Below are 263870 nucleotides of genomic sequence, written 5' to 3' on the forward strand. Positions count from 1 at the left end.
CAAATGTCATGTTTGATAATAAGACTATAACACGGGGTGCAAAAAGTGTTGAGCATGTTGATAATAATTAGCTGTGATTCCGCATAACCTTGAAATTATGCACTTCCACAATGTGGGCACTCATCCACTTTCTCCCTTTTTTCTCTCTGTCCCACATGGAACCCTTTCTGCTGAATAAGCACTGAGCTTGTCTTTTGCCATAGGAAGGGGAACAGAACCTCTCCTTCAACCTGAGGAATCTTAGCCAGCACTCCTGAGGTTTTGGTTCCTCCAGAAAACACCAGGAGTCAAAACTTACTGATGAGAGGGAAGGGTAAAATCAATGGGGGCACATACAAACAGAGAGAGAGAGTGAAAGCATAATTACAGGGATCATAAGAAACTGGCATTTAAAAAAATAGTTCCTATGTGTTTCCTTGTTCTTCTTCATTTGTTCATGATGCCTCCTTCATATTCCTGGTGTTTTCAGAGAATTAATTTTGCTGTCCTTTTCTGGACACTAGTAGAAATTAAAGAGTGGCTCTGGGCTGACACACACTCAGTTTCCATCAACACTCAACCTGTCATATTTTTGCCTTCCCCAAATTCCATGTGTTATGTCTCACATCAGGCATGAACATGCCAGTCTCTTAAGAAGGCTAATCCTTTCCTGATGTAAAACCTGTGGCCAAAATTTATGCAAGCTTTATTATTCAACCATAACAAACTCCTTCTTGGACTGAACAGTGGAGTTTAGCCAGCCAGCACTCTCAGACATCGATTACTGCAATGAGAAGTACATCCTGAACCTACTACTCATAAGCATTTCTTCCTCAGTGTTAGTTCATATTCATTAATGCAACAGCCAAAGAAATCACAGAGAAAATACCAGTGGAATTTATGTTACTTGACCTGCAGAAGAAAACACCAAGGGTAGCAGAGCAGGAGCAAGCTTTCTGTTCCACATGGCTCAGTTCCATGTCCTACATGCCAGGAGGATACTGAGAAGGCAGAATTGGAGGGGTTCAAGACACTTCTGTCTGCTGCAGACATAAAGAAGTGAATGGAGAATGAGGACCGGGCTGTTCTTTGTCTGGAAACCAGCCGGTTTTTTACTCCATTGCTTCTGTTCCTCTATCAGAGCAGCACACCCACTTGCAAAATACCTGTGCTTGCCAGAAGGAAAGGTCTTGCCCTCCCTGGGATTCTTTTCACTCTGTTCAATTAATTTTATTAACACCCTGTGGACTCAGTCCTCAAGACTTCAGGTGAAAATGTTTCATCATTACAAGTGTTTCACAATAAGAGCCATGCAAAACCTACCGATGCTGTGTGTGTGCTATTATTAATTACCCTGTCAGAAAGCCTAGGAAGGCTTGATAAAATAAACTGCATTAAATCCACCATCCAGAGGAATTCATTCAAACAAGCAAAGCTGACTCAGGCAATTGCCAACAGTGTTGTATACAAAGGGTGGCACTCCATGTGACACATATAGAAGAGATCAGGGTGTCCTACCCTGCTCGAAAAGGTGTAAGTATGACTGTCATTACTGTGCTATTGCTGTATCATCAGTGCTCTGGGAAGGCAGAGTTATGTTATTTCCTTTTTGCAGACAGTTCAGCTGAAGACCCGTGCCTGAGATCACACAGAGGATCTGGGGCTAAGGTGGGAATGTGCTTTGGACCTCCTGGGTTTCAGTTCCATCTTCATCAACCCCTTTCTTGTCTCATTCTCAGTGGTGAACAGGGTCTATACCCAAATGGCAGCCACAGTGCACTGCATAACCCAAGCCAGAAGTCAAAGCAAGAAGGGGGACAGTGGGTAAGAGGTGACACAGCCTTTAGCCTTGAGTGTGCCTCCAGAACTGCAGACAGAGAAGCTGGAGCTCTGGGAACAGAATTCACTTGGGATCTTGAGTCCTGGGAACTGAATGAGAAGCACATGAAGAAACCCCTATCCCAGGAACCTCCCACTGAACTCCACTCCTGGATTCCCATTTACAAACCATATCTCTGAGACAGACCCAATATCCCCATCCTCCCCCTTCAGTGCTCATTCTGTGACGAGCAGGTAAGCAGGGCAATGGTCAAGATCAGCTCTGGAAATGCAGTGCTGTGAGGAGAATACCTGATACAGGATTCAGGAATGAACATGCACTAAGCACACAATGTGTTGTAAGATCCAAGTGCTCACCTGGTGTTCAAAATCTTTGTCATGTAGGACTCTGAATTTTCATAACTCTCTAGTACTAAAAAGTACTAGAGAGACACAAAAAATGGCATGGGAAAAATTTCTCTACTTAATGTAGCAAATCTTGTGAAATCAGAGGGATAAATATGACGAAGTAATTTCTGAAACCTGTTCACCATATAGTCTGGCAAGTTCCTTAGTCTGGGGTTTGGAGTAAATCAGATTAGCTTGAGCCCTGAAGATCCAAAGAAAACAACATAAGAACTGTGTGAGCTTCCCAGAGCATTTCTGGAGTCCCCAAAGGGACAACTGCAGGTTTCATCTTACAGCCCCTGCCTGGAGACTGCAACTTTTCTCCCTGTTACATCTTGGCTGAGGAACAAGAAATTTTCCAAGATGAGTCATTAAAATACACAGAGCATTTTGAAGCAGGGCAATCAATCTGTTAAGAAGAACCTAACCAACATTTGTGTCACGAATGCTGATGGTAGGCTGACGGGGAGATGCTGATAGCATCAGTCCTGGAACAGATACCAACATGGTGATGATGGGATGCTCAGTTTGTCCATCCTGGGTGTTCTCCTGCTGGCAGCTGAATGCACACTGGGCCCCCTGGCTCTGGGAACAAGTTAGACATGCATGGTGTGATCCCAACAACAGGCTGGGCTAATTGTCCTGCTTCAGGCTGTAGGGATAGAGGGCAGGTACCCACGGACAGCTGTGCTTACGTCATTGTCATCCATTAGGCCTTTTCCCACGTTTCAACCCTCCTTTCTCCACCCTAGTCTCCTCCCAAATAAACAAGAAAACCCTAATTAGTTTTTTCCATTTCATTCATAATCTGGCTGGATCCATATCAAAATTAGGTACTTCTGATAATGATATGTTAACCTTGCATGTCTCACCTTGAGTTGTGTGTGCAGTTTTGGGCACTACGACATAAAAAGGATATTAAGCTTTTAGAGAACGTACCAAGTAGGGACACAAAGGTGGTGAAGGGCCTGGGGAAGAGGTCTTAGGAGTGGCTGAGCCACTTGGTTTGTTCAGTCTGGAGAAGAGGACACTGAGGCGAGACCTCTCTGTGGGTTTCAGCATCCTCATGAGGGGAAGTGGAGGGGCAGGTACAGATCCCTTCACTCCCTGGTGGCCTGTCATGTCTGGCCATTGCTCATGACAAGCCCAGTGGTTTCTGATGACCTGCTCAGGCCTTCAAAGGCAGGTAAGGGCACTGTCATCTGTTTGCAGATTTAAAAAATACTACATGATCTTCAGTCAGGCCACCATGTCCACACCAGCTGTGTGCTGCAAGAAGCACGGACCAGAGTACAAAAAATCTGGACAGAATTGGACTGATATCAGCCTGGAGCTACAGAATTTCTGTCAGGAGACCAGATGTGTTAGGGCTCGTAGCCAGGCTGTATTTCAAAGCAGGGAGACTTTGGCTGATAAATGGTTCCCTGCATCAAAGTATTGATATGTCTGTCACAACCTGATTGTTTGTGCTGCATAGATGCACAACAACACTCACAGCACAAAGAACTGACCATGTCATGGAAAGGAACATTCTGAATGATGGAGGTGCAAACATTCAGCTGCCATGCTCTGACCAAGCACCCAGCCTTCCAGTCACAAATCACAGCTTTGTGTCAAGGGCAAAGCCAGGCTTCCCGAACATCCACACTCCCACTTCCTTTGCCTTCCTTGTAAAAGCAACAGACAAACTTTACCTGGAAAAGAACAGATATTTTTTTGCAAGTGCAGTACTTTTGTAGTGAGGATGGATCCAGGAAAGTCATAAACCTGGTGGAGCAAGTCCAGAGGAGGGCCACCAAGATGATTGTGGGGGTGGAGCTCCTCTGCTGTGAGCATCATCTCATTCTCTTTTGAAGCTCACAAAAAGAAAACCAGAAGTATTTTTTACTTTATCAGTAATATCAGGGGAATTGCAGAACTAGCCCTGTAATAGCCCTTTAGAAGTGCAGCAGTGCAGTTGCTGGCTCATGAAACCTTTCTGAAACCTGTATTATTAGTCCAGCCTCTAGTCTACACATACCTTGTCTTGACATTTCCTGTTTAAAGCCCTTATTACTGAAAGTCCCAAAGTCCTTACTCTTTCCCACAACAAAGAAAACATGGGGAATATTGTTGGTATGTTCTAAAGCTGAAAACACTGTCATCATGACCAGTTCAAGAAGAGGCGCACTCATGGGAGTAATGGAGTGTAGGTGCATGCAACTGTCTGAAGCCAAGGCTAGAGGCAAATCTGATCAGATCAGATCTAGATTTCACAGAAATGTGACAAGCTATCATTATTATTAGCTGATTGCCCAGTTTCACCACTGATTTCTTTAACAGAACTTGAAAGAAAAATGAAATTAAGAAGAATGCCCTACCTCACAGCCCAGGTAGACTCTATGTGTCCTTTCTGGCCTGGGTTCAGACCAGCAGCCAAGCCCTGGTGCTACAGCTGGAGTGTAGCTCCAGCAGCTCCAGGCTCCCAGGGCTGTGTGCCTGTCAACTGCCCCAGGCACGTGGTGATTGCTCCATGGATATTCCCAGCCCAGAGTGTTCCCTTGCTTTCAGCACAGGGACTTGAAGCCATCCCTGGCTCCCAAGGTGATCTGCCCCAGAGGATCTTTGATTTAAAGGGCAATGAGGAAAGCCTGGGGGATGTTAACTACCGCTGGTCAAACCACCAGTGGGTCATTAGCTGCCCACTGTGTCCCTCTTCTCTCTGCCCTTCAAAATGTCCCAAGCCTCACAACACTTGCTCCCAGCTTGCCCTCAAGGTCAGCAGAGTAAAGTCTGGGATGGGACTAATTCTGCAGTAAAACCTGACATACACAACCCAAGTGCAGCCTGTGGTTGTTTCCCCACACCGTTGCCATCCCTTTCAAGTGCTTTTTTGCTGCACATTGTCCTGGCAGACTTGCTCTGACACATTCTGGAAGCCCCTGCAGATATCTTATGCTATTTTTTAAAAAAACACAGACTTCACTCCTACAAATAAAGGAGGTGAAAATGTCCCAGCAGAGCTCTGACATTTGTGGGAGCAGAAGTATTTCTTCACATTAAGTAAACAAGTTTTTACCCACCAGATTAATTCCTTGTCCCAGAACTGCTCGCTGGGTGCAAACCCAGCAGAGGCTTTGGCAAGGCTTCCCCAGGTGGTGCCTGAACTGCAGGGCTTGGAGGGATTCCATTGAAGGCACAGCAGGGATTTCATGCTTGCCCTCTGGCTCCTCACACACAGCTCCTGCCTTTGAAGGCAGCCCCTCTTCCCACAGGCCACAATGGGAACAAACCCTCCAGCTGCTGGCACAGCACTGCCCAGGGACAGCAGCCAGGTGTCAGGAATGTGCTCCCAGGGCAGCTCAGGGAGCTCAGCATCCCTTGGAAGGCTCCTGGCACCTCCTGTGGAAGGGGACCAGGAGCAGGAGCTGGCAGGCAGCCAGTGAATGCCTGTGGAAATCACCATGAAACAAGAGCCCAGAATAGGTTTGCCATCTGGGACAGGCCAAGGCATTGCTCTGGATCCAGGCAATAGACCTGGCTTCTTCCTGATGGGCATGAAAGGACTGGAGAATAATTCAAAATTGCAAAGGAGTATGGGAACAGAGATAACATCTGAATGAGGAAACCTTTTCCAATAGGTAGTACACCATGAAACGCATTTGGCAGTGCAGGAAGTCTTTTTCTACTTGAACTCTTTTGTATTGCCCTTACCCAATCCTTCTGTAAAGGTTCTAATTAGGAATATATTTCTCATATATAAATACCTCCTCTTCCAAGACTGCATTTAAAGATAGCCTGATGCACCTAATTTTCAGCTTAATTTCACTAAGTATCTTTCCCTCAATACTTGCCTCTTGAGAGATGGCAATGCACAATTCACATGCCTTTTGGAGCTGCTGGGACAATTTCTGGGGCAATTATGTGCATTCACCGTGCTGCAATGATAAAGTACTTTTGACAGCACCAGAAAGTGGCTCAGAAGTTTCTGCTTTTTAAAAATGTAAGGTATGGATCATTATGCACTTAGGATGATTCAGGCCAACAAGGATGTTAAAAGACTACATCTGTGAAGGTGCCAGACAGGAACTCCCAGCTGTATGTCACAGAGGCAACTTTCAATTAAGATTAAATCAACATTTACACTGACACTCTTGAAATCGATCAATCTGTCCTTCCAGTTGCTTCATCCTAGATATATCTTGGGAAAATACTGGAATTATATTTCCTGCAGTGCACTCCTCTAGCCTTTCAAGTCCAATTGCCCCCCATTTACACAACTCTCCCATTGAATCTGGTGTCTCTTAAAGGTCCAAGCCTCACACACCAAATGCATCCTGAGTTCAGTGATCCTTTGAGCAGTGATGCCCAGTGGACAAGTTTTTTGGTAATATACTGAAAAATGGTCTGTCTTCACTAAAAAAAAAATAAATCTCCCAGCTCTGACACTATTCTGCCCAGACAAGAACTGGCTGCACACCTTTATAAATGAAAACAAGCCAGAAAAAAAAAAGGAGTTGTGATCATATTTGGAACCTGTAAACAACTAGAGTATTAGGAGCTTTCTAGAAAGACTTGCATGACCCAGCATATAGTTACCAATTAATCTCTGTTCAAGCCGTCCTCCAGAAAGGAACTCATAAATGTACTACTGATTGAGAATTCCTCTAAACTACTGCAGTTTGGGAATTTTAGCTGCAGGCCACATCTGTTTTTCTAAATAGGTTTTCTAAATCTTTTACTTTGTAACAGCTGTTGCTTACATAAATACTAATTGCACCACTGAACAATAGTTGTCTCTATTGAACTGCTCAGCAGATAATGAAAATAGACTGCAGACAAAAGAAAGCCCATCTTCAAATTCTTCTGTTCTGCTAGGCATCTCCATTCAAAAGGTCTATCCTTTACTGACATTAATGTATGCTTTTTATGATAAGTTAAAATCGCTTCACAATTACTTCAAAAGCAGTAATTATGTTGTAGAAACAATGCCTAATTTCTACTTAGATTTGTTTACTTCTGTCTGGAGCCATTTTTGTTATGGAAACAGCATTGTCAGACTGCTGGCAGTCTGAAATAAGATGAGAAGGCTCATTTCTGTTACTATCAACCTTGGATTTCACATCCAAGTGTTTTACCATCTTCAGCAGCACACTGTGGAAATTCTCCAAGGAAAAAAAGGTAGAATTTAATGAAAAACAACATTTTTAGGGCAGAAAACAAGTTCTATTGTGGTCAGAAGGATAAGTGTATTGTGTAGAATTTTCAAATATAAATACAGGTTAATGAAAGGTACTTACACAGAACATAGGAACAAAGAATTGTTGAATGGTTTGGTTTTCAAGGGACCTTTAAAGATCACCTAGTCCCAGTCTCTGCCGTGAGCAGGCACATATTTCATACTAGACAAGCCTCTTATGCATTGAGAATGGAAACAGAAATCATTTATATGTACCCAGTCCTTGGAAGGTTCTCTATTTTTTTTTCTTCAGCTCAAAATCACTGGCTTTGTCTGCATAGCTTTTACAATGATTTAAATTCATTTATTTTGTTTAACTTATTCTTAATTTACACTAAAAGTTGGAATTCACTTTCCTTCTGTCAAGTAAGTTTCTGTGGGAACACATTTCATTAATCCAGAGTAAAGATCCCGCTTTGAAACACACAATGGTACCACAAAGAGTGACAATCTCCTAATCTTCAGTATGAAAAATGATGAGCAAGTTAGTTAATTAAAGCCTCCACTTTAGTTCCTAGTGTCACAGAAAGCCAAACCAGCATTTCAGTTCCTCTTCTTCTTTGTCCCACTCTCCTTTCTGTCCCACTGTTCATTCTTCCTAACTCCTCCAAACATCCACCAGCCTCCTCCTAAACACAGAAAACCCCACAAGCTCGGGGAAAAGAGGGGTTCCACTGGGTGGTATGGAACAAGTGCCCAACACAGCAATGGTTTTATGATACTGCACATTACCTTCATCCTAACACCTCCCAAACCCTCCACTGGTTTTTACCCCCAAATATCCCCCCAAACAGACAATACTTCTAGCTCAAGCGACTCTCTACTGTAAGGTGATGTTTTTCTCTATGAAGACCATGCTATACTGTATCTGTCAATAATATTAGTTTAACATTGCAGGTAAGCTGATGTTTTTCTCTATGAAGACCATGCCATATTGTATCTGTTAATAATATTTGTTTAATATTGCAGGTAAGTGTATTCATATGGCAAAACAGTTGTTTCAGTGACTAGAGTTGGTGGAGGGTTCAAAGAGAAAACCTCAAGTCAGGTTTGATCTCACTCCACTAAGTCATGTGGATAGAGCTACACCATATAGCTACATTGAACCTGAGGAATCAGAGCTGTGCTTCTGGCAGCATTCCAGACACTTCTCACTGGAGTTTGGAACTCGAGCTACATGCTGTTGTGTGACACGTGGTGTGGAGGCCAACACAGAGCACCTCTGTGACTGTATGTGGTGCTTTTAAGTCAGAAAGCTTCTTTTCCCAGCTGAGCAACAAGCTGGATCTGAACTGTCCTGTCCAATGATAATTAGTTGGTTTTGTTGGTCCCATGATCAAATTCTTCAGATTATAACTGGAATTATTTCTGTTGGGTCTCTGTAACAGAAATTGGTAGTACAGTCCTTTGTAGAAAAAGATTTTTACTTCTTTCGGTCATTCACCAGTTCACCTGTGTAAATAGGTAAGCAAAAGATGAATAAACATTCTCATGTATTTATGGAGGAAATTCAAAATTAGAAAAAATGTGCAGAGGTTATTACATAGATCAGAAACTGTTGTTTTTTCTACTACAGGCAAAATTTATTATCAATACTTTAGCATACACTGGTCTAAGTTCAGAAAAAAGCTAGAATGCCACAAATATATCCTCATCACAAGGCACTGTTAATATATAATCTATAATGTATAATGTATAATGTATAATGTATAATGTATAATAAACAATATATAATATATAGTATATAATATATAATATATAATGCATAATCTATAATCTATAATATATAGTATATCGTATATCGTATATCACATATATAAATTATATCATATATATTATATAATATATATAATATATATATGATATATATAAAATATACATAATATACAATACAATATATATTATATATTATATATTATATATTATATATTATATATTATATATTATATATTATATACACAGACACCAATTAACAACATTGATACAATTAATAGTACAGTAGTAACATGTGTAATGTTATTTTTATATATATATATATATATTTATATATATGCGTGTGTGTGTGTTTGTGTAGGGAAGAGACAAACACAGACAATGAAATGTATATTTGCACTTCACTTTTTCTGAACCCCTCCATGGAATGTATATCTTTAAATTATCCATTATGGATGCACACGGAAACCTGGGTGCTGGTGGAACAGTGCAGTGCAACAAAGCCCAAAAATATCAGTGGTGACGCTCTGTGGTCCACATTGGCATCCTATGAGTTAAAGGAAACCCTACAGCCCAAAACTGCTGGAGTTGAAAGCTCTCCAATGACAATCTGATGCACGGGCTGGTTGTGGGACCTAGGGGCAGATTTGTGTTATTTTAGCTGCAGGCGCAGGCCGGCAATCACAGCAATTGTCACTTGGTGGAGCCAGATTCCTCTGCAAACGGAAAACGCCTTGTGAGTGGAAAAGCTCTCCAAGTCACGATTTTTAAACAACAGATTGGAGAAAGAAAGATGGGAAGCAGAGGACTTAAATGTTTTGAGAAATCAAAATTTTTACGATTTTGCTCTTAGTTACTCTGTCATAGCCTTGCCAGATGAGGAAACAGTCACTATCATGCATTGAAATAGGACAGAAATGAAGCTGAGATACATTTGGGAATTTATCTGCAAACATGTTAAGATGCCACCCAAAACTGTCACTTTTTGGTTTTGTACTGTTTAAACAAGTTCAGAATGTTGATGCTAAACTGTTGCTAAACTGATGAGATCCTGCTACTGATGATAGATTATTAAAATATATCTGCCATTTTTTCCCATTTCTCTCTTAATTTCTCTCAATACAAGTATGAAATGACAGAAGGTATTTATAGTATAACAGACAGAACATCCTCAGAGGAAAAAATGAGAGAATGCTAAACTATAAACACTTCCTCTACACTGTGCTCACACCAGCATGTTTCTTTTCCTGACCACATACATGGGACATTTTAATTAGAGGAGTGTGATGAAGTAAAATCTTCTCTGGCTTCTGCTTTTGTGTCACATTTATTATAATTTCTGTAACAGCTCAGGGAACTTGCATTATTCTCTGCCATCTTGCTTTTCAATGATCAGCAGTTATTGCCAAGATCACAAAATCACAGAATGGCCTGGGTTGAATTGGTCCTCAAAATCCAACCGCCTTGCTGCCGGCAGGGACACATTTCACCAGACCAGGTTGCTCAGAGCCCCATCCAACCTGGCCTTGAACACTTCCAAGGGTGGGGCAGCCACAATTTCTTTGGGCAAACTGTTCCAGAGTATAGGTCTTCTCTAGCATGTTCTTATCTTCTCATTACATAATTTTTCCCTGCACTGAATTGCTCTGAACCAGTGAGATAAGGATAGATGACAGGTCTACTTTTGTGGACTTGTCCTGACTAGCATATAAACAGTCTTACCTGTTTTTCCATGCCTTTTTCACACCTGTCAGATCCCACACATCGGGAACAGACTATCAGTTGGCTCCAGCTTGCTGCTTTTCTTCAGTATACATTGAAAGAATAAGAGAGCTCTTGGTAAGGCAGAAGAAGCAGGGAAGGCTCAGTCTGCTCCTTGGGTGGGTGTATCCCACAAGCAGCACAGAGGAGAGAAATGGGAGCTCCCCATCAGAGCACTGGGGGCTGAGGTTTAGTGCTGGCTTGGAAGGCCGTCTGCTTCCATGACACACTGGAGAAGATGGTGGCCATGATTTTCAGATTCTTGGTACGCTGGCAAGCCTGGAACACGGTCTGGTTGTCACAGGTGCTATTCTATCCTACAAAAATGTGAGAAAGAGCAAGAACTGTTTGTGTTACACATTATAAGGTTCAAGTGCACATTGGAGCATATTGGAATTATTAAGCCCTACCTTTGCTTTCCTATGTAGTTAATTTACTCAATTATTTCTGCATAAGTTTCACTCTTTCAAGGTGAATGAGCACATGATCATAAAAGTGAATTATATGTGATGAACAATTTAATTTATTACTATGTGCAGCAACAGGAATTTTGTGAAGAATTAAAAATTACTGTGTTACCTTTGTCCAGGAAAGCAAATAGAACAAGTCAAAGTTAAACAATGACATTTTATAGAAAAGCAGAATTAATTAAGAGGTGAAAACCAGCAAAAATCAAACAGAAAAAATGGGATTTTGTGAAATGAAGGAGTGACTTTTCCAGGTACAGAAGGACAGTATTGTCCCTCTTAATGCTGGAAGTTGGAGTAGAGGGAAGATGAAAATGGATCATTGGTTCTGCATACTTGGAATGGCTGGAAAGATGCCCTGTGATGGGACAAGCTAGGTAGGAATTAGTATTTTCAGCCAACAAGGTGATGGTTTTACTCTCCCATCATGTGTGCCTGGAGCTGACAACAGGGTTGGGATCTGTGCCCGGATAGGAGGAACAATCCCACAGGGAGTCCCCAGGGAGGCTCACAGAGCTGCTGTCCAGGCTAGTGAGGTCCCCTATTTGTGCTAAGCCTCTTTGGACTCCCCCACAATTTGGGGAATGCATTTGTGCCTTGGTGGCAGTTTCAGAATTGTTTGTTGAAGGGGGAATCGATGGGCAATATTCCTGTGTGGTCCCATGGAGCTGAAAACAGCAGGATCTGGTGCAGGAACTCCAGACTGTGTCTCTAAGGTGCAGGGATGGTCAGGGCATGCAGCATATTGAGTTTGGGCTTCAGGTGGGCTCATCTGTTGGGATTGATGATCTTGGAGGCCTTTTCCAGCCTCAGGATTGTGTGATTCTATGTCACTCTCTTCTCCCTGCTAACAAGCAACAGGAAAACAGGAGATGGCTTTGAGCTGCACCAGGTGAGGTTTGGATTGGACATTAGGTAAAATTTCCTCACTGAAGGGGTGGTCAGGCATTGGAACAAGCTGTCCAGAAAAGCAGTAGAATCCTTATTCTTGCGACCAAAAGACACATAGAAATGGCATTTTGGGATGTGGTTTAATGGTGGTCCTGGCGGTGCAGGGTTAACATCTGGACTTGATGGTCTCAGAGGTCTTTTGCAGCCTTAATGATTCCAAGATCAAAGAGCTGAAGACCTAGAAAGGGTTGTGTGTCTTCAGCCTGACTTTGGAAGGTTTTTAAAACCCAGGAAACAATGAAGTGTGGCAGTCACTCCTTTCCCACATCTCCTGCTGCTCCTGCTGCTCCTGTCCATTTGGGTTGTCTTGGCCAAGCTGGCCAAGTGCCAATGCTCTTGGCCACAGGAAGAAGATGAAGGTGTTGCTTCTGTTCAGAGCTGTGCCAGATCCTTGCCTCCAGGCTGTGAAAGAACTTGGTAGGAACCTTTGTTCCTGGAAACAGAGCCCACATCCAGAGCCCACATCCAGCCTCCTGCTGGGCAGCCAGCTGGGCACTGCATGGGGCTGAGGGAAGAGCTCAGGGCTGCCCAGCACAAACTGCAGTCCTCAGCTTGGCCTGAGGCTGACCAGGGAGAGGAACCAAAGACAGAGGCTGTGACAGGTACCTGAGGTCTGTTCCCATGTCTGGAAGGTCTGTTTAATATTCAGAAGAAAGTAAATGGACATTTTCTGGCCTTTTGGAACTACTTTACCATTCCTTTTCAAGCTTTAGAGGCCATATTAAACTCAGTAGTCAGTGGAGATCCTTAGCTTGTGAAGGCTTAAACACTTTTCCCAGGGTTTTTGCATAGTTATGCAATTCCAGATTTCCCCTCCCAAAAGGCAAAATAAGAATTTTAGCTGGACTACTTCCCCTATTTTTCTTTCTTTCTTTCTTTAAGTGGATCTCACATCCTCCTTTCTGAACATTCATCATTCTTATTGCCCTCAAGTCAATATTTAGCATTTTCCAATCAGTGAATCCTCTTTAAACTGAACGTTCGGGATTCCTGTGGTGTAGAAGCTTCCTGTTTTTCACTTTTTACTACTGGTTTGGGCAAAGCTCATCTATTTAATCTACAATCTCCCTAGGAAAACTTGTGAAATCAAATGACTGAGGGGAGGAGGCAGAAGGGTAAATGTAAGTCAGAAATTTCTGTAACCTGTTCATCAGCCTGGCAAGCTCCTTGACCAGAGGTTTACTGCAGTTTAGATTAGCTGGATTTTTCTTCTTTCTCTGACTTTTACAATTTTGACAAAGCACTTTGGGAAAAAAAATAGTTGAAAGAAATGCTTTTATTTGCTCTCCTGAAGTTAATCAGGAATGGCAGAGAGGCTTTCTAACAGCACATGTTGTGGCTTCTATGTGTCCCCATTCTGCTGCAGGGAAGGGGTCTCATGACACAGTTTCTGGCACTGTGCACAGGGGACAGGTGATAAGGAATGAGAGAGGCAGCCTGGCTAGGGAGATAAGCTTCAGAAGATCCTGTGGTTTTATTTCCAACGCCAGTTTCACTTTGTTCCAGCTGAAGGTGTTTTAGTTTCTGGGCATTCACGCCCATGCTGCAGACCCAGGACAAACTGCAGTGCTATATCTGAAAAAGAATATCTGAACTGCAGAATCAAGGAAGTTGATGGAAAGAAGAATACTTTTACCAAACATCTAATTCATTTGGAAAACCATCTTTCTCTCTAAACCAGTTTCAAATGCAATCTTCCAAACAGCCCAGTGTGCATTCCTAAGTGATGATCCAAAGGAAACAACTACCTGTGCTTTCAATGCACTTCTGTGCCCAGACTGCTCCAAGGGACAAGCTCAGCCTGCCTGCATGGCCCAGCTACAGAGAGTGTAACTGATGCTTGTGCTGTGAACAGGGCGTGATTTGCAGGCAGCAAAAATTCCTCTCTCCCTGTGGCATGTCCTCACCAGCTGTGTGCTGTAAGAACCATGGAGCACTTCAAAGAAGCCTGTGCAGAATCAGACCAAAACCACCCTGGTGCTTACAAAAGCTCTGACAGCAGCCCTGGTCAGCCCAGACTGACAGCCAGGGGATATTTCTCAGCACAGACATTTTAGATGATAAACAGTTCCCCAAATCTATCCATCAGTGTGTCTGTCACACAAGCTACCACTTATTGTCTAGCTGCAAAATCAACATTGACAGCACAATGCACCACCTTTCCATGTGGGAAGAGTCCTGGTATTTTAAACAACAGAGGAGCCAACACTCTGCCCTGCTTTACAGCTGACCAGGCACTCAGTGTGCTAGGCTGCTGTCACAAAGTCAGGGCTCAGTAAAAACCACTTTATTTTGTAGTTTATTTGTGTATGCGCATTGAACCTATGGTTGGAACACAGTTTTTCCAGCTGGGTTAGCTAGAAAGTTGGCTTTCCAACCAAATGAGATGCTTTGCAAAGCCCAGTTCCTCTGGGGATTTTCCCCCTTACAGAGGCTCTGTGCAGAGTAAAACAGGTGAAAAAAGCCAAAGTTCTCTCACTTTTTGTTAGACAAGTGTACCACTTCTCTATGCCGTTATTTCCACTTTAGGGAAAAAAATAGATGTTTCATTCAGAAAGATTCCTACTAAAATATATTTTGGGGATCACTGACTTACATGCAAGTAAGACTTTTTTCTATATCCACTTGATTTCTGAACAGCTTTAACACCTTTTAGGCCTGAACACAAACACATCATCATCAGTTAAATCAGCTCTTAATATAAAACAAGCATTAAGCTATCCCTTCTCTCTGCTTACTTCTTGTAGGTTATAGCTGTCATATGTTTGTTACCCCACTTGCACTTAAAAATCATTAAAGTACTGATGCTCCAATGCAGAAGAAGTAGGAAATATTTCTGTGTTAGATAAGGCATTTTACACTGAGATTTGTACAGCAAAGAGAAATGGAGAGTTTTTTCAATGTCTGTTTTAAAGAAGTGGAATTTCAAAAGCTGCTTCAAGTCTTGGGTCTTATTCTTAGTCATCAGTTAGTTTGCACTGTGCAAAAGTTATTCCATCCTGTGGGCCTGAAATGACACAGTTAAAAAATAAAGGGAAAACTCGGTACAGACTAATCAGCACCTGTTTCAGGAGCATGATGGATGCTTAGAGGCAAGGCAGCAGATTTCCTAATACAATGATATTAGGTCAACTTCTAAAATAAGTGCCAAGTGAATTACAGCTCAGATTATGCTCTTATGGTCAGTGCTAGATGACTCCAAATCTGGTCCAAGAATAATGCAGCCCTGAGCTATCTTACAACTTTGCAGAAGGAAAGAACAGCAAGGTCTTCATAACTGATCCTTAACTCATGCAACAGGAAAAGCCTGCACCCTCTCACAAAAAATATAAGCTTTTGCTTATATCTTCTTTTAGAGTGATGCTGTTTCCAGTTTGTGGAGAGCACTGGCAAGCACCCAGAACAATTCTCCCTCTTACAAGCCCTTGGCACCTGACCTCTGATCCAGGGGCAGCAGCTACTTGGGCATGCTGGAAAGGAAATTGCCCAGGATCAGCGTGTGCATACGGGTGACATGTAGGAACAAAGGTCAAATGGCCAGGGCTACACCTATTCCCTCTTCTTGATCAACCTCTCTGCTTAAAATACACCTTGAATAGGAAGAGAACTTCATCTGCAGCAGAGAAAAATGTCAACAGCTGAGAGGGGCTCACTTGAATTTGAAGAAGTCAAACATCTTTGCTCTGAGAAAGGCAAACATCTCCCGAGTTTCTTATGAAACACAGAAGGGAAAAAGTTTTACTTCCTTGATGAAAATAAAAGTATGACTGGGGTCAATCTTCTGGAGCTGTGGATGGACAAAAGTGGAGCACTACAATTTATAAAAATGATTTTGAAAGCTGGCTTATTAGTCCAGTCTCTTCTCTTGACCTAGACACCAATCTTGTCTTGACATCTCCTGGTTAAAGTACTTATAAGCACCTTTTTTTTCCACCATAAAAAGGAATGGATATTGAGAGGTTTATTTTGAAATTGAAATACTGTCATCATGCCCAGTTCAGGAAAAAACATGTGTGGTAATAATGGAGTGTGGGTGCATTCAAGTGTCTGAAGCCAAGGCTAGAGGCAAATCTGATCAGATCAGCACAGCTAGAAATGTGACAAGCTATCATTAATATTAGCTGATTGCCCAGTTTCACCACTGATTTCTTTAACAGAACTTGAAAGAAAAATGAAATTAAGAAGGATCCTCTACCTCACAGCCCAGGTAGACTCTATGTGTCCTTTCTGGCCTGGGTTCAGACCAGCAGCCAAGCCCTGGTGCTACAGCTGGAGTGTAGCTCCAGCAGCTCCAGGGTCCCAGGGCTGTGTGCCTGTCAGCTGCCCCAGGCACGTGGTGATTGCTCCATGGATATTCCCAGCCCAGAGTGTTCCCTTGCTTTCAGCACAGGGCAGCCTGGGACTTGAAGCCTTCCCTGGCTCCCAAGATGATCTGCCCCAGAGGACCTTTGATTTAAAGGGCAATCAGCACCTCCTTTTCAACACAGGGCTTTAGTGATATAGCCTGGAAATGGCTTGGCCCAGATTGGTTTTTAGCCCTGTGCTGAGTGCAAAGCTGCGCACATGCACAGTCTGCAGGGACCTCAATTCCCTCTCTTTCTGGACAGAGCAGCTTCCTTCCCCCTTAATCTCTCAGTTCTCCCTTGGGCCTTGGCAGCAATACCAACTTACAAACTCCAGTGCCAGGATACTTCTGAGGAGAACAAAGAAGTGAATGTTGGGATTTTAGAACCAAAGATGCCCATTTTATCACTACAGAGTTCTGACAAAGAATACTCTGCCCCCGAGCTTTGCAACAGGCTTTGGAGGCCACAAACCTGTCCCTGTTGTCACCATCCATTTCCTCCAGGCAGACCTTTGTGACCATCGCTCCACCTCTGTAGTTCCTGACCTGGTGAGAAGTCTGTTCTGGTGTCTTTTATCCCATCTCTGGTGCCAGCAGGACTTCCAGGGAGGCTCATGCCTCTGGGGTACATTCCTTCTCCACACACGAGCTGCTCTGGAATGCTGGATGGATGTCAGGACCTGCCTTCACAGGCCATTAGTGGGAGGTCTGGAAGAGCTCTCTGTTCTCCCTGGAACAGTGTCTAGGACTGAGGTGACCAACACGTGATAGACAAAGCAGGCCCTGACTGAATGGAGAAGTACCTTGTTCACTGCCCAGGCAGTCACAAAGATGGGCTTCACCTCCAAGGGACCCAGCTGAGCCAGCACAGAGCATCCTCAGCTCTTCCATTCCAGGGCTGGAGCCAGGACTGTGGGCACAGAGAGCAAGGAGCTCACTTTGGCAGGAGGGAGAGGTCAGCAGCTTTGGTGTGTGCTCTGGCATTCAGGAGAAAAACCTACCCTGCTTGCCCCTCCATTTTTTTGGAAGTCTCCAAAAAATTTCCCACCACAGTCAGAGAGCAGCCAGACAAAGCCACCACACTTGTATCCTAGGTGGGGGGAGCATAGCAGTGGGAGAGAAAGAGGACATCCAGGTTGTCCTACCTGGCCATGGAGGCTTAAAGGCACTGGCAGCGAGTGTCTGTCGGATCCCTCTGAGTCTTTGAAGAGCCCTGCTTCTGGATTTCCTGCCCAGAAGAAGTAAAAGAACTGCAGGCAACACAATCACATTGAGTTAGATGTTTCCCACCCTCCCTGGCTCAGTCCTCTGGGATGTTCCTGGTTTTGGATCTTGCAGGCTCTCTGCTCCTCACTGTCATGGATTCTGACCCACTGCACCAAGATGTGCTGGCTTTAAAGTGTGGGTTACATTTCTGTGTCTCAGTTGCCAGATACTTTCTTGTGCCTTTTGTGAAAGCAACTGACAATACCTGTGACCTCTCCTACACTTCATTGAAGCAAAGAACGTCACCAAACCACAGCCTGGATCTCACCTACTGTCATTAACTACGGCTCCAGCTTCAGGGGGCACAGTCCTTCCTTCCTTCCTTCCTTCCTTCCTTGAGAGAACATGTCTTTGAGATTGCACTTGGGATGTGTTTTCAGCCCTAGCCAACTCCTCCTCCAACTTTATATAAGCACAAAGACATGCCCCACCTTTCATTTCCATTTTAAACATTACAAAGGGCAGTGAAGCTTTCTGCTTCTATGGTTAGCCCAGAAAAGACAACTTGTTCTCCTTTTTGTTCCTATCTCTGAGCAAGGAGATACCAAAGACCTTGTAGCCACATATAACACTGTTTTTCCTCTTTAAATAGAGCTTTTCTTGAATTTTGAAAAACTCCTTTTTATTTCTTGTAACTAGAACATTTCTGTTCAGAGAAACACTGCTTGAAACTATCCCCATACCCACTCAGACAGTCTCCAGCAAATTCAGATTCCAATGAAATTCAGAAAATGACTCATTCTGGGTTATGCTTTTGATTTGCTGATGTCCTTCTCTACTTTTTTACACTGTGTTTTTCAAATACAATCCACTAAGGATTGTCTTGTCTTCTCTGCAGGTTCCACCCCAGTTCTGCACAGCAGGGTACAGAGTATGAAGCACTTTTCCAAGTTTGTAATTTTTCATGCCACCACAAGGTCAGGATGACCTGTGAGACATTTTATTTCTCCCTTTGGGGCCTCTGACTTAAAGATCCCACAGGCCTTTCAATATTCCTTGACCTTAGAAGCCTCAAAGCTCTCCCAAATGATACAAAGGAGATTCCTCAGGCTTCTTTTCTAATTTTTCATTGTGTGTACAAAGGCAACTTGTGGCAGTACCTGCAGGGTCAGTGCTCCCAGCAGGCATAGGCATGAGAGGAGAGAGAGATGCTCTGTGATTCAGTCTGAAAAGGAGGGCTGCAATATGATAAACAGAGCTGAGGGACTTTTGTACATACCCTTTACTTATTTCCAAGGTGATGTGCCTGCAGTCACTTTTCATATGCAGGTTTTCATTTTGGAACTACTGATGCTATGGGGAATACCACATAGAACACGTGGCCGTGTGTGTGACACATGTTTGTTGTTAGACTTCCAAGTTCACAGAGAAAATCCTTCAGACGTGGCTGAGTTTTCAAGGACAGAAAACCCTCACCCACCTCACCAAGTGGGCAAACAAACAGCCCCTGTGTTCATCAATGGACTCAAGGTGCAAGAAGCAGCCCACAGCAGGTCAAGAACACATTCCTGCTTTAGTGCCAGAGCTCCAGAGGAAAAGCTACCATTCCTTATGTCCTTCTCTGTAGTGATAAATAGACACTGAAGCAAATTCATGTGGCTCTCAGAATCCACAGATACCACACCCCTTTTTGAAAAACAGATTTCACCACTACAAATGAAAACATTGTACCCAGAGCACTGGCATCTGTGGAAGCAGAACTATTTCTTCACATTAAGTAAACAAGTTTTTACACACCAGATTAATTCCTCACTCCAGAGCTGGTCTTGGGGGGCCAAAGCAACCCACGTTGCTGCTCGCTGGGTGCAAACCCAGCAGAGGCTTTGGCAAGGCTTCCCCAGGTGGTGCCTGAACTGCAGGGCTTGGAGGGATTCCATTGAAGGCACAGCAGGGATTTCATGCTTGCCCTCTGGCTCCTCACACACAGCTCCTGCCTTTGAAGGCAGCCCCTCTTCCCACAGGCCACAATGGGAACAAACCCTCCAGCTGCTGGCACAGCACTGCCCAGGGACAGCAGCCAGGTGTCAGGAATGTGCTCCCAGGGCAGCTCAGGGAGCTCAGCATCCCTTGGAAGGCTCCTGGCACCTCCTGTGGAAGGGGACCAGGAGCAGGAGCTGGCAGGCAGCCAGTGAATGCCTGTGGAAATCACCATGAAACAAGAGCCCAGAACAGGTTTGCCATCTGGGACAGGCCAAGGCATTGCTCTGGATCCAGGCAATAGACCTGGCTTCTTCCTGATGGGAGTGGAAGAACTGGAGGAGAAATAAGAACTGCAAAGGAAAATAAGGCTAGAGAAAATATCTGAATGAGAAGATCTTCTCCAATAGGTAGGGGACCAAGGTATGGAAAGTATGAAAGGATGGGAAGCTTATTGCTCTTGTCACACCATCCCTGTTTAGACTGGGAGTGGAGAAGGAAAGAAAGGGCGTTCCCTTAAAAAATGTAATTGAGTGAGACATAAATCAAGAGTCAGTTCACTGGAGTAAATTAAGGTTGGCTGCTGTGAACAGTGAGGAAGTGAAAACCTTTGGTTGGCTGCCCAAGGGAAGGGAGGAGAGGAGATAAGATATGAGGTAGGTGATGAAAGGGATGCAGAAGCACAGAAATGTGAACAGGTTATAGCTGATAAAACATTGTGCTCTAGGTTCTACTTTTCCCATTCCAGTGGTTTGGAAGCGTGAGACAGAGCTGACAAAAGAGCCTGCAACAAAGAGACAGAGACACCAGGACCACTTTTCAGTTATAAGCTTTTTCTTTTTTAGAATTCAAGCTTACACAGTTATCTATGCCCACTATATTCATAATTACATTTTAATATCTGCATACAAAAGCTATGTAAAAATTATTTTCTTCCCCAAATATACAAATTTTCTCTTTAGATAGTTTAAAACATTTGTGATCACAGATTTTTTTAATATATTTTAGGCTGAAAAAATATTACCAATCTAGCATAACTCTTAACACTGTTTGCAAAAAAATACATCATCCAAGGTACTTTGTTTTTTACTGTATGGTGTAATGTTTGCCTTACCCTCAGGGCATGAAACTGATATAAAAAAATTAACCAAATAAGTAAAACCCACAACCCTCATAGACAAAGTAGTAAGTCCTCCCAACTGACTTCATAAAAACGAATAAACAACCCAAACCACTCTCCTCTTCAAAAAAATTATGAATGACTAATTTGATGTATTTATGAGCAAACTGAAACTGTAGAGTGCTAAGGAAGTAGGAAAAGAGAAAAAGAAATTACAGTATGTCAGCTAGTTCATGCCCTGATACTATCTTTACCAACATTAAATGTGTAATTAAATAAAGTGTCTTTTAATGTTTTACATTGTGCTCAGTAATTTACATAAATTTAATCCACACCTGGGTGCTGATGTAGATTTACATTTGATTGTCTTGTGCATAAACAAGGTTAGCTTTTAAAGAAGGTAAACTGTGCAATGGACAGTCACAAACAACTTATTACCTGCACAATATTGCTTTTTGAAGGCGACATCAGTCAATGTGGATACACACAAATAATGCATACTCTTTGCGTTTGCTAACATCTATACTAAAACTTTGTGATAAGGCCAAACCTTTTTTTTTTGTTTTGTTTTTAATTTTAAAGCAAAAATATACCATAGTAAAAAAAAAAAATAAAACAAACCAAAAACGTGCTCACACCGTTTTGAGTCTTTAAGTGGAAAATAAATCTCTATCACACTAGAATAAAATTCTCTCTATAAAATTTAAATACAGATCACTTCATTACTATATCAAAAGGAAATGTCTGGCAATCATTTCCAGATGATCACAATAACAAGACACATTAAGAGGTTCTGTTGCCTCTTCCTTTGTGAAAAGATAAATGTTGAACACTTTCAATTGCTCTCACAGTGAGAGGAAAACGTTCCTTGGTTGTGGATTTTGATTCTGTCAATGAAAAAGGTTTAGCCTTAGGAATGCTGGCTACATCTCAAAACTGTAAGACTGATTTTTAAAATTTATGATTCATGCAGCAAGAAGTCAATATGACACATACAGATTAGAGTTCCATAGCATAAAAATACATCACTAGCAATGACATGCTCTGCTTGTGATTAACAGCCCTCTCTTGGCAGATTTCTGATATAAATGGTCTTTCTGGACAGTTTTTTCCTCTTTCTCATACCTGCCTCTGAAGAAGCAAGCAGTCTGCTTAAAGATGATTTTGGACCTGGGAGGTCTAAATCTAAGGTCTACATTTTGGCAGAATGTAAACAAAAACCATTAGCACACACTATATATGTTATAATAAATATCACAACTTAACTGAGATTACACATGAAATGAGTATCTAAATGCACATGTCACTCAGGGCAATACCAGGATTGGTGACAATCAGGTTTGACAGGAAAAACCTTCTGTGTGAGACCCACATGTAGACCACAAAGCAAACATGAGAGCCACGTGGCACCAGTAGAAACAAGACTCTGGACTGTGCTGGAAAGCACAAGTTTGTTATTTCACTCAGAAGGCCAGGTACTGCAAAGGGGGCTGGCGGTGGCATTGGTGTCTGCCACTGAGGTGGTCAGTCCAGGGCTCAATCCCACAATGGCCTGAGATCTCTGATATTTAGAAGTACGTCTTTGCAGAGCTAAGGTAAGTTAGTTTTGCTCTCATGATCACATAAATCAGAAGTCATACTGAGGAAAGGAAAGGAAATGAGAGAAACTGGTAGGAGATCAGAGGCCATTAGATGTCAGTTCATCCATCTGTCAAATCTGTCCAACTATGAGCTTGGTCTTAGTTTTCAGTTAGGGAATACTACTAACTCAGTCTGTTAATTAGTGCCAGACTCCAACTTAACCTGAAAAGCTAGAAAAACATGTTGATGTATGTCCTTTCTGCTTAGAGCACCGCCAGAACTGTCTAAGTTGGTTGCCTGATTTTAGGCACTTCAGTCCATCTGCAATCACCTAAGGAAGGAGGCCTGATTTTCTGAACCCTGACTAAGCACAGCTCCAAACTGCATTGGTATTTAGGAAGAAGAAGAGGTGTGATGCTTCCTCTCCTGGGTCTCACCTGCAGCACAGTCAAAAGCTTGAATGCCTACTCAAGCTCACATTAAGCAAACAGGTGAAGTACTTGCACTGGCTTCAGGAGGAATTCCATGCTCAGATCCATGGCAGAACAGGGCTTCAAAAGACATGCACATTTCTCTTTCCTTTGCAAGCCACTGTGGGATATGGGACTAGAAACTCAGAAGGGGCTCCAAATGGGCAGAACCAAAAGGGGGGATTACATAACTAAATGCTCTTTGAATTGAACACTATTGTTAAATATGCTAATTTATTAAACTCACAAAATTGCAGAAGGCCTGTATCACGTGTTCATTTTGCCATATTTGCACCTGGAGGCCTCCAACTCTGCTTTTATATTCCTTGCTATATTAATATTGTCTCGAAAGTATGTTGTTTTGTTTCTAGATTGTGAAGGCATCAGTGCAAGTAAGGGATTGGCTGCTTTTCTGAGTTCCCTACTACATGCTGTAAGTCCTCCATCAAGTCACTCCAAATCACCTATCCAAAAAGCCAGTTTCTGACTTTTTACCCCCAAGACTGTGCTCTACAAGGAATTTGGATAGAGATGTTGTTTAGACACATGCTTCAAGATGGAGCCAACACAGCCAACAAAAGAGGTTTTACACCAAATATTTAAGAAATAATCTCCAGTGGTGTGTCTTCACTGCTACCTGCAGAAAAACTCCTACACACCCCAATGTGTTTCATGTTCTGACAAAAAACCCCCTAAGTGATAACATTCGTGCTCACAGCTCATCACAGGTGCATATGGTATCAAACAACAGAGAGAACAAGATTCCACATCCCTAAAAATGTGCCCAATTGCACTCCACATGCTTTATCAATGATGTAGGGAAAGAAGGGTAGAAAAAGTTTAACTCCTGACACACGTACATCGTGTTCCATCTATTAGTTTTCCTGAGTATCCTGTTTTTATGAGGGGATAAGTACATAACCTATGGGTTCAGATATGGGCCACGAGCTTTGAAAGTCAACACATGCACTCTAACAATGCCCACAACTTGCTGGGCAAATGGGACAATAAATAGCAGAGAAAGAAACTGGTACAAATCAATGCACAGCATGAAAGAATGTAGGGTATGAGGCAGTGCAAAAAACATGAACTAAGTCTCTGGTTCCCAGGAAGAAGAGAAAGATTTTTTAGAAGTGTCATACAAATTCAGAGGATGATTTAATATCAAGTTTATAAAACCCAGGGACAACATCCCTGAATGGAGATGGTGAGAGAGGAACCTCTACCTACAATGTCCTCATCACTGGCCTCCAAACATTCCAGGACTGTGTGTACTGGCTTGCAGACTTCGGCAGCAGGACATTTTGTCATTGCTCAGTTTGGTTCCTGCTAGTGCAGTTAGTGGAAATAAATTAAAAGAATCAAGAGAGCATCTAGCCTAATGAAACACATATAGACATACCTGTAGGGAGGGAGAACTCAGCTGATCCACATGCACACACACAAAGGGCAGAGTCAGAGAGAGAGAGAAGATAAAAATACGGAAATATGTTTAAGACATCTGTTGAAGATTTGTAATTATATATATATAAAATTATATATATAGGTGCATATAAACTTTATATATATATATATAAAAACAGAGGATTACTGCTGAGCAACACTGTTTGTATTCCTGGGATAAAGCTCTACAGTCTTGAGTGTTGTTAATAACACAGTTGGTTTCTGTCCTATCTGAAAGTCACCTCATATGTTCCATTCTCCTTGTTGTCATTCCGTGAGCTCTCACATCCCTGAATTAACTCTGAGACACTGCCTGCTATCCTGACAGAGAGCCTTCTCCCTCAGAGTGGTAGATTTTCCACACACCTCAGAAAAAGCAGACCCTTCCACTATCAGGAGCACCTCAGAGAATCAAATTTCTGTCCTTGCTCCAACAAACCTTCCAGTGAAGTTACCTGGAGTCCAAATTTAGAAACTGAAGATCTTAATATCTTATACACATGGAAAAAAGAAAGACCAACAAGACTCAGTCCCTTCTAACACTGCATTATCTTAAGTACTTGATTTATGGGGCCCAGTTAAACTGCATCTGCTGGAAAAAACCGCAGAGAATGATGGGACTATAATGATAATGAAGATTCTAGATCATAGTGGTCATTGTTACAATAGAAACCATGACAAAGACCAGAAATTTCGTACTATGAATTGGTCAGTTGTACCCTGCAAAAGGAGTAACAAAAGACAGAATTGTCAGGGTCAAATTAACAATAGCTGTTTCAACTTGAAGGCAAATTTATTTTTCTGCCACTTCAGTCTCTCTCCCCTATTTTCCAGGCAATGATGGGTGTGAGCTGGTGACCACGCAAATGCTGGTGAATGAGATTGGTCTGTTCGTATTTTCACTGTTAAGCTGTCAAAGCACTCACATCAAAGGACTGAAGAACAAATTGCAATAGTCACAAGTACCCGCATTAAAGGGATGTTTTCATCCATGTGTATACAACTGCCCCCAGCAACCCCAAAAGAAAACTCAAACAAAACCCCAGCCCCATCTCAAGAAACAGAAGACCACGAAAGAAGAAGAACAAACAGGTGAGAAGAGCTGGGCAATGGGATGAAATGACAGCCAGTAGTGCGACCGGGGTGTGGAGAACCACTTCAGTCTCTCTAATCCTCAAACACTTCCAGGAACAACGGAGGGAACAGTTCTGTGGGGCACTCCACCTTCATGTGCAGGAAGCGGCTGGCATGGCAGGCTCCGATCATTCGCAGGTCTGTCACTTTCATCAGCAGTTTTGGCCAAAAGTGTGCAACATGGTGTTTTCTGTAGTTAATGTAGTGTTCGAATGCCAGGAGGAAACCCTCTTGACACTTTTCTATTCTCTCCACGCAAACAAGGCCTGGGCGATCTGCAGATACAAAGCAGCAGCAGAATTATCATTCCTACATATTTGCTTTAACAAATGCCTGATCATGAATCAGGAAAAACAGGATGATTCTGATGTTAGGAAAGAAAGGAGAGAGACCAGAGACTTTCACTTCTTTCACTCCAGCCAACTCACTTGCTAGTACTATGCCTGTTAAAAGAAGAAGATAATCCTTCCTTTCTTCATCCAATGCCTGCTTTGCTCACTTACACACACTTACACAGAGTGTAGACATTTGGGAAGTGTTTCCTTACAGTGACTAGAACATCAGATTCCTGATTGCAGCTAAGGGTTCTATCTACATTTTTCTATAAAACAACTAATAAAGAAACAAAAAAAAAAATCCTTGTCAGGTATCTAAATTACAGTTCCTTTCTATCTGGTTTTCTACAATCTGACTAATGGTTTGATCATGCTTTGATCCCAGGTGGGCTGTTATGGAGCATCAAGGAACAACAAAGGCTGAAAATCTGGCTGTCTCAACTGGCACCCAGATGGGGACTGGGAAAGCCCCTTTCACATCACTTCTCAGGAGACACCTCTGGGAAAGCAGGTCATTTTTGAATTAGCTTTTGAAAACCCTGTTCCCATATCAGTGTGTAGGGACCTAAAAAAGAAATCAAAAAGTTTTGATGGAGAAAATAAAGTGCTGTGTTGTGATTAATGTGGAAATCTTTTTATCTCAGATACAGTTAATGCTTGTAAATCACTGATTGTGTATTGTTATTCAGTGCCCAATCTTCAAAGCATCTTAAAATAAAATCTTGCCAGATCTACCACTGCCCAAGAATGGAATTTCCTCTTTGGGCTGGCACAATCGCTAGAAGCATATATGAAAACACACTCAAATTGAGAAGGTTAGAAACTCTTTGGAAATCATAGGAAATTGTCTGTGCTGCTTTTGTATCATGACCAGTTGCAAATGGTCCCAGTGTAGGGAAGCAGCACTTGTAAATGCCCATTAGGAAGCGCTGGTGCTGTTAATTAGGAAAACAAGAGGGCAAGTCAAACTAAGCATATGAGACTGGTGTAAATGTGTATGAATGCCCAGTGCATGACATTGCTTGGGGGAAGAGGGAACTTATTATAAGGATCAGTGTTGCTAAATTATCCATTTTTCATTTAAGGAAAACTGGCTCAGAATCAGAACTGATTTCTTCTTGATGATCATCCCTGGCTCATTCCTAAGTACCAAAATGAGCAAGGTGTGTTACCAAAACCAGTTTTATGTCCACCTCTCTGAACACTCTGAATTTTTTTTATGATGCTTACCAAAATAAGTCACTGGGGTTTTGAGAGAAAATTTCTCTCACACATTACTCTAGTCAGCACTACAAGATCTAACCTATCTTGTTTCTTTATAAAGAGGCTTGTGACAAAGGCCAAAGAGTTTCAAAATTGTTTGGATCCCAATATATTTCTGTTCTCACCTGATGACATGAGCAGAACAGCCTGAAGAAGGGCAACCTCGGTGTCATCCAGGTTAAATGAAGAAAGAGACATGCCCAGGTCAAAAATGGCATCAGACACTACGCCAAGACCCCCATTTTTCAGCTGGCCCCTTGTCACTGCCATCTCCCCATTCAGTGTTAAAGTCTCACTCTCGGGGTCATAGCGAACTGCTGCTCGGAGGGACATGATCTCCATACAGCAGCCTTTCAGAAGGATGATCTGGTCTTCACATGGCAGCTGCAGAAATTATAAATGGCAAAGAAAAATTCATGTTTGTCAGACTGAGTGGCTTTTACAGCTACAACAGATCCACGAGCCCAAAGTTGCAGTTCACAGCCCAGGACACTGTCCTGCATAGTGCAGCTCCCCTCCAAACATGCTGCTCTGCACAAACCCCCAGGATCTGCATTCCTGTCTTCAGGAACTGCCAGCAGGTTAACAATCCCTGGTTAGCATCTCCACACACCCTTGGGAAATCTAGCAATAACACAGCTGTTGGCTCCTTCAGCTTACAACTTATCATAGGAGAATAAACCATAATTGGGGCTGGTGCAAACCTCAGCCATCCCAGTTAAATTCACTATCAGCCATACTTATTTCTTACCTGACCAGAGGAAAGGAAAGACATTTGGGAGGGTCTGTAAGAGTGGACTGTGTTTTAAATAAATGTTTATATCTACAGGATATAGCTCAATCAGTGGAGCAGGAATTCTCACTGCCCATTTTAACAACAGAGAATTTATTAATCTAAACTTAATCTAGTAAGGCTGTTCTCCCTGCACTATTGCCGGACAGACAGAAAATCTATAGTATAGCTACAGCTTTTATGCTGCAGCATAAACTGTGATCTTCAGGGCATGTGACTTTTCCATGCCATTAACAAAGGCAAGCTGCCCAAAGGTTCTGTATTTACAGACTATAACCAGGATGCTGACATGTGAGCAGAACATGTTCTATAAAGAATGTCCTTATGTTTTCATAAGTTATTTAACAATAACAAAACCCACCAAGACTGTTTTGAGACTGTAAGCGAACAGCAATGGTCCCACATATGAAAGAGCAACACACTTCTGCTTGGCTTGAAAGGAGGCAAAAAGCCATTTATTTTTGATTTATATAAAATTATTATATTTACCTGTTTTGCAATTCAAAAATGAACCCCCCCTGAACAATAGGTTTACATGGCAACAGTGTACTTGCAAAGCAAGTGCACTGATTTGGTGGGAAATGATGCAGAGCTACCTAATGCAAGTGGAAAGCAGTTCCCAGTTGGAGCAGAGTTTTAAGCACAGAGCTAGTCATGGTCAGGAAAATGAGTTGAGTCATGCAGCTACTTTTCCAGCAATGCCAGCTTCAGGTGTGAAGTGTTTAATACACAAGAAAATTGACTCATCCTGTTCAGAGCAAATCAGTTTCCCTACAGATGACCCTCAGCTCAGCAGCAGTGCGAGGAAGACTGCACAGGCACAGCAGAAGTCTTGCTACCCAATGACAATTCCACTGTTTGGCAGCAGAGACTGAAGAAGGGAAAGAAATAGAGTTTAAAAAAAATTAAAACGAGAATAGATTGGTGAGCGGAACCATGAAGAGATACTGGAAAAAGCAATGGAAGCGAAAAAAAGAACATGAAAGAAAGGCAAAGAGAAGGGACAAGAAAAGAGAATTGAAAAAAAACACCAAGCTTCTAAACAGTAGGAAGAATAGTAGAAAAGAAATAGGTAACAGTAGAGAAGATATTTTGTGATGCTTCAGCTGTTTTATTAGTGAGCCATGAAACGAATTCAATTCTCTCTACTTGATCCTTCTTAAAACTTCTTTATGGTAGAGGCAGTCTGACCACACCTGTCTTTCACCTGCTTTTCTAATTCTGAAGGATACATGGGACACCTGTTTCACAGATGCCAAGCCTCAGGTCTTATCTGCCAGTAGCAGGAGTTACTAGAGACAGGAGGCTTGAACATCAGTTCTACTCCCAGCTGTGCAGATTTTAATGCTACCTACGTTCATCACTTGAGTGTTGCCACCAGAGCATCTTCCAGTAGCAGGATCAATAAATGTGACTGAAACTCTGCCATGTGTTGTCCTTTCCTCTCTCTCTGCAGGGAGAAAAGGCACAAGGCAGGAACCTGAAGGGCTCACCTCTGCAGGACACGTGCAATGCAGCACCGTGGAATTGAGCTGACCTGAGTGATCTCAAAGAGTATTCACACAGCTTCACCCACTGTGGAACCACTGATGCCTTGACATTTAAAACCCACTTTAAACTTATTACATTCTCCTCCATTTTCTAAGCAGAAAGAAAAGCAGGAAAGAAACAACAGGAGAAATGCTGAGAAGCAAATCAAGTTTTCCTTATACTTTGATTAGTCTGGGATTGGATACTTGGTTTGAGGCAGGGAACAATGGGTGCACACAAGCTAAGCTGGGCACTCAGTGCTTTGCTGGCTTCTACATGTGTCCAGAGATGTGAAAAAGAAGGAAAAGTAGCCTTATGAAAATATAAGTGGCCATGGTTGCTCCCTGTCATGTCCCACTTTCATAGAGATTTAGTGCATTCTCAGACAGCCTCTGGAATTATGAACTGAGTTAATGTTTAAATGCTCTGCAGATCCTATGGAAGAAAGAAGTGTTTTGTCCTGTAAAAAATCTACAGCCCACACAGTGTTGCTTCTAAGAAAAAGGTATGGATTAAAAATCATAATGGAAACAAAGTTAACAGGAGGGTGCCCCTTCAAAAAGAAGCAAACATTTGTCATTTTCTTCATGCTACAGGAAGTGCTATATGACAACTTGGAGGACAACTGTCCTACTCCATTGTGTTCTTGAGGAGTTGTCCCTCACCCAGCCATCAGATCTTGCTGTATCTGGGCAGGTGTCAGGGTTACACAGTGCTCAGCTGTAAACAAAGCCCGTCCAGCTGAGCCACATAACATAGAGACGTCATGCTCAACAATACCTTGACTTCTTCATCCATGATTCCTGCCTAGCTCTGACACAAGTGGGTCCATGGTAGCCAGGAGGGGTAGGAGATGTCAGATGGGCACTGAGGTCTGTGTGTGACTGGCAGAGCTTTCTAAATTAAAAAGACTTCCTTGGTATGTCACTGCAATTTCCCACCAACAAATGCCAGATCAGAGGAGACTGATTCCCTCAGACACTAAATGGTCATGAGCTATGGACATATTCCTTGTATTTTAAAATCTTCATGCTTGGCTACATTTCATGCTTCCTTGACTGATGGCTGATGACCAATGCAGAGGCTGGCCAGGGTGAGATATTTACACTGTGACTACTATTGATATTTACCTCTTCTTGTTCTGTACTTGCCAGAGAACATATATAGCACTCCCTGAATGACTTTAAAAAAAAGATGCCAGCCACAGTAGAGTAAAATTTGATGGCTGCATTACCCTTCCTTTCTGGTAGGGTGTTGACCTCAAAGGATGAAATGGAAGGTGTTCCTGCTGACGGCAGGGGGTTGGAACTGGATGATTTTTAAGGTCCCTTGCAACACAAACCTTTCTATGATTCTTTGAAAATTATTTAGATTATTAAGACTGAAATATTATTTCAGGCTGCAGTTCTGATACCATTTATTAAATCGGAGGGAAAAAAAATATAATCAGCCATTGCATCTGGTCCTTCAATAAAAATGATACCTTGGTACAAATGAGATCAGATTAAGACCTCTGTATTCCTTATGTGCAACCAAGTCCTTGAGTCTATTTACTGTATATTTACCTAAGAGTATCTACTTGGAATGACAATCCATTGCTTTCACAAACTCTTTTATGCACAACCTCCCCATTCAGGAAAACCAAGCCTAGGAAACCCAATGAGGCAAGTGCCACTTCTGGACAGGGGTGCTTTCCTGAATTTCAAGAATTTTTTACTGTCTAGACCTAACTCCACAATACTGTACCTGCCAAGGAACCTTCTAGACAGTACCTTTTTGTTAATTTGCTTTGTTGAAGGCCACCTCTAAAGACATATCTGAATCCCTAATGAACCACAATGACTTCCAGATTAACAAACTCAGGATTTCAGCAATCACAGGAAAAAGAAAATTAATGAAAATACAGATTATTCTATTCCCATTAATTCTGAGTGTCTTTAATTTTTTAATTTTAGGCAAACTGAATTTTTTAAGTTCCATGCCAGAGTATTTTGAGTAGTTTTTAACAACAGGCATAATAAATGAGGAGTGCAAGAAAGTCTTCTTACCTCACAAAACATAGGCAACTTTTTGGCAAAATCCACCACTCTTGTAATCGCTGGTGTGATAATTTTTGTAAACTGGCTGAAGGCTTCTAAATCCACTTTCCCACCTTCTGGGGCATTAACTATTGGTGCCTGCCCAATATCTTCTGGCTAAGGATATAAACAAAGACATTTAAAGGAGCAGTCTGTCTTAGAGCAACTATTTTATACTCCAAAAAGTCCTGCTTGGTATGGCAGAGGCGCTAAAATAAAAAGAAACGCTATTTGCTTTATAAGTGAAGTCCGCTTACGTCACAAAACGTGAATTCATTTCTAAGGTATACAAATCTGTGAATTCATTTTCATTGTGAAAGAGGTGACTGCACAGAGAAATGGGTGGCTGGTATGCTTCTACCCATTCTTTGTGGACAACTGGGCTGTTGTGCACATAGTTTCTTACTTGTGTCTGTATCTATGCATTTTATGGGTGCAGCACATACATCTTTTGCTTAAAAACATAGGCACGCTTTTCCTTACAGGAAAACTCTCAGCTGAAAGCTCTCAAGTTTCCCTAAAAGCAAAGAGTTGAGGAGACATGTTACCCCTGAGAAGATGCTGCATGCTTTGCAGAATTAGGCTCTTTCACCCACTCAAAGCTCAGAAAGCCTCCCCAGAACAGATTGCCAGGTATCACACAGCATCCCCCAGGCAATTGCCAAGGCCGGTTTCCAAAAGGCTAAAACAGCTTATGTGCAAAGCAAAAACAACTTAAGAGCAAGAAAGAACAGGCTAACTGAAAGGTGCCCTGGATAATGTAAATGGAATTTGAACTTATCTGTGTAAAATTTTGTTTGAAAATTGCCTGTTGCATGATTTCAGCTCAAGGCTTCTCCAAATGAACAACAAATCATATTTTGAGGATTTCAATAGGGATATACAATGAAATAGTTTCAAGGAGAATCTGTAATGAATGGTTTTTATTCCAACTGCACTTGAACTTGTTCACTTGTTTTTTGTGCAGCTGGTCAATGTTACCATGTCTTTTAAAAACAGGCACATCAAAACTGTTTTTGTTTTTGAACTGTGGCTTTGCAATTACAAACACCTACCAAACACCATGAAGAAATTTCATTCTGTTCACATTAAGGTCAAAAACTAGATAAAATCCAGAGACACAGACCTTTAAGACTGATGGGCCCCATGACATTTATATAAGATGCTTAAACACTGGAGGTGCTGAAAGTGCTGTCTGTAATAAAAACTTGTGTTCAACGACTTTTTAAAAGAAACACATCATAAAAGATCCTTCTGTAACTAATCTAAATCCAAATCTAACTTCTTATAAGAAAAAAACTCAGCAATGTGTTAATAAAGCAAGCACCAATTGTAAAGGAACAATGAAGAAGACTGGGCTCAATTATCTGATGGTTCCTATTAAAAAACTCAAACTCATTTCTAGGCTCTCTCCCTCCCTGAATCTTGGGTAACTAAACCACATTGTCTGTGTGCTCATGATAAACAAACTTCATCCCTTCCAAGCAAAAAAGACCAAATGCTTAAACTCACGCAAATCATTGTTATGGAGAAAAAGGAAGAGCACAGCATTTTCTTGGGAAAGGCAAAGGAAGTCAGGAGAGCCAGCTAAAGCTAACACCCTGGAGGGGAGCCCCTTCCACCTAACTCAACAGGAGAAGAGGTAAGGTAGACCTAATGAAGTCCCTGTTGTCAAAGAACCAGCCTCAGCCACATAAGGACAGATCCATAACTCCTGGGGCAGACTGTCAGCTTCTCCTGCTCTTCAACAACTCATTCCCAGCCCCAACCTCCAGCTCCCTAGGTTTTATCCCAAACCAGCTGATACCTGAAGAACAGCCTCCTGTCTAAGCAAACAAAAGTACTACTGCAGCTGCTTCTTGGTCTGCTCACACCTTGCTCTGCAACACCCCTGGAAAGCGCTCTCGTGGTTCTTGCCAGTGAGGACTGGCTGTGGTTTCCTGACTGTGGAGTCTATGGACACAAGCCATTCATATAGAAATATAGATGGTGTCACTGGCATTAAAAAAACACCAACATTATGAAAGAGATCAGCTGTTCTGAATACATAATTTCTCTGAGGAATTCAACAGCGAGTTGAAATTCCCATGGTGAATTACACAGTAAGAACCTGGGCTTGCAAAAAGATGAGTGTGCTCTATCTGATTTAGTATACCCTGACTGTTAAACACTCCTGTGTATTTCTGAAATGCAGTCTCTAATCCCTCTTTTGTGTGGTAGAAGCATTTTGCATTCTGCACTTATTTCCGTTAAAAATCGATTTAGAAAAATCAAATAAATCCTTTTTTAAACTCGAGCATCATAAATCAACATTAATTTTCTGACCCTTAGTTATAGGATGAAAATCCAAGTTGTTTTGTAGGCTGCAACCCCAATGGTATAGTGTATGTATCATCCTGTTCTCACTGAAATTAATTTTCCTTGCCTAATTTATTTTCAGTACTGTATTCACCATTAACCAAAAGAGGCAAAACCCCTGAGTTATTAACCAAAACTACCAGCTTTCATCTAGAACTTTATATTGTTTTAAAACTTTCAGTATGTTTTATGATAGTCCCTAATAAAGACAACTATCCCTAGATGGAATATATTAAAAAAATACAGTACGTATTATAGACTGCTTCTGTTCTCAGTCAGGAGAGAAACAATTTTTCTACTTTTTCTTATCACAGCACAATAAAAGTATCAAGCTGAGTAAGCCTTGACATAGCAACACACTGTTTATCTTTTGAAATACATGGTCTGATCAAACACTGAGGTTCAGGCACGAAAAATGAAGCAATAACTACGCAAAATCACCCTTTTTTCACAAACATCAGTACACTGGCAATAAAATCTCTTTGGGGTTGCAATGCTGGGAAGGCACCGCAGAAGAAATAACAGAACCTGGCTCTAAGAGCAGTGTATAAGGCTACAATCCTTACCAGAAATTTCCTTTTCTGCTTCCAGTGGCTTCCTTGTGCATTGGTGGCCACATGTGCTTCAGTAACAATTTTGATGAGCTCCCATTCCTCATCTGTTGGCTCTGGTTTGTGCCCAATGGTCTTCTGCAGCTCTTCCCGACGTCTCTTCTCTCGATTTTCTTCTATCAGCTTCCTCTTTGCCAACCTCTTGCTGTCATCCAACACCACTAGCAGGGGAAAAAACACAAAAATGGCAGGGAGTTCATAAGACTGTCAGAAAGTTGGTCTTTTGCGTGCCTGAGGTACCAGTTGCTTACAGACACCTTAACTAATCAGTAAGGAAGTGCCTTGGCAAGACCCACAGCTGAGACAGTTCTCTTACTTTGCCCTTCAAACTTCATTTTCTCAGAAGCCTGGGTAGCAAAGAGTGACTTACCATCCTGGTAATGCTTTGTATACTGCCATTGCCCTCAAGGGGTTGTTCCACCAATAAAAGTAATATGCAAAAGCTTTGTGAGGTGTCCAAGTGCTCCTATAATGGACTTGGAGTAATCCATATTGGGAAAGATGCACTTCTGTTTTCTTTGAAGTCCTATCAGCATGCTCTCACACTCACTGCTCTGAAGTGCAGAAAATATACTTGTGTGCCAGCAGAAGGTAACATGGATCAAAGAAAGTGGGAGCACTTATTCACAGAAGGCTCATCTGCCTGAAGCATGACACAAACAGGTCAACATGCCTTTAGCTCTTTCCCCAGTCCCCACAAGTGATGTTCCTGTAGAGCCCCATTCCTTCCAGTGACTCCAGACACACAGGTCCCAGGGCTCTCTGCTCATCACTTCACTGGTATCCAGCCCCTTCCCTGAAGGTCCTACCTGGCCACAATGAAAATGTCCCCTTTATTCTATTTCCCTCTAGACAGAGGGAACTGTTATACATTACATTAACAATGAAAATACTAAGTTAGACTATTCTTCTGTTGTTTACTGGGCCTGTTTTCCTGTCAGTTCTTCTGCAAAGGATTATACTGGCAACAACCATGAAGGCACAAGGGGATTTATATGACTTCTGGGGGGCTTAACGTGACTTCTTCCCATTTGTAGTAATTGAAGTTATTGGTGTAAATCCCTGTGCAATGGCAGGAAAAGAAGACCCCTAAGGATTAATCTTACAGCCATATTTTCTAGTTCTTTAGAAAAGACTCAAAATCTTTGCAGCAGATAACTTCTTCAGGGCTAAAAATAAAACAAACAACTGCAGGATGACTCATACAATGACATTCAATTTCACATCCTCCAGAATTTTCTAAACAAGATGTTTTTATCTCAAGTGAAGTGTCCATCCAGATGCATTTCTCCCTCCTCTCCTCCAAACAGTGAACATCCCTATTGTCACTCAGCTTGGTAAGGCCAGGAGAAGGTGCACCCTGATGAAGGATAAACAAAAAGTTACAGCCCTGTGAAAGTGGCTTAATGCAACGAGTGCGATTCCCCGGTATTATTAAATCCAGAAAAGGGCTGGCAGTTCTACTTTACTTTAACAAGCTTCATCAATCAACATACTTTAGGCAAACACAGACACTGAAAAAAAAATAAAATAAAGAAAAACCAGGAAAATATACTTACAATCTGTTGCCATGCCAACAAAGATACATTTTTTGAAGCGACATTCCTGGCACTGATTTCTTGTTACTTTGTCTATCACACATTTTCCTTCATATTTACAGGAATAGGTTGGATGGAGGTTCTTCTGAATGGTTCTTCTAAAAAAACCCTAGGTGCAAGAAATAAGTACATTGGAAGGCATTAGCACTGAGCAATTTTTAAAAATTGGGAGCTGGTTGATTTGTTAGGCATGTACCTAACTATGCAAGATAACAAACTTCATTCCCAAAAATTCTCAAAGCTCTCAAACCAGTTTATAGTGTATGGCATTTCTCTTGATTTACCTTAACAATTAGAAACTTATAGACATTATAGATAAGTAAAGGTGCAAGCAGTGCTGTCTTGAGACACAAATACTGTGTACATGTCTTGTGGTAGTCATATTTTTTACTGTTAATTTTTTTTTTGTATATGAAGTATTTTTTGAGCCCCTTTTCAAACTCTGTAATAATTCTGAAGGATATTGAAAGGCATACACATAGTTTTAATTTAAAAGCAGCTTCTGCAAATAGTAAGAATGATGGTGTGTTTGTGCTATTAAAGGATTGAGGACAAACAGTTCCACTCCTTTATTTCCATAAAAGCCAAATAACCAACCAAATCTGGGCAAGAAAAAAATTTTGCAAATACAGTCTACACAATCTTTGAGTTTGGTTCTAAACTCAAAGGATCCCTAATTTATGAATTATTTGTATTTCTGAGAAGCAGATTTAATTTGTATTTACCACAGAATTTCAAAAGCCCCAAAAGCCCCATCACCACCAAAGATTCATCTATCTATCTATCTATCTATCTATCTATCTATCTATGATCTATCATCTTACCATAATACAGATCTATCTTGCAAATTTAAACAGATCCTAAGACCATATGAACTAATGCAATCACACTGAATTCACTCATTCAAACGCCCCATAAAACATTGCTGTAAGTAATGAAATCAGACAAAAGTTATCTCTAAACATTATGGACAAAATCCTGGTAATAATCTCAAAATTACTTTTCTCACTGACTTTTGCAAGGGGCTGGATAAACTCCCCAAGACTGAAGGATACGAACAAGATAGGCTATAAAGCAGAAAATTTAGACTTCAATTTCAAGTTTCACCATTATTTGAGACTGTCTAGATTCAGCAATGCAGCTCAGGATTACCTTGACACAGACAACACACTGACACTCAGGTCCTGTTTGACTGAGGCTGTTCAGAATGGCTTTGGTTTTAGTCAAAACAACGGCAAAATTCAAGTGAGATTTTACCTTGTGAATAGTCTCTTCAGCTGGGATTTTGTCTAATGAATAGTCTCTTCACTTCAGTAGGCGAAAGGTCTGTTTTTAAATCATGTTAAATAATACCCAGTAAAATCTTACAGCAGTGCGCAATTTCTTTTAACACAAAGTGTTGAATTAACCTGTACAGATAAGGCTGTATTTCAGCTTGTACTCCTAACTCCTGTGAAAACAATGAAGAGCCTTGTCCTCATTAGAGTTTTATCTTACGAGGTTCAGCTTGAGCTAAGAGTACAACTCTTTCTTTCTTAATTATGGTAAGACCTGAAATGTTAATTAAACTGAGTGGCATAAAGTTTGTGTGGGAGCCTTTGCAAGACTGGGACCAGTTGTGTTAAGATAAAATCTAGGAAATCACAGGCAAGATATCCTTATGTGGGGTTTGGAATAAGTCTCAAACTCTCATCTACTGAACATCCAGTTTAGGTTCTCTTCTCAACCCTGTGATGAATTCCTAGAGATAGGATCTGCTCCACCCCTTCCTGAAGACCTAAGATGGCTGTGGACAACAGGGTCACAGGGTTATCAATAGTTATGAAGCAAGAGATAGAAAAATCTCTAATTAAGCTCAGCCAGTGAGCTTCTGCTTTCTAAACCTTGCACAGGACTTAATGTAGCGCTAGCTTTATGTTGGCAAGGGTCTCCATCATCTCTGCTGAGACAGCCCATTTCACCTTCTCATTTCTTTGCATTTCTCAGAAAAAAATTGCAAAAATCCTTCTTTGTTCATGTCCAGCTAGATGCTAAGTAAGCTGCTCTCTATATCTGTCCAAACACTTCACCACAGAAGTGTTATTCTCATCAATAAAAGAAAGCACATTGTATAGTAGGGAGCAACTCTTTCTCTTTCTAAAAGGTGTGTAGCAAACTCCTTTGCTACACACCTATATAGCAGTAGATGCAATGGGTAAAGTCAGGAAAAACATTTCAGTGATGTCAGAACTCACTGCTCATTTATTTTTGTTTAAATTCCTCACAATCTACTCTTCAGAAATCATGTGTGAGAATGAAGTTCATGAAAGCACTTGCCAAAGCAAATCTTTGGTTGTCAGCCTTGATTATGCTTGTTACAAAACTAAAGCGACTTTGAGTGGAAGCAACTAGTAAACATCAAATTAATTGAAAATTTATTATATATATTGTGTATTGATAAAACATATAACTTTGTTGATATATCATACAGCTTGAAACGTGTATGCAGCTCCTTCAAGGAAATAATTACTTTTTGCAAATTTTTATCTCAGGTCCTTGTGCGCATAAACATTATTTTAAATTGTACATCAGACAGAAGAACTGTATGTGAAGATAAAAGCAAATTTGTATGATATGTCTCTAAAATAGCTGGAAGGCATAAAAAGAACTACTTGACTTGAAGTAATGAAAATCTTAGCAGGAAAACTCGCAACAAATACAGCTGTTCAGCTGGGAGCTAAGTATACTTCATAATGCTCCAGCGCTGCTTACTTCCCATTATATCTGAATTAAGTTGCATCCATACATGTTATGTATTGTTATTATCTGGTATTCAGGATGCAAATGTGTAAGAACCACTTGTGCAGCTCCATAGTTCTTTTTAAAGATATAAGTACTTTCTTATACTTTGTATGTAAATATATGTATAAAGCCATTATGAGTATTACCATGAATCTGCTATACATGGGATATTTAGGTCTCTGTTCATTTCATAAATGTAACTTAGGGAAATGATGTACAACCAAAAGAACTACTTCAACATAAGAGTTACTGCAATGAGGAGCTCTAAAGCCAATCCAAACCCAAAATATCATATCCAAATGTTCCAGACTTTGTGGGTGAACAAAATGAGACTTTCATGGCTTAGTCTTATGACACCAGCCCAAGACATGTGTGGTCCCATTTGTTTAGAAAAACAATTTTTTTTTTACTTTCTGCAAGAAAGAATAGCTTTCTTACAGAATCTCAAGCTATTCAGGCAAATTCATGGCAGTGAAATCATGTAAGATGTGTCAGATTGTGTTACTCCATTTTTTTATTTACTTGCCCAAAGCAATCTCTTTTTAAATTTAATTTTGCATGTAGTCTTGGAGATGCATTTTAGGGCTGCAAGCACATTTCAATGTGCTTAAGTTAAAGAAGTCAAAATCTTTTTGAAACTATTTTAATTGGGTGTCAATGCTTCCCAAATTGATGGATGTTACTGTAATATGAGCATGTGGAAAGGATTTTGATTTTTGCTTCTTCACAGGGATGGTGAGAGGCACTGGAACACCGTTAATCTCATGGCCATAAGCAGAACCTTAGCTATTGCATAAACAGCTTCAGTGGAGTAGCTGGGAACATGCTGCTGTACCCTGGCTGAGAACATGGCTAAAGAAACATTAAAAAATTCAAATTCAAAAGCTAACTGTTAAACAGCAGCAACACCAGTCTAAATTTCTTGTTTTCTTTTCAAAAGCAAAAACCAACTATATTCCTTATGCATATGAAGAGCAGCAGCATGGTCAGATGCGGCTTATCATCAGTACTGGATGTTCTTATTAGCTTCTAATCTGTCTTTATTTGCTTTGACAGCACAGTTCAGGAAGTCTGTATAATGGAGGAGCTGGAGAGCTATTTCTGATTCCCACTTTCCCACCATGCCTTTTACCTTGCAACCTTCGCAAGTGATGCAGCGATAATGGTATCCGGTGGCTTTGTCCCCGCATACTACACATAGCTCATCCTTGTCTAAGTAACTGGGTATGTACCCTGCAAAGAAAAAGAGGATGTGGCATGTAAACTCCATACAAAATTTTATTATACATGTGATATAAAAAGATTGCATTAAAATCCACCACAGATCTTGTCTACCAGCACCATACTTCTGAACTCACCGAATTTCCTGAAAAAATGTTTGTACTGTTACAGACCTAAATACAGCCTATAAGATTTTCTATTCTTCAGACTGATTCAGTGTCTACTGGTCAAGAGGGAAAAGTTGGAACATGATTTCTTTCTCCTGAGTGAAATCCTGCATCAGAAAATATTCATTACTTCAAAAGATTTGATGTGAAACAATAAAATAGCAGTGAATGCATACAGTATGTTTCTGTTCTATATATCAGAAAAAAACTCAATATACTTGTATACTGCAGATGAGACCTCAGGTTTCAGTGTGACTGGGGGACTTGGTAGTAAGAAATATTTACTGACAGATGGTTTATTTCAAAGCAGAAAGGTACAAGCAACATATAGCCCAAGTTTTATTGCTCATGCCTGACCTGGACGTGTTCCACAGGAACACTTTATGTAGCCTGAATTTAAAGCAAAATATGTGGACATTCAAATGTGTGTGTATATGTGACTGTGTACATGTATGTTTTAGAATGACATTTTCTCTTCAGAAGTGGTTTACCAGATCCAGCCGGTGAAAATATTCCTGCTGTGAAAAAAATTGGCAATGCTTGGTTCTTTTCCCACAATAACATTTGTTTTGAAAACACAAACATATTTTCAATTTGAGCAAAAAACCAAAACAATACTGATAGCAAGCAAAAAGTAATTGTAACCAGAGACAACTTTTTAACAGGGTAAAATACAAACCTTTCAAAATCAATGTTTCCATGACTCATAACTAATGGAGTTACAGTTTGTAACTTTACCTTCTGAAAAATCTCACTGGGAAGACGTAACATAGACGTCTCAGACTCCCTTTGAGGGGAGAGAGGAAAGTGCACCTATATGTATAACTCTGGAAGATTAGTGGAGTAATAAACATTTCATAGGGTCCCACAATGGCTGAAGTTGGAAGCCACTTCTGGAGGTCAACTACTCCAACACCCCTGCTCAACACAGGGCCAGCTGTCCAGGCCCATGCCCAGACAGCTTTTGAGTATCTCCAGGGATGGAGACTCCACAACCTTTCTGGGCAATCTGTGCAAGTGTTCTGCTCTGTCACCTTCAGAGTGAAAAGAAAATACTATTTTATTATTCTCAGAAGGAATTTCCTGTACTTCTATTTGAGCTCATTGTCTCTAGTTCTGTCACTGGGGAACTAGAGACAGGTCCCCAGTGTCTCTAGAACAGGGGTTCTAGAGAGAACCCCTGTTCTAGAGACACTGGGGAACTGGACAGGAGTTCTGACCCTGTCTTCTACAGTGTGGGGGATCAGATATTCACACACACTGATATGCCCCTTTGAGCCTTCTCTGCTCCAAGCTGAAGTGTCCCAGTTTTCTCAGTCACTCCTCATAGAAGAGATGCTCCAGTTCATCATCTCTGTGGCCCTTTGCCAGGCTTACTCCATGATGTCTGTGTCTTTCTTCTATTGGGGAGCCCAGAACTGGACCAAACACTGGAGATGTGTTTCACTAGAGCTCAACAGAAGGGAAAGATCACATCCCTCAAGCTGCTAGTGATGATTTTCCAAAAGCAGATCAGATGCCATTTACCTCCCTTGCTTCAAGAACACACTGCTGGCCCATATGCAACTTGCTGCCCACCAGGAACCCCCAAGCACTCCAGTGCAGAGCGGTTTCCTGCCAGTTGGGCCTGCACTGCTCTGTTTATTACTCCTCCCCTCATGCAGAATTTGGCCTTTGCCTTTGATGAACTTCAGGAGATTCCTCTCATCCCATTTTTCTAGCCTGCCTAGGTTGCTCTGAATGGGTAGCTCATCCATCTGGTGTTCCAGCCACTCCTCCCAGTTTTGCATCAACTGCCAGCTGTCTGAGTGGAATTTTTGAGTGCAATGAAGAAGAGCCCCTTGGATGCAGCTGCCTGTAACACGATCCCTTGCCACTAGCTTGCTGAATCCATCTATAGCACAGCACATAGGGCTAGACATGAAGGTTAATGTCTTTGTGTAGCCCTCACAGCCGTATGGGCCGGTACAGCTTGGGGACTTGGGACACCAGTCACTTGGAGGGCAATCAGCAAGACTCAGGGCAGCAGAAGGCTGTTAAGGGATGCTGCAAGTGGGGTGGCCATCATCTTCCTGCAATTAACATGCCAGAGGGTCAGCTCAGTAACACTTTAAATTCAAATGCCTTCCTAAGGCTATGTTTCTCATGGCTCTCTAGAAAGGAAAGTCCAAATTAGACAAAACACATTAAGTTAACTGAGCTTAAAATGCTTAAACTTTATGGAGTCTGGTGAGTAAATCAGGAGAAAGTAAAGAAGGCAAAAAGTATTTGTATGGCCTAATTTGAGCATAATTATGAGAACCTCAAATTATAGAGGAGTACATATCCTCTTCTCTAAAACAAGGAAGTAGTAGTACTTGGAAGCCATTCCTGGAAACAGGCATCTCAGGTCTGCCAATATTCTGAAAGGCGAGTGGGGGAATGAGATAAGATTTCAATGTTGTATCAAACCAGTCTACAGGACAGCAAAAGAGCAGATTTATATTCAAGCTACATTTCTCCACAATGAACAAGTTATGCTTGGATAGACTGGTGGCCATGTGACTTTGAGAGATGAGAGACAGCAGGGTTTCAACTCTAATTACATCACTGACTCCTAATAGACACTGTGCCAGTGGGGGATTAGCAGAGGCTATTATCTCCATCCTGCCCCCACTCTGCTCACACCTGCCTCTGCACATGCAACACATACACAACATAGAGCAGAAGATGCAGCAAAGGGATGCAGAATTTTCCCCTAAATGTATCATGAAGATCAATGGCTTCTGTTATTGCTGGTTACTGCTATTCACAAAACACAGTCTTTGCATAGCATAAACTACATCCTCAAAAATTCAGTATTCTTGGTTAGCTTCCTCAAGAATTGTTTTTGAATTAAATGAAATGGTATTTCAATAATTATACAAGCTGGTTAGTGCTGCTTATGCAATGGCAACTTGTTCTACTAGAGGAGCAAGAGATCACTTGTCTAAACTGTTTCCTTAAATATATACAGTAGGTCATGCATGTGATCACTGCTGTCCATCTTCTTCCTGGGGTCTTGTGACTTTATCCAATATAAAGTTTTCAATCTGGCAGAACACACAATCTCCTAGGGGCACTCCTAGTCAGAAATTAAAAATGGCATCCTTACATGTGACCACATTGCCAATTTCATGCATCAGAAGCATTAAGTGCCACCTACTTAAGCTACCTAAATATTGTGTTCAGTACTGCCACAGACTGACTCCATGTCACAAGGGAAGTACACATCTGGAACTCTTCTAGTGATTGAACAGGAAACATGAGTAGAAAATTCTTATTCCAAGAAATCACTGGCAACAAAAGTGTGCAATACATATATCTTGCCTTTCTATTACAGTTTTCTGTATTTTTAAGACTTCTTTTAACAGCTAATGGGGTTAAAAACAGTTAGACTGGGAAGATTGGACCTTCAGTAGTATTTTTAAAAGACACAATTCAGACAGACATCACTGCAAAAGGAGTAAGTAGATTTGCATTCAGTTCTTACAAACACTAATGTAAATTCTAAGTAATTTCTAGTAGTGGCAAATATCCTGCATGACCTCTGTATGAATTCAATACAATTTCATTTGAGAGATATGCAGATAAACAGACAGTACATTTTTTTCTGCTTCTCAGAGTTAGAGACAGCATTAGCAGGAAGAAATTCAACATTGTCTTTCTAAACATGGTACCAGCATGGAATAAATGAATAGTGCAGTGGAGATTGCTGGGGAAGTCATGGATGGCAGCAGATTTGTCTATTAGATGTTTTGAGGAAGGAGAAGAGCAACAGAACTTGTCTCACTCTTTGCACCACTATTAGTAACTTGTCTCTCATATCAACAAGTACTTTTGCTTCATGTCTGTGTAATAACACCGAAGCAAAAATAAAAATGCCTATGTGGAAAAGCAGATGCTGTCTGGACAGAGTAACCCTGGTGCTCTTACTAATAAATTTCTTGCTGATAAATTTCTTACTGATAAATTTCTTACTAATAAATTTACTTACTGATAAATTTCATGGAAACATCAGGTATGTTCCTATTTCAGGTGATCAAAATTTATTTTTTATTTCTTGGTCAAAATCTTTTAAGTAAATATCTAAGAGGAACTATTCAAGAGCAACACCAACCTCACTGAATTGTACAAAAACAACCAATATTGTTCCTTGTTGTTTCAAGTCTGTTTGCTGTATTCAGCATCCTCATGGACTGTCACTTGTTGCATCCCATATGATCTTCCAAGTTAATTATCTGTCAAGTATGACCTGACATTGTTTATCCCAATGCCCACCTTGGATCTTTGAGTGAAGAATAACAGTGAATCACCTTGATCTGCCTTGTCTGGTGTTTCCCTTGTAGCCTAAAGTAACACCTTTGGTTCCCAGACTCACACCTGCCAGTCTGCCTAATCTTACTGTCTTGGCAAGGCTAAGCACACAGCAGGACCACTTGCCCCTCTCTAGAAGAATATGTCATATAATCCATTATAGCCAATCTTGGGAGCCATCTAAATAACAACTGTAGCTTTGTAGAGGCATGGCAGGAAACAATTCCCTTCAACAGGAAAATGCACAATGAGTCTGCCCCAAGCAGTCATAAGAACAGAAGGAGATCTGCTACCCCATGCAGTCATCTGAGGTACTCCTCCTCCTTAATTACCATTTGCAGGAATGATGCCTTACAGCACCATATATGACCCTGCACAGTGTAATGGGCTGGAGAGGCACAAGCGAGACACTCAGTGCCTATTCCTCCATCCAACAAAGCAAAGAAAAACTATTTTAATGATAAAAAAACTCTGAAAAATTATAGTGTTTCTTCTCCCTCTGTACCTGGGACACATTAACAACATCAACAATAAAAAGCATCTTCTAAGAAAAGTAAAAAACCAATTTCAGTTTTGTTAAAATATCACGGCACATACTTTATATCTCTAGATCTGTAAAAATAATGTGATATTCACCTAGGGAATTAATCCCCACCTTAAAAAAATTGTAGAACCAAGTGGTATTTGACTACCAAACAAGAATATGAGTAACACTGATGCAAACAAATTATGCCTGTCTGCCAGATGTTCATTATTAGCTTGTTCCTAATCCACCATAGATTTATAGCTTGAAGGCAGAAAATGCCATTTTTTGCTATTGCAGAAGGACAGTTACACTTCAAGACCATTATTCAGTACTTTAATTTTCAGTGCAGACTGGCAGACTCATGTATTAAATATATTCCCTGAAATCTCTCTTTCTCCCATCTGGTATGGTTTGCATGACCAGAGATCACTCACTAAAATGAGGAGTTAGGATTTACCAGTAAGCTGGTATTCACTTACTAGACACTACAGTACAAAAATGAAGAAGATGAAATTAATTACTACCTTGAGAATCCTCAACTGTATTGAAACTGAAATGTAAATTTGTACTGCTGTTCTACTGCTTTCATAGTCACCTTGAACTCTTCACAAATTATAAAAAATTACAAGGAACAGCCGTGCATCATCTTGGACATACTTGTGCAGAAAAAGCTTAAATGGAGTGTTGGTGAAAGCATAGAGCCAACAGAGAAAAAGCATACTCCATTCTTATGTGTGCTATTATCAACATTGATCTGAAATGCTGGGCAGATACACTGATCCTTGTTTCCCACTTTCTTTAAATTACTCCCACTGAGAAAAATGGCTTATTTCTCCTTCGAGCTTGGAAGCACCGAGAATGTTGCTGAGCAGATTCACACTTTTCTTGTTAGCTAACTGGCCTGCATGTCCTCAATTTTGATCTCTGTTGACATTTTTTGATTTATGAAATTACTAAAATTTGACAAAAGATTCTGCAATGATTGAATCTGAAACATTTTATAGTCCTTTTTCTCTCCATGACTTTTCAGCGCATTAGCTCTGCTCCTTAGGCTGAGTCAGAAACCTTATCAACAGCAGTGCTTTTGCAGAGAATGTGCTGAAAACATTTTAACCCAAACTGTGTTGTCGCTTAAACTTCTGCAATCAGTACTGTACCTGCAGCCATTTCCAACTACAGGTACAAAATACATCACTTTAAGGGGTCATATCATGCAGTTTCCCCACCCCTCAAATAATTTAATGTTTTTAGAGACAGTATCTTAGTACTGCAAGAAAGTTATTTGTTTGGAAATCTAAGCCTCACTGAACAAAGCAAAGCATAACTTACTTCACTTTTTCATCCTTCATTTCGTTGTGGAAAGGTTACAGTAAAGGAGATGAAAACACATTATTTCCACAGACTTTTGTTATGAAAGAAACATAACTCCAAATGCATAATGATTTATGCAATGGATTATGCAATTTTTCTCAGTGCTATTTCCTTAGATGGGTGGTCAAGAGCAAAATTAATATTTTTAAGCTTGAATAATCGTTAACATACTGGGAACTGCTCTGCTGCAAAGGCCAGGATGACAAACTCTCAGTGTTTCTGTAAATTGATTATATCCACACACACTCCCCGCATTGATAAGATGACATTTTGGCATAAGCTTCATGTTACTTTTTCTTAGCTATTTAGAAAGTACTCTAATGTTCTCACACTGCTGAGAACTCAGTTTGGGCTAATTCTGTTGCACTCACACACTACATATTCTCAGCTGCATCTTAATTGCCTGAGAAAAAATAGAGAGAAATAATTATGGCAAATACAATTATAAAATAACAACAATAACAACAGCTTTCAAAGCCCTGTTCTCCCACCAAACCAAGAGCCCTTCCAAACATAGCATTAACCTCACCAGTATCTCACTGGTATCTGGGAAGCAAGGTGAGCTGCAAGGATGAGAAGCTGGCTCTGCTACAGCCTAATCTCAAGAATTCCCCCCCAGCCTAATCTCAAGAATTCCCCCCAAAACCCTTGGTTTGGGGGGCAGCCCCTGCTTACTGCTCTCTGCCCCACAGAACCTGAAGTTAAAGCCTAACCTCACAGACACCTGTGGACATCTTTCATTAACACTGTACAAGAAATTACCATGCAAAGAAAGTGAAAAGTCAACTCTTATCCCAGTTTTAACTTTGCAGACACTTCTCCCATGTTGCCCAGATGTCCAAAACACTGTGCAGACACCTAGTGTGGGGAGACTGATATTTCTGGACTCCTGCACATATTTCTTTTGTACCTTCCTCACTGCATTATCTCCTCCTGTCACTGGGTACTCCTCCTCACAGCATAGGTGGTGTGAGGAGATCCAGGGACATTTTTGTCTGTCTGCACACCCTCTACACAGGGGCAGGGGGGCACAGGCTCCCCCTGAGCATCACCCATCCAGCAGGCAATGCTGCAAGCTCACCACGGCTGGCAACACTGTGTGAGGGGAAGAATATTCAAGTTTAAGCTCTCTGGGACAAAACTGAGAATAGCACCTTGTTCTCACAACCATGAGCACTGTTCTGCTTATCAGATTTCACAGCATTACACAGAAAACAAAGTGTATGTGGCTGTCTGTTTCCTAGGGCAGGATCAGGTCCGAAAGGGCTTCCTTAATAAAACAGTAAGCTCTTGCACAAACATTGTGCTGTCACCTTTTAACAGTGTACACCAGAGCACAAAAGGCAATGGAGCAACAAGTAGATGCAAAGCTAAACACACATCTCCAACTCCTGATTTTCTGGACTACAATTCTTTTCTTTAAAGGTTAATTCTTTCATCAGAATTTCTGACAGATAGTCAGGAAAGAATAGTTTTTAATGTACTGTAATAACTGAAGCAGCTTTCTGGTATTTAGAACAACTGGCTATGCTTTATAAACGTTTCTCCCCCCCCCCCCCCTCCCCCCCAGTGACACATTGCTGGGGTCTTTGGTTGTTGTTTTTCAAGTTATTTTCTGAATTCGTTCAAAGTGACATAAAAATGGAGAAGTAATTAAATAACCTTTCACAAATTACAAGCTTTTCAACATATAAAATGTTGATTTTCTTTCTTCCCAGAGGGAAAACAAGATTTTAACCATTTAGTAACCAGCAAAAGCTCTGATATGAAACAAATAACAAGTCCATGTGCTACTGTAAAGTACAATCTGATTTGAGCAGCATGTTATTGAGATTATAACAAATTTCAGGGGACTAACAAAAATACCAACTGCAACAATCAAAACTCCTCATGAACACCTGTTTAGGGAATTAATTTTGCTTTAATGGGCTATTACCAAGGCTTCTCTAACAAACTCACTCGCTCCCCCAATCAATTCTGGATCAATACAGACACACATGCCCTGTGAAAAGCCTTCTGTTCTTAGGACAGGATTAAAAGATTTGTTAGTTTTACGATAGCTTGCTTAAAAGATGGAAATTAAAAAAAAAAAAGAAGAAAAGAGAAGATGCACATGTTCCACGCAGTTTAGATCTCTTCTGCTTAACAACCTCAACATTTGCAAAGGTTTGACAGAAGGGAGGCCACTTTTTATTGATTATCACAGTAATAAGGCTCTAAAGAATCCCAAAACACGTTGCTCAGTCTCTGTGAATGATCAATTAAAAGCCTGCTAGAGAGGCTTCCTCGGAAATTCACCGCCATTTCTTAGTGAAACTGAGGTGGTAGAAAATAAAGGCATACAAGCCGTTTTTAAAAACAACTCTGTATTCTTTCAAACCAACAAGTTCAAAAACTTTACAAAGGGCAGATGTTGGGTGCCTGAGCACTGAAATAACTTAAAGCTTTGATCTAGGTGTACTAAGTATTATTTATAACCTTTAACATTATGAAAAATGTATTCCTTCAGTGACTTTGCAACAGCAAGTCTTTATTTTTTCTAAATTAATCCTGAGATAAACTTTTCCCTTAACCAAAAACAAGAAATAGAAGAACTCCACAAAGGATATGAAGTCATTAATTAAAACCCAACAACAGATAAAAAAGCCTTAAAAAGCATTTAAAATGTTGCACAACACAAAAACATATATTATCCACAACTACATTTAGCCTACAATTTGATCATGTTGTCACAGCTTCCAAGAAGGATTTTAAAAATTATTTTATTTATTATGAAATATGATGCTGTTCAATGTATAAAATTAAGACATCTTTCTATCAATCATAGAGATTTATTGCATCAAGGGTTAATGAGTATTTTCTGTCCAGAGGAAAATACTTCAGTTTTCCATGTAGTTAATAAAAATAAACAGTCTGCTCTTCATTACAAAAATACTTCAAAAGTAGTAAATGGTATTTTCTTTATCTCTCTAGTTACATCCGATTCATCTGGATTTTGGAAAACTGCATACAGAAAATCTGGTCTGATCAGAAAAGGATATTATTTTGGTATAACACACAAGTTTTTTTCCTTCTTTAATAATGTGATTTTAAAGAAACACAGAGAATGTATACTTCATATGCGTAAGTTGGGTTACCGAGTTCAAAACAAACAGCACTGAAAACATTTCCAAGTATTTGTTAGTATTTTGGGCTCCTTTTAAATCTCACTTGCTTACTTGAAATCAAAAGAATAAATTCTAAAAACTGGCAATGATTTAACCCCTAGGGAGCAGACACTGCACTTATCTCACAAATGTATTGATTAGATCAGCCTTTTGGATGCAAAGTCATCTTTCTTGCATAGATATACTCTTGAATTTTCAGTCTTTTTTGCTCTGCATAATCAGAAACTCATGGTTTTCACTTAGAAAACAGTAACTCAAACACATTTTCCCATACATATTTACAGTCCTATTTTCAAAATCTTTTTCCTGAGTTGCTGAGCAAACAGAGTTCACATTTACTGAAAACACGGACTTACACAGTTTGTATGTAAACAGAAACACAGCTTTAAGACGCAGCATATATAATGATGACATTTCAGGAGAGAAACTTTCTTATCAAGCTCACTGGTGAATAGCAAAAGAACTTAATAGCCCAGGAAAGCAGAAAAAAGAAGCAATATACTTGCAAATGTCTCTTATATATTAAGAAAAAGTGCTTGGAAATCCTCATCGCTCTCCGAAAACCTTACAATCACCTAGCAACCTATGTTACTGCTGCTTTCAATTTTGAACAGGCAGCCTTCACATTCAAAGATGCATCTGAGCCAACTGATGCAACTGTAAGTTTAAAGCAAAACAAAAACAAAAACAGAGATTATTTTTTTTTTTTTTGTTATTTAAATAAAATGCCCCTACCTTTCTTCTGAGAGTACGATGGCGACTGCACTTGAGAAAAAGTAGGTTTTTCTTCTGTGAAAAATTCAGGTTGGTTGTACTGATTCAGGGCCATGTCCATGTCAGAGTACTCGCTTTTAAACACGTTTCCAGGGTAACTACAGGTATAAGGCTGATTCACCGCCCAGGCCTGTTCCATATATATGTTGTTACTGTGCAGGACCTGAGCATCACAACTGCTGTAACCCTGATTATCTTCAATATATGTGCAATAATCAGTGGACTGCATGTAGCAATTGCTACCAGCAGCTGGGTGCACTTCATATATTTCTTGCATACAGTAGTTCATTTTGTTAGCCTATCTCAGCTTCTACTTTACGTACACACACACATGCATACACACGCAGGCATGCATACACATGGGTCGGGGAAGGAGCAATGAATATACACCAACAAAGTCGGCTGCAAAACAGCCCGTTTTACTTCGGAGCAGCACCTGATGTGCTAAAATCCTATTTATATTGGGACGGCTTGTGAACTCCCCTGCCAGTCAAACATATTGGGAAGCAGATTTATGACAGTCAAAGGTCTTAATCTGTGACTGTAAGTTAATTCCAAGGGAAGATGGCAGTCAGGTAGCAATGACCACCAGACAAAGAAGTGACATCCTGACAACCCTTCTGTTCCCCCGTTTGTCTGGAATAATCATTTTATAAACCATTTCCAGCCTTTTCCAATATGATTAGAAAACGATTACTAAGGCAAGGACACAGTTATGTCACTGTAGTTGTCAACTTAAGTGTGAAGAATTATAAAGACTGCTTAAGAACTCCCAGAGGGGATACGCTGAAAATCCTAAAATCAATAATCCTGTTTTTCAGCATTAAACCATAGAAAATCCAATAGTGCTGTGCTGATGACCCAAACAGTAGTCTAGTGTTACAAAATTTAGCAACTTAATCTGTCATCAGCTTTATTGATTTTGTTTTACAGAATTACATGCATGAATCTCTCCAGCCTTCCACACATACACAATCCTCCCCACTGCCTTATAATGAATTTACGGGAAAGCTTCTTTTCTAAACTTCAGTGATTTCAAGAAGCAATTTCTATTGAGTTCAACAGGTGGAAAACTTCAAAATAATATAATCATCAAAAAGAACTCTGCTTAAATATTATCTATAGGCTAATTGCTTTGCTATTCTGCTCTGTTATCTTTTCTGTTTCAGTAATGAAGTACTTTTATAAGAGCTTTTTTTCTGATAACAGAGCGAGGACAGGAAGGAACGTATTTTGGCTCACCTATGAACTATGAACATGACAACGCCACTACAACAAAAACTGTACGATATTTTAATTCCCTAATGTATCTCAAGCTTCAGCATGGTTATTATACCTTCTTTAATCAGCCATTTTTTTTAATCTTAAAAAACTATTTTATTTTTAACTTATACTAACTGCTATTTTGTTTTTTATGTGGAAAAAATCTGTTTTTTTCTTTACAGCACAGCTAAGATACAGTAAAACTTGTGAAGTCAGTAATAAACCGGTATACCTTTCTAGTATCGGTTCTTCTTATTAGGAAGTTTAGTTATTGCTGATTTGATAATGAGAGCTTTCTTATTTAATTCATTTTAAACTACAGGATTGCTAAAATTACTGTGTAACTTGGCCCTTTTCTTCTAGGATCTTCAGCATACATCTTAACAATCTTGATGAACATACTCTTAAATAGTCCTCAGAAGTTCAGTGCAATAGGTAAGAACTGGGCATGACATATCAAAATTTTTCCCTATCCGATATTGCTAAATATTTCAGACTAATAAAAACAGCCAACAGAGAGACATTTTCCTTCCAACACACAACTGTAACTAACTTTTCTATATAAGTAGCATTTTCAGTTAATGTCTAATTAACTACCAAATCCAGGACAAGTCCTTTCAATGATCAGAGAAGTTAAAATTCATACTTGGAGTTCTTCTTCCCTCTCTAACTATAAAAGAAGCATCTTTAACATGCATTTCTCATTAACTTGCTCATAAAATAATAATACATTTGGTAAGTCAAACTGAACTCTATTGAGATCAGTGCTACTGAAGTCAATGAAGTTGCCTCTAAAATGAACTTGTTCTCCTGAAATCTAATAATTTAAACATTTAATTTCAAGAAGACCGCAAACAGTTACTGAAATCCAACAAGCAAAACCCTCATGAACCCTCATTCATTTACCATTGTCTAACTCAACAAATACCACTGTAAAATACAGTGTGAAAAGCACACAATAAAAGTTAATTTTCACTTTAGTTCAGGCCCATCATCTAGATTTTAAAAACAGTGAGTTTGTCTGTGATAAAAAGCATGTCTCATGCAAGATCTGATTTTTCAATAATGGATGTTCAGCACTTCATAAAAATGCCTGTTTCATTCAAGAAATTCTGTAGTTGTTTATACCAGAACCCCCAAACCATTCCACTGAGGGGATGGGTTGGTAATGCTGTAGTGTATGTAACATATACAGCTTGCTGAATTTACTTCTCCACGCTCCCAATAAAACATTCCCAAGTACCGTACCTAGGTTGTTAATTTACCACAAAAAGATCCCCTGTACCACCAACAGGAACTTATGTAGAGCTCCCACAGAGGTGAGGCTGTGTTTTACAGGTTAGCAAAACACAATACCTAGATACTTTTACACCACCCAGAGAAGCTGGGCTTTAAATTCTTAGTGAGAATTTTTCCCATGTGGATTTGCTTTGCCAGCAAAGTCAAAATTCCCACGAATCTTTCATTTTCTTGTTTTTTCCCCCTCTGACTGGATTTAGGTTTGCTACTGAAAAACTAAACAGAATTGAAGCCTTCTATAGACAGAGCTGTTCCAGCCAGGATGGCACCTGAGGAAATGGTACTTCAACATGGCACAGCCTGTGACTTACTTTCTGTTTCAAAATAAATCCCTTAAATATTTCTTATATTCTAAGCTACATCAATAATGCTCAGAAATGTGTCACATGTACTATTTTTGTCAAGTGTTCCTTTATAACCATAAGGAAATTAAATTACATTAAACTGTGAAGGATAAGGAAAAAATGAAAAATTACTTTTCCAACAAACAAAAAAAATTATGAACACTACCAGGGAATGTGGGTTTCTTACCTGTGATATGTTACTATTAAAGAAATTTATAGCTCTGCAGATTGTTGTTCCCTTGGAAACAAATCACTTCAAAGAACACTGCAAATATTTTAAAAACTGAAATGTTCCTAAAATATTTTCATTTAATCTTTTAGGGTCCAATCCTGTAGGTTCATTTCATGCACGCCTTTGAATTAAATTCTCTGATACAAGACAGTCAGACAGTGTCTTCTTTATCAAAAGTCTGAAAGTGGAGTAGAATAGTATTTTTTCTTTGTTTTGTATTCCTATTTGAATATATATATCTTTACATCATGTCATGTTGAGCTTTTGTTGCCTCCAGCAATGTAATATCACACTTGGAGTTTTATGAGTTCACATGTGTCTGATTATGTGAACACATGGAAGTTAATCACCATCAGAATAAACCCTTCAATTCAAGCAAACAGGCCAGGAATAAAACAGAAATTTTGACATTGTAACGGCAGAGGATCCAAAGCTCAAACCTCTCACAGTCTAAGGTGGTTAGTCCATTGTTCTAAAAAAGACTGGAATTATTTGAACTTTGGAATGCCCCAAAGGTTTTTACATACTCACCCTGGTGTAAATCAGAAGTAAGTCTAACGCAGTCAGTGATATTAACTGGGTGGGCAAAAATAAGGCTGTGAATGCCTGAAATGGGGAATCTGCAGAAGAGACTGCCTTACACTACACCATTTAGCTCTTCATTAACTCCTGTTTTACAAATTATGACTAAGATTTTTAATTACAAACAATGAAATAGCCCCATTAAGATGCACTTCTCTTGTGACTTAGCTTGGTTAGAAAACCCACCAAAATGAACCCACAGAAATGTTAAGGAAAGACAAAAATCCTGTTGCGTCCCTCTGAACAGTACAGCCCAACCAACAGAGGTCCCTGACACAGAAAAAAGAAGCATCAATGCAGTGCAATTTAATCTGCTGTGGAATATTACCTGCAAGAGTCCTATTCTCCTGACTTTTTCCAAACTGTGCACCCCTGGTCTAGAGTCCTGGGAATCGTAATGCTGCAGATAGGGCCCCTCCACGCCATCCTAAAAGATTCAGCAGTGTCAGTATGTGGGAGGTATTGCAGAGCATTCAAATCAGAAATCAGTCAGGGCAGAGTGCCACTTCTGAAGGACCAAATGCAAGGATCTTATCTTGGTTGCTGTTCAGACTTCATGCATAAAGATGAATAAAAATCCAGGATTTACTAAAAAATTTTACACATTTAAAGACCTAGTTGCAAAGATTAAACATACTGTTCTGAACTCTTCACAGTTTTGTATGCCTGTATTATCAGTTCCTAGTTTTGTAAAATGAATTTTTACACATTACAAAATAACTGTTATATTTCCTATTTATGGATTTTATTGTTGCCTGAATTGTCTCAGCCACCTCTGATGGTTTTGGGGAAAAAAAATTAAAATAGATCATGGCTTTTCTGAGCAAACACAAATCAGCACTTTCATAACATGGGCTACATTCCAGACAGATCTTCTCACATCATAAGGAACATACACTGAAAACTGCAATAGCTTTTGAGCAAAACTACTAATGTCATTTTTGCAACTCCCTTAAGTTATCAAATACAACTCTCTCTGGGCCCACACAAGGAGTTACCATCTCTCTTTAATATATGTATTTGCACCACCTTATTAATTCACTTTATGCATTGTTATCAAAGACTCAAAATGGTCCCTCAGAAGTATGACTACGCAAACTTAGAGATTAACTAAGAAAACCTCAAACATCAGAATCCAAAATAACAACAAGCATTTACAAGAACAGAAAATTAATTTTTCATGGTTTTATTTTATTTTGAAAACTCTACTTGTGACTAAATCATAAGGTAGGTAGGATTATGGAATTCTGGTGCTGAAAAGTCACAACAGCATTTGACAGTTCCTGGAGTATGTCTCAGTGGAAGATAAGACATTAAAAAAATAATCTTTTTGTCTATGATACATTTATAACAGTTGAAGGAGAAAAAGCTAAATCTTTCTGATATAAAATGATTTCCTTTGGTTTGCAACAGATGCAGGAAGATTCAAACTAGCTGCCCTGTGGTACAAACTAGATGAAAATCTTACTTAGACAACAGCACACCTCTTTTCTCCACGTGTACCAACTTAGTTATTTCTCTAAAACTGCTCCTCTCACAAAACCCACTGTACCTTGGTTATGACATGACACTAAATTTGTCTGTGACTCATAAAATGCCAGTGTGATGTGCCTTTTATTGAAATACTTCAGAGTCATTAGTCTGCTTGAATAACAAAGAATGTCATAGTTTATATTTAAACGTTCAGATACACTACAATTCCAGTTATCCCTCAAAATATTTTTGACACCTTGAATAAATTTGGTAAAAAGAGAATGGAGCTTGCTCTTTTCTGATGAGGATTCCTCCAGGGTTTGTGCTTGCTTTTTCTTGCACTATTCATGACATGGATAGGAAGCACACGGTCTTGTCAGAAAGCATTTACTCCTTGATATGTCAGTCAACAAATGAGCAAACAAAATTCTTGAATAGTTTGGACGACTTTTAAGATGGTCCCAGAACAAATATTACTAACAGTAATTATAGACCTGTGAGCCAGACAACCCACTTTGTTAAGCCTCCCCATATATCATAATTGGAAGACCCTGTTAGCAGACATCAGTTAATTACAGAGCTTATCTCTTGAGAAAGTAATGGCCAACACTTAAAACATGTACCTTTTTTGAGTCATTGCCTGTCTCAACTTCACATCAAAACATCAAGGTAAGAAGTTTCATTTGTTCAAAAAAAAAAAAACCCAAAAAAACCCAAGCAGAAAACAGGCTAATTTAGCTTGACATAACATAATTAACAGGCTCCTGGATGGGACTGTCTGGGTTTGGTAGCCTCCTGACAGCCCTTAGTAAGACGTTAAAGCGATCAACACCTGACATCTGTTAGCAAAGAGGCATTCTGAGGTAAAGTACAACTAAATCTAAAGAAATCAGGTACTTAGACCAGTTTAACTTTTTCATGAGGTGATATCCTGCCTGACACTGTAATCTTTCTTCCTGGAGTGACGCAAGACTTAAGTAAAAGAAAACAACTTGTAATCCCCCCTCACAATATACAGTAATTATTTTTTTAGGCAAAGAGCAATGAAGAACTATTTATCCAAGTTTAAAGAGGAACAAGAATAACTTAAGCACTACATTTGTGCTAATACCCTAGCAACTGTGATTCTTAAAGGGAGTTCCTTCAATGTGAAAGGATGTGAAAACAACCTCCCTCAGAGAAAATGGTTTATTCTCCTGACTAGTGAGGCAGAGAATATTCCTAACAAGAAGTCCCACTTGAGCTCTGTACATGTACCCACAGAGGCTTTGGGTATGGTTAATATTAAGAAAGAAGGCAAACAATACAGTCATTGTTGAGAGCTGAACACCCTGAAAGTAGAAAACAAGGCTTTCTTTTCCTTTGCATTTTGAATGTATCAAAGATATGTTTTAAAAAAAAAGGCCAAGTTCAGAAAAGATTTTTGATCAACTTATAAAGATCACAAGCAGAGAGACAAATACTTTTTAAAAGCTCTAAAAGAAAAGATATTATTCTGTATTAGGTATCACACAGAAAACCCCAGTAAGTACTAACCACATTGTCATAAGGGCTCTTCACAAAGCTATTAAATTAAATAGAAGAGAAAACTAAAAACCACAATTACCACTGATAAAAAATAAATAAATTAAAAAAAGGTTGGTAGCTAGAAAACATCCCCACATAATAATGCTTTTACCAATGGACAAACCCCTGACAGTAAACAAAGACAAGCCGATTTTGCTTTTTGTTTTTTCTAAATACAGTATTTGCTGTGCTCTGAATGATAATGTCAGTTACCTTTACACTTTTTTTCTTCTTTTTTGTATTCCTGGGCACTTGACATGATTTGAAAGTTTGCTTTTGTATAGCCTGGCTGTAAAATTGTACTAGTCCAAGTTGAAGCATGTTGGCATTGCGAAAGCTGCTGTCCATTCCTCCGGATATCATAATTTTTGAAGTGTCTTTTCCTACAGAAATGATTTTCTGTTATGCCCACTACATTCCATTTCTGATTTCTGTCAGGAAGGTGAATCAGTCTGTCCCACAACGGGAGGCCACGTCCTGGATATTTGGCAAATACTGCAGGGCTACAAACCGTTGGCTTTGCCAAAATCTTGCTCAGGTGTGGAGTTTTGGAAAGCAAGTGGTTCCCCAGTTCTCCTGATGCTGTGGTATTCCCGTGCATCTCCACTGGACTGCACTGATACGATGCAGAGCCCTTCAGCCATGCCCATTCAGCCACCATAGCTCCCCTTCAGTAAAAGTGAATATAAAATTTTCCTGTCTGAGAATCCTGAAAAAGCAGGCAGATCTATGTGGACAGGCTAACACTAGATGCAACTTTCACAACATCACAACTACAACATGGGCCCCAGGGCAAGTTAACACCGATTTATTGCCTTGCTCATATGATCATTTGAGGTCTTGTAGGTCGAGGCTGGTCGTGAACAATTTTCAGATACTTAAAACACAAAACATCAAGGATTCAGCCTTGTTTGACTTTGCTCTTATCGTAGGCTGACCTGAGGGACACTCAGTTACCTAAGTGTGACATTCTTATGTGGGCATGCTTAGCAGTTCCGCTTTTGCTACCTACTGCCTTTCTCCGCCTGTGGTCACAGTGGAGTATCAGAGGTGCTAATTTTATCTCAGGAGCAAGGACACTTGGCCCCAGTGTGGATAATGAACAATACCAAAGCTGCATCATTTTATCTAACTGGTCATTGCTTATTCTTTGGTATAGAAGAAACTGAGATACCACTAGCTGAAAAATTTGTAAAACTAAATGTAGCCCAATTTCTATTTCTGGAGAGCAAAACTAAAATCAGTAGAAATGACCCAGCAAAGATCATATTCAGTATTTAAGAAATGGTTTTATTTTATATTATATGTAACAAAATTCAAATACAAAATAGCTGTTTAACTTGCATAAAGAAAATAGCAAATTCCAGACATCTGATGACTGATACCCACAGTGGTTTTAATCACAGTAAGATTCTGCTGTTCTAATCAACCTAAGAGTCAATTTTACATGCATTTCACTCTGTAAAGCAACATATTAGTAAGGGCATGCCAAATCATTAATTTCCAGAAAAAAATGATTCAAAGTAAATTGGGATTTCAGTTACCAGTTCTATCATAATATTGCTGTTTCTGAATCCTTTCTCTTAGGACTTCTCTTAAGCGGAATATTGTTATTACAGGACAAATTCAGAAAACTTAATCATGGTTAGTTTTAAATACTGTTATCCTACTTTAATTCCTGTATGTACATACACCTTTCCTGAGTATGTTATTTAATTTTAGATGTAAACACCTTTTTGCTGCTAAGAATACAAGCTCACCTGACATTTGCAGCTACAAGTCTATTTCTTCTACTGACTGTATCTCAGCTGGACATCAATAACACAAATTTGAGAAAGTACCTGGCATCATGGACTTCAATGCAAAGGGCGGGTAAGTTACCTACATAATTTGCTCATACCTATTTACTTCTAGCTTTATAGATCTGCTCTTAGTTCAGACTTCATTTTGTAAGTAAAATTAAAAACTAATTCTAAATGCAGGTAATATGGCAAGAGAATATCACTGTAGGAGGATAATCAGTTTAAAATAGAATAGTGAAAGTAACTCAGAAATACTAGGCAATTTAAAAAATATAAAAAGAATAGAATAGAATATAAAACTTTTTTTTTCATAATTTGAACACTTTTATATTCTCTTGACTTCATAAATTTAAGCACAGAGAAAGAGATAGGGTTTCTCTGATAAGTTCCTCTGGGAACTGAGAACTTCCCTCTAGGATCTGAACTTACACACTTCATTTTTTGTGGCACAAAGAGGAACTGTGCATTACAAGCCACCCTTCCTCTAGACTTTGCATAACCTCAAACAGTGTACTTGGTTCAGCAGAAGGCTGCTCTCCCTTAAGTTCCTTCACACCCTATCTCCTTATGTGGATGACATTGCATCTTCTCAAATGTGAGAGTCAGGCATGTGCAATATATATATTAAAAATACTGGCATTTCTATAATGCACTCATAAATAGATCCATGTTTTGTCAGCTCCTTGAGCAGGCCAGTGATGCAACACAATTCTTGACCTTGTTTAGAAAAGTCAGTTGTATCCTCAGGTACTCAGGTCTTGCTATTAGTCCTCAAGATCAGTGATTCATAACCCAGGCTCTTCAATCTAATTAGGCAAAAATTTCTAAATATTTCCCTCAAATTTATCTTTGATATTAAAGGGCATCTTTGCTGTCCTTTAGCCTGTGAGGATTTGTGTTACCTTTGATTTTAACCAAAACCCATATATTCATGACTATGGTAAAAATTCTGTTCCCCAAGGATTCAGAGAGGGTGTCACATGAGGCTTATAGATTTTTACCTTTAACAAGGAACTCCAAAAGCCTTCATAACTTAAAAAATAAAATCAAAACAAATCTACAAATCTTCCAATTTCTTTGTTAGCAAAGCATCTATGGGACTTTGAAATATGATTATAGACACATTTAAATTGAGGAGAAATTGATTCTATTACAGTTTCCATCATTTGGAATTTACCCAGGTACAGTTTACCAAAGCTAGCCAAACATCAAGAAGCTATATGCTCTCTTTTCCTTTTAGTTCCCTCTGAAATTTGTCTCACTATTTTGCCTGCCATGTTAGTTACAGTTCATTTAATTTTACAAGTTTCCACTTTATTTCACAAATTCTCCTCAGTCACCAGGGACATTACCCATTCAAGTTTTGCTAGTCAAAGATTAAGTTGCAAGGAACTACCACTGAAGGCTCTTATATTTTGTCTTCTCTTCTGGTATTTCCTATACTGAGGCACAGTGGATGTTTATGTCATAAATTACTATTCCTCTTATTATAATGTTAAATTATTTTCATAAGAAGACTACATTATTTATTCTACTCCATTGGCTCTAACATATACTGCCTGAATTTCTCAAAGCCTTTTTTTTTCCTTTTTAGCAAAAACAAACAAACAAAAAAACAAACAAACCCACTTGAAATCTCCTGCATGTGCTCTTGGTCTTGTCAACCCAAAATCTTTTATAAAGGATGATAATGTAATTTTGTCTCCACTTCTTACCTGCAAGAGAAGCATCTCTCTCTCCCTCTAGCTACTGTTAAAACAGGTATAATCAAGGCAGGAAGCAGTACAGCCTTCTGGGATGAACCATGACTAAAAACTACAGGCCCTGTTTCAGAGTAAAGAGGGCTAACAAGCAGGGCCAGAGCTCTTCTCATCAAGGTATCACCAAACAATTTCAAAATGCACACTGTAGCAATAACTGGCATCTCAGCAGTCAACAGGTCAAAAGACTTCCTCAAATTCCCATCAGAAGGTTTTTTTAAAGGCAAGTTTGTTTTTACAGAAGAAGAAAACTTTTAGCAGATGAACTGCCCATTAAGCTTACCTAAAAGAACAGGCAAGGGGAATCATTCAGAATTCTTTTATTACAAGCCAAAGCAAATACTCTTTAATGGGTAATTGTAAAGGTTGACCTATTCTCAGGCATGCAGTGTTATCTGAATGTCAATATAAAAAGGACTACAGAAAAAATATGGAACAATTTATTTGTTTTCATCTCAGTTATGTGGCCTTTTTTCCCAATTTTCTACTAGTATCTGCCAACAGTGGTCAAAGAAGCAATATACAAAAAGCTCTACCATTCTTTAATACAACCCAAGCGAAGAGAGGCATTAAGTAGTATCTCCAGAAAGATGGAAGGTGGTAGCCAGCCAGCCAGCCAGGAAGGCAGTGTTTCCTGCTGGAATGAGCTGGATACCAACCTGAACTTTAATCCTGACAAAAACTCAGAGTGCACAAAATAAGACCAAAAACCACACTGAAAGAGTGCCTGCTCCCCATGCTCACAGCAACCCCAGAGGCACTGCATGAAATTCGCCCTGCTGTGCCCTGAGAGCTACACTAATTTTCCTTGCTTGGGATCTGCCCTGTTGCAATCAAGGCTGGATTTGCATTACCATTATTACTGTTATTGCTTTATACCACAGTAGCTCCAGTTAACAGCTTGATCCACTGGTGACGAAAGCTGCTGCAACCACAGAGGCAATCAGTGCCTGCTCCTCAGAGACTGACTACATTGCTCACACTTTTTGGGGGAGTGCAAGCATTTATTTTTCACCCTCAGCAACAGGCTGTCACTTAGACAAAAGGTAAATTAACAGTTCTGGGAAGTCAGAGGATTGCTGTTTTCCCAGTTACAAAAACACTTCCTCTAACAACAAAAAATTATTTTACATTCCAAAACTGCTCACAGCAGAATTTCCACAGAAAATTCTCTCTATACAGTATTTCAATTTGCAGCTGACCAAAACAGGGGCAATTAGGAAACCAGCTTGGAGATCTCTGAATTGCCATTAACTTACTTGATGGCAAACATACATAATAAAGTTTTGCCTTTTTGGATATTTGAGGTTTACTGAAAAAAGAGCAGCAAAGACAAAAGCACTTTACTGGTTTTTTTTGTTTTGTTTTGCCATTGAAGTGCAAGCATATAAGGACATCGAAGTAGGTTGGCTTCAGAGAGATCAACTAAGGCAAATTTAATCAGGATTAGGACTTAGGGGTGCACAGTAGGTTGATGAAGCAGCCTAGCTTTGTATGGACCCAGACCAATAAAACTAGAGGATTTTTACTTCATGACTTGAGAGAAAAAAAGAAAAAAGCAACCAAGCTACAATTAAAGGACATGTCCCCAGTAAAGTTAACACCTGATTCATACCTTGTTCCAGCATTTTAAACCTCACAAACTATAAGTAAAAGCATGTAAAGTTTTCATGTGTGTTTGTGCTGGGAAAGACAAAATCATCTGTGTCACCCAAGGCTAAGGTTCCATTTCTTCTCATTAATCTTGCTGTCAGTTCACAGCATTTTCTCTCATTTATTTTGCTTCTTCTCTCATCTTCCTCTTTTATCTCCTATCCTTCCATTTTCTCCCAAGAAAAAAGCATAGCATTTTGTCCTTATGCTTCCTTATAAAAGAGGGAAACACTTCAAAATTGAGTTTCACAACTTTTAAACTAGGCTCATATGATCACTGAATAAGCAGAAGGATGGAGCTCAGCTCACAAAGACAAGCCAGACTCTTCTTAAATATGCAAATTTTGCCTCTGTAAATGTGCAAAACAAAACCTTTGAGAACATGTGATTTCTTTCCTGAATTTTTAAAATATAAAAATTACAATGCCTATAAAAAATTGTAGAGTAAAAGGAACTGTAGCAGGTAGAATGAACAATGTCCATTAGGTGATTTTCAATATTTCAGAAACATGTGCATATGTCTATGCTTGTAGAAGTAAACAGCCAGGGTTATTTAATCCAGGCTTGTTGTCCTGCTACTTGTTTTAGCAGTGGCAATATTATAAAATACTTAAATATTACATTTTAGAATATGGATTTAAAGATTAAATTTCAGTATTTCCAATCTTTTGGACAAGTATTAAATCACTAGGAAAGAAGAGTGCACAGATAATTACAATAAACTTTGTAAACAGTTTCTAATGTGTAAGAAAAGGCAATATTAGGAAACTTGTAATAAGGAGTGTAATAGCTTTATCCTTGTTCTTGGTACATCTTAATGAGCTCCTCTGTGAATCAGTGCAATCACTTTTTAAAAACATGCTAAATTTCCATTAACTTTTAAAGCAATATTACACATACACGTATCTCATCAAGAGCTGGGGTTAACATTATGCTCAAATTTCTAAACATGAGAAAAAATTAATCAGAGAAAAAGAATACCCAAAAGAACCTGGCAGTTCATCTGTAAATTAACCAGAGGCAGTTCTGAGCACAGAGAAGCAAATTGTTCAGGGTTTTTGGTATGCAAAGAGCTCTCTGAAAACCTGTCCTTTGAGAAGTGAACAGGAATTGTATAGACCAAAACAGAATCTTGTAGCAGCTCCAGATAAAACAAACTTACCAAAAGAAATGAATGACCAAAGCTATATGGGGAAAAGCAGTAAAATACCAGGACACACCATGGAACTAGAATGGTGGTGCTAACCAATACAGCCACATCGATGCTATAAATGCATTCTTCCCTCTCACAGTTCTGCCCAGCACATGGGAGGGAGTTTTTCTGAGAAGAAGCTATAGCTGAACCACAGGGCTCACCTGGCTGCTGCTCTCCAACAGGAGTCATACATGGACACCCAGGGAAGAGTAAGAACAAAGCAAGCACATATGAGAGCTCCCACCAGTAATCCCCAGCTACTCCTCAGCCCAAGGGACTTACTGAGCCCTTGTGGCCCTTCTAAAATGCAGCAGTACCCACTGGATCTCTCTTTGAACTACAGCCCAGTCTACTCTTGAGTACATTTTTTGTATTCACAGCCCCCTCTAGCAAGGAATCCCAGTGTCTGTCTTCATGTGCAGAACCACCTCCCTGTTTTAAAACAATATTGATTTAGTCCCCCACAGACAGCAATCCACCTCTCCAGGGCTCATTTTACAGACTACTGTTTGTGTGAATATGGGAATGTTAATGGATGTTTACTCTCTTCATGTTGTGTTAGATAATTCTTGTAATGCCTGGGAACCTACTAAAATAAAAGTGAGAAGACAAAACACCATTTTCAGAATATGGCTCAAAATACATAAAACATATCTTTAAAAACAAGTAAGTTACAGTGAAACCATTTAGTAAATCATTCAAATCACTTCTACAAATCACTTTAGATCACTGCCACGTTTTTCTGAAATCCTGATTCTGAATATTACTTTCCTCACGAGCTTTCAAATTAATTCACATGGTCTTCCCCTAATCTCTCATTAGACCTTCCATTTCCTCCCACTGGGGAGTGTACATTTGGCTGCTGCTTGCTAACAAAATCCTGGGGATACAAGCACATAATTGAAGCTTTTTCTTTTTTCAAGGTGGTGAAACAGTTCAAGTTATTTTGGTTCTAAAACTGCTTAAAGAGAGATCTTGAAATAACACCTCCCATTGAAGGACTGAGGTTTGAGTAATGGCCAGGTAAAACAAAAAAAGGTACTAAAACTAGCAGTCTTGACAAATATGCAATTTGTTATAGACAAAAAAGGTAAATAAACAAATAAGTTTTGCCCAAACAATGCAGCCAAAGCTTCTTCAGTAAAAAAGACAAACTTGGATGTGAGGAGAGAATTCTTTTAACTTCAAATAAACTCAAGCTTGGTACAGATCTAAACCATTTTCAGAAACACAATAAAGCAATAGTGAAAGGCCTTTGTGTATGACAACACTTACAAATTTCCTTAAACATTTGTCTTTTTTTAAGATAGCACTGCAGCAAATCTGATGCTTTTAAAGAACTTAATGAGAAGTGCATTTAGTGAATGTAGAAGGTATTTTCATATGGAAATAACTGGAAAATGCCCGAGTGGACTGATCCCACAATTTACCAACAGCTTTACAATTGGCACAAAAAAAAATTAAAGTCCTCTCTATGTATAGGGATCAATACCAAGTACAAATGTTGTAAGTTGATTGGTCTGACATACAGTTATCAGAAGAACTAAACAGCAGCTGTGGTCAGGCTTTTCAAGATCACAAAATGGCAGGCTGTAACTCCTGTGGCAAGCACAGCCAAGTGCTTTATTTTATAGGCTATTGGAGAAGACTTAGAAAAAAACAGAAGGACATTTTACTCCTTTTAAATTACTATTCTAAAAGCTTCTTGCCTGCAAAATGAACAAGTACATTTTATTCTGACAGCACTTTGAAGTTCTCCTTTACCTGATGTCAGTAGTGAAAGACAACTACACAGTCTAAGAATTACACTCAAAATTTAAAACACAACAGTCTGCTCCAAACTGAAATAAATTTCAGAAAAATGAGTTTTTAAAATAAGCAGCTCTGGCTTAAAAAAAAACTACTATAGAAAGGGACTAAATATACTGATAGGTCATTAAAAAGAAAACAGAACAAACATATCAGCATTAACATAATGAAATATACCTAAAATGACTAGCAAATGCTACAAAACTATAAAAAATACTGCTACTACTACAAAAAAAGTTTGTTCTCTCTGTTCTTTGTGAAATCTAATCAGATCCCCCTCCTCCTTTTTTTTTTTTTTGAAAATGTGTGATCTTTTGAGGAAAAAAGCAGCAGGTATTCATAAGTTGGAAAGAAAATATAACATATTAAAGAATTGCATAAAATTTGAAACATTACAAAATGTTTCCCAGACTACTCGGCTTTTGTATTCATACAACACTTTTACAAAGCACTTTTAAAAATATTAAATTTTTGAACCAAAAAATTAACCCAGAGTGTCTGTAACCTAGAACTTAGCAAGTGTGATATTTTTAACTGCATATTCAGAAATGCACTTCTAAGTAATAAGAGCCATCATGGAGTGATTCATAGCTTCATGCAAAAACATCCCACAATATAAATCTTGTTAACCTTTTGAAAATCCCCAAAAGCTCATTACAAAGCTGCTGAATCCTGGCATAACACAACCTTATATTAAAGTATTTACCATCCTCCTAAAAGTCCATTACTTAAAAGAAATAATACACTTGAGTTAGTCGGATATTATCATGGTCTGGCAGGCAAAGAAGTGTCAGCCAGTGATGCATGTCAAATTAAATTATCCTAGGAAAATCATTATAGAAATTTGGGAGAAATAACTTCTCAGCTGATGTTAAACAATAAACTGTTCTCCGCCTGAATTAATGCCAAGTTTACAGGGTAATGAGCATTACAGTGAAAAGACTCATGAAGAAAATGTGGTACCTTTCCTATTCTATTACTTTTCCCAGTTCTTGGAAACTACGTGCAACACCCTTGGAGACACTGGTTTTCAAATGGATTTTTTGCATGAAAGCTGATTAATTTCTTCTCCAAATGAGGGACCTGTTTCAAGAAACGTTGCATATTAAATTCTACTTACTGAAAATATGCATTTATGACATTTAAATTATATTCCCCAACGTAAGCACTTAATTTTATTATAATTCCTATCTTGATCTAACTTTACAGTCATTACCAAATAGAACAGTGTGGATATTTGAGTAGAAGCACAATGACTGGGTTGATTTTGAAGATCCCAAGTAAAAGCAGAGTAAAATCCCAGCCTTACTGAAATCAGTGGAAGAACTGCTGCAGGTTTTACTGGAACCACTATTACACTCTTTACATTCTCTATTCATTTGCCATGAAAGTAAAAATTATGAGATTTACTACATTCTACAAATACTATTTTCTAGGTTTTAGAACCCTTTCTTGAATTTCTTCTTCAGTTTGCACTGTAGTAAATAAAGTAAGATGAAAATATATCTCAAGATTTGTCCTGCATTTTGGGAGAAAATGTACAGAAGGGAGCCTTCAGTGATAGCTATGGCCAGTGAATAGTGATGCTAAACCAGAAGCTTCATAACAATGCTAAAATAGAAAGAACTTTAAAAATTATTTTACATACTTGTTTATTTATTTTCTCAAAGAGAAAATAATACTTTCCAACTTTTTTACTATTCTATCGTGCAAACGTATGCACATGAAAGAACCTGCTCTTATTGCTAAGATAGTACTAATTTTATTATGCTGATAATATTTTTTTCTCAGACATTACTCTGTGGGCAGCAATTGTTGGTGTCAACTGTAAAACTGCTGATGAACACTGTTGTTGCAGCCCAGAAAACCAATCACACCATGAGCTACATCCAAAGCAGTGTGGCCACCAGAGCAAGGAAGGAGATTCTGCCCCTCTATTCCTCTCTCATGAGACCCCACCTGGAACACTGCATCCAGCTCTGGGCTCCTCAGAACGGGAAGGACATAGACCTGTGAGTCCAGAAGAGGGCCACCAAGATGATCACAAGAATCAAACACCTCTCCTATAATGAAAGCTTGAAAAAGTTGAAACTGTTTAGCCTTGAAGAGGGAAAGCTCTGGGGAGACTTTACTGTGGCTTTTTAGTACCTGAAGGGGCTGTAAGAAAGATGAGGACAAATTTTTTATCTTGCAAATGCACTAAAGACTGGTTTTACTGTCAAAGTCAAATTCTACAAACTCCTGCCAGAAAAACTTCTCTAGATTGCACTAGAACCTGAAGGCTTTCAGGCAGTGCCTACAAGTGGAAAATACATACTGCAGTAGAAACATAACATATGGGGAGGAAAAATTATCTATCAAAACCACAGAATAATACAGCCTGTTATTTTAGCCAGCTGGTTTGGTTTCGTATTAGATTCTGCTCCCATATTCCAGTGACTCAGTAACAGAATCTAAACTTCCATTATCATTCATTAGAAAAGGACTCTTGTCTGGCTCTGGATCATGGTATTTATGAAGTTTTTATACAGTTTGAAAGTCTTTCATTTCATCCATGTTTCTCTTCTCATTTACACTCATGTAGGGAACGTCATTCCTATAATCGGAAACAGAAAATACGAACTGCTCATAATGAAAAGTGATGGACAGCTACAGCTGTACAAACAGTCATCTCCATCTCAACATTTATTTTTTTGCTTGATGATAATGTTCTTTGCACGTATTTGCTCTGCTGACTTCTGTCAAAAGAAATGCAGAAAATATAGGTCCTTCCAACTAGGCTTTGTGTTTCTCTCAGCTTAGCAGAACTGCCCTGCCAGGGGCAAGTCCAGGAAGACAGGATTGATTAGAATGCTAGTGGAAAATCTCCACAAACCCACCCTCCACAGGAAGCCACAGATCCAACAGAGAAGGTGAGGATACAGTGGGTACACTGTGTTTCCTTCCTCATCTCTTGCCATCACTCAGCAGAAGCTATTAACTGCTCCCTCCAAAACCACAGCAACGTCAAGCCCTGTAGTAAAATGCCATAAAACACAGTTTAGCGTGACACAGGGGAGAGCACAACAGAGAGTTGAAAGAGACCAAGTTACATGCCAGTGCTTCAAATTCTTCCAAAACAGGTATTTGCCAAATGAAATGACCATGCCCAGAATGCCTGCAGGACAACGCAAAACCACTCTAGCAGGGCCTGCCAATGCAGCCTAAGGACACTAACTCATTCCCAATCCTCATGTGGCAGTGATGCCAAGTCAGAGCCTGACACACCAGCCACGGGTCAGTATTCCACTTCATTCCACAAAATGCCTCATTGCTCTCTGCTTCCTTCTTATATTTGTCTCTGCTTCAATGGGCAGCAAAGTAACCATAAAAAGACACACCTTTTCATACTATCAAATAATAGGGTTTACTATGAAAGCTTGTATTTACATAATACTCTTTCTTTCCCCCTCCACCTCATATCTAGAAACCTAAAATCAGAAGACCATCTTTGTTGGTGAATGCAGCTGTTAACCCTTGCGGGACGATACAAATGGATGGGAGCCTTCTAGGGAAAAGGAAAAGAAAGTTGATCTGCATAGTTAAGTAAAAATAAACTGTCCTTTGGGCAGAACACCAGGAATACAGTCTTGTTAGTGATGACTATTCCTATGTAGCACATGCTATATTTTGCAGCTTTTTAAAAGGTCCCATTTATGCATTTGGCTCTTGAAATACACATTGACAAACACTATCAGTAGAACACTTTCTTAGGGAAATTGATGAATACTAAAACAAATTCTGGAAGTCTGAAATTCTCTGGCCTTCTATACAATCTCCACATAATAAGCATGTCTTTCTAGACACTGTTCAGGGATTAGATACATGGGGGTTCTGACACAGTTAATTTATGTGTAACCTTCAGATGCTCTGCAACTGGCAGGGATAAGATGGTTAAGCAGGCTTAAAATGGTTAATGGCCATGTCAACTCTGGATCTTCAGCCCACCTGCAGACCTAGTCAATAATTCTCGGAAGTGTACTTGGCAACAAATGTAAAATAAATTTGACTGTCTCCCGTTGAAGCTCAGGGGATATGTCCACGTTATGAAATAACTTAGGCCAGGATACTCAGCAGAAACTGTTCCTATGCTGGCAGCTTCTGCAGGACAGCTGAAGTTGGAATGTGCATTCAGAACAAAACACAACTGAGTTCCAGAAGGCAAACCAAGGACGATGAAAGTTTCAGAAATGTTGGGGAAGATTACTCTGTGTCCCACATCTCTATGCTCTGGATGAAGGAAAGAGTTCCATTCCCAGCACTAATGAGGAATGAATGCAGAATTTCAACGAATTTCAATTTCAGTGAATTCAGAAATTGTTAAAGACACATTTTTCAATAAATATTTAGCAAAAATCACTCCAGAAAGGCAAGAAATATTGCACAGATATTCTTATTACATATGATTACCTGACATACTGCTGGGAGTTATGGATATGTAATCATTCTTGTCCTTCTTCTGTCACCAATGTCACCTGCCAAAAAAAAGGAAAAAAATCCATGTAATATCTTCATAAATGCTCATCTGCAGAATACCGTTAACATTTAACCAAGGTGGAACCTTCTGGATCTTGAATAGCATGGTCAATGTCTGATGGCTTAACACTTTGAATTCAAAGCACTTTGCTTAGCTGCATGAGGCAACAAATATAAATCAAGTCCAAAACATGGAGGAGCTGTGGTTAACAGGGATTTGGAAGCAATGTTCAAAAGCCTATGCCTATTCATGCTAAAAAAAGTAAATAATACTTTTGTGCATTTCATGGAATACTTTCCATTATTTTTTCTGCAGAAGTTCCTCTAAGTCTCATATGTGACCTCAGGAGCTAATTGGCTTCTACTTTACAGTTTCTAATGATGTGCATATACCATTACTCTCAGGTTCAGTAAAACCAAGAGGATTCAAAGGAATTAGAAATTATCTGTCACGGTTACACCAATTCTTACCCAGTCATTTGAAACCCAAAAGTCTGCTGACTTTTACAAAGTTCTGAGATGTAAATTATAATTTTGTTCATATGGTAGAAAACTAATTTACATGTACTTAACACTTTCGAACAATGACATCCTCTATTTTATTAACAAGACATCTGCATCTGTGAAGAACTGAATCTGGCATTTTAAAGTCTCGTTTTTGATATTTAGATTGTGTCCCCCTTTCATATGTCCATACACACACACACACACACATACACACTAACTATACTCTTTTTCTGCTTGGTAGCAAAGATCAAAGCCCTGCAAGTAAATTTAGTGCCAGGAGAGAAAGTCACGGATACCAGTTATGAGAACATCCTTTGGCTGTGTCGGTATTTATACCAGCCCTCACATTTTTCACACGGATGCATCACAGGCAGCATGCCCTTGTTCAGCCATCCCTGCCCAAAACACAGTGCCCAGCTAGATGATCCCAGCTCACTCCCTAGTCTAAGCTCCAACAATCCAACCCAAGCAGAGACAATCCTAAAGGCATTACTCCAGAATAGAGACAAGATCTCATTAGAATTTTTAAATAAGAAATCCCGGGCCTACAAGTGACCCCAATACTGCCTGCGGAAAACTAGCCTGAGAATAGAGTTGCTCTCTGGAACACCCCCCTTATTCAGCAGCACTGGTGAGGCCACACCTCAAATACTGTGTTCAGGTTTGGGTGAGTTTTGCCTCACTTTAAATAGATCATTGAGGTGCTGCAGCATGTCCAGAGAAGGGCAACAAGGCTCACGAGGAAAACATGTCCTATGGGGAAGGGCAACAAGGCTTGTGAAGAAAACATGTCCTGTGGGGAAGAGCTGAGGGAGCTGGGGTTGTTTAGCCTGGAGGAGGTTCGGGGGGAACCTCATCCCTCTCTACAACTACCCAAAAGGAGAATGTACTGAGGTGTGACTGCACTGAGAGGATCAGAGAAAAAGGCCTTCAGCTGAGACAGGGGAGACTCAGATGAGATATTACATAAAGTTTTTCACCTATTGGAAATATGTACACCTATTGGAATAGGTTGTCTACAGAGGTTGTGGAGTCACCATCCCCAGAGGTGTTTAAGAGGCATCTGGGTCTGGTGCTGGATGATGTGGCTTAGTGGTTTAGTGGTTGCGGTGGTAGTTCTGGGTTGATGTTTGGACTGGATAATCTAAAAGGCTTCTATCAACCTTGCTGATTCTGTGATTCTCTGAACAGAAAACACCTCTCTTTTAACATTAGTGTGGAAGTGACATTTTAGAGGAAGTAGAACCTCTATTAAATTGTCCTGATCACCATTTCATGGTAAGAAACTGGTTTTTATTAACAAACCTGTGGATTTTATTTTTCTCCATCCATTCAGTGCCACAGCTCCCTGTTTCCTCACACAAGGAGCCTTTCCCTTGAAATAAATATCCTCCCCTAGCAGCGGGCTGAACATCGGGCACATCTGCTGTGTTAGGCAGGTGTCAGAACGAGAGAGCAGATGAGCGGGGTAAATTAATGAAGCCGGGACGCGGCCACGCCGCTCCACCTCAGCCCCTTAGCGACCTGCGGGCCGCTCCCACACCCGGGGCTCCGCTCAGCTACACGCGGTGTGGCCGGGACGCCCCGAGCCCGGGGCGCCGCTTCGCGCCCCGCTATCGAGACGGGCTGTGAGGCAGGGCCGTGCCCCGCGCCCGCCGAGGGCCGGGAGGCACAGGACAAGCAGCGCGGCAGGGAACGGGCACCGGGAAGCGCAGCAAGGCAGGGAAGGGGCTCCGGTCAGAGCCGCGGCCTCCCCGCCTTCCCTCAGGCAGAGCCCGCCCGCGGCGCGGCGCGGCAGCGGCCCCTGGCGGCCGCGCGGGAGCGGCCCGCGGCGCCGCCCGGAGCGCCATTCCCGGGCTTCTCCATCACCCCGCTCCTCCTTGACTAAACCGGGCACGTCGGCCTATAACTTTAAATTAAATTAGTTGCTACTCCAAACGTCAGAATTGTTCATGATTTAAAAAAAACGAAAACACAAGCAAACAAAACCGAACAATAAAGAACCAAGAAAAACCCAGCAAACAACAACACACAAAATACCCCCACAAGGTACAAACACACATACACACCCTCTCCCTAATAAAAAAGTAGGAAAAACCCCAAACACAGAATATCCAGAGCTGGAAGGGATCCACAAGGATCGTCGAATTCCAGCTCCTGGCCCTGCCCCGGACAACTCCAGGAATGTGATCCTGATGGGTCCCTTCCAACTCAGCAGATTCTGTGATTCTGTGATTCTGCGGATGGCTCCACATGCCTGACAGCATTGCCTCGGGCTCTAGGAGCTCTGACAGGCTTGGAACCGCGACCACTTCCCAATTTATTTTGTCCTTTCTAATTTCCTAGTAATCTGAAATAATTTCTCCCTGTAATATATTATATTGAATGGAAATTACTGATTTCAGGATATAATGTTCATTCTATTTGCAAAGCAAACACAATGCGAAACCTACTAAAGTTTTACAGAGGAAACTTCTTTGCATGAGGGATGCAGAGCACTGGAACGTGCTACCCTGGGAAGCCACGGAGTCTCCCTCTCCGGAGACATTTAAAACAGACCTGGACACGTTCCTGTGTCACCTGTAACCTGCTCTAGATGACGCTACCTTGGCTGGGGGGTTGGACTGGATGATCTCCAGAAGCCCCTTCCAATACTAGCAAGTCTTGTGAACTGGTAAAATATCCTCCAGTATACGTGTGACAATGTGTTTTTACCTCATCTTTTCTCCCAAGCAAGCCACCCAAGACTTCATCTGGGCTCCTAGACAAGATGGAATCTCTTTAATCTTATAAGGGAAGAGCAAATACTCTGCTGATATTTCCATATACAAACCACACAACCAGAGGCCATTCTTTTTGCTTCTGACATCTTGTGGAACTTCAAAATCCTTCAGAGTTTGTCAATCCAGATTTGAGAGGATATAAATTTAGATCAGGCCTCCAATTAAAATCAGACTCTGACCCATCCCACCACTCACAACATCCCACCGCGTCATGGGATGTTGTGAACCTCAACAATAAGCCATTTCCCAGAATTTAATTGTGGTTTAGTGACTCATTGACACACAAGAATATTTGAAGCAAACAGTTGAGTGTTTGAAACAAAAATTCTGCTCCTCCTGTAAATAATTACTTACTAAACCTAAAATTATTGGTTTTGCACCAATCTATTAAAAAAGACGGTAAAAAAAAAAATAAATACAATGTTCTTCAATGAATTCTGTACAAAGAGAAAAATTCTAGTTATCCTGGGAGTTTTGCCATTTTCCCTGATGAGACTAGGACTTGGCATAAAAGCAGCTGTCACTTGTGTAAAAAAACTAATTGCAAAATAACTGTAAGAAAAGCTGGTCTTTCGTTTTGAAGCATTACACTAACATATCTGGCTTTGGCAGTCTTTTTGAGTGCCGTGATTTAAAATGGAGAGTGTGCATCCTGCATCCTCTTTTTCTCCTCACACCTGCCTAGAGACAAAGTTTCTTGGAGCAGGTCTTGATGTTGCTGTAGGTGTACAGGATCTCACCCATCTGACATCTCCACTAGGTCAATTTAGCAACCACCAAAAGATACACAGTAACTGAGCCCATTTGTAATACCTGCTTTGTGATGATGATTTTAATCATCATTATGATTATTTAAACAATTAATTTAAACCATAATAATAATTAAAATCACAGTGATAATTAAAATCTTTTATGATTTTAATAATCTTCCCAAATGTCTTGGGATCTTTTCTAAAGGATGCTTTTACACTGCATTTTATATGCCGGAAGCAATTTCCTATTTCCTATTTCCAATTTCCAAGGAATGTGGAAATATTGTGGATATACAGAATTATTTATCCATTCTGGCACATTCATAGCGCAGCCTTTTTGAAGGCACAACACAACTTCTACTTCACACGAGCAAGAATATTAAGTGGTGCCTACATTAATTGTAGCCAGTTCCTCTTGAAGGCATAGTTGTGTAAGATGTTGGAGGAAATCAGGTTCTTTTTAAGAGTCTACAGCTAAAAAGTGTGTGAGCAGGCACAAAGGGAAGGATGAGGATGAGTCACAGATGAGTCTCCACTACATCAGGCCAGGAATGTCTGGGGGTCTTTACGGACACTGCCGAGTAGGTCCCTTTCTTGCCAGAAGTGACACAATTTTTATGGCTAAGCTTTGCTAACGTCACAGGGAGCAGGGAGCAGGCTTTGTTAGATTATCTTTTGTGTGTTGAGCACTTACTTGCCCACAAAAGAGCTACCCAAGCTCTCATGGCTCTGAGTCACAGTCCCTGAGTGCTGCAGCATCAATTCAGAGGCTGCTATCTCACATCCCGCATGACCTCCCTGCTAGAGTTTCAGCAGCAGACTGAGCACTGTGCTCCTTCTCCATCACTGGCATTATACCCTGCTTTTTCTTCTTTTTTTTTTTTTTTTTTTTTAAACAAGATAGTCCTCATGATTGCACTGGCTACCTCTAATGAAAGCAGCAAAATGCATACTGCATCCTGATACGGGGTATTGTTTCAGATCTACAGCCCTGCTCCAGGAAAGTAATGTTCTTATACTGGCCCTAAATAAATTTTTAAAAAGAGACATCTTTGGAATCTTGCGATCCTCCGGCCTGAATAGGTGACATTTCAAATTAATTCTCAGGCTCTGCTCTCCAATACAGAAGCACTGTCTAGCCATATTGCCAGTTACTGCACATCCTTATTTTTTCCGTAATGAAAGGCGATTAACCAATTAGCATTAATCAGTGTAGTTATGTGTTTTCCCACTTTTACCAAGTGCCTGCTCCTTCACAGGAATGCATCAGATTAACCAATGACTATCTAACAGGAGTGTGCTGCCAGGGCCAGGGTAATTTTGTGGTTTGAATCCTGGTTCCTGTCCATACCATGAACCACACACCTTCTGGAAGGCCTCAGGCTTCCCTTCCTACTCATCAAGAAGCTAAGAAGCTGCACAGGGTGGACAGGCACTGCTGCCTCCTGTCTCTTTTCAAGGCAGGAACAGGTGGGAAAGGGATTTTGCACCTTTCAGAAGCAGTGATAAGCTGCCCAGCTCCTTGCTGGACTGCTCTTTGACATCTCCTTTTAAAAGCCAGAGGAAGGACCATGGGGCAACCTGGCTCGTTGGCACAAGTGCCTCCTGTAACCCTACCTGCAGCTCCCGATGGCTCTGCCTTATCCTGGCGCTCTTACACAACGCTCTTACACAACCCTTGCCAGGCACTGGGCTGCTTCCAGGAGGCTGAGAAGAGGGGCAGGCTGCTGACAGACCTGGAATGGGGTGGGGGAATCTTGTCCAGGTCCTGGGAGCAGATGAGGGCACTGAGGGGATAGCAGAACGTGTAGGTTTTGGAACCAGGCACAGGGGGGAAGCACCATCACAGCCGGAGTGACAGCCACAGCCCCAGCACCACACCAGCCCCTCTTGCCCTGCCATTCCACAAGGTTATGGCACTTACCTTTCTTTCTTGGGGGCTATCTTGGCTTGGGGGTGATGAATTATGGGATGTATCATCTGAATATTTTCTTCTGTAAACTCCCTCTGTGAAAGTTCCTCTCATTTTAAGTTCATCTCTAGTGAAAAATCCAGAGTAGCTACTCTGCATCAGGAAAAATTACAGGGTAGCCCATAGGCTGTATTGATGTCTAACTGAATTTTTAAATTAGTTTCAATATTTAATATTGCAATATTTAACAACAAAGTAAATTGTTTTACAAAGTATTTTGGAGCAAGTTGAACAGAGGATTTTGCAAGCTCTACATATTCAGTATAAAATGTACTAGACCATGGCTTGTGGTACATGATACATTTATCATGAGGCAGTAGTATTTCCTTCCTTGCAAAACATAATGAACAACTGTGCATTGCATGAGAAATAAAAATCTATCTAGTTTTCCAAATATGTTTAATGAAAAGCACCCACCCATACGAACTAGCTTATAGGCACAAGCTCAGAAGTGGGCTTTGACTCATGCTTTTTATTGCTAGTATAGTTCAGCTCATGAGGACACAAAAACTTGCAATAAAGCATAAAATCAAAACCACAGTGCACTATCTGTATAAACATTTGCAGTCTATCCCAAAACATAAGAACAAAAAAGCAAAGAGCAATTGAGCTTTTTAATAGGAATGTCCAGTAATTCTGTGTAATATCCCCTTCACACAGACTCAACTCGTGCTCAGCTCTGTGCAGGCATCAGCAGATTTTTTTTACAGCACAAAAGTCAGAAAATTATTACATGCAGACAATAAGTCTCAAAAAAGATAAGGGTAAATTCACTGTTCAACAGGTTTTTGTGTTTCAATAAGCAGATCTGCTGGACAAACACTACTGAATTAGACAGAAAAAATAATTCCTCCTATAGTCTCGTTGTAGTAAGGCTTTGAATCTGGCATATGGTTCGCAGGACAGCCTGAATCATAAAGCTGTTGATTTGAATATAGCTACAAAGAAAAAAAAAAAAGAGAGACCCAGCACCACAAAATAAAGTAATGCAAGACAGAAGCAAGATAAAAGTTGTTTTTATGATTTCATCAAAACTTAATGGCTTACTGCACTGGAGTAAATAGATCTTTTTGTAAGTGGAAAATATAATAATGAATTATTATGCATGGAAAATATAATAATGCATTTCTTCTCAAGCAAAAAGAATCAGAATTTTAGCATGTCTGTTGGTCTCCCAGCAGCCTGAACAGATTAGAAAGGCAGTTTCATAAGTATCATTGAAAAAACACAGATGGAGACTGTAATATTATCTTTAAACCACCTGGGCATCAAGCAGAAAATGGAATATGTAATTCTCCTCTTGCCCTGTACTTACAGAAATGAGTAATGTTATCTCATTTCCAGAGTATCTCAAATCACTTATTATTATGATCTGAAGCTGCTGACTGCCCCTAAGATGTAAAGGCTCTAAGAAATCTACTTACATTCAGCTTAACACTAGGTTAGCATAATGGGCTGCAGCCTTCTCTTCGCTTTACTTCATCCCCGAGCAGAAATGTCAGCTCTCCAGCACTTTGCTTTGACCTACTACATGTGTACACAGGAGGGCATGAGAGGAGCACAGAACTGCAGACAGCCCTGTTCAGCCACTGCTCTGATAACCAGGCTTCTATTGCCCTGAGAGATTTTCTTACCTGGAAGTGTTGCTGTGTGAGCTAGCCAGCTTTGCCAAAGAGTTGCTGATCTGTAACTGTGAATTAAGGGATGTTTCTATCCTTAAAGATTTAAGCCTGAATTCACAAAGACCTCTACCAACTGGAATAAATATCCAGTTGAGCAAGGATCCTGGAGGGCCAAGAATGATAGAAAAGCAAAGGGGGAGAGGGAGGAGGGTTTATAAAAAAGATCTCTAATTTGAGTGATAATTTTGTGGTTTTTTGAGATACTTCATGGCTTTTGTGTTCTTTCTGCAGCACACGGGCATTCCATTCAGACAACAGCTTTGACATAAAACTTTCCTTGTTTGTCTGTTTTGTTCTGTTGACTCAGGAAACATTAGCTCTCCCTGAAATATCAACAGGGGACAGTTTATCTTCGAAGCTAATTTCTCTTATTACTCATTTAGAAGTGTATATTAGATGAAGGCTGCCTTGAATGACCTACCTACTCTGCAACTGACTGATGTCAGTTAATCCCAAGGAAAATAAAATTCAAAGACTTCCCTTGAAACTGGCGAATTTCCCCCCTTACAGTGGAATGGATAAAGAAAAAGCATATTTTCTAAATGTCAAGAGGGGAGGTACCTGGACGAATCTTGTTAACATGAATGCATTTTGTCAATGCATCTTATATATGCTGTGCCTAAAAAATCAGTGAAGCAGAAATGAGTATGTTCTAATCTACAAATGTCACTCTGAATAGGGATAAGTATTACCCTAAAGATTGGTACTGGCATTTGTTTGAGCTATTTTCAGGGATTCAGATATGAACAGCAGAATTAATTCAGCTTTAGGCTTTCTGCTTTTCTTAACCAGAGCTTCAAAAAATCACCACTTAGTTGAAAATAATAAATTCTAAAATGAAAAGAAAAATCTAAATGAAAAATTGTTATCTGTATTGCAGGCTTTGTATTACAGTGTGCAAATATACAGAAGTTTGAAGAAAACCTTGGAAAACAAAATGAGAGATGCTTTTACAGCTATGGATTTAGCGTCATGGGTTTTGTCTATTGTGTAACTTGATGAGTTTCCAAATTTGATTCTATTTTTCCTAAAAACTGATATCTGAATTGCCAAACCACCGAATTCTGAAATGTTTGACACAGATTCCAGACATGAAATACATGGCTTAAACTCAATTATAATTGGGAAAGAATTTTGAAGGAGTTGATTTTCAACAAAATCAAAGTAACAGACCAGAACCATAAGTTAGCTGTTTTCTAAAATCTGTATCCGTAGCCAGCGAGAACCATGGTGGGTGAATAAAGTCCAGCTAGAATCTGTGCAAGATCCTTTCCACAAGTCAAACTGGCAGACCTGGAGCCTTTGCCTGCCACTCCAGAAGTGGCTCAAGGGAAAAGGGCACCAGAGGGTTGATGACAGTGTGACACACACCAAAAGAGGACAAGGCATCTCTGGATGTGTAGGTTCAGGCTTTATATCAAGCAGTAAAGCAGAAAACATCCCTGAAGGCACACCAGAGACACAAAAAAGTATGACTAATAGAAAGGGAGGGAAAAACATGTAAAGTTAAATGATTATGAGGATGGACTGACAGATATCTGCTGAGAGTTAACTATGGCTTGGTGAAGTGACGAGGCAGTGAACACAGGGATAGCCACATTCAAAAGAGAGCAAGGAACGATGGAAGAATGTGACTGCTATGTGAAATTTGGTCAAATTATGCTAATGGTTACTGGTGGACATATAATTAGGTTAGCAGGCAGCTATATTTAAAAAGAAAAAATCATGCCTGGTTTTAATTGATATTTTGAAATGGAAAACTTTATATTGCTATTTCTGAGGTTCACCCAAAAGCTTATTTTTCAAAAGAAAAAATTCAATGACTTCAGTAAAAATTAGACTCATACTGGAGAAGGCTTTCTGCAAACATTCTCCCTGAAATTTCAAAATACAAAAAACATGTTTCATAGATACATCAATACATTTATAATTATTATAAATAAATAAAAAGTTTCAAGTTACCTGGCAATAAGCTAGTGGTCATAAAATATGACTGTATTAAAACTATTTAAATGCCCATTTGCTTCTGGTTTTGGGCAGACAAAAGTCATGGAGAGAAGGAATAATACTTGTGAAAATGAAGTAGAAGCTCTTATTTAGCTTTTTTCTTTAAACAGAAAATTGCTTGTACCCTCTGTAATGGCTTTGTCTGTATAATCAGCACTGCATGTAGTTAACTGGATTTCAGCTGAGGATTTCCACAGCTCAGAAGTTACTGTATTCAAAGTCTATTCCTTTTTAATTTTTTTTTTTTTTTGAGAGCAAACACATTACAGCTTATTCTCAACTAAGTAATTCACTGATTTAATCTTTAAGGCAGGCAGAGTTTCCTAAGAAGTGTGTTCTAATATCTATCACGTCTTATACCCTTTTTCATGACCTCACTGGGGGCCCAGTGCAGAGAGGAGAGGACAACTACTTCTTCTCAGAAGATTTATATGTACTGATATTAAGTACAAACATCATAGATGCGTGCCTGCTTTTCTGCGCAGACTGGAAATAAATCACATAGCCTAAGTGTTAACAATGGCCTTTCAGTATGTCTGATAAAACAGTGATTTCTTCTTATTTTTTTAGCCCTCTCTTCTTGTTTGCTGCCTCATTTACAGCTAACAATAATAGAATTAAGCCCAGAAATTAAAAGAAAAAGTTTAATCGCTGATGATTTCGCTATCTCTCCAAAGCAAACAACAAAAGTCCACAACCTTTTAACCTTTTCCATCCTATTTGCTAATTACTTATTTTCTAATTAACCCATTATGCATCTGTCAGTGTGTTTTAAATTAAATCACTTTAATTGCTAGTAAGTAGGGTTTATTTAGTTCCTGGTATGGCTGTACGGGGTCATGAGTGGGGAGCTGTTGAACCACTCTGAGTTACAGGTGGCCCTGCAAAACTGCTGAAGTTGCTGAAGATAAAGAGGAGTTAAGCTGCTTTCCTTAGGTGATTTGATTTTATGTCTAGTGGCATATTTCTAATGGATAAAAGTTAACTGCAAATACAGGAGGGCATTTTTTGTTCCTAGTATGTAGATCACATGGGGCATTAATTTGTTGCTTGAAATAATTTTTAGTAAAGGAATAATTATGCTAATGGTTCTAGAAAATGCCAATACCGCAACGCTTACTTTGCTGTATAGCACAACTCTTTGAAACGCAACACAACTATATATTAACAGCCACATTTCAAAATAAAGAGAATAAAGGAGGCCTAAGACATGGGACATAGGGAGTTTTAAGTATGAGGCTAACAGTCAACCCATTAAAAATCTTCATGCAAAACACTATAAAAACTGGTGATAGCTTTAAGGATAGGCATAATGTTTAATGAGGACAGACATAAAAGATTTTGTTCTCTGTAGCACAACCCCCTTCTACCCCTTGCATGACCTGACTCGCTTCACTGACTCTGCAGAAAATACCCACTTTTTGCTGGGTAAGTTTTGTGCTGGGTTGGTGAGCTGAATTATTCCTGGTAAGTTTTGTGCTGGGTTGGTGAGCTGAATTATCCCTGTGAAGTGGCTGGTGACCACCACAGCTGGCCAGGAGACCACAGCTGCTCGAAGGCAAGGGGAGGGAGATGAGGTTCACCCTGTCTCATAAAACGGCACACCAGAGGAACGCAGGACAGGTTGATGTCTTTTGTAATATAATAGGGTATTTATGCCTCTGTGCATTGAAATTACTTTTTAATTGCTAATTATTTCTGAAGCTTTCTGAAACACCTTTGAATATTGTAAGTCTTGCACTGTGAAAAAAAACCAATCCTAAAGACAACGTAATTCATTATAACTCTTTTTGTGTTTAGATCCTTATACACTGGAGAAAGGCAGTAAAAAGTGCTAGTTGTATGTTCTGGAGAATGACAGTATGAATTGGTAAAGTCAGTCTTCCCTTTAGCACTAAGTAAAGCCATGAATCTAGTACTGATGAGAATACATTTCCAGCAAGAACCCAAGTCCACATCATTGCTAAGTTACCTAAACTTAACAGTGGGCCAAATAAATAATAAAGACCATACCCAGGAAAGACTTAGCAGACAAAGTTAGTTAGCTGAACTTGCCACAAAAACTTTGTTCTGAAAATTTGTTAACAACACTAAAATTCAAGACCAGCCTAGATGTTAAATGTTTTCTTCCCTGTTTCTATCAGAAAAAAGCAAGTGTATGAAATCAGGAGTAAAATGAATAAAAAAACAGAATAAGTAGCTTATGAAACACACCTGAATAAGACCTACAGTAACCCATCCAAAGTACAGTCTTTCTGAGCAGTGAGGAAGCTGCAATTGACCTCTTCAGCTTGCTATGTCATCCATGTATTTTATCTTCACTTGCAGCCTACCAGGACATGGCTGGAAGATTCTGGTGCAGCATTTTGAATGCTACTGCTTTCACCTTGACACCCTCCTTGCTGATCTCAGCAGCTCCACACCTCCACAGGCAGCATGCCTGGCAAGCTCACCTCACCACCCCCCAGTCTTTGTGCCACTCCTGGGCAGAACACCCCATCCCTGCATTTGCTGTGATGGCACTTCCACTGTGGGACAGCTCACAGGTACAGAGGAGGAACATGAGGGGCTGCAGAATGATGTAAACGAGAACAGGAGACCTAATTTTTTAAAAAGGAGCTTTTGGATGGCCTTCAGGGACAGCAAAGCCTGTCAGAGAGAAGCCATGAAAAGCTCCACAAATAGACGTACCCTCTGTACAGATAGTGAGAATACATTCAGAAAGCTTGCATTTGCTTATCAAAGGTAAAGAATCAAAGATGCAGCAACGGAAGTGCAGTAAGACTCAGAAAGGTATTTCTAACAGCTGATTCTGAACATGCTTTAATATGACCCGCCATAAATAGATCCATATTGATCTGTCCTGAGATGATGAGCTTTGGACACATGTTCTAGAAGCTTAGAATGATAGGGAAAGCCAAACCACTGAAAGAAATGATAGCTTTAAGGGTGGTCTGCATGTAGGTGCACAGAGGCATAGGTCCATGCTGGAGACAACACAGAAGGAATCCAAGCCTCTGGAAGGAAAGAATGGAAAAATCGAGCAGAAAAAATTCAATTGTAAGGCCTGTTCAGCAGCACCTGCTTCCCCTGAGTTGTGAGTTGCACATCTGAAGCTGTTTTGCCTTCCCTGGTTTGTCAGTAGTTGGCTCAGATCTTAACAGTTTCACTATTGCCTGCATTCAACCCCTATGTATGACTTAGGGCATGTATATATCAAAGCAGTGAAATTAAGGGTCTTGAAAGGGCAGAGGGAGGTCAGTATGGAAGCAGCATCCTCCCAGTGTCTGAAGCAAAACACTCGTAGGAGCAGATACACTTTGCCCAGAAAGCACACCAAAAATCACATGCCGAAATCTTATCCACCCATTTTACTAAGTTCATTAAACTCTCATTACTACAGTGTTTCATGATGTATATGTGACTGAGGTAACACCAAAGTATCAATCTGAGTTTCTTTGCTCTCCTGAGTCAGTGGGATGAGCCAGGATTTTCTTTAATACATAATTCTCTCCTGTCTCCTCCTTTCCAATTTTCCAATTAATCTCTCCTTCTGTTCTAATTTCACATCTTCTTTGTGTAGCTGTGCAACAGGAAAACTGGATGTTGCATTTCATTCCTGAGAGGCTCCACTACCAAATGCCAAAGCCATGGCCCTGATGACTCCATCTCTGTGTGCTGCTCCTGTGCATCTGCTGCCTGACAAACAAACAGATCCTTGAAGAACATAGCTGCAAGCAGGGGCAATCACCATTCAAGGAAAACTTTGTTTTAAGACACCCAGCAGAGATGACTTCAAAGGTTAGCAGGAAGATGCTGAATCCCACCTGGTATGGAGTGCCAGGGGCAAGACAGTGATAAAGCAGGGAGTGCTCCCAGAGGTGCCGCAACAGAACAGTTCCAAGGAACTGAAGAGTTTCCTGGTTAAAGCTCCACATAAACACACTGCAGTGGTAAGGGATGGAAGATACAAAAGTGAGGATTACCCAAGTGAAAGTACCAGATGAATTTTTGCTGCTTATCTCAGGAAAGATTGCTCTGAAAATAAAGACAACGAAGAAGCCAAAGAGAGTCAAGGGAGAAGTCACAAGCAAAATGAGTGCCCAAACACGAGACAAGATGGAAATCACTACTTTTTCAGTAGATATCAGTCCGTCATTTAGCACCATTTCTATTTAACTAATATGCAGTTTGATTTTAGCCAGACACTCAGAGACAGTTTTTACGCCCTCAATCAATGAGGAGAAACAGAATGGGGAATCATCCTTGTATTGCTGATACTGAGGCTTCCCCTGATTTATCTGAGCAGCATCACATGGATATTAAAAAGGACAGTGGAAATACATGATCTTAGAAATGATATTCCACATATTTCCCACCAGGCTTATCTGGAATCATGCTAAAATAAGCATCAGAGACATTCTTTTCCTGTTGCTTTTCATAGTGTCTCAAGCAGAAAAATATTAAGTGTGAAAAGCAACAGCATTGTAAATTAAGGATGTGGGCATTTTCCCATCCAGTGATGGGAAGGAGCTAATCTATCACAGCAATTTTAGAATTAATAAGCTTCATAAGTATTTATAGATTGATCTAATCTACATTCGGTGTTATCCAAATTACCTTGTGCTGAAAGAACAAGTTCTGTATAATGAAGAGAAACAATCGAAGCTCACAGAAAAATAATTAAAGTTAGGGAGTTGCAACGGGAATTGGAATCAGCACTGCCTCATGTTCTGTGTTGAAAATTTATTCTTTCGGTTACCCAGCTTCCTCATCCATAAGGTGGAGATGATAATACTCACTTCAGTTCCAACAGTATGCCAGTAAGATCTACAGATAAGCCATCAGAACTGCTATTATAAATATCATATATGCTTGGCATGCATTTTTTACTTCAAAACAGTTTTACAGAATCCACTTCTAGTCTACTCTCAGTGTTTACTATTTTAGACTTCAGGAAAGTTATTCTCAATTTATTAACAACACTTGGGCATATTCTTTGCCTTTGACTTTAATTCTGTTTTACAGCTTATTAGTTTTATGGGATTTTGTTCTCTGTATGATGTGAGAACACAGGAGCAAAATGATTCAACATCAGTTGTACCAACCAGCCAGATTTAACAGGCTATTTCTTGTTGTATCCTATAAACACAGTGAGCAGCCAATCTGATAGTTAATGATGCAAACCAGAAGCAGAGGTAGTGTTTTGTGCCAAGATACAATATGTGGAGATTGCAATAGCTCATGGTGAAATTTCTGTGGAAAAAAAAAATACAGCATGGAGGATTCTGTTATTTTGTGCAATTCAAAATGGAATATCTTTACTATGAAAAACATACAGATTAATTAGAAAAACCCCAAAAATATTGACAGAATGAGAGAACACCTCATATTGTTTGTGGAAGGTATCTGCAACCAGCTGCAGGAAAACTTTATCAGAACAGGATCCCCAGATTTATTTCAGGATCCTCAGATTTATTTTCATGATCTGCCATCCACTAAGATACTTGGGTCTAAATGACAAAGCAGTTTGCTTATATGGGAAGCACAAAATGTACTAGCTCCTAGAAAGGGCTTATTTTTTAGTATCTGTGAAGTTGTTGGAGAATCTTACATAAGAAGTTATTTATAATGACTTAAAAATAGAATTTTCTTTGAGGTATCCTATCCAAATTATAGAAAAAGAAGACTTAAGAAACAGGATGAGATGTGTTTTTAAACCAGGCTTTTTTTTTAAAAACCATCTTTGTAGGTCTCTCAAAAAGGAGACTGGTATACTATCAGCATTTTCTGAAGTGGCACAGAAGCTACAGGGGACAGTGGACTATAAATGCTGTCCTTGACTACATACAGACAATAAAATGGAAAAAAAGTCTTAAAAATTCAGCATGAAATAGCAGAGTTGGCAGTAATGGCCTGATTCACAGTTCCTGAGTACTTGAATTTGACGGTACAGGATCATTAGAAATGCCTTAATAACACAGACATCTCTCCTGAACAAACTGACATCAATTTGCTGGAATTTCATAACCCCACTAGGCTTTATTTCTCAGATATTGTGGTCAACAGCAATAGCCAAAATATGTGTATCTCTTCCAGTTATCTTTTTTTCAATTATATGTCCTTTTGCTAAGTTTTACAAGCATTTCTTAATTTTGATTTTCTTCATCCTTGCACTTTTTTGTAGAATAAGGGGCTATAATTCATGAAAAATCTGCTCAGCTGTAGAAATAAGTATTCTGTTCGATCCTTTATGACAGATTTAAGATGTCATTGTCAGCTTTAGGATATCTGTCTGTACTAGTCATCCTGCCAGCATTAAGATAGTAAGAGAAAAGATAAGGTTCTGCTGGAAGGCCTATGAAGCCAAGGGAGTCTTTCTACTGACATCAGCTATTTTGTACCATGTTCCTCTAGCAAGGGATTAGGACACAAAGAAGAGCTTCTCATGCCAAATTCTGTACTTCTTCATTTGCACTCATTTCCATTGAGCTGGCTCTATAAAGTCTGCTGGGACTGTCACTCCTGCACTCTTTATGCAGGTTTCAATGATTTCACTGATGGGAGCTTGGCAAGAGATGGCCGAGTGCCACAGGCAGGGAAGGGGGAGGGCAGAGGACATGCTGAGGTGTACAGCCACTCAGGGCATCTGGGGCCGGGTTTACAAGGGTGAGATGGGTAGGGAAAAAGGGGATCAAGATGGGAAAAAAGCAATTAAGGGTGGGTTGTTTATTGGGGAGGAGACTGGAGTGGAGAAAATAGGTACAAGGGCAGCAAAAAGGAGGATCAAGAAATGGCAGAAGTAGTAACAGCAGACACAGATGATGTTAACCAGGGCCATTTGGGGGTAACAACAAGGTGGGGGTGCACTTGAGTACTGCAGCTGTTGTTCCAAATTGGAACAGCCAATCAAGCCTGTTGTTCTGAGCACATCATGTGTGCAGACCTGCTGGCGCACTCACAGGACTGAGTGGGATGGGCTCAGCGGAACATCCAAGGCGGACGGATCGAGCATTCCGTGTTGTCGTGGTGGTGCATGCACCAAGCCTGACAGCATCAGCCTCTTCCTGACCTTCTCCTCACATGCACACCAGCAGAAGGAAACCCTCTCCCACCAACACTGCGTCATCTCCCCGAAATGGCATCAGCTAAATTGATAAAGGCAGCAGCACTTTTCCATTGGCATAGCTTCGTATGTATTAGGGGCTTTGCCAGGATAATTTCACCAGCTAGGAGGGGATGATTATTTTTAGATGTCTCTACACAACATATGCATGCTGGAAAAAATCATCTGAAGTCATTTCACTGCTTGCCTAGTCCCAAAGAAGGAGTTAATGTCTTCAAATTCAGTAAGTGGAAGAGCAGGTAATGAAACTGAATTGCCCATTTCTTTGCGAAAATGATACATAAAATTATTGCATTCTAACACTGAAAGCATTATTTTGGGGACAAGAGGGACTTAGCTAGAAAACTAGGCAAAATATCTTCCTTCCAAATTGTTTTTTTCCCTGGTGCTTTTCTAAAATAACCCTTAGATCTCTTTTCAGTTTATTCCATACAGACAAAATTTTCCTATAAGTATTAGTGCCTTTAGATACTGCACAAATTATCCTTAAAAGGAGTATATAGTGTGTTATCCTCACAGATATCAAAACCAAGTACCCCCACTAAGAATGTAAACTACTGATGTAGAAATAACTAAGGCTTAGTTTTCCAGCAGACAGATGTTCTGTCTTTTGGGTGCTAGCTGTGCTTCTGAAGTTTAGTTCAAATTCTGAAGTGAGATGCCACAGAACAAAAAGAAATCGTATATGAGAGTCATTATCCTCAAAAACAAAAAGGAGTTCTACAACACTCAAAGGGAGCTAGACAACAAGAAAAAAAAGAGGCTTTTTCATTAAGGAGAAGACTTAATAAAATCCAGAGACCAGCCTGCAGAAAGAAATCTGATTGCTTCCACACCAAGACATCTACAGTAGATATGAACACAGAAACATTACTAAATATATTAACTCTTATTAATTACAAGGGGGTTTTTTATTAAAACTTGTTCAAATTTTCAGACACAGTGTTTGAATGTCTCTGAATAACCACTGAAAAATGTCCACTTGCATTCACAGCACATTTACAACTGAGCAAAAGCACTATTCAATCCTACAAAATGCAAACAATTGCACAAAGAGTGGCATAATACCAGAGAATCCAGGCACTCCTGGGAAGAATCTGAGATTTGGGATGTTAGTCATTGCCAGCATATTTCTTGCTTGGTTTAGCTACTAGAATATTTAACAGTAACATACATTCTTTATTAATGCTCTCTCAGGAAGATCGGTGTTTTATACATAGTGTGTTTGTTAGTAGGAAGAAGGTTTTAAGCTGCTAAACAAAAAGTTCTGTTTGTTAGGATTTGTTCAGCACTGAAATAGCCAAGAGTCTGGAAGCAGATCAACCTACCTGCAGTGCCAAAAATCACATTTACAAGGTAAGTAACAAAATAACCTGTATGTCTTTTTCATTGTTATTGCTCAGTGGGGAAAACTTCTGACACACAAGTAAAACTATTTTTTTCTTAATTACAAGCTATTGAAATTCCCATCAAATTTTAAAATAATTAAATCAGATGGAAAGAACTTGCACTAATTTTATTTTTAAAAAATCATGACGAATATATATGGGCGAATGACTTTCCTAATTCTTAGGCAGTGGTAATCACAGTTCTCCTGGTCTTTGATATAACACTCAGATTTTATTTGAGGCCCACATATAACATTTGGCAAATGTACACAAGAATGATCTCAAGTGAAACCCTCTTTACAATGATCATCAGTTCCCTGTTTCAGGTGGTTGAATAAAGATGACATTCACCTGAAATACTTTGACTTTGCAAAACCAAAAAAAAACCCAACAAGCAGTCTGATCCTGATCCTGTTCCCATTTCACTTGAGAGAATTTTTCTCTACCCACTGCTTATATTCTTTCATGGAAAAGCAGAGATAGCTCAAGGCAGCAGGCAAGGTAGGCAGCAGCCTGGAGCAGAAAGCTGCCTACACCACCCAGGAGAAGAGAAGCACGGTGTTCATTTGCAATTCCACAGCCCTCACTGCTGCACCGTCTCACAACTCAGATGCACTGCCTGAGATCAAGGTTTTCAAATGAAATTGCAGCAGTGTTTATAACCCATTGTTTGTAAGTATCAGCTTCCCTGGAGCTGGACAGCTGATTTCTGAAATATTCTTCTGTCTTACAAAATTAGTACTACCATGTAAATCATCAGAAGAAATCTATGTTTTTACAGACTCACCAAATGAACCCTCACTTGATGCTGGGCAATGCTTGCTTCTCTCAGTACTTTTTCACAGCTGGTGGATATTTTGTCCTGTCTTGTTTTGTTTTCTAAAACCATGTAAAACAACTTCAGACTGATTTCAGTTCCATGCTGCACAGATTTCTCCCAGAAAAGACTGAATTTTTTTTTTCCTGTGTTTTCAGGGAATATTTAAATATTTTATGTAAAAAGAGAAACAGCTTCATCAGGGCTGCTGGGAGACCCACACTGGCTAATTCTACCTACCTACCAAGGAGAGTCACAGTCAGAGATCAAATCAAACAAGATGAGAGGCAGAAACAGGAAAGCCTCAGTGCTGCCAACCTGCTCTGTTGTGTATCAGGCATTTCCTCCAGGTTTTGGGAGACATGGAGGGATACAACTTGCCTGGCTCCAGAACTGAGCACTGTCAGCCCCAACTCAGCAGCTCAGGGGTAAGACTGATTCCATTCCTCTCCAAGGCACCTCTCATTATGGGCAGCTGGAAGGGGTTCGTGTGTAAATGCAATAAAGAGCACCAAGAATTAAGCCTGAAATAACCTTCAGACTGAGAAATAGGGGTCACAAAGCAATCCCTTCATGTATTTACCTACACAGGAGTCCTGTACAGCACTCAGCTTTTTGATCTCAAGTGAAGTCTCTGGTCTCTCCAGTGTGCAGGTGCTCATCTCCTTGAAGGAAGGTAAGGTAAAGCACATACTCAGTTTGTTAGGCTTCTTTCCTCCCACTTCATACGGCCTCCTAACATTTCATCTTTCTGGTCTTCCTTAACAGTCAGGAAATATAAAAAAATCAGTGGGTGTTTTTAAGCACTTTAGCTGCTAAATTATGACTTGAATGGTTATAATATGCGATTCAATTCAAGTGAGTGTCTCTGTGTCCTCACAACCTCAAGATTACCCAAAAGATTACACTTCCTTAGAACTGTCTGTATCACAAAATCAGAACCTTCAGATGAAAATCAGGTATTTGTAAAGTCTTAATCAGAAAGCATTGCAAGTGTCATTAGCTTTCCAAACTAAGGCATTTAAAAAACTATTTCAGTACAGAGGAAATTTTCAGTACAGAGGAAAACTTAGCAGGAATCTATTGATTAGAAAACATCAGAGTTAGTATTATTTAGTTCAGGGGGCTTATGTGATAATGCTTTCTTGTTAAAATGAAGCACGTTGTTAAAGATGTCAGAAAATTACTGACAGGGACTTCAACAAAGAAAAAACACCTTTTCATGCTGCCAAGAGAACTGGGTACAGTTTTGGAGGGGAGTGTATTTTGATCTGTTTTCCTGTATGGGAATATTTTCCCAAAACAAGGTCAGTGGCAGATTCCCAATTTGGGGCTTCAGTCTGAAAACAACCATCAGTCCCCAACCATTTGCACGAATCCTGATTTGCAAATAGAAACCTGAAGATTTGTTCACATCTATTCCTGCGGCTGGTTGCACAGGATTTTCCCATCAGTACAAAGGTACATTGCAGACCATGTGCTAATGCTCTCTGACTCCTTCTCTGTGCTGCTATGACAAGGCAGCGTGCTGGTCAGGAAATCTGGGCTCGTTAATCCTGCCAGTGCTCTGCACCGTGTCATGCGCTGCTCATTAGGAGCTATGGGCACCCAGACTGTCTCAGCCCAGCAGTTACAGAAGTTACAGGATCCTTTCCCATCTTGCTGGTAATAAAGACATGAAGTCTGCCACTATCACAATTGTCTTCAGTCTGCCACTATCACAATTGTCTTCAGAAGAAGAAAAGCAGCAAGTGCTAATTAAAGGAGGTGCCACAGTAGGCTGTACATTAAACATCATTCAGAATGAACACTGGAGTGTGAAGGATGGAAAGTTTGCTTCCTTTTTTCAAGACACATAGCTGAAAGTTAAACACTGAATGACCTCTCTGAAACAGTACAATCTGCATCTATTTTCCCAGTTTCTGTGTAGTAATGAAACATCCTTAAGCCATGCTTGAAGAAATTAACTGCAACGTTCAACAGGCTTTTAGTATTTCAAGAAGTTAAAAGCTTGTTCTTTCAATGCAGGATCAGCTCCAGTCCAGCAGTGGATTTACTCCTTCTGTCCATTCAGACTCGCTGCTGTAATTTGTGAGCAGGATTTGTGTAAGTGCAGGGTGAAATAGTGAAGGATAGCAATGATCAAAAGGAGTTTCATCTTCTAGAGGTTTATATAAATTCTGGTATACTAGAGGCTACCTATTAGGACTGCTATAGCATGTCTCACCCAAGCCAAAGTGAAAATCTCACCAGTTGTGACAGAGATCTATCAGTTGAGGCATCTTTCCTGCACACCCAGTCCCACTTATGCCAGCTTCAAACCTACCCTAGGCAACATCTTGTATTGCTCATCTCTTCCTTTATTTCGAGTGTTTTTCCCAGCCCAGGGTTCTCTCACTGTAGACACAAGTGTCAGTGTCCTGCTAGATCCACAACCAATGCTGGCTCTTCTTCACAGCTAATTTACCATTTGGAAATGGAAATATCCATTTCATGAGAACTGTTATCATGGTCTTCCCAATCACCTTTTCACAAAACTAAGCAGCTGTGCTTTGCTAAAACCTTACTTAGAACTCAAGCTTCCCATGCCTTTGGTATTTCTTGATACTCCTGTCTAGACAGTCTCCTGTTGCTCACTTTCTCTCTGACAGTACTAAATGGGAGCAGGTGCTGCACCTGGGACCTCAGCAGGTCAAAGTAATTATGCACATATTTTGCAGTCATTACTTAGGGCAATCTACACATTAACTACTCCAGATTATTCTCTCTGAAGTAAGTCTGCTTTCAGTTTATATTAAATTGTCCAGTGATCACACTGTAAGAGAAATAAAAGCATCCATTTACGTAGCTCACCTGGAGCAGCTGCTCTGTCTAAAGGTTTGAGGTGATATTTTTCCAAACTATTATCATCAGCATATGCACACATGCAAATGTACACATTTCCCCATTTCAGACCTGATGTCTACATCCATCCTGCATAAGACTGTTAAACTTTCAACAGTTATGCACTTTACTGAGAGCTACCAAAGACAGAAAATGTCAGTGAGCATTTCTGAAAATAAAGCTTAGCTTTGTAAGATCATCTTTTTCAGCTATCTGGAAGCAATCTAGATTTATTTTATTATTGTAATGGACATTTTTGTTATTGTAATAGAGTAGATGTCATTATTGTTCACCAAACAATATATTTAAATGAAATCTTAAACTCTCCTGTTATTTTACAGGACTAATCAACACATCATAGCATCAATTTTCATTCACAGTGCAGAAAAGGTCAGTATGCAAATTGCAATATGCTAAAAATGGATCTGCTCTGAGTAATGCCCAATCAAGTTAGTGAAAGTACATCCTGAAGACAAAGTTTGGCTTTTTGTTTTACCTCTGATATTTTGAATCTGTTCTACAGACTAATGCAGGATTCAAAATGTCAGGGAGAAATATGAGAAATTAAGCAATGTAGAAGTAACATTTTCTGTCATTATGCAGAGTCTATTTATATAGTAGAAATCTTTGCATTACTTTTTCTGTGAAGAAACAAATTTGATTATCCATTGGGTTTTCTGCTTTTAATTTTAATCTTTTTCTATTTAAACTTGTGTAAACTGTAAAATTACTTATTACTTCTATGTACAAATTAGATGAACCTTAGAAAAACATTAGCATAATTTTTTTCTTCTTTTTTTTTATTTAATCAGGGAAGCAATGATAATAATCTTTTAAGCTGTTTGAATACACCTATATAATTCTGAAGAGCATACTGGTCAGTGTAATCTCAAGCCTTTTGCAGGTGAAAAAGAATTTTGTAAATTTTTTTTTTGTCAGAAATTCTAAAATTTTAACATTTTTTAAAACCATAAGTAAAATGATTGAAAGACCAACGACTTTTATGAATGCATGATTAGAATATTTTTCTTCTCTTTAAAATCTGAGATCTTCAGATGGATAGGGAGGGAAAAGTAGAAATCATTACGTGCAGTATGCATCCCATACTTCATGTGCAAGTTTGTAACCAAGAGAACAATTGAAATATATACAAAATACGTGGCAGTTATTTTACCTGGAAAGTACCTGGCAAAGTGGTTAATTTTGCACATTTATGGCCACAATACTGGTGCTTAGTGCCTAACAGGCATAAGTTTTGCTGGGTAAAATTGCTCTGGAATAAATAGAGGATTTAATGGGTACAGCAGTTATATGTACATACATCTGAATCCACACAATCAAAAAGTCCTTTGGGACTAACCCATTCCAGAATAAAACATTATGGAAGACAGGCTTGTTACAGCAAAGTCCCCAGATGAACTATCTTTATTTATTAAGGAGGGCATAAAGCTGTTCACATTTGTAGTTTTTCCCAGTTTAAAATTTCATACAGCCTTCACTCCTTTTACTTTTCAGATATGCTCTCAGCGTTTTCCTTTCTTAATTACTAGTAAGAAACTGCTAGATGCTTCTATCAAAGTGCTACAACATTGGTAGGCATTAGTCTATCTTCCCTTGTTCTTCATATTATAGGGTTTTTAGATCATGTCAGAAAAAGATGCATCTGAGAATGGAAAATTGTGTGCTGTTATACATGTTTTAACACTACAGACATGAAAATCTAACAGGTCAGAACAAAGGCCACATTACTTGGATGCAGTCCTATGTAGAGTGAAACATGGAGAATACAACATTTTCCTCTTTCCCCTTCCTAAAAATTCGCAATGTTTGCTTTTGACTTATGATGCACATTCAGCTGTTACCTTTATAATAAGTCTATTGGACACCAGCACCTTTTCCCCACATGGTCATATGTCCATTGTGATTGCAATTCTTCTCCTTCTAAAAATATTAACATTTATTGTGACTGAATTCCCTCTGCCATCATATTGCTCAGTCACACCCAATACTGTCAAATCCTTGTACAATTCTTCCCAGCTGACTAAAGCACCACCATCAGGATTTATTACTTCAATATTAATCCATTTTTCCTTATATTGGATTGATGCCTAACAGGATTCCCCCACTGTAAAACATGATGATTTACTCCCCATTGCTTCCTAACTTTTAACCTGCTACTAATTCACTACAAGAGTTTCCCTTTCAGTGCACGGGAGCTTTAATTCTTTATAAGCCTTCAGGAAAGAACCCTATTAATAACTTCTGGAAATTCAAGTAGATTATAACTGGATCATAATTTTTGTCCAAATCATTGCCTCCCCTGAAGAATTGGGTAGACCTGTGAATTTTGACCTCCTCCTGTTAAGCCAGGCTGTTTAGCCTGCATGATGAACAACACAATCCTAAATTATAATTGACTCCCTGTTCCCATTCATTCCATGCTTAAGCACTGAACTGTAGCTGTGGTTTGAGAGCACTCATCCTGATCAGCTCTCTACACACATGTGACAGTCTGGCTGTCAGAAAATTAAAAGTTCTGAATTATGGAAATGGTTTTTACAAGACTGTTATCAGCCATATCCAACTTTTATTTTCTTCTATTTCTCCAATGCAACAAAAATTGATGGAGTTGTGGGAGAGAGGAGGAAGCTCTTGAAGAGGAGAATGTAGCTTTCCTACAGTTCATTGCTAAGGAAACCAACAAGCCTAATACCAATGGAGTAGCCCAAACTGGGGGCTTCCTTGCTCAGAAGAGACCTTAAAGTTTCAGGGCATAGAGGAGAAATAATACATCTCCAATGGAAGTCCCTAAGGAAACAGGTGATTTTACTCAGTGCTCCAGCATAATAAAGTAATATTGTCACAGTGTACCTGACACTGGAGCAGTAGATATGGGCTGATGATTTAATATTGAGCTTTTACTGCCATGTCTAAAGAATTCTGGCTGTCTGGTAAAGTGGGTAGCAGACACAGGCCAAAGTACAGTTATTCACACCCAGTTTTATGGTTTGTTTTCTCTCATGTTATGACACGAGACACAAAAAGCACAGCACAAAGGTTTCTGTCTGCTTGAACTGACAAATGTAGGATTCCTAACATAGAAAAAAAACCTATGGTGATATTACCATAAGTATTACCATGCTTATCTTTTGATATAACTATTCAAATATATTTATAGATACAAGTATATGTACACACAGAAAATAAAACATAAAAAGATTATGGTTCACTCTAGATAACAATTACAACCAAGTGAAAATGGCTCACTTGCAACATCCTCTTTGAAACTATGATATCCTTTTAACTGATTACTTTGTTACAGATTCATTTTCATACAAATGAATTATAAACAAAATATGCTAGTGCTGCTAGGAGAGGTATTTTTTTTCTGGTTTTGTAACTATCATTTTACAATATAATTCTTATGGCTCAGTATTGGTAAAAACACTTGAAGGCAGGCATATAAAAGCCACAGCCACCTTTCCTAAAGATGTTTTCCAAGCAAAATCCAGGTTCCTGTTCCCTGGATTTTAATGTTGGCAGGCAGTTACTTTTCCTGTAACAGGCTGAGCAAGATCCTAAATCTGAAAAAATAACAAGCTCTAAGAATATTCAGGTCTAGAAATGCATGTTCCACGAGAACTTCGAACTAACCTTCAATTGTACATACATTTTTAAAGAAAGTAGAAGCAAGGTTTACACAAATCAAGTACAAAGTTGGAAGCAGAGGGGGAAGGGAAAAGCTTCCACAAATTAAACAGCTATGCACTAACAGAATTTTGCACAGAGGTTGCAAATAGGTAGGTAAGAAAACAAAAGAACATGAAAGAGTTGAAAAGTGAAACAATACAGGTTTAAAGAGCCAAGATTATTCATGTCTCCTTTCTTTGAAAAAGAGCATTCCAAAAAGGCAAGGAATCACCAAAATGCAAGGAAGATGCCACAATAAAAAGAATTATTATGTAGCAACAAATACTTAGTGTTTGAAGAGACATCACAAGAACTGCATCACAGCCTTGAAACAGATATTTAATTCCACAGACAATCTTTAGTTTAAATGGATACAAAGAAAAGTGGTTTAGATGTCATTTTCTCTGTTTAACTCACAAAAACAGGCATTTGCTTTACATTTCTTTTTCTGTGGTGACAAATCCAAAAGAAACAGGGTTATGCTTCTTTTGTACATCAATGCATACCTTTGTTACATTAACCTGAAATAATGTTTTATCCTAGATCTTTGAGCTGCATACACAAATATCAGAGAGGCAAATATCATAGATAAAAATGAACCTGGTTTAGAAACAGAATTTCTGCCATGACATATCACCAGGAGAGTTAACTTTTTACTTTCCAAATAAAAAAATTAAATTCTGAAACATGCTTTGAAATGTTAATATTTAATTCTTTAATAGCATCCTCAGAGACTTTCCAACTCTCACCTAATTTGAGGGTAATAGGTTACAGCAATTTTTATTGCTGCACTGGACACAATTCTTTTTTTGTGTGCTTTTATGTTATGCCAAAACTGCCGGAGTGCATATGAGTAAGTTTAGGTAGAAGGAGAGGGGTGGTTCGTTGGTTTGGTATTTTTTTTAAGAACGCATACACATTTGATGGAATGCTTTTGCTTTCTGCTTTGGTTTTTAACAAGCAACTTTTCTGACCATGCACCATCTCACTATTGTTCCTCTCTGTACCCGCTGCATCTGCTCAGCAGAACATACTGATTTTATTTCTTTTCCTGTAAATCACATTGTATTTCGTACGCAAACCTTACACAGAGCTAAAAAGAATTTAATGAAATGTCCTCCACAGCCCATCACAGAGCTCAGATCTGCATGTGAGAAGGCAGCAGGGATCTGACCCTGGCTGGGCTCTGCGTTTGCCTCTCCCTGCCCTGTTCTGGCAGAGCAGAGTCCAGCAGAAAACTGCTGGCTTCTTTCAAAAAACTCTCTAAGTGCCACATCTTGAAAAGCATAAAAAGGAGACTTATGCATTTAGAAACCCATTTACCAGCTGTAGCAGAGCCTGAAAAGCAGCAACAGAGAAAAAGCAAAGAGAGGACTCACCAAGATACATCCTGATGTAGGGGGAAGAGTTTTGGGAGCAACCGTCAATAGATTCTGCTTCTCTCCTCTTTTCCTTTCTCAGTCCCCCCACTCCTAATTTCCCCATTTAAGGGAGAAAATAACAAGGCAGAAGAAGCCAAGAGACTTTCATGACATAAACAATAAGGCCTTCCTGTGCCAATATTTCCTTTAAAAACACTTGCCAATAAAGCTCCTGGAGGCCAGCAAGAGAAAGAAACGCCGAAACAGCCATGACATGAACTTGGCATATTTTCTGACTCACTCACTTCCCTTGAGACAATTCCTCCAAGAGAATGTTGAAGGATAATGGGAAAAGAAAATTTCTTCCAGCAAAAAGGACTTCAGCCGCCCGTGCATACAAGAAAAGTGCCAATTAACTTTATTTCTGTTTACCTACAGCCTTGCTCACACAGCCACCTCCACTGACATGATTCCTGACTCACACACTCATGTTTGTACATTCATCTTGTAAGCCTGATGTCTGAGACAGACAATGAGATTTTTAAAAAAAATAAATCTGAGAGTCCTTGACTCCAAATAATTTCTGAACAGCAGAGAGAATGATCAATAAATGATAAAGAGTAGCCAAATACTCCGCTGCTTCATATATTAAATGCATATTTCCCTTTTCTTTATCCCTGCTATTTATATTTCTTTTATAATTTCTCAGAGCCAGACACACTAGTCTATAAAACAGTAAGAAAGCTCATATTCCTTCAGATATCTATAATGAAAGATTGTCAAGATTATTGTGGCTCATCAACCTATCTCATTTTGAGTAATACCGTGTTTTCAAAAATAAATGGCATGTTAAGAACCAGAAATTAAAATCTCCTTGGAAATCAGCATCTTAAAGGCACACACATGCATTCACTCCCTCACTCACTCATTCCTGGGGTGCAGCTGGCCCCCACCTGTGTCTCATGGGCAGGCACGCAGGGCTTTGGCTGGCTCCTCTCACTCACACCTTCTATCTTCACCTCCAGCGCAGGGGATCTTTCCCAGGAGGCTGGAGCTGAGTGGAAGCACAGGCAGGAGACAGACCAGCACTGGACTGATGGCAGGGGCAATGTGGATTCTCCTCCACCAAGGGGTCAGAGTGACTCCCACTCTTCCAAGGGCAGGGGCAGGCTGGCAAAACTTGTGTCTGGCCAGACTCTGCTCCAGGGCTGCCACTCCACTGCACTCCCCTCTAATGCCAGACTGGGCAGAAAACCCCCATCCAAGCCAGATCAAGCCGAAATTGTTGTTGCTTTGGGGGCTGTTTGATTACCAGTCCCAGTATTGTAGTGTGGGGACACCACCTCTTCCTTCCACATGTACCAGAGTCAGGGCACCAAGCAGGGACCCACTGCCCACACCTCTCCAGGGACCTTGCACCCTGTCACTGCGTGAGCTCGTGCTCACTCTCTGTTTCTAGGAAGGCAGAGGAACTGCCAAGAGCTCCTTGCTCAGCTAAGGGCTCTCATTGTTGCTGAGGTTTCTTTGGTTTTGCATTCAACTCCTTAGATTAGCATCAGAGTATCACATATCAAAATAACCACTAGTGAGGATTTGCTGGCCTGCTCAGAAGAGGGTTCGCCATACCTGCAGCTGTATAATTTTACTGTAATGTAGTCTGATATCATACACCCCTGGTTTCTACTCTACTAATCTGCTTGCTGCTTTAGCACTTGGGCTTATGCCCGACTTGCCAACTCCCCAGACTCTCCTCCAAGACCCCTCCTACCCCTGAAGATGCTCAGCAATCACAGTGCCACCATAATGGTCATATTTGGGGTTTTTTCTAATTTTAGTAAATTTTGGGGCATTCCTAGCTAGTATGGCTCTGCTGGTAAAATATGTAAGTGGTACAGGATGCTATAGTGGGTATAATCTACATTAGGAATTACCTACTAGCTCACCTTTACTCCACCATGACTGCTGGGCATCCTGTCAAGTCCCACACACACACTCCATTTGATTCTTTTTTCTTAAGCATCTTTTTCTGCCCCCTTCCAAAGCTAACACTGGTTTGTTTTTAGGTTTGTTTTCAGCAAAACCAGAGAACGTATGTATTTTTTTGTAACACCACCGGGGCAAGCCATCTGTGGTTGGCTGGCAAACTCCAAAATTCAGGGCTGGGGCAGAAATATTTAGGAGTCAAAAAAAGCTGACTTGCTCAAGAAATTGAAGCCCTTCTGACGATCTTCCAGAGAGCCCCTGAGGAAAAGGGAGGGAACCAGAGAGAGACTCAAGGAAAATGGATGGGAGCCCAGCGTTGAGATTCATGCCAGAATGGTTCCTGGCCAAGAAGGAAGGCTGGCAAGTAGACAAATACAGGCTTTCATAGGCAGCATTGTAAACAAGACATTAAAAATATTAATCCATTTAGATTTCAAGCACCAAGATGAGATTTACTTAAGAAGCAGAATTATGCTGGTAATGGCTCCTCAAACATTTCAGCTGAATGTCAAAATTTTTGCTCAACTGTATCAAGTGAAAATACAAGGAGCTGTTGACACTACAATATTCAAACATTCAATAGTATGGCCAGGCTGGAAAAACACAGAGAAAAGCAAAGGAATGCAGAAACTCAAGGCCTCTCAAGGAAATTGCATTCACGAATTATTTTTACCTTCATTTCGACACCAAAATAATAAATTGAAAGGGTGAAATAATTTTCTAAAACCAAACTTCTTTTCAGAAATCTTTTCAAATCAAACATAAACTAATACTTTCTTTCCAGGTAGACACAGTCATATAGAGCAGAATGCCTTTTGTGTGAAAGAAAGTTTAAGTAAACTTTGAACACCTAGACTTTAAAAAAGTTTCTTCTCTCCTGAAGTAATTAGCATGTCTCCCCTTTTCCCTTTAGAAAACATACACTTACTCTAAATAATTGGCTACTTTAATTTTCTTTTTAAATGTACTGGATAAGTAATTTCTCACCAAAGCCAACAGGTGCTCAGGAAAGCTGAAGTACAGAAATACACGTGCTTTTTTGGTGCACGTGGGAAGTGTCATGTCACCTTAAGCCTGTCACCCCCAGGAGATTCACAAATCTTCTTCTACAGACTGGTGAGCAGGGCTAAGCATGACAGGGGAGGCCCACAGGGAAGATCAAGTGCCTTAAACAATGAGAAAAATATAAGCTGCAATTATGGGATTCAGTAACCCAGTCAGGAATAAGAAGATTCCTGTATTGGGTTAAAGAAAAGACAGATATTTGTTGAATTAATGAGGTTGATCCTGCACACAAGTCCATGTGCTCAGTCTGCTCAAGAGAAGTCTTTTTCCCCCCTCTCAGTAGGACCAACAATCATTGTAAAATGCGAGGCATGGAGGAACTGAGGTATCTCCATTCAATGCACTAAGAGCATTCCAAGGAAGAGGTTCATATTCTCCATTACCTTTGGTCATTTAAAAAACCACTCGCATTAACTTAGTGGAGAGGACAGGACAGAAAGTGTTCCATCTCTTGCAACCTAGGGTACCATACATTTATCAGAACTATTTCTTATAAGGGTCTTTAAAAAAAGAAAAAAAAAATTAAAACGTTAAAAAAACCCAAAAAAACCCAACAAATCAAACCAAACCCAGAAAAACCCAAAAAAAACCCAAACCCAACAAAAACAAAAACAAAAACAAAAAAAAAGACAAAATAAGGCAAAACAAAAACAACAAAAAATCCCCCACTAAACTCTTGCTTATATGCGTAGCCACTCATAAAATTATCTTAAGATCTCCACAGTATCTGAAATGGAAGATCAGAGCAAAGGAAAACCTCAAAACAGAGTTAAACAAGGGACAACTTCATTCTGCTTAAGAGAGAAAAAAATAGATTAAAGTTTAACAAATCTTCAATTTTATTACAGTTTAAACATTTAAATGCAAATTAAAGTAGCAACACATGAATTATAGAAATTCTGTAGCACTCCTATATTATGAATCATACTATGAAATTTGCTTTCTGCACTCTCAGTGGAAACAGAATGAAATACTGGCATCTCAGGGATTTTGAAATTATATACAAGCAGCACATTTAATGGCCTCAATTTTAATAAGTTAGCATTCTATCTGAGATGCATATTCTAAAATGTTCTAGCTGAAGGTATTCTTATGCAAGCTATTTGCCTATTACATACCACAACTGGTGTAACTTCACCATCCAGGGAGGCATTTCCATCCCTTGGAAGGAGAAGCCATTAGGGAAACACTGCTTGGCAAACAGTGGCTCGCACACTGGAGCTGCAACATTATCCTGGCTTTCCTACATATTAGGCACAGGACTATGTTCAAAGTAAACATGCGGTCATAATTAAATAATAATTATGACTAACATTTGTGTAACACCATTCATCCAAATAGTTCAAAGCACTAGGTAAATCTGTAAACAAAAGGTCTAATCCTGCACCCTTTACTCACATAATGCCGCGCATCAAACGGGCTGTGTAGATCTTGTCTATGCACAGACCTAATTGCTCTCAATTAACTCCATGTGTCAACACTTATTCCAGTGCATCGTGTTCCTGTTTAGCTTAATTCTCTCACTGCTTACTGCAGGTGAATGTACTGTTTCTACACTCTCACTGACTTAACACCACTTCACACCGGACACTTTCTTACACGGATCCCACAAGGCTTTTAAAATATTAATGCAGCCTCACTTCTCCTACACACTTCTAACAGGACAAATATTCTTTTATTAGATGAAGAAGTTCACTTTTTGCTACTACACTTCGGGGACTGACCGTCACATCTGACTTGCAACTGCAAACCCAAGACCTACAGTTGCTATTCTCATACCTTAATCACACAAATAGCCTTCTTCATCCATCATGCTCCAGAGTAAAACCACAGGAAATGGTAAGAACAGGGGAAAATTCTTCAGTTTCTAAAAATAAAATATATCCACAAGCAGACATGCTCAAACCACTTTCATGCATCCGTAGTACAAACATTGTCTGTTGCAGAGAACCAGTGTTTCTAATGGCTAAAAAAAAAACCAGGAACAACCTGCTGACAATTTTGTATCAGTCTGCCTTGATAGTCAAGCAACTGGAGAACAAGGAGAGAGATCTGGAATACCTGAGTCAAATTTCATTTTGGCTCTGCTATGGACAGTTACTTAAGTTCCTTGCTTCGGCAGCAGTATCTGCAAGTCAAGCCAAATAATCTCTTTCACTTATGCATCTTTTGAAATTCATGAAAATCCCTATGGCTCTTTGAAGACAAATACTGTTTACCAGCACCAGCTGTTACTTAGCTTTTAGCATTTTTCATCTTTTATCTTAAATTTTGCATAGAAGAAAGTCACTGTCATAACCCACTCACACCACAATTTAGTGTATTTTCCTTCCAATTTTAATTCTCCTTTGCAAGACATATACTCAATTTTAGCTCTTATATGTATTCCATGTAGCATAGGCATAAAACAGAAAAAAAAATTTAGCACCAAACAAAAGCACTGTAAAACATCATTGACTGCTGGACTGTCAGTAAAGCTTGCACTAGCATGGCAGTAAAATAGCATTTTTCCTCTTCTAATTTTCAGATGAGTTTAGGCACTTCTCTGATGTGGTAATTTTAAAAAAATCCAACAAAACAATTCATTGTCTCATCTAAGGACAATGTGGTTGAACCTGAAAATAATCTAGTGTCACAACAGCAATCCCTACTAGAAAAAACAATCCTGACTTGTAGAAGGATTTCTCATTAATTCAGAAAATGCTGCACAGTAGTTAGTTGGTAAAGACACAATTCTCCTACAGCTATGCACTCTTAATTCCATATACAGATAGCGTTTGTGGACCCCATAGCAGTGAAAATGGGAATATTAATGGTTTAATTCACAAAATGTTAACATACAGCTCTGTTTTAATAAGCAGTGAAAAGGACACAATTATATTAAACTATATTGTCTTCATGTGCCCGGCTGGGGATGGCAAGGTTGGCTTTCCCCCCCAGTTGTACAAGCAGCATCTGTCAGCAGCACAGACGAGCAGCAGGCTGGTGAGTTCTCTCCACCTGCCCAGCTAAGAAAGCAGTAGAGGTGCTGTGCTGTCTCCTGCCAAGACACCCAGAGCAGTGCCTCTGCTCAACAGCACTTCCTCATGTATTTCTGCAGTGCCTAGGACAGGACTGCAGCAGCGTGAGCCAAGCAGTCTCCCTCCCTTCCCATGGATCAGATCTGACAGCTGTGCAGAGACCATGGCTAAACATTGAGCCAAGGCAGAGAAACCAAGAGCAACTCCATTCAAAACTGGGCTGTAGCCTCCCCTATTTCTTATCTGTTGCCCTTCTGCTGGGGTCAAGCCAAAATGAGCCCATAACCCTGCTGGCAACAGCACCTCTGGCACTGCTCCACATCTTCACTTCCAACAGGCCAGACAGCACAGAGTCCAGACAGGGAAAGGATCCTGAGGGAAAATGAGTGTCATGCTGCTGGGCACCACAGCGCAGCCTATAAATACAGAGTTTCCCAACACTACCACTCAGCAAATCCTGGAGAATTTGTTCACAGCTGAAAATCATGCCACACAGGATACAATTCACTGATGCACCACTAAGCACAGCACTGGAATAATTTGAGCAAGGCTTTCACAGGGGCTTCGTGTGGCACTGAATTTTGGCCAGGAGGGCTAAGAAACTATCTGAAGTGAAAATGAGTAGTACATTAAAGGAAAGCACACAGGACAGGCTTGGTAGTTTGGATTTCCAGAGCTGCTTATGTGTGAAAACCAATTATCAGATTTGACACAATGGCAGGCTAGCCCATGCTTTTAATTCCCTTGCAGTGGTGACTGCCATTTGCTTGGAAAGCTCTTATGTTTAATGCTAGAAATGCAAAATCAACTCTGCTTGAGATACAAGGTATGATAGTCAAAACAGACAGAAAAAGGTAGCATTATGGTAGGTTATAAACTGCAGTATCTCAGACTGTTCCTGTTAGGAAAAGCAGCAGCTCCAGAGGATAATAACCATCTCAGGCATCTTAGCTGAATGTCCATGAGTCACTATTGCCTATAAGTGCATCTAGAGAAGATAAAAAAGTTCAGGGGCAAAAAGCAAGTAAAAACCTTTTCTGAATCTAATTAGGACAATTGAAAGTACAAACTTTTATTTCTCCTTAGTTTTTAAGCCAGTCACTTCTTGTTGCTGTAACTGACTCTCACTATCACTTCCATCATTAATTTATCACATGACTCACAAAAACACACTGTTACTATCCAAGTTTATCATACCACTGATTTTAAAATTTCATACACTGCTATTTTAGGGCTCTTGCATCCCAGAAGATGTAATACTCCAAATCTCTGCAAGCACAACATGAACATCCCCATGGTAGATCTTTCTGAGATGGAAGTAAATACAGCACACAGTAAATATGCAACTAACACCAAAACAGTTCTTCAGATCTGACCAAAGCACTGCTTGCATTCAGCACTAAACAGGTAGAAGCCATTATTTTAAGAGAGATGACATTTCTGTGTGTAAAACACAGAACAGCTACCGTGGAGATCCTTTTGTTAGTCTAATTTCACTGGCTCTGATAGATTCTCTCTGGGGTGAATGGAAAATGATTACAGCGATTTCTTCAGGTCTTACATCTGAGCATAGCATGTTCTATACTCTTCTCCAAGTAAATTTGGAAGAAGAATTTTATTCTGGGGTGCAGCAAGAAATCAAGAAAAAAAGAAATCCACCAGCATCCTCAGGAAATTCCTACATCATTAGGGTGCAGCAGAGGCCACTGTCCATAAGGGAGTGGCAATTCTTGGCTATTTGTCTTTGAAATGCTGCATACCATGACACCTCAAACCCCCACACTGAAAACTTTCATGAAAAACAATCTGATCAGCTTTTTTCACTGGATAAGCATACTTCAATTTGAAGCTAATTAAAAAGCTTACCTTGCATTAAAATATCCCTTTCTTTACAAAAATGTACATAATCTAAAAAGGAAGCCTGAAAATTAGCCCAATTTTTAAAATAAAATATAAAATGTGATTTCCTACCTTATACCTTCATCACCTTCTAATAAATGCCATGCAGCTGTGGGAGGGCATTTTCAGAAGGGAGGAAAGTCCTAGGAAACAAAATGCTTTTAGTAGAATTTTGAATGGTTTCATTGAGTATTTTTAGCCTGGCCTCTTCAGAAACTCTGCAAACATTTGCAAAACTCTAAAACAGTGCCAGGGTTATGTCACTATCTTCGGTACAAATAATTTGTTAGGAACTACTTTGTTCTGGCACAAGGATATACCAAGAGAGGATGCGTGAACTGGCTTGTTTTCCTTTGGATTAATGTTGTTTGTCAACTGAAGGCTGTCTTTATGTGGAAAGAGCAAGGTGCCAAGAAGCACATTTCACCATGCCAAAATTAAAGGGAGGAGCTCAGAAACAGTCTTTTATTACCTAATTAGTTTTATCAAATGACACAGATCAACTGACAGGAGATAACTAATAGGAAAAAAGGGGTCTAATGAGAAAGTAAGTTATCAGCTGGATGCTCTCCAGAAAACAATTATCTCCCTAGGTAAACAAGAACTACTGTTGGGAGGTCAGGCACAAAACACAAAGGAGTGGAGGTCTCCTTAGGATACCAGCCCTTGGTGGAGTTGAAATGGGTGAAAAAAGTAGTGGGATAAACTACTCTGAGAAAAAGGGATGACTTGTTATTAAAGAAGTGAGTATCTCCAGATAAAATTATTCCTATCTAGCCTACACATATCCCACCAGTTTTTTTGTGAAGCACAAATCAAGTACAGCCTGCTAGATTAATATCCTTATTCAAAATTAAAATTGGGAATACAATAGGAACAGCCATGTTCACCTACTCATGAACAAATTACCAGAATAAGTTTTTAGTAGCTTACGGGGAAAATGGTAGTTCACAGACCTTATTTTATCTTGATTGCCCCTTAAGACTAGAAAGGATTATCACAAAAAGAAATACAAAATTTTAGATTAAATTCTGCTTTATCGATTGGTAACCAAATGTACCAGACATACTTACATTTCTTTCCATTTTTTTCCCAATTGCATGAACTAAACTGGCTATTCAAACTCATGTGGCTCCCATTCAGATTACATCAACTTTTAATTCTTAATGTAAACCATACTTTCATGCTTCCCATTATTATTTGCTTATCTAGTATATACCTAAAATATGCAAAACCTATCCAATATTCTAGCTAGAAAAGTAACACCAGACACACATAACAGCACAAAGACATTTAAGAAGCCTTGCTAAAAAAAAAAAAAAATCTAAAAATGAGAATTTAATTGATTAAAGACTTGTGCCCCCCAGCAGCTTGAAGAGAAGCAACATTGATTTTTATGAATATTCCTTGATAATTTTAAGTGATGCAATGGGGGAGTTTTATTATGCTATTCTTTCTCTTCCTCTTCCCCCTCATCCATCACCAGTTAATTTGAAAACAGACAGGGCAAAGAATTTATGGGAAAATGCTCTGTCTCTTGGGATCACCAGTTCTACCTTTACTGCAGAGCTGTGGAGACCACAGGAGAGTCTCATATATACTTACTGTACGCTTTAGCAAGGACTGCTAGGTGCAGAACTATGAAAGGAACCTAAAAATCAGTCCCTCTAAATGGAAATACCAACCACTGCCATCCCAGAGCTACGTCAAGAGTGGGCAAAAGGTGTTAATGAGGACTTGGCATGTCCTGGACAGAGCTGAGCAGCACTGCTGGGAAAGAGCAGTCCTGTTAGCCTGCCTTTCCCTGCCTGGAAACGCTGAGTTACAGGACAAGTCCCAGCTCATACAGCTTGGTGACCCTGCATGCAACTGAGAGCACCTGCAGGGACAGAGGCTTCAGCCTAGACTTGTAGCGCTGATCCAGACTGTCATGACCCATTCCTGCACATTCCCGTCATTCCTGCACATGGAATGGGTATCACCATTCCTCTGTGTCTCAGTGGACTTAGTAGGGTTTTGGATTTGTGGACTCTACAGTAAGATAGCCCAAAAAAATAAAAGAGAAAGAGCACATCACAGGAATGCAAATCAGTGAGCTCATGCAGGTACAAATAGAAAGCAGATTTAGTGGAGGAATAAAATAACCAGCAAATGAACTTATTTCATCTGCCATGCACCTTTAAAGCCCTGCAAAGAAAAGACTCTAAGATTCATAGCCTTCACAAGATTCCAAGTGAGTCTGCAAAGAGTGGGGACTCTCTGCCAAAACCAGCCAGGCTTCACTTTCCTCCAGAGTCAGTCCTTGGCTGGCAAACCCCAACCGCTGTGATATCCAGGCCTGCATATGGATGAGGTCACTGACCATGATCAGCACATGAGCATGTGTGAGGCAGATCTCCACACACATGAGAGCCAGCTTTTCCCCTAACGTGTGATCCCTCATTCCCACAGAACAGAGCAGTACCACTGTGCTCTCTTTTATTCTCTCTCTGCCCCACTACTGCCACCTTCTTATTACTTTTTCCATTATTTCCATTTACTCTGGAACTGACTGCAAGGCATGGTGCCATTTTAAAATCCTCCTTGGCTCTGCTCACCTTGAAAAGACTGACAGAGTAGGTAAAACTGGCCAAGCCATGACAGAGAGCATGATGCCTTAGGTTTTAGCTTTTACATTTTTCAGATTCTGTACTGCTTTAGTGTATCGTTCTGAGTTTCATATTAAGGGATGGTAAGCTCCCTTCACCAAGCAGCAAGACAAAACAATTCCTTTTCTAGCTTGGGACCAAGGACAACTGATCCAAATTTCAGGCCCAGGAGCATAAACAATCTGGGCTGAAGAGAGAAAAACAAGAAGGATGAGACTTCATAACCTAAAGCTACAAGTTGACAATTAACTCCAATATGCTGATGGACTAGAACTTATAAAAGTGAGAGATCTCATGACTGGTCATTCATTTTGTGACCGTTTTGGGTTTATCTTGGATGTAGCCCTGGCTGGGCTCTTGTGCTGCACAAGGTGCATCCATTGACACCTTTTAATAAATCCCTACTTTATTCTTTAACTCCATCTAGCCTCTGTTCTAGGTCTGCCTTGACAAGGCATCAGTTCTGGCAGAACCAGAAAAGTAACCACTGTCACTTTCACCATTAGCACCTGGAGAGTCAGTCAGCCACCTTCTTCCAGAAGAACTTGCCTGAGCAACAAATTACTATTTTAACTGCACATTCTCTCTCTCACACAAAAGGTTTCTAGCAGACTTTGATCATGTGTCCTGTGTAAAGATACTGGATTTCCAAAATCTTTGCTTACTTTTTTTCTTCTAACCCTTTCCCTCCTGCGTACCTTAAGCAACAAGTATCTATCTACCAGAGAACTAAGTAGCAAAGATTCCTGGACTCAAATTCCTAACTCCAACTTTTCAATGCTGGGCAATGATTTTCTGGGTTCAGTTAGGCCACTTAAATTTATACAGCTCTAGCTACAAGGTAGAGATTGTGAGAAGACTCCTCCCACCAATGGGTGTAAATCCCAGGATACAGCTCAGTGCTGCCTGAGATCTTCATTCCTCCACGCCTACAGCATTCCTGCAGACAGCTTCTCTGAAAATTATAAGCTTTAAGGCAGTGTTCTCTGCACACCACCTTCCTTCTCCATGTCTCCCTGGTAAGTTTCAGCCTTCCTGCCCCAGCATCCCTTACATCAGACTTGTTCTGGTGGCACAGTGTGAGCCCATCAAAACAAAAAAGCTGAAGGAAAGGTGTTCATGCTTGCTGCTGATTTTCACAGCACACTGGCATTTTCCATCTGGTCCTAGGAGAACTCAGCCTAGATGCACTGCATCGCCAGCCTGCAGTCACAGTAAATGGTGAGACTTCTCCACACATGCAGAGTTGGTTTGGGGAGCATACCTGAATATAGGGGGAAAAAAACTATTATAAGGAATGTGGGCAGGACAGGCCATCCAAACAAAAAAGCCTCACTTGACCAGATCACTGACCTTGCCCAGGAATGCAGGTACTGCACACAGGAAGAAAGTTTTCTGTGCTACTCGAGCTGCAGTTAACACCCAGATTTGTAAGCTGTTTTCCACAAGGACAAGCTGTGTGTAAGGCCAGAAGGCAATAAATCATGCTGCATTATGGATCAACTTGTTGTTCAGCACACATGCAGAAATATCAAAGGCTTTTTGAAATTAACAGTGAGTAATTATGTGAGGCAAATGTAATGAAAACACAACAGTCTCTTCGCTAGGGGTAGAGAATATTCAGCCAAAGGCTTCCTCTGACTCCCACTGTGAACAAGACTATGAAATATGTATGGAAATAAACAAAATGATGTATTAGGAGAATGAAGACTCAAGGCTTTGCACTAACTTATTGTTTTCCTGAACCATTAATTGCTAGAGAGCTTTCTGTGTCACAATAGCATTTCAATTACTGAGCTTTTTTATATTATAAATTTACTGTATGTTTTTGAGGATGGACAAAAATTTTATAATTATTAAAACATGTCTAACAGGAACAATTATAAAGGATAACTGAGCATTTGGTCCTCCATTTGCTGTTATAAAACACAATCTATGCAAACAGATGATAAGCAATTAACAGGTTTAACAACACATGCCATTAGCTGCAGTCATATTTAGAGAGATTCTTATGCACGTTAAGTGGATTATTTATTTAAGAGATATGCATTTCAGCAGAATACACTGGATGAGACTGTGTGCAAGTTGCATACATGTTGACAAGAAAGTGGTCTTGTGAATTCAATACACACAGGTGGGAGCTGTAACACAGACCATTACTGAGGATTATCCAATGCTTCCTATAAATCTGATTTTCACTTGCTTGATTAATTGTTTGGGCTGAAACTTTCCACATTGGATGTGTGGTTCAGGCTATTTTTTTCTTGCATTAACCAAAATGGTTCGATTATTTACAAGATAGAAGCCAGGAAAAAAAAAAGACACTGTTTTGCCAAGAGAAAATACTCTATTCAAGAATTCAAATATCCCTTTTGTTTTAAATAGTAGAGGATTCATTTCAGTCAGGGAAGTGGCTCTTGCCAGGCCAGTAAAAATCAGTTCAAATGTGATGACACTCCAAACATCTGCGAACTTGTGAGAGGTGCAGGACACTGGGTTTAGTGCTGGGTTCCCCTGAGGAGCATTATCCTCATGCAAAGAGAGGAAGCTGAGATGCCTTTGCTGCCATTGCTGCTCCTGTGCCACAGCCCAGGAGGGAGGTCAGGCAGCACAGAGAGTGGGACCAGGCTGACCCACACTCCAGCAGGGAAAAACTGCTGGAAGGAGGAGGAGAACTAAGGTATATCTGGCCCATACAGACCAGTTATGCAGAAGAAGAGAGTGGGATCCCCCAAAGAGATTAAAAAGAAGAGGATTTAGCTGACTGATAATGAGTTTGTGATGAAAGGAAACAGAGAGGGTCATGGGTGGGGTATAGTACTTGACTTTGCAAACTCTGTTTGTTGTGTCTGTGCACTTTATTCACTTAAGCAAGAATAAAATGAATAATAAACTTTTGAGTTGGAAATGTACAATTCAAAGCTAATGTTCTCAGATACTGACTAAAACATGCTGCTCCTAAATATTTAGGCCACTCCACACAGGTCTCCTGTTACTGAGATTCAAAACATCCCCAAAACTGAAGTCAGAAATAAACCTCTGTTAAAAAGAGGGAAAATATTCCTCTTTTTAACATGCATTTAAAAGTACACCCCTTGTTTCCATGATTAGAAATGTACATATCAAAATGAGAAACGTGGTCTGAGGTACCTCTTACAGCAATCAGGTAGATAATTTTACAGAGTTTTTTAAGGAAAGATGGCTTTGAAAATCTTCCCTTACAAATCCAGCTATGCACAACCCTGGAGAGTTTGTTCCACCGCAGCTGCACTGTGCCAGCACGCCCAGGGTCAGAAGGCTGGGCAAGGACAGGGCAGCCCTGAACTGCTGTCCTCTGTGGGCAAAGAGTATGTCCTGACACAATTGGACTTATATCTGCCCATCGCCCGCAGGATGGGTAATCTGCCTCAGCACGGGAGAATTTGTGATGGTTTTCTCTGATTTCTGCTGTGATTTTTGATCAGTAGCCAAGTGTTGGTTAATTATTGGCCTTTATGGTGCTGATTGCTCAACAGAGAGAGGGCATTGCATGTGCAACTACACCACAGTCCAGAGCTGAAATGGAACAAAGTAAGGCAGAAATCTTCCTGTGACTGAGGGATCAAGGTTGTACCCAGTGATTAATCTTTGAAAGATACAGATTTTTTTCTTTCAATTTTTGGCTCACTTTCTATCTCATTGACCTGCTCTCCTTTCAACAGTGAATTCCACTTCACCCAACTGGTTGGTTATGTGATGAATTAGTCCTAAAGGCATAAGATGGAGAGGAACACTGGCTGTGCAGTTGCACCCTGCTTTTCTTCCTACCCCCTACAGTATTATTTATTCCCACAGATAGAAACTTCAATATCCATTTTTATGGCAACACTTTTTTCATGGATTATGTGCTTATCAATGCCAACTTTCCTTCAGCAAGGAAAATCACCTTCTCCCAGGAGAGACTATTTGCAATTTCATACCAAGTGTGGCAAGAACTACTCTTAAGTAGTTCTAATTTTAACAGGAGAAAGTACATCTTGTTTTACAAGGACGATGGAACCATTACACAGTACACCACTACAACCTTTTCAGAATGCAAGCATTTCCTTAGAAGAAAAACAGATCTCATTCTCTGTGAATTATTAGTTTCTTATTATTTAAGGACCGAGACCTGTTGGGACTTGGCATACCATGCATTTCAGAAGACAAATTCATAAAAGCAAGAGATTCTGAAAACTTAGAACCTTTAATTACTTCCTTCCATCATTTTAATATAAACTATTAGATAACATTTGAAGAATTTTAATGGTAAAAAGGAGCACAATTGAAAATTCACAAGAGAGGTAGTTGTCAAAAACAGATCATCTACTCTCCAGTCCTGTTTCTCCATTGCATAAGACTATTTCCTTTAGTGCTGGCTGATGTGGCATGTACTCCTAATAACACAGCAGAAAAATGGCCTTGATGGACACATAGCTTCTCCTCCCCTCCAGTTCTGGATGTGTTCAGTCTTAATACTTGTCTCTGTGATTATTCCTTCCCTACAAAATTAACTGTAGACATAGTAGAGGAATTACAGAATATAACTTATACAGCAACTTCTTGATTTATATTTGATCTAATTGATAAACAGCCTACTAGAGACTTGCTAGATCTGGTCCCAAAATTACAATCAACAAACTATGACAAAATGTGTGTTGGTGCGCATAAAGAGAAAAGAATTGCCTCAGAAAAGCAACACAAAGCACCAAGTGAATTGGAAAGAGTCTGTGAAAGGCAGAGGGCATGCACTGTAGCTCTTTCATGCTCTGGTTGGCTTTTGTGAGCTTGATTTATGTATAATTAACCATTTTTTCCCCTGCAAACAATTTCATTCGAAGCTGTGCTATCATTTTTACCCCCCATTCTCCTGCCACAGCCACATAAAACAGTCCAGTTTAACATGATGACAACTGAAACACGCTGCCACAGCAAGAGCCCAAACTTCTATGTTTGCATAAAACCCCACTCTTGTCTCCCTCCTGCTCATCCTATCATCACAAGAATGAAAGAAATTCATAAACTGTAACTCTCATCTCTAATAGAGCCTTGGCCAAAATTCAAGCCTGATAATTAATTACATTCTGTCTCTCCAAATTCCCACACTAGGCTGACTAAGAGAAATAACTCTTCTCTTCCCCGCCTAGACAACAATGTTTTATATGGCTAATGGACAGAGCATTTCACCTCTGACAGAGCTGGGAAATTACCTGGAGAAAAACAAGAGATACCTAACACTTGGATAAGACAACAGCAGCAGATGAAAGCATACTGTAATAAGTTTTTAGTGTGTGTCAAACAAAAAGCTAAATCATTGTTCTCTAATTACACTTTCTGTCAGAGTATAAAAGCACAGATGATCATACAGGACAGGAAGCTGTGAGGAAGGTGTCTGAGTGACTACAACACAAGCTGAATGATTTGGAATAGGAGGATATTTGAGACAATTCAGATATGGTTATGAAAAGCTGATAAATCAGTAAGGTAGAATACATTTATGCATAGTACTAGACCTCAATAAAATAGAGAAAGCATCCAAACCATTTCAGTGTGAAGAATATGAAGCATTAATACTATACCATGATCTTAGCCATAAAAATAATCACTACCTCATGCCACTATTCAATAAATTACCAATATATCAAGAGAAGAAAATAATAATGACACCTGTACTGCACACATAACATAAACCACTCATTGCATGGGGATTGTAATTGGACTTTTCTTCTGAGCTTGACATATGAACACTATAACCTTAAGTAGCACTCTTAAAAGATTTTATTCATTGCATATTTCACATGTGTCTGTAAAGGGCTTAATGAACTTCTTTCCCTGCAGACTTCTTTCTGTTCTGGTACAAAAGGGTATGCATCATCAGTGAAAAAAATCACAAGGCAAGGCTGGCGTGAACGGTCTTGCTAGTATTGCATGTACTTCACCCTGACAAAAAAACCAGTGCAATTCTGGAGATATCATCAATAAAACCTGAATTGTCCTTCCTTAGTCTGGTCTGTCTCATATTTCTTGTCCATCTGCATTCACTGTTTTAAAGTTAATACACAACTTTGAGGCTGTATCCATGCAAGAACGAGACACTAATATATGGTATAAACTACTTTTGCATTGATCATATTACTATGGAGAATGTATACAGTGGCTGAGCCAAAAGCACGGGACTGTTCTCCATTTACCAGATGATAAAGCAAGTCCCCATTTCTATTTAATTGAGATTTCTAAAAACTTTTCTAGTTGTAAACCAGAAGCAGAGTAATCTCAATCCAGTTACACTCGAAAGCTGGTGTTGGAATCCCATCCAATTCTTCATTCATTCCACTAATATTCAATCTGTAGGGCATAAACCCTCCAATATTCTAATACAGATAAGGTCCAAGACAATACAAGCATAACACCCATAACATACACTCATGTTCTGATGCACCCTGTGCATGGCCCTGAGATGAAGAGGCCCATGAAGGGAAGAGGAGGGGCAGGCACTGATCTCTTCTCTCTGGTGGCCACTGACAGGACCCAAAGGAATGGCCTGAAGTTGTGTTCAGGGGAGGTGGGATAGTAGGAAAAGGCTCCTCACCCAGAGGGTGGTTGGGCACTGGAACCACTCCAGAGAAGTGGTGACAGCACCAAATCTGACAGAGCCCAAGAAGCATTTGGACAATGCTGTCTGGCCCTGTATGATTCTTGGGTTGGACCTTCCAAGAGTTGGACCTTGTGGACTTGTGGATCTCTTCCAACTCAGCATATTCTGTGATTTTGTGAGATTTGCTGCAAGCAGTTCAGGCACTTAAGCCTTGGAATCCTACTCCCACATCATCACCAATGTACTGGGCAGAGACATAAGAAAACAGCTCAGAATAATTAGTATCATGAATTTTGCACAACAAAACAATCTTGTTCAGCAGCAGAAATGCTGGGTCCTTACATATTGGCTGAGAGAGGCAATAAAAACTCAAATCTTTCTGAGCATAGAAATGGTAAGCAGAATGTTTGTGTGAGTGTTTCATTTATTTTTATGTGTTGACTTGGCAGCAAGTATAGAGTTTAACATTACCTCTTAAAAAAATTCAATAGTTGTATATCTTGGATCTTTAGATTTCAAACCCACACCCACACTCACTCCCAAAAAACCAAAATAAACCAACCAAACAAAAAACCCCAAAGAAACAAACCCAAAAAAACCCCAACAAATCAATAAAACCCAAATAAGGAACATATACCCAAACTTGTACATCACTATTTGATTTAGAATGGATTATCACACAACACTCTTACAAGCATGGTGGTCAATATTACGGTTTTCTTGCTCTCTCCATATTATTTTCATCTAGGGGAGACTTGCAGCACAGAATACGAGAGCTCCAAAACTGCTTTTGTGTCAAAAGTAATGAAAAGCTTCACAAATCTCAACACTGTAAATCACACTTCCCTCTTCCTCTTGGTCGCAAAACATAATTACAGCTGAATCTGAGGACAACACACAAATTGTTCTCACTGTGTTTTGCATGGACATCAAGCCTTTAATCTACAGATCCTAATTCTCCATAGATAATTGAATTTAGGTCTGAAGACCCCCCACAATACTCAGCTAAGAGAACTAGATTAACTGACTATCATTGCATCGGGGACATAAAAGAAGTTCTTTACTTGAAGTTATATTCCCAGTTTGAAGAGGATTTATATGCCTGCTTTTTCAGACAATGTACTGAACAGCTCCTTCACTCATACCTGTCAGTGCAGAGAGATCCTAAAGGGAATTTGTGCTCCTAAACTCATGATGATGAAAATACCCTCAAAATAAAGTGCAAAAGCTGTTAATTCACCAGGCTGCCCTTAGCTCTAGCTGGATATCCTGAGCAGGAGAAAGGGAGGCAACAGGGGCAATATATGCACTTCCCTGAACAAAAGCACTTAGGATCAGTCTCCTCAGGATCAGACCTATTCTGATATCAGAGCTTGTGCAAAGAAAAAAACACATTAAAGAGGAGAAAAGAATCTGTTACAATCCCATTTGTCAGCTCTTATCCAGGTGGCCTCTTAAGAATCGTGGACTTTTACAGAGTATTTAAAGGAATAAGGGATTGGACTATCATTTGATGAGTTATGGAGGCCACATCAACTCACAGATCCCGAATGTACAGATACAATATAGATATACTTTATGGGTACAGTTAGAGTACATAGATACTCATCTACTGGTCCTGACTGACTGATCCTCAGCTTCAGCACACACCCCAAATCACTGCAGAATCCAGGACTTTCTTTAGCAGTTCTCCCTGCATCTCTGAAATCTTTGCTCACAGGTCCTAGCTCTTCCCAGAGCTGTAGGCAACCCTTGAAATCTGTTACACACTTGAGGAACAATGACCAAAGACATCCTTTGGGTCTTAGAAGACCTTTTGCTAACCAGTGAGTGCAATAAAACTGTCTCCTTGCAATGCTTCCTATGCTTAATTCAGTAGCAGTAATCATGGAGGTTACCACACTTGAGCTTAATTTTTTTTCAGCTGTTAATGAGCTTTACAAAACATTGAAGATCCTCTACCTTTCTCTGAAGGTCATGGGACTCCACGTGAATATGGTGATAATAAGGTCAAGGCATTAATCTGAAATAAGGACTGAGACTTCAAAACTTTGGAAAGAAATGTATAAAAAGAGCCCAAAACATCACAATGCTACTGATGAAATTCATTACAGTAAAATGGCCAGTCTGCTTTTCTAAGATTTCCAGGCCATCTGAGATATTATATGCTGAATCTTAGCAACTTAACTAGCAACAGTCTAATGTAAGTGATATGAGCAGGATTAAAAAGCTTTTTTGGTTTCAAAGAATAGACTGGAACATCATCTGGAAAAGTGACTCTTGGTAATACAAGCCTACTGATGATTTTCATTTACTACATATATTTTTAATGTGTATGATTCAGTTCTTCACTTCCTCATTAATTTTATATCCTTTGTCATGGACTGATTGGTACCACTGTAAAGCAAGAAGAGAATCAGTTTTGCAGATTTTAACTGAAAGGCAACTAGTAATAAAATAAAATATATGAACATCTGCATCAAGAACATCTTGAACAGGAATTTAAAAATGGCTCATGAGCCATTTTTGGCATCATAGAGCCATTAAATTACAGAATTACTGAACATTACACACATTAAAGAAATGTTGCTTATATTTTGCTTTACTGACATGACAATTACCAGCTTTGTTCACTGTAAAACACACTGTTCAATTATCTGTTTAGATTTATCAGCATAACTGGATTTATTACACACATGTAGACACATGTTTTATAAAACCAACCAACTGTGCCAAAACGACCATGCTGGAATCCTCTGGATCTCATCCAAGACGAAACGCTGTGAAAACGTCACTGAACTGCCCTAAGAACCCTCCAGTTTTATAATGAGGATATCAGCAGCCAAAGAAGAAAATAATTTATGAATTGCTAATCTCTGCATCAAAAAGACTAAAGAAAAAATGCTATGTTTTTATCATTTGGCCATTATTACACATCATGAAGGCCAAGACTAACAATTCTTTCCTTGTGACAAGTGGCTGGTATCTTTGCTGGCAATCTAGTCCTCTTCTACAAGCGACATTTAAGTTTTATTTATAATGGAGGAAGAAGTGAAAGGCAAAATGATGAAAATGGAAAACACCCCAAATTCTCATACGAATTTAAAAAAACACAAGGCTCTCCTGACAGAAGGGCTTTTTTCAACTGCCTATTTCCAAGTACCACCCCAACATTATGGGGCATCTCTCACAGAGACACCCTTCCTTCTAGAGCCACTGCTGGAGGCCAAGGGGGACACCCTCTGTGACATCTCAAGCATCACTGTGCATCAGCGTGTTGGCAGCTGAACCCAGGCATTAATTACACTCCCAAACAAGAGGCTGCAATCAATCAAAGGCACGCTTCATGATTCATGTTTGGTGTTGAAAAACCTTCTCTGTCAGGAGTCCCATGGGAGTAGTTAATGACACTAACCCCTGGGGGATTCCACACATGCCACACCACCAGATTAAAGGATGCTTCCAAAAGGTTTCTGGGACTCTGCCTACTAAGACATTTGTCTTGATCACTGCCCACTTTGGTGCTGTTGTAAATGGGCTGGCCAAGATCCTTCTAAGTGCAGCAATCCAATAAAATTAATCAAAGTTCAAAAACTGCATTCCGTTTGCTTTTATTTGTTCTGAAACCCATCTGACAGGTGAAGTTTTGATCTAGGTCATCTCTGTGCAGATGGGAACTGCAGATGACAATCCACCAGATAAATTTCAGGTCTTCTCCAGCTCTGAAGTTCAGTTACTCTACAGCCAAGCTGTCACACTAACCCAGAAATTCCTTAAGAAGTTTTTAGCAATTAAGAAGGCTGTGTACATGCAGATAAGTTAATAGTGTTGTCTCCTGGACAAACTAGTTAAAATAGCTCCTCTTCAGATTTGTGACTTTAAATATTTCACCCATATGGTACCATCACCTGTTCCAAGTCAGAACTGTTCAGATAGAGAAATACAGCCTTATTGTGGTGCGGTGCATTGGCCTTTGCCACATATTCCAAATTCATCCAGTAATGTCAAAAAAGGATGCTAAGCATGCAGAAATTATGTCAACAGTGTTGTTACACTGAAGACAGCAAATGGATTTCTCTGTAGAAGTTCATGAGCATGGAAATACATTTCCATTCTTGATAAATACGAAGATTCTTTGTTTACTTAGTGCTGAGCTGAACAATGGACCAATTCAGTCTCAGGGAAAGGCTGATTTCCAGAGGTCTTGAGAAAAAACACTTCTGTGGACAAGTATTTTGAGGTCTCTGTGTATGGGTGGAATAACCCCAAGCCCAGGAGAAGTTTGGAAGGAAGTGAAGACACCCTTGGGGTATAGTTATTGCAGACTTAGAAAAAATGAGAGAAGTGGAAAAGATGTTTTTGGATAAAGTATTGTTGAAAGCATGCGTAAAAAATCTCCTCTAAATAGTCCTAAAATAGGTTTAGTGGCAGTGCTTTTCTTTTAATCCCAGCACATTAAGAAAATAAATCTCTCCTCCCACTCTTTCCTCAACATTTGTGAAGATCTTAAAGAGCAAAATTTGATACAAATAAACTGACCACTATAAAGAATGATTGTTACATATTAACTACTGAATAACCCACAGATAGTGGTGACATGTATCTAATAATGATATGCTTCAACCTTAGGCAAATAACTCCAGATTTCTTTTTTTTTTTTTTTTTACAGTGCTCACAGAGGAAATCATTACTGATCTAGATAAATATTTCAAAGTTCAGTTAAGTTAAGAGCTTTACTTCAATTTTAGACTTCAATTTGCTTTTAGGCCAATTTATCTTATTTCCCTCCATTCTCTTCCCTAGCAAGGCTGTATACTAAAATTTCCTACAATATGAAATTTTATACAATAATTTTGTACAATAATTAATTAAAAAATGGAAAAGAAAAAGAAGAACAAGAAGAAGAAGAAGAAAAAAAAAAGAAAAAGAAAAAGAAAAAGAAAAAGAAAAAGAAAAAGAAAAAGAAAAAGAAAAAGAAAAAAAAGAAAAAGAAAAAGAAAAAAGAAAAAAGAAAAAAGAAAAAAGAAAAAAAAAGAAAAGAAAAGGAGAAAAAGAAAAAAGGAAACTGCTATGGTGGTAAAAGAAAAAATATGAGCAGGCTGCCTTTCACTATGGAGATTGCTTTGGAAAGCAATTGTACAAGAGTGAAAGAGTACCATTATTAATAAATTTAGCAGTGAATAATCACAGGTCTAAGATTATCATTATCTGGTTGTGCTTGAGCTAACAAGTAGGAGTACAAAACATCTCATTTTTGAACATCACTGTCAAACAATTTAAAGAAAATATTTTCATGACTTTTCCTTTTAAGAGTTTTGAGGAAACTGGAAATGGGAGGATTTTCTTGTCAAGATTTTTCCTCTGTTGTGTAGACGCACTAAGTACACTTCAGTAGTTCTGGTGAAGAGTTTCAAACCTGGTATTTGCTATAAAATTTCAACTGCAAATCTGTGAACTTCTCAAAACATAATAAGAAATAAGAAAACTGAAATCAGTTTTTGCAACTCCAAGGAGACCTTTTCCTATCCCAACAACTGCTCTTTACATGTCATCCTCATCACAATATAACTACTGCTCATTTTGCACTTTTACACATGGGGGACTATGTCAGAAGCCAATATCCCTCACTCCCAACCTGTTTTCTGACATTCATAATCCTTCTAACCAATATAAGATCTACGGCTTCCTCTAGCATGGCACAGCAAAAATTACATTAATACCTATTAAACTAGGTAACTAAGTTCTGGTCATAACAAAGGTTTTATTCAATTTCATAGCAATTTATATATTTTCATAGGAAAAAAAATAATAAAACTGTCAAAAGTTCACTGACAACAGATTTCTACAGTTTATTTTTTTCCTTTCATTGAGAGAAATAAGCTTTTGCAGTAAATAACAAGTTAACACTGTATTAATCTGCATTACTCAGTTAATTTACTAACGGCTATTCAGCTATTTGTTGTGAGATCTATCTGTATCCTCATGGCTATCCAAAAGTCATGCACAGTCTTGACAGCTAGGAATGGTGAATCCACTCTCCAAGAAACTGGAAAAAACAGCAAGATGTGCCACATTTCCAACACCATCAGGGAAAGTTAATGTAATCACAGCCAGGTCAGTTTCTCTCATGGTTCAAGCCGAAATCAAACCTGCAATTTAAACAGCTCTGATCTAGATGTGTGGAAAAGGTAATAAATAAACATTGTTCCCTTTGACTGCTTAGGGCAAAAAGCATTATTGCATTCCCATTTAATCTCATTTGTAAATAAATTAAGTGTCAAAAAAATTATCTCTGTTTCAGCAAACTCAATTTGATTATCTTCCCAATAATAGTGAGAGTGCTTTTGTCAGCTGCAACTGAAATGGCTAAAGTCCAAATACTAAAAGCTTCATTTAAAAATTCAGGTTTTAAATTCAATTACCTGGCAAGTATCTCAAGAGGAATAGTATTCTATTTCTTGCTATAGGATGCAGAAAATGTTGATCTACATAACACTATACAAAATCATATGTGTATAATTATTACTCTATCTCAAAGTGCCTTTCAGAACACTGTAAATTTTTAATGAAGTAATGAAATTGCTTTTAGAAGTACCAACAGATGATATAATGCAATATTACCTTACTGATGCATTATTTGAATGCTGTGCAACCAAAAGAAGTCTGTCATAACTACCCCACACAATACAGAATTCTCAAATGCTTTATTATTCCTGTCAAACAACTAACTCCTTTTTTATTTCTGAATGTGAGCACTTAAATATTATGTGAACTTGCAACAAAATGCCCTGGAATTCAAATTCAAACTGGAGTACAAAATGAATCGCTAACATCCATAACAATGCAAACAATCTTCTGCTGTAGACTATAATAATTAATTGGGGGAAAAAATTAAAAATCACATGCCCAAATAGAGGACAGAGTCTCTGTACTATTTGCATTGGATTTATTTCAGTCTTGTTTGCCTTGCATGAAACAGCAGAGTTTCAAAAGAAAACACCAGGAAACCTCTGAGCTTCAAGGACAAAAGCTGGAATCAAAAGTAAAAACAAAAGCAGTATTTTAGTTTCAGATGTGCTTTTCAAGAATCGAGCTTGCTCTGTTTTCCTTTACAAGTTGCTGACCATGGGAAACACAGTTATTTTCAACTCTACTACTGCAGCAAACAGCTCTGAGGAGCTGCTGCCACACGGGGATGGTCTCTCCATTTTCCCAAAAGTCATCCCCGGCTCACCATCATCATCTTCCCAGTGGTGGCAGAGGTTGCCTCCGCTCAGCACAGCTCACACCAGAGCTGCCTGTGAGCTCTGTGGGACCTCTCAAGATGGAAGAGCAGGAGGATTCCAGAACCTCCTGCTCCCACCCTGCCTCACCAGGGATGAACTTCCCAGCTGCTCTGTGCACCAGGCACAGGAAGATCATACAAGGATGCTCCAATTGGGATAAAGATCTGGAGCACAACATGCCTTGGTTTCAGTCCGACCACCTGGGTACAGGAGACAAATCCAAGCCATATTATAGCACCTAAAACACCCTGGTCATGGTTCCACCACAAAGTGTAATCACCTCCTAACACAGGGACTTCATGAAAGTTATATAATGGAGACAAGAATCATTTAATAAAAAATTAAGAGTATGGGCGAACTAAAAATTAACTTCACTCTGAACATGAAAGAAATGCTGTGGTTTTGTTCTTTCCTTAAACAAAATGGCTGTGTACATAAAGGACCGTCACTACCAAGACAAAACACCTCTTACATGATCATGAGCAACAAAACTCTCTTGGCAGTATCTAACCAGTTCTAATCAGAAGACAGAATTTCAAAAAAACCCACAAAACCAAGAGATAACTCACAAAAATCAAATAAGAACTTACCTCGGGACCAACAGGAAGGAGTGTCATCCCGCTGAAGTTCATGGTTACAGCTTTTAACTCAACTATGAACTTTCCCAATTATTTCCAGCACCGAGTAACATCCTGAACTTAGCCACACTGATCTTCACTTCTGGTTCCCTGCTGCAACGCTGTTTTCTAGCAGAGAAGGAATCTTCAAATCGGAAGTATAGCACATACACAATGCAGACTTCAAACAAAGGACCATTGTCACAACGAGGAGCCTGCCATGAATAATCTCGTTATTGCAGTCATGAATGATCTGACTCATGAAGCGTCTGCAGCAATGTTTCAGGCTACAATCACTTGCTTTTACACAAAGCACACCTGGCTATTTCACACTCCTCCAGCAAACAGATGCTATTTGGTTTTATTAAAAGCCTCGAGACAGTACAGGCAGAGTTAAGAGGAAATTAATTCTTCTGTCATGTATTTCTCTTCCCCTTCTTTGGGAAGGGGGGAGACATACCTGCTCCTCTCTCGCATATTTTGCTTTACACATTAGGATAAACACTTCAAATACTTCAGGATACAGCCAGTGCAAGCTCACACAGCCCTGAGTGCCCGACACTCAGCTCCTCCTGAGGAAGGCACACTGAGTGGGCAGCACACCCAGGTCAGCTCCAGCACCCTGGCAGCACCTGCCATCGCCATCCCTGTGACAGCACAGGCACTGAAACTCCCGCCTGTCCCAGCAGGGCACCAGGACACAGCCACCCACACAGGGGCAGGCTGCATCTTGCCAAGGGATCCCACAGGCCCCTGGATCAATCCTGCTCAAAAAAACTGCTGGTGATGCAGCGCTGCACAGGTACCAAGCTGGAAGAACCCTGCTGGGGTAACATCAGTTTTCAGGGTTCTACCAGCTTTAGAGGGAAAGCCATCATTCTCAAGCCACTAAGGATTAATACCAGAAAATAAACATCCAGTTACATAAATATTCACAGAAGGTGAGAAAAAAAGAAAAAGGTACAAGGAAGACAAGCTACATCCTTTATAAACAAGAAACCAACTCAATTTAACTGCAGAACTCAACTTACCAAACCTTTGCCAGCCCCAGGCAGCCTGGGCAGGCAGCAGTCCAAAATGTGATAAAATTATTATTTAAAAAAAAATAAAATTTAAACTTATAAGAATACACAAGTGTCTCTTAATAAGGCAAATTAAGTTTCTTTATGAGGATATTCCCAAGCTGAACACACATTTTAAGTTGAAATAGAGGGAATGTTTTGTTAAAGCATTATGTAGATGCGAAGCTGCTTTTATGTAACTCAATTTATCAGAGAAACATGTTGTATCATGTTGTTAAAATATTATAGAGATAAAAGGATAATAATTGAAATATTTGCATACGATGTAGTACAAAGAAATAATGTATGTGAACAGACTATTTGTTGTCTCATTAGCCTCAAGCAAACAAGGAAATAAGGGGTGATTTATTACTGTGTGTCTGGGGCTGTAGGATGGTAAAATTTTACTGACTGTAGTTTAAATAAAGGTCTAGAAAAGTAATGGAAAAAATCCTATCAATAATTCAGGACAAATTAATGGTACAACATAAGGTCTTTAAGTTTTTTGAAATAATTAATTAATTTACCTTGTTTATTCATAGTATTTAAAGGACTGACTTCTAACTGGAATTTCTCACATCTGCACTTTAAAGAACTGTTGCCATGTTGAGGGTTGCATACCGTACCCTTCATAAATAACAAACCAATTGAATCTGTTGCTCTGCAGAACTTGGCAGCACCCCTGCCTCAGCAGCCTGGGCACCCAGCCTGGGTCCTGCTGCTGCACCCAGCCACATCTCCTGGTGCTTTCCAGCCTGCCTTTTGATCCCACTGCTATCACTGTGACCCTTTCCAGAATCTGACAGCTCTGATCATTACCTCCCAACCTCCACACTTCAGGGAACTGAAGACGAGTTTGTGGGGTCTCCCATTGCAATGCTGGCCTTTGTCAGCTAAAACAATATTCTTCTCTGTCTTGTGCCTCGCTGCAGCAGGCAAGGTGAGCAAAGAGGAGAGGAGGGGAAAGGGGAAAATAAACTTCATCATGCACATAGACACATACATATGTTTACACACACATGCACGCTTGGGTATCTAAGCACATACGTAAGTATATTCAGTAAACCTAAAATAAGGTTTACAAATATGGGATGCATATATAACCAGAAAATAAAGGTGGAGCCCTGAATCCACAGTCTCATCACTGCTTTGGCTAATGACCCCAAGTTTTGCTCCCATTTTATGGAAGCTCAGTGGAAAACCAAATCCAACAGCAGTGCTTTGATTCGGGAGGTTGGTGGCACCCAAAAGAAAGTCTTGTGACAATTCTCTCTGAAAGACCCGATTGCCACCAAGGGCAGCAGGAAGGGCTGTGCCCACACCACTGCTGGGATCAGTGCCAGGCAGCAAATGAAACAACACAGAAAAAATCATCATATACCCTTAGGCATATTCATAATAGGATCACATTTGAGAGCACTTAAGAGATTTAAGAAATCACTTTTTAAATAGTTTCAGCTTTTTTTTTTTTTCAGAGATGGCAAGTAGATTAAAAGAGTGTTTATTTCCAGTGGTATAGCTAAGGCTCAACAATTCCATGTATAGATATCCCCTAGGGAAAGAATTCCCTTCTGTAGTTGAAACCAATCCACTGTAAATAGATCAGATTAAACCAAAATGACACATTCTCAATGCAGTATTAGACTGTCAGCATATTCCTTCATAATTCCACAGGTATTTTGGAAGGGTACAGACCAGCCAAAGATAAATAAAAGAAAAAGCAATTCTCAACTATGCATTTGTAAACTATTTTCTCATTCCCTCCCAATAATAAAGTAATCTTCCATAAATGCAATGGAATTACAGCACTTTAGACTTCTTAAAAATAACAGGGATGTTTCTGGGAAATAATAATACTGGTGGAAGTATTAGCAGACTGTTGTTCCCTTCATGTTTAACTTGAAAATGAAAAATTTCAAATTTTGAAACTTGTAAAATTTTGGTATAAAGTTTCTTAACGTCATGCTACCAAGACAAAACCTGTACCCCCAAATAAAATTGCCAACATAGTCTTAAATCTCAAAAAGCAGTGAAAAATCCTGAACCTTAATTAAATAATAAACTTTCTAAAAATAAAATGATGATATTTCCTAACCTATCATTTGTGCTAAAATTTGCAGTGTATTATGGCTATTAAGCAGAACACAATTTTATTTGAGTGTAAAAGTTTGGGACTTTCCTCATATGACCTTCCTGGCATACTGCCAAGGCTCAGCTCTTGATGGCATTTAATCTGAACATAATCCCTGAAATCTCTGCGCCATTACTGGGTTGCATGGGAATGATTCCCTGACAACATACATGAAATTGTGCTGTAAATTTTATTTTCATGGCTGCTCCCTTCCTTAGCAGCTGTTGCAAATTATTTGCTTGAATAAAACTAAATAATCTATACCTTTTATTTGCTACAGAACCACATAATACCTAAACTAGAAAACCAGTCCAACACTTCTTGTTTCAGTTGGTTTTCTACTGATGGCTACCATATTTTTAAGGGAGTAAACTCCAGAAAACAAATGAAGTTCAGCAGCTGATGAAAAGCCTGGGTAATGAGCTGCAGTGGTGCAAACAACCCCATTGACTCTAAACAGGAACACGACCACACTGCACAGAGGATTCCAGCTAAGGGTACTCACACTTGACTGTGGGCTGCATGAGCAACTGCCTTTACAAAGGAAGAACACACTTAAAAGAGCTTTTTTCATATTCAAAGACGCCTCTGATCTCTGAAGCCAACTGTCTCTCTGTCATGAATGCTGTGAAAAATCAGAGTGCCCAAGATTTCCACATCTGTGATTTTTGGCACTTGTGCAAGGGTACGAACTGAGTAACTGATGTCTGAACACCACCAACGAAAATGAGGCAACACAGCAATTTGCCCCACAGGGAAGTGCAGAAAAGCCTCAAAAATCACTGCAACAAGGTAAGTGTGGATCTCTCTTTCTTTTCTGTGTGCTCAGGATTTCACAAGTATTTTCCCCCTGCATTCCCTGCAGGAAGGAGCTAGGTAGGCAAAGCAGCACTGACTTTAATCTTACTAATGCAGGCCCTAAAAGCAGTGAATCATACAGCAGTAAGAGCTCCAGTATGGGATACAGAGACCTACCCATTGACCTGCATACTTAGTTCAGCAACAATCTAAGTGTCATTACAGTTCATGGGAGCTAACACCAGCCTGCCTACATTTGCTGTGGTCCAATTGCTGCCTGAAGCAAACATTAGCTCTTATTGAGACTTCTTGTTTATTGAGTGATCCCAACAGTTTCCCTTTCCTATGAAAAGTAAGTAAATAAGATGAACAAGAAAGATTAATTATTCCCTAAAAAAAAAAAAGGCATAAAATTGTAACTGATAAAGCAGTGTTGTGGTTTTTTTAAACTCTTCATTTTCAGCTGAGAGCTTGCTTTGTTCAGTGGGCTTTTCTCCCTGTACATTAATCCCTTCCCAGAAAGACTTTTTATACACAGAGTTGACCAAGTTACCAAGCACCATAATTCTGTGGGAAAAGAGAAAGTCCTCTAAAGCATGCATAAAGTAACTTCTAAGTTACTTCTAATGCTAATCTGTTTATACATGTAAACAAATATCCTATTTCAAAGGTATTCCTTCAGGTTGGGGTGCAGAGGACCTCTCAGTTCTCCTCTTTAAGAAAGCCAAACTCCAAGGAAAAATGGGAACTACTCCTCCAGTCCTTTGTTTCCTACACCAGAGCAGGCTTGATCCAATCAAGAGCCACTTTAATCAATGGGGAGCTGTTAATGTATGGTTTAGGCCATGTAAGAGTGAGAAATTGAGAAACATGTTTTCACCTGGCCTTTAGCCAGGCACAATGCCACCACTAATGAATGGCTGCTATAATGAGACCTTTTGAAAGGGTCATATGTGAGATGAATTAATGAACACAATGGAAATCTCACATCCATCTCAAAGAGGGGCAAAAAAAATCACGGCAGTTTATCATAAATATGTTTAGGTGTTCTGATGCCAGCCTACTGCCAAAGGAATCCACCGACAGGGAAGGGCAAGGCCTGTTTGCAGCGCAGTCCTCCCCAGAGAGATGCATTTCAGGCTTCCAGCCAAAGCCTCCAAAATGCCTCCAGGGCAGCAGTTGGGCTGGAGCTGCCCCATCACGCCCTCCGCTGCAGCCGGATTTGCCTATTTCTGCAGCTGGCACCACCAAAGGCTACAGAAACTTGTAGTCAGCAAATCTCTTCCAGACTGACTTTTCAGTCTGTTCAGCTAATGAATACTGAGAGGAGTGCACAGACTGGCACAAACTGTAAAACAGAGTTTACACAGGAGACCCTGTACCCCTCAAAGCCTTTCTTTTTCCTAACAATTTCTGTGTGACTGTTACCATCATAGCTCTCATGGCTCTCACTAGCCTCAAACCTGCCCACTGCACCAGTTTGTAAAAGCACCCTTTCATCTAGCACTAACACAACAAAATCCCTTTTGCTCAGTGTTCCTAATCCCCTTGATAACAGCGCTGTACACAGATTGTCACGATGAAGAAACCTACACTGGTTAGTCCAATGACTCAGCAGTGGTTTCTTCCTTTGCTGCTCCAGTGGCACCAAGAACAGGCTCAAGAGCTTAAATCTTCATGATAGATACAGGCTCACTGTGCAGCTAATCCTATCACTTTCACGACAAAAACCCAAGTCTGTGCAGACTGCAGCTACTGTTGATGTACATCCTACAAACATCACACCATGTACTATGTAAACGAAAAAATATTTGCAACAGTGAGTGAGGAAGACTATGGTTTTAATAATATTTCCATTTGCAACTAAAAACTCAGATACTAAAAAATGAAGTCAGAAAGAGAGCAATCAAGGTTTATAAAGAATATTTCACATAGAGAATATTTCACCTTATACAAAGAATTTTTGGAAAAACACATCCAGCCAAAGCATCAGCAATGCTCTGAAATTCAGTGGTCCCTTACACAACAGAGAACTGCAGAGGGCTCCACAAACTAGAAATCCCACCGGGAAAAGTAAACATTCCTTATTTTCATGAAAAGTGTCACAAACAAAGCCTGAAGAGTGAATTGTAGGTGTGAAATTCAAAAAAAACCATGTGAGTAAGCAAATGAACAATCTGTATGTGCAATCATCATGACCCTGTGTGATAAGCAAATACATACATACCAGAACAGCAATTACTTATCAAACTTGCTGTTGTGGGCCTGTGACCACACTGGCTTTGTGAGCCACTGCTGTACCTCTGAGTGCAGATATGCTGCATGGTGGAAGACCACTTTCTGGAAAGCTCACTCTGTTTCAGAGGGATTGGTTTTGTCGTGAACTAGCTTGACATAAAACTTGAGTTGTGCCCCTAACCTGACTCTTACTCAAAGATAAAATCTTATCACTATGGAAGTGTTGCTGTAAGCCTGAGCAGATGGCCCACAGGGAGAAGGAGGAGGTGGCTGGATGTTTTTGTGGATAACAGCATCTAGTGATGCAATGAGGAAGCAAAAGTTTGTATTTCAGTATCTTTCACAAATGCTAAGATTGGAGAGACTGGTCCTAGTGAATAAAGTACATCAGACTCCAGAGGCTTGGGGAGAAAGGCAAAGCCAGTTCCAATCCACATCTTTACACTGTTTCCCCTGCAAAACATGGTTACCTCTTCAATAATGCCTGTTGAGAACAGTCTCTCTCCCACGCCATCCTGCCACAGCTGTCATCGGGGAGTGTGCTAGTTGGCACGGACCAAAATCATGTCATGGAATGTGCTAGAAATTAAACAATATGGACAATCATAAGATACAAGTCCTGGCCCTGCTGAATGTACCCATGCAGACAAAGCAGCAGTGAAGCAAAGTGGAAGTGGAGTATTTTAAGTCCATTAGCCATTGCTGTAGTTGAAATACAAACATCAGAAACACGGTGGCACAGCAGGACCAAAGATTAAGGCTCCAAAGTTTAGCCCCGTAGCCACAACATGATCCTGTTAGTGCCATAAGAAAGTGGGAAGCACAAATAACTTCTAAACACAACGTCAAACTTTTCTCTGAAAATAAAGAGGCCAGAAGATGAGTGCTACAATAGATATCAGGGTGCTGGCAAAGGCAAAGTGTGAAATGGATCCTTTCCAGTATTCAGTTTAGGAAGACAAACATTGTTTCACAAATTCACTGTAGCACTGCTTATTTTCCAAGCTCCTTAACTCATGCCAAAGGGCCTGGACTTTCTGAACATCCTGTTCTGTTTCCTCCACTCCTAGTCTTAGTCCTCAATAATAAATGCCTTTATTTCAGATCCCCCTTTTACATCATTTTATTCCAAACTCCTCCCTCTGTAGCTTTTGTATTTTACCTCTGGGTAAGAGTAAAGACAAGCAGATTAATGAGAAGTCTGAACAGCTCATTAAGTTACACCTATTTTAAGAGCCCTTCTCAGTAGGCATCCCAAGATGCCGCATAAAAATAAAACTACATCAATCACATTTAAAAGTAAGAAGCTTGCAGATGCTGGCATGCCTCAAAGCATGAAGATTGATGGATAAATGAGTCCACGATTCCTCAGAGTCTCAGAGCCCCATGAACACAGAGCATTTCATCTGTTGTTGGCTGGGTGCTTGGATGTGCAGTTAAGGAATCTTCATGATGGCCTACTGGCAGGAGAAAAAATTCCTGCCTGATAAGGACAGGAAAACAGTTTTAGTCCATGACCCTACTAGTAGTAGCTGGGAACTTCCTATCTGACAAGCAGCAATGCCTCTTCCTCCTCTCAAAGACGACAGAACACATTTCTGCTCCTCTCTTTGGTCCCTCAGATCTGCAAGAAGTCCAAGGTACAAGTGGTCTCATGGCAATGACTACAGCAGCACAGGCTTGGGCAGAGACAGCAACATCACCTCTCACTCCATCTCATCACATCAGCTCTCACATCTGCTGCTCTTGGGACCCCACTAACACCACAAGAAATGGTGCCAAGCACCTTGACATGTCTGAGGTGCACCCTGGGCCCAGCTCATCTGCCCATACAGACACAGCTCCTGGCAAGTGACACAGGAGAAGGCATTTCTCTTGGTACAAGAGGGAACCACTGCTGCCTCAGAAGTGCCAGGAAATTTTTCACTGCTGTGGGCACAAAACTTGTCCACTTGTCCTACTTGCTTCCTACTTCTTTGCCAGACAATCTCCTATCTTGCTTCCTTCCTCTTCCTTCCCACAGCAGTTTCAGGCTGAGACCAAAGCACACAGTCAGAATTACAAGGAACCAACTGTGATCTTATTTGCCTTAAATAACTGCATTTCTACACCTTGCCTGCCATTTTGAGCAGTGTACAGATAATCAGCCAGCCCTTACAGACACTTACTTCCCTCTTTTGAGACAGTTCAAGAGAAAAGAACCATGTGGTGCCCTTGCAGCCTCTTCAAACATGTAGTGTTGGAAGGCAACTCTGGTCTGCAAACCCTAACAAACAGTAATGTGGCTTACACTACATTCAACCCTACTTTAAATTATGTATCTGTGAACACAGACACAAAGGGGGAAAGGAATGTAATAGTGCACAGGAAGCTGCAGTTTCAACAGTGAAGTCAAAGCTAAGGCCTGAGGGCCGTCAAAACTTAAAGCTACTCCTATTACTTTGTGTGCAGCTGAAGTGACCCATCAATATTGTAAAACTAATTAAATTAGAATTTTAAAAATTATTATGACTGCCAACATAGTGACTTTTGTGAAGAGTATGGACTTTAGTAATTCAGCAAAACCAGAGCTACCATCTTATGAGGGGGACATAGAATAACATCAATGTAAGAAGAATAGGAGGTCCTGAACAATGCTGGAATCACATTTTGAAACCAGCTGAGGAATATGTAGGTGAAATTAACTGAACAGACAAAGCTGATGCCATCAGTGAACAAGGTCTGAACAGACAAGACTTCAGGCTCACACTGCTCAAATAAGGAACACTTTCCCTACCATCTGGCTTAGAAATCACTTGGATTCCACAGTGGCCATATAATGGCCAACAGGGAAGCAGGGAAACTATTTTAAGTAAGCATCACTAAAAATAAAATGGGTGATGCAATGAAAGGGGGGGAAAAGTGGTTAAAAGTGATAAATATAGTAAAAATATTTTCTATTTATAGTTTTAAAGCTATTTATATTTGGAAGTTTCATTTAGAGACATGGAGGGCTTCCACATTCATCAGTCTGGTATTCATTCAACTACACAGTATTTATAGAAATATGTACATGCCAACAAAAATAATAAGAAAGACATTAAAATCATCTTCTCTCACAATTTGGGGTTACCAATTTACATTCACATTCAGTCACATATAAACAAAACATTTCCCAAATTACACTGACATGCATTTTGAATGCTCTCCGTGAAATCCTGCCTCAGCAATAGGGCAAACTGAGAAAAACAATAGTGCAACAGTTTGACACAGTCTGACACAACACTCCCTGGAGACAAGCTCCTTCAGGTGAACTTGCTGTGTGGGCTTGATTTCCCATACAGCTGATCCAGGAAAGCAGCACAGCACCTGTGATGGCAGGACCACGCAGAAGATACAACATCAACCCTCAACAGAGAAAACCTAAAGGGCGGAACAAGAGAAGGCTCTGGGAACACCTTAGAGCACCTTCCAGCACTTAGAGGGGGCCTATGAGAGATCTGGAGAGGGACTTTTTACAATGACATGCAGTGTAAGGACAAGTGATGGCTTTAAACTGAAAGATGGTAGGTTTAGATTAGGAGGAAATTCTTTCCTGTGAGGGTGCTGAGACACTGGAACAGGTTGCCCAGAGAAGCTATGGATGCCCCATCTCTGGAACTGTTCAAGGACAGGTTGGATGAGGTTTTGAGCAACCCGGTCTAGTGAAAGACCCAACCCAAATCATTCTATGATTCTATAATTCTGTAACTGAAGAAGAAAGGATCCATGAGTGTAGGATGACTGCTGAAAGACTGATGATATGCTGGAGGAGAAGTGCCAAATACCCTGCACAGTCCTTTCCAAAAATGTTGCATTTGGCTCTTCAGCCTAAGGCATTTGAAAGGAAAGTGCAAATCCTCCTGCTCATCTCTGAAGCTCCTCACAAAACCAACATTGTTCCTGGTTAAGAACAGGTCACATCATGAACCCATTTAGCAAATGCGAGCTGAGGTGCACACTGCTTCTAGTAACATGGATGACCTAACTTCAGTTTCAGAGTTAACTAACTGGTTTCTGGTAAAATTGGCATCTGCTCTTAGATTTGTTCACGTGTCAACACTGTTAAGCTATATTAACCAGCTTTCCCCAGCCCCTTCCTTGTTGTATTTATCAAGGAACCTATCATGCTCTAGGTTTCACTTTGCTAGCCTGTTCCGCTAAGATAAAGGCTCTCAGTGACACTTTTCTTGCTGTTCCCGTTTTGGTTTGAATCATTCCTGAATTCAAAATCCAGAACAACACGTGAAATTTTGTTTTACACATTTTTCTACACTGACTGCAAAGTTTCCATGCTTCCATCACCTTCCCATTACACCTATTCCATTCTAGATCCATATTTATCTTATCTGCTTAGGTCTGGAGATTTGCCTTGTTTTTACAGAAGTTTCAAGAACTTTTAAAAATGTTTTCTCTACTTTTAAATGTTTGGGCTTTTTAGTCCAGCCAACTGAATTACCTACCAACCTCATGACCTTGTTTCTTTAATTTCACAGCCTGTCCTTCTGTGAGATGGAGTGTTACTTATGACCTATGTTTGCTTATACTTGTCTAACATTTAAATGGAAACAAGTAAATGCATGCTTCATATAACCTTACTTTGTATAACCAACTCTTCTACAACGTCCCTGTGCTCCATGAAAACAAAATCTGAGAGCACATCAACATCTCAGTTTAGCAACATTTTAAAGAAGAAATCATATTCACTACCTGTCACAGCTTGCATCAAAGACTGCAATGTCCTAAGTTTCTAAGGGATTGCATCTACTGAGCCATTTGCAGCTCTATTTCTACAAGCAAAATAAACATATCCAAGAATGTTAAGGCCAACTGGCACAGAAAGGTGCCATGCTAATAAAGCCTATCACCCTCCAAAACAGGGAGGTTGCTTTTAACTGCTCACTGGGAAGAATTCCAAGATAACTTTCAAACCTTACCTGGGAATAGTTCAGGTGAGTTCCCGTAAGTGTACACCAAAACTAGGCCGGGGACAGTCAACAGTAGATACATTTAATTTCCAGGGCCAGGGACTGCTTCTAGACTCCATTTAATTTACTAGTACAGACATGCCCATTGCATGAAGACCTCTTCAAGCCTGCATGACCCTGAGGTCTTCATGCCTCTTGGTACATCTTCATTAGCTTGTCATTCACCCACCTTCCTTCTCAGAGACCAAGGTAATTCTACTAAAACCACACCAGCCACAGATTTTAGGAGACTTTTCTCTGTCTAGATATACTAATCTTTGTTTTGTTCCAAAAGGGATTCTGAGATCTTTGTCTCAAGTTTCTACTCCAGGACTGCTTTTTAGTTTTATCTTCCCATAGTGTTTGTTTACTCTTGGAAAACAAAACACTGCTCTTTCCCCAGATAAACTCTGCTGACAGATGTGCCTTTCCACCTAAAGAAAATGTCTTCAGACTCATACACTTGTATCTTTCTCATGCCACAAAAAAACCCAGATTTTCACGGGGTTTGGGGTTTTCTTTCCTTTTTTTCCCTGATGTTGCCCAACTATTTGCTGTCCTCATTTCTCTAATCACATCCTTCTTCTTTCTCAGCCTCAAATCTCTACTTATTTCCATCTTATCCTCCTTTTCTCCTGGTGCCACTCTTCTTTTAGTCATCTGTTTCTCACTTTTTCTCCTGAGTTCCCCATCATAACACATCAGTCTTTCACTTGATTTCTCCACAACCAATGAGTGCCAGCTTCTATCCTGTGATTATAGCCACATGCAGTCCGTGGTCAGCTCCCTCAAAGACCTCTTCCTTCCAACTACTATTTTTATGTACAGCTGTGCATTCAGATCACCTCAACTGCCTCTTCTATTCCCTCGTGGCTTTAGCTCCCTGCCTCTAGCTGCATCTAAACTACTTGGATATTCTCTCTCCTGACTTCTGTCAGGTGACATTTCTATATAAAAATAGATTCTATCAGGTAACACTGAAGAAAGTAAATCTCCTTCTGTTCCTGCATCAAGTCTTGGTGTCTCCTCTGCTATCCTTCATTCAGTGCTGCATCACTGCACATCCTTCCTCATCTCTGCCTTCAAGGAAAAATAAATAGCCCAGATGAAATGCATCCAGACTCTAAATTTTCATTAAATGCTGGCTTCCTCTGGCCACTGACTGAAAGGCAGTTATCTGCCTGAACAAAGCTCTCTTGGGTGGAAAGTTCTAGTTGTGATCAAAGGCAGAAAAACTGGCCCATCTTCTTCATCTACAAATTTAATCCACTGAAAACTACATTTTGGTCTTGCAAACACCAGGGAAATAAAAAGAAAAAAAAAGAGAAAGAGTAGTCGCAATGTAGGGCAGGGATTCTTGTACACGACGCTCTTCTAGAACTTCAAGAAAAATGGATGCCTCCCTAGGTGGAAGAAAATGAAGGAAGTAGAGGGAAGAATTCAATGTCATAGATCACAAATGCAGATTGAGTAATCTTAATTTTCTGAGACAAGGCTAGGTACTAACAAATGATTCCTCATGCTTGGGAAATAGGAAAAATAAGTTTATGTGAACTTCATACAGAACACAGTATTTTGAACATAATATTCTGCAAAACTGGAAATGATTGCAGAAACACGTGGCTAAAAAGAAAATACAGTTCAAGGATATCTTTCTGCTAATCAAAGTACAGACTCCAACCCTTGATTATTGTCATCAAAGTTTGAAATAACATTAAGGGATCACACGTTCTAAAATGCACTTTATTGTTTTTGCCCCTTTAAACAACAAAGATTTTATAGGACAAATATTGAGGACAGAGTTCAAAGAACACGTGAATGTGTAGGAACAGAGTACCAAGCAAAGTGTTGTCTCAAGTCTTTTACTATATAATAAAAATAGCACTTTGTTTTGAGAATTGGAAGCTTATCAATCTCACTTTCAGTGCAAGTCTTTCCTTTAGGCATGCAAGAAAGGACAAGCAATGAACAGCAGGTAAGCCTTGTGCCCTTAATGCTTTGGTTTATCTCCAGAACTTAAAATCCAACAATGCTACTAAATAAATAAGGCACACTGAGACACAAACAGAAAGAATATGCTTTCATGTACACAAGTAACAAGGCATCAAATCTAATTGTCAATAAGTGGGAGGATTTTCAAAGACACAAATGGACAGTAAATGCAGAGTTCAAAAGGTATTCAGGGTTGGCCTAAATGATCTAATTGCTACTGTAAATCTACAGTTCCTGGAAACTATGAAGTCTCCTGCACTGTTGTTGAAGATTTTGGAACATGTATCCACTATAAACACTATACTAATTACAATTAATTACGTTAATTTTCACCCATAATTTACACAGAGATTCTTCTAAAATGAAGCAGGCCAAGAACACATCCAAAGAGGTATTTCCTCTGCTAGGGCACAAAAGCATGCTATGGTACCTGGCCTCCTGATCCTGGATCTTGCATAAAACCTATTAAAACCTTTCTGGCAGATCAGAGTTATCTGTGGTCTCTGTTACAAAGTACAATGGAGACTCTGATGACTAGACCCAGGGAAAATAAAAAACAAACAAACAAAAATACCACCTCAAACAAAATACACAAACAAACAAACAAACCACCACCCCTGAAATATTTTAGCTGGCTTTAAATTAGGGTAATTTTTACATTAATGAGGCAGGCAAAGGAGCAGACTCTGACCAGTGCTGCCATAAATATTTGTCAGAAATATATACTAGAGTAAAACAAACAAGATGTATCAGAGTAAAAGTCTACAACATTAATTCCATACTTGACATAAAATGTATGGAGCTAAAACAAAGCACAAGCCTTTCACAGTTCTTTCTAAAACTTCAGGAATCTTCCTCCAAATTCCCAGTGTTACTTTGACTTGCTTTGAAGACTAATTCTTTGCCAGAGGTGCTATATAATTGTTTATGTCTCATCTAACCTGAAGTGGAAGCTGAAATTCAACAAATAAATATGCAAACATCTCCTAATGATTTGTACTTGCTAAATATAATCCAAATGTTTATTGAGATCCAACTTAACAATTTCCCAATGGATGCATTTCTTGCGACAGATTAAATGACAATAGGATCAGAAAGCAAACCATACAGGGCTAGGAAACAAAGATAAGTAAATCTGTTATGAAAAATATTGGAAATAGCATGCTTAGCAGGGAAATGTGACTGACTGGCTCAGCATTCAACTATTTGCCACACATTTACATCAAGGAAAAGCATTTTTCCCACCAGTGGAAGAATTTAATTACATGGAGTACAGGGAAAAGAAAAGAAAATCCATTGTGAAAGTCCTCTTTCACTGCTTTAGTCAAAGTGGTTATCTTAGAATATGTCAGCTGGACAAACCAAAAATACAAAAATAAGATTAAAGATAGTGTATCTTCACCTAGCAATCGGTAACTATGTGTTCTAGCCAGAGAAAACACTGGGAAAGCTACTGGAGGAGTTTTCCTTTGGCTCAGGGAACAGATGAGCAAGAGTTCTCCTAAGGCATTCCTTACCAAGCCAAAAGCTGTTAAATTCAGCGGCGGCTAAAGCAAGTTACAACACAGTCTGCTCCAGACTGTGTGGACAGAGCCAAGCTGCAGTATAATAACATTTAGGGGAAAAAGGGAGCAAGCAGAGAAAACATACCTTATGGTTTTATCCCAAGCCTGAATCAGATTCATGGGGCTCTCTCAAGCAAGTCAGAATGTGGATGTAGAAAAGGTTTCTGCTTCAAGAGTGCTCACCTACAGAAGCACAGCTTCTACACTGGTATTTCCTAGTCTTTATTCAAACAATTTTTCATTTCCCAAATAAGACTGACACTTTCTTTGGGAGACGATGCCACTTGCTGTTGTTGAGGAAGACTTTTTCAGTCCAATAAATCACATCTTTCCTGTCATGCATTCTTTCTCAATTAATAAAACTTTTTCTCTATGTCACTTTACCATCCCAAACATTTCGATCAAACCATTCTTACAGAACTGCTTTCTCTACGCCCCATTCCTGTGTGAAATCTCTCACTTCATCTGTCTTCCACATTTCTCCATGCCCATGGTTAATTTTCCTTTATTTTCTCAGAATTTCAGTTAAACCACATAAAATGGCGCATAAAGACTAGAGGGAACTTTACAAAGCCACTGAAGTGAAAAACAGGCTGGAATTCTGAATTAAGGACTGTTTTTGGTCAGCTGTGCAATTCTAGCTCATTACATAAGAATGAGTGTAAAATCATTCTGCAGCTTCAAATAACTCCTATTTGTGTAATTTCCACTCCATTTAAGAATTAGTTGAAGCAACTGTACTGGCAATTTAAGGAAGGTTTTAAGGAAGGCAATTTAAAAAGGTTTTGAAACAAGGACTGCAATATTATCAGAACCAGGACTGAGGAACCTGGTTAGGATCCTTTTCTGTGAGGGTGGTGGGGCACTGGAAGAGGTTGCCCAGAGAAGCTGTGGGTGTCCAAATCCTGGAAGTGTTCAGGGCCAGCTTGGATGGGGCTTTGAGCCACCGAGTCAAGTGGAAGGTGTCCATATCTTAGGCAGAGGGGTTATCTAGAGGAACTAGATAACCTCTAAGGTCCCTTCCAACCCAAGCCATTCTAGGATTTTATGATCCTGTAACAACAAGAAATTGCTTTTTTCTCTTCTGTTATTATTTCATGTTCCTTTAATTCTTTTATTTCACATAAGCAAGGAATAATAAAATGTTAACATAATTATGAATGCTAGTACATTTTTACAGCAGTCTCGTGTTTAACCTCTGCCTCTTTCCATATGTGAAAGCTGCAACTACAACCAAGTTTTGGAAACAAAGTACATCAAATCCTCCCACGCAGAGCTGGAACACACCAGGGTCAGCCTGCCATTTTCCTACTGCAGACAGAACTTGCAGAAAGAAGTGAGCCCTCCCTGTCATTTTCACTTAGCTTTTGCTGCCAGCAAAGCAGGAGCTCCTCCTATAAATCTAAGTATTTTCCAATCAATTTGTTCTCAGAAATGGAATTTCAGGCCAGAAAAAGCACAACATCCTGTACCTCAAGAAAATCAGAGCTGGTGAACACCTGCACTGTGGCCACTTACCTGGAAATCTTGATGCGTTAGTACTGTCACTGTATTTTAATGCAGCTCTACACTGAAAATTTTACTATCCTGTATGTCTTACCATTTCACAAACCCACTCTGTATCTGAAAACTTACGGCTGTCTGAATCAGCCCCAGTCAGGGGGTGAGATTAATAGTGTCTATGGTTAGCATCTTAATATAAAGGAAATCAGAAATGTCAAAACTTGTCATAACTGCTCAATAGTATTCTCTCTCTGTGTTATATATTACTACAACTAAAGGACTGTGACAAATTTTAACCTGACGTCCTCAGAGTCAGCAAAAATTCAGTACTACTTTTCCTTGGTGACAGTCAGACATGGCAGGGAATGCTTTCCCTAATTTCTGGATGAACATTAGAGAAACCTGTTGCCTTTCTGTGAGGCGCACATGCATTAAAGTTTCAGTTCAGAACACACAAATTCCCGCCTGAAATTGTATTATTTTACCTTTACTTCTGTTTGTTCTTTTTGGTGATTATTAAATCAAAGAAGGGATGATTGGTTTTTAAATTAATTTGTGAAAGGACAATGAAAGATGCTGATGGCTAGAGGGATGGGAATGAGTTTTAACAGATCAAAAGATAGAGAGCACTAATGAGCAGATGTGTCCTGAAAGATTTTCTTAAATGCAAGCATGATGACAGTCTCAAGACTGATCCATTACAAATAGAGATCTGCCCATCATGGTACCAGGGAAGAGCTCTTATTGACTCTTTAGCAGAAAGGGAGAACAGCAGAAGGAGCCTCATTCAGTGGCTCACATTTGAAGAAAAAATAAAGTGGGCTCCATTTAGTCCTTGCCCCCTCTGCAGAGCCCCCATATGAGGAGCACAAAATCCAAGTGCTTGTCTCCCATGCTCCTGTCTGATGAGGATCACAGGAGCTAGAGCTTTCTCAGGAGCCCACAGAGGGCTCATGGCATCCAAGAACCAAACTCTGCTACTGCGCTTGACAGGGCAGCCGTCAAGGTAAGAAATATTCACTGCACACACATTCTGCATATTCTACAAACATTCTTGTGTACTACAAAGTGAAGCCCCTGAATAAAGAGCCCAGTAGATGACATAAAATCAAGGAGTTAGAAACTAAGCAGTAAGTGCAATTCTACAGAGTCACTGGACTGTTCCCTTCAGTCACAGAGTTGGGCTGGCATGGCTGAGGCAGCTTTGTGCCTGTAAACAAAGCATTAAAGCATTTCAGGCTGCCTTTCTTATTTTTTTTTTCTTTTTTCAGTGTAATTGTAACTGATCTAGTTCACCACCCAACTCAAACCAATCAAACACAGATTCTCCTTGGGTTCTTTTCCATTTTTGGGGATAGGGGCTTTTTAACTTTGAGATAAAATATTTTCTGTCAGGAACAAAATCAGCCATCAATCCTGGCAGGCTGGACCTAAAATCCATTTTAAAAATCTCTGTGATATGCATGCATTTTACTTTGAACTTCCTGCTAGATTCCATTTGCACTTACTTGAGTAGAAAGTTAGAGCTTCCCTGCCTGCCTGAGGGAACCAAAAATATTAGTACCGATTAAATATTTATTTTGTAGCAACATGAAATCTATCATGCTATAAAAAAATGTTTTGAATGATGCCTCTTGAGCAAGACTGCGACTTACAGCTTTCCTTTTTACTGAGCTAAACATTCCAAAAAAAAAAAAAATACAGCTGGTCCAAGAAAACTCTGTTTTGCTTTGGCAAAGCATCAGACAGCACCTTCTGGTTTGCCAACACAGGCAGAATCTTATCTAACTGTGGGATGTGCTTGGATTTACTACCTATTAGCAAAACTCTTAAGAAGCACTGAAAGGTTCCAGCCCCTTTTGCGTATTCTCAGTCAAATCTCATTAACTTCATGCTCTCAGTTTGCACACAAAATGATGGCAGTCTTCTCCCACCTCTTAGGGAAAAATTAATAGGAGAGTGTTAAATCTCATGTTACAAGGACTTCATTACTTTTACAAGCCATGCTAAATAATTAAATGCACTTGTCAAATAACAGATTAGAGAAGATTTTGTGCCTTAGTGTATGTTGTTACTGTCTTTTTACCTCAGTTGACAAAATAAAATCATTCACAGGGTCTCCTGCACAGCAACTGAAACCTTAAACTTGGAGAAGAGCTGCAGGACAATTTAACATAGGATGTGATTAAAGAAAGAGAACTGGATTAAAGCCACAGATGGGGAAACTGAAACAACAGAAACAAAGCTTGCTCTGAGGATGGTGCTGAATGAGAATGACCTAGAAGCAAATCTAGCTAACACCATCTAGATCTCTAGCACCTTCTAGACAGGCTTTTGACCCTAAAGTGAGCAAAAAGGCAGAGAATACATATTGCTTATAGAGATTAGGACTATTATTCAGCCAACATTGACTTTTCCAATCTTTTACTCTTATCCATGTTTTCACAGTAATATATTGGGGCAGGTGGGAGGCTTTGACTAGTGCTATCAGCAGGGTGCAGCCATCTGAAATATTCTGTAGTTAACCCATCTGTTCTGTAGATGTAGGATCCCTCAGGTCAGAAACAGAGGGGCTATGGGCAAATGGGCAAAGGTCAAACAATTAGATAAGCCACCTACCCCTCCACCACATCCATAAGGCAAGGTCATTTCTGTAATGTCAAAGATGAAGAGAATTTCTGACACAGTGCACGTTGTCCTACCTGCTTCTCTTCTCCACAGGCAGGTCTCTGGAGCCCATTCCATCCAGTAAGACGATCCACACAGCCAAATGAAGCAGATGTAGTCAAATGAACAGCTGTCTCTCCTGCTGATGGGAATGAATCTGTTTGGCCACCCTGGCAATTTTTCAGATGCACTTTTCTAAAGGTTACTCAAACCCAAAAATTGTACAGCTGCAAATCCCTCTGGTAGCAGCCAGACATATGCTGTACCAGCCTGCTGCTACCAGAGCCTCATCCAGTCTCCCAGGGCTGCAGCACACAGCAGGATCTGCTGCCCTGAACATCCCTGTGATGTTCAAGTTGGACTCTGTCAATGAGCACATACACACAGTCTGCTATTTTCTAAATGCACTGGTCACCAAAAGCCACATTTCCATTAAGTGGGAGAGAACATTCCTGATGCTCCCGTTCTCTCACGGCAGCAGAATTTCCCTGAATTGACACTTTTGGAGAGTTCTGTAACAGTGAGCACAGCACGCTTAACTCCCATCTGAGCAGACATTGCGAGCACAGGGCTAAGCACCAGGTACTTCTTTACACTCACTTGTGCTCCAGCCTAGCATGTGGATTAAAAAATTTAAAAACCAGTATATTTCTCTCTTGGAAGAGAGCAGCAAGTTACCCAGGCAAAATTGTGGATTCTTTATAGGGGTTATTAAGTAAACAAAGTGCAGGAAACAAGACTGAATAGCTTTCAAATGCAGTAAAACTGAGCTTTTAAAGCAAGTGCAGTTCTTAGATACAAACAATGAATTTGGGACTAGCAGCGCACTGGAGATGCGCCAAAGGAACTCCCCAGACCTCAACACAACTGCTCTTTTCTGTCATCTGGAATGCTTTTACAGCATTAATTGCCTGGACAGAAAGAAACGCCAAGGAAACCCTCGGCGATAACCAAAGTCAATTTTGCAGGCCTGTGTGCTGCTGTCCAGTAGAGGCACTTCTTCTGTGGTAGAAAAGACTGTTTTCCTTTACATTAAATGACTTAGCCATGAGCTTTCACATGGAAGGAAATAGCAGCAATATGATGTCTCAAATACCTTACTAATGGAGAGGGCAATTTTCTTCCATGGCACTGCCTTCTCCATTCCTTTTCAGAACTGAAGTATCCATTAAGAGTGACTCACTGGTTGAAAAAACATGTGAAAAAGAGACATCCTGAAGTTTGTTTTTAAATACTCTCCACAGTCAGTATTATGGTTATCAGGAATTTGTAAAAACCATAGGCATGTAATATACTTTGAAGAGACGTGGTACAGAAGAAACTCTCATGCTAAAAAAATCACAACTATTATTGCATGGCAACCAAAAAAATATGTTTGATTCTTGACTAACCAAAGTCTTCTCTCCTTTCACCACAGCCATGAATCCCTAACCTACTAGCAAGGGTAAATAACCTTTTTTTATCTTTTTCCAGCATATTGTCCTCTTTCCTGGATGTCCAGGAAAGCAGGTGTTGCCTCCACATGGAGGGACACAAACGTATTTACCTCAACCACCTTACTTTGGTTTATCAAACACAATGGTATCTCTCTTTTCTACTTTAGTTTTTCTATTGTTTAGTCCAGTATTTTTTCCAATTCAGGTCTAGGCTGCCATGTGTAAACCATAAGTACAGAGTCCGGGGAGAGAGAGCAGTAGGGAGGTCAGGCACCAAGTGCAAACTACCTGCTGTAGGGCTGGGTATCAGGTATTCTGGGAAAAAAAATCTTCTAATATTCCTGGGCTCACTCTTGAATTTACCCTAGATAATTTTACAGAAAAGCTTTTTCATAGATCTTTCTACAGGGCCAGAATTACATGAAAACTTTCCTGAGTAAGTTTTTATCCCCACATACAGCCAGGACAACTCTTAGCTGTTCTTCCTGTCATGCTGCTGTGGAATTACACTAGACATTCCTCTAACAAAAGCTATGCAACCTAGGGGGACATAATTCTGAGCTCAAGTTGATGGATTTTTCCATTTGCAAGACTTTGCACGGTAATTCCTGATTAATTCTGAATGTTGAAATTAATGAGCTTATCAAAGTAAGCTATTCTTGTAAGGGCTATTCTTGTTCACCATTGTGTTTTGTATTTCTTCTGGTATAAAATTACTTTTTGATATATTTTAATCTCTTTTCTATTAAAAGGATCTACTGCCTCTTATCCAGTAAGACAGGAATACACTTCCCTGTAGTTGAAGAGAATTAAAAGATGAGTGTCCTCCACTCTCACTATTCCATGCACATCCCAGAGCAAACATACAAGTTACTACTTTTTCAGTTTTGGGGAAAGCAGATTCTTTTATCCTAGGAATTCTACACAATCTGCTAAAAATGTTCCCTGCCCTTTCTACTCATAGGGATATTAAGAGTGGTTATAGAAGATCCAGTGTTAAAGACAATGGAATTATGCTCATTGAGCAACTGAAGAAAATTCTGAACTACTTCAGGACTTTACTTGTATCACAGAAGGGATTCAATAAGCTTTACAGAATAATTATTAATTTTCACTGAACACAATAAAAAATGCAAACCACTAAATAAGTCAGGTATAACATTAGAAGATTGTGCAGAAGGATGCATTTATGGGCTGATCAGACAGAGCAGGAGCTGGCTCAGTATTGGTGCCCAGGGCTGAAGCACACAATGTACAAGCTCAGCGGCGCTGAGTACCCACCACAGCGTCTCTGCAGGGATCTGCCCAAAGACTTTTCAACCTTTCACCACTGAAACAAGAGTGACCTGCTCCACCTCAGATTTTGGAAATTCTGTGGCAGGCTGTACCACATAAGAGCTTTTGTTGGTGGAGATGTGGATTTAAAAGGCCTGGAGGAACTCTTATGGTAATCTGGTCTGACTTCCTGCCTGGCACAGCCTGTAATACCTCATGCAGCAATTTCTTTACAAAGCACAAGAACTTGTAACTCTACTAGAAGATATTTCAGAACCAGATCTAATCTTGATTTAATTACTCCAAGTGATCTACCACATTCCTTTCTAAGCGTTTCCAGTGGTTAATTACACCCACGGTATCGTAATTCCAACGTGAACTCCTCTTCCTTATCTTGCTATGTTTTTGTCTGTTGGAGCCCTATCCCATCTCCCTATACTGATATTTTTAGATACTAACCACATCACACCTCAAAATTCTCTTACCTGAGATAAATAGTTTGCCTGCTTGGCAAACCTAAACAGGGATTCCTGAGTCAATTGTGCAGCATCTGTGGTGGTGTATTAGAGATAGCTTTTGACTAAAGAGACTAACAGAGAAAAGTCAATTCAAATGCAAGGGGAAGGCAGCAAACATCTTTAACAAGCTTTTCCAGCTTCTGCTGCACCCGTTTGTATGACCTGGAAATTTGGGATGAACAGCACTGTGACCAGCATAGCTTCATTTTCAGCCTAACTGAAAACTTTGAGCTCAAACTGGACCAGTAGTTACTAAATACTACAGTTAACGTAGATAGAAAAAGATGGCTGATGGCAGGTGGTTTTCTACTGCCCATATGTCAATTCACATAAAAATGACCTGGTACTTCTGCAGGCACTGCCAAGGCAGAAATCCAGGAGTGAGCAACGTATACCTTAAAATACTTCCAGCTGTGACTTGAGTAAACAAAATAAGTAAATTTCCACTACTGCTGTCATGCTATATTACTTAGGCATATTACTTAGGGATTTGTGTTACTGTGGCCTTCAGAGGCTCCACATAAGGCTCCCTTGTGTTAGGTGATCACCTACAGACACAGTGAGTTTAATTCGTTTCTGCAACGTTTGCCCAGTGCTTGTATGGCTGAATCCTGGTAAAGAGACAGAAGGAGGACTTGTGTTCTTCCTGGATCATGGATGCTGATGAGATCAGTGTACAAAGACTGCTCAGAACTAGAATTTCTTCTGGCATTTACTAAATCCCTGCACTACTCATGTGGTTCTCAACACATTATAAAGTTCCTTAGCTTCATTAGCCCTGTTACAGAAGGGTGTTCAGTCCTTCTCACTGATTGGGGGAAAAACAGCAGCATCTTGCTGCCTCAGAGATGTATTACATAAGCACACACCTTTGTAACTGCAAATAGATGCACATACTCTCCACGTACCAATACAAAGTAAGAATTGCAAAGATAGTCTGCTATTAACACCACCATTTGTTATGACACCTCATTACTTTTTCACAACACTACTGTTTTGTCCATTAATACTTCACATTTCTACTCACTTGCGGTTTCTAGCAGTTTATATTTTGCATAGCTTAAATGCCTTTCTTTTTGAGCCTCCCTCTTCCCTATTCCAAGAATGCCCCTCTGCAAACCAGGAACACAGTTTATGCAGACATATCAACTTTTATTGATGTTAACAGCTTTTAAAAAAATTTCCTATGAACACACTTCCATTTGGAAGTCATTTGACTTGAAATAGGTGTATGAAATCCAGCTAACAACTCTGCAAAATTTTACTTTAACCACTGATGCAAAAAACCAAACCAGGCAAATACAGGAGGAAAAAAAACCCAATAACCAACAATACTTCCCTTCCTTGGAATTCTGAGAATGACTATTATAATTGAAATATTAATTGTGACAGAAAAGTAATTATGTATTTTTGTAATGCTCTGAAGAGGTTCATACTTCAGCTGCCTGTCAGAACAACTTGCTATTGTACACCTGGTTTTGTTATTCGACAGCGATGCTTCATTTTCTAGGTGACACACCACATGAATGTCAGCATCCTCACTAGCAATGGAAGAAATGGAAAGATAAAATCACTTTTTTAACATCCATTACAGTTCATTAGTATATTGAAAGACCTTCTTCTGCCTTTTGCTCATCTAGCAGATGACTGAGAGTCCATTTACAGAATGCAGCTGAACTATGTTATATATAAGGGGAAATATTCACTCCTAGAAGAGTTCACCCCTCCTTTATTTATTGAACTACATAATTCATAAACTCCCACCACCACACCTCAAAAACCAAAAATCAGTGACCAAGCTACTTATTTTATCAGCACATTCTCTAATGTTTCATTTTCAAACTGGAAGAAAACAAAGATTTTCATTGACTGCGTAGTGAAAACTATAGCATCTGCTGACAAATAATTACCTGTAAATTCCTCACACACAAAAAGAAGTTTCCAAATCTATGAAGGCATCTTATTTTGATTAAAGAACAAATAGTGCTTCAATAACAACAACCACAAAAAAGTTAAATATTGTTAGACTCATTCTCTTTCTTTTTTGTGCTTTGACACACTGACGCAAACTGGGATCTACTAGTGTAATGTGAAACCTACTGGTCCAGGATCTAGCCCAAAATGCTGAGTATATCTGTTAAAATTATCTCAAATTAACTTGAATATCTTACTAAAGTGGAATAAAAAAAATTCTTACCTTATTAGAGCTTCATTTTCTGTTCTTTCACTGAAAAGAGTAAAGAAATCTGTATTAAAGATCCATTTGGTTAAAAGAACCTTCTGAAGTAACTATTTCAGTTTCGCTTCAATTAATACCAAAACTAAAAGGTTCTTTTTACATAACTGCAGTAAGTCTCTGTTATTTTGCAGGGTTAATCATTCTCAACACTCTGGAGGCCTTTATTTATTTGCCATCTTAATTAGCTGTTCTGAACAAACATTTCAAATGCTTTGGAAATATCAATACAAACAACTGGTCTCATCAATTCACCACCTAAATTACAGGCTGATTAGACACATTCAGTAAGTTTATCTTCACTTCAAGCTCTATCTCATTTGTATTTGTGTTTGTGTTGCCATTATTTTTATTGGACTTTTGGTATTTTCTAGTATAGGATGGGTTTCATTGCAGTAGGCTCATTTAAAGAGTTCCTCAGCCTGGAAGGTTTTTTTTAAAAGTAGCTATTTTCTGCTCAAACCTCAAACAGGTGGGGTCAGTGGCAGTTTAGAAGAATGAAAGCATCAAGCCATTTCAATAAACACCTACTTCAACTCAGCTGCTCTGAATGACACATTTGTCAACAATCTACCAACACACATCACAAAATCAAAAACCAAAAAAGCTTTAAGAGTATTCTGGGAAAGTTCAGGCATAACTCAGAACAATCAATGAATGTTGAGGCATGCAAAAATATTCATTAACCTTTTATTTCTTCATTAGTTTTTTTCAGTCCTTTACAACCAGGGAGAACTATCTGCAAGCATCTATCTGCATTATAGCTGGGAACTGGATTCTGGTAACTCTGTAGTAAATGGGGGTTTTTTGGTCACCAATGCATGCAAGAAAAAAATAACACTTTTTCTTATTTCATTTTCTAAATTAGCATAATATACAGCATGAAATAGAAAACAAAAAAGCCAAATCTAATAAAATCTGACAATTATTAGCAGTATTTGTTGAACAGCAGAGAAAATCATGCTGAGTCACAGGCAAAGCATCTCAACCTCTAGCACTTTCTGTACACTTCATTAGCCATCAGTCAGTATGGTTAGACATTTACAGATGAAGAGAAAACAAGGAGAGACCTTGTTCATCTTTGCCAAGGACAAATTCGAAGCTTGGCCTCAAAGCATGCAGTCAATGCAATGGTTGAAGAGATGGATCCTCTTCACTGCTCTGCAGTGAAAATACTGTGATTTGGGGAACAGCAGGGTTCAAACAGAGTCTTCTAGGAATGAATATGTCAATCTGAGGGAAACAAAGCTGAAGAGATTAGTAGAAGTGCGTCTTCCCTTCATTTATGGTATGGTCACCTGATATTTTTGAGAGACCTATAAAATGAGACTGCTTCACACATGGAACAGGTAAACTTAAAGAGAGACATTCCTGGAGTGCAGTAAAACACTGAATTAACCACCCATTTGAGAAAAGCCATGAGATCCCATTTTTATGAGTCAGCTCATGAGAGCTGACATTTACAAAGTCTGATTTCCCACAACAGAGTGCCTGCACATGTTACCTTTAAGGGAAGAAAAATAACTATAAGGTCACTTAATTATTTAGTCAAACATAAAATCCTCATAGGTTTAATTTTTCTACAGCTCCCACGATAACCAGCTATTGAAAAAATAGATCAGTACCAGATTAGTTCACATTTACCTGTCTGGCTACAGGTCACCCACAAAAGGTAATTTAAGAAAGATTTTGCACGCAGAAATCAAGGGACAGAACCAGTAAGCATTTTATCACTGGATGCTATGCAGGGTTTCAATAGGATTGAGTGGGATTTATTACAGCACAAGCCAAATCCTTCTTACTTTTCTCATGCAAAACACCCATTGAAGCTAGCCAGAGTGCAACTGAGGACATATTGCATCCCTGATTCTCTATTACTCACCTGTCACAATACTACCGCGCTCCACAGCACCAACTTTCTGGGAACAGAATGTTTCTTTCTGGGAAGGGATAGGAGTACCTTACAGGCTAGCCTGTTTTAAATATAAAGCAGGTACAGAAGCAAGTCTGAAGAAGACTAAAAGTCATCTTGGACTTGTGACAAGATCCACAGTTTTAAAGAAAAGTATTTCTATGCTAGAAACACTCACAGTGCAAGCTGCTTTGAAGCATATTTAACGCATCCTACATACTTTTAAAAGAAGAATGAAAGCTTACTTTGGCAGGGTTTGTGACTCCCAGAAAAAAAAATCAAAAAACCAAAAACCACCCTAGCATGCTTAAAAAAAACAATTTGCATAATTTTTCCTTATCTGATCTAGCTGTTGATAACAGGACAAGCTTTAATGAGGGCCATGAGCACCTCCTGTCACAAGTTCTCATGGGCCCTGCTGCTGCCTGTCTAGCCCAATGGTCTCAGCAGACATTTGTTCAGAGGACCAATTACTATCTCCATCAGGTAGCAGGAAGATTCTAGCCTCAGAAGATCTGGCTTTTATCCAAGTGGAGATAACCTCCCCTCCAATGTGCCCAAAACAGCACTGGATAAGTGAGGCGCAAGCATTCAGCGGTCCCTGCAGAAGACTTACTGGGTTTCCTGCTTTATCTGCCTCGGACACCTTGGCAAAGAATTTAAAATTAAAATATATCTCCTGTTAACTGCCTTCAAGCTTGAAGCCTACTGCTTAGATGGAGGGGGAGAGCGCTACAGGGGAAAAAAAAAAAAAAAGTAAAAAAGTGAGGACATTTACATTGCAATATTCAGATGTGTCATCTTGCTAAGCATATGCCTCTTTACAGTAAAAACCATACTTGTTGCCAGTCACCAAATGTGTTAACTTTGGACAGACTCTAAGAGGATTCTACCAGACTGCCTCAAAGGCACATCAGTACCATTAAGTTAAACTAAGTAGACAACTGTCCACACTCAGTGACAAGAGGCCCTGTAAATTCATCAGGGTGTTTACAATTATCCTTTCAATCCCGGTACCAAAAAAAAAAAAAAAAAAGGGAGAAAAGAATTGTAAATATTTTTTCAAGTTCCATCTTTCTCAGAACAACTTATAAACCTTCTCAGTTTTATAAATACTATCATTAACACTAAAAAAAACTACTGATAAGAGATTGTTAAAACAATATACTTTGCTACTGAAGCTGTTCATGATTTTTCTTAAGGAAGATTCACCACTGACTTGTTGAACCACAGGAAACCAATACTGCTAAAATGATCAGACAGCAGAATAGACATAGATGAAAATTTCCTACTTTAACATACAGAAAATTTCTGACTGCATGAAGTTGTCCAAGTAGAAATGTTCCTTTTTGTTTCAGTCATTATTTTACCCTTTTTGTTGTATGCTGTTTAGCAGAAACTGAAAAACTGAAGATAATTTGTCATTAACTAAAGTATGGGATTGATCCCAAAAAGGAATGCACACAATTAGCTAAAACAACTTATTTTCATATGATCCAACACTTATCCAGTACACAGTAGGAGAAAAGACATCCAAGTGCTCTTCAGAAAATTTAGATATAAAGTGTGTATTCTGCCTAAGTCTTTGAACAGCTACCAGATTAGGGATGAGAACAGTACTTTTCTTCTTATACTTTTCTTCTTATCCATCAAATCCTATTCATCCTATTAAAACTTACTTTCAAGCTCCTCACACTCATCACAGACACCTTCATTTGGAAAAAAACCTGAAGTTACCAAAAGATAGCATCTATTCAGTCCTCCAGACAGAATCACCCCAGAATTTATTTCAGTTTACTTTTTTAGTCCCTGCAGGATGCTCTGGTGTTCAGAAGTCCACAAAGAGACTGCTTGAACAAACTCACTACAATTTCCTTTTTCACAAAAGATCCCAGAAAGCCACCCAGGCCTGGAAAAGCCAGAGAGTTCTCATTCCGTCAGAGCCAAGGAAGGAAAAAGAGAGGAGTGGGGGATGAGCACTCCTGACCAGGAGATAAGTAAGTTTGGCTTTCCGTTCTTCTGTTTAGCAGCTCCCAGTCAGAATTAAAAGCATGACAGTGGAGGTGGAATAACAAAGAACAAAAACGTAGGGGAAAGAAAAGGACAGCAGGGAAAAATCTCGCTGACCTCCCTCAGCAAAGCTCTTCCTCAAGATGCAAGGAACTCTGCTGGCACAGAAAGTTAATTTAATTCTTCCTGCCCCGCCAGTCTTGACTCAAGGCCATTTGATTTCACAGTTCCAGTATCTGCAGTAGTTAACAAGCCATGCCATGCACTCTGCAGAGTGAAAAGCCATGACTGCAGCATGCCAAAGTCTAATCTGTGACAGGCATTCCCAGCGCTGGAACTCCACACAGCGCGCCTTGGACTGCTCGGCGCTGCGAGGCACCCAGTGTGCTCAGCCCGAACCCTGGGACCCAGGGATGCATCCTGAGAATGCATCCTGAGAATGTTCACCACCAGTGCAGTGCTAATCACCATCAGCATGCAGGTATAGGCTCTCTGCAGGATAAAAGGGCAGAAGAAAGCCTGTGTTTAGGTTGGACAGCAAGAACAAGATCATAGCTGGGAGGCAGAAAACCCATAAAATCGCTCCACTTAAAGCATACATACAGATTAAAAATTAACCCCTGCTGCCAAAAAACTGCACATAACCCCACCCACAGCTATACCTGCCTATGCAGGGACTGCCAGATGTAAGTGGAATATGTGCTCTGCTGCCCCACCAGCATGACCAACCAAGAGCCACCATCTCACATCTGTCCTACTCCCCAAAAAAGTGCCCAAGAAAGAGTCACCATTTATTATTGCTCTTGATGACTGGCTGTCATAGCAATCAAGGACTTCAGTGATTTTTTTGGAAGCTAGTCATCCTCCTCAGTATAAGAAGTCTTAAGCATCAGCCAGGTAGCTTGACCCAACTGTTGAGAGATGGAATAATGTGGAAACACAAATAACCATTGCTACTGCTGTATGTTTGTTCAGACCATACTGAAGAGCTCAAAGCTGCTTTACAGAAAATGCAACAAAAATGCTGCCCAGAAGCCATTATCCCCTCCAGTAAATGACGAGTCCACAGACAGTAATGTCTGCAGTCCTGTTTTGCCAACATTTCCATTACAATTCTCTGCTTTAATGAAGAAGTAACAAGATTAAATACTCTTTGGCTAGCAGACCTTCAAGTTCTCTTACAGTACATTGTATTTACATTACAATGTTAATGTTGCAATTCTTCTTGACTTTGAAAAGTGCAATGATAAATTAATTTACCTTTAAAATAAAAACTGTACCAAAAATAATTGTTTAAAATCTTCAAACTTATTCTACTGCTCTTTATAGAAAAAGTACATTGCTTATGCCATTAAAAAGAAAAGCTAATGCATTTTAGTAAGGTAAGAATTAATTGAATTTAAGAGAACTAAGCAGATCCCAGAAAAGGGCAGCTGTTTTCTCTGTACATAATATAATCATATGCTCTAGTTATGATGAAAATCCAGTTATTTTCTTCCTCTGAAAGGTATTTAGGGATGCCATCTCCATAGGGCCGGGCCCAGTGCCACAGAAAGCAAACACACTGTAGCTGATTAGAAGCCCTGCACTCCACTTAGGCCTGAAAACCTCGTGTAGGACCAAAGACTCAAGTTTGAAAAGCATCAGGATATTGAAAACAAGCCTTCACACATATTTTTAAATTATTAAATTAAAAAACTTAACCAACCAGCTAATAGTCAAATCTAAGGGGAACCTTCAAGCATTATATGCAATGTATGATGATAGTGACATGGGAAGTTTTGGGAACTCAGGGGTATTCATCCCATGTGTGTTTAACCATATACTGCAACTATTGGTGGAGGTCACCACTTCTGAGATTGATGGTAGAAACAGCACCCTGGAATCTTCTCTCTTCCTCTGCCAACTTACTGAAGAGGAACCCAGGGAACAGATAAGCTGAGACAGCCAAAACAAGGTTTCTTCAGCCTTTCCATCATCCTCAGACTCAGATTGCTTTACACCAGATGCCTGATTTTAATCATTGTCCATATGTCTGAGTAAGCATAAAGAATGCACTGCAGAGACAAGACTTGGACCTTCATGCTTTTTCTCAGAAAGCCTATACTTTTCTGCTTGTAATCACCCCACTGACAAGTGAATGATTATGATTTTCTTAATATTCCCAGGTTTATCTGCTGTGAGATGGCCAAATTAAATAAGTTAGTATCTTGAAGGACAAATGTACAGTAAGTACTGCTGCATAATATCCCGAGCCAGTAAAGTTCATTATTGAGTCCTAGAATAAAATATGACAGACTTTGTTATGTTATCTTTCCCAAGGTGTCACTACCAACCCAACACATCTTAGAACTTAATAAAGCCTGGCAGCCTCCAACTCATCCAGAACATGTAATTTTTTTTTCCTGCGCTGCTTTTTCTAATAACTGCTGCTGTTCTGCTCTTCTTGGGATGGTGGATGACAACCATCACACCTGCACACTGGAATGCAGCTGTCAGGGTAATTCCATCCAAAATTAAGGCAGTTCCATGAAAGCAAATGTTTAATACACACAGAAAAATATGGTGAACTGGTCTGTAGCACACTAACTGCTTTGAGTTTAGGGTCTTTTTTTTGTTACATTTCTTTCTTCTGCTTTTTCCTACCTGTATGGCACGAGCCCTGTATAGCATGTATCCCAGTAAATTGTCCCAATGCAGTTCAGAACTGCGGCACAGACTGTATGATTTGAGCAAGAAATGGCCTTAAACTCTGCATACTGCATATTGAGAGCTATGAACAGTATCCAAAGAATAAATAACATGGAAACCTGACATTTGAAAGTCAGTGAAAGCAAGCTTAAAGAGAAGAGTTATTTCTTCTTATTTATGGGACTCCATAAAGGTTTGAAGGTGTATTGTACAATACTGTATAATGACCAGGCCCACAATTCTGCTGGGAAGTGTTTTTCAAACGGCAGTTTTGGTTGCCAATATAAGAAATATGCAATGAAACAGAAACAGGTATTTCTAAAAAAGGGCTTTGGAAAATGTCTCCCTGTGCCCAGTATACAAAGCAAAGATAGATCTTCACTTAAACTGAGTTATATTTCATTAGTGTCTGCAGCTGCCTAACTTCTCTTCATCTTCTGTGGAGAGGCAGTGGACACCATTGTTAGTGACAATGACATCGTCTGCCAGTGATATCCAACTATGAATAAATTCAAAATCTTGTTGAATCAAGGTTTTCTGGCTAAGCTAACAGGATAAAAGATTCAAGAAACTATATTTGCTTTATTATCTGGAGCTAAGGTCAAGTATGCTGAAGCTTCAGGGATTTTTTTTGAAAGGTGAAATTGGACTAAACTCCAATTTAAAGAGACAAACTGACAGAGTAAAATATTTGTTTAGGACCTATCTAGTAATGTACCAAACCAAATCCACTGGAACTGCCTTTTGTGTTTATTTCTACCAAAGGAAAACAGAACCAAAAAAAAAACCTATCAACGTATTCAAATTCAAAACTGGATTCATGCACACTGAAAACTTCAGAATGCACAACTAACAACTAGCAGGCAAGGGGAAAGTGGTATTCCCCTCACTTTGGATGTTCGGTAAAAAAGGCTTCATTGACACTTCTGTATTTTCAGAAAGATGGTGGTTTTGCTTGTTTCTTCCAGTATATCACAAGATAATACTCAGCTGCTGGGTTTATGAGGTACTTGCAATTGTAACTCAACAGAAAAATCCTTTGTTATAAAGAGAGAACAAATAATGGGGATTTACAAAGCTGTAATTATACCGAGAGGGTTTATGCACAAGGATGTATTAAAAGAAATACCATACACAAAATAACTTTTTTAAAAAGAAATCCTCTGAGTATTATCACTCCTTATAATAAGGGCTCTTCTACCATAAGAGGGATTTTAAATGCATGCCATGCTAAAGGATGCCCGCAGACTCTGCCAAACTCCCCTAGGTAGGCTGAAGTTGGTAGCATATACCTGTTTTATGGTTAGCTAATGGTGATGAACAAGCAGAGCAAACCCTGAGCCCGAAACAAACCCCACTGCAGGCAGATGATGCACTCCAGCAGGCAGCCCCAGCACGTCACTGCTGCAAGCCTTGGCAGGGAGCGGGAGCAGAGCCCAAGGGGGAGCGCGCCGTGCCCGGCAGCCGCGCCGGCGGGAGCGCCAGCAGAACCGTGGATCCAAGAGCCCAGCCCGGCTGCAGACCTGGCTCCTGCAGGGATACCAGCACGAGGGACAACACACCCACTCAGTAACACCCCACCAAGGACAAAAACCATATTCTTGCCTTTGCACTGGTCCATCTGGTCATGAAAGGCATTTAGACACATGGGAGCAGGATGCTCTGAACCATGGGGACGCAGCCAGTATTTTGGATCGCCTGTTTCACCAGCAGTTTCTCGAGGACAGGTGTTCCTCGTGCACCCAAGACCTGTGGCTGGTTGCACAGCATTCCCCAGGGGACCCACTCCAGCTACAGCTGTGCCCTGAGAATGCTTTGAAGCTGGCTGGCAGCCAGCTTGTCCCAACAGTAAGAAAACACAAAAGCAAAGACGACTTCAAGCATCCCACTGTCTGAATTAAAGATGATGTCAGGCTTAACTTCAATATATTCCATGAGCAGAATGCAGCTGAGAAGTTATTTTACTATATGATGCACATTTTTTTATTTAGTAATGGTCACCACAGTTCCTACTCTTGTTAAGTCACAATGATTTCTACATCTCCTCACATGGAGCTGGGAATCACAAAGTCAAAATATTTTGTATAAATTTATTCTGAGATCATTTTGACCTTACTAGCTTATTGGTAAACTAAAATGGGAGAATCTCATAGTTAATCAAGAAAATACAGTAAATAAAATTGTAATTACTTTCCCAAACCTCTTGTCTAAGATCAGTGATTCATCTTCCTAGTTTAGATTTTTTAAATAACTGATTATTGGTATCAGTAACATGCAATTCTGTTTTTTTAAGGTTACACCTGAACACAGTGGAACAGTTGCTAGTACAATGCATGACCAAAAAAAAAAAATCCACTACTTTATTATTAATTGCTTTTCTGGAGACAGGCATTAATTAGATGGTCAAGGGAATTCCAGATCCATGCAAAAGATGCCAGTTTCACTAGTAATATGTTTCTCAATTATAACCTTTTTTTTAATATACTAATTACAATGTTTTGACTTCTGGCATGGATCCCTGAACCACTCAGGGCTGCAGGAAGGCAGTGGGACAGGAATGCACAGGGAGAAATGCAGTGGCAGGAGGCACTTGGAGCAAACCCAAGGCACAAGGGGGCTGAGTGGTCCCAGTTTGACTGGAGGGAGGAACAGGCAGCATCACCTCTACTATCCTTCCACAGCAGCATAAACTGGTGGTGATAGGAGATCACCTGCTGCAGAGGAGAGGGACAGGAGAATGGGGGACAGAGGCAGAGGTTCATAGTGTTCCAGCCTGATCCTGCTGATGCATGATTCCATGTCCACAGGAAAAAGTAAGACACTAAACATGCTACTTTCTCTCTTTTCCATTTCATTCAGACAATGTTTTTATAATTGTTTACTTTGTTGCTTAAAAGGAAGGAGTTCAAAAAGTGTTTGAACAATGCTTTCAGGCACATGGTGTGATTCTTGGAGATGTCCTGTACAGGGCAAGGAGTTGGACTCCATGGTCATTGTCCAACTCCATGGTCCCTTCCAGTCAGGATACTCTGTGATTCTATGACAAAGCAAGTAAATTTAAGTAAAATGTAAGCTAAGCTACAATGGATTAGAAAGCCACGCTTTCTAATGTAGCAAAAGCTCTTCTGGTTTGTAAAATTTTCAATTTTACAAACCAGAAGAGCTTTTGCTACATATAATATTTCAACTTTGGTGTTTGACCCTGAAATTAAAACAAAAAACAATCTGCGATTTTTGTATTTGGGATCAGTCATATGGACTACGCAATGGAAAAGCTCCATAATTTATCTGAATCATTACTTTATTTTGTTCTCTCATGGTTGCAATTGTTCATTGTTAATTAGATCCAGCCACAACAACTCATTGTGCAAAAGGCATACGCTGTTTTAATCAAAATCTTGGACGGCATTTTGGATGGCATCTTTAAAAACTTGGACAGAACACTCTGTGCTTTCCTCACCGATAAAGTGAGGAAAATTTTTTAACTATTATTAACTATGAACACATTATTAATAATTTTAAAAATTATTAACTATGAACACATCTTCCACTGGATGCTGACACTTACTATCAGATTATTTGATGAGCAGCTTCTTGTTTCATGGAACTATTTTATATTTCCTTCTGTTTTGTATCTGCTTTCTTCATTCAGAACAGTCATGAACTTAAAACCTGACCCATAGGACACATCCATGGTGAACTCTAAGTTTTTTAATTTCCATTTTATGCTGTGATGAAAATGATGCTGTAAACATAAAATCTGACTGTAACAGTCTCATCTGAAATCAGATCTTTTTATCTATAATGTTCAAATTATTTTCCCGATTGTTTTAGCTATTAAGAGAATTGACCAGTGTTTGGGAATGAAACACACCAACAATCTCATGCTTATGGACTGTCTTCACAGATGTATTTTGAAGACAATGTACTGGTTCAGATTATCCTCACAGGTAGTTACTGGTGACAAAAACCTGAACAATGTTTCCTTGGCAGAAATAAACACAGCACACCACTTTTATCTATCAATGTATACATTGTGATTCAATGAAACTTTTGATTTTGAGGCTGCTGCTTTAAGAACCTCTGTTAGGTCTTACATTTTTCTTTGTAAGATTTAGTTTTTTCTTTTATGTCAGGCTGCTTAGCAGCTTCATGTTAGAGTGAGTCCAGAGGAGGCCATGGAGATGATAAGAGGGCTGGAAAACCTCTCTGATGAAGAGAGGCTGAGGGAGTTGGGGTTGTTCAGGCTGAAGAAGAGAAGGCTCTGGGGTCACCTTGGAGCACCTTCCAGCACCCATAGGGAGCCTACGAGAGAGCTGGAGAGGGACTTTTTACAAGGACAGGATAAGGCAGAATGGCTTTAAACTGAAATAGAGTAGGCTTAGATAAGATATTAAGAGGAAATCCTTTACTGTGAGGAGGCACTGGAACAGGTTTTCCAGAGAAGTTCTGGATACCTTAATAACCCTGGACATATTCAATGCAAGGCTTTGAGCAACCTGATCAAGTGGAAGTCATCTCTGCCCATGGCAGGCCCCTGCCAACCCAAACCATTCTATGATTCTGTGATTCCATGAAATAGCCACAAAAATCAGCGTTGTAAGTGGTGTAAACAGAAAATTACAGGGGATTCTATGTTGCAGTATACAAAACAGTGGAACCTAACACACTGTCTAGCCATCAGTTATGCCTGCTTTCCTTCCCCTTGCATTAATACACGCAATAATAGCCCAATTGTTTTATAATAAATGACATTATATCATAAATTATATTATTATCACACTGTATTATGTAATTACAGATGTAAAAATCTGATTGATTTTAATCTTCTAACTTTTTAAAACTATTTAAAGCTCTCAAATCTAATTTCTTATTAAATCTAACAAGCTCAGTTTGAACATACAAGTGGTGATTTTGGATGCCTGGGCACTTCTCTGACCAACTGAAAAGTCTTTAATGGAATCTTGTTTCCAGTAAGAACTGAATACCATCTTTCAGATGTTTTAGGTTATGCACTCTGAAATGGCCTTACTCCAAATCATGAGTCACTTTTGAAAATTTAAGATCCTGTGTCTAATCCAGCAAAAAATAAATTCCTTAACTATTATCAGAGTAGCACCATAATTTGGAGAAAATGAAAGATCACTTTGGCTAGTTTCTTTCCTAAAGCAAAACAAAACACAACAATCAAGGTTTTAAATTGGCCAGTTAAAAACAAACAAATAAACACAAAAATAAGCCTCTTTCTTAAATGAAGAAAAAAATATTTTAGATTGCTCCCAAATTGAACAGCTTCTGTCTGTGTTTCAGAAGAAAAATCATAATAGCAATAACAAAAGTTTGTCTCCTTTTTTGACATGGCACGTAATGCTACATCAGCCCATTTCGAGTACTGTGCCTCTGAAAGTTTAAACTAAACATTTCATATTTTTATGACTGAATGTAAATGCTAAGGATCAAAATTCCCCAAAATTTACCTAGTAAAATTAGCATAAGTAGCAGTTTGAAGAATTGACATTCCAAAACTCTTAAAACTCTGCTTTGCCCAGAGAAAAGACACTGAAAAGGAGAGACTGATGAAACAGCAGCCTGCTTCCTTGTCACACAAACTTTTATATCTGTAATTTCAAGCAAGTTCTGCAAAGCGACTGATAGACATAGTGTTTCAGGGAAAAAAAAAAAAATCAACATAGCTGAAATTGTGTTGGTTGAATGCTACAGCACAGCGCACAGCAGACAGCAGCTCTATATGCCAGCACAGCAGGAAAAAAACTCAATTGCTTTTAATAGACAGGCATTTAGTGCAACTAGTACAATCTGGAGTGACATTTTCCCCTGTCTATTATGTAAGCTGAAAGCCAAACTTGTGCTTTTATATAGTGTATTGCCTATCTTCAACACACTGCCTTATCAGCTTTCTCTCAATTTTTAAGGTATTTTAGTAACAAGGAATCTTATCACATCTTTGAGACTCCTCTTAATATCCTATTTTCTTCCATTCTGTGCTCATGTTGCCACACAGACAGGCCTCAATAGGAGCTGTTCTTTGTTCAGTTAGCACAGTTCATATTCTATGTCTAGAAACCTCTCTGAGAATTTTAACTCTCCACAGAAAATAATCTAAAAGGCAAAGAAAAATCCAGAAAACTCAAAGAAAAGAAGAAATCAAAAGACGAAACAAAGAAAAGATGGAATTTAAAAACTGAAAGGCAGTCAATCCATTTTAACAGCATCATTCTCTAACACCTCTTTTTTGAAATTTCAGGAAAAGAGGAGAAAAAGCAAGGAAATGGGTAGTTAGAGGCATCACCATTTTTATATCTCAGGCATCTTCCAGAATGTGTGAACGTCTACCTTCGCAACAGCAATTATCCCTGACAAGATTTTCAAAATGGCACTCAGCCTTAGGGAGACCAGAGCTTCCTGCACAAAGAGCAAAACAGATAATGACAGACTTGCTCTGCTAAAACAGGAGTTTATGACTCCAAGATAGTTAAATTAATAATTCTTTTCCAATCTTTCTGCCCATCTATCTACTGTTACTCACCTCTGTGCTGCCCCTGGAAAAAGCTGATAACTTAACCAGTAACCCTTTCAAGATAACCAGCTCTGATAGACTGACTTGCCTTTAATATATTTTGATAGACAAATAAAGCTGTCTAAGTGCCAAGGAGTCTGCATATTTAAGATTCAGTTCTCAAAGAAGCGAGTGATTAAAATCTAGTGATTTTGCAAGACAAGTTCATAAGGGCTATAAATACAACACATAGCATCAAAAGGCCTCGCCAGCCAGACAGCCGAATACCAGAAGGAGACACAAGGCATAAAAGAAATCAAACCTTCAAAAACAGCGTACCAAATTGATTAGGCAACACTGGAAGAATGAGTCTTACAGGAGACACTTTATTGTGTGTATGTGCCAAACATGTTTATGATTTCCCCTAAAAGACCTATCTTGCATTATATCCTGGTAGTACTTCAGGAGTTTGTGTCCCACCTGTGTATCGCACAATAAACAACACTGCCTCCATTAGAAGAGTGTCCCTCCCAGGTACAAATCACCTCCTGCAAAGGCACTAAAAATGTCCTACCCCGATGCTTCCAGAGCTGCACCATGAGCAGGAATCTCTGACTTTCCCAACCTGAAGCAGGAGCATTCAGCCTGTACGCACAGACAGCACTGCAGAGCTTGTTGGACTGCCTGTGGGTGCAAGGGAGGTGCTGGCCACTCACCCAGCTCTACAGCCCATGATGCAGTCTGTAGATCTCCCCCTCTCACTCACAACTGCAGGTCTGCTGAGCCATGCCACTGATGCTGCCCAGTGCATTGGACAGAGAGCCCCCTCCATTGAAGCCCTCTGCCAGGAGCACCGAGGGCATGTAAGGCAGCAGCAGCACAGCACTAGCTCAAGGAGCACCCACGGTGCCATGCCCAGGAGGTACCAATGCACAGCTCTCCCCTGACACAAAACCCTCCCATAAACAGAGCAGAGCCCAGGAGTGCCCCTGAGAGCCATCCTGACACAGGATCGGGAAAAAAGTTTGAAAAAGCCTTACAAGAGGACAGAAATCTATGAAACTGCTAACAGATTCACTCAGAAACCTCAAGATGCTCCTCCACTGCTCATGCAGGGAGCAGTGACTGAAATTTCAAATATGAAATATACCATCTACCCTACACCAGACAATGCTCTTCGTTTGGTATTGAAATTTATTACAGGGGCTGAGACTTCCTATGCCCACTAGCTGGAAAGAGCTGTGAAACCAGCCCATGCTCTGCCTTTTTTCATAAAATAGATGCTGAATAAGACAAGCAATGGGAAAAAAAACACCTTAAGCTCAGCACAAAGATATTTTTTTCATTACAGCACAAAAACCACATGGCAGGGGCATGTTTCCATTTAGCTTTCTTTTTGTTGGTTCTTCTTTTATATCAGGTGTCGAGCTGGTGAGGCTGACAGTCGCCCTCATTTACCTGGCAGACCCCAGCTGCAGGTAAGGTCTTTATATCATGACAGTGCTGCTAACATTTTCCCTCTAATTATTTTTGCTCAGTATTCTATTCTCCAGGTCCAAAAGTAAGGAAGAGCTTCAAACACTTGGAAGAGGTGCCTCATCCTAAAGAGAATTATCCAGAAAAACTGCAATTCAGAACTAATAAAGCCTCATGTCTTTTCTACAGAGGTTTTTTGAGTCCTATATGCAAAGGAGAGTTTTTCATTTATCAGGCAGCAGAAAGGGAAGGGCTTTCTACCAGGTGATTTTGAAATTCTTGGTCAAAGGTTAACTTGGTTTTTAACTTCAAAGTACAGAAAAACAGGGAGGTTGAAAGAATACAGTAAAACTTCAGAGGGATATTTCCAACCTGAAACCAGGCTATGAAGGCAAGTAAAGCTGCCTTCTGTGCTACACCTTTCCTTGCTCTTGGTTTCACAGGCAGCTCCTAAAAAGGGAAAAGGCAAAGTCCGTTTGGGAAAGTTTAAAATATAATCAGATTCTTCTGGCTCAGAGCACCAAAGGTGGAAAGGCAGTTTCATTAATTAAGATCTGAACTTCTGCTTCGACTTCAGTTTTTCATAATGCTACTAGATATTTTAAAATATGGTACTCATTCATTGCAGGGTGCAGCACCCGCAGGGCAGTGAGTAATGGTTTTACCCTTGCTTCAGTACTGGCAGCAGCATGTTGGACTGGAAAATGAACCTCTATTTCCTATCTATTTTTATAATCAGTTTATCTGCCATCTCCTTAATTCTTACCCCCACATGCACACGAGAAGCAAAACATTTGAATCTCAGTTCTAGGCTGAGACGCGCTCACAGCATCGACAGCTCACCGGCGACACTGACTTGGGGCTGAGGACAGCACTTGGCCCCAACCAGTACATCTGTGGTCTCCATGAAAAATTCATGAGCTAAATCTTTTCACTTCTTCTCTAAACAGGAGACAAAACGAGAGAGTCATCACTTAGTCAGCCAGGGAATGATTCAAAATCTAAACCTAGGATATCATGTTAAGGAAAGTAACTGGTAATAGATACAAAGTATATTTTCTTCCCACAGCAGGAAAAAAGGACAAGATTAAGTTATTCTATTTTTGCCTTTTTTTTTTTTTTTGTTGCTTCCATTAATTGAAAATGTATACAATACTCACTAAACATAGCAGTAAGATACCAGACACAAAATAGAAACCCAGAGTATTTCTATGCCCCGATATATTTTGCTGCAGCCTTGAAGTCATAGATGTTACTGCGTTCTGGTTTACTTGCAAGCTTTCCTGTTTCCTGAAACACAAACATCATTTCTGTATTTTGTGACTAGCTCTGTATTATGAGGTGATATTAGCTGAGGAGGTGGCAGCTGGCAGGAACTTTTGATTCGAAGGGTCCTTTCTAACTGATACACACAGAGCTCTGTATTAGCTCTCACAAGATGCACTGTTTACTAAAGATGATTACCCACGAGTAAATAATGAGTCATGATATCCTCAAAAAAGCAAACACACAGAGTTAAAGAATAATTTTTAACATGGGTAACCAGACAGCACTGAAAATTGAATCACTTAGGTGCATTCGTTCTAATTAAGTGCTAAAAACCAGAAAAGCTATAGAAAATAGACATAATTATATAAAAATATGTTGGAAGATCTTGAAAAGCCTGTATCTCTTTTCATATGACTGTAAAGCACCATTTACAAATGGGTAACACAGAAATAGGTACATTTATTCTTAAATATATGCAGGTACAAACAGAAAAGAGATTTTTATTTGGACAACACAACACAAACAGACCATGGTAATTTTGTCATTCTTGATGGATTACTACTCTATCCTTACAAACAATTCAGACCAAACATATTGGAATTCAGGCAAGAAAGCAGCACAAATTTAACACCATAATAATAATAGGGATGCAAACTGCTCATTTTTATTATATGCTATCTGATGACCTCCTAGCACTTTGGGAATTTAACATCAGGAAATTCACCTCCAGACAATCACCAACAGTGGTGAAATAGTCTCTCCTTCATTATTGCTACTCCCATTTGTATCTTACTTCTAATGCTACCTTACACATTTCTAAAACCACCACCAGGCTCCAGAAGTTCCTCAGGGGAGTATGATGACAGAATGAAGATTATGAAAAACAAGCTTACATCCACTATTCACCTGTAAGGATTTTGCCTGAAACAGTTTGCTCCCAGACATTCTGCAGAGCCACCCAGACACCTGTGAAGCTCATCAGCAGTTTTAGAAGACAAATTAAATTGTATCTAGTGATCCTTTGTGACTTTGCAGTAGCTGAGAGTGGTAGGTCTGGAGTAACAACAAGACTTAAAAACCATAAACATACTCTACTAGAACTGTGACTTTTCATTTAATCTTCTGAAATGTTTCCTTGTAAGGACTATATAAGAACAAGCTGGATTCTTAAAAAAAATTTAAGAACAACAAGGAATTACATGAATATAGGAAACACCAAGCACCTAACTTGCTTTCTTTGTGAACACTTGTTAGAAAAAGATCCAGTTGAAATGGGTGTTGTCCAAATGTTAGGACTAATGCTCTTCATTTAGCGTGCTACATTCTGAAATTAAGGATGTCAGGATATATAGCTGAAAAATTCACGAGAATAAAAGAGTCCCATTGGATTTCTTTGCACTGAAAAGCACTGAAGTTCTACCATGACACCTCTGCTCAAACCCAAGTATGACCACCCCATTTTGGGGAGTGCTGCCCAGCTGGAATATCAAGCAACTAGAGGAAAAAAAGCCGGCAATTCTGACATGGTAGCTTTTCCCCACTTTCTTCCCTGTCTGCTTCTCCTAGCATTGGTCTTGAAATGTAATCTCTCGTGCTTTGACCAACCTACAATCTCCATATAGTTAGTCACAGTTCAGATTTTTTATTTTAAATTAAATTAAACTTGTGTTAAATTAAATGTAACTTGTGATTTTAAATCACAAGTTTCACGAAAGCTGTCGTAACGTTTTGAACGGTGTTTCTTTTGAGAAGAACCAAACAGCCAGTGAGACGGCCAACCACAGCATGGATCCCACAACCTGCCCTGCAACTTTTCTAAATTACAGACACACTTCTGAATTAGGGTCGCAGATAACCTGCAATTCTGCAAGGTCCTCCTCCTTTTCTGGCTGAGTGGTGATTGTTAAGATCTCTGAAGAGGCACGGAGTAGCTTTAGCTGCCAATGTTCCTAATAAGAGAGATGGCACTTCTTCCCTGACAAGCCACAAACCTTAAAATACTACCAAAAAGAGAAGGAAAAGGAAGAAAATATCAGTGCAATCAGAGCACTTCAGCTAGAATAAAGACTCCTTTAGGGCACTTTAACTTCCAGTCTGAAGCTTAAAGGGAAAATTAAATAAAATCTAAAATGTCACACAGGGCTTATAAGATTGCATATGCTTACTTTAGGCAAATACCACTGAATCCTATTTTTTGCTGTATCTTGCTTTATATTATTGCATATGTTTAACTGAGGAAAAATATTACACTTAAATAAGGAAATACTTCAATGTATTTTCCTTCCTCCTTTCCATGATGGAAATGCCTCATATTTCCAATGTTGTTACACTAGAGTTAAATTAGGTCAAAGGCATTTAGTGTTCAAAACCAGGACATATCACTAATACCAAAAATGATCATGGAAGAGGGGACCTTAGTAGGTGCCTACTCCTCATTCTACCAAATTTTTATCGTTCTATAATTCACAGCTGCTGGTGCTTTACACAGCTTAATTCCTATCGACCACTCCCAGGGTGGTAATACCATCACACATGAACCAAAGTCTAGGAAGTAAATCGCCTTGTTAAAATTTTCAAACTCCTCATTTTTTGCAGTAACCTTTCACCAATTCTTTCAGTAAATACAAGGTCACTAATGGAAGTATACAGACAGGGTGTGTATATATGTGTGTGTGCATCTATATATATATATACACATATTTGCAGTCTTTTCTAGTTTAATTCTTGTTTCACACTCTATTATTTTTCAAAATCTTGCCTGAATTCTTTGCTGCTTAATCTCTTCTGGTTAGGAAAAAAAGACTAAATAAGGAGCAGTACACAAAAGGGAATGCAGTGTTCTAGGACTGGGCTTGTGTGAGCTACAGGAAAACGGTACAAAACTGAGAAGAGCTGGGATAGCTGTAGCATGACATCATGACCTCTGTTTACAGCCACAAATTACATCAGCAAAGTAACAGTGTTCTGAGTGACCCTGCATTGCTTAATTTTCATTACTGTGCCTGTCTTCACTTTACTGATTCTAGTAATTTCCTCCAATTTGATAACAGTCTAACAAACACATACTCTACACGTCCAAGCAGAAGACCCAATTTTACTGTCAACACAGCCAGATCAAAGCAGCTAACCTGTTGTGGAAACAGCATGGCCAACACCCTAATAATGCCCCAATTTCTTCTGTTAATCAAAGAGATAAAATTATTCTTAATTAACAATGTGTAATTCGGCAGAAACATAACTTGAACATAAGTGCTGAAAGAAAGTGAAATTCATTAACTCAAAAATACAATGTGTTTGCTCCCAGAAATTCAGCTGCTGATCTACAAAATGTTCAGAAGATACAAAAATACGTGCTATGCTGCACATCCAGAGATAATAGGACAGAACAGTATCTTAATTCAGTAGGTTTTGCTCTATTTGTTGAATTACATAATGTTGATTAGAGGACATTAGCTTGGATTACAAAGAGAAGAGCATTAATTGCATTCAGTATCAATACCACTGGCTAACTGACATATAGGAGTATAAGGAGCCTTGAGTTTTCACAAACTTTCACCAAGTTTTTCATAAAGATATCAGTAAATATGAAATGCAACAATATTCAACAATGAGATTCCACATTATAACAGAAAAAGTAAAAATAGAACAAAACCAAAGCCTAAGGTAAGGGTCAGAAAAAAAATACATAAGAGCATGGTATAAATTTAATCCCCAAATCAAGATATTAGACTTGCCATATACACAGATGCAGATGGCTGGGTATACTGATTCCAAATTTAGCACTGTAGATAAAATTACTTCCATCTTAAAAACACCCTGTAAGCAGATAATTTTGCTCAGAAAACTGTTGAGCTTTGGAAAACAGCAAGCTTGTATCACCTACCTTTATCTTTGCCTTTCTCGATTCTCCAGCCATAATAGCCACTGAAGACAATCTCATAAAGTTTCATTTTGGAGTGCTGACCCCGATTTCAAACATTGCAGGAAGACATGCATTTATTTAACACATGTAATGCTGACCCAATTTAAAAAATCATTGCTGGGATCATTGCTTTTTCTTTCTGACTTTTCACTTCTGGGCACTACTTAAGGTCATAATCTGCCTGTAATATTCACTGAGACTTTTTCACACGGAAGTGAGGCAGTAATTCCACCCCTTTGATATTATTAAAAAGGTAGCTTGTTCACCACTGGGAACATCACTGCATAAAACACAATTCCAAGTAAACTGACAGTATAGCACCGCAAAGACTGCTGGCTGTAACTTACTAGCTCAGATTTGCTATGCTGAGACAGAATATAAAAGGTGTGACACCAGACATCATTTTTTCTGACTCAAAACGTATCCACCAAAAAAATGCAAAAAGCATGCAGCAAACACGAATCCCTGAAGATTATCCTCACAGATACAGATAACCTCAATAAAAGTTAAGCGATTAAACACTAACTTCTGATCTGTCCATCTGCTTTCCCCACTTTGTCCTGCTCTCCACATGGGAAAACAGGTGAGGTCTTGAATTACTCATATATAGCTCTGTAGTTTTGCCCACACCCTTCTTCCTGTTACACCATCACCCAAGTGTTGTGAAATCTGGAGCTCCTAACAGAGATTGCAGATTTTAACTTCACACAGCAATAGGTAAAAGCTTAGTCCTGTTCTATCACATGCCTTGTAACATCTGCCAGCTTGAATCTCTCAAATTCTTCCTGCCTAATGCTCTTTCTGAGTTTAAATATTTCTTCTCTTAAAGAAGAGAAAACCCAACACTGAGGTTTCCATAGTCCTAATTTGCAAATTGTTTCAAGCACTTTTAGATTAGATTACCCTCCAAAGCAAACAGAGTAATGCCATACTACTCTCATGTCCCAAACACAGACGGTCCTAACACTGTGCAGGGCTCACAATGCCTTTGCTTCTTTCAGCTGCCCATGCTCACACAAACAGCTTTCACTGACTCCAGGAGATCTTTGAAAAAGTATGGGATGTTCCACCCATCCAGAGCTATTTAAAGGAGCAAGACCTAAAGAAATATTGACAAGATTTGGCATGATGTATAAGGAAGCACTTAGCAAGTAAACATTAGAAAAGAAAATCAGTCTGTAGATTTGATCTTGTAGATATGGGCTTCAGTGGCAAAAGTCTCCCTTTACATATCTTTCGCACACCATCAAATAATTAATTCATCTGCAGAGACTTGTGATCATCAAAACCGACTACAGCTATATTTATACAGACATGTTTGGAAGAGGCTGAGGTCAAGTTAAATTGGCTTGGAGTTGAACTTCACAAAGAGGAGTCCAAGCTTTTTGTCTTATTGCACACTATGTTTGCGCAGCCAGCAAGCAATACACTGTCAGCAATCCAATTCCCCTTTTCCTTCTATCTCCACCATAAATTGATGATCAACCTTCCTGCTAGTTCTAAGCTGAGGGAATAAACTGTTAAAAATATTGAGAAATTTTTTTTTTCAGGAAAAAGGCAGCCTGCACTGTTATAGTAAAACACAGGTCAAACTAATGTAAACTTCTATTATAGGCATGAGTTTCTAGCTGCCATTTGTGGATGAGCTCTATCTATGAGCAAAGGTAAAGAGATGTCTGGTACATGCCTGGCTGCCAGCCAGTGTCCACACTGGTCCCCACAGGGCTGCCTCGTGAGCAGGAGTAGCAGTAATGGCACAGGGAAGATTGCTTGAGCTCAGGTTTTGTGGCTGCAATTCCAACACTTTCTTGCTTTCAGAACTTGGGTTTCTTGCTAGAGAGACAAGTAACCCTAGAAAGAGACTTCTGTAAATGCACTGGGAGCCAAACTGGACAGCAAAGTTTGAGGGAGAGGGGAGGGCAAAGGTTCACAGAGTAGTCTGCTTATGTAAATTTATCTCTTTACATTTACATTCGTATGAGCAAAGTATAATCAGAAAATTACTACTAAACAGCAGGCAAGTTCTGGCTCCTTTTTAATCCTATGATTCTTTCTATGGGATCAAAGGCAATGATCCTGAGAATTGGCCTCTTATGTGAAAGGTGAGAGCATGAATTCTCTTTCTAAGTTTTAAGTAAGCTCATAACTCTGATCTGTGCATGGAAAATATATTTAGAGCACCTTTTAAAATTACAGAGGAGCTTCAGTAGTTTGTGTAGACAGAAGCTCTGTTAATTTGGTATAAATTCATAATTTTTTTTTACTCTCTTTAATTTATTATGGGGAAGCCTGGCATACCAGCTTAATTTGAAAGTGTGCTTTACACTTTCCATTGAATTAATCTACCTTAAATTATTCTGTACTTCCCTCAGCTCTATCAAAGAGAACTGCGATTCTCTTTCAAAACGTTTTCAGAAAATTTCAGTCAAGGAATGCCTGAGGCTGCAGACTGTCCATTCCACCACCTGCTCAATCAAGCAGGGCCACCTGCAGCAGGTTGCCCTGGACCATGTCCACCTGTTTTTTAGTATCCCCAAGGATGGAGGTGTCACAATGCCCTCTGGGCAACCTGTACAAAGAGTCATGCTATTTCTGCAGAAGTAGCAAAGGAAATGTTTAGAGTTGGGCTTTTTTCTATATGCCAAATTTTAAATTTTTTTTCTTTCAACTATTTAAATTCTATTCATTGGAAGAGGACCAGTAATTTGGAAAGGAAGGACCTTATGACAAGGATGAATCCTGCTGTCCCAGTGAAAATAATAGTCTAGTCAAAAAGGGAAAGTGGCTTGCCTAAGTTTATGTGTACTTCACAAACATTTCTTGTAGTATGTGGGAAAAAACCCCCATGTTTCATCCAGATTCTGGAATTTATAAGCTAGCATGGATTTTAGAAGATATTAAGACATCTGAAAAGAGAAGGGAGTGCACTCCATATATGTATGGTTTTCCATGTACATGGTTCCATGCAAGGAAAGTGGTGCTGAAGGGAAGCCACTGCAGAGCCAAAGCAAGGAGACTTACCCATGTCACTGCAAGTAGGATGGAGAGATGAGGATGGCTAGCCCAGGGAACTGCTCTCTATAGACAGTATGACCAGAGCCCTTCCTCCCTTGGGAATTACAGAATCCAGCACTTTCCTTTCCCCAGGTCATGCTATTCCCTTTCATGCCTAACCTCCAAGCACAGAAAGCACTTCCCAAATCTAAGAGAGCGCTTTGATATGAGGTCTGTTGAAGAGATAACAGCAGAAGATCCTTCTGCCTTGCAAAACACACTCCCACCATCCACCCACTGGAAAGTCATGGCCAGAATGGCTGCGAGCGCATTCCCCGCATCCTACCGTGAGAGTGGCAGCGGCTGAGATTCATCTTCCCTGGGCAGAGGATGAAAGCACACAGGCTTCCAGGGAGGCCTGACTATCAGAGCAGTCTCTGGGTTCTCCCAGAGTTCAATGCAAATTAAGACAGCTGCCATCAAGATGGTATCTTGTGCAACAACCTACTCGGCAAGAAAGAAGGCTTCATGCATTTTTGGAGGCTACAGAGGCTCACCATTTATGTCCAAGTCTCACAGCACGGGGCAGTGCTCACATGCACAGCCAGCAGAACTGCCAGGTAAGGCTGCCAGGCAGGGAGATGCCAAATGGCAGTGAAGACAAAAAAACCTCAAATAACTCAATACTCAGTAATGCAAAAAGTCAAGAAGGCAAAAGCACGGGTTCTGGTCAACAAAACGGCAAGTGGCACTCCTTGGGCTTATCCCTTCTGGTGGCAAGAAGATCCTGTAAGAAAGAACCAGGTGCATGGCAGCTGCCCTCAACATCAGCTAGATTCAGAACTGTGACAGGATGACAGTGCCAAGTGACAGGATGTTCTAAGGGGAAAAAAGGTCAAGGATGCTATCTCCATGCATAAGACTCTTCAAAAAAATGAAATGTCTCTAGCATCCCTCTCCCATTTCTGGCAAAGGAGAAAAGTGTGAAGTGTCTGAGGCATGGGACTAGGGGCAGGGGAAACAGGAGAAGCAAGAGAAATAAAGAGAGCTAAACAGTTTGCAACAATTAAATAAAAAGTTGGGTGGTCAGGTTAGATACCTTCATGGTGCAGAGGTGATTTTCAACTAAAATTTACAACCTGTGAAAAATTACTGTTACACATGTGTAATGCACAGGCAAGGACCACACGCCCACAATATTCTACATAACCAACTGCACTCCCTGTGATCTGATCCCAAGTTTCCTGGTTTTAAAATAAATTTAAGAGGAGGTTTCAAGGATGGCAATTGTTACATAGGGTTAAACACCCTGAAAAGAGATGTAATACCATCCATGGACTCTAAAGCTTAGTTTACCTGCATATATTCAAAGAGGCCTGAATTAAAGCTGCATATCAAACCCTAATTATGGTATTTCTTCTCCTTTCTTTAACCTTAATAATCAGCAACTTCTACAGTTAAATAGTTGCTCCAAATCCTCTAGCCCAAGCTGTTTTATTCTGGTCACATAGAAAATTTCAATAAAATAAATCACTTCAGTAAGTCACATCAGTGAATTGGGCACAACACAAAATACATGCAGTTCAGCACTGCACAGGAAGCACTCTCTGTTCCAGACACAATTTTCTCTGTATTTTTAGAAATAAAATTATACTTTAATATTTAATGAAGTAATTATTTTGCTTTAATAATTAAATTTGTCACAAATACTCTGCAGGGGAATATTCTTTCAGTGCATATGTGCGTGCTCATGTATATTCTGGAATTACATGGATACAACCCTGTACAGACTCTTTCCCTGTTTATCTAACTGGATAATGCATTTCACCTTATCTTCTTTTAATGAGAAAAAATGCAGTGTAGAAAGCAAGACACCTAACTTATAAAATAAGGCTCAAGATAAACCCTTCAATTTCCTGAAGGGAGGAACACAGTTATTTTAAGAATTATACATAAATGCTACAGCTCATAATTATACTTTGAAGCACCTTGCACACAAACATGCCACATCTTTTTTAAGATGTATGAAATATTAAAAATAAAACAGAGCCAGGGACAAGCTAATAAATCATGGGAATAAAACTATTTTAATGTAAAGCTAGAAAACACAACAAAGTCATATGAAGGCAATCCCACCTGTCAAAAGTTGCAAGAAGGTAGGCAAATGAACCAGGAATGATTTTGTGCTAAAGGTCAGAGGAAAAAAGCAATGCTAAAGAAGAAATAGCTTAAGTTTATTAGTGGTCATTCTTTCCACTGGTAGGAAACCAAGCAGCAGCAGCAGCACTCCACACCTGCCAAAGCACAGCTGGGCTGGAGCACATGGCAAGGAGCTGGCACAGTGGAATCAAGAGAAACAATGCAAAGAATGGGAGGTGTGGAGATAACAGGATACTAAAGGGGGCCAAGGTGCAAAACCAAGTCAGGGGAAGAAAGATGTGAAGGTCTGCAAATGAAAATGTAAGAAAGGAAAAGGACCACAGTTCAAGAACCTTGTACAGATGTAGATAATCACAGCAAACATGACACACAACTCAAGGAAGCCAACTTGCAATGGAGATGAAAGAAGCTCTTCTTACCCACAGAAGTATATTTTTTCTTGTGAATGTTTTGAAAATGGTTCATCCATATGCATGTCACTAAGATATCAGTTAGTGAGCAATTGTTCAAGGATCCAACTACTTACGTAGCTGACAGATTCTTCTAATTTTCTTCAAAGAGCTCCTTTATTTTCCTACACCACAGCTGTTGCAAAGCACATCTTACTGTCAAGCAACATTGGTGCTGTACCTGTGGCATGCAGTTCATGCCAACCAACTCTCGTGAGGTATCCAAGACAGTTAAACATCAAAAATGAAAAAAAAAAAAAATTAGCAGGTGAGCAGAATGAACTTCTGCCCGAGATAAAACAGTAATCATTGTGTGTGCAAACATACAAGTGATTTGGTTCTACATGTACCAACTTCACTCCACCCAGAAGAAGAAAGACTTACACTTGGTTTGACTCTAAATACACTTGATGAGACATTGATCTTCTTGCTCTCTTTTCTACCTTACTGTTAGGCAGCTTGATAATCAGTCCTTTCATTTCTTCCAATGGAAAAACAGAACCCTAACTTATTGGGTAAGGTTCACCAGAGGACACAGAACAGTTCTGTAGTCTAGAATGATCACACTGCTTTCATGCCTATAATCTAATTATAACATAAGAGTATTTTAGTGCATCAGTAAAAATTATTACAGCTTCTCTATATTTAAGACACGTGAGGACACGAAGTATTTTTTAAACTGTGGTTTAATCCTTTGTTCTTTCATTAGTTCACTAGTTTCACAGGATATTTAATTTCTAATAAGCTAAAATGGGTTAGAGTAAAATGAGAATTTTTATTACCAAAGGCATTCAAAATTGAATACTCAGGTTAAGTTTTGTATGTCAAAAAAACCCATTTTATTTGCTTTCAATTTACTCCTCTCTAGTTGCAGGCTTACGTGCACTTTGGCAGTGTGACCATACACTGAAAAGGTTAACAACAGACACAACTTTTCCAACCAGTCTTTTTACTTGCATTGTCCCCCTACCATGACCATATTTAAATTAAGTAGTTGTGATGAATAGTGGAAACAATCTCATTCACGTGTTGTGAATTAAATGAGAGAAACAACTTATGCAAGACTCAATTACTTTATTCAGAATGTCCTCTTGGACCACATACAACTGATGGAATAACACAGAATTAAAGGAATACAATTGTTTAACCTTTACACAGAAATTTATAGTCTGCCCTTGATTTTAATGACGAAGGTTCTCATAACACATGCAAACATTGTTTGTTTAGTTATCCCTGTACAACACATAAAATCCTAGCTCATCCCTAAGAAGGGAGATTATTTCTCCACTACGCCGTTAATGACAAGTTTAAAAAACACCAGCAGTAGTACTGCCACATTAGTGACCATGTGAATTATTCTGCTAACCCTTTTGATGGGATAAATTAAGCCAAGGAGTTCCCGGGACTAAGACTTCCTCACCCACCCAGAGGCATTCCTTCAGTTAAGCAGATATAAGGAAAGCACCTTGGTGACTTGGCAGAATTCTGCTGTCATACACCTGAAGAGTTACCAAACAGCTTTTATTTATTTACTTAAATGAGGCCATGCAGGAGAGAATCTAGTATTACACACATAGCCATTTCTGATATTTGGAAAGAAGGGAATGAAGATGAATAGTGGAACTATTAGGAAAATCCTTCCTGACTGATCCTCCGACCATTGCTGACAGTGAATTCACACATTTGGATCCTGGCCATAATCTCTGCAAACCCTAGGCATGGATGTGCTGCCTCAGTCCCTGCAGGTAGGTGAAGAATGCCCCAGCACTATCTCCACTCTTCCTCCAGAGGCCAGATTCTCATGTGTTTTGGAAATCCCACAGGAAAAAGGACAAGATGGAGAAAAGATGCAGCTCTGCACTGCTACCCTGCACCTTGCAGGGTGCTTTTTGCCACAACAGCCATCTCTCATTTAAGAGCAAATTAGTTTGGCTGGGAAGATTAGCACTTTCCAAGTACTAGGAGGAAATCCAAGGCATGAGGGCTCACAGTGATTGTGTTTCACCTGCCTTCCCTCATCTCAGCCTATTTACCTGAGCTTCTTTCACATGCATGTCTCTTTTGCCTTCTTCTACTCTAAGTAACAAGCAAACCCCAAATCAGTGAACCAGAATATGATGGTGGAGAGATAATGAGCTCCAGAATTTCCTTTTCCAAGGAGCCAAAATTCCCGGCCTCACCCTTCCGGTGGCAAATGAGATTCTTGCTGGAGGACGTCCTGCCTCAAATCAGGTGGGTTTTTTTGAGGTTTCATCCCTTGACTCCCTTCCAAATGGAATCAAATTTCAAGACAACAAACTCTGACAAACTTCCATGATTTAAGTTTAACAGTCCTTCTCCTCCCTACTTTCTCTTGGCTGGGGTTTTACATATAGCCAAGAGGAAAAATCCTGCTCATCATCAACAAAAGGGAAGCCAGGAGAAGATATATGCCTACCACAGGTATGTGTTATTCTGCAAGCTTCTTCACAGAACACCAGTATGTGTTATCACTAACAACATTCTCCTCTTCACATTTGTAAGGAAAAAACCCCAAAACACAAAAGACAGCAAACAACCATATATACTGGGCAAGGGAAGTACAACATGGACATCAGAGAAAGCATGTGTTATGACATAAGATGTCCAGCTCCTGCAAGGACTTCAAAAAATACCTGAAGAAACCTGTCTTCAGTGTAAGCAGCCTTCAGAAAAAGCACTTTCAATTTTTGCAAAATTGCCCACGTCATACTCACATAATAGGAAATGATCAGATAATAAAATTAATGCTGCAGCATGTAAGAGAGCAAATAAAAGCACCACCACTTTCTACTAAGCAAAAGAACATTCTCACAAAGAAAGAGACAGCACACAAAAAAATTGACTTTACGTAATGACTTGGATATGCAGAGAATTTCAAAAGGACTGAACAATTTGGAGTAGCAATGATATGCTAAACACCAGCTCATACAAGATTCTATCCAAAATCAGTAAAAATCAATGGCAGATTTTCCATCAACTCTAACAGACTTTGGTTTGAGCCCTTTCAGTTCTGGAAATCAGAGTCCACAGAGTTAAAAGCAGATGAAAACCACAGCTAAATCCTGCCTTTTCCACCATGGAGCCATAAGACATTTGAATTTCCATCCAGCAGCAGCGCCCTTGGTTTCACAACTGGTACGTCAGGACTAGATTATTCCATCATTAGCAAGTAACAATGGAACACACCAGCTCATCCAAAGGTCACCAATTCAAATAAACTGGAAGAAGGCTGAGACTAATTTAAGGGTCCTGGGACTAATATGAAGGGTGATTTCATGCCAGTTGGCAGAAAAGAAAAAAAGCCTTGTCAGGAAGGAAGTAGGCAAATGCAGTTTCACAAAACTTTTGTTGTTATTGCATCTTAAACAGCTGTTCTATGAGAAAGTGAAGGGCTAAACTTTCCAGTGATTTCCTCCAGGTTCTTCACTTTAAAATGGCTACACATTCAGATAGCTGTGATATTTAGAGTTCAAAGTAAGGGACAGAACTCAAGCCTCTCTGTGAGGCAACGCAACTAACCAATGCAACTGCATTGATTATGGTAAAATCTCCTGAAAATTACCTTGTTATTATAGAAATTTCTTGTAAAAGAGCAAACCCTTTGCTCTGTTGTTATGGTTTTTCTTCTCAAATGTTTATTCAGAAGGGAAAACAGGAACCAGAAAATCTACAAAATTGTCTCAACATACAAGTAGTACTGAACTGTAAAAGGAAAACAAACCATTTTTTATAAAAATATCCAGTCTATCAATTATGCAAGCATATATTTACGACAGACTAAGTTTTGTAAATAAACGCTAAATATGTTACTATAACTAGCAGATGGCTCAGTTCGAATGCACGAATTTTGTGTTAAAATACTAAAGGGAACACGGCTTATACTGTAGAAAAAAAATGTCCCGTTTGCCTTCCTGGTCAGACCCGGTATTTTTACAGCATTTTTAACCTGTGTTTCGCCTTCCTCCATCCGCATCACAGGAGGGGAAACAAGGTTTCGGGGGACCACGCGGCAATGGGGCTCCTACCACTCACCCGAACAGGTGCGATCCCTCCTTCCTACCAGCACCTCGCCGACAATTTTGCCTTTTCCTTTTTACTCGTACGCTGCCTGATCAATCCACCCACTACAAGCCTTCCTCGTCTATATCCAGTTAACAATTAACACATTTGGCTTTTTAACTTCGCGGATTTCTGTCGTTGTCGTCGCCGCCGCTTTAGAAAGTCAAATAGAAAACTTCAATGGATAAACTCTTAACGGGGAAATACCACCTATGCTGCAAACATAAATAAATCAGGACGCGCCGGCAGCCGCTCCCCCCGCGGTGATGAATACCGGCGGTGCCGCGGCTCCCTCCCTCGCTGCCTGCCTGCCCTCCCGGCCGGGCCGCGCCGCCGCTCGCCCCCCGCCACCCCCGGATGCTGCTGCTGCTGCGGGCGGGCGGGCGGCGCCCCGACGGCCCGGCGGAGCTCCGTCCCCGGCAGCGTTTGCGCGCCGCTGCCGCCACCGCTCTCCCCGCCGGTGACGGCTAAATATAGTGAGCGGCCGGGAGCGCGGCTCGGCTCCCCCGCGCTCGCCCCGCAGCTCCCCGGGGCGCTCCGGGACGCCAACCTGCGGAGCCGGCAGCCCCCGCTCGCCCACGCCCGCGGTGGGGCGCGCTGCCCGCCGAGCGCAGCCCGCGGACTGACCCGCGGCACTTACCGCGGAGCGCTGCCCCGCGCCGCTCGCCGCCCGCCCTCCCGGGCGCGGTGCGGTGCCTCTCGCCGCGTCCCTCCCGCCAGCCGCCGTCTGGCTGCGGACGTGACCTGGATTCCCCCCGCCTGCGCCGCCGCCTCCCGCGGGGCCGCGCACACGCCGCGCCGCGCTGCGCCCCCCCGGCCCGGCCCGGCCCCGCCCGCCCCGCCGCCAGCGCTCACCTCCGGCCGCGGCCACCCGACCCGACCCGCCTCGCCGCGCCTCCCGCCGCCCCGAGCGACGCGCGGCGGAGCGGAGCCCAGCGCTGGTTACGCAACGCGCCCCGCGGCCCCTCCGCGCCGCGGAGAGGGTCGCCGGTAGGCGGGCGCGGGGCGGAGGGAAACCGCGGCGGAGCCGGAGCCGAAACCGCCCCCGGCGGCCACTTGTAGCGCCGCTGGAGCCGGGATCCCCCCGCGGGCGGTGCCCGGCAGGGCGGGCCCCGGGGCGCCGCCGGTGACCGCTTCGCCCCGGGGGCTCGGGCGGAGAGGTGCGGGCGGCGAGCGGCCGCGGGCCCCGGGGGAGCCGCTGCGCGGGCACCGCGGCGCTTCTCTGCTTCGAGTATTAAAATCCCGTGATCGCGGGTCGTCCTGTCAGAGCGACACGGGCACGGGAAAGGAGGAGGATTCCCCGCGCTTTGAGGCCGAAGGCAGCGGCCCCCGCTAACAACTGTGCCGCGCCTCAGCCTCCGGAGCGGGCAGCCGGGGCAGTCGCGGCGCTGCGCAAACACGAAGTTAAAGGGCTTGTTGATGGCACGTCCCGCATCCGGCTGGGTTGTCCCGCTGTTGACTCGCATGCTTTTCCCATGGGCTTTGGCCAGGCACACCCTGCTGCGAGGCTCTATCCCAAGGGTGCGGGCAGCCTCGGTGGCTGCCGGCGGCTGGCTGTCCCCTCTCTGCACAGATGCCCAGTGAGGGCTCTCTCCTTGCCCCTACATCTCTGAGCTGGGGGAGCCAAGGGTCAGGGTGTGAGGGCAGCTGACAGCTGGTCCATGCAGGAGTCAGGAATGGCTGTAACCGGCACACCGGCTCTGACAGGAAAATGAAGACTGATGGGGCCTCTGGGCTACAAAACCGGGGTAAATTGGGTCTCAGAAACATGATCACCCCACCTCAGGCCAGCACAAGCGCTGCTCCTTGCTCTTAGCAAGGCAAGCAGGTCTGGGAGTCTGTAGGTTTCCTGGCCTTCAGTGCTGCTCAGAAGAATGTTCTCAGAAAAAGATGACAGTACATCCCCACCAGCCATCTCTAATTCATGAGGCAGGGAAAGCAAGGAAGAAGTACCCAGAGTCTCATTAGCAGCTATCAGCTTGAGCGAGTAAGATGGCGTCTGAAGTAACAGGCGTGAAAGCAATAGCTACTTGAAAGAATAAGATCAGTTTGTTTTTCCTTAAGGAATTACAAGAATATTAAAGCCTTCTTGCAGTTATAAATCATTTAATGCAAATCATTTAATCCAAACAGAATTTTTACAGGCTCATGAGGCTCACTCATTTTGCCAAGAGTGAGTCATGTACAAATAAAATGAAACCAACAAAGAAAAGAGCTCTCATACCATGTGTATGTGGGTGATCCTTTGAAAAACTTGTAATTATTTTTTAACTCTACCACAGCCAGGAAGACAGGTTTGTAAAGCAAGAGCAAACCTTGATAGCTGTAGCCCATCCACATGTACTTCTTCCTTCACCCAGAAAGTAACACAACAGATCCCTTGTCGGGCTAACAACAGCAGTGTATCAGCAGTCCCCCAAATGCTGTGATTTCAAACCCAGTTGTGTGTTGACATACCGAGGCAGCAAAAGACTTTTCAAAAAAATTAAAATAATGTTAAGTGATTAATACTTAGTAAAAGATTGCAGTAGGCAGTAAATCCCCTCCCTAACTTACGGGTTAGTTAAGGACTTGAGTTAGACTTCATTCTTCACTCCCCATGTCATAAATATGTGCTGCTAAACACAGCGCAGCATGAGCCAGTGGGGTGGTGATGCACTGCTCTGAAATGACTAAAATGCAGGGACACAAAGCCATGTGACGGTGAGAATGGGAGCCTTAAAATGTGTCATCATCCCCATCGAATGCAACTGACACAGAACGCCATTCACTGATGGCAGGAGCAAATATTTGTGCATACTGTAGAGGTACGGCTTCCTCCTATATTCTGATTCCAATTCCCTGCACCTTTTGGAAAAGATATGTCAAAGTATTTTGAAATGTTCCTCTAGGCACCTACTTTGCATGAGGACAGATGCTCCTGGGTCCTCACATGACCACAGTTTCTCTACTATCTGCTTAGGCAGAAGATGATACTTGCATATGAACTGTAAGTCCCCAGACTTGGGAAATCCAGGACCCTAAGCCCTCAGCAACTTTCACTATCAATGCTCCCCCCAAGTGCCTGAAACACCACTCCTGTCTGGCAGAAGGAAAGGTCCTGTTGTTCTCTTTGAGTTTCAGGGATGTGCTGGACTACCATGCGTTCACATAAATGCTTTTCTTATGCCTGGCATAAGGGCTCAGTACAAGTGCAGGACATGTCAAAGAGCCTCTGAAACCCTGCAGCGTCTGTGCTGCCTGACCTGGAGCGGGCACTAAAGAGGGAGGGAGGAGCAGAGGGAGGCAGGGCATAGTTTGTACCAGGACAGCAATGGCAGCGTTTCCCTCCTCTCCGAGAAGCAGAGCTCAGGTCATGTACAGGCACAATTTCCCTCTGCATCAGTTATGCACAGCCCATGACTGTGCACAAATGCAGGAGCCAGAAACTTCCCCTCAATCAAAAAGTGACCTAACATTGACCTCATCAAATGCCTGATAGCTGGTCCAGGCATGCCTAGGATGTGTCCAGCTCTGAGGTGAGCTGGAAGGGAATCTGTACACCTTTCAGGGCATGAGGCTCTTATCAATGAAACCTTATTCTTTCTCTTGCATTTTAACACAACAACTTAGTTTGGTACCTCGGTGGATTTCAGCTTTTTATCCTTTATTGCTCTCAATTTACTTTTCCCCCTAAGTAGTTTTTGTCTGGCTTTCACACCTTAGGGCTGGGCAAAGGGGAGAGCTTCAGTTTCTTTGGGCTTTCTAAGGGTAATGGACATTGAGCATCTGACATGACCTACCAGATTTCCTTGTTACTGGTTGGTTTGTTTTGCTTTACTGATCTTTGATTTAGACTGGTTGTTTGGCACATCAGTTCTGATGCAAATGACTTTGTGTTTTTCTCAGGAGTACTACACACCTCACCTGTTCCATTTTTAATTTTTTTGTACACAAGCAGGCAGAGAGCACGGGCAATGAAACGTGAGCTAAGCTGAATCACTTGACCACCTAGCACACATTATCTGGTGGGCAGGGGACCCCCTAATGAAGGAGGGTCTTACAAGCAGCACAGGTTTTATTTGCAATTTCCCAGGCCTCTTGCTTCCTGAGTGCTACAGTGCATGAGGAGACACGGTGATTAAAAATGAAAACAATCACAGTAAAGCATTTCCAAAATTACTCCAGTCTGCTGATTAAATGAAAACTTCACCTTTTGGCAGACAAAGAGAATCCAAAACATTTTGTTTTGAAAGTGTTAAAAGGAATGTGAAAATCAGGAAGCATACATGCCCCTTTTCATTTTTAGACTACCAGGAGTGAGTCAGCACAGCAGGAAAGCATCCTGTGTGAGTCCCTCTCTAAATGATGGATAATCAGTGCTTAAACACACAACAAAACTGATGGGCAGTATGTGACTGCAATGACTTTAGATTAATTTCATTTATTATTTATGCTAACTGAGGCCAGTCTTCTCTACATTCACTACAAAACATTTTGGTGTTAACTGAAGGTATTTGGCCAACATCCTTTAGTCTTTGTCTGGGGCAAATATCCATTTCCTGGAAAAAAAAAATAGAAAATAAACCAGTAGTACTACATACTCTTTCTCTTCCTCTTTATTTTCCATTTTCCAATAGAGTGTAATATATGTCTGTTTCAAGAATTCTGGGGAATATAAAAATAACCTAATGTAATAATGCTTTGTTTTTGTACATAGATCCAATTCCATCCTACCACCAGAACTCAAGGGGAACCAGAGCGGATGTGTGAGAACAGAAGAGAAATGAATGAAAATTGAGACAAATAGGAAAGAAAAATAAATAACAAGAAGGAAAGCAAAAGGGAGAGAAACAAATCTGGAGGCACACTCTAACCTCCAATGCACAGCTCATATCCATTTTCGATCTGTCATGAAAAAACACAGCAGGGAATTTTTTTCAAGTTATGCAGGGTTGCACATGACACAGGAAATTAGTGCTCAGTCCAGAAAACCAAATGAACACAGGCAAAAAAATCTGAACTGAAAGAAAACAGTAAGATTAAATTATTTTCAAAAAATTTTTAAGATCTGTGTTTCTAAATTGCAGCAAGAAAGTATTGGCAAAAATAGGTCTCAGCTCTCCTAGACAGAAGCCAGCTTCCAGACTAAACAGGAATTTATGTATGTTCTCCTTTTTATTGCAAAAGATATTTTACTAAAAAAGGCTATTTGGACTGTTATCAAAGGATGATGTGGAGGTTCAAGAAAGTTCAAAACGGATCAGACAATTTATGGTCAACAAGTCCATCAATGGCCAATAAACATGATGATGCAATCCAGTGAAATTTCTGGTTTAGGAAATTCCCATATCCTCTGACTGCCAGAAGTTAGGAGATCCTACACTTTTTCTATTTCTTCCAGTCTTTTTGCAAGCATCCTCTATTCATCAGCCAAGGGCAACTGGGCTAGATGAGATACTGGAGTAAATAAAACCAGTAGTTCATTCTTATTCTCTAAAAAGATTAGCAAGACCATTCTTGTCCTAGTGCCATCTGTGATGATTTTTTTAATGAGTCATGGCTCCAAATTTCATGATAGTGGACCTAGTTTGGATTTTCCAAAAATACATATCAGAAGCAACTTCACATTAATAAATTAATATTAATGCAAAAAGTAGATGATAAAGGACAGGTTTCAGTAGCTCAGATCTGTAGCTTTTCCATCATGCCAAATGGGATGGTCAAGGAGCACACTAGTAAGGACAGCCCACCAGGCAAGAAGAAATAGCATTTAACTGGCCTGCAGAAAAACCTCTGGTTTGAAGTGGTTGTGGCAGCACCAAAGGCTTGCCACACAGTTCCCTTTCAGCAGTGGACAAGGGACATCTCTTTTGAGAAGAATCAAGTGAAGAGTGAACACAGCTGGGAGAGAAGGTGGAGTGGGAAGATGTGTGGAGGTCCCATTGAAACCAGATCCCTTGTCCCAAACTACAGTGGTTTCAGTTAAAAGATTAGGGCTTGGAAAGGCTCCTTCAGTTGGAATAATTATAACTGGGTTACTCTGAGGCAAAGCTAAAACACACTGAGGAGAGTCTTGATTTTGGAGGCCTGACAGAAGCAAGAGCTTTGCAAGTTCTCTCATTCCTAATCCAAGACCATATGGAGCTCAACTACCAGGTGGGTGGGTGCATTAATTGAGGGATCGTGCAGCTCGTCCTATTCTAAACCAACTTGTTCTTCATAAGCAATCATTACTATGGAAAAGAGAGCAAGAAACATAGACATGCTGGGAAACAACCTCCACCTCAGAGTAAAAATAACAAAATCTAGGAATTGAGATTCAACCTTTCTACTAAGTTCAGAACAGAGAGCAGAAGCCTGCTGTCTCTACTCTGGGGAAGATTAGGTCATCTACTCATTTCAGTAAGTAAAAACATGTAAAATAATGCTCTATAATCTTCCCATTCATCCTCCGTTCTTGCTGCAGCAGTATTTCGATAAGTTTTATTTTAGCAGGCCCAACACATGAAACAAATGGGATCACTTTACCATCTTCATCCCGAATCCATTCATAGTTGAATTTCTGGAAGATTTTGGAAATATGCACAGTGTTTTCATGGAAGTATTTTGGTTCCTAAATTCTCTTGAGAGAACTGGGACAGAAATATTACCCTGGTGCTAGCAGAAATGCTATAATGGATAGTGCTATAATTCTATTCATTTAGATCAGGTTGCCATTTTTTTGCCTCAAGTGTAGCGCATAGTGTAGTATATGTACCTGCTCAGTGTAATATGCAGTGCTGGTAGATTTTCAACAGTCATATTTCAGTAAATGCCAAATTAAACTCAATTTGCCTGACATACAAGAGGAAAGAGTCCTCTGAGTGTGATTATGGTCTTCATGTTGTGATATTTATGCTAATAGTGTCTGCAGAAGAAGCAGTTCCTTCCCCTAGAAAACCCGATCTGTCAGGAATCCCAGAAGGTACTTTGGAGGCCAGCTTGAAAAATATCTCTTTAGGAAGGAAGAAGGAAGGAAGAGTCCCGCTTTAGTCAAAACTCTGGCTTCTCAAGTGACCTTCAAGCACTGCAGCAGAGTGGCAGTGTTACCTGGTGTGCATAAAACTTTGCAGAGGGAAGTGCCTCAGTAAAAGCTCTTGCTTGACTTCTAAAGAGTAAATATAGCAACTCATGGCATAGCTATGCATAGCATAGCAGTGCTACACTTTTATTTAGATACCCAGTCAGCTGAAACCCAATAACATGAAGATTAAAACCTTACTTATGTCCCAAATACAATAAGAAGGAGTATGGAAACACCTACACACCTACAGGTCCTTCCTGATGTGCTCAGACCCATGGCTATGAACTCCTGGAAGAAATTAGAAACTGGCACTACTGTAATAGCTGGGTATCTCATTTCTTTAGGATACATCTGAATGAGCAAAACATGAACAAACAAGCAATGGATGAGACAGATAAATTGCTAATTCCAACATGCAGGAACCTCCTGCTTGTTAACTTATCCACCCTAGTCAGTCCTCTGACTGTAGAAAAAACAATCCACCAAATCTATGCTTGTGTACCAGGGAAACAAACAAATTATAAATGCACAGAGACAGGCTGAACCACTTGCATGTTGCTTTTAAATTATCTTTATGAAAACGAGAACTTGGGGAGGAGCTGGGATGATTAGAAACTGATGATGGCATACACTACCGGCTTTTCCTTCCTCCGAACATATCACTTCATGTCTTTAAATTCACTAGGTCTTCAGACACACCAAGGGCAGTTACTTATTCTTTCTAAAAACTTTTAGAAATCTGCTACTTAAACTTCAAGCACTGTGAAAAGGAAATAAACATTTCAGGAAATCGTACCTCTTTAAACCACTCTTTAATAGTCTAATGATTTTTTTAAAAACAACAATTTGAATTTTGCCAAAAGTATCACTACAAACCAGAATTAAAGTGCTTCCCCACCCTGATTATAGAATTACTGAAATAACATAATAATAACCTGAAGGGAGGAAATTATCTCTAAAACAATGTGCCTTTACTGTTCACTGTAGCAGCATTTTTCATCATTCAACATTGAAAATGTTCACTAATAAAACAGAATTCATTGGTTTTATAACAATCCTGGTGCAAAATCTTCTTTTTGAACCTCTAATTGATCCTCCAAATGAGCTTTATTAATCATTGATAGAAAACTGGCAAAATCCTACCCTGTACTTTGGCAACCTTTCAAAATGTCCAATTAGGTCAAATCAAGAAAGTCCCAGAAACTAATTACAGCAGCACTTCTAAGCCAAAAAATCTCATTGTACTCTGAAACAACTGCAACATTATAGAAAAAAATAAACCAAAACAAAATCCAAAACCCCTCAGTGTCGCTCTGGTTATGCACCTGAATTACCACCTCCATGGAAATGTGCCAAACAGCCACTCCTTGAACTACATCAATTAATGATATTTGCTCACAAATCTTATTTATCAGTGCCATAAATGTCACCAAGCAGCTCACCACAAGGAACAGTGCCAGCCAGCTCCTCAATCTGTCAAGCGAACACTTGCTCCCCCTGAGCATTTTTATGTGCATCTCATCCCCAGTGCTCTGATTGCACGTGCGTACAACGTCTCCGCCTTTTTTATGAGTTTGGTGTGTTCCGCATCTCACCTGCATGTTTGCACATTAACAACTATGTTGACAATGTGATAAAAATAATCTTGGCGGCAAGAACAATAGGGACTTTTATCTAACTTCTCAAGAATGTGATCTTTGCTTCAGCAGAGCTTCTGCACGTACAGCCCTGTGGTGCTGGTGGGCTGTTTGAGGTGTGTTTTGCTGCCAATCCTAATCCCACCACCCACAGTTAAGAATTAATTAGGACTTGAAGATGCCAGAGGGAGGCAAAACAAACAAAAATAGCATTTTAATTAACTGCAAACAATAATTAAGATTTTGCATTATGTTTAGCATCTGTATATTTCTGGACTTACTGCATGACTCTGAACCTAATGAGATCATCCATGTAAATCCCAGAGGACTGGACAGATCTCAGATCCTAAGAACATTCGTAATATCTCAAAACAGTAAATAACTCATTCATCCTTACTGTGAAGACCATTAATTAAAAATCTAAAAAAAATCATTATAAATTAACTTAAATCCATATAACCTGGCCAGAGTAAAGGACAACAAAATGTGCACACATATAGTAAGTAGAGTCTGAGTTTCCAGTTCCAGATGCATACCTGTTCTGCCATTTCATAACACTTTACCACACTTAGTTATTTAGCTGGTTATTTATTTATTTACTTACTTACTTACCTATTTACAGTCCCCCTCTACTTTTTTATTAACCTCTCATTATCCCAACAAAATTAGGAAGGTGATGCTATATGACATATTTTTGCCAAAGTCATAGAAGGTATTGACAACATTTTCCACTCCAATGCTCTTTAATTGCAATGTTGAGACTCAGAACCCTCTAAAAGTCCTCCTATGTATTTTAGCTACTCAGTTTTCTCTGTCACTTGATCTTCCACTAGCTAGTTTACAAACAGGATCTCTGCAGTTTATCTCAACACCAAGTATTACATTCCCTCGACTCATGCTTGATGCAGTTACCTGTTTTTCAGAAATCAAACCTCTTAACAAAAATATCCTTACCTTCACCAGGAGGACAGGTAAAGTTCATGTAGTTTTACTTTACCATGTTTTTGATCAAGGTTAACCACCAGGACCTAGTCATACAGAAGAGAGTCAAGGGCTTCTCTTGCACATGTCTCCAGAAACCTAAAGGAAAACACCTCTCTGAAGTAACCATGTGGGTTTTTGTGTTCTGTTGTTTTCCAAAACCAGCTAGACCAAGCCTCCTAACATCTATTAGCTATGGCTAAAACCTTAATTCACCAAGGAAGAGGACAGAACTCATCGTACCATTCATAGAATGCGGCCCCAAAATTTCATTTGAATTGTAGCCACTATATGTCAGACAAGTGCAACATTTCAGCTAATATCTTGAAAGTTTTGTGCTGATCCTTTTCTTCCTCCCATTATTGTTTTTTTAATCCATTAATATAAAACCCAGGAAATGTTTGGAAGATCCTGCATATCTCCATCTGTCTTTCAGCCCAGGTTCCATAGGTTCCTTGGGTTCAATAGGTTCCATGTGTTCTCCCTTTCATTTTGCTAAACTTGTAGGGACCAAACTGATTGGGAATGATATTATTGTTTTCCCATCCATAGAACATGTTCTGAAACGCAAACGGAATAATTGTAATGGAAATGTTAAGAATGTCATAAAACCAGTAAAAACAAACAGGTCCATATTCAGAAAGCCAAGGTCAGACCTAAGTGTAAAGTTTGTGTGAGAATGTATCCTAATGTAAGATATCTTTTGTTAGCATGACTGCCATAATTTATGTCTGATTGCAAATGGGGCTGAATTGCTTTGTTGACCGGCAAAGGTCAGAAATTTTACTCTGTTTTTCTCTAATTTTATTTATGTAGTGCCTTTTCTTTAGCTGTCTATATTCTCATAACTGCACCACATTGTTACATTTGTCCTTCTACAAAAGCTTTCCTTCCTTTTTATTCATGGTTTGCTTTGGGTTTTTTTCTGTTATGGTGCCAAACACCCCATTAAAAATGCCACATTTCCTTTGGGTAGATGAAGAAATTAGTTGCCTCCTTTTTTTCCATGAAATGCTGGTCTGTCATGGCCTAGAAAGCCCAGCTTGGTACAGGATAGCTATTAGGCTGTTCCTGGTCTGCAGGACATCCTGTAACACAACATATCTCATAGCTGTGTACGTGCCGCTGTACAAGAGTGCCTGAACCTCAGCCCTTATCACAGTTGCCCCTTGTAGTTAGTAACACTTTCCAGGAAATCACCTCCCAATCTTTTGTCTTTTTTTCAGGTGTATATAAAATCTGTATTTTCTGTAAGTCCCTTTGGTTTTCAATGCCCCATGAGGGAGTTTTGGGTCTTCCTCTTTAACTTTGTTGGCCTTGCTTCTGACATGCCCCTGCCACGGCAGATACATCATCCTATTTCAGCTGTTTTCCTGCTTAGTCCTTCTTCTGGAAGTGCAGCCCATAGTACATTTAAGAATGTCTCAGGTTTCTCTGGAGTATCTTCATGTGCCAAGAGGATAAAATGGTAAATCTCAGGATCTGGGGTTCTAGCTTTATCTGCCATCCACGTAGCAAAATGAGCGCACAATTCCCTAGGACAGCAGTGTGGCATCCTTCCCTCCTATATAAAAGTCTCCAGAAACACCTGTAGCATTTCAGCTATCTACTTATGCTCTGGTTCCCACTCTGTTCCTAATCCTTTTCCACCATTTTTCTGCAGGCTACCTCTCTTTTTGTGTCTTACTTGGGTTGATCTCCAGATTGTGACAATTTGTGTGATGAAAATTAATGCAATTTATCTCCTGCATTTCATCTTCCTTCTGAGTAATACTACCCCCATGTCCTTTTTGTTTGTTTCTCTTAAGCTAGTCAACTTACTCCAATATTACTTTCTAAAATGTTTATGTTACCTGGAGAACTTCAATTTCTTTTAACAGGATGTTTCCATCATTATCAAAGACATTTTTTTCCTGGCCCTTTTTTTCTCAAAACATTTTCCCTGCTGCTTTTACCATGAAAACAAAGTATTGTTGCACTAGCAGGTTCCCTTTCTTTCTTTCTGCTAGGCCTCATTTTTTAAGAGATTTCCTTTTTAAATCTGAGACAATATGTCTTTCTTCATTTCCCTAATAAATCCTGATACCATTTCGCAAGCTTTTTTTTCCTAACAATGCCTTCTCATTTATTCTGTTCAAGTTTTATCTCAACTGCTCAGTATAAATTTATATTAAATCTATCTATTTTCAGTTTATGTTTATTGATTCAATGAGAAAGGCCAAGACCTTAAGCTTTTGTAGCCAAGCATGCTGTTGTGCTTTAAATTCTCAAACAAGTCTTACCCCTTTTGGCAACTTTGCCAGCATGGATTGACTCTGTGAACTTTTTTTAACGATACAGAGTATCTCTCTGTTTTCCTCTGCCACTGGTTTAGCGCCTCAGCATCCTGAAGTATTTTGTTTCAGGTATGCTTTCTGGGGGAAAAGAAAAATCTTTAACGTGGGAAGGAACTGTGATTTGATTATCGGATGTGTTCTGCAAGTGCCTGCTTTCTGTTGAGGCTCTTTCCGCTTTTCACCGCCTCCTGAGTGCCCCAGGGCGCAAGTGCTCCCTGCTGCGGGACCCAGCAGAGCGAGCTCCTGGGCGGCAGCGCCCACCTCGCCCCGTGTTTGCCACTGCTTTGGTGAGACAAAGCCCTGCCCCTAATGGACGGAGATTGTGCTATGACAGGCATGCAACACAGACAGCCAGGACATACACTATCTTCTTCTCCTCAGCTCTGCCACCTGTTGCTGCAGGGCTTACGTTACTCCATATTCCTTTTTCCACATAATATTCTGTGTTAGTTTGTTTACATCACTCCCGCAGAAGCATTCTACAGAGAACCCTATGCAACTGTGGTTTTTTGCATGAGGGCCATTGACTTCACTCGAGTAGGAGGCCGGTAGCACCCATTAAAAAAGTGATCCTTTGCAGTCACAAGTACGATTAGCAAACAGCCTTACTACATTTGCAGAGAGGTTCTTACAGCTTGTTTCAATTTGTCAGCCGGTCACAGAGTGCAGTCTGGAATGATAACACACGGCCGCTGCCATCTGTGACCCGAGCTCCCCAGGGTTTCCCAGCCATCTCCCATGCTGCCATCCCAGCTGAGCTCAGCGCTCCCACACGCGCCGCGCCGGGAAAGCGCCCGAATTCCCTACGGAGCAGTTCCCAGGGGTGGAATGAACTCTGCAGAAGCAGCAAACACGACGTAGCCCTTCCTGGAGCCTATTTTCTTCCCGTGTAGCCAGTAAATAGGTCTGACAAAACGCGGGGCCGGGGGACACTCAGCAGCCGAGTGAAGCTCTAGCCCGGTCCCCTCCGGCGCGGGGAGCCCGGGGCAGGTCTGGGGAGGGAGGGAGCGGCGTTCCCCGGGCGGCGGCACACCGGGGCCTCCCCGCCGGGGCGGCAGGCCGGGCCGGGCTGCGGGGGCGGCCGGCGGCGCCGCTCCATCCCCGTCGTGCGCGGCCGCCCCGGCCCAGCGCCGGCAGCGGAGCGGGCCCGGACCCCCGCCCGGCCCGGCCCGGCCGCGGAACCCCGCTCGGGCTTCCCGCCCCACACGCCGGCCCGGGGGAGCTCCCCGGCCCCGTCCCCTCGGCCGGCGGGGAGAGCGTGCGGGGCGGCCCCGGGGAGCGGGGAGGGACGCGGCGAGTCTCACCTGCCACAGGCGAGCGCCGAGCGGGAGGCGCCGGGGCGGCTGCGGCGCTTCCTGCGGCGGGAGGCGGGCGCTGTCCCCGGGTGACCCCGCGGCGGGGGGGCGGCTGCGGGACGCGGGGCCGGGGGGGCCGGGCGGGCAGGCGGGCGGGCGGCTCTCCCTGCGGAGGGAGGCGGCCGGCAGAGGAGCGGAGCGGGGCGGGCAGCGCCGGGGCCGAGCGGAGCGGGGCGGGCGGGGAGCGCTGTGGGGCTGCGCGCCGGGATGGCGCGGGGCGCCGGGCACAGCGCAGGGTCCCGGAGCTCCTCACGCCTCTCCTGAGCGCTTCTGCCGGCTCGGCCGGGGACGGGACCTGCAGCGTCCCTGTGGCTCGGCGGAGGGAGGCCCCAGCGCCCCTGGCCGCGGCAGCTTTCCGCGGGAATGCACCTTTTCTGCACGGCCCAAACCGCCGACGAACGAACTGAGTTAATTCCGGCGGGCGGGAGCGGTGCGGGAGCTGCCGTGGTTAGCAGCGGAGCGCCGCGGCAGCGCTCGGGGCTGTCCCCGCTCGGCGCCGAGCCGCGCTCCGCAGAGCCGCCCAGCAGGGCAGCAGCGGGTTGCGTAAGAGCGGCCGCTGAGCCCCGGCCCCTTGGAGGTGGTTTTGCAAACACGCCGTGGACTTCTTTACAGATTGCAAAGAAGTTTATTTGTTGTGAGATCTTATTTTATTTTATTTTATTTTATTTTATTTTATTTTATTTTATTTTATTTTATTTTATTTTATTTTATAGTTTTTTTCCTTCCCACCACTGTTCACCAGTGGCCAGGTGCGGAGGCTGACCTACGGAGCCGCTAAAATAGACATCCGTTTCGCTGACACGTTTTCAATGTCTTGCTTCTTTCTGGTTTTCACGTCTCTGCGGACAATTTTTACATGTGATAAAGTATAAAAGGAAATAAAAAGACACAAGGATGTAGTTTAGGCGTCACGGTGCTGCCTGCATTGTAAATGCAGAAATAAGAGAAGCACCTACATGACTCCTACTAGGGGATGCAATAATTTAACTAGACAGCCTCATAATATCACAGCTGAGCGGGAGAGTGGTTCAAAGGCAGTAAAAGGATTAAAGCTCCATCCCAGTTAGTGTTTAAGCTTCTAGAACACAGTTACTCTATAATGTGATTCTGCTCTGAAAATGGGATAGCACGTGCTGATTGTGTATCAGTGCTTTCTGCGTCATGTTTCTGCTCAGCTTATACGTAGAAGATGTAGTCAGTGAATTACAATCCTACAAAGCCAGTTGGGATTTTCTTTTCAAGTAAAAAAATAACTGATTAAGTTCAGTATATTGAGATACATTAAAATATAACTTCTATACACAGTTCAGTATTTTCAAGTCTTCACTAAAGGAGAAGTGTACTTCTTACAAAAAAAAAAAAAAAAAGGATAAGTCTTCATAATCCAGGTGAAATGTGATATGTATTTAAACAAACATGAATTTGGTCCTGAGTCCTGGCCCACTGCTACAGGTTCTACCCATATCATGTTTGTGGTTCTATCAAATTCAGGACCCGCTGTAATGATCAGCTGTCTAGAAGAGTTTCAATGTATTCTAGAGACCTGAAGAAGGGCCATTCTTACTCCAGAAAGAAAAAAAGAATGTACTTTAAAATATCTAGGGCTGATGAACTGAATTACCTTTATTCATTTTTATACAAACTTAGAGATTTTCAGCTAGCAAGGATACGTAAGGCATCCTGTAAGTCCAGCTGCTCTGTATAGAAGGGTGTCTGTAGGCTAGGACTGTAGTAAGCCAACAGAAGATGCTGTTCCATGCTTTGTTAATGAGAGAAAGTGAGGGAAATGATGACAGTAAGATCAAAAAGTCAATGGCAAAGGAGCAAGGTGAAGTCAAGTAAGGACAAACTTCACCTTAACGTAGCAGGTCAAGGGAAGCAAGCTGGGTGTTTGATAGGGGTGCTGTAGACAGGAGCACAGGGAGGGACAGTGACCATCAGGAAAGAAGAATGTCTTCAAGACCTTTCCTGAGGTACATTTTAAGTTCCTGGGTTTTTATGGAGTCTCTGTAGTTCCTTCCAATAGCAAAAGAATGGATCTGAACTATACAGGATTTCACTATTGATGAGGTTTTATACTTCTCTTTGCTGAAGGACTAGATAGGAACACAGAATTGACTGGAGCTGGGAAGAACTGGGAAGCATGTTAGAGCAGGCAAGGCCCAGTGTAAAGAAAAATAGTGTCTGGAGAAGGGCCTACAATTTTGCTTCCTACTAGAATGTCACACTATTTTCCATAATGATGATTTTTTAATTTAAAGTATACAAATAAAAATTACTAGAATTGTCTTTCTGTACTTGCCTACCAAAAAGGGATATCTTCTCCTGCAGATTTTGCCCTTAAAATTTTGAGTAGGGTGAAATTCCTGGAAAAACCCCTGAGCAGAGAGCGCAACCAGAAGAAGCAGCTGCTTGATGCGTGCAGGCATTGTTTATTTGAGCCACTGCAGTGCTTTCACCCTTCCATCCTGCACACAGGAGCACCTGCTTTGCTGCGTCGTACAAACTCAAAGGAGCTCACAAACACCCTCAGTTTTCATGACTTGAATTTCATAGAAGCCCATGTGAAAGGCAGATACTCACTGTCTGAGATGGTGGTTGTTGCTCAGTTTGCTGCTCTGGGAGCCCTTCCTGTGGGAGGGGGGCAAGGGGAGGTAACCAGAGCAGCAGCCAGGTGGGCTCCATACACAGCACCTTTTATGGTCCTCATGGTGGGGAGTCCTTCAGAGTGTTCAGCAGAAGGTGTCCTTTTAGCTCTCTATTTTGCTTACACTTCTCTATGTACTTTTACCCTGTGCATTCTGCATGTTTATTACCAACATGTATCACAGATACAGCTATCTTGTTGTTGTTGTTGTTAATATCTGATAACACATACTGTCATATTTTGGAAAATTTATTAGAAAGCCACCTATTTTAAAAATTACTATTTTTCTAAGTTTATGTTCTTGGAGTGTTTTATCAGACTTCTTAGATGACTGCCTATACTTCTGGTAGATTTCCAGCTTTCCCATCCATCTGTTCAGTTGAAAATAACATGAATTGAATATTCAGCTTGTTCTTTAAGTTGTAGATTTTCAAGGACTGAATCTTCTTTAAGCAGATAAATGCAGCTGCTGCCTTGCCAATTTGTGACATGATTTCATTCTGGATATCCCCGCTGGCTTGCATATTATTGCCAAGGTATTGAGACTGACTCATCTCTTGCACTCTTTTGAATTCTGAAGCAATGCTTGAATTTTAGGTTTCTTGTTGGAATTGTTTTTTGCATATTATTTCTGTTAACCCTATGTTTACTGTCATGCCCAGTATTTTTTAAGCTCACCTTTCCAGATGGTTTTACATGTCTGAGTGGATACTGAAGATCTAAGTCTCTAGTTGAACAGAATTTCAGCATATTGCTCTTGAGCCATTTAATGTCTAGTAGTCTGTCTGCCTAAACCTTTCTGATAGTGAATCAGTAGCAACCCCAGAACACTTAATACTTTGCACTGTCATTTTTTGTTGATGTGCATTCATATAAAAAAACTCTGCCATCTCTTTGTTCAATACAACCTTGTCCAACGTTAATCATCAAGCAGAATATTTTATCTCATGTCATTTATTCTTTATCTGTGTATGCTGCACCTGGATATAAATCTGTGTTGATATTAATTTCTTTCCTTGATATAAAACATTTCATCAAGATACAACAAAATATATCAGAACAGAGAATATCAAATGCTTCTGTGAAATGTGCATGGTTTATATCAGTATTTTTTTGCTATTTAGTTTTCCTCTGATGATTGTTTTTAAAATATGTTGATACACACTCTGAAAAGTTAAAATAACAAAAAAAAATAGAAAAATTATGCATGACAGAAAAAATTATGCATCAACAAGGCCAAGTGCCCTTTTCTACACTGGCAAAAAAATTAAATCAGTGTTTATATGGAAAAAGATGCACTCGAGCCTGCTAAGGTCATGTGCTGACCAGTCCCAGGTGAGATCACCACACAGTGTATGCTGGAGCTAGGAGTAAACTAGTTATCCCTAAGCCATCAGTGGTCCCGTGAGGGAAATATCTAATAAAGTTCACCTGGACCAAAGTTTCTGCCATGAGCTTTGCCTCAGCCAATTCACCATATGAAAAGGTTTATCCACAGAGAAGAACTAAAGGAGCAGGCAAATTTCACGCAGGTCACTTAATGGACTTTTCTGGTACTGTTCCTGAAAGAACATAGGCTTAAGAGTCGAAAAAATTTGGAAAGGGAAAAGCCCTCAGCTGTGCAGTGGCTCTCATCCAGTAAACGTGGGCTGCCTGGACAGCTCCTGTCCTCACACAGCTCTGCCTTGGCCATTGCTTCTGTCTTCAGCCTAACAAGCCTCCCTCTCACCCTTCCAGCTACCTCTCTCTCTTCATGGGATCCCCACAGAGATCTGTGAGAGGTGATATTAAGAGACTCACTAAACCCCTAAGTGATCTGGATTTTTGCACCTGCAGTAAAGCACGGCTGTTCATGTGTCAAAATACGGACTTCAGATAGTAAAGAAATGTGGGTTTGTGATGTTTCCAGAAGGAACATATAAAGCAATTTCATTACTTCTTTCTGGTCCAAAGCACACTGAAAATTTCCATTGCTATCGTTCTGTTAGGGGGCCTCATTGGTTTAAAATCAATATTAGTCATGTGGTGGTTGAAACGTCAATTTTATTTAAGAATTCTTCTGTAGTAATATGCTGTCATACATGTTCTGAGTGCCCACATGGCTGAAGTCCATATGGCATATCCTTTTAAGCAAATTATATATAGGTATACTTCTTCTTATAAAACCCTGTAGGAACACTAAGGAGGAAAGCTTTTCAGCAGAAACTAATTCTAAGCTCCACCGTTTTCCTAGTGGGTAAGGAATCTGTTCCCCTTAAGAGAAGACATTGTTCATTCACATTGGGACCCAGTAGGGAACAGAGTCCTCTGCAATGGGAAGACAGAGGCAAAGCACAGCCCCTCCTTGTGTTAGATTCTATTTTCTGCCCATGTTAAATGACCCATGTAATGAGTAAAGAATTGTTTAAATCTAGTAGTACACAGCAGGTTAGGTCAATAACAACTGATAGCTGCAGTCTGAATTGGTGATGAACAAAATTGGTGCTGCCATCCATAACTTTTTCAAAACCATTGCAGCCACAAAAATACTTCCTAGAACAGATAATTCCTTTGCTACCTGATGATTAACACTTTAAAGATCCAGAGAGTCTTAGTGTGTTTTGTTAAGAGGCCAGATGCCTCTTGGGTTGGCCAATGGAGAACTGACGGCAAATAATAGATTTTAGCAGTAGCACTTCAAGATTATTTTAAAAAAAAAAACCAAAAACAAAAGTCAACTACCAACTATTGAGGCTTCTTGAGATGTACTTTCAACCAACCTAGTTATACATGAGTGTATTCTTTTGTCCTGCCTCTCTTCCTTGGAGAGCACTGATCTCCTCCTGCACTGATATGCTGTGAGATTTTAAATTACCTTGCAAATTCCACAGGGTGAGAGCCATGACTGGGTTTGCATCACACCTCACCCAGAAGCATACACTTAGACCTGGAAAATGGCATTTTTACAGAGTGGAAGAGAATTACATAAAAAAAAGTGAGAAATGTGACCTATCAAATCTTTCAAACTATGATTCAGAGTGGATGGCTGTCCTGCCTTCTGATTGCAGTCACAGTCCAGCAGCCCCTGTGTTTTGAAAGATGTAAACAGACATAAGGGACATGGTGACACTACTCCCATTCAATGGAAATGTGGTCTTTTTGGGCAGGACACCAAGGTGGTCTGTGTGCAAGAGAGGATTAAGAGAAGAAAAGGCCTTGCTATACCACACCATGTCTTTCTGGCTTTTCAGAAACTTCTGGTTCAGGCCACGTCTCACAAAGTGTTATTTCTTGACAAATCTTACCTTTTTTCTTACTATTTTACAGGCTCCATGGACAATTAGTAAATGTTTCCATGGCAATCATCGACAGCTTCTCATGGATGAAGATAGATTTTAGCATTCATACACAAAGACTCCATTCTTCCTTTCTGGTTTTAAAGTATTTTTAAGGCTAACCAAAGAGGATCATGTAGGAGTGTGCTCTGTTACAGTAACAATACCACTGTGGGGATATTTAGGGAGGTCCAAGTTAAAAGTAGTCTATTAATATCTTAAACAGCCATGATAAAACCACATTCAGATGAGATCAGAGTCTATGCAAATCACTGGGTTTTCTGCTGTAGAGAGGGAAATGTCTTATGTTCTTCTTTCCTCAATTGAAGCTGCAACCAGGATGAAGTCAAGGCTCCCCTGCCTTTCCAGAGCATCCATTTCTCACTGGCCCCTGATGTCTCCTGGAACCAAATAAAATCTATGACAAAGTAACCTAATAAGGGGGCAAAAGTGCACGAGCAAATTATCTTAGGGTCAGAGACACTGTGAAACTATAAATTTAATTAGCTCAGTTGTCCCAGAAAAAATCCTTGAACTGTTCATATTCTAGGATGGGAAGGCTGACACTGGTCCAACAACAAAAATTAACACCTCACGGTACAACTTTTTGTCTGTGCCAAAACCAGTGCTCTACTAGGATGGATATCTGGGATGTGGAAAAAACTCTACCTCTGCCCTCCAAAACAGGGTTAAATTTTGGAGCCTTTAAGAGGGCTAACAATGTGAACTCTGGTATGGTTATAGATGGACTCAATTAGTGTAAGAGTCAGTCATTTCATTTATTCATTTCATTTCAGACAGACAGCATGCAGTGAGTGAGACACTGTGCAGATATAATTAGTTCTCACTTCTGAAGTGCACTTGAACAATCCACAGGATATGTCTTGGAAATGAGAGCCAGAGAACAAACAAACAAAGGAAAAACATGTCAGTTTACTTAACAAGTGTTAAAAACTAAAAGCCTGGTCATCCCTCTTCCACAGGAAAGTCACTCGATAAGAGCATCCCTTTGCGAGGAGGAGAAAAGGACAAATTGGTGACACTGCACAGTGAAATTCTGACTGCCTATCCACAATAAGACATCCCGAACTCAGAATTTTGACTGAGGTGTCAATCATATTCATAAATTATTTGACTATTTATGCCTAAAAGTATAAGGTTTCTTTGTCATCTTACCTTACTAACCATCTTATTAACTTCGCTTTTTTTCATTTCCTGTAAATAAGAAATAGCTTTTTGCAACTACTGTATATTATAAATAGTCCTCCTTGACTGGCCTGCCAATATTCAGCATATAATCAGAAGGGAAACATAAATTATTTCTGAACTCGTGGTATGGCGTGTTTTCCAGACTGCCTGCATTTTTTACGATTCAGCAGGCTCTGCAAACATGCAGGAGAGTTATTTTGTCTCCCATGTCATGGGTGAGTTAAACCTTTATGTAAAATCAGTTCATACTGGTTCCACGGGCCCCAGTGTTTGCTGTTCAGGGAAGCTGAAGCACAGCACTTTGCTGTATATTTCCAGCAGTGGAGTGGCAGAGACTGGTGCTCTAAAAGCACAAATTTTGTTTATTCTTAAAAGTGACTTAAACACAGATGAATCATGCCACGCTTTTTTAAAATAGCAATTTTTTTTCTCTGTGATAGAATGACTTTTTTATTAAGGTTGCAAAACTGGTGAAACCACTTCTTCTTATAGGAACTGCTACAGTGCATAGACTGCTGTGTACTCGCAAGCACCCACCTGAAGCTTTCCTATAAAAAAAACTGAAGAGTCTTAAACTTGGTTGCAGAGGCTGTTTGGCTTCTTAGACCAGTTTGTTTCCTTACTCAGAGCTGAGTATTAGAACTAAGTCTTTATATACATGTATATATATTTATACTACTTTGAAAAAGCAGGTGAAACTCTCTAAAATATACTAAATATATACCTGTACACATCTATATATATTTGTGTTTTTCATGAAAAGTGAATGTGTTCCATTTCTTCCCAGAGCAGTTTACACATTTCTTCCCAGAGCAGGTAGACCTCTGTATTGAGAGGGACTTAATGTTCTAGAAATAGAAATTAATGGATGCTGTAGGAAATTTACTGTGGAGCAGAATATTAGCCCTCTTCCAGCAGGTTAAAGCAAAGCTTTGTATCTACTGTTCAGCATCCTCCCATGTGTGTGCTAGAAAGTTTGCCTTGAAAGATAAGTCTTCAAACCTGCATCACTCCCTGCCCAGTTTACAGTAGGAGGTACCTGTAGCTCTCTTGAGTTCCCAAATGGCACCACAGGGAAGGGCAGTGGCATGGGACTCAGCACCAAGGTACTGCAGTGACATTACTAGGACTGCCTGTGTCCATCCACAGGCTTTTCATTCACTCTGTTTCTTGTTTTCCCTGAGAAAGAAAGGGAAACCATGTAAAAAAACCATAGAAAACCCAATAAATACTGCCAATTTAATAAATTTAGGTGCATTTTCAGTTTGGTGCTAGAATCTAATATGCAGAAAAATCAGTTTATTAAAAGAGCAACCAAATGCACCACATTATTTACACAGCAAAGACAGTTGAAAAAATTTGAATTTTTGGAAGTTAATCCTACTTATAAATACTACATAATAGTGAGGAACCAAGGTACAGTCAGCTCTGGCACCTATTACCTTACTAGACAATAAACAAACAAAGCCTTGTAAACAATCTTATAAACACTTTAAAACAAAATACGCAGAAACAGTTCTAGAACATCTAAACAGGGTGGAAACAAAAGAATTTTGTAATAATTTCAACACATAATTCTCAAATTAGATCTGCATGACATGCTACTGTGGCTTTTTCACAGTAATAAACAAAGGTTAATACTGACAACAAATACTTTTCCTCCATACTCAAATTAGTACTACAATATACTGTTGCTGCATTTCCAAGTCATTAAGATTATTACTGAGAAGATTGCTATAGAAAAAGAGAAAAAGACCAAAGGAATAATATTATCTCTATATGCCTGCTATGCCCTTTTGCAGGCAGCTTTTATAATTGTGACTAAGGATATGAACAATTTACATTCAATTGCCTCAACTGATGTTTATTCTAAATAAATAATTCTTTGGTGTCTGTGTGTGTTTTCTTCTCAAGTGTGGGCTAAACAGAGGCGTAGTGAAAAAAATAGCTCCCACATTGACTGCAACAGGCTTGAATTTCACCCGAGTGATCTTAACCCAAGTGTGCATCTCTCTGTCTGTGAAAGTGCTGCTGAAATTCCAGTTCCTTCATTTAATATTACAAGCAGAAATGTAGATAGTGGGTTAAATTCCAACCCCACTGAAGTTAGCAGCAAGCCTCCTGCTAGCTTCACTTACATGTACAAAACACAAACATATGGCTGAATTAGGAACAGAGGAAAATAGGGAGGAACAGAGGAAATGCTGTCAGTGACTGAAAGCAGAGTGGGTGGGCAGCACCCAACCTTGTCCACACAGGTTTCCATTGTAATTTTCTAATGGACTGGAAGAGCTATTCCTTCTTCCACCAAGAGCAATGGTTTGTGTCTAACAGAGCTAGCAATCGCCAGCTGCCAACAGGCCGAGAGAATAAGGACTTGGAACAGTTGAAGGATGCTCTGACATGCACTGAAGGCTGTGAGAGACCAGAAGAAGGTGAGGTAGAGAAAACCAATGAGGTTCCTGCCTGGAATGAGACAAACTCAGAATGACAAAGCTCAGCTGATTTCCATGTTGCTGTATCCGCCCACTGCAGCAATGGCATTATCCCTAAACCTGCCCACAGCTTTGACAGTTATGAGAGGAGCAGCCTCTTCTTCTTCTGCAGGCTTGTAAGACACAGAAATATGCTGTAAGAAGTCCAGTTAGAGAAATGGGTAGATAGATTTTTAATATTTCTGGTTTTAGATTATATAAGAGCTAGGGTTTCCTGGGACTCTGCTATTTTAAACGAATGGTAGATTGCTTCTTTCTCTTGCATGCATAAGGCTGTGTCATGACGGGAAAATAAACACATGGTTGAGAGATTTCTTGAACTCCTGTATGGTGGTTAATTTTTCAACAGTTCTTTTAATGGCTTTGAGAGCATAATACAGCAGAATCAACTCTCACTGTCAGTTCTTCATCACACTGTTGAAGAAAATCCCATCTATTTTCCAATGTTTTGATTTTTAGCTATGTTATTTCTCCATCTCTCTCTGGCCAGCTTTTGATGAACTGCAAATTCTGAATCTGTTTTTTGAAACCATCTACAAAAGCACGGCTTTTTAAACCATGTTTGCATAACTCTCCATCTGACTAACCTGATAAACTCCTTGTCCCAAAAGACATACAGAAATGACCCATTTTCAGTGGTGTGCCAGCTGTATACTTAAGGACTGCATAAATTTGCCTGACAAACCACAAACAATCCCTGAACTGCCTCTTGATAACCTCTGGATTTTTTACTGTGTTAAAGTGAAGTTTTTTTCCCCCTTTCTCTCCCAGAGCAATGGAAAGGGGAAAAAAAAGTAATTGAAGTAGATTGGAAGGCTTGAAGTCTTAGGATTTAAAATCCAAAACCAGCTCAGTTACATGTGGCGAATCATTTTTGCTTTATGATGGGCCATGGATAACAATAAAGTTTTCATACTGTTCCCAGTGGCCAACTATTCATATCCCAGACCCACCAGTGTATCTGAATTACTAGCATGCTTTTTGGCAAACAGGGAAGAAAGACTGCAGGCTGAATGGGTGCCAGGATGGATGTATAATTTGGGCCAGTTCTCCAGGAAAAGTCTGCTCCAACCTTGCTGAGTGGACCAGACATTGAGCAGTGCGATTTGAGGAGCTGCAAGGGGGTGAGAGGGAGACTGCCTGTGCCTCAGGCAGAGCTCCCCATTGCTTTCAAAGGCAGGGCAGCTTCCTATAGGATCCTGCAAAATTTGGCCATTGTTGCTGCAGCCTCCATGTGTGTTCATGTTATTTGTTTGCCTGGAGGCTTGGCAGTTTGTTTTGACTCCTGCTAGCTCTGCATAGACCAGAGGAAGTGAAATGGTTTCTGTTATTTGTCTTGTACAGTGTCAGAATCCATTGTATGTGTGCAAAGCTACTGAAGACAATCTGATTGCCAAGTTTTTCTGGTGGTGGAACTGGCCTGCTCGTTGCAACACACTGGAAAAACAAGAGAAAGAATCCAAAATGACATTCAGCTTCTTAGCAAGTTGATAGAGCCAAGTATTGGCAAGTTAATGCATTAGGACTGAAAAGGCAGATAGCTTTCCTTTCCACTTGTAAATTTGATATGTTTTGTCTGGAACAAATTAGAACAATATAAAAATATAACTTGGTTGTATCATTTTTCTAGCATCACTTTTTGGAAAATAGATTTGTAATTTAAGGTGCTTTGTAGTGTCTGAGAGCGCCAGGAGCTTGCAGTTCACCATAGTTCACCATCGGGTTGCTTCACCACAACCAAAAGCTGAGGAAAACAAAGTCTTGTTGATCGGGTTACCTTTTGAAGCTTTAGTTATTAATCTCATTATGCAGACTTGTGAGAACATGGTGGGAGAAGATTTAGATAGGGAGGAAGCTTTTATCTGTGTAGTAAATACAAATAAGAAGATAACATTAAGCCTCTCAATGGGTCCTGCTGGATGCTGCACCACCCCTCAATAACAGCGCAGGCTATGGTTGTTCTTGTGAATAGAAGCTTTGTGTTCAAAGAAAAACTGTATCTAAAACCAACTAGTCAGACCCAAACAAATTATTTTACTAAACAGAGTTGTTTTGTCCTTTGTGTTCTGAGGCAAATGTGATCCACAGTGACTGGTTTTCATAAAACTGTTTCTCAATGAAAATAAAAAGTGTAATTCCAAAAGTGTTATGATTTCATCATCTTCCCTGCTAGAGTGCTCTTCCTGACACTGGTTACTTCAGCCTGCCAGCAGATCAGTGAGCTGGACAAACTACTGGACAATGACCCAAAGGAGAAATTTAACTGATTTAATAAAGACAGTGACTGAGAAGTTCTGGCAATAATTTATCTGGCAAGAATAAATTAATGGAAATACAAACTACATCATCAAGGTCTCCTGACACTAGTTTTCCAATGAGAAGATATCAGAATGATATCAGAGAGAAGACAAACAAAAAGTAAAATAAAACTTCAAAACTTTACATTTCTTTGAAACCAGTATTTCCTACAGAGATTAAGTCTTTCGGGTTTAATGAATTTAGCAGTGGAGAAAGAGGGTCATTCTTTTTAATGAATTTTAAAACATAGCAGACTCAAGAACAGACCATGTAAGGTTACTTATGACAATAGGAAACATCAGAGGACATTTTGTAGCAGAAAGAAATTTACTGGTCAGAGTCAAGCTTGAAAAAACCCCCACACAAAATCCAAATCAGTTTCTGTTCCATAACGGGAATACGAGTAAGAAATTAAATCCTACAATTTATTGCATGTCCCCCTTCAAAGCTGTTGCACATCCAGTACTTGGAAAAAATACTTCAGTTGCCTGTTAAATGTCTTAGGAGGGTTTTTCATTGTTTTACTTCTTCATTTGTAGGGGGGTTTGAGGTTTCTTTCTTTTGCTTTAAAAGCTTTGAAAATTTTGGGGCTGGACTGGAACTTTCCCTACTGGAGCAAACTGATGCTGCTCACAATGGCCGTAACCTGTACTGATTTCAGCAGGCTGACAGCCAGGACGACCACTAAATTCTGTTGCTGTGTGTATCAGGCAGCACGGGGAAGGGAGGCATGAAAGATTCCCTGGTAGCTTGATGTCATCTCCTTAGCAGATTAGCTGGCGTGGTGCCATTGCATCAGGAGTGTGGGCAGCTCCGTGCCTATCCTCGGAACACAGACCTGTCTGGTCTGCACAGAGACAGTGCAGGGCACACAGCTTCCAACAGGGATGTGCATAAGAGTGTTGGCTCCAGAGAGATGGCTCTGAAATAAGGTACCACTTAAACTCTGCAAAAGTAGCAGATGATGGGCTTCTGTCCCTTGCCTCAATAATTTAGGGCAGGTTTGGCAAGCATATTCTGTCTGACATGTACTGTAAGAAATGAGAGCTGTCACAGGCTTGAATTGCAGTGTGGCTGTAGAATTAGACACTAGGTACCACCAAAGGGCTGAACACTTCCAGAACTCCCCAATTATTTGCTGGAGAAGGCATCAAATTTGGGTTAGAGTCAGGCTGTATCACTTACTTCCTTCTGAGGTTTTGCTGTACAAGAGATCCTTGCAATGGGCTTTCTCTCCTAAAAAGTAGTACAAATAGGATTTGCCTCTGTCTTTTTCAGAGCAAGTACTAAATTTGCAAATTAAGATAAATACAATGGTAATTGCTGACAATTCTTTTAATTTGGTTACACTGTTTACATTTGTTCAGTCATATATTTATTTATGTTTTACACATCAGAGCAGATGAAAAGAAAACCCATGAATAAACCAACAATCAAAAGAACTGCAAGAAAATATTTCAATACATGCTTTTTCTCCTTTGTGAATTTTACAAAATGGATCTGTCCAAAGCTTAGGCATCTCAAGTGCTTTAAAATTGTTTTTTACATTATTTTATCCTTCCTGCTTCTGAAGCAAGAAATTTTTGTGACACTCTGCAGTCAGTCTGTGCCTAGGGACACAGCGAATGACTTGGAAACTATCCAAAACAGGACCTCGTTCCACAAGAGACTGGTCACTTTTAATTATAAATTTCATTTCTCATACAATGACTTGGCAAGGGCTATGATAGCTATTATCTGTGTCATGCTACATTTGTGTTATTCCTACATTTTGTAACAGGACAGGTTGCAGAAACCATGTGCTGAAATTCATTAAACAGCAAACTTTTATTCTGATATTTTCCTGCATTTACAGCTATGAGTGCTTAAATCCTAAGAACATTTGATTCCCCAGAAGCATGATTCATTTGACAGAGCTAATAACCAAAAAGTGTACGATTTCACCAGACTTTGTAATTTTGTTTGTGGGACTTGGCAGGAAAGCTTCATGCACTGAATTTGAAGTGCATTGGTTTTTCCAATTTAATAATTAAATCCTAATATGACAGAGGAGAAATAAAAAAGTTTAAGGAAAAAGCACAAGTCAAGGCATTAACTAAGGAAGACTATGGTGGATTTTTCAGGGGGTTAATAGCCTTCTTTGTACTGCCCCACACAAAAATCCATCTTGGGTTGTTCACAGAGGGACCAGCCTCCACAGCTTCCCCATGCCGTGGATTGCAGCCAGCCTTAACCAAAATCTCAGAGGCATCAGCTTGGGCCTCTCCACACCCATCCTACTGCCCTGAGGGATAACCCCAGGACACTGAGGTATGAGGAGCTGAGGAAAAATGCTTACTGCTTTTCTCTAATAGAAAAAAAAAGTCAGGGCTCTGTTTGATTGTGGCTTTTTCCCCTCCTTTATTAAATGAGCCAGTAGGTCTTATCTTGACACCCATATTCATGGGAGCTTTGCCTAAATAAAGTTTAAATATTGGCAAGTACTTCAGTCTTACAGAAGGATAGGAAAACATACTTTGTTAGGGAAAAAAAAGTAAAACAAACTTTCCTCAGTATCATCATGAGCTCATCTCTGTCCGAGGGGAATTAAAAGTTATTCTGTTGATTTAAACAGAAGCAGGGTCAGGTCCTTTTTATCAGGGACTGATTCACAGCCTAGGGAAAAAAAACAACTAGAGAATCTTATGAATATTTTAAGATTTCTGCTGAAATGTGTACCTATGAGTAAAATGAGATGTTTCAGTGTAGAAGGAACTCATTACCTAAATTAAAAATAGATGGATCATTTATAAATGCAGAAGTAAATATAAGGCAATCAAATTATTACATAAGAAAATCCTGCAAGGAATACTTGAGCACCAAAGAACATATTTCATACAACGTGACTTGGCAGCAGCATGAGAATTTAAAGAAGCTGGGGAAATGAGAGAGATGCATTTCTCACACAACACCGTGCCTGAAACCCAGAGTTCAGGTTCTCCAGTCACCCAAGTCAGAGGTGGGACTCAGGAGCATAGTACCATTTTTCCATTTGGTGAACCTCCATTCTTTTTCCACAGAAACCTGGGCCCTGAGGCCAGGAGCCATGTGGCTGCACAATGACAGCTTTTTTGAAAACTGGTCATGGGTCTATCCACCTGACCCCAGGAGACTGAAAACTTTCAACCAGTACATAGCTGAAGAGGAGAGGATCCTAAAATTCTTTTTTTACTCACTGACTACTGTGAATCATCCTCCACAGATGCCTGGTTAATCTCTTCTCATAATGGAAAAAGTAAAATGATACTCCAGAAAAACATACAAATTCAGACTTGATTTCCACTTTTGGACTCATATGGACTTGATCTTAAGGGTCCTCTTTAACCTAAGTGATTCTATAATTCTATGATCCTGTCCTAAGGATTTCCCCAATAACATAGTCTTAGACTGCTTTCTAAAAACTAGCATCAAACCACCATCAGCATGAAATTGGTGAGATTTTCTATTCAGATGTTCCTATGGAGGCAAGTGCAAAGTTTCTTTCTTGTCAGAAAGTACAAGTTTGGTTCAGGGATTTTAAATACACAGACACATGGGTTAGTAGATGGTTCAATCACACAAACAACAACCTATCACTTCAGTAGTTACAAACTCTTCTTGCAAAGCTGAAAAAGATCAGTATTTAAAATACTTCCTACATAAATAGAAAAGGGGGTTATTATTTCTATTTGATTATGGGTAATATCTAGTCCCTGTAGGAACTGGTGGAAATTAGTCCCCAGAGCTGCACTTGCAGGTACATGTTTAAAGGTGAGGATGAACATTACCTGCCAAGAAATTTTGAGAGCTGGCAGTGATTCAGGGCTCCACAAAGTCTGCCCTTGTGCTCAGCAAAGGGAATTCTCTCTGCATTACTTCTTCACATGTGATGTGGTGGAAGGAGCTGCAATTTCTGAGTCTGCTTCAAACTCCTTCCAGCACAACTCTTTCAAACATATGAAACTACCTAAATGATTTTGTGAAACAAAGCCTCTTTTATTCCAGCTGTCCAAAGCATTTACTACAACCAAATGAAATGATGAAATTCTAAATTATAATGAGAAACCCTGAGAAAAGACTAAGCTAGGTGTAACAGTTTTAGAAAGATCTTCTCAGGAATTGGCACAAAGTGTATAAATTTGACAGTCTGGAATGGGAACTGTTAGAATCCAGTAAGCTTAGTGTAGGACAGTGTCATTGCGGATTTTTTAATTCAACTTCAAAAGCAGTTAAAGCCTTAATGATTCTGAAAATGACATTTATTTTTTGGTCCTGAAGGTTTAATCCTATTACATGCCACATAATGAACCCACAGATATTGTTTCTGGCTTCCACCTTCATAAGTTTTATTTTAAAAAAGGGAAATAGCCATAAATGAGCTTGAAATTACACACTGTTCAAACACATGAAATTTCACTAGAAGAGTGGTAAAGAAAGTAATCTTTCTATATCCCTTCCCAATCCTTCAGAAATACCATGCACTTATTCAATCATGGGCTATCACATAACACAATCTGGAACTGTAACTAGTGGGTAGCAAATCTTACTACATCTTCCCTGGGCCACATTTACAAATGATAAATTAAAGACTGAATTCAGCAAATCTTACTGATGCAAGTAATTCTTATTTTTGCATGCCTTCTCACTAATTTCAAACCCTTATTTATAGAAATCTTTCAATTGCCCCCAGTAGTACTAACTGGGAGAGTAAGATTTTCCAGTACCAATTTTTAAAATTTCTGGGGCGATTTTTCATGAACAGATGTCATAAATTCTACTGACTAAATTAGCAGTAATAGATAGTTTAAAGGGTATGTGTAAAATCATTTTGTGTTGGCACCAGAATTATTTCTTATTGTTCTTTTGAGTGGGGGAGGGGGAAAGGCGGGAGAAACTGGGAAAAGAGGGACTTCTCCATGTTCCTTCTCTAAAGAGCTTGAAATTTATGTGTAGGAGGAAAAACAACTGAACCCAGAACGCATGTCCACAATAAATAGGATTATGTATAGTTACCACAGACAAGATAGACAAAGAAACAATGGGACTGTTACAGTCAAGACAGAAAATCCAATGTGGATACCAGAAGTGGGATTTAGCTCACCTAACTTCAGCTGTATAAAAGTAAGGCATTTGGTCTTAGACACCTGGGCTGTTGCCATAGTCCATGGAGAGTGACAGATCCATGAAATGGGCCTTTCATCCAACATATTTTAGGATGTGATGAATCACTTTCTGCATGTGGTTGTGTCCATTGACTGCAGAAGGCACCTAGGTAACTGGTCTATATTTAGTGCTTAAATGCCTTTTAGATGACTAAATTAGGTAAGAGAACCCTGCCCAGCTGCCTTGCAAAGGTCAGGGTATACATCAGGGCGGAGGTGAGTTTTAAGGAAGGATTTACGGGCAATAAATTCTCTTAGATCATCAGCATAAGAAACAAGTCATGAAATGGGCAAGCTCTATCTTGGGTCAATAGATCAGAGATTAAATATATCAAGTATGTATTCCCACACTCCCTGCTTTCCCTTCCATTCCTGCCATTTCAAACATATATTTAGGTTTTTTAAAGTATTTTGCTTCGCCTTGCTGCTGTGTACAAGGGAACAGAAACTGGGCTTTATACAGAGACAGTGAAACCAGTGAGAGGGTGCTGCCAAATTATCAGAGTAGAGAGCTGCAGAATGTTTATTTTCTCTTTAGACACAGTTTTATTGAAGACAATGCACAACAGCAGTAGGAAGACAGTGTTCAAAAATATTTCAAGTGGAAGTGAAAATCAGATAATGGGAAAACAGCAAAAAGCAGAAAATACCAGAACTGTGCTAGATAAACATTATCTCTGACAGGCAACAATTTTCTGAAATGGCTATTGATTTCACAGTCTCCACACAGCTAACAAAATAATCACTGGATGTTTGTGAAATTTTTGATCAAAAATAATTCTTGTCTGAGGTCTGCAAGCCCTTGCAGTCAAAAGTTTTACGAAGAAAAGTCTAGATAAACACAGGAAAGGTATGTTTAATCTGTTTTATATTTACTGGAAAAGAAAATAATGCCGTACCTTATATGTTGTTTTGTCAGCTGACATCTCTTTGTATTTTCATTATTTTGTTTTGTTTTTCTGTTGCCTGTGCAGTTAAGAGATCTCTAGAAAAGATAATCTAAAAAAATGTAGCTAAAAGGAAATAATTATTAATAACTACTGCTATAATTTTATTATATAAAATACATTTTGATAATAAAATAATATTTTGTGAAAATGTTATGTTATGAAAATAGTTCTCCCATAGTTCTCCCGCTAGTTTACAGCAAATGAAATCCATAATGCTATGATAATAAGCAAGGACCCAGTCTTAGAGACTGTGGACTCAGCAAGAGAGCAGATAAATCAAAGCAAAGAGGACTGCCAAACTTGTACATGACATTGAAATGAGCCTGGATACCCTTTGGGTCTTAAATCTATTATTGTGTTTGCAGAAGCATCTTAATATTAGAACAGTTCCAATAAATCTCTCTTTCTACGTCAGCCCATTAATATTGCTAAACAATAATAAACCTTATGTCAATCCATAAAATGTGACAGACACAATCCTCATCATTTTTTCCACTTTGGCTTTTCCCCTAGTGCTAATAAAAACAGCTATCACCCAAGCACTAAAGCCCTGATCTCCAGTAACAAACTTTTAGGCAAAAGTGGATGAGGAAAAAGCTTTGGTAGTCTGTACTTTCTTGATCTTGTGTCACATTCAATTCAGTTTCTAGATATTGTTTCAAATTAGACATAACAACTGAATATAATCTTCATAGCATTTATTTAGTCTCTGAAATTGTATGGACTACTATTACAGTCAAATTTGCCTAAGTACTTTATCATGAAGTCCTCTGGTAGTTTCAGAACAGTGCTGGTGCTGGCACAGCTTAGAAAAAATTACTATAATGACCCTTGAAAACCAGCCCATTTTCTTGAAGTTTCATTCCAGTCCATGTGCTTGTGGCATGAATGGGGAATCTGAACTCCTTCTCCACACCAGCAGTGTTGCAAAATTAAAGAAGAGCTCAAACTTTAGAGAAAGGATGCCTTGATCTGTTAGGTATACTGTCACCCATGAAAAAAACAGGAACAAGACAAAATCTACCCTTTATACCCACAAATTCATCAGTCCAGGGAAAAATAATCTTTGTTGTTGTTCTTGTTCAGATTAAAAATTCTTGGAAAGAACAACTTTTATGAGCAGCACTTTGATTTTAACTCACCCCGTAGTAGCCATGGACAGAGCTACCGCTGCCCCAAGCCCAGCTCTGCTGAATGCTGTGATTTGTAATGATCTGTCCTGCAGATTGGAGAGTTCAGTTGAGATACTCATGGTACCTTTAGACAAAATAGACCAGCTATCAGATATAGTCTGATATATATATTTAAGGCAGAGCTAATCAGCAGAGGCTGATTTCATGCAGCATCAGCAGCCTTCTCCATGCCTTGATTTACTCCTCAGCTGGCAGATAGAGTCTGCAATGGCTTTAAAAAGTGCTCAGTTTGGACTCATATTTGATAGTACTTGGTTTTGACTGTGTATTGCTATGTAAATACATCAGAAAAAGTGAAGAGTAATAAAAGTGCATGCAAAGATTTTAGCATTATCAAAATCTTGTAACTACATAAAAGCAACAGGAAATAAAGTGATATAGGTACATTATCATTTCTTTCCCCCAATGGTGACAGTGTATTTCCTCAATATCTTATTTCTGCATAATGCCGGGATTTGAGTATGGAAGCCGTGCCGCATTTCCTTTTCCTTACCTGAGTTCATCTCCAGAGCTGAGCAATATAACTTCTAGGTGCTACCCAGAAGTATGTCCACTGAGGCAGCAATTCTCGTCCATGTCCCAGATCTCTCAGTTCCAGTTAGCATTTCCTTGCTAACCTCCTCTTTCATCCCTTTCCTTTCATCCTAGACCTTTGGTATAAAGTCTCTACAGATGTCTACTACCAAAGCACAGGCAGCTGATGGATCAATGCCACATGGGCTAGCCATAATCTTCCTGGCTGGAACAAAAGCTGCTCTTTTTTGGATTTCACTCAGTTTTAGGTTCCTTGGTAACCCTGAAGAAAGGGGCTGAAACTCAGCAGGGCTTCACAAACTCCTCCTGTGTTACAAGGAAGAGCAGAGTCAGTCAAACCTGGGATTGGGGCCCCAAGTTCAGGTAAGCCCAGGGAGATTTTCTTCATGCCTACCCAGCCTCACCAGGAGGTGGGCTCCAAAGCAGACCTTGGTACCCAGTGGGCTGGTGGCATCACCAAGTGTCAAAGAAATTTGACAACCACAGAAGCAGTCAAAGCAGTAGTGCCAAAACCAGGGTTCCGTTCACACCATACAGTTTGCATTAGGATCAAAAAAAAAAAAAAAAAAAAAAAAAACAACCCCAAAAAAACCAAAAGAACCAACCTTCCTCTTTAGGAGGTTCAGGACTTGCTAACTCATGCATAAGTAATTACAAAGCCATACTTTATTGAGATCCTTGAGAAGAAATGAAATACAAGTCATAACATATGCCAGACATACTAGTTTCTGCCTACATATAGATAATGAATAAAGGATAGCTACCTTTATTCAACTCCTTTTTAGCTGCCTCCTAGAGATTTCCTACAATATTTTCTATACAGCAAATCAGATTTGTCATAAACAGGAATATGGGACTGAGTCATCTAGTCCAGTTCTGTGTTATCACAGGCAACTACACTTGGCAGGGCCAGTCAGTCTTCATTGTTCAATATAGTTTGAAGTTTTTGCCTCTTTTCCTCCTAGGAAAAACACCCTTCATAGATATATATACATATGATAGCAAAGTTTTGATTTCCCTGCATAAGCAAAGTTCTATTTTTTGTGTGTGGGCTTGTTGCCATAATATCTGATTGCTCTGGAATACTGTGGGTAAGGTACAAGTGTTCAGAGAAAACATGAGGAAAAACCATATGTACTCATTAGTGAAAAAGATCATACTGACAGATTGCTCTCCATATGTGGAACTTCTGTATTGTAACCTTGCTATTTACATGACACATGAAAAATGTGTCACTTTCTAATGAAAATTTCACTTTATGTAATATCTCACTAGTCATAAGACATGAAGAAGTTTATTTCATTTATATCTATTTCATAGGAAGGGACCTGCTATAAATTTAATGCTTTAGCTTTAGTGTATTTATTGATATAATTGCAAAACATGGGTATTGCAATACTGGGGGAACCAACAGAAATTAAATAGGTGAGAATAATAAGCCTGTAATTGATGTCATGAAGCTCAGACAATTCTCCATACTTCAAAAGTTTACCTCCAGCAGTTTTCTAATCTACTGTATGTGAGAAAAGGAAAATATTTATTAGTCAAAGGAGCCAATTAAATCTTGCAATGCAAATGCCAGAATTTACTTATACTTAATTAAACTTTCCTGAGTATTAAATTAATAATTTGCAAAATATCAGCAATATTGAAATATTAGTCAAATAATTCCATCCTTTTTCTTCCTTGAAATTTGAATATTTCCAGATGCTGAATATTTATGAAGAAAAGTGTCATTTAGAATAAAATAAGAAGATAGAGAAGGACAGATTGCCATCCAGTAAGCAGATTACTCTTCCTTTAGCTCCATTTTTTCAGTTTCATTTAAGTGCTCAGTTGTCCAGCAAAAAAAAAAAAAAAAAAAAAAAAAAAAAAAAAAAAAAAAAAAGCTAACCGGAAATCTCTTAAAATAAGCATTTTCTTAAATTCTCAGAATAGAATCATATTCCTGTAATCAACTCATTTAATCAGTGGAAACATTTCCACTTACTTCAGTGAATTTTGGAAAAGGGAATATCACAAAAAGTAGTAGGCTGCTATTTCATGTTTTCAGACAGTAAGTACATGACATTTTGTAACTATGTCTGAACTATTTTAAACTCCAGCAGAGACTAATGCACATGATATTCAGAGACCTAAACTTTCTTTTTGAGTATAAACTGAGACAGACTTAAAAATCAAGATTTTTCTTTTTCAATTACTTTTTTATGAGAAAAGGCAAAGTGAAGTTTCATTGCTTTGCAGAACTGCCATGTAGAACTGCTTATCTTCTGGTAGTGATTTTCCTTCGTGAGGAACTCAAATATACCATAGGGACATGGAGAAATACATCTGTTTTCACACTGAAACTATTGGCAATGATAAATTATTAAGTATTTTTTGGGAAAAGCACAGAATATAATGGACATATTACAGTATTTTTCCACAGTGACGAAATCAGAAATGTTACTGGCCTATATATTTGATTATCAGTTCAAGTCTTTTAAAGTCTAGACCTAGCTTTCTTTAAATGGACAGCAATTTTGCAAAGTTTGTGCATTTTTAGTTTTCTTTTCTTTGCATTTAATGTCCTCAGATAATAAAAAATTATATTAAAAACAACTACACTGAAAGGTGATTTCATGTAACTTTCATTAGGGATCTCAGATAAACATCTAGAGAGTATTAAGGATAATTTTGGCACATTACTTCGTCCAACACAGTGTGCATCCAATGCAAGATTTTTTTTCTGAATGAATGCATATATCTGTGGTAATAAGTCATTTTCTGATATTAATGAATAAGATTTAATGGTGCCATTAATTATATAGTTCAGCTGGAGGCACTTTTGCATGCATTCTACAGAGACCTGTGGCAACAGTGAGTAACTCTATTAATCATATGCAGATATTATTTGTAAGGAGCATGCTAGCAATTCCGAATTCTATACGTAACACTCTGAAAGAACCTGACTTGTACTTTTACTTGCAGCCTCTTCCATTTTAAAAAATGAATATTCCCTGAAAATACCAAGAGTTCACTGCATGAAACAAAGCCAAAGGAACTCTGTTTGTGCATTACTGCATCCCATTTATCATGTCTGTCAATGTACCTTAACTGGTATTTACTGATTTAGAAATAAGGTGGGTTCTTAGTAAAAAATTTTCATTGAGTGCAGTGATGGCAACTACAGCAGCAGAAAGCAGAAGTGATATACTTCACTTGCAGAAGTCACAAAACACTTCATCAAATTGGAAGACTCAGGCATTGGTTTTTTGTCTGTTTATAAATTTTATTTCTGAGCTGTTAATACTTAAAGACCACGAAGACCACCTCTCTTAGTGGATGCCATTGACATCTTATCATTTGCTAACAACAAATTCCCAACTAAACATATTCAAAAGGCTTTTTGATCTTATTAGTTATGAAATAACATTTAAGTGCTTTATGCAGCATCATGACAATTTATTTGGGTTTTATTTGAATATGGATATTGATTTCTCTGATCGAGAAAAAAATAGGTTGGGGTGTCACATGGAATTTTGTCTGTTCTGGCCAAAGAACTGCACCTATTTTAAGAGAACAGCACTGAAACCACACCCAGGCTTTTTGGCACAGAAATCAGAAGAAAAAAAGCAAAACAAAACAAAAAACCCCCCAGAAATAAAATAATTCTTGTAGATTAATTCTTTTCTATGCACATAAAAGAAAGGCAAAGAATTAAGTGTGAGAGAGTCCAGTCAGAGTTTCTACTCCAGCTGCTATTTGAAGGAGGAAATGGACACTTGGCTGAGAGGTGACCAAAAGAGTGGTTCTGCCCAGAGGGGTCACCATTGCTCATCACTGCCACTCATATTGCTCCATAACACGGGTAGCCTGGGTGATAATACCCTGGGAAAGCAGGCAGGCAGGGAGGGCAAGAGTATTTCACACAAGCTGGCTGCTTTTGCATGTCTTTTATCTTGCCCATGATCAGCTCTCAAGTGTCTGATATGTATGTGTGGTTTTTTTAACACCCTCTTTTGTAGCTAGTACTAATTCTGTCTTAGTAATGTTTTGTTTGGCTGTAATTCTCTTTGAACAAAGACTTTCAGGAAACCCCTCCAAACAGCTGCTGTGCTCTAAGACTGTCTGCTAACAGACTCAAAATCCAAAAGTCCATTTATTTAATTATTTTACAATAATTATGAAAACCCGGTATCTGACAAAGCTGTATATATTGTGGGCTTGAGATAAGAACATGACTCAATGTGTCTGATGACATTCAACCATTAAATTTTTACTGCAAAGTTCATTTCTTGGGTAATTCCAAGGCCATAAAAGGCAAGGATTCTGTCTGTCATCTCTTTTACTTGTTACCACTGAAGTTGAGAGAAAAAGATTGTGACCTTACTTGGCTCTACACATTGTAATGAAGACTCATGAGATACTTGGTTTCTCACCCATTTCTGTGCTTTTGGATGATCCATGGCTCATCCAAAAGTTTCCATTCTGACTCTGAGTTATTGGGTCTTACTTATCCAGTTCAGATCCCTAAGAGTACTCAGACTTTCTGAAGGAACCCATTATTTTAAAGAATTTTATCCACTTATATTAATCTAAACAAATGTAAATGCTAGTGAGTATGTGTTAGCACATAACGCAGGAAGTACAGTGGGTGTCTCTTAGTGATAAAATTCAATATAGACAATATTTCTCACACAGACACCCAGACAAAGGAAAGAGTCTGTGTAACAGTGTCAAGCTTATGTGAACCAGAGGAAATACATGGGTTTAGATCTGTATTAAGAACAATCACAAAAGATCCATTTTAAGAGCCACAAAGTATACATTACAAAAAGCAAGATGTTGGCATACAGATATTAGAAATGTCCCAGAATGTAATTTTCTGGAGAATGGTGTCTTGCAGCTTGTACAGTTAGCACAGTAACATTTTAGTTTTGCTCAGAGAGTCTCAGCATAGTAAAAAAAGGGCAAAAAAAAATTGATTTTTGCCTATGCTGAATTTTTTTTCATGAAAAAGAGACCTTTCAGAACCTAACCATATTTCTCAGAATTCAGTTGAATTATTTTTGGAAAACCAGCAGGATTTTTTGATTGCTTTCAGATAAAGGGCAAACAAGAAATTGTATTTTCTTGTTATTATTATCTATTTGATCTATCTGTAAGGAAGAGTTCATATTCTTTTTGAAAATATGAGACATTGAACAAAACCTATGTATTGCCAGCAGTCAATCATATTGATTGCTACCAATTACACTTACAATTGAATTAATTTACCATCTCAATGTGACCATTATGGAGAAGCACATGTTATTACTCCAGACTAGATCGAAGAAACTTTTCATTATTGGCTTGAATTTGAAATTCCCCCTATATCCCTCCCCCTAATTTTTGAATTTTTGGCTGCTTAGTTTTATTGAAGGAATAGGGCTAGTATTTGAGGGCAAAAGTAATAGATGTCTGGCTGGAAAAATTCAGACATGGACCAGATCTTCATCTGGTGTTAATGAATCTAGAGGTTTCAGTTTCATAGGGAAAAAAAGTTATATTAACCATATGAGGATTTGGCTCATGGAGTTTTGTACATTACTTGTCATCCATTTTCTAAAACTTCCCCAAATGTTTCTGTCAATCCATGAGACCTCCACAATTGGCTTCTTCTAGCCTATTTAAATTTGCTTGCTCCTTTGGCTTTACTTGAGAGAAGGATCTGTAATAAGCCAGGGACATTACTCCTAGATCTAATAGCTTCATGAACTTAGGGATCATGCAAAGCACCAACAGACAACTTTGTGGAAGAGTACCCTCCACTCTTGACAACCCACACTTAATGCTTATGCAGAAGGGAAGGGAGAAAATAGATGTGCAGCAACTTCGCTCCTTTTCTTTTTCCTCTAACCCTGTTGAAGACTCTCTCCCCAAAGCCAGAATTGCTACAGACTTCCAAATTGTTTTGACTGCAGCAATTCCCAGCAGCTCTCTCATGCAGCCAAGGCATATCTAGAGCCCAGTAATGCTCCAGCCTGATCTGCTTGCCCAATGTTCCAAAGCAAGAAGGTAGAAGAGATGCCACAAACCCATTAAACTGCTCTCCATCATCTATGGATCTCTCTGAAAACCAGAGAAGTCCCCACTACCACTGTGTTATAAGCTCTGAAGCAATGTAACTTATAATTCTGAAGTAATGTAACTTCTGGACCACAGAAGATCCAGCTCACAAAAGCTACAGTGGTGACAAATGGTAAATGTCAGCAAAGAATCATGACCCCAACCATGAATTCACAAGTTACGAAAAAAACTTCTTCTTAGTGGCTTTATCACTGACTTACAAGCTCAACATCAAAGTTTTCAAGCTAACAACACAGGACTGGATGACAATGATGAATTCAAGAAATTTATTATGGTGAGATTATGTGTAGTTTAGCACAACACTTATTCAGATAATTTTAAAAATAGATGGAACCTTAAAGTAATTGTGGAAATCAAAACCAGGAAGTATATCATTTTAGATCCAAAAATGCAGATCAGTCAGAATTTACGAGGTACTTATTGATTTTCTGTATTATGTATTTTTAATCTTTATTAAATATCTTCAGAACCATATGTTTCTGGAGGAATATACTGTGTCTGCATAGTTTCTGTGAAAAGCACACAATTAGTTAAATTTTTTAAGTGCTGACATAAATAATGCTATAAACAATTTCCAATTCCTGCCAAAGCATAACATCACTTAAAGAAAGGTGCAGAATAGTCTAGAATTCTTATTTCCAAGATACTGATAATCATTTTTAATCTCCCACAAAGAGAGTTTACAGAAAAAAATTACACCAGCAGTTACTTTTTGGCAGGAAAAAGGAAAAGTGTGAAGAATTAGGTGAGAGAAAGAAAAATGAAAATGTCTGGAAAAAAGGGGAGGAAAAAGCCTTCCATCTTTCTCCTGAGAAATGGAATAGCCACAGACAAGAAGCGTCTGAGAGGAAGGAGGCATTTTCCTTTAAATGGCAAATCAGCTTGTTGAATAAAACAAACTGGCAAGATGTTGTGTTCATTCCTTCTACTGGAGTCCCTTTTCCAGGGACCGTTTGTGTGAATACAAACAGATTCCCACAGCACACATTAAAAATCTGGGGATCTACTGCTTCGTTACGTCAGCTACAGCAGGGGACAGCAGCTTCTACGTGAGGATGGTGATCTGGACCACAGCCAGCTCCTGCGAGGTTCCTCTGCCATCTGCCAGGCAGGACTCCGTGCTCCTTCCATCAGCAGCGGGCACTGCAGCCCCACAGGCATCGCTGCCCAGCCTGCAGGGCTGCCAAGCAGATACCTCAGACACTGTGCGGCTGTCCACGTACCTACCCATAGCCCGAGTGGCTTAATAAAACAAACAGCTGGGGTAACAAAGAGGTGGCAAGCAAAACAAACACAAATGCCTTTCTGTTATACCCAACAGCATTATTTTAACCATGGGGGCTTTTGGTGCCTCCCACCTACAGTTCTTTTAAGTGTCCTGCCTATATAAGTAGAGCCCAAGATCCCACAGCAAAATCAAATGCTCTCCACTCCTCCTGTGCTTTGGGTTACTTCCATTTATATTTCCTTGGGCACAGTCTTTGAGACACCAATGTAGATTGTTCTCTTTGGACGGCATCTTGAGTGCATTAGTGTTATTCCTCTTCTCTTCACCCAAACCACCAGTGGCTGTGTGAAAGCCTGGTGGGGATCTAATTGCCATTGCCTGCTTTTGCTGGGGCTAAGTCCTTACATTGTGTGAGAGCAGCTCCCTTCTTCCTCTCAGACCAGCTGACTGCTGGGTGGCTCCCCCCTCATTTTTTACCACTGAGAATCAGTCAGGGCTGCTGGAACATTGAGAAGATTGCATAAGGAAACTGTTATAAAACATATTTTCCTTGGAATTCTTTCTGGTGTCTCTTTCAGCAGAAAACATGGCACTAAGGCAAGTGACAGACTTGGGCAGAAGGGCCAGTTCAAGCCCAAAACCTCCAGTATCTCTCCAGTCACTGCTTATGTGGGGACCAAAGGCAGCTCCAGCCCCAACACACCCATGGGGGCTGAGCACCTGCAGCTAGGCTGGATGACTTCAGGCCTCTCTGTTCAGCCTACACATGTCCACAGCAGCAACTTCTTCATCTCCAGCTATTACCAGCGCTTCTGTTGGACCACAGAGATCTCAAAACACATCACAGAAGTTTTTATAGTTTCTATATAATATGATTTCAGAGCAAAAACTGGAGCGAAGCGTGGACTATTATAGCATGTGAAGTGTCTCTCTTCCAGTCCTATGTCTTACACCAGTGTCCTGCCCTCTTTGCTTCACTCAAGAAGCACATGAAGCCCCAAAGGAGGTGGCCCTCCCTCTCCCACGGGGTTATCCCAAGTGGAGAACACATGCATTAGAGTCAGGGGGGAGTTTTCATCCTCCCTTGGGAAAAACACACCTTCTCTTTGAACTTTACTGTGCCTTGTGCACAGATGTCCAAAAACGGCATCCCAACCTATTTGCCAGAAAATGCCTCATCATCCAGAAGGGCACTTGTGCAGAGGGATAGAGGAGGGCAAAGGCACTTTTGGTCTGTTAGGTGACGTGTTGGTTTAGTTCTGGCAACAGCAGATATTACAGTCTGTGCCTTATTCTGACCACTAAACATCATTGCTTTTGGCCAAGTGCTTAAAGCAGCCAGAATCCTTAACCAAATCTCTTATTTCTTCCCAAAGTTTCCATGAAAGTGGTTTACACGTCCTTTGCTTCTTTCAGAGCAGGGTGGAGTAAATTCCTCAGTGCAGTCAGCACAGATAGATACTGCTAGCACAGACTGTGCCATTTGCACACTCTATTGCCAACAGCAAGCCCTGAGAGTGATGAATAAGAGCCCAAACATCACAAGACAGCCTAAACATTTTTAAAATAGCAATAAAATTTAAAATAACATTTTAAAATAACAAAAGGAAGCTCTTTTCATTGCAGTTCAGATGATGTAAATTTAGATTCATTTCTTTTCCACTCCTTTTCCACTGTCTCACAGCCTGGAAATATTTTGTAGACATGAAAACTGAGATTTACACACTCCTTAGTGCCAGTACATTGCAGTTGCTACCAAATTTCATGACAAGACCCTGGGAGCTGGTAACATCATGCAAATTTCACTCAAAAAATTACTCGGAGTTGGCAAATAAAGCTAAGGTAATTAACTCAGCAGAGAATTTCTTACTATTTTTAAATAATTTAAGTGTTTGACATACATAGTAGACCATGTTTTAAGTGATGCAAGGCTTAACATGATTGCTACAGTGTCTGAAAATGAAAACATGGTTGATTTGATCCTGAATCTCTTGCTCTGTGTGTGTTATCAAGTGGCTAATACATATCCAAATCCTGTTTTCATGTGAAACATAAACTGTATGTCCATAAAAATGCAGTAGCAAATAATGAGGTTGTTTCAGAAAACGAGGTTGGTTTCCTCAGTGTTGTAAAACAACTGCACCTTTTTCAATTCTTAGTCAATATATTCACATTTATAAACAACATTACATACAGAAAAGTGTTCTTTTTCTGTATAAATCTATATCTGAAAACTACTCTTCCTATTAGCAGCAGTACTTTTTTGTGCCTAAATTTGATTATATTTTTTTGTCTTCTCTTTGTTCACACTTTCCACAAACACAGATTTCCTGTCACTAATTCAAATTTGCTTTATTTTGCACATGTAAAAAAACCCAACAAAATGCTCAATTTTTTCAACCCTGTTCTGGAAAAGTCCCAGAAAACAATCTTGTTATCACCCTCTTAATTTTAAACAATATGTTTCAGGGTTGATCCAAACCAAACAAGCTTCCATTAAGTGGCACCGGCTTCTATTAAAATGCCATTAGCAGCACTGAATCTTCATGCCTGTTCCACCGGACGACTCGCCAGTTTTAAAAAATCCATCTGAATTTCAAGTTTCCAGTTTTTATGGTTTCATTGTGGCTCTCGTTTGAATCTTTGTCACCCTCTAGTGTCATGACAATGGAAGCCAGAAGCACAAAAAGGCAAGTTAGAGCGCATAGAGCCCCAAGAGCGAGGGCTGCACAAACAGCCGGGCGCAGACAATGGGAGCAGCGAGTGCAGCCATGCGATGGCACGGTGCTCAGCACAGAGCCCAGGGTCAGCTGTGGGTGCGGATTAGCGGGTGACAATCCTGTGTGCCCAGCGGGGCCGGGGGACGTGGCCGGGAGCTTTGGTGCGGCCGTGTCACAGTGCAGGATCGGGACACTCCGCAAGGTGCCTGTCACAGCTGCACGCCCGGGCTCCTCAGTGACAGTTCTGAAAAGCAAATGGTTTTTTATTTGAAAGGCAGTGGCATCACATCCACATCCTGAGGTGGTATCCAGCACAAGATCTGCTGGATGCCACAGACGGCAACTTTTGTCCACACTGAACATTCCCCTCCCAGCACAGGATAATGCTGCTTAGTTTATTTTTGGTGAAAGCAAATAAAAAATTACTCCTACAGCCCTTTCCTCACGGTTTTCTACAGTTACAAGAATGAAACAATCTTCCTGATGTGCATCAGCACATTTGTTTCCTTCCCTCCATTCCCTCCATTCATACTTTGAACCCTGCCCTCATCAAAGTCACCTGAACTCTCAGTCCTTGATACCACCACAATCTTCTCTCAGGTCCTGAATCTCCATCTCTTCCCTTCCCAGGCTGACTAGACCCATGTTCTCTGGTTGTTTGGGTTTGGGCTTTTTTTTCCCCTCTATTCTTTTTCACAATTCCCCTTGCCTTCTTTGGTGTTGCAGTGAGAAATTGCAGTGAGTATTGCAGTGGGATTACTCCTATGCCCTTTTTGTGTCCAGAATGCATTTTCTGATACTACTCTCAGACAGGACTCCCAGGAAGCACATCTGGAACCCGTTCTTGTGAAATGCTATCAGAAGAAGGGCTAAGTGGTGGGCAGGAAGGAGAGAATAGGTGGGCATGGCACAGACAGGCCACCATCCTGAGGTGGCCATGGCAGTGAAGAAGAGGGTAAGGGAGTGTAGGAGGGGGGGGACTAACAGCAGCTGGATGGACAGAGCAGGAAGACTGGCAGACATGGGCAGGAGAGTTAGGCAGGAACAGGTCAAAGGCTAAACAGAGCAGGGTGCTCCTCACTGGGGGCCCTGTGGTTATTGCAGGGCTGCAGGGTGAGTGTTGGGAAGCAAGAAGGAATGGGAGGCTTTCCAGTGGAAAATAAAGTTGGGTGTCAAAACATCAGAACGAAAGGAGCAGAGGGTTTTGTATTATTTGCAGGCTTTGGCAGTGGGATCCAGAAGGAACGGGAAGCTCAGGAGCCTTGGTCAGGAATCAAAGAGATTGGCACCAGTGCTGTCTCCTGGGAGCTCACCTACACAGGTTCTCTGTTCAGAAGCACGGATATGCTCATGCAGCAAAACTGCCTGGTGCCACCAGAAATGTGATAGAGCTGCTGCACTGCTGTGGTAGGAGCCATTCCAGTGTCTTGTCTGCAGCACACTCTTTGCTCCCTGAAAACCTTTCTCAAAGCAGATGACAGCCCCAGATGGGTGACAGCCCCATAAAGGGACAGACACTGTCTTCATCACAGTTAGATCCAATTGATTTTGAGAGCCTGCATGAAATGAATGTATTTCATTTTGTATTTTGTAAAGCTCCATTCAAGCAATAATAATTATTAAACAGAGGGAATAATAATTCTGTTTTCTTCAGGGTGATTATGCATGTTGCAAAACTACCCAGAACTGAGGTCACCTAGCAGCCTCTGCCATAAATAAAGTCAGGACAAGGGGCACAAGCAGAGCTTGTAGGGAACCTGGACTCCCCAGTGCAAACCTGTCCGTTTTGTAATAAAACTTAATTCTTCAGTTAAAATATTAGAATGGTATGAGGTGAGTCAAAGATTCACATCCAGGGAGATAACCATCCCAATAGTTTCAATCTGATCCTGTGCTGGAGTGTGGGGATTTTTGTTGTTTTCTAAATCTCTCCTTAAATGGCACACAGATTTCCTGTTTGTCACTATTTGCCATGTTTCCTCACAGAAATGTTCTACTGCTCAATGCTGTCTAGCACTTTGTGATACCGCAGGTGAAAGAAAAAAAAAAGGAAAACCTTATGCCATTTAAAATAAGCACCTTGGGAAATCTGAAAAATATGGATTATCTCACACGGCCTGATTTACCATATAAAAACCATGTTTCTCTGGTCTGGAAAATGGTTGATTAAGTATATAGTTAAATCATTTAATGGTTGATTGAATAGATATTTAATGAATAAGCACAAGTACATTTTTGGATTTTGATTTCTAGGATCACAAGCACCATTTAGTTAATCCACACCTGGTATGCTGCATGTTTTATTCAGAGTCATGCCAAAGTTTTAAGTTTCAACAGAAACAGTGTCTGCAAGCTGACTATGCGAGAGTGTAAATTATAATGGCAGAAGACAGGAGTTTTAAGAGACCAAAGACAGCATCTACATGAAATTGGTATATTGAAGTTTAGTGTTCCAGGAGCTGAGTATCTGATCCAGAATGTTTTGACAGATTTTGGGGCATCATATAAGGCAATTGATATTTTGCAGACTCAGGGCTACAGAGAAAGAAGTGCCAATTATTTTAAAGATGTAGCTGAAGCTCCTGCCTTTAAAAGTCTGATGAAATCTTGGCATGTGAATGGGTTAGAATTTCCCACAGCATTATATTAATATCTCTGTTGTTTACACAGCACTTATTTTAAAATGGAAAACTGATACATAAATCAAAAGGATCAACAGCAGGATTTTTTTTGGCCATAAGCATGCAAGAAAAATATCACCCTCTGATGTGTTTCAGAAGCATAAAATCTAACTATGACAGAAGAAGTATGAGTTTACTATGTGTGAATTGCAGCAAGAGGTGGTGCTGATAGCATCAGCTATGAGAAAGTTTGTCTGGCGCTTTCTGGGAGAATACCCTGTATTGTCTTGCTGTAACTTCACAGTGCTTTAACAGTTTGCTCTTTTACCATTACGGCGGGTTTGTGTCTGATCACAACCTTTTCTCTGAACAGCTGCAGCACTTCACATCTTGGAAAATGCGAAATTTGTAAGGGGACAATTTCTGTGCAATGAATGTCCATTCCTGTGTTCAGTGAAAAGCACACCAAGTTTGACCAGGGTCCAAGTCTTTGGAAAAATCTCTTCATCAGTGCTCAGAAGGGACTCACTTGCACTTTTCACCTGAAAATCCAAAGGGTGCAATAATATTCTCAGCTTTTCCTAACTGCAGTTGATGCTTTGGGATTTTACCTATCAGGACCAAGAAATTGTTTTTCCTGAAGTTTTATCTTTTTTTTTTTTTTTTTCCTTTTTGTTACAGATAGAGGACAAAGCTGCCTGACAGAAGTGCAAGGTACAAATGGGTGTGAAGCTAGAGCATAAGGTAACTGATGAGGAAACCTAGAAGGACAAGAAATGACAAGCTTGTGGAAAAAGAGACAAATTGGGTCAATAATTTATAATGGGCAGACAGTAGGATTTCAAGATCAGGGAGGAGAGAGGGAAGATGGAATGACTAGACAAGGAACTTAGTGGGGATATCAGGACTGGAGCCAGGGATTGTGATGTGATACGCCATGGAAATCACTAAACAAATTATAAATATCTGAAAAGCAATTATTTGTAAGTGCATTGCAGTATTTGTTAGCCACTTCCTAATTTTTCAGAATGTATCAGTACTCATCACATTCTCCCACATTCCTCTGCATCTCTGAAGTCATGTATTCAACTCTGAAATTCAAGTAACCATGGACACATTTAAACATTTTATGTCTGTTTGACACTCAAATTTACCCTTTGGCCAAAGGAAAAGTACACTGGGTCAGGCTCCAGAAGCTGTTAGTTCTAGCTTTGTATGTGACTAATGCATGACTTTTTACACTTCACTGTCTTTGTTACTGTGTTTTTGCATCAGCAACTCAGCCATGGTAGAGCTAACATTGTTTTGTATATTTATCATGTGCAAATACACCCTGCAGAGATGTGTCACACAATTTGTGTTACTGCAGCATATATTACTACTCAAAAAAGGCAATATCAAAAAAGACAATGCATCTTACTGGAACCATATTCTCAAATAACTACTTTTAAAAATTTTTGTCTGCATACATAATGATTGTATCCTAGAAAAAAATGACACCACAAAGTGTCTGCCTCTAGCTTACAAGAGAGGAGCATTTTGAATGGTGTTTGTAGTCCAAAGTTTTGGCTAAAGCAGGTGAATATGGAAAGGCTATACAGCAACATCCTGAATAGACAAGAGCCTGAGTGAGAAGACATTTAGTACCTGGCATGACTGTGCTCTCAGTGTGTAACTTGGACAACACTAGAAATAAAGGCATTCTGGTTCCCATCCCTCTGCTGTAATAACTAATTACATCACATTGCCCTCTCTGTATTTTTTACGATGCATCTCCTCAAGAGTTTTGGCTATTTTCTGGTTTATGTTAGCAGAGTTGCCAGCCTCACTTGGCTTTCTACAACCTTTGCACCACAGCCAAATATTTCCCCCCATCACCAAGCATCACAGGACTGCATGAGGCAGACATAGTGTGTCTGTGCTGCTTGGTCTTCCAGCTTTCTCCCCTCCAGTCAGGAAATTACTGTGTTTAAACTATAACATGTTTAAAATCCCACTAGCATTGTCTGAATACATTTTTTTTCTTTTTGGTAGCAGACTAAGTATAGAATAAGACAAGTAAATTAATTTTTACTAGTTAAATTAAAAATAGTGGCTCTGCTGTGACAACAGCAGCAGGGGAAATCCCAGTTGGTCCTCTGGAACGTTTCAGGCTTCCTGCTTCACTGTCTCTGCTGCAGTATCCCCCTTACATAACCCAGCAGGCAGCACTAACAGACTCATCTAAGCAGGCACATTGCCAAAAATATTTGGTCTATTGAACACTCGTGGTACACAGACTGAAGACTTTTGTGACTCTCCTCCACATGAACTTCAGCTTTAAATGGCAAAGGAGTGTCTGCACTCTTCTCCCTTGAGAAACCCAAATTTACTTTTATGAGGCCATCAATATTAATGTTCATGCAGCATTCCAAAAAGCTATTTTCCCCTTCCCCTTCCACTGCCAAACATGAACAATGAAGCAACTTTGTAATCAATGTCATATTTAAACTATTTATTGTTTCTTTCTCCTCCTTGCCCCTTCTTTTTCCCTATGTTTTTGAGGGGTGTACTTTTTCCTTTTTCCTGGCTGCTGAACCCTATCTTTACTTTTCTTTCTAATATTTTCCTTGTTTATGTAGCCTTCTCTGCTTTGGGCCTTCATCAAGTTCCTCTGTGGCTGCAATCACACAGTTACACAATGTTCCCACGATACTGAAATTGTTACATACACATCAGATAAATAAAACGCATTGGGTTTTGAGAAGCGAGACTGGGGAGGAGCTGGACTGAAGTGCGTGCATTCGAGAACTTGTGGGGATTTGGGAAGATGCACATTCCCTGCAATGCGAAAAACACAATACTTACTGAGTGTGTCACAGCCACTCGCCAGAGCAGAGCTCCTGCTGGATGGTCCTTCTCCTCTGAACTATAGGTGCCCCACAGACAAATATGTGTTTTTCTGGGAAGACTTCCTAATTTTATTTAAGCACAGTTTATGTTTTACTGGAGGTTGACTGATCTGTAAGGCTAATGACAGGAACTTCTACCCCTTTCGTGTCTTCAGTTTTAACTGCATTTTTTTTCCCAGACAATCCTTATTTTAAGGCAGTAAGCAAGCAGAGAGAGCTGTTTGCTTTCACACAGCACTTTTTAAGGAGCCTACAAAACTCAGAAACTAATCTATGTGTTCTTGAGTGCTCTTTTAATGCCCATCTAATGACTTTCCTGTCAATATAGGTATTGAACTCATCGTGCTGCCACTGCCTCGCATCAGCTGGGAAGTAAGAGCACTCGACATCCAGCTTGTGTCAGCAAGCTGGGGAAGGGCCTTCGTCCAAGATGTATTATGAAGGCATGTCTCTGTAGTCAGGTGGAGACAGTTGTGGAATAGCTTAGCTCATTTTCTAAGGTGCAAAATGGAAGATACATTCAATCCAAAAGCTGTTTGGACACGCTGTTGTGGAACTGTGCCCAAGCTAATAAGTTCTGCTCAGAGGCAGGTTATTCTTTTACATAAGTTGGCTGGTCCCTTATTTGGTGCGGTATATATGCTAAAGCTTGAAATAACACAGTTCATCCTTTAATATGAATGTTGGTTTCTAGACAAAGGCTGCTTAGAAAGACAGCCTTTCTTTTCCTTTTTCATGTTCATCCTTCTGAAGTTCCCAGGAAACTAGTACAGAATATATTAAGCTTGCATGACAGAAGTAAAGGAGAAGTTGAGAAGCTAAACCTCTTACTAGTTTGTTTCTCTTTCATATTCATAACATCTTTCACTCTGCAGGAACAAGTGAAAAGACACTGAACTGTTACCATTCCATTAATCAAAAAATACCCCTTTTTCTCTTGTTACTATGTAATGTACATATTAATTTTAATTTATGGTGGTAATATATGCCACAATACATTTGGGATATATAATTTTTAAAGTTAAATATAACAGTTAAATAATTTTTCCATTGAAAGTCTCATTATAGCTATCAAATGTATTATTAGAAGATGTTAACCTTAAATTAAAATCCTTGGTGTCAGCATATCATGACCTTATAAAAGTCTTTTCAGAGATTTTGATGATATTGCACTTCTATTTCCCATTCCACACGCACTAGACTTTAACAGGTTCATATGTAATAAAGTTTATGGCCTTTCTGTGTCATTAACAAAACCAGGTGACCTCTCTGTGTCAGAGGTAAGCCATTTCAAATACCATCCTACTCTTACTCTGCTATATAACTAAGTACTTAATTAGCTAGAAGTCTCAGCAATAACTTACTAATCCTTACAAATTGCATAAAATCTGTAAAAATGTAAGTAACCCGCAGGACTTAGCTTGGACATAGTACTGAACTACTGTATCTAAAATGACTTCTGGATTGCCTGGAACTTCACAGTCACCTGCACTGATGGTGCACACATTTATCTTAATTTCATTTAGTCATTGCAACCTGTGCCTCACAGTGCCTAGTATTTTCTTTGTCCACAGTAGAGGTTTGCCCCGCAGAAGAGGAAATGCTATGCAGAAATACACATTGGGAGAACACCTGATACTTAGGTTGTAGGAGCTGTTTTCCCTGAAGAGTTAAACTGTAATCTACATTAGCTCCTTTCATGCTGTCTTGAGCAAAAGCCCCTGCACAAAAACTGCACAGAGTATCCCTTTAACTCGAGTTAGCTCTCTAGCAAAGACTGCAGTGCTGATAAGGCCTGAATGCTCCCTGTCTCTCGTGAGACTCCCACTGGAAGTTGATAAGTCACACGTCTGGCTTGTAGTTTAGGATAGGAGAAATCCCGTGGCAGGGCCTATTTGTGCCCCTTGCATGTAGCAGGCATGCTGTTCTGTCTGTTGGCTACTGAAGCTACCTCAGGCCACATCCACTGACTTACAGATCACAAAACAAACTGACTTACAAATCATAAACCTGGAACGTATTGCACTCAGAAGTAATAGTCAGGATTTTAGTGAAAACATTCTCCAGGCTTTCTTAGGATAATCATAACTTTTGGCTGAGATTGGACTACTGTAAATGAGAGGGGTACAACTGAACAGGACAAGCAATAAATTCCTTTCTTAGATGAATCCAACACACCATTTCCTCAAGCCTACAGATTTCAGTCCCCTCTCAGAGCAGAGCTCCCTGAGCTAGTGTCTGTCTCTCATAAACCCTTGACAACTACATTTGTTTATACTTGACTGAGGTACAGTTTAGAGCTTTATCTAATGTTCTTTTGTCTCTGTGGGCCTTTTCAAATCTCTGTAGAGCAGGAGTTGCTGCTGAGACAGTGGCTACTGTTCCATGGCAACTGAAAACAAAAAACTACTCTCTTCTTTTGATATCAAACCTACTATCTGTGAGAGGCATTTCAGGGAGTCCAGTTCTTACTCTGTGACAGAAAGAGGAGATTTTCCTATTCTCCCTATTATTTTTCCCCATGCCACTAATGATTTCATAACCTCTGTTATTTCATATGCCAAGTAGATGTTTCTCATCCAAGTTAAAGTATGCTCTCTCTATTAAGTTTCATCTTTTGTGGTAGCCATACCTTATCTTTGACCACACTTATTGCCATCATTACTATATATTTCAGTTCCACAATATTTTTTAAATAAGTCCAACTAGAATAATGTATGGTCTTCTAAATATGGGTCAGATTTATAACTCTGGATCTGCAAATTGTATCATGCTTATAATTGCATCCTGATTTCTATTTTATTCATAATTTCCTTCTGCTAATACTTTGGGGTTTTGTTTGTTTGCTATTGCTGAATATTAATCTGACATTTGCATACAGTATCTCCTGAAGAAATCAGACTCCTCCTTCTGTAGTTGATATTACCTATTTAAAGCTGCACTTGCATAAGCATAAGAAGGCTTTTCTTCTCCCCATGGGTATTTTCCAGTATTTAACATTGAATTTCTTCCACCATTTATAGCCAAATTGTTCTGTCCTGAGAGAACATCCTGCATCCCATCACAAGTGGCTCTTGGTTTGCATCATCTGCTGATCTTATGACCTCTCTATTTACTTCTTTTCTAAAACATTCAAAATATAAAGTAGCCCAGGTGTGAGCATCAAATCTTGGAGAAAATCTGTGAGTAAACCCCTGCACTGTGAAAATGGAAAGCTACCCATTCATTCCCTATCCTGATTTCTGAAGATTTTGTTTCAATTGTGTATGGACACCTGAGAAACCCTACTTTATCTCATGCTTGCTTTCTTCAGCATGCTTTAATGAAGGATCTTTGCTTAAAGGTTTAGGAAATCCATCTATGATGTATCATTCATAATGTACCATACAAATTATTCTCATTGTCTTGCATGCTGAATTTTTCAATAAACTCCAGTCATTTGTGCCTTACACCCTTCTTTTGAAAAAGCTTTATCAACTTGCTACAGGAGGTCAGGCTCATTGGGCTGTAATTCCTGAGGTCCCACTGAATTTAAGAACAAAATGAACATCACATTTGCCACGTTCCATTCCTTTGGAAAAGAGGCCAATCTACATGTCAAGTTACATCGCATTAATAATTTGTCACATATATCAGACTTCTTTAGAAGTGTTTTGAAAACCTGATATAATCTACTTGATTTGTTACCATTTGGTTCTGTCTAATCTAAAATTTCTTCTCTGACACTTTAAATTGAGATAATTTCTTTGACTTGGACCCAAAAAATGTTCTGCTATTGAAACCTGCCTAAGCTTGTCCATGGAGAACATTATTGTGAAAAATTCATTTAGCATTTCAGCTCTGGGCTTATCTCTTTAAATACTTCTTTTATAGCCCAAACATTATAGAATGCCTATAAACTGTCTGGCACAATTCATGCTTCTGATGTGTTTAGAGCAAGTTTTATTATTCACTCTTATGCTTATCACAAGTTATTCCTCAAAATATTTTTAGCCCCCTTTATAAAGGCTTTATATTAAACGTATAAGAGTTTATGTTCTTTTCTGTTTTCCTCATTTCAACACAATTTCCACTTTTTGAAGACTGACTGTTACTTCTAACAACTACTTTCACATTTCTGTTTTGTCATGCCAGCTTTCTGTGTGTGTGTGGTCCTTTTAAAGTCTTTTTTTGATAAGCAGTAAATGTTTGCTGTTAGTCTCTGGTAGAGCATCTTGAAACAATCGGCATGCCACCTGCAAACTTTCTACTCCTTTGGCTTCTTCTTTGAATTTCTCCTTAATAGCCATGATTTGCATATTTCAATAATACATAATAGTCCATTAATATACAGCAGAGACATAGGCTTTGATACTGCCTTTTGGTTCCTAGGCAAATCCTCATAACACAGGAATTTCTTTTTAATTACAATTCCTAATAACATATGCACATTGTTAGTTTCTGCCAGAATCCTGTTATGTTTCTTGGGGAATTTAACCAACTTGTCAATGAAATGGGAATCAGTCAGGCCTCAGGTGAGACAGCACAGAGTGAGTGAATCCCTGTCCAGCAGGGCTGAATGGGTCAGCAGTGCTAGGACTGATGGGCTCCCCTCCTGGATTTTAGCTGCAAACCATTTGATGAATATGTGCAAAAATTTTAGGAGAATCAGCAGTGCTGACAGCTGTGTTTTAGAGAGGTTTATTTTGAAAACAAACAAATTAAAAGAATGTGAAATCAGAACTGACCACAGAGGTTTAACTGCAACAGAATTACATAGTGAAGTCTTGGGGGGTTTCTAAGCAAAATGAAACAATTTCAGTCCATCAACTCTTGCATTGCCCTTCATGTGAGTCACACACAGATTTTACGACATTATTTTCTCTCCTCAGTAACTTTCGAGAGCAGTAAAATTAATAACTCATGATACAGAAATCGAATACAAGAAGGAGGCTGCATGTGTACTAGGAGGGGAAGCACTATTTCAGCCCGGCGCGAGCGCGGAATGACGAGGATCGGCGTTCCCGGTCCTTGGCCAAGGCCGGGACAACATTTCATTTCCTTTTTCTCTCCTGCAGCGGCACCCGGTGGCGCGATTTGGGAAGAGCCGGGGCCGGCCCCGGGCGCTGGGAGCCGCCGGCACCTCAGGGAGGATTACAGCTTTGTGTGCCCCTCACAAGCTCGCCGTGACCGCGATTCCTGAGCAATGTGGTTGCTGCTGCTATAGACATAGACTTCTTTCATTTTAGTGCACACCAGGTCTTCCTTATGTTCATTTTCCCCATAGCTTACTCTTTTTCATATCTGCAATTACAACATTAAATTATTATAGGAGAGTATGTGAAACCTGTTTTTCCCATGGCAATAACTAATTTTTTTTTTTTTTTTTTTTTTTTTTTTTTTTTTTTTTTATTTCTTCAAAAGGAAGCTGCATATTTTACTTTATCGGAGGAAAATCCCAGTCATGCTGGAACTTCTGGAAAAAATAATTTGGTTTTTGGGGGCAAGACCGTGGCCCAAAGATTTTTTTTATCCTTCTGGTGGAAACAGGAAAGGAAGTGTTTGCCTTGCATGCTGTGGAGGAAAATGTATTACATCTCCAAGAGCAACTTACACCTGCCATCTTGTCTCTGCATGACTCTCACTCCAGATGTACAGCAGCAAACAAGAAGAGAGCCTGAAGAAGTCTCACGAGACCTATAAAGTCAGCAAAATGGCTTATGACCTCTTTTTTGTTCAATATTTCATGAAGTATAAAAAAACCCAAAGCGCTGAGCTTTTCCATTTGATTTTCCATTTAAAAGACAGATCTTTTAAGAGTGTAAGGTTTATCACATCAGGGAAATGGGAAAAATGTAATTCAGTTGAGATGTTTTTTCAGCTCAGGCTGTTTCCAGCTGTTTGGTTTGTTACTTTTATTTTTGAACTCTAATTCCCATACCTGGAATGGAAAGCTTGATATCTCTATCTCTCTCAAACACAAGAATAGAGAGTACTCTCACCTCAGATTTCTGAGTAATCCTGATGTGAAAATAAAGCAAAACAAGCCTTGAAAATTTCTGGTATTCAATGTAAATAATTAGATAGGTGAGAGCATACAAATACAATGATACCACTTCAATCAAAGCTTTTGTTGTTCTGGTAAAAATCTGAGTTATCAGACTAATCACATTATCTCCAAGCACTCTCACATTTACAGTCCCTGTTTTATTATCAGTCAAAATGCTCCAGGGAAGTAAGGGGTTTGTATGGCTTCATCTAAATCAACTTCTCTTTCATATTAAGATTTACCCAAGAGGTGAGCTGCTTCATTCTTTTTTTAGTTTAATTCCACTCATTTCCATTTCGTTCAACATATATTTCGAACAGGATGTTCTGCTTTTGCCACTTGTATTGGTAATGCTTTTGTACTCCTAATCCTTTTGTGGGCACTGCTCTGTGTGTTCTCTTCAGCCTAATTTAACCATAGTTTATATGGCTATAAGATAAAGATATTTTATACCTCACTAGTCAAGTGTAAACTATTACAGTAAATCGTGTTATTTTCACAAGTTTGGTAACAAGTGCTAGCTGGCATTATAAGTGTGGAAGTAACACTTTTATTTCCACATTCCTGCTTTCATCATTCACATTTATTTCTTCAGGGGAAGAAAGATACTTGATGTCACATTGAGGAGTGTCTCTCTGCACTATATTTAATTCCTGGGCTGGGAAAAGATATTGCCTAAATACAAAAGGTCACAATTAAACTCTGGGGTATAAAAGTACCACTCTCGATTTCTGTTTCCTTAAACCTTAACAGCATCTGACCATAACAGAACAGTGTCCTGAGGCCACAGGGAACATTTTCTCAAGTGCTGTTTAAGTCTGTTTTTCTTTGTTTATCCTCAGTTCATTTCTGACCTGCTACAGCAACCAGGAGAGGAGCTGTTGTGCCTGTAGTTAGTGCTCGCTTGCATTGAGGCAATGTTCTAGTTCCTCACTGATTTAGGGGGAAGCTGAGCAATTTCTACCCACATTTAGACCTAGCTGTGTTTTCAGGCCAGAGAGGCATCTTCAAGTATGCAAAATTCAGACTGCAGATTTTAATTAGGAAAAGAATCAGAAAAGACTCTGTGCAAGGAAAAGGAATGCTTTTCAATCAGTTTTCTTCCTCATTCATGATATAATCTCTTCAGCAAAAATTGGTAACACAAAAGGGACAAATGATATTTGTTGTCTAAAATGTGCTTCCCCAAACACCAATGAGCTTTTTCCTCTCTGTTTGCTAGGTTCCTTTTATTTTCCTACCAGAAAACAAGAGCTGACCACTCTTCAACTGGAATATTCGCTCACTTTTGGGATGTTCCAGTATTGCTTATCACAAAACTTATGCATACATTATTGGGAATATCTGAAAATTAAAAACAGTGCCAATGAGATTTGCTTCAGTGGAATATGGAGTACACAGGCTGTAGTCAGAGCAGAGGATAAATAGGATACAGACTGTTGTGTCACAACATTGTTCTTGTTCTTAAAACACTCTTTCCTTTTTAAGGATCAGACATTGCTGTATAAATATCGCTCAGAAAAGTATCTTCTTAAATACATTTTGGGAAAACCACTCATTAGTTTAATATCTTTCTATTACTAAATTTCAAACAGCATGCTCCATCTTTTCAAAGGCTCTACAGCTCTGTTATTCTCCAAACACAAAGAGAATGCAGTGACTAAAAAGCTATCAGACCGAAGCACAGATAGTGAATGCAGCATATTTGTAGAGCGCTTGGAGACAAATGAGATTTTGGCGTAGTGGTGACTCATTTAATTGCACAGCTATCACAAGATAATGTGATAGTATTAACATAAGTAACTATGTGCTGCAATTATTCCTCTCAGAGTGTTATATGTTAGCATTTATAACAGTGCTCACTGCTTCTAGCTCGTAAAAAAAATCCTGAAAGTATTCTCATTGAGATTACTGTGTAAGCATTCCGAATAAGATATTAGGTTATGTGTGCCCGTGGCACTGTTAGCGCCTCTGCCCAGAGCTGTCTGTGGCACTGGATGGCACAGTTACTCTCAAAGGCAGGAGTGGCAGCTCAGGGCTTGGAGCTGCAGGGCTGTCACTGAAGGCAGTGCCAGTGCCACAGCAAGGGGGAAGCCTTTAACCTGGCGTTCCCCAACTCGGGCACACCCCACTAGTGCTGCACAAACGCTGCCAGAAGGGCAAAATGTCTCCCTCTACACACACAGCCCCGAAAAGCCAGGAGAGACCACTGAAAAATAAATAAAGGATCACTCTTCATAGACCCATCAACTGAAGATGAGTGGCCAAACTGAATTGAGCGGAACTGTTTGATTCTGGAAAGAACATGGGTATGAGAAATGCATGCCTATAGTGACGTTTGTTAAATTCGCTTTTTCTGCTGATGTGTGTTATTTCTGACCCCAAAATTGCCCACGGTCCATAAAAACAGGCACAGTAAAGAAAACCCAGGCAAGTAATTTCTAAGCCCATGTGGTAGGAAAAGGACCCTGGAAACTAATTTATTTTAAAAGTGATTGTGGTGGGAGTTAGCCTTATTTTGACAATGTATACATTCAAATAATGTTTATTAAACTATGTTCATTTACTCCTTGAATTATGGTTGCCCTAAATGAGGTCTTCACCTTTCCAAAATGCCATCTGAATGGTGATATTACAAATTTAAACAATCAGTCATATGTAAATCAGAGTTAATAGAGCATCCCCTTTGGTAGTTGGACATGCATTATTCAGCTCTGGGTATCTTCTTTTTTCCCCACAGGCTGAAGCCATGATTAAAATGTTACTTTAAAATAAATGTCTCCACAGAGACAAAGACAGATTTAAAACATAATGGATTCTCTCTCACCATGCTATTAAGGAAGAAAGTTACCTCAGCATAAAGATTTCATTACACCTCACCAAAGACTTCATATACTCCACTGCAATCTTAAAGATTTCACAAAGCTAAGACAGGTTAAAGCCCAGACATCTTTAAAGAATATTTTTTTTAAAGAATATTGTCATTCTTGCTTTTTTTTTTTAAATACAGAGATGTAATATTTCCTGTGGAGATGGCTGTCAATGTACATGCATGCCAATGCTTTTTTTAAAACCACAGTCTATTATTTTTATGAAAGTGGCCTGGCACAGTGTAAAGCCTTCAAGGCCAGTACGCACAGTACAGTTCAACATCGAGTTTTCTACTGCATCATTTATTTAGGAGGTCATTGTGGTTCACTGGGCACAGGGCCAGTTTCCCTTTAGGAGAACCAGATGATTCAGAGCTCTGCGGTCACCACCACACAGTAGGTAGAGTTGGAAGAGGTAGGATTTGGACCAGATCTCTTTGGATCAAGACTCATATTTCAATCGTTCTTCAATACTTCTGCACAAACAATAATGCATGTTCCAGCAGTGCTCCCCATGGACGCTGCCTAGAGAGATGGTCCAAACAGACCACGATACAATTAACTAAGATCCAAGCAGTGGGAGTCTGAGGTTAAGCAGAAATGGCATCTCCATATGAACAGAGCCTGTCAGGTTTATGCACAGCTATTTTCCTAATCGAACCAAAGGAAAAGTAAGTTCATGGCCATATTCCTTCCTTCTTTCACAGAGCTTAGCTGCTCTTATATGCTACTAGACAGCCACAAATAGATCAGCCTGCCAGCCTTAGGAATTGCCTGTCCCAAATGGCAGACACTCCTTGGCTCTTTCCTCTCTGAAGAAGCTCATGCCTGCCCTATCACTTGAGTCTGCACTTCACTGACACTGATTTTTCTTCAGTATCAGAAGTCAAGGCCTTTCCCTACAGATATCATCACTTCAAACTAGCCTAGATTAGAGCAAGAAAATGTGAGTGTGACACTCTGCTGAAATTTAATTCCTTGAAATCCAGGCTGCTGCCTGACTCTTCTGGTAGTTCTTGTTGCAGTGTAATCATAGCAAATTCACCATATCTGCAATTTTGACATGAAATTATAACATAGCTGATTATTTAAGAATACTTTTTTTTTTTTTTTTGTGCAATGGTCACACAGAAATTCTCTAGGACTGATCTTTAAAAACCCTAGTCTGTGACAGGATTGCTGGAGTCTGTAGAGCTCATATGTAACTTATCAAAATTACACAAAACCAAAGCAGTGTTAAAATAACTCACTTGCATTTGTCTTCACATCTCGTCACCTGAAAACTCTGAAGAACAATCTTGAATTATTATTGGAGAAGTCCTTGTTTTGTCCTGATAGCATATGAGATAAAATTATTCTATTGTGGTTCTTTTGAACAGAAAGCTATGTAAAGAAAATTATCAGCCTCCAAAATAGAAAAGTTTTATAATAAAAGGCAACTGTAAATAGTTTGGTCAAATAAAGACCATGGAATACAGCTGTGTTTATTTTTGTTTTTCATTAAATATGAGACTTTTCCATCTTATATTTGAAGTTAAATGGTTGTCAATGGAGACAAGCTAATACCTGTGATGATTTTCTAACTACTGATTATGCTTTTATCTGGGTTTGCTTTCTACTGGTTTCTGCCAGTGCTCTAATGAAAAAAGGTACTGGCAAAGCATGGAGCATTCTTACCTCAGAATGTAGAATTTGCACTTAGGTCTCACTTCCACTTAGAAGAGACAATACAAAACCACATGAATGATGCAGCCAGTCAAAATAAGCATATCTCACTTCAAATATGTAAAACTTGCAGTGATCTGCAGATGAGGAGGCAAAGAGAGCACCAGTGCATGGTTTTGCTCTACAACCATTTATTTATATGCAGCAAATATGTATAGGTATGAAGACAAGAGCAATGTTCAGCATTGTACAATTGCGGAAATAGATCTGCAAAGAAATGTGTTAACCAAAAAAGTTAAGCTTCTGATGAAACACAGCTCAGTCCTCTACCCACAGCTATGCTGCCAGGGATGCTGCAGAGGCTGTGAGCAGGGCAGAAGTGCCCCCCCACCACCCCAAATGAGTGAGAGACCCAGATTAGTTAGCCACGATGCAATTAGCAAACAGCATGCATGACATGACTGAAAGATGAGCAACGCGTGAGAGCAGAACAAATGGCCTGTGGGACAATATGGGGCAGCTGGGGAAGCAAGCCAGGACTTGGGGGCTGAGGCAGGTTGTGGCATCCCTCCTTCTGGGAGGGAAAAATGGATGGGACATAAAGGAAAGAGTGATCTATAGGGGAGCTGCGGTGAATGCACATAGATATCTGAATGTGAATACATTCTTTATTCATTTTGGTTAGCTGTAAAAGAAGAGTATGTCTAAAGATGAATGAGTATTGTTGTTATAAATTTTTTCTTACACACATTCTCTACCACGGCCGGAGAGAAAATGGATCAATAACCCTAAGCACTAATTTCCGGAGCTCCAACAAGACAGTCCTTTCAGGGCAGTAAAAACTGCAACCAAGATTCTTGAACATTCTCTAGAAATAATTTGGACTAATCTGATGCCTCCTAAAAATGACAAAGTTCTGTTTCCACTTAAAAGATGGGAATTCTACATGTTCAAGGTAATTTGATTGACCAGCAACTCCCTAATTCTCATCACATTTTGTTTTGCTGTGAATGTTGCTAAAAAAAGTCAAGCAGTCTTTATCTGAAATTACATTAAAACCAAAATCTTCCATGTGTCAAAATTATTGACAGCACCAGCAGCCCAGCTGGATTCCTTCTGCTCCCAGAGGAAGATCAGAATTAGGATGAATTAGATCCCTTCCATACCATTATACCACTTTGCTTGTCTCAAAATGTGGGAGGAAAACTGTTAACGCTGAGGCCAATTTGTTGTTTATGTCATCTATTTGCATACTTAATTAATGTAAATTACCAGCCGCTACAGAAGTTTCAGACAATGACAACAGTTACGCTCCAGTTTTTCAAGTTAAAACCTCCAGGAGGAAAACATGGCTGGTTTATATTCTCTCTACATCAATGACAGCAATTTCCAGGTTTTATTATTTGATTCTACTTTTGGAATTAAGAGCCAGGGAATAATTACTTAAGCAGGGAAAAAGAGATTATAATGAGGCTCAGGACTGGGCAGATGAGAATTACCAAAGGGGAAACAGTCTTTTTTTCCCATAGAGCAAAATAAGTAGTAGTAGCTCTGGGCAGGACATGGAAAACAGTACTGTACTGTGCTGTGCAAAGAAGCTGTTTCTGTGGTGTCGGCTTTTTCTGATGTTTTTCCCCCCCACTCCTTTTCTGAAAACAGTATGATGTGAAAGAATTTCATAGTACTAAAACCATAATGGAAGTAGTGAGAGGGCTTTGCAAAACAAGCTCAGTGTGAGTGCTGCTAGAATGAAGCCTACAATGATTAGACTTCTGAATAATCAGGCAAACAGCCCATATTGTAACAAGCACTGTTTATGGGGCTGAAGCAAACACAGACAAGTTTGATTCACATGCCTCAGTGAGCGCAAAAACACTTGTAACAAGGAGCCTTGCAAAGCCAGCAATTAGGGCTATGGAAACAGTCTCTGCCCTACCAAGATCACAGGCTCAGTGAGAGGTGGGAAGCGCTCGGCTCAGCTGGGATGCTCCAGAGAGACGGGCTCTCAGCTCCCACATAGGCAACAATGGCAAAACCAGCCCCTGACTGGGACTCTGTTCCCCATACAGCTGCATCAGCAAAACATTGCCAAAAAATGTCTGACCAGAATGATAGAAAAATCAAGCAAAATAAAGCCCTACAAAAAAAAGCACTATAATTTTTTGAGAATTTCTAAAACCACTGCAAAAGATATGATTTTGGTAAGCAGCTCTTTGTTGGCTTTATTACTAAAATGTAGTATGAGCAATTCCAGCTGCAGCAGCTGAGACACGGTTTTCTGCTTGTCATATACATGAATGCACAGGATTGCCTGGGTCTGAGAGTACCTCACAGATATATTTACTCTACATGAATATGATATTCCAAATGGATGGGTCTGCTCCAAAGACCCCAAGCCTTTTCATGCCATTATTTGGGCCAGTTGTGATTGTTACTGTGATTCTCCAAGGGAGAGACTCACCCTGCTTCAAGTATGGATCACCAGGGTTTTGTACTGTCCTGTAAGAAACCTCATCTAGGGGTAGAAGTGCCCAGCTGTCAGAGTTTTTTTATTTTCCCATCAGTTTTCTTATCCAGAAAGACACCAAACTCCTGGATTCAATTAAAGGAGGTGGCCCTTTAACCACTACTGTTTCAGTGTTTGACTGCAACTTCCATGTCTGACAACAATTAGCAAAATGCTCATTTTCTCAGCCATGGAATTCATTGGCTGCAAATGATGTAGGATACTCTTTGAGCATCAGCATCTTTTAATCACCTACTTTCTTATCCTTTAACTGAGGAAACAATGGCAATGTGTTGCATTAAGTACACTGGAGAGGCTTCAGCAAGATTAAACTCACCATCCGAAAATGTGTCTAGCTTTTAGTTTTCTCCTTGTCTAAACAGTAGTAATGTTGATCTGGTACTCAATGTCAGCTTTTTTCTACCAATTCCTTTTTTCCCTGAAGCCCCAGTGGCCCTAACACCCTAAGACCACTTTGCAGCCTATTTCTGAGCTCCTTACTTTTGCCAGTTTGGTGTCTTGTGTGAATCCGTCTGTATCAGAAACCACAAAGCACAGGATGGTACAAACAGAGGTGGAGCAAAGAGACACCTACTCCTAGTTCCTTACTTTAACATCACTAAGTCCAAAAGGACTTGGAAATACAAAATGAACACAGATTACAGTTAGCTGGAAGATTCACCACTATTGTTTTTGCTTCAGCTTTGTCACAGCAGCAGGGCCACAGACCCCATGGAGATGCTCTGCTGAGCGCCAGGCAATCTGTTGGTGTAATAAAGCTGATCACTGCATGTCAGAACCTCATTTCCATGAGCTTGTTGTGTGGCCTTATCATACTTGTTTGCCACTTAGAGATGCTTCTGAAATTCAATAATTATTCATGAAATGCAATAAAATATTCTAAATACGTACAAGTCAAATCAGACTGGTTTGCATTTTACCCCCTTGAACTCTGGGGTTTTTTTCCATGTTACTGTACTAGATTTCTCTGCTAGTCAAGACATGTGTCTCTTTAAAACCATTACACTTTGATTCCTATTCCTTCTCTATATAATTAGACAAGAATTTGAAGATAAGCTTACAAACTCCCTCTTGAATCCTAAAGCTTATTCTCTTTCCAACTGCATCAGGTAGTTAAAGAAAAAAATAACCCCTACCTAACTTCGTCAGATTTTTAAGAATTCCAAAATTTTTAAATATGTATTTAAATGTATGTGTTTAAACTTTTAGAGAGTTCTTTGCTACAAGACCATTAGGAACTGTCAAGTGAAAATCAGAGCATTTAACTAATGTCCCTGAACTGTTTCTGCTTTCTATGAAACTCCAAGGACATAACAGTTTGCTTTCACATTAAGCATATTTCAAAAATAGTTAAAAATTGGTTCCTGCATGTAAGCTGTGTAAGATTAGGACTACTTTCCGAAAACGATCTTGCCAGGAGATGGCATCTGCTATACATATTTGATGCTGCCAAAACAACAAAAATGTACAGGCTGCTGCAGAAGAAAGCAGATGCATAATTGATTTCACCCACTCTCTGTTCCAGGGTCTAGAGATTGGGGATAGATCTGTTACATAGTGACACTCAGTTTCTCCAATGAAAGCAGAATGTAGCCTCAATCTTAAATACAATCACATGGAAAAAACCACTTTTTGTTGCACAGTAAGTGTATCTTACAGAACTATCATTTCCTCTTACCCATGATTATCCACAATTGATGCAGTTCCACGTAGAATTTTATGTTTGCATCCTCTTTCCCACAAATTGAAATGATGTGTTTGCTCTCAACACCAAAAACTTCAACAGGAATATTTTGCCTTCTTCGGTAAAGCAGGTGGTTTACTTAAAACTGAAACTTTGAATTCTTAAATTAAAGCAAGGATTTTGCTTTTTCCTCTTTTGTTCCCTTTCTGCCCATTCTCTAGGTCAGAAAATCTTTAGTTTTCCCTTTCTCTGTAGCATTTTGAAACATTTATTGCTTCATAGCAATCATAGTGACAAAAAGGAGATGGAAATTATAAAAAATGTCAGAAACCTGAGCACTATTTGTTTTATCTCTTAGTCACACAAAAGAAGCGGGACATTCTCTAGAATGGATCTTTCTATGCCCATAGACTCAATTATCCCCACGGGCTGGTGGTGATTGTGGATCTTCATAAAAACATTCCCACCTTAGCACTCATTTTTCACAAATGTTCAGGATATCCTTAAATTTTGTGACAGAAGTTTTTATTGTAAAGTAGGACAAATTTCCTGTGTCTGGAAAAGTCTGAGTCAGCAGGGGGGTAGAAGTTCCAGGACATTAGCATCTGTGAAACCTGAAGTGAAGCTACAGTAATTAATGATGTCCCTGTTCACTTGCATATGTCCTGCATACTGGCAAGAGTTTTCAGTAAAACAGAGGGCCATGGGCAGGTCAGAAGGCCTTGGAAAATATGATTTGTGCTAAATGCTATCAGTAGAAGAGGAACCATAAGTCCTTTGGGAATACCTTAAGACCTGTGAGGTTTTTCTTGCAGAGATTCAAATGCTCGAATGACTAACTCTTTGCCTTTCTGGGAAGTAAAGAGGCACTGTCAACTTCTAATATTTTTTAACCTATTATTTTCTCAATATAAGTGTTTCATGCAGTATTATATTCAGAGAAGGATGATAAACCCTGGTGGGGAGAAAGAAAGACTTTCAGGGATGTCTTTGGACAGTGCAATTTAAATTATGTGCCAAGAAGTGCAAGGTCTGGAAGGACCTGTTAAACTGAAGGCTCCAGAACGGAGGCAAGGCAAGATCTCTTTGCCGGATGTAACTTTTTTTAAAATGAGAGGAACCTACAAGAAATGCTTGTTCACTGCTTCCTGCGGTTGCTCTCCAAAATCAGTAACTTCATCTCCCCACTTCCAAACCACTGCTCTCCCAAATCCAGATGATAGATTTTGCCCTCTGAATTACTGCTCTCTCCAGGAATCTTCAATCTCTACACGTATTCTTGATTTCTCTGTAGTCTATAGTCTAAGAATTTATGTGACTTCTTAGATTTACTGGGTTTTAGCACTACTGTATAGAAACGTTTTGTAAAATCAGAATTAGTATCCTGTTTTATTTTCATTCAAATATTAATTCATTCCTTTTAAGTCACTACTTCTAGATGCTGGCATTTTCTCACCATATTAGGAAAATTACTTCAATGGAAAAAACCTCAGGGTCTTTTTAATGCAAGGAAAATCTGTGAACTAACAGTCAAAAGAGTTTTCATTAAAATCCATGTAGATTAAAAGACCAAAACATTCAAATTAGTAGACAAGGCAATCTTCCTAGGGGGAAAACAACAAGGCAAACATTGATGCTCTGAACAGCACACAAAAATGAGAAAGCATTGGAGGTTTAATTCTGACAATGTACTGAAAATAAACTAGCTCAAAATGTCAAATAGTGAACAAACTTGCCTTTCAAGCGCTTCACTAAAACATGCCACAGGCCTAGATACAGGATGAGAAGAGTACAGAGCACTGAGGTGTGCAGTTCAACACCCTGTAAAGAAGGTCTCATATGCAATTCCCACCTGACACTACCCAAGATCACCAGCCAATTAGCAATAAGGCCAGAGAAATAGTTTAGCTACTTTGGTTTCCTATCCCCCAAGCATTTTGTTCAATCACAGTTACACCTCAGCCCAGTGGTATTTTGTGTTTATCTCTTCCTGTTTCATGCCTTCGAGCATTTTTTACAGCATCTATAGGTAGTACCTGTCTGTTATTTCCACTTTGCCCATGGAGAAATTGAAGATATTTGTCTCAAACAACAGAACTGCTCATGAACAGCTCAAAAAGTAACACTGAATTCCCATTTATAGCTGACTAACAGGTGCAGATTAAATGATCATTGATACAGCTAGGAATCTTGACACAGGCCTGCTATTTTTTATTGTGGCAACAAGTGCAAATATCAGAGCAAATTCTTTTATCTTTTTTTTAAAGTATAAATCGGCATCCAGGTACTCCCCTTTGGGTCTGAGGATTAATCTCCTTAAGAAAACCCGTTCCTGAAGCTCCCATATAAGGGAATTTTTAATCAGTAACTTAATCTCAAGCACTAATCAGGATACTTATTTGATAATTGATTATTAAAACTATAACTACATCTTTATTGTCATTATAATTGAGGGTTTAATTCTATAGCAAACAGACATACAATTTGCATGTGCATAAAACTCAGTGGGTGCTCTTTTAAAAGTCAACTAAATTTAATATACTTAACAAAAACTAGGTTATTAAATACAAATTAAAGCTGGAGACAAACAAACTGTAATGTCACCCTGTTTTATACTCTTGGGTTACTGCAACAAGGATCATTTTTCAAAACAAGTTCACAAGACTTTTAAACAACCATCCCAGCATGTGATGGGGAAATAAGAACACCAGAGTGATAATCACTGTGCAACCTATTAGTAAAGCTCTGTGGAGTAGCTCACTTATAGCTATAATAAACCAAATTTGCTTCTTGGAGACACTGGGGCAGCTAGGTCCATGCTTTAGGAGCTCCCTATAGAATAACTGATTTTTAAATAAAGAAAATCTATATATATTTGGAGTACTAGGGTTTATTACTTGGTAAGAGGGGAGATCCTGTCATGGATTAATGTCAAATTAAATATTAATATCTAAAAAATATCAGGAATAAATTACAGATGCCCATAGAGGAAGGCTACATATGAGATCTGTACTATACATAAATTATTTGCAAACCATTGTAAATCTGGAATGAATAAAAATGCAGATGATTCTGCTTTATTCAAAGTAGCTAATCCTAAAGGTAAGCATGAAAGTTATAGAAAAGGTTTTGCAGTCCTGAGTGACTGGAGAACAACACTGCCAAAGGATCATTTCTGTTTCTGATAAGATCAGAACAAGCGGGCATGGAATGAAATAATCAGGTAACCAAAAGAACACAAAGTGAAGTGCTTTTTCATAAAGGATGAAAGAAAAATATGGAATCCCATGCTACAGTAAAATCCAGAGAGCAAAAATACAAAAGGTGTTGAAGATGAGTTTTTGAAATTATGGAAGATAAGCATTTTAATAAATAATAGATGTGATAGTCCAACACAATCCCGAATTGTTTATGCTAGTAGGAAGTAGCAGGATTTTTATGAAATACTGGATTATGAAATAAACTGAGTAAGCTTCAGATACAGACTCAAGGCACCTATCTCTATTTTGCTGAAGGTATTTGAGCCAGACACCATACCAGCCCTGGGACTGGGCCAAATTCTCCCCAAAATTACACAATGGACATGCTTTTTGCTTAAAATGCAAAATGAATCAGCACTTCCCCTATTCATTATTGGCTTTGAGTGTAAAAAGGCCAAACACTTTACACTTGTTTGTTAGTAAAGCATCTCATACACCACAAAATGCTCATATTCCTCTTACACCACAGATGAAATTAGATGTTCCAGAACACCACCCTGCAATGTAGAGGCTGCAGCAATGGATCCTATTTAACAACCTAAGTTAGAGACCAAGCTGCACAGGAGCTAAAGCAGATTAACCAACATCAGACTACTAAATCTCAGGAGCCTAAAAATAGCATTCTTTATGTTTGCTTTTCACAGTCACATAAAATAGGCATTGGTTCTCATTTACTTGAACTTGGGTAGGATTTTATGCTAAGAGGCTGCTTATTTCCTGAAACAGCCTCTGGTTTGAATCACAGGGGCCTTTTTGCCTCTCAGTGGATGTTTTTGGGGCCTTCATTATTGTTTCCATTCCACTCCCAGATGTGCTGCAGAAAGGTAGGGGTGCTGCAGTCTCTCTTTTGTGCAGGGGGCTGTGTGCAGCAGAGGTGCCTCATGAGCTCATCCCCTGAGAGGAGCTGCTTGCCTGTCCTGGGACCATGGCCTGGGGTCCCTCTCTCCCTGTCACACAGCTGCACATGTGCCATGCTGTCCTCTGAGCCATCACACTGGCCTGTGGGGCAGCTTATAGAGCGACAGCATTGTGCAGACCTGGCATGTGACACACTCAGAAAGCTATAATTTTCATATTGTATCTTCTTACCAATTGTAAATCAGTCATTTTAAGGATGCTTTCCATTCTTTCTTCCCTTCAGGCATCTCTTATTTCTCTCTGGAAAAAGAAAAGATGTAGTTTATGGCTAACTGCAGGACTGAAATGACATATATAATAGCAACAGCAGGCAACAAATGTGTCCCTAAAGTGGCAATATGGTGCCTTTTGTTTTGTTTTAAGACTTTGGAGTGATAGACAATTTGTCTTTTCGAGCTGCTATTTGAATAGTTACAGGGAATTTAGAAGACAGCGTTATGCATGTAGAGTAATAAGGACTGCATAGTCTGACTTAGACCCTTTGAAAATGATAGGAAAAGACAATCAGGAGGACAAAATACTGATTATTATGCATAGGGTTATTAGCAATAAAGCTTAATAGTAGTGTTTGGGGTTCTTTTTATTTAATTTCCATGCAGTCTTTTGTTTTCAGTTAAAAAAGACAAAACAAACACTTTCTGATCACCAGATATTTTTACACAAAATTGAACTCTGACCCCTTTGTGGGAATAAACAAAGCCTGCATGGAACATGTTTGCTATAAGAAAAAGAGATGTTTTTTATTTAAATATAATGGTTTACTTATATGAGAAAATCAAACTCCCCTGTGTAACTACTTCAAGGAGTGATATTGCCACTCTATCCACATGAGTAATCCAGCTTGCATCTCTCTGAAGGGATGCCAAGGACAAAATATGTCCCTGACCATGTCTAGGTGCCCAGACAGATACAGCACAATCTCCTTGTCACACACAGGACAAACACCATTCCAGGTGCAGGAATGCTACAAGACAGGAGATATGGAAGCTACAATATGTCTGGAGTTTTTCAGTTCTCTTTCACTCAGACTGAACCCTCAGAGCACCTTGCAGGGGCAGGTGCATGGAAAAGGAAAAGGAAAAGAATAGGGGATGAGACAGCTGAGCACCTGCAGCAGTCACTGGCTTCAGCTACAGTTCTATGAGCTCACATTTCTAAAACAACTCTGCCAGGAAAACTGATGCCACAATGCAGATCTTGGTGTTGAGTGATCTGAAGAAGGAATCTCTGTCTGAATACCTGCTGGTTAAGAATTTAAGGGTGAGAAACAGCAGGCACCCAACAGAGATCCCCTGGCACGGGGATGGGGCAAGAGGTGCTCTGAGCAGCATCAGCAGCTGCCAGCTGAGCCACCCACCCATGTCTGTGTGGGTCTAGCTCATTACTCGCTTGGCAGCTCCTCTGCTTCTTACTTCCCTTCTGCCAATGACTTCATTTTCACTTTTCTCTCTGTATCATTTACTTTCTCTCTCTCTTTCCTTCTCCCTCTTTTAAAACTTCTGTGATGTCTCCTTATACTTCCCTTTGCTTATTGAAAGGAAAACCTGAGATGATCATGCCAGTATATTATTTGATCTTTTGAAACATCTACCAAAATTTCAGCACCGTCATGGGTGACATTTTATCAAAATTATTTAGTAAGATGATTTGTTTCTCTTTCTAAATGTGTTCTTAAGGGGACAACTCTCATTTAACAAAACAGAAAAATTAAAATTAAAGCAATAAAAATCTATATTAAAACCTCATTTAAATTAATCCCTGAATACAACATTTTCTAGAGAACATCATTTCAACTTTTGTCATTATTCCAGGCTCTACGTGTTTTCCTTCACTAAAATACACTAAGGTGTGATTGATGTTAAGAATATAGATCAGTATTATTAGATGAAGATTATTTAGGTAGATTATATGTTATCCTTGTGATGGGGGTGTTAAATGAAGTTAAGGATTACAATGACACATTTTAAGGATGAAAATGCCTGTCCTCCTTTGGTTTCACAGTACCATTCAACGTCTACCATAAAAATATTTCTGTATGCAGTCCTAAATTAGACTATATTTTCTTTTCAAAGCAGATTACATTCTAATTATTTGTGATTATTTTGTCGATATAAAAGCTGTGTTTGTAGTCTGAATTTTCCTATTCTCACATGCTAGTGGGGGGAGCTGAAGACCCACCAGAGATCAGTTTGTGTCTCCTGGATCTCCGCTCTTTTCAGAGAGGTGGGGTGAGTGTCGGGCCGCCACAGGGCCACAGGCGACAAGGCAGCAGGGGACCAAGTGTCTCCAGCTGAGGGCAAAGAGCAGGAGCTCCTCTCGTGGTTGCCATGGCAGCCAGAGCCATCCCCACACCAGGCTCCGGTGAGGGGCACCCCGTGATTCCACACCCTGCCTTCCCCTTGCCTCTCATCCAGGGATGCACGGCCTGCGTGAGGCGCAGCTGACAGAAATCAGCTCCCCTTAAAGCCACTGTGGGCCTTGTGCTCCCATTCAAATCCCACAGTGTGTGCCATGGTGTGCTATGCATTCTGTGTTTACTACTGGAATGAGGTTCAAGCATTTCCATTGCCCACGTTCAGTACAAACTGTGTTGCCAGTGGTTTTACAAGGCTTGGCTATGATCCTGAGCAAATTCTTTTTCCTTAAAACTACTTCGCTAGATTCCATCATGATCCCTTATTTTGCTTGAGCTTTCTCACAGGCTCAGGGAGATGATAATGACATTCTGGCATAAATACATTGCTAATGTGCTAATCCTTTGCTGGAGTTTCACACAAGAGTGTAAACTGTTTTTACTGACCTTTCTGAGATAAATAAGTGACTGCAAAATATGGTAGCATCAGAATTCCTGGAATTGTTCTGTTTTCTGTATAAATGTACCAGCAGTCACTTGCTTAGTTTGTAGGCTGTGCAGTGCCTCGTGCATAAGAAATCACAGAAATATTAATGTAAAACTACTGCTGTCTCTCTTAGTGCATTATCATCACATTATGAAGCTTTCAAGTGATGATCTTTCTCATGTTCTTAGACAACCTTGACCTTCAGTTTTTAGTGAGGTGAATAATGTTACATCACATCTAAAGAGAACAGTGTAATCATCTTTTCTATTTGCAGCCAAAGACAGTCAACACTATTTGATACAATCAGCATGTGTCTTGATACTGAAGGCACATGGTGACAAGTCTAACTGAATGTAGTTATTTGGCTGTCATGAAATGCACCTTATGGTGATAAACTTCAGCCATAAAATTGGAAGACTATCACATAAACATGTTTCATGAAGAAATACACTAACAGAATTCACTGCTGGTTTATAGTTGGAAAACTGTGCTCTATTTATTATGCTGCAATTTTTACAGTAAGCCAGGTTCCAAAGCTCATTACATTTTACAATGAAGTAATTATGGGGTGTTGATTCTTCTTCAACCAACAGGTCTATCTAATTAGTGTACAATAAACTGAAATACCCCAATTAAGGATACTAAGACTGGATGCAGCTTCAGTGTGCTTTAGAGACAGGGGGAACTGCCCAGCTAGACCCCCACCATGTGTCAGGCACCTCATAGGGCATTGCTCTTGGGGAAACCTCCTCTGCCTTTGCCCCCTCTCCTCTGCAAACGTGTCCTAGTGCAGACACCACAATAAGCACATCAAGGCGGTTCACATTTGTATGCATTAAATCTGGAACTTCATACAAAACCTGCATTTTCTTTTCATTACTTATCAGGCATTTTATCTTTTAGATAAATTTCTTCTCCCTCTAATCTTAAAGGATATGGTGTTCATAACACTTACTGAAGGTTAAGCTATAAAACCACCCAAAACAATAGCTTCAATAAACTCAGAAACATTGTCTTATCTTCAACATAAGTCAACCTCACTGCAGTGCAATGTTTTTAGCTTGGCATTTTATTGGTTATGGAAGATGTTCTGAGCCACAAGGAGTCTCAGTCCTGGAAGTCAAAAAGAATTTGAGACTTGCCCTCTATTTGTGTTTTGAAGATTCCCACTGTGAGTTTGAATGGATGCCTGTGAATAATATTTAAAATATGGGGTCACTCTCCTACTGAATTAACCAGTAGCAGGATGTGGGTATTACTGTGCTTATAGAACATTCACCCAAAGAAAATTACTTTATCTAAGAGAGGCTGTGATCATGGGGTGTTCTTAGGCTGCCCAGGTAAACAGTGGAGCACAAATGGTATTTCAGGAGTTCAGGAGTATTCTCAAAGCAAGAGGTTTCTTGGTACATATTTCCCCAGTTCCACCTTGAAATGTGTAAATTGGACAACATGCAGAGGTGCCCTGGAATGGCAGAAAGAGAAAAAGATTGATGAAAGGTATGCTTTAACTATTCAAGAAGAAAAGCAGCCCCCTTTGGGCCATTGCAACTCAGAAAAAAAATATAAACTACATAAATCTCAGCTGCAGTTCACATATTTGCTAGAAGAAGAGGAAATAATTAAAATAGTCCTGATTTTTTTTTTAGATCAGAAAGGTTAGCCTTCTCTCAAAATTATTTAATCTTTTCAGACCTCTTGCAGCCATTCACAACATTAGACAGCCTTATAATGACAAAGATAAAATTAATGTCTCACTTTTATGTAAGACTTATCAGGCCAACATTAATCATTACTTGGTCAATTCAGCAGACAAAGAAAAATAATCACCAACTCTCAAAGAAATAGGGAATGTTTTTATAGGCCCATTACATCTACACATTTACTAACCTTGCTAGGGCTACTGAAGCACAGCAGAGGTGATTAATACAACTAAAATAATATTATTCTTTGCTAAAAAAAAAAGCAGGTTCTAGTAGATGAAGTAAAGTTTCTGATTTCAGAGAGGCCAAGCAGGAGCTTTTGTGGTCAAGTTAGGAGAAAACTGAATCTTCATGTTAGCAATAAAGTAGAAAATTTAAAGAATTCTGATGAAGAACTGATTAAAAGAAGGTAATTTCAAGATTTCTAAGAAGAATATTTTTCTTCATTTCTTCCTTTCCTTTTTTAATTGATTTATTTCCTGATAGAAATAAATAGAATCATAAAACAGTTTGGATTGGAAGGGATCTTTCAAAGGTCATCTATCCCAGCCCTCCTACAATGAACAGGGTCATCCTCAAGTAGACAAGATTGCTCAGAGCCCCAACCAACCAAACCCTGATAGTTCCACACCTCTCTGGGCAACTTGTTCAAAGAGTGTTTTACCACATTTTTTGTAAAAACCTTCTTCCTTATACCCCACCTAAACACACCCTCTTTTAGATCAAAACCATTGCCCAGTTCAGAACTATCGCAACAGGCCTTTATAAAAAGTTTTTCACCCTCCCTTTCTCACAGGCCCCTTTAGGTACTGAGAGGCAGCAATGAGGTTTTCCTGGAGCCTTCTCTTCTCCAGGCTGAACAACCCCAACCCCCTCAGCCTGTCTTCCCTTGTCCCTGAGGGCATTTTCTCAGGAGGCAGAAGAATAACTAGAATATGCATCCATTCTGAGAAGCTGTTTTGCCTTTTGTCTGCCCATACTTGGAAAAATTTGTATCAGTTAACGTTTTAAAAATAGAAACTCAGAAATGCCATTGTTCAAAAAGTAGGCAAAACTGGCAGTTTCATTTGTATCCTATAACATACAACAACAAAAAACTTAGATGGGAAAATTGTATGAAAAATTACAGTACAAGACAGTCTGACTATAGATAAGAGTTTTAGAAATATGAGATTGCTCTAATAGAACTGGCTATATTCACATGAAGAAAGTAATTAGAAAATGACAGATAAACATCAGGGTAGAGATCACTGGGGAATTATGATAAATTTCCTGTTCCTCTGATCATTAATCAAGAGATATAGGTGTTGTTGATCTCTTGAGATAGGGGAATCCTGGATTTCTGTCTCTGCTCCACAAATTATTTATGTTCTCGTGTTATCCACCATTCAGTTCCACAGTAGATTTGAAGCATTCCTTTTAGTAAGTTAGAACAAATGAAATGCTAAGAAATTTAAAAAATACACAGAAATTAGAACAGTAGATGGACAACGCAGCATAAGGCCCTGTATCTGGCAAAGGAGTATTTTAAGCAGCAGAAAGTATTTTTTGTACAGTTCCTACTGCACCTGTGTAAAAGGCTTAACCAGGTAATAACACAGCAGGCTGACCATTTGGTAGAGTTTTTTCAAAGTGGGCTTTAGAATTTTAGACAGATTTTTGAATTTTGTCTTTCAATTATTCTTAGTCCTAGGGGAATTAATTATAAATATGAAATAAATGTACATTAACAGATAGGTCAAGGCACAGTTTGAACCTTTTAAATATAAGATTTTAACATTGCTGCAGTCTAGACCTGATTAGAGATGAAAAACAAGTAAGATTAAATGACCAGATCCCATCACAGTGGTGGATTAATTGCCCCAGGTGTTCCTTATGATGTGCCATGATGTTTAATGAGTTCATTAATGACTTGGAAAGGTGAAAGGATAGCATTTCAACAAAGTCTGTTGAAGGGACTAAGTTGTATACCTGTATAGGACCTGAGGGGACTGTAGAGAATATTAAAGACACTTAAATAAGATAGGTGAAAAGTCACAGTGATAACAAAGAACATCAAAATCCAGCTGCAAAGAAAAATAATCTGTTGAACCTGGAAAGCTTTAAGCTTATTATATCATCTAAAAGAGACCCAGGACTTCACTGTACACAGACCAATGGGCAACTGCAGCTAGAAAAGCAAATCAGCTGTGGGACTGTGCAATCATGAGTGTGGAGAGCAGTGGAGAGCTACGGAACAGAGATGTAACACAGTGGGCTGTGTGTCACCCAGCTTCCACTGAGTTTGCTGAGGGAGAAAGAAAAGAATCTTCCCAGAGATGATGAAAGTTGCTCACTCTGCATGAGTCTGTGCAATACTGTGTGCTCTGGAGCAGGCAGCCAGGGACCCACAGCTTGAGCTTGTTTGTAAAGTGAAAGAGCCATTTGGTGCAAGCAAGCAGCAGAAAACTCGACACTTTTTCACTATCTGAGGTGTGAAATTCGCTACCATTAGAAGTCATTGAGACTAAGAACTCAGAAAGATAAAAAGGGACTGAACAATCATATAGATATCCAGACTATATAGACTTATCATAAATAGTGGTTTTTAAAAATGGTAAATAGCTATCATGTAGCACTCACTGGCTGTGAGGTTTGTATAACTTCCCCTGAAGCTTAGGATGCTAGATGTATTATTTGGACAGCAGAAGTTGAAGATAACTTACATTTCTGAGCCCAATACAGAAAAAATATTTATAGTCCTACCATAATATATTAATAAAGACTACTAATATATACCAAGATAATCTTTAAAACTACTGACCTGATCTTTAAAAATCCACTTATTTGCTTATGCCTATGTAAACTCAGACAATCTCAAACAGAACACCACTCCACCTCTCAAATCCCTCTCAAATGTCATTTCCGTTGAAAGCTGAGACAAATAACATTTTCTTTTCTGGCTTTGTGATTTCTATATTTATATTTGGTGAAGGACAATCCCTTTCCCCCATCAATGTCAACATTTGACAAAATACAAAAAAAATGCTTTGGAATAATAATTAAAAAAACACCTCTGCATAACCTTGTCCTGATGTAAGTAGACATTTGCATGACTTCCAGCCTCAACCCTCCTCCTTAAGCACTCACCAGTAGTTCCAGCAGGCTGCCAGCCACCAGGTCTCCTCACAAAACTTAAAGCTGGCTCAGAGAGAAACACTGATGGAGAAACCTTGGCATAATCTGGTCTTTCCTATAATGGGGTGTGCTAATGTGCTTAACATTAACCAGTAAACACTTCTATGTGTGTGAGAGTGTTGGCCTTGGGGGAGGCAGAGGAGCGGTGGCTCCTGGGGAGAAAGGCACAGTGTGTCACCTCTCCTCCCAGCCACAGCCTGAGTGTGGCATTGCCCTGCTTCCAAATCTGGATAAGGGTTTTCAGTGCCAATATGTCCCATAAACACTGAGGTGAGGAGAGAGGGTAGTGTTGGGGGAGTTGTATTTCCTCAGAATTGTACTTTGTTATGTTTTTTGACATAGCTACTTGCTTAAGTGGCTCCAACCTCTCAGAATGCTGAAAATGTCTCCTGTTTTCATCTCAGGGAAAGATGCACAGCTGAATCTAGGAATGGCTACATAAGTGATGTTGGATTCTATGATCTGAGCCCCAAAAGGTCTTAAGCACTCAGATTTATTGTCCATCCAATTTTATGACTCTTAGTTGTATTTATTCTCTGATGTTTACCATCAAATGTCTCTACATGAGCTTTGGTTTGTAGGCTTTCATTGCTAAATCATTTTTTAAGCTTGAGATGTAGCTTCTGTTGAACATCAATCCCTTGGGATACACCATTAACATGAATCATTTCTGAAAGTACGTTGTGCAATATGAACTTCACGTGGAGTCAATCATTCACTGTGATTGAAAGAAGAGATGACCTTCACAGAAGCAACATATCACAGCTGAATATCCCCAGACCCTCTTCTCTACTGTCAGTTGTGGCTGCTTTTGGAGCTCATGCAGACTTAATCATCACACAAATATAGGTTGAAGATTATTTTCCTTTACGTGGTTAGGTCAGTGGAGCTTTAAATAAAGGATTGACAAAAACTGAGGCCTTTACCGAGTCACAGAGACCACTTTATCTCTTCAATGCAGCTTTCACAGTGCACTTAAAGATAAGTGTTGAGTTGTGCTTTGGTTAGTTTATTTCTTTTTCCTCAATGACCATTAAGTAAAATCTTTTTTAAAAGTCCAGGCAGCAGATTCTTTTTTTGGTCATCTTATTAAACAGGCCTTGATTTTCAGAGGCACTGGGGCATCTCCCTCTGCCAGCTTTGGATCCGAGGCCTGGATCCTGCATGCCTGAGCTTGTGCTGAGGGAAGAAGGCATAAACTTGATCACCCTATTAAACTTGTTCATCCTATTAATTTGACAAGTGCTCTTAGTTGGCCAGCACTTTAGCACAACTCTCTTTGTAGGAGGAGCTGGTATTTTACATTAGCACCCATTCCTGTACAACTACTGCAAAAGAGGATGGGGTAAAAAAATAGATTTGTTATTAAAAGGCATGGGTTTTATAACTGCCTCTGGTTTGGGTGTCCTTCGGGATCCTGGATTTGTCACTCACCCTTCCAGTGCAACAGCTCTTTCTCCTGTAAATTAGCCTAATTATATGTTCCTGCTTTATAAAATCAGTGGGAGGCCTGGTTCAGCCTGGTTCATTCATTAATGATTTAAAAGAGCTTGCAGATTACTGGGTGTAAAGGGGCATAAAAGGGAAGTTAAGTGCAAAGGAGAGATTTGAAAGAAAAGGAAGAAAGAAAAAAACCAAAACTGTGTCAGTTCCACCCACTTTCAGAAAATTAGTTTTTCCCACTCCTCATGTGCTTCATTCTGCAATATGAAATATTGCAGATATTTTCTTTTTCTTTTGGTAAACAGCCAGAGTTTGGGGACACTCTTCTCATTTGTGAATATGTCATTTTATTCTGAAGATCATCTGATTTATGAGAGTAATTATCTGCTTCCTAAGCAGTATTTCTGCTGCTGAAATACCATATTTCAACAAATATAACTACCTCAACAAGACTAAATACGCAGCTTGTATGTGTCTGAGTTCACATTTAGTCTTTATTTTAGAATTAATCAGTTACAGCAATTACTTCATAGATACTTGAATGAAAAAAATCAGCATTTCCATGTAAGATTTGGCCAATACATACAGGATACTCTCAATGGTAGTAAGACTTATTGACCCCACAGTATTCTTTTCAATTAAATATGGCCAACATCAAATATTGATCATGTAATTTGAAATAATTCAAAAGGAGGTGCAAAAAACTCTAAAAAGGCAATTACCAAGTACCTTCTCCATACAGAAAGTTTCATCTCAGCTCCTTCTGTTGAATATAATGACAAATATAAGAATTTTGCAGCTCCAAAATTGAGAAAATATATTAATAACATGATTCTGAATGATCCTATTAGTTTCACAGCTGGATAAAATTGTAAAATTCATGCTAAATCTTGCTGCTAACAGTTAGGCAAACACTAATGTGTTAGGACTGTATTTGGGAAAATATTTTTGCATAGTGTGTTTAACGTGCTAGTGAGAAAAAATGAGATGGATCATAGAAAAAACATTGACATTGGACTTTAAGAGTAAAAAATTGAAGGTTGTTTGCAGCAAGAAATGCCATGCCCAAAGGTGGTGATTTCAAATTCAGAATGTTAGCCTGTTCATTGCTCACTGTGCAGGGTGACCCAATGTGTAGATATGTCCCACTATCATACATATTGCTTATGCTCAAAAGCAATTTAATTTTTTCCTAGTAGATATTGAAATGAAGGAATATTCTTTGTACATCATCGCTTAGGACTGTGGCATTTAAAGGTCATCTTGAAAAACATCTCCCAAGCAATTACTATCAACATCTGAGTATTGACTGATAATGATTATGTATTGTTAAAAGTATTTTCTCTCAAATAGAAATAAATGTTTTTCATATTGTTTCCTGCTTCTCAGAGAAATAGAAGAAGATAAGATTTTCAATATTTATTCTACTGTCTGCTCATGGATGTGAACAACCCCTTCAGAGTTTAATCTTTATAGCAATATTTTCTTTATAGATATTACAACATTGAGTTGAGATTTTAACATCAAATACAGTAAATTTTAGTGTTCAGAACTGACAAGAGTGATAATAACAAAACATCCCTAAGGCAAAGAAGAGTTCTAAAAGTAACAAAATACATAGCATATCATCAAAGTCAATTGTCCCCTTTCATTTCTTGAGCCTCTGCCATGATATTTTCAGATTGCCCATAGAAACTAAGAAAGACAGGATAGTTAATTGATAGCAACTAGATTTAGTGAAACAGAGTCCAATGCAGTGAGATGCAGCTTTATTAGAGGTGGGCTGGTTCCCAGAGAATATCTGTGATCTTTTGGCCATCACAAGCTTTTGGAACCTGTAAGAATAATTGCTAGTTTCAAGTCAGGTTAAATGAGGTAGCAGTCACATTCCTCTTTATTTCAGAACAAGATGAGAGTGTGTCCCAATCACAAACCAGTACACAAGGTTGGGATAAACACTGAGCTATGAGGGCTGTGGGTGTGTTTTGGTATTGTTTTTTTTTTCCTCCCAGCAGCAGACAAAATAACCCTTTGCTCCTGTTTGTTTCTGCTCTTCCTTGTCTTCTATCATTGCAAGTTGGGCAGTAAGGTTGTGTGCTAAGGCAAATACATTAAAAAAATCCACTTGTGGTGCTTTTAAGTTTTTTTGAAGGTTTGCAAATATGAGAAAAGGAATTATTATCTTGGAGCGTGTCAGTGATCAAGCATACACTATAATCCCATAAACACTTGCACTGGTAATTCAGAGAGGACTTAATGCTGCATAGAGGGGTTAAAACAGGATAGAAACAAGTAAAAAAGGTGGAGATAGTGGAGGGATCCTTTTAAACTACATTTGTTACTGGAGAAAATATCTGTAGATACACATAATTATGAGTTTTCCCTGGAGTCTGAATGGAAATACAGAGACCGAGTGTTGTTCTGACTTGTTTGTAAATATATTTGAGTCAGAAGTCACCACAAAGGCGGTAGGAAAGCTCAGAAGATAGCAAAGGAATCATGATAGCGTGGCTAAGGGACAATGTTTCAGGAATAGGTAGAAAATTTGAAATGGTGATTAGGGATTATGAGCAGTCTCCCTTTGACTGATTCCTAATGTGTTCAGACAAGCGAGAACTGATGATGAATTCTCTGAGGATAAATAGAAATATGAGGCAAATTTCTAATGATGTTTAATTTTTTCTGCTGCTGGAAACAACTCACCAAACTCAAAGAATTTAATAGCTACTTAGCCTAAAAGATTAGCACTATTACATGCAGCAGAACTGACACAGAAAGCATGAGTAGCCCAAGGAAGTAGCTTCAGTATTAATTACAGTAATTATTTATGATGTATTTGTTAAGCAGTGACAGTGCACTTAGGACTGTGTACAGCTGAACCAATGCCTGAAGCAAGCAGGTGCTGACCATCTGCATCTTGGGTCTTTGGTGGGTACTGAAAGTGTTGACAAGGGACTCTAAGCTGGAAAGGAAACTGCTCATATACTCATGGAAGATGTTTAATCTCTTGAAGTACTTATACTGTTATAATACCTAATTGGTCTAAAGTTTGAATGCTTTCTAATCATTTATTCTTACAAAGAAGAAACAAATAATAGCTGTTTTAATAAATGGGACACTGAGATTTGCCTGACTAGGGGATGATCGCCCTCCTGTACTCAGCCTGAATCCTGCTCAGTTCTGGGCCCTTCGCTCAAATAAAGACACTGGGGTGCCAGGGCATGTCCAGAGGAGGGCAATGAACCTGGAGAAGGGTCTGGAGGACAAGTCTGATGAGGAGTGGCTGAAGGAGCTGGGGTTTTTCACTCCCTACGACCGCTTGAAGGAAGGTTGTAGCAAGGTGGTCTCTTGGGTTGGTCTCTTCTCTCTCAACTCCTCAAGTTGCACCAGGGATGATTTAGTTTGGATATAAGGAAAAATTTCTTGAGTGAAAGGGTCCTCAAGCATTGGAAAAGGCTGCTCAGGGAAGTAGTTGAGTACCTGCCTGGAGGTATTTAAAAGACTTGCAGAGGTGGCACTTAGGCACTCATGGTTTAGTGGTGGGCTTGGCTTGGTAGAGTTAGTTTAGTGGTTGGAGTTGATAATTTTAAAGGACTGTTCCAACCTAAATGTTCCTATGATTCAAAGGAATGAGGTACCTAAGATCTAAACCCAGCTTCCCACAGTTTAAACAATTTCAGTCCAGTTTACTTCTTTTAGCTGAGATTGACTCATTTGTTTTCCCTCCCCATCCAATCTTTCTCCTTTCCCACGGTCCCATTCAACCAGCTACCCATCTGCTTGATCAGGATTTTTATTATTGCTGTACTGTAACTCACCTCTAGCATTGATGTGTAAAGAACTGCTCTTCATTTATTGAAAACTAGTGGTACATCTGATAAACTTACCCACCTCTTCCTCATTTAGGGTACTCCTCAGGTACGAGGGTGTCTGTATTTTTCTGAACATTAGGGTCGTGACAACATTTCTTCTCTTAATGGACTAACAGAGGTAAGCTTTTTGGAAGACTTGACACTGAAGGAGGGATTTGAAAGACCAGAGGATCAGAACTGGAAGGAAATTCCACAATTATACGTAGCAGCAAGACAAAGTATGATTGTGGATGATGTAAAAGAGTATAAAAGTGGTATTTAGACAGATATGTGAAGCATAAAGGTAGGAAAAATATATTGATTTTCAACTGGCAATGAATGAATGACACAGCAGAACAAATAACATGGTAATAAAATGAATACCCTGTTCACAGGCTCAGATGTACATCTGAATTATCCCAGCTGTTTGGGATATTACATCTCAGTTGAGCCATGGTAACTGACTAACTACAAAGTTTTCACTTATGGGAAGCATGAAGTAAAATGTGCAGGCTTCAACCTCTACTAGAGATTTTCAGCAGGCTCAGGAGACGCATCTGGTATGGGTATTTGACAGTGGTTTAAGTCACCATAACTCAGTTGTTCATCCAAGTTCTTAGATACGTAGGTATGGGCACACCAAATTTTGCTATTTGCTATCTTCAGAATAGTAGAGTTTGAAGATTCACTGTTCTTCTGCATAAATGCTTAAAAAGACACATTTTTGATCAGTGATTTATTGAAAAACAAACATAGTCCAGACATCGTCAGACAAATATGTGGAGCAGAAGTAAATGTAGTGAGTCCTAAACAGAGAGCTCCCTGATGTGTCCGGCCTGTAAGTGTCCTGAAGAGGCAAAAAGCCTCAGAGCTCTTCTGTTCACTTGTCTGTGATGGTTTCACAGCATCAAACTAATCCAGGGAGGAGCCAGGCCCAACATTTTCACTGGCACCAGTGCATTCCACATGCTTATTTACTCTGACTGTCATCAAACTAAAGATAAATCCGGCATCAATATTGCTTTTTTGAAAGGCCTACCAGACAAGATAAATTAAATACAAGCTGCAGCATTCTTTCTGAGTTCACAAAATGGGGGAATTTCAAAAACTGTAACACTGCCTCTCTTACCAACGATTTGTAACCCATAATTACATTGATACATGTGCCCTGTCAGCAACAGCAGTGAAATTCATAGTATTTTTTATGTGAAATGTACTGTTTTATTGCATTAATTCACATTTAATGTGTACACAGTAATAACCATAAAATATGATAACCAAAGTTATGTATTTTCTTCAGAACCTTCATTTAGAGAGCTTTCAAAAGCGTCCAAGGAAATTAAAATATCAGTCAGTTTACCTGCAGGATATAGAGCCAAAGCACCATGCACTGTAATTTCTTTTACAAGCAGCCCCTTCCTCTCATAATATCCTACCTCTGATAAAATACAGTAGTCATAATACTTGTACATATTGTTGAAACTGCTGTGCACAAACCTCAAATTTTAGAACTAGAGGAGACTGCACCACTGGAGAGAAACTGTGTCACTCCTAGTGGCTCAAGGAAAGGAAGGCTGCAATGATGGTATGAAATTCAACCATTTCTTGTCAATAGCATCCATAAAGCAAAAATGTCACACTTAGGGAACAGCTCTTCTTGATAAAGAGCATAAACAAACAAATAAGAACTAAATGAAACCAAAATCTTCAACTCCCCTCTCTTGAAAAACAAAACATCAGTAATAGAGTCTATGGAAGATTAAAAAGAACCGATGTATTTTTGTATTTTGTCTTATTTTACCAGCTGCCAGGGCTAAATTACATCAATGTAATATCATGTTATGATCTACATTATTGAACACAAATCCCCTCTTCATTACAAAAACAAGACAAAAAAAAGGGACACAATACAGTCCAAGAAATACACTCTCATTCAAGAAAGAAGTAAAAATAGTTACAGTTTTTTCTGACATTGGACAAAAGTTTTGGTAGAGATAAAATAATTAACTCATCTTTACAGAAGTAAAAATAAAATTTCAGGGACATTTTTACTTGTTCATCATTTAATTTGAATTGCACATGTGAAAACCAAGCAAGCAGTTGAATAGTTAAGTAATAATTGTACATAAGATTTATACTAGGTATAAGAGCAGGAAGCAGAAGTAGATAATAGATATCACTGGAATCTGAAAGATAAAAGCAGCCTCTGATAGATTATGATTCATGAGTTGGATGGATTTACTTGGAATGACAGAAGCACGTAACATTTGATGGCAAGAAACTGGCATAATCAGAGCTGGCTTTTATCAGCTTTGGGTTGCCAGAACTTTGTGCCAGTACCTGTCACAGATCAGAAAGAATTTCTCTCTGCTGCAACAAAATATTCAGTAAGAAAAGCATCTTCTTGCCTTCAAACTCCTGAACATTTAAGACTGGTGTAAAGAGAGAAGCTGACTTGGCACAGAAACATAAGAATTGTCCCTATGACTGAGCAATATCAATTCTAGTGCAGGAAGGAGGTTCCGCAGCTACCTCTTCTTAGGTTTTTAATATCAGCTAACTAAATACTCTTAGCTCTATAAGAAAATCTCTTTCTCATTACACAAGAGACTAAATGACAGAAACAGTACCAGAATTAAATATGCCTTTAATTTGGAGTAAGTTCTGTTTATTACGACCATTTGCAATGTTTCACTCCACAGCATCTGGGTTTTTTTTAATTATTATTTCTTATTATTATTTCTACCGTTAAAACAGTTTTATTTTGAAATTTCTCTGGTAACTCCATAACGTTCAATACTTTTCTTGTGTGGAAATCCACGGTACTGTGATACCTGTTGTGACTGAATGGGATTCCTGGTAAAACATGCAGGTGGAGGTTCATGTCCACTGGTGCAAAATATCAGAAGAAAGCACTTAGTACAAGACTGCAGGGCAGTGACACAGATAAATTCCAAAGCAAAGCACTGAGATCGCTCCTCCTTCCAGAGAAGACTTTTGATTCTCTTTGGAATTTGTTAGTCACCCTTGTGTTCAGCTGATTAAATTTGTTTGTAGATGTCCTGAAGATTATATTGACAGCTATTCCTGCTTACATCTTAAGTGGCAAGATGTTGAAGAGTATGAGTTGACATGATATGACAAACGGAAAAACTAAATGCACTGTTGTGTAGCACTTACACTCGTCTCCTGATCACCCCATGGCATTTTGGCTGTGTTGGGACCGGAAGCCAAGTGAATGGATGACATTTGGTTTGGCTAAAATAGCTATTAATAGTTATTGCTGATTTATGGCTAAATTCCTTCATAAGTACACAGATTAGCAGGGAAGGTGAAAGTTAGCTAGTCAGATTTGTGGAGTTCTCGAGTCTCATTGCTAATTTCGCTGGAAAATACATCATGTAAGCCATCAATTTAAAACAATTATGAAGAAAGAAAGCAGAGGGAATAAAAGCTTGATTGAAAATGACCACACAGTGCATATGTCTGCAACTATTACAAATTATAGTATCCCTTTTAGGTACATCTGCAAATTTAAGACCTGATCTTACTTCTACTTCAGTATAAATCAGAAAAGCAGATCCACTGAAATTATCAGACTTACACTGGGCTATGGAAAAAGTAAAATTTGCAAGAATTGAAATGTTGTACTTACGTAGCAGATAGTATGATCCCCATCATATAAATTTATTGTAAATTTAGGTAGAAAAGGTCTAAATCTGGGTAGCATTCCCCCCCCCCCCCCAGTAATTGCTTTTCTATTGCAAACGAAAGTAGACTTTCTGAAAACAAATTAATTTATCCAAAAAATGTTATTTTAGGCATGCTTGTTTCTGAGAGAACATTTTTAGGTATCAGAGATGACTGGTTTGTGAAGCAGCTACGCAGGGAACAGATATCTACTCATACAGAACCCCCTAATAGTGACCACAATCATTATCCTCATTATTGCAAGGGGAAAGGTCCCAAATGTGCCACAATACCAAAACCTTTAAAAACAGAAACAATATAAAATGGTGAAAGAGTGAAATAAAAATGAAAAACAGCCATCAGAGGAGTAAAACACTTTCAGGAAGACAATTTAGAGAGGTTCTATATTAGAGAAACAGAGAAAATATATATGCAATCATTAAAAATATAGATTAGAAACAAAAAAATCACCTGGCCTATGTTAAATACTAAAGCAGAGAAAGCTGTCAGAAGTAAAGATTGCGAGCTGCATCCAAACAAACAGAAGAGAAAGGAGTATAAATGGCAGAAAGCTGAATACAGAGATGCTGGATGACAGGCCAGAAGGGATTTGAAGGAGTAACAGTAAGGACAGGTAACCTATTAATAAAACTTTTTTCAAACACACCATTACCAGAAAGCCTGGCAGAGATTCAGATGGGACCAATAGGCAGTCAAGGTATGAAAGGAATGTTCAGGAAGATGAGGCTATTGCTGGAAAGCTATATTAATTTATTGCATCAGTGTTCATTACAGAAGAGAATGAGGTCCTGATATCAGTCATTCCTTATGGGAGATAAGGCTGAGGAATTGGCTCAAATTCAAGTGTCAATAGAAAAGGCTTTAGAGCAAATTGACACACTGAGCAGTAAGAAATCTCCAGGAACAGATGGTATTCACTGAAGATTTATAACAGAGCCGAAATATAAAATCACTAAACTACTAACAGTGGTGTCTAACCTATTGCCAGAGGAACAGAAGGTGGGAAATGTGACACCAATCTTTATGAAGGACTCCAGAGAGATCTCGGATCCATAGACTGCAAGTCTGCTTTCTGTACAGGCAAAATGGTAAGACTGTAATATAGGATGAGATTAATAGACATCTGGACAAACAGAGTATATTGCACAATACACTGTTCTAGTGAGGGAAGATATTTCTTACAAATGTATTTGAATTTTTTAAAACTCTCAACAAGCATGTGGATTACAACAATCCTATTGCTTTAGAGTACTTGGGGTTTTAAAAGGCTTTTGATGTATTTTTTCATTAAAGTTTTCTACAAAATAAATTACCATGGGGCTAACAGGAAGCTGCTGCCAAGGATTAGCAATGACTTAAAGGCAGATGACAAAGAATAGCTGTAAATGGTCAACTTTCTCAACCAGCAAGTTCCCTAAATATCTGTAGTTGGATCTGTATAACTCATCATTCTCCTGTGCTGCCTGGCAGAGGGACTTTCTGAGGTGTAAGACAGCAGGGACTTCCAGAGCTCACTGGAAAGAGCAGTGAAGTAAAATGGCAAATAAAGCTCATTATCAATAGGTGCAGGATAATGCATTTGGAGTAAATCAGTCTTGAATACTAAAAGAATGGGCTCTGACTGAACTATTTCTATCCTGGACAGAGAATCCAGGGTTACTGGGGTTCATTCTATAAGATAATCTTCAAGTTGATGGCATAACTGGTGTCAACTGCAGTGTTAGGATTTCTTAGGAAAGGAACTGAGAGCAAAACAGAAAACAACTTAATAAAACTCATATGTGTAACACATTTGATGCTGCATACAAGTCCAATTACCCTGTTTCAAAAGCCTTTCAGTAGAACTAAACAGAGGTAAAGATGGCAATAATCTTGACAAAAAAGCCAACAGTACATTTTATGTTAAAAACACGGCAGACATTTAAAAAGCAAAAAATTATTTCAGGAGTGTAGGTAGTGAATTGTTATTCACTGTTTTTCATCACGTTAAGAAATGGAGCACATTCAGATAACAGCAGTTTTAAAGCAAACAAAAGAAAATGCTTTTATACATCATATAACTGTGGAACTCATTGCTTCAGGGTGGAGACCAAAATTAAAATGAACCAAGAAAAGGATTAGATGAGTCCCTGGGGAAGAGGCTCATTAATGAATTTAAACACAATTCTACAGATGTTGCCTCTGTTTCAGGAAATCCAAACAACGAACAAAACCTGGAATAGAATAGAAGGGAAAAAGATGCCTCTACATGCTTTGTTTCATAAGTACCTGTCCTTGCCTTCTGTTGGAAACCTTCATGTCACCAGGAAGGCAAGGTTTTCTATAGTTAAGAATTAATCAGTAGTACTATACACTGTAAAGCTTTTTTATTCTATGTCGTTAGCAGGGTGACATTAATAGTGAGCTGAAATACAACTTTAACTCATAAGTATTCACTCTGATGGTTTCAAAATGTAAATTTAGCCAGTGCCTAACTGAAGAAACTTTTAAACTTTTTTTTTTACTTTTACTACTTGCTCTCACTTATGCAGAAATGTAGACCAATAAGATCTGCTCTTGGATTTGGTTTAATAGATCCGGTCTTTGTTTCTACAGAAATGTTGAAAAGAAGAAAAACTATCGATGAGCACATTGTTTAAAAAAGTTTAAAAAGGTCTAAATAGGTTGGAGGGAAATGTATCTGTTCACAAACAGACATAGACACAATGCACAGATAAAACCAGAGATGCCAACACAACAGATGAACGTGCCAATAAATGTATTGGAGTTCTTCAATAGGAACTCCTCAAAGTTCCTAAAAAGAGGGCAAAGAATAGGTACTTTCTACGCTTCCTAATAAGAACTTCTAGTGAGCAAGAAAGGAAGATGAGAAATTTGTTGTCTTGTGTGACTTATATTTCCAAATTCAGACTTGAGAAAGGAGCAAAATTCCTTAGTTTTCTAGCATTTGTTTCAGAAGTATGCAATTTTCCCCTCATCCCAAAGGTCATCCTTTAATTAGACTGTCAGGAGACTTCCTGTGCAGCACCTCCTTTCTTGAGAGCTCCTGCCTAAGTTATGCCTCTATAAGTGAATAAAAGATACACTCCAGCTTTTCCTCTTTCCATAGTGGAGATAAGAGGATATAAAGAGACCCCGCCAACTTCTGTCAAAAACCTGAGATATTTTGGCATAACACAGACACAAATGCAGAACAGCAGAGACAGCAAATTCCTCTAATGTGTATCATGGATACAAACAACCAGTAGAAAGCCTGTTCAAGCAACATCTTCCTCAAACAACTCCAGATCCTGTCAAGTTATGTTGGAAAAAAAGGTTTTCTACTGCTCCGTGTAACTCACATGAAAGCCATTTACACACTCATGAATCAAGGTCTTAATTTTAGGCAGACACAGCAGATCAGGTAAACGAAGCTACTTCCCTGAATGAGATCTCACTTGCACAGCTGGGGTAAATTGTGCCACATGCACAC

General features: G+C 39.8%; 1 protein-coding gene across 9 annotated transcripts; it reads right to left on the minus strand.

The window, feature by feature from the left end:
* Window positions 1–23203: 23203 nt before the first annotated feature.
* Window positions 23204–189335, minus strand: THRB (thyroid hormone receptor beta). Of its 9 annotated transcripts, none has more exons than XM_054273748.1 (9): window positions 189280–189335; window positions 146458–146487; window positions 69927–69991; window positions 40071–40171; window positions 36119–36266; window positions 34515–34720; window positions 31561–31707; window positions 27315–27573; window positions 23205–25866 (listed from the first exon to the last, which is right to left on the minus strand). In XM_054273748.1, the coding sequence occupies exons 3-9, from the start codon at window positions 69931–69933 to the stop codon at window positions 25625–25627; spliced, it is 1110 nt and encodes a 369-aa protein (XP_054129723.1). In that variant the 5' UTR covers window positions 69934–69991; window positions 146458–146487; window positions 189280–189335; the 3' UTR covers window positions 23205–25624. The 9 variants fall into 9 exon arrangements, with proteins under 9 accessions (XP_054129721.1, XP_054129722.1, XP_054129723.1 ...); XM_054273750.1 differs by lacking the exon at window positions 189280–189335 and adding an exon at window positions 176832–176849; XM_054273749.1 differs by lacking the exon at window positions 189280–189335 and adding an exon at window positions 176617–176666.
* Between the last annotated feature and the right edge of the window lie 74535 nt (window positions 189336–263870).

Source organism: Melozone crissalis, unplaced genomic scaffold (assembly GCF_028551555.1).
Source record: "Melozone crissalis strain CALT ecotype California unplaced genomic scaffold, PUWL_Pcris_2 ptg000016l_1, whole genome shotgun sequence".
Classification (NCBI taxonomy): domain Eukaryota; kingdom Metazoa; phylum Chordata; class Aves; order Passeriformes; family Passerellidae; genus Melozone; species Melozone crissalis.

Excerpts from the sequence above, each read along its gene's own strand:
- THRB (XM_054273746.1), bottom strand. The coding sequence starts at position 57,919 with ATGGTGGCTGAATGGGCATGGCTGAAGGGCTCTGCATCGTATCAGTGC. Across the intron at positions 40,172-57,471 it reads AGAAGAAAAAAAGTGTAAAG|GGTACATACCCAGTTACTTA; the intron begins GTAACTGACATT and ends TTTTCTTTGCAG. Across the intron at positions 34,721-36,118 it reads TGTTGGCATGGCAACAGATT|TGGTGTTGGATGACAGCAAG; the intron begins GTAAGTATATTT and ends TTCCCCTGCTAG.